Source organism: Meriones unguiculatus, chromosome 8, assembly GCF_030254825.1.
Source record: "Meriones unguiculatus strain TT.TT164.6M chromosome 8, Bangor_MerUng_6.1, whole genome shotgun sequence".
Lineage (NCBI taxonomy): Eukaryota > Metazoa > Chordata > Mammalia > Rodentia > Muridae > Meriones > Meriones unguiculatus.
In genome coordinates, this window is record NC_083356.1 from 112073577 (window position 1) to 112361934 (window position 288358).

At 41.4% G+C, this 288358-nt stretch overlaps 4 long non-coding RNA genes across 4 annotated transcripts; 1 reads left to right on the forward strand and 3 right to left on the reverse strand.

The window, feature by feature from the left end:
• Window positions 1-117510: 117510 nt before the first annotated feature.
• LOC132656053 (uncharacterized) lies at window positions 117511-123084 on the reverse strand. Its single transcript, XR_009594002.1, has 3 exons — window positions 122429-123084; window positions 120448-120624; window positions 117511-119753 (listed from the first exon to the last, which is right to left on the reverse strand). It is a non-coding gene; the product is annotated as an uncharacterized LOC132656053 (long non-coding RNA).
• Window positions 123085-129710: 6626 nt separating this feature from the next.
• LOC132656054 (uncharacterized) lies at window positions 129711-135752 on the reverse strand. Its single transcript, XR_009594003.1, has 3 exons — window positions 135690-135752; window positions 131344-131501; window positions 129711-130264 (listed from the first exon to the last, which is right to left on the reverse strand). It is a non-coding gene; the product is annotated as an uncharacterized LOC132656054 (long non-coding RNA).
• A 4817-nt stretch (window positions 135753-140569) lies between these two features.
• LOC132655927 (uncharacterized) lies at window positions 140570-240046 on the reverse strand. The gene is made up of 5 exons (XR_009593888.1): window positions 239573-240046; window positions 236563-236827; window positions 156555-156710; window positions 154461-154590; window positions 140570-140837 (listed from the first exon to the last, which is right to left on the reverse strand). It is a non-coding gene; the product is annotated as an uncharacterized LOC132655927 (long non-coding RNA).
• On the forward strand, window positions 140997-146266 carry LOC132655928 (uncharacterized). The gene is made up of 3 exons (XR_009593889.1): window positions 140997-141212; window positions 143955-144184; window positions 146159-146266. It is a non-coding gene; the product is annotated as an uncharacterized LOC132655928 (long non-coding RNA).
• Window positions 240047-288358: the final 48312 nt, after the last annotated feature.

Here is a 288358-nt window from a genome sequence, read left to right on the forward strand (position 1 = left end):
ATCTGTTATCTGATGGTACTGGATGCCGGATGCAACCCAGCCGTCATGGAGCTAAACAAAGTGCAATCTGGGTGCATTCTGTTTGGAAGCCAGGAAGAGAATTCTTCTTTTCTGCCAACTCTACTTAATATAGGCTACTCTGTGTCTCTATGTGATGAGGATTATCAATAAAACAAAGAACTCACGATCTACCTAAACAGAGCTCCAGAGGTAAGCCATTGTCAGGTTGCTACCCAACTGACCTTAAAAAGAGATTATCCTTGACGGCACGAGTGGGCCCAGTGTAACCACAGCGGTTTGCACAGAGAATGCTGATGTGGAAGGCACATGGGCCCGCATGTTAAGGAATGTAGTAGCCTCTGTTAAGTAGAGAAAAAATCATTCTCTTCCATAGTCTCCAGAGAGAATGCACCCCATATAGCACCTTATTTAGCTCATTGACTTCTGGGTTGCTTCTGGACTCCAGAACCATCGGATAACAGATTCAGGTTGTTTTCCATCACAACTCTGTGAGTATCTATCACAGCAACACCAAAATAGCCCTTTCCAAAGACAGAAACTGCTACAGAGGCATGGGAAATTATCCTGGCATAAGATAATTTCAGAATTACTTAGTATGCTTTGTTAGTGGCAAGATTTCTCTCACCTGACGTACTGAAACAATACAACTCGGTGGCTGGCAATTTGATCACCTCCCCCTTAGAGGGGAGCAGCCTAACCAGGCCACAGAGGAAGACAATGAAGCCAGTCCTGATGAGACCTAATAGGCTAGGGTCAGGGGGAAGGGGAGGAGGACCTCCCCTATCAGTGAACTTGGGGAGGGGCATGGGAGGAGATGAGGGAGGGAATGTAGGATTGGGAGAGGATGAAGGAGGGAGCTACAGCAGGGATACAAAATGAATAAACTGTAATTTATAAAAATATAAATAAATTTTAAAAAAGAACACAAGTGTATCAATTTAAAATTTAATAATAAATATGTAACGTAATAAAACTCGTGATTGCACTGAAAGTTTAACATGAAACTGATAAGATTCATACCAGATGATAAAACATATTTTCAATTTGCTTTTGCAACATTGTCTAATGTCAGTTTAACAAAGGAATCCATACACATGACTATCAATGGGTTCAGTTAGAGCCACAGTGCTTTCCTTATCTGAAGATCAAAATGTCAGCAAAAATAAGACCCCCATCACTACCCCATACCTGCCACTTTCTAATGGATTTTTAAAAATTCTCAGTTCTAAACTCATTCAACAAGCACTGTGAAACTTATGTAGCAGAATCTTCTCTAACCTATAGACATGGGAAACCTGATGTAATTCCCCAAGCAGGAGAGCTAATATAATCTCTTCAACCTTCGTATTTTCGTTAGGGAAAATATAAAAATTTCCACAAGGGAAAAAAAAAAACTTGTATTTTTTGTATTTTCTTTAAGCCAGTGGCTTAAAGCACATGATTTAGTCCTAACTCGAATTTCAGTTCATGGAATGCAGTCTCATATACACATTTCTCTCTTATTTGAGAATTTTGGACATACATATACTGTGATTTGATCAAATCTACATTCCATTCCCTCTCCTCCAATTTCAATTTCCTCCCTATTCTCCTATTGTTCGTCCTTCCTGATTTTAAGTGGGCTTTTCTTTTTAACCCCACAGAGTCCACTAAGTGATGTGTGCACGTGCATACACTTAAAACCATCTTCTGCAGCATGAGGAGCCTCTTGGGGGCGCCATGTCTGAGAAACACTGGCTCTTCTTCCCCAACAGCCATCCGTTGTTCCTAAGACAGGATTTTCTCCTATATTATATGTCCATATGAGTGAGTATATACCATGTGCATCTTTCTGCTTCTGGGATAGCTCACTCAGGATGATCTTTTCCAGATCCCACCATTTACCTGCAAATTTTATGATTTCCTTGTTTTTTATTGCTGAGTAGTATTCCATTATGTAGATATACCACAATTTGTACATCCATTCCTCCACTGAGGGGCATCTGGGCTGTTTCCAGCTTCTGGCTATTACAAATAACGCTGCTACAAACATGGTTGAGCAAATGTCCTTTTTGTGTACTTGAGCCTCTTTTGGATATATGCCTAGGAGTGGTATGGCTGGATCTTGAGGAAGCGCTATTCCTAGTTGTCTGAGAAAGCACCAGATTGTTAGGTTTCATCAAGGCTGGATGCATCATCATCTTCCTCTGTGGCCTGGCAAAGCTGCACCCCCAGACAGGGGGAGGTGATCAAAGAGCCAGACACTAAGTTCATGTCAGACACAGCTCCTGTTCCCCTTACTAGGAGACACACTTGAAAACTGAGCAGCATGGGCTTCCACTGAACAGGAGGTCTAGGTCCTCTCCATGCATGATCCTTGGTTGGAGTATCAGTCCCTGCAGGGTCCCCTGGGCCCAGGTATTTGGGCTCTTTTGTTCTCCTTGTGGAGTTTCTGACCCCTTCAGGTCTTTCTATCTTCTTCTTCTTCCATAAAGATCCTGGCACTCTGGCCAAAGTTTGGCTATGAGTCTCAGTATCTCCTTCAATATCCTGGTGGGTTGAGTCTTTCAGGGGTCCTCTGTGGAAGGCTCCAGTACTGTTCCTTGTCTTTTCCTACTTCCGATGTCAATCCTGTGTGCCCTTCTGAATGAGGTTTAAGGATCTTCCCTAAGGATCTCCTTCTTGCTTAGCTTTTTTAGAACTATTGATTTTAGTATGTTTATCCTATATTATATGGCTAATATCCACTTATAAGTGAGTACATACCATGTGTGTCTTTCTGCTTCTGGGTTACCTTACTCAGAATGATCTTTTCTAGTTCCCACCATTTGCCTGCAAATTTCATGATTTCCTTGTTTTTAATTGCTGAGTAGTATTCCATTGTGTAAATGTACCACATTTTCTGTATCTATTGCTCCGATGAAAGACATGTAGGTTGTTTCCAGATTCTGTCTATAACAAAAATTGTCAAGGACATAGTTGAGCAAATGTCCTTATTCAATGCTGGGGCACCTTCTGGGTATACGCCTAGGAGTGCTATAGTTGGATCTTGAGGAAGCACTATTCCTAATTTTCCGAGAAAGAGCCAGATTGATTTCCAAAGTGGTTGTTCAAGGTTACATTCCCACCTGGAGGTATCTCGATCCCTGATCTCAAGCTGTACTATAGAGCAACAGTAATAAAAACTGCATGGTACTGACATGGAAACAGACTGGTGGATCAACAGAATAGAATCGAAGACACAGAAATAAACCCATGCACCTATGGAAACTTAATTTTTGACAAAGAAGCCAAAACCATACAATGGGAAAAGACAGCATCTTCAACAAATGCTGCTGGTTTAACAATATGTCTACATTTAGGAAAATGCAAATAGACCCATATTTATCACCCTGCACAAAGTTAAAGTCCAAGTGGATCAAGGACCTTAACATAAAAGCAGACACACTAAACCGGTTGGAAGAAAAAGTGGGGAACAGCCTAGAACTCATTGGCACAGAAGACAACTTCCTAAACAGAACACCAACAACACAGGCTCTAAGAGCAACAGTCAATAAATGGGACCTCATGAAACTGAAAAGCTTCTGTAAAGCAAAGGACACTGTCTTCAGAACAAAATGACAGTCTGCAGACTGGGAAAGGATCTTCACCAACCCTACATCTGACAGAGGACTAATATCCAGAATATATAAAGAACTGAAGAGGTTAAACAGGAACAAATCAAGTAATCCAATTAAAAAATGTGACGCAGAGCTAAGCAGAGAATTCTCTGTACAGGAATATAGAATGGCAGAGAAACACTTAAAGAAATGCTCAACGTCCTTAGTCATTCAAGAAATGCAATCTAAACCACCCCAAGATTTCTCCTCACACCCCTCAGAATGGCTAAGTTCAAAAACTCAAGGGATAATGCATGCTGGAGAGGATGTGGAGAAAGGGCAACCTCCTGGCAGGGATTTTACAGCCATCGGCCACTTCCATTGGCTCTTATGATGTATCCATCCATCTTCTTTTTCATAATTATATTTGAGCCTTGAGGGGAGGGAATGTGGCATAAACGTCCCGTTCAGAACTGAACATTCTACTGTCTCATGTTCGCTCCATGCCATCCTGTTAGTCTACTTCAAAAAGAAGCTTGTCTGCTGAGGTTGAGAGAGGCTCTGGCGGCTGAGAGGCGGTGACAGTTTACTGTTTGGTAAGAAATGTAACTATGCGGGCTTTTATAAAACACAATAGTTTTGCTTAGAACTGTAGAACAGAGGTGGCTGGGCTGACACAGGTAAGAAGCCATCACTGGAGCTTATTTCTAGGTTCAAACAATGGCACTCTTTACAATGCTAAGCAAATCACCTGATCTCATTACCTCACATTACCTCCTATTTTTAAAAACTGGAAAGGTTTTCTGCCAATAAAAACAATTCCATCCAGACAGATGAGTAAATTAATATTTAATTCTTTGATCATTAGAAACTTCATAATGTCCACTGTAGAATTGAATTAAACATTTATTACATTTGTGATCTGATACCTTGGTTTAACTAAATATAACTATAATTAGAAAAGTAATAGTGTTTATGCTAATGAAATCTGAAAACCTATTTTTTGTCATTTAAACAATGTGCACTATAACAAATAAAGATATTTTAATAACCTCTAATTTCAATAAATTATGTAGTCATCTGAATTATGTAATGCAATATCAGATCAAAAGTAGAAAGTGTCAAATACTGGATTAAGAATAATGCCTAACAAGACATTGTATGAAGAGATATGGAAAGTTTATAACTATTTTCTTTTTAACATTAAAATTATGTGAATTCACAAATCATATCCACCTGGGGAAAACAAGACTTACATCTCACTGCAGTGAGGAAAGACTTTAAAACCTCAGGCTGCCATGTTCCCTCAGGTTGCAAAAGTGCTCGTAAGAGGATTCAGTTTCATCTCTTCTAACTTTGAGAATCTTGACATCTAAAGTTAACACCAAGATAATTTTTCCTCTGGGAAAAAAAAAAAAAGGTTTTTCACCTTCATCACACCAGGGAAGGGTGATTTATACACTGAAGCTAAACACAAGTCATTTGGGAACCTTTGCCCGAGGATTTAGGACCTAGTAGTTATAAAGCAGAAAGCAAGAGGACGGAGACATCAACAAGATGTATTTGACTAGTGGCCATTTAAAATCTGAATACTCACAGTAAAATTTAAAATAATTTGATATAAAAGCAATCTAGGTATTCTTTGTTCCTAGGGATAAAAACAGGATTTGTTGATAATAGATATCTTAGGTATGAAATTTCTTTCTGCAGCAATGCTTTATCTGTCTTTTGTCTCCAATGTGTCTTGAATTTTGTCTTCATCTATGCTGACTGACATTTTAGGAGACCTTTGGCCTAGTCCTTAAGGCTACAGTTGCTTCTTCCTGCCTCTTTATGTGCCTAGACTCTTCTGCCACATCAGTTTTGTCTGTGCTGTGTGACTGGAATGTCGGGAGCTAAGTGGCTTAGACAGAACGGCAGTCTGTTACTCCCAGTTGTGGAAGATAGAAAACCCAAGGTGCAGGTGCTGCCAGCTTTAGTGTCCAAGTGGGGCTATACTTTCAAGATGGCACCCTGAACATGTGGACCTCCAGCAGAGAGGAACATTGTCTTCTAATGATAGAAGGTGACAGGCAGATGGACTTAGCTCTCCTATAAGACTTTTAAAAATAACAACTAACGGCATTCATGAAGGGAGAAGCCTTATAATCCAATTACCAGCTCATAATACTTTACTTTGGCAATAAATTTCAACATGAGTTTTGATGGAGACAAAACATTTAGGCAACACCATTCTCCTACTCTCTCACCGTGTGAGGGAGCCCTCCCCTCCTCCACGTGCTGGAACTGTAAAGTCCAAGGGCCACATAAGGGCACTGGGAAAGTAAAGGAGTGAAGAAAATGAAGCAAATTGCCTGCCTGGGCCCCACAGTCCCTCATTACTAGTTTTCTTCTTGCTGTCAACCTAAAATAATTGGAACAGATTTATACAAGTGTGTTATGTTTACGGTGGGATAGCCACCATGACAAGTCCTTCTGGAATAATCCTGGGAGTAATACGACATCAGGTATAAAGCAATGTTTGTTTTTCTGCTCAGTTGGTTCCAAAATTCCTGAAACAGTGAACAATCCTTTATTTCATAATTATGTATAAATCCTTTTACTTAAGTGATAACATGATATATTGAGTTTTATTTCCAAATATAGAGAAGAGCATTATAAATTATAAATAAGCATTTATTTTCTCTATTTCAATTACAATCTAAGTAATACAACACTTCCTACAAGGGACGGTCACAGGAGCGCCAGCACAAAAAGGAAAACCTGAAGTCCCTGCTTTGCTCTGTTACTTTTCCTTTAAGCTAGAATCGGCTGTTACTATTCTTATTACTATTAATGCTCAATAATGATCACTGTTGTTGTGAAAACATTTATGTGAATAACAATCACAATAAAAGAGATCAGCAATATTTTCATACTTGATTTGTTCTAGGCAGTGCACATACACAGAAAAAGAGAGAAACTCACACAGAGAGAGATATCACCACCCACAGCAGTCCTTCAGGGTGAGGAATTAAAGGTGGGTAATACTATGATCTCTATTTCAGAGTTAAGATGCTAACTTTTGATAGTATATATGTATATACTTTATACATATATAAAGTATATATATAGTATATATATAACTTTTGATAGTGTGTATATATATATAAATAATAAATGCTGAAAGAAATATTGTGTGCAAGGTTTGAGTCCTAAGTTCATAATTTTCAATATTTTTCTTTGATACAGTATCTCAGTGTGTTGCTGAAACAAGCCTCAAACTCAATAATGTATCTTTGATTGATCTTGAAATCACCATCCTCCTGCCTCAGCTTCCCAAGTACTAGGATCATAAACATGTGCCTCCACAACCAGGCAAGACCATGCCTTTGACCGGCATAGGGTTATTCTAATATTACGTCTTCTCTTTAATCCTAGTGGTCATAACTGTAACTCGGAGGGTTCTATTTAAAGGTACACCCTCAGTGTTTCCCATACTGGATGCCTAGCATTAAGTGCTTTGCTCATTGTGTTCTTTGCCCATGTATCCGTTCATACCTGAATTTCACCTCCACCTTGAGAATGAGCGGGGAAGGAAAAGTGGTGCAAAAAGGAACATGTCAGAACTATAGCTGAGACTCTGAAACGCATCCATTTCATATGTGCTTTGCAAATATACTTCTCTTTATTTTCAGTTTTGCACCCTATGTTTTACTCATGGAAGATGACCAATGTCTTTCAGATAAAAGCTTCTCATTAAATGTTGAGCCTCCAGTAGATTATTAAGATTTTCTTCCTACAAGAAGAGAGATCTCTCTTCAGGCTCACAAGGAAAAGATTTGTACCTGTAAATCTTCTACTAATGTAAAAAAGACAGGGTGTCACTATGCAGTTCTGACTGTACTAGATTTTGCCATATAAATAAAGATACCCTGGAACTCACTATATGGATCAGGCTGGCCTGGAACTTGCATTGCTGAATCTTCTGTTTTTTTATCTGCCACTTACCAGGTCCACAAGCATGTGCCACCACACCTGACCTTAAAAGACATCATAGAAAAGCCAAACAATGAGACCAACTGCTTGGGTACCAAGTACGTGTTCCCATAATTTTATTCTTTCACAGGTGGAGGCATGACTATCTGCCCGCTCACGCACGTGCGCGCGCACGCACACACACACACACACACACACAATCCATATCTTTGGAACAATACTCCTGTTGTTCACACAGACTAAAGTAACGGGAAAAGTCAGATGCAGTGAGGCGAGTCATAGTCTTGTATTATAACATATGAAAATAAAAGTATCATTTTCATCATTTTATCTCCACACCCAAGAATAGCTACAGTGACAGAAAATGGTAACATCATTGATTTTTAAACCCACTAGGAGAAATGGAGGCCAAAAAAACAGAAGTTGGGGATAATAAATGTTTGTACAGAACTGATCTCTAGCCTTTTCAAGACCTTGTGGGAAACTTTTCTCCACTTCTTCACTATTTATGGCGATTTAAAGGAGACCTGAGCAATTGATTGTGGTATTTATAGCTTGATTATCAGCACAGAAAGCAGTAAAAGTGACAACATTTAACTAGCAGCTCATCAGCCGGAGCATCTGTCCCAAATCTAGTTTGCAGAAATAGCTCGTGCAGCCAAGTGTCTGCTCCTCTTTGATTTCTGCTTTCTTTTTGCATCTTGCAATCACTAGAGAGATGGCAGCATTGCTCCAGGGGACCCCTGACACTCCGCAGAACAAGGACAGACATGAGACCCTCTTTGCTAGATATATGTTGGAAAGTAATCAGGAAAAGAGAACCTGGAATTCACATCCTAGGGAATGTTATAAACTGAATAGATATACATTAAGCATGATGCAAATACCTTTTACTTTGGCTGTAAGTAATACAGAAATCTCAAATTGTTAAAGCCCTGTCATGTCATTATACGTTCAATGAGACCAATTCCCAGAGCTGTTGGCTGCTTCTGACCTAGGCCTCCAGACACCCTCCTCAGCCTATATTCTGGGAGCTTCCAGGGAACACTTCCCATATGTACTCCAATCTTTCCCACTCTAATTGCCCACTTCCTGGGAAGCCCTGAGCACTTGATCCACTGAAATTCTGTTCTCTCCTTTACATGTCACTGTCACTGCTAGTGACAGCACACTCTGTGTGCTACTTCAGAAGTCTTCACACAGAACCTCAAATCATTCCAGTAATCCTACATAAATAAAGTGGCTCCTGCCCTCTTCCTCTCTCCCTGACTGCCTCTGTATTCCTCTCTCCTCCCCTTCTCCATATGTAATCTCCTTTCTCCCTCTCTCTGCCTGATCTTTGTGTGAGTGTGTGAGTATGTGTGTGTGTGTGTGTGTGTGTGTGTGTGTGTGTGTGATGACGATCTTCCCAGCATTTACACAATCAACCTCCAAAAGTCTCCTAAATTCCTTATGAAACTGGACTTTCACCAAACACAAAGGTGGGCTGGGAAATTGGAGTTACAAAAGCAGATGCTCTGATAACATTTGCATTGTTCTTTTCCACCAGTCTTGTGCCTTTGCCTTAGCTGCTTGGATACAAACATATTCATAAAAATCTCTCCCAATAAAGGCAATCTATTCTGAACAAGAGACAAACGGGATTCAATGAACCTTGTTTATTAACTGAACAAATATGTCAATGAAACTATCATGTCACCGTCTCACGCTGCCATGTTTAAGCCACACCGTACTACTTAAAAAGTACCCACAGATTTTATGTTTTTTAAACCATAACTTTTCTCTATATATTACCAAAACTTCATATTAACTATAGGACTCTAACATGCTACTTAACAGTCCCACTTATATCACTTACATTCAGGTGTCTATCATTTCTGGGGCCCCTGGAGGCAACATGTGTCTGTTTTCCATTTCCACATTCTAGTATGTCTACTTTAGTATTATACATGAAATAATCAAGTAAGATTATTTTATACACCGGGGGAAATCATGAAAACTTATCACTATAACGCACTGTGTATAATAAGCAGTTATAGGGGCAGGAATTATAAGCCAAGTACATTCATTTGGGTTAATGTCACCATTGTCCTACTTTGGGTAGTTTCTGAAAGAACCTTCCATATGATTTTTGTTTCACTATAATCTATTCTGAGCTTACTATCCTGACATAATTCTATGACTGCCCAAATCTCTGATTGAAACATTCAATGATTACTCAAAACTGTGGTATGCTAGGGAAATATACAAGTGATTAATACTTGATGCTTCCTGATATATAACTAAATAGTGAGCTGTAAACCCAGTCCTTCATTACTCTCTGTAGCCTACATTCTCTCTTTCCAACGGGTTTTTGTAGCCTAAAGCATTTGTTTTAAATTAATCTCTAGCTTTATATACTCTGTAATTTCATTCATCATATCCAACCAAAGACCTACAAAATTACTTCAGTAGATGAGTTATTTACTCAAAATCTTATGCAGCACAGTCACCCAACTGAGAAATTAACTACAGCTTATTGTCCAGGCCAAAGAGGAAAAGAGAAATCATTGCCAACATTTAAGATTATTTCCACTTTGTCTGGTAGAAACAAAAAGAGTCTTGCCAATAATCTAATTGATTATTCCAGTCAACTGGTCTTTACGAACGTTTAGGCTTGAGGCAGGCCCATCTGACTATAGGTTCTTAAATCTTAAGAAAATAAAAATCATTCTAAAAGCCGCAGAGGTCACAATGGTGAGAAAGCTGAGAAAGATAGGAATCAAAGCAACAGTTCTATGATGTAAGCTCCTTCTATACGTTCAGGTTCGGAAATCTGCTCAGTTACGGGACCCTTCACCTCGTGAATCCACAGCAACAGCTTCTCACCCCACACCGAGCTGACTAAGCAGCCAGACTCCTTTCCTTGCAGACAGGGCCATGGGTCTGCTTTTAGGCTGGCTCATGCTTAACTCAACAGGCAAAGTGATTCTGAAGACAGCCACCTTGACTCTGGCATCTATATCTCCATTTAATGCCTAATTCTCATTCCTTCTTGCCTGGGGAGTATTTTTTCCATTTTCCGTTTTTTAAACTTGTTGGAGGTTATTGTATTTTTTGCCTGTTTCTTTGCTTGTTTGTTTGATTGCAGGGCTATGAATCCAGGGCCTCACACATCCACAGAAAGCTCTCCACCACTGAGCTACACCTTTAACTCTAGGGAATTACTAGGGGAATAAAGTTAATTTCAAATTTTTATCAAGAATTTCTTTGAGTTCTTTCATTTTCTAGTGTTTGTGTATTTATTTGTTTTTGTTGTTGTTGTTTCATCAAGATAGAAAATCAGTCCAGGAATGTAAGAGCTCAAATGCCAGCTAACTTCTTACCTGTGCCATTCGCTGAAGCAACTAGTGCCCTACAAAAATAGACATACACCAACAGATAACCTGTCAGTTCTGAGTCTTAACTACAGCAGCATATTACCTTGAGGCGTTGAGCTAGACTTGATCCACACTGAATGTCTAACCATCTGCACATTTTCTACCTGTGAGGGTCACATTTCTCTCTTCACATGTGGTGTAGAAATGTGTTCATTTAATAGTTGCTCCATGAGATGTGACTTTAACCCAATCAAAACACATCTTAACATGAGCTGATATAAAGGGACAGACCCAAAGCCAATTCCATATTGAGGAGAAGGTCTCCTTGTATAGAGAAGAGTTAGCAATGGTCAGGGCAGTTCTAAAAAGCAGTAACAACTAGATTGGGAACATATGGCAGCAAAAGTAAAAATTTTGATGAGTTTGCCTGCTTCAGCAAATGTCATGTAAAGTAATTGTGTATCCCTTAAGATAATGTATGCTTGTTTTTTCCATTGAAACTAAGCTAGAGGAGGTTTATTTCCTTAAAATGTTAAATATGTATTTAAACTCAGACATTAGGAGGGGAAGAGAGACATGTAAGAGGATAACAGCAAACAACCTGAAGTGAACAGAGGGCTCTCTAGAGACTTGTAATATATTCTTTGGGGTTTTAGGGCATATGTCACTTAGACCAGGCCTATCTTGAACTTGTTCTGTAATCAATAATGACCTTGAACTAGGATTACAGTCATGTGCGAGCTTCTTGAAAAGATATTATGTCTGCAGAATGTTCCTCTCTGATATTTTAAACAGAAGACTTAAGATACCCTTCAGTCAGTATTCCATGTGAGCCTAAAAAAAATCACATGAGGCCACATAGTTTCCTAGTTCTAACAAATACGTTATAGCTGGCAAGTAAAGAGATTATACCTTGGATCAGTTATATAATAAAAGCAAAACTTCCCATATAAACGGATCCTCCTTCTCAGAGCCTGTGTCTGAGCTGAGCAATGCCAACTATGGGGTCTGTTACAGACAGTACATTCATCATCGAAAGACATCAATAACACAAGACAAAAAGTATTCTCAACTCCTCGCTGTTATTACTCAATAAGACAAAGTTACTTTAACAGCCATTTGGCCAAAATTTAGCTGCATTCTTGCTAATGAGGCCTGCAGATGTCACATTGCTGTAACAATCATTCTTTCTCCTCCAGAAATCACTAACTCCATCAATATCTGAACATTGTCACTAAAGCTGTCAAAATTATGAGTTATCTTACTTGCAGACAAAACAACACCCTACTATAATTTCAGGAATACCAGATGAAGACAGGATTCTCAAAAGTCAGAGACAAAGGGTAGAATTAAAACTCACAGCATTAGCAGTGATTGGAGTATCAGCTTTTTCTGGTGTCCTTTTCCTAAATCCAACTTCCATAAGTTAGTACTGGATGATGGTTGCACACAGTTTGTCCATCACAAACAGGGAATTTGAACTCAGAGAATACAAAGTTTTGGTAGGAGCCTAGCTTGCCAGTACCTATGCATCAGAAGATCTTTTCTCTATTGTAAACCATGGGTGAATTTATTATCTCTCTTTATCAGGACTGTGAACAAGCGTTCCCTGGACCTAGTGTGATACACAAACTACCTGTCTATTCTAAAAATAAACTTTGAATAAAATTTTAACAAATACAGTCAGAGTTTTTCTAAGTCATTGGCCCATCAAGTTGATAAGAAATTTAATCACAGTTACATAAATATATTACTGGGTTTTTTTGTGAACCATTGTTTCTATTATAGAGAGTTAAATATACACTTTTTCTATTGATATAGAAATCTAAGCTGGGAGGTGGTGGCTCAATGTCTTTAATCCCAGCACACAAGAGGTAGAGGCAGGAAGATCTCCATCAGTTCAAGGCCAGCTTGGTCTACACAGTGACCAAGCTGTGTTTTTGTTCAAAAACAAAACAGAAGGATTAGCTACTCAGGCATACTAATGTATGTGTCCTGTGGATCAATAAGGTAGTTACAGATTATTGCATATCTTTAAATAAACTAAAACACTTTACTATTCTCTGGGAAAGGAGATGATTGATGTTTGGCCAATAGCGACGAGTGTGCTATTGGCCATGCTTGATCATGATATACTGAATAATGCTCGAGGTGAATGAAATGCACATTGCCGTGACACATCTTCCTCATTATCTACATCTCTCTTCTTCCACCTATTGCATGCCTGACATCCTTTACTCATCTAGACATTATAAAGTAGATATTTCATAATTTTAAACTAAGAAAAGGTTTAAATTATGAAGAGAACTGCTACCTAGCCACACATCATTGTGATGAAACCAAGAATCTGTGATTTTTTTTATTGGGAAATCATTTCACCCCAGTCAGTATCCTAGCATTGAGGTCTTCTTATGAAAAAGTTCTGTGTGTCAGTGTAAGCTACTGTGTTTCATTTCTTTTTTTTTTTTTTTTCTGTAGTAGATGAATAATAGCATGTTATATTACTTCTGGGAAAAGGTATTCAGAACTAATCACTTGATTTGAATTGAGGAAAAGCAGCCCATATGGTCACCATATAATTTACAAGGAGTTATTCTTACACTAAAAATTATTATTAAAAAAATAACATAATACTTCCTCAACCATAAATAGGTACTTGGAAATTAGATGTAACTATTTCTTATAAATTGACTGGCCATAATTTATTTTATGTCTGATTCTTCATCTACATTTTGGTCTAACATTTATAATAATAGTAATTAATGAGGATGTATCATTTATCTAATAAAAAACATAAAGCCATTTTAAAATATAGAATACATTTTATAACTAAGTTTTTATAGAGTCATGACCAATAAGGAATCTGATTTAAGGACATAAGGAAAAAATATTGAAGTACCAAATGTTAATAGTTATAGCTTTGCTGCAATATAACATAGGTGATTCTTGCCTTATTTAGGCATTTTCATACTTTCTCATCATTATTAATTTCCTTATTGTCACAAAATGATTCAGAAAGCAAAGCTATTTTTCCCAGATTTATTTTAGTTAATTATGTATTGGCTAATGGAAGCTCTGTCAATACCTTGACTTTCAAAAAATGATGCTATTAACTTGGCTAAATAAATTTCCCAAGTTTTCTGACATTTTATTAGGGCAACTGAACCAATATTCACATCCAACTGTGTAGTAGGAGAAATTAGCATTTTTCCTCACTCTATTTCAGCTATGTTCATAACTTTGTGACTTAAACAATTCAAATGTAATTCAATTCTACCCACACTGTGGGCACATTTTCAGACCTTGAGACCATCTCAACTACAATGTTTTTAGTCAGTTAAGCCTGGGATCTGGAAAGCACACAAGTCAGTAGGCAAAGACCGCTGTACCATGCCACCCAGCTGTTCTCCGGTGATTATTATCTCATCACCATCTAAACCAGTTTAGAAATAATTGACTCAAAATTTAGTCTTAATGAAACATTATTTGGGTCACCATAACACCGGGAGCCAGTCTTATTTAAATTTCACCTTATAAAATTCAAGCAAAGGTAGAGGACTATTTATTTTATAAATTTATGACCCTATAAATTTACAGCACAACTGTAACTAAGATGAAGAAAGAGCAACTACTGAAGCTTTTTGACCCTCACTGGCAGCCATCACACACTTGACATGGTGGCCAGATTACCACTAATAATATGATTGTCAACAATACGAGAGGAGACAACATTCATATGTTCAGGCACTAATCTGATTTAGGGCCCATGACCATCCTAGAATGCAGGTCAGCGGGTTGAAAACTGGTCAGAAATTAAAGGGTGTAATTCATAAAGGAGTTCTGTTGAGAACAGGCCCTATTCTCAACAGGAATCAACAGCAAAACAATCAACAGCAAAAGTTTAGACCGAGAATGGTGGCTTTATAAGCATTTTTAATTGTTATGTTAAGTAATGTTCTTAAATTGTTTTAGTAAGGAGCTAGGCTGAGTTCAAATTAAGGTCATCAAAATGAAATGTTGGTGAGAGTTTACAAGACAAAGCATGATGCAATGCAAGCTGAAGGGAGGAACAAATGTGCTTCAGGATACCATGCCAGCTGTGGGCTTTAAGAAAGTTGTTTGGTCCTTGTGAAGCTACTGTCCTCTCCAGGTCATACCAACTCTCCCTTCTTTCATATGATTCCCTGCACTCTGCCAAAGGTTAGGTTATGAGTCTCAGCATCTGCTTTGATACACTGCTAGGTAGAGTCTCTCAGGGGCCCTCTGCAATAAGCTCCTGTCCTGTTACTTGTTTTCTCTTATGTCCAATGCACATCCCATTTGTCTTTCTAAGTGAGGATTGATCATCTAACCCCGGGTCCTCTTTCCTGTTTATCTTCTTTATGAGTATAGATTTCATTATGTTTATCATACCTTATAGGTCGATATAAGTGAGTATATACCATGTGTGTCTGGGCACAGGAATCTTTTCTGAGACTGACATTCCACCAAGGACCATGTATAGATATAACCTAGAACCTCTGCTCGGACGTAGCCTGTGGTAGCTCAGTAACCAATTGGTTTCCCATAGTAAGTGGAACAGGGACAATTTCTTACAGGAACTCAATGACTGGCTCTTTGGTCTCCCAACCCCCCAAGGGAGGAGCAGTCCTGCTAGGCCACAGAAGAGGACTTTGTAGCCAGTCCTGAAGATATCTGAAAAAACAGGGTCAGATGAAAAGGGAGGAGGTCCTCCCCAATCAGTGGACTTGGAAAGGGGCAGGGAGGAGATGAGGGAGGGAGGATGGGATTGGGAGGGAATAAGGGAGCAGGATACAGCTGGGATACAGAGTTAATAAAATGTAACTAATAATAAAAAAATAATAATAAAAAGAAAGTTGTTCTACCTGTCTATTCCTTAGTTTATATACCATATATATGTGTGTATATACATATATAGAGAGAGAATATATATGTTGTAATATGTATGAATATAACACAGAAGTTGGCATCAGGTAGTTTTTGGTATCTTCTCCAGTTTGATTCGATCATTGAACAATAATGAACTGAGGACAACATTCATACAATAATTCAGAATAATTTAGTAATAGAAAATTTTAAGTCAACTGTATGAATAGACACATTTAGCAATGTCCTCCATGATTCGCTTTTTCTAGACTCAGAATTGTCTTTAATTTCTTTTTTTAACTTGTATTAATTACACTTTATTCAGTTTGTATCCCTCCATAAGCCCCTCCATCCTCCCCTCTCAATACCACCTTCCCTCCCCCTTCTTCACGCATGCCCCTCCCCAAGTCCACTGATAGGGGAGGTCCCCCTCTCCTTCCTTCTGATCTTAGTCTATCAAATCTCATCAGGAGTGGCTGCATTGTCATCTTCTGTGGCCTGCTCCCCCCTCAGGGGAAGGTGATCAAACAGCAGGCCAATCAGTTTATGTCAGAGGCAGTCCCTGTTCCCATTACTATGAAGCCCACTTGGACACTAATCAGCCATGGGTTACATCTGTACACGGGTTCTAGGTTATCTCCATGCATGGTACTTGGTTGGAGTATGAGTCTCTGGGAAGACCCCTGTTTTCAAATTTTTTGGTTCTGTTGCTCTCCTTGTAGAGTTCCTGTCCTCTCCAGATCTTACTATTTCCCACTTCTTTCATAAGATTCCATGCACTCTGCCCAACAGTTGGCCATAAGTCTCAGCATCTGCTTTGATAGTCTGCAGGGCAGAGCCTTTCAGAGACCTCTGTGGTAGGTTCCTAACTTGTTTCCTGTTTTCTTCTTCTTCTGATGTCCATCCTCTTTACCTTTCGGGAAGGGGATTGAGCATTTTAGTTAGGGTCCTCCATCTTGATTAGTTTCTTTAGATGTATAGATTTTAGTAGGTTTATCCTATATTATATGTCTATATGAGTGAGTATATACCGTGCATGTCTTTCTGCTTCTGGGACAGCTCATTCAGGATGATCCTTTCCAGTTCCTACCATTTACCTGCAAATTTCATGGTTTCCTTATTTTTCATTTCTGAGTAATATTCCATTGTATAGATGTACCACAATTTCTATATCCATTCTTCGGTTAAGGAGCATCTGGGTTGTTTCTATCTTCTGGATATCACAAATAAAGCTGCTACAAACATGGTTGAGCAAATGTTCTTATTGTGTACTTGAGCCTCTTTTAGATATATGCTTAGGAGTGGTATAGCTGAGTCTTGAGGAAGCTCTATTCCTAGTTGTCTGAGAAAGCGCCAGATTGATTTTCAGAGTGGTTGTACAAGTTTACATTCCCACCTGCAGTGGAGGAGGGTTCCCCTTTCTCCACAGCCTCTCCAGCATGTATTGTTACTTGAGTTTTTGGTCTTGGCCATTCTGATGGGTGTAAGGTGAAATCTCCTTGAACTTTCCAACCCTGCTTTCCTTTGGAAATAAGATGAAAAAATATAACTTTTCTATCAAAGGGGGAAAAAAACTGCTGAGAAGACGCAGTAGCACCACGGGGCTGTTGTAGCTTAAGGAGAAAACCTGGACAAGAGATTTTTGTTTTAAACCAGTTCAAGGTCCAAGGCCCTGGTGACCATCTGTGACTTTATTTTGTAATCACTTGAGGAGCAAAAAGGGAATCACCATACTTCAGTCACACTTCATGGAACTGTAATTCAATTGGTCTGGTATATGTGCTAAACAGTCATCATTTTTTTTCAAAAGTTTCTCTATTAGTCATTTTGTCTTGATAATAGCACAGAATCACAAACTGGCTACAGTCTGAAAAGATGTATGTCTGAGGTTGTAGTTCTGGAAGGCAGAAGTGAAGACGTAAAGAGTTCCTGCTCTTGACAATGTGACCCTGAGGTGATTCCAGACTTCAGGACCTATGTGTGGATGTTCACCCTCTCTTCTCTTCTCAAAGCCAGCTGCATCCAGTCATAAGGCTCTACCCTGATGACCTTACCTGACACTCATCATTATCCAACCACCCACCTCTGGACACCACAGCTGGATTCCTACCCTCTTATGGTGCCACAGTGTAGGTGAGTCTTCAAAACTAACATAAAAAAGAAAAGGCCAAGTTCAAACATAGTGCTTTCCCGGTGATGCTAATGTGTGGCTGAGTAAATGACACATCTCTGAAAGAGCTAAAACTTGGTATTGTCTGAAATATGACATTTTTAATAAAGAGCTAGAATAAGTTTCTGGTTAATAAAGATAACAGAAAGTTTAGCATCTTGGGGTTCTGCAAGACCAAAAGAAATAAAAGTACATCAGAAACACAAGTTTCTCTATTGGGAGGGAATCATCTATGATTAAAGGAATCCATACAATATGAATTCTCATCTCTAGGAGGGTCAGCTGTTTGGATACATGACTATTATTTTCTTTTGTGTGCTAGTGTGACTGAACACATACGGTAAACTCAAAGCAAGAAAGAAGGAAGCCTCCTGTCCTCTTTCCTGTTCTCTCCTTCTTCCAATGTCCATCCCATTTGTCTTTCTGAGTGAGGACTGATCATCTTACCCACAGTCTTCCTTCTTGCTTAGCTTCTTTAGGTGTACGAATTTTAGTATGTTTATCCTATATTATATGTGTAGTATCCACTTATAAGTGAGTATATACCGTGTGTGTCTTTCAGAGGACTTCTGAAAGACTCTACCAGGCAGTGTATCAAAGCAGATGCTGAGACTCATAACCAAACTTTGGGCAGAGTGCAAGGAATCTTAGGAGAGAAGAGGGAGATAATAAGACCTGGAGAGGACAGGAGCTCCACAAGAAGAGCAACAGAACCAAAATATCTGGACACAGTGGTCTTTTCTGAGACAGATACTCCAACCAAGGACCATTCATGGATATAACCTAGAACCCTTGCTCAGATGTAGCCCATGGCAGCTCAATATCCAAATGAGTTCCCTAGTAAGGCAAACGGGGACTGTCTCTGACATGAACTCAGTGGCTGGCTCTTTGACAGTGCCCCCCTAGGGGGGAGCAGCCTTGCCAGGTCACAGAGGAGAATAATGCAGTCAGTTCTGATGAGACCTGATAAGCTAGAGTCAGATGGAAGGGGAGGAGGACTTCCCCTATTAGTGGACTTGAAGAGGGGCATGGGAGGAGATGAGGAATGGAGGGTGGGATTGGGAGGGAATGAGTTAGGGAACTACAGCTGGGATACAAAGTGAATAAACTATTATTAATATAAAAATAAAAATTTAATTTAAAAAAGGAAGAAAGGAGGGAGGGAGGGAGGGAAGGAAGAAAGGAAGGAAAGAAGGAAGGAAGAAGGGGAAGTAAGGAAAGAAGGAAGGAAGGAACTTGAAAGATCAAGAGCAAGGAAAAGGGGGGAATAAGAATGCTTTTACTACTCAACTAAGGTGGAAATACAGAGAACAGACTGGAGTCTCCTTCTGCTTTCCCAGAAGCTTAGCTACAATTCTCCCACTGTTAGACTTCTGTGAGAACTCCCTCGTACCCACGTGAAACCAAACTTTGATATCGGTACACATATCCAGCTTTGTGACATTTGTTTATGTATCTGAAAGCAATCACAATATTTAAAGTACAGAATAACACAATTCGTTGATTTAGTTCATGGTTCATCATTTTAGTTATGCATAAAATGAGCCCAGCATAGTGAACCACATGTGTAATTCCAGAACTTGGAAGCTCAGGCAGGAAGACAGATTCATCCTGAGCTGCATCATAAGATGCATCAAACGAAAGAAATCACTGTTGTGAAAATGTACTCCCTTTTCATATAACCCTTTCTAGCATTTAGCAATCTTTGTTATCTCTCTCCTGCTATAACCATTATAACTCTCAGTCCTGTATAGAAACCTAACACTTAAACATTATTTTGTTGATTGTTAGCACTGATGATCCACCGACAACAGCATCATCTTGTTTTTATTTATCAAGTTAGAGCGTGCATTTAACAGACCAGGTACCAGAAACCACCTCAGGGATACAAGCATAGGAGAGTGCTCTATGAACCAGTGGAGTATGAAATGGGAGGTGAGTACCCTATAGTCAGTGCTAGGATCAAATGAAGCCAGCAGGGCCTACAGGAAGATGGAACACACCACCCAGCCAGAAGAGAGTCAAACATTTTTTCCAAATACATTTTTAAGTAAACTATCAAGATTAATAGAGATTTCAGATTTAAATAAGTGGGTCAATAAATAAAGCAAAAAAGTGTGTGAGGAGTATGGAAAAGTAGGTTGTAAACTTGGCCATGGCTGTAGAATAAAGCTCAGTGCCCTTACAGTGAAAAGTTGTTAATGATATTGGGTGCCTACGTGATCAAGAAGAGAGATAGAGATTAAAAGGAAGGGTCTCATCTATCTCTGAAGAATCTGGGCTTCTCTTAGTTCAACAAGGAAGCACTTGAGCACATGTACATAATTGACTTTTAGGTCACAGAGATTACCCTGGCATCTGGGTAGGGAATTACTGGACAATGGTGTGACTGACCCGTGTAGAACACTATAAAGCTGTAGTTTTCATCCTAGAAAAACATAGTTATATAATAGTTGGTATAAAGTTGGAGCAATCTTGCCTCTCTGTCTCGTGTTCTGATATAGGGATTACCTTCCTTTGAAAGATAAAGAGTGGGACTCACAATATTAAGCAATTCACACTCATGGTTGGTGTTTGATCTCAGAATAACCTGAAAGCAAGTTTTAATCTCTCCTGTACGAAAGAGAAAAAAAAGAAAAAGAAAAAAGCATCTACAAGTGAACATCATGTTTATCTAACATTGCAATTTACTCATTTTTATCCAATCTAAACACTTCATAGACTTAGTAAGCACTCACCATCCACAAATCTTCAGGCGGGAAATGTAAGGAAGTAAAACAAATGGATGCACTCCCTGGAACTTCCCCATACACGTCCTACTGTCTTTTTGCGGCTGGAGTTGCCCTGCAGTTGCCTGTGTTTTCCTTTCAGGAGGTGGCAGATTCTCCCTGTTGAACAGGAAGCGAAGGCTTTGCTGGGAAGCCCCACACGGCGTATTTATTAAAGCTGCCTTCTGCACAGACTTGTGCCAGGTGTCGCTCATTGTGGGCCATATGCTCTCTGAGGTGATTACAGATTAAGCAAATCTGGAAATGATACAGTTAAACGGTGTACAGATCGAAGCATTACTGATTTTTTTTGTAAAGAAAAAATAAACTTAAAGTAGGTGCCTTAAGAATTACAGATTAAAATTTAATAACATTGCACATGAAAATAAAGAAAGTGAACCTGTTGATATATCAGCACAGTGCAGTGCGAGTATGGAATAATTACTGTGGTTTTTAAGCATATAGATTTATGAAAAAATGGACGTCTTCATCATTTGAAAATTCTCTGATTCTTTCAACCCCAGTATATATTATCGCTTCTATTTGGGGGGAAGCACCCTCAAACATGAACACTTTCCACTGTTTTCATGTTTGTTTGCTTGCTTGCTTTTATCTTTCAGTTTCTTTTACCTCTTTTTCTGAGCATGAATGTATTCATAAGGAACCTATCATAATGCCGTTTAAATGACAGGGATTCCTTCTTTAACAAAAGGAATCCTATGGGTTGAATCTTATTCTCCCATAATTTACATATTTATAACTATGACCTCACAATGGGAGTAATTTGAAAATAAGGTTAGTATACATGTAACCGTTTGAATCAAGGTAAGGTTATTGCATTATGTCCTAATGTGGCTATCTTCAGAAAGTGGGGAGATTTGTACAAAAACACATGGGCATGTGGAAAATTTCATGCAAAGGTAGAGACAGAGATGAGTGTGATGCTTTCAAAAGAGAAGAACTGACAACAGTTGCCAGCGAAACACCAGGAGCTGGGACAACAGAAGAAACGTCTTTTCCTTCAGAACTCTGAGAGGAAACAGCCCTGCTGGTGTGCCTGGACCATGGATGATAGACTCCAGAACTGTGGAAAGCATGTCTAGGAAGAAGTAGCAGTCACTGAGCTTGTGGTCCTTTGTTTCCGAACTCCTCCAGAACTAGAACATTAGTGATCTGTAAATAACACATTAACGCCTCCGCTTGTATTTCATCTTAATCTGATTGCTATCCTCATCATAACTCTCAAATGCCTTAATAATGATAGCATCAGACTATAGATGAAAATCAAAAGTAGAATAAAAGGAATATTCCCTGTAGAATATTAATTTTTAGAAATTAATTGAGAAAATACTTTGGACAACGGATCAATTAGAAAAGCAACAAAGTAAAGCAAAGTAGATTTGGAGAAACTGAATTAGACAAAAGTAGTTAGAGAATTTCTTAGGAACACCTCACAAGGATAAAATGACATCCTAATTCAGACACATTGACACAGCAATTTTGATGCAATGATTTTAAGTGATGTCTAAATGGCAATGTCAAAATGAAAAATCATTATAATGTATCTAGCAGACATTTCACATAATCACTGTTACTAAATGCACCTCAATTATGAAGAAGGATAAAAATATAAAAAAATTCATGTCTTCTAGGATTATGTGTCGGCTCCACACTTCAAAACCCTCAATAAATCAGTGTAAAAAAGCTTAATATTGTGAAATATATATGTATGCTGAATGGGGTGAAAATACCATAAAAATCCCCTCAGTGCCTAAAAATAAAATAAATTTCCTCGATGTAATAAAGTACATTCACAAAAACCTTCTTCCAAGTGCTACATGGAGAAATAGTATACAATTTGCCTTGAAATTGAGTTGAGACAAGATAGCCTCCCCAAGTTCAAATTTCTCTCTGCTTATATTCAACATTATTTTCAAAACTGCACCAACCATAATAATGCAAAAAAATAAATATTCTTTATTTGACGGATGCATGACCATCTCAGCAGAAGATGTTAAGGAATTGGCCAGAAAAATACAAATGAATGAATGAATACAGATGAAGTAATGAAATTTGGAAATGTGCAAGGTCAATATTTAAAATCCATGTAGTTCTATATACTGATAAGTAGGAATAGTGTAAAATTTAAAGAAAAGCTAGGAATAAATTTAGCAAAAAAAACACCACATACTACCAAATATTGCAAAATATTACTGGAATAAAGGTCTATGCAAATGGAGATATAACATGTTCAAGGATTAGAAGGATGGATGTTTTTAATGATTAAAAACCCTATTTCTATTGATTGAATGATTCAGTATCATCTCAATTAAAAATTGAATAGACTTTTGTGGAAGGAATGGACATTGACATGAAAATGCAAATGCAATGGGCATAGAGTAGATATCGCCTAAACATAACAATGAAGGTTGAATAATCACATCTTGCTCCAGGCTTTCCGTTAAAGCTGCAACAAGTAATGTCCAGTATTTGCATGAAGATCATCAGAAGTTTCCAAGTAGACTGAGTGACAGAAACAGTTTCTAATGAAGGTTCTAAGACGTGGCTCTGTGATGAAGGACAGCACTGTAAACTGGTTTGGGAGCAATTGCAATATGCAGAGGAAAAGTAAGTCTCAGCTCAATAGAGACATATTACCTCAACATGGATCACATAACAAAACCCAAAAGTCAACCAACCACTTCTGTATAATAAAATATGGCTGAATAACTTCACAATTTGGAACAAACAAAACTTTCTTAGAACCATAAAAGAAAGCATGATAAGAAAGGTTTTAATTAAATACAATACTCTTTGCCTTAAAAAAAAAAAAAAAAAAAAAAAAACTATCTAGTGGCCTGCTAAGGATTCAGGTAACAAACTGACACTAAATGAAGTGCTCAACAGGAGCACTAGGCCTCTCCCGCCAGGTTGCCTGAAACACATAGGCATTTCTTGGAGATCTGTAGTGCCGTGGGATCAGATAGCAAAGGCCACGACAAAACTGAGTGCTTCCTAGATGCCTGTCAAAAATATGTTCAAGGGACTGGAAAGGTGGCTCTTGTGTTAAGAGCACATACTGCTCTCCCAGACAACCCACATCAGGGAGCTTACAGGTGCCTGTAACACCTGCTCCAAGGGATCCACCACTTCTGTCCTCAGCTGGCAACTGCGTTCACACAGGCGCACATACTCACACAGACACACAGTCAAAAATAATACAGATAAATTCATTTGTACGGATAGGACTCAGAACTGACTGACAGTGGATAACCAGTCAGGGTCTCATGCCTAGGGAAGAGTATTTACTGTGCCCTCATCTTTTCTTAGTTGCTTGCAATTCTCTGCCCAGGGATGGGGCCATGTGAGATTTACTGAGCAGGTTTTATTATATGTTTAAACATTCAGATATATAAATATAGAAGGGGGAGTATTTTACAGTCTGTGGGTTATATCTCAATTTTAAAATGCTATCCTTATAAGTAGTGTAAAAATGATAACAAAATGATATTTCACGTAAACAAAAATATGACAAAATAACTGCACAATTCCCTCTGAGACAGTAATTCAAAGAACGCCAGACAAGCAGACTTGGCCAACACAACACACTAAAGCAGGGGTCCTCACCCTGTGGGTGGCAGCTCCTTTAGGCATTGAGTGAACCTTCCCCACAGATGGTACATCAGATACCCTGAGTGTCAGGCATTCACACTATGACCCTAGCAAATTTACAGTTACGAAGTAGCAACAACAATAATTTATGATTATTAGAACAACCCTAAAATACACTGTTGGAGATGCCAACAGTGCCATATTAAGTACATCTGTGCCGTCCATTGTCTACATGCTGTATGCACGCTTCCTTAGTAGCCAAACTGTACTGCAACAAAGTTGCTAAAAATCAAAACCCACTTACCAAATTAGTTTTAAAGTAGCCATTAATACAGAAAACTAAATCTGAATAATAAATTCCAGCTTGGTTTTTATTGAATGATAATTTGTCTTCTATAACAAGGTAAGAGAAATTTTTGAAAGTTTAATAGACTTAATATTCTCCATAAAGTGTCACAAAAATAAATTAAGTAAAAATGATCACCCAGTAGCTGACAGGGTATAATCTTTCATATTAATTATATTTTAAGATCTACGTAATGTTCTAACCCTTTAAATTATATGTGTGAAAAGAATGAGTCATAATTTCCCCCTAGAGATTTGGAATTATCAAATTCACCGTAGAGACTTGTATCTGTACTCTTCATTTTAGGGCCATGATAATATAGTTTTTATTCGTAAGATTAGATTATATTACCCTAAAAATAACCTCCTTTGCACAGCTTTAAATAATTTACGTTATGAAAATGCAAACCATTTGTCTGAAAAGATCACCTGCCTCACATAGTCAAACAAGCATCACCTTTGCGATTTTTTTCTGTAGAGTGATATTATGAGCCTGTTCTTTAGTGTTTGTCTAATTATAAACAGACTAACACTGATGAGCAAAAATCTAAGCTGGCAATTTAAAACCCCTTCAGAAAACTTCAAAGGACTTTCTTCCAAGTTAATTGTCTTCAACACAGATTATTTCTGCTGAAACCATAACTTAAGTTGCAGATAGACTCTCCTCTTTATTTGCATTAGCAGAACTGAACAGATTTTCACCTTGCATATAAGCCATGGCTTTTTCTTTCCATGGTATAAGAATGTTGGACTTTAAAATCTCTACGGAAGAGAAATTCCTGAAACAATTTTGAGAAGATGAAAGGATTGAGGTGAAATTTCCTCCACCATCTGTAAAAGTATATCAGATCCTTTATCAATTAATAATTGAGCTGAGGAGCTTACAGAAATGAGCACCAAGCCCAGATACATACAACTCTAGAGATATGTGGAGCCTGACGTATAAGAGTTAAGATTTTTATATTGGTAACAGTCATTCATTCTTATGACCCACATAAAAAATCCTTTTTTTTCCATGCAACATCTCCCTGCAAAATAGAAGAGACAATAGTTACAACAAATAGTGACTGAGCTCTGAGGCAAAATCTAGCAACGATGTGCTAAGTGGTTTACAAGCATTAGTGCACTGAATCCCCTGCTATCACCAGGCGTCGTTATCTGCTATATTTTACAAATGCAGAACTGAGACATAAAAGAAAATACTGAAGGTTAAATGGCACAGAGGCTTTAACCCACTCATAATATGCCCCATAAAAGGTTAGATGACTTGCTATCATTTAGACTAAAGAAGATATGGTTACCACATCTAAGTTTATTTCAGAGGATTACAGCATCAGGCACCCATTTCCTCATATGAAGAAGGTCTTACGTCCAAGGAGAAAGTGGTGTGTTACCCCAACAGCACCCTCGAACCACTGCACCCATGGCTATATCTTGCCTGACGAGTCACTATTGTGGTTCATGGGGTTCACAGCTGTGTAAGACTCGCAGCGATTGGCACAGCGCCTTCTGATTCGCCTACACAAGATCAAATCAACCCAATATTCCAGTATAGACGGAGGAGGGGTGCAGACCACCCAGAGCCCTGAGGAGCAGCTGAGCAGCCAGCTGGCTTCTGGGGAAGGGAGAGTCCGTGTTTTAGGGTGTGACCTGATAAGCTGACTATGCTACCATGGATGTTCACACAGCACCAGCTGCTCTCAGTGACAAAATAGGACATTAAGTGAAGGAGATAAGAAGAGGGAAAAATTGGAAAACATTATATACATGTGTACGATTCTCAACAATTAAAAATGCTTTACTGTATTTGATTCTATTGGATATCTTTATTAACTTAACCAAAAAAAAAAGTGTTTCATAGTCAGCGATGTTCAAACTGCCACATGGTTCCAGTCCCCTTTGAAAACTGATTGACAGTATAGTCATACCTCTGAGGTCAATGAATCCAGAGATCAAAATACTTTTTTTAAAAGACAGCTAGCTGGAGTAAGTGTAGGGATGCATGGGTCATCTCTTGTGGCTACAGCAAAATATCATAAATGTAGTGGCTTAGAACAACATATATCTTTTAGCTTCACCTCTGAGGGTCAAAAGTCTAGGACTGATCAGGAGAGCTAAATCATTAAATCATTGCTCACTTTCCCTACCCTCCAGAGGCAGCTAGACTTCCTAGGCTCAAACCCCCATGACCATGGCCTCAGTCTCTATTGTCTCTGTGACCCACCTATAGCCTTCTGGTGTCCTTTCTACTTAAGCAAACCTGAAAAAGTCCAATTGTCATGAACTGTAACAGTTGAGAAGCGTTAAGAACCAGGATGGGAGAAGACCTTATTCTGCCTGTCACAGACACCAGGCAGATCTCCGTTCGTCCACGAGCCATTCAACTACTGGTCTTAACGCTATTGATAATCTTCCTGAAAGTATCATAAAACTGTTATTTTTAATGTAGTAATAAACTTGAATTTCTCTACAACAATAAAAGAAAACATGCTTATAGTCTCTATTTTTAAATTCCATTTTTAACAGAAAAAGTTGGTCTCTCTCTCTTTCTCTGAAATTTTCAGGATAAATGCAAATCAAACAATTATAATAATTATTTTGCCCATGATTTTAAAAGTTTAAAAGGTTCCATTTGGAACCTCTTTGAGCTGGCTATTGTGGGCTTATTTTCTTTTTAAAAAACATTACTCCATTAATCTTTGAAGGCTCCTTGATTTCCAGCCATTTCGCTGGGGGAGGAAGAAGTGCTAGAAGGCATACCCCCAGTACCATGGACAATCACTGTTACTAGGGTGAAATTTTTTTCTAAGCAATTTCAGTGGGCAGGGCTGTATATTTTAAATTTATAACTTTGTCTTCATATTTACCATGCAATTTCAACATTATGATATTTTATTCTTTTATCCTTCAATTATATCTTATATGCTATTGTTCCTTTATAATAAAATGTATTAACAACTATTTATTATTTTATTTAATAAAATAAAGTAATACTAACAATAAGAAAATAGCATATTCCATTGTGAATGTTAGACTGCCTGGCAAAGATTGTGTTCAGAAATAGCCAAACCTATTCTAAATTGTATTAGAGAAGCTTACAGATCCTACAATGGTTTCAACAATTTTTAAAAAGAAAAGAATAAAGTGGAAAGATCACTTTACTCAAAGTTAAACTTACTGTGTAGGCACAGTAATTGAGACATCATGGTCACAGGAGAACAGAATCAAAGATCAATGAGACAGAACAGAGAACCCAGAAATAGAAGCACACAAATACACCCAACTGATGTTTGACAAAGGAACAGAAGTAATTCAATGGAGGAAGGACAGCTTTCTCAATAATGGTACAGGTATAATTGGGCATTCATAGGCTAAGCCAGAGAAACCAAAGTTCACACCTTATTTTACAATTTACTTGAAATCTCATATTTAAATGTGAAATGCAAACCAACACATCTTCATTCCCTAGGGCAAGATTAAGAATTACTAAACACCAAAAGTAACATCCACAAAAGAAACTGATACGTTAGACAAAAGTAAAAACTTTTACTTTACAAAAATTCATGTAAAGGAATAAAAAGACAAGGTTGAGAGAGAAAATGCTTATAAATCAAGTATGTGTCAAAGGTCTGGTTCTATAAAGTATAACTATGCTTCAAGCAGAAAAAAGAAAGAAAAGGGGGGAAAGCAGCGGGGAAGTCTGCGGAAGACTTGGAGATCCCTCCTGAAGAGGACTTGGAGACAACAGGTACTCACACAAGATGTCCGACACCTTTAGCCACTAGCAAACTGCAGATCAATCCACAACAAGATGTCCTAACAGGTCTACCAGCATGGCTAACTACGGTTAAGTAGTGATGACCAGCCAGGGCTGAGGAGGACTGAGAACGGAGATCAGCTGTGTGAAGCAACACAGATGAGGTCAGCCACTATGCACTCAGTACAGCATGGCCTCAAGAGTCTAAGGGAAATCTTCCATAGGATCGAGCACACGACTGGGAACCAAGGACACAGCATGGAGACCTGCATACCAGGCTTACTGTGATGCTATGGGCAGCACTCAAGTCACAGTCTGCCCAACAGTGAGAATAGATGAGGTGACTGAAGGAACACAGTGGCCTGTTACTCAGCCATTCTGAACAGTGATTATTTTTCAAACTTTCGTATTATCTGAAAAGCTCTCTTTACTTATCAGGTTCAAGATGCCACCTTTAACATACAAATTTGTAAGTATACACTTCCACTGATCAACTTTTCTGTCTGTAATTTAATTGAATTTTAATCGCTGGGTTTTCATGGCCTGCTTTAACATACAATGAAGCTCAGGCATTTTAGTTATCATATTTTCATAACCATTTTTTCTAATTTAGATGCCTTTTTAATACCATCGGACTGGTTCCAGGACGGAGGAGGGAAGTTGGCATTTTTCTCTTAAACCTCATTAAATTTATAAAAAAAAAAAAAAGCTTGGGGAAAATTGACATATTGGTGATAAGACTTCATATCCAAAAATATGACACATTTCTCTATTTATAGTGTAATTTTCTCTGTGTACCACAAAAGCAAATAAAAAAGAAATGTTTAAAACCAGGTATTTTATTATTTCTGCAGATGCTAACAACTGTCGAGTGCATGGCCTGCACGCAGAGTATCACGGACATGCAGGGGTATTTAATCCTTTAACTCTTGTTGCAGGAATAAATAGGATTGTTTGCCTATTTGAGGGACATATATCAGCAGACCAAAAATATAAGTGAATATCAAAATACTAAACTTACAATGGCAGGCCCTCTGCTGTGGTCAAGGATGGGAATAAAGCCGAGGAATATACCAGAAAAGGCTACAACTGTAGTTGAAGCCTATGTATCTAGAACAGATGTACGTTCATCAGTGTGTTGTTGATTTTGCATATCGTAATAAAGTGCAAGATAAAGAGAAACAAAAACCAAAGCTCTATCCATTCCATGATTTTCCCTAAAATACGTAAGCGTAGGTCCATGCTTAGAAACTGGGCCTGTGTGCTCCTTCAGTGAGCTCCAGCTGCATTCGTGTTACCAGTTTTATAGGTACATTAGCAGACTTAGAGCTGTGATTTATGTGACCTATAAAAGGGTCTTTAAAAGCAAGTAGGAAATCCATGCATAGCTGATCTGTGTCTTCTATTAGCCGGGCCATTTCACGGCCACTATAACCCTGAAATCGGTTAATGTTTTGCAATTGCTGCATTGAAAGTCTTATTTTGAACAAGGGACACCACAGAGTATATAGCCACTCCCGAAATGTAAACACAGATGCTGGAGAAAATCCAGTGGCATCAGTGCTGGTTTCAACAGAAGTATGACACTGCAAGGCCATCCCCATGCCCACTGCAACCATCTGAAGAAGCTGCAAAGATTTTGCCCTATTTGCTCTTTCTTAAATGTTCTTCCAGTCACATATTTATAAACCAGTGGTGTATAAGAATGCTTATGTAAATCAATGTTTTAGGAATTCTTTAATTTAGCAAAATTAAAAGAGAATTTTCTTCTTGATAGCAGGAAGATCTGCACTGGCAGCACGCATCTGCCACTTACTGGCTATGTAACGAGAGTCAAATGATTTAACATTATAACATTTAATTTTACTAATATTTTTAAATAGTTTGTTGTTAATTAATCTGTTTTATTTAATGAAATGCTAAAATTACCCATTCTAACACAGATTGCTTATTCTGATAAAAACATAAGTATTTCTTCTGCAGAGAATTATCTGATACATTCTAAGCATTCCCTACACTTCCCCTGGGAATTTTCAGGGAAAAAGAGGGTACTCGACTTCAGTATGAATCAATAACAATAAACATAACTGACTATTTAAAATTAATATAGTGAAGATGAAATTATTGCACGTAGGCAAAGGAAAATCTAGCAACATAGTGAGATGGTGGTTACCCCTCTGTGTCTGTCAGTTCTGACCTGGAGTTAGGTAGGAAAGAATGGGAGTTGCATTCTAATTATTTGAAGGACATAAAAGAAAACGTTGTAACCTTGAATAGAATGAGCACTGTTTCAGATTCGTTCTGCATCACACTTCACCAAGTCAGGATCACTGGACAGCCTTGACTTAAGTTGTCAGAAAACAGAAGCCAGGGAAGATTCTTGAAGGCAACCTTAGGGAAGTTCCTCAGCACTCAGCAACAGCAAATGTTTACTGAGCAACAGCAGACAAGGTTACAGTTAAGAACGAACTGGAGAGGGAGCAGTTTCAGCCTAACTGCAATAGCAAGATGGTCATCTTAGGCTGAAGTGGCAAAGGGCGAGAGCATGTTCTCAAGGACAGTTCAGAAGATGCTGGATGCCTCTGGGAGCGATGCTCTAATGCTCCTGTTAAACAACAGTGGGAAGATGCTGGCCTGAGTGAAAGCTGCTGTTTGAAGGAAGTCCACTTCCCTCAAGTGAACTTGGCGTTACCTCCACCAAGCAGCACTCAGCCGGCACACAGCAGGTAAGTGGGACAACAACATTTCCCAACAGGAGAACACTCTCAAGATGGGCGGAAAGCCAGAGTAAGAAGAGTCTGCAGAATTGTAAGAGAAATATGGAAATTTTCTTAAAGGCTTCCAATGGTGTTTCAGCTTATGAATGAAAGAAAAATGTTTTTTCTTCAGCTAACATTTTGGCATAAGAACGTAAAAAGTACTATATAAATTTAGGTGACATATTTAACTAAATAATGTTAAAGAGTGCCATCCACACTAAGAATGTTTGATTGTTTAAATAAAACACGACTAGTAGAAAAACAAAGAACTTTCAACTTTCAGCCAACCAGTGCATATCTGTGTCTGTGAGGCCTAGGATCTGAGGTCATGGAAGAGTGGGCAGACCACAGCCTGATGCTGTAGACACCCTTACTTCCGTTCCAGTGTACTTCAACACATGAATGGAACAAAGAAAGCAATGAACCAATTGAACTGTTGAATTCAGAAAAACATGATCAGAAAAACGTGTAAAGAAACGTCAGTAACCACATACTAAATATTAACAGGGCAGCCTTTCCCAGAACTTTCTCAGGACAGACTAATTTTTTTTCTTTTTTTTTTTAATTTTTCATCAATTACACTTTATTCATTCTGCATTCCCCCATATGCCCCTCCCTCCTCCCCTCCCAATCCCACCCTCCCTCCTCCCTCTGCATGCATGCCACTCCCCAAGTCCACTGATAGGGGAGGTTCTCCTCTCCTTTCTGATCTTAGTCCATCAGTTCACATCAAAAGTGGCTGCATTGTCCTCTACTATGGCCTGGTAAGGCTGCTCCCCCCCCAGGGGGAGGTGATCAAAGATCAGGCCAATCAGATTATGTCAGAGGCAGTCCCTCTTCACATTACTATGTAACCCACTTGAAGACTGAGCTGCCATGGGCTACCTCTGTGCAGGGATTCTGGGTTATCTCTATGAATAGTCCTTGGTTGGAGTATGAGTCTCTGGGAAGTTCCCTGTGTTCAAATTTTCTTGTTCTGTTGCTCTCCTTGTGGAGACCCTGTCCTCTCCAGCTTTTACTATTTCCCAGTTCTTACCTAAAATTCCATTCACTCTGCCCAACAGTTGCCCATCAAGCACTTAAAGAAATGCTCAACCTCACTAGCCATTAGAGAAATGCAAATCAAAACAACCCTGAGATTTCACCTTACACCCATCAGAATGGCCAAGATCAAAAACTCAAGTGACAACACATGCTGGAGAGGTTGTGGAGAAAGGGGAATCCTCCTCTATTGCTGGTGGGAATGTAAACTTGTACAACCACTATGGAAATCAATCTGGCATTTTCTCAGACAACTAGGAATAGTGCTTCCCCAAGATCCAGCCATATCACTCCTAGGCATATATCCAAAAGAGGCTCAAGCACACAAAAAGGAAATTTGCTCAACCATGTTTGTAGCAGCTTTATTTATAATAGCCAGAAGCTGGAAACAACCCAGATGCCCCTCAACTGAAGAATGGATGCAGAAATTGTGGTACATCTACACAATGAAATATTACTCAGCAATGAAAAATAAGGAAATCATGAAACTTGCAGGTAAATGGTGGGATCTGGAAAGGATCATCCTGAGTGAGTTGTCCCAGAAGCAAAAAGACACACATGGTATATACTCACTCATATAGACATACAACATAGGACAAACCCACTAAAACCTGTGTATCTAAAGAAACTAAGCAAGAGAGAGGACCCTAACTAAAATGTCCAATCCCCATCTGGAAAGGCAAAGAGGATGGACATCAGAAGAAGAAGAAAACAGGAAACAACCTAGAAACCTACCACAGAGGGACTCTGAAAGCCTCTGCCCTACAGACTATCAAAGCAGGACAGACTAATTTAAAAACAATTTCCTGGCAAGTACTATAGATTATGTCTTGTAAAGCATGAAAGCAAGGCAGAAAGCCATACCCAGATTCAGGCTACACTAACCAGATTAGATGCTATAGCTGTGTTCTGACATTCAACAAGAATAAACATGTCTTATAAATTGAATGTAAATGTCTGTCACAGGAGGTAAAAACAATCACATCCAAGAACACTGCAGGGAAGAAAGCACACCTGAGGTAAAAGGCCCTCTGCCTTTTTTCCCGGAATCTCTCAGTGTCCCCTACACATTGCTGACTGTGCCCCATCGTTTGACTGTACTGCACACTGCCCAGCTTCACAGCGCTATTTTCTTAACTCTCTGAAGATGCCGTAACTCTACTGTGGGATCCTGATTTGCTTTAAAAGAAAATGGCAGAACTCATGTGTAGTGCGCAGACATTGTGCACAGACTCATGGCGTGCTACCTTGGCGTAGTTTTCAGGTGAAAAAGGAGACATACTTGGTTTTCGTAAGAATCAAACTGACACTTGTACACCTGAAGAATTTTCCAGTGCACTCTGTCTCAGGTGTCAGTTCTTCGAGGCAGGCAATACTGACTTCACCTGATAAACGCTGAAATCAAGGCTGAGGTTAGTAGAGACTCTGAATAGTCAGTCACTCCATGGTAAATGCCAACACAACCAGAATCTAAAAGTCATTGTGCACATGTGAACCCAATTCCACGTCCTTTCTATCACACAGGGTACCCAACCAAAGGTGGCTGTGACTTTACGAAAACTGATGACAAAGAGAAATCTTGGATTCCTACCACCGTATGAATGGTCCTGTCGTCCCTTTGACTACTGTTCTTTTTAACACAATCCTCTGGTTAAAACAAATCTTTAACACACTTTTTTTCCTACCTACAACAGAGAATTGTAACAGATATATGACTGAAAATAGCCTGTCTTTTCAAAAATGTGCCACTTTCATCCCTCTCTCCGCTGCACCCCGAAGATATACCAAACTGTGCAATAACAAACAAGTTCTCTAAGCTGTGCAGCTCAACGACCTGCTTCCTTTATGGTGTTTATTTTTGAGATAAAAAGAACAAAACTCAAAAAGAAAATCAAGGGTGCGGCTAATTATTCTGTTTCGTTTCACTCATGTTCTAAAATACAAAGCCAACTGAAATAGCACATACAGTGAGCACATGCACTTATGTCAATATGGGGTATAAGATTACATAAATCAATGGAAACAGTTTCAGGAACACATTGTCAAAATTATTTTTGCAGAATTCTTGCATTTAAAAAAAATCATCAAGAACAACCAATTGATCCAGTGGAATTTAAAACACTTAATAGAGAGAAATGACAATTTATATACATTCTACGACTGTTCTTTCATTTTAAAAAATGTCTAACTTCTGGACCAGGTAGGCTGCCTGCATATCTTCTCCATTCTCCACCCCAAGGCCCGATCCTCAAGTTGCCCCTAGTGCTGCAACAGAACATCATCTGCAACCTCTTCCCCCATTAGAGCCTCCTGTGACTCCTTCAGACCACCCCTTGTTCCCCCAGTGCTGTATCCCCAGCCCAACTCAGGCAGACACCTCCTGCTCAACCACAGGATATACTCTCCAGAAGACAACGTAAGCTGCCAGCAGCTTCCGTACCCTGTTCTCCTGGACCCAGTCCTCAGGGCCATCTGCAACACTGCAATGGGGCAACAGCTGGACCCTCCCCCATCCCCACTCTTCCGGCTGGTACCACAGCCAATCACATCTGGCCTCCTTTTCTCCCAGCCTCCCACACCAGCAAGCATTCCCAGTGAACACACCAGGCAAACAGGTTAGTAAAATAGGAAATATACAGCCAACACACTGTGAAAAATCCAGAGAGAAAAGAGAAATCAAGGAACAAAACACTCCACAAAGACAAACTGAGAAATCATCACCTAGACCTATAGTCTCCCGAAACCCAGATGCCTAGACACCAAGATAAGAACACAATTAATAGTACTCAGGGAAATACATCACCACCAAAGTCCAGTTATCCTAAAACAACAGACACTGAATATTCCAACACAGCAGAAGCACAAGAAAAATACCTTAAAACCAACTCTATGAAGATGGTAGAAATCCTTAAAGAGGAAATGAATAAATTCTTTAAAGAAATCCAGGAGAACAGGCATAGTTGAAGGAGATGAATGAATCCTTCAAAGAGAGCCATGAAAACATAAACAATTGGGGGAAATGTATAAATCCCCCTTTTTAAGGGATTTTTAAAACAAAACATTGAAAGAAATGAATAAAACTGTTCAAGACCTGAAAGTGGAAATAGAAGCAATAAAGAACACACAAAAGGAATTCTGAAAATGAAAAACTTTAGGAATCTGAACAGAAACTACATAGACAAGCTTCACCAACAGAATTCAAGAGACAGAAAAGATAATCTAAAGCACTGAAAATATAATAGAAAAAAAAATGGATACATTAGTCAAAGAAAATGTTAAATTAAAAAAAAATCCTGACACAAAATATCCAGGAGATCTGGGGAAGTATGAAAAGGCCACACCTAAAAATAATAGAAATAGAAGAATAATCCCAGCTCAAAGGCCTAGAAAATACTTTCAGCGAAATCCGAGAAGAAAAAGTTCCTTACCTAAAGAAGATGCCTATAAAGGTATAAGAAGCATACAGTAGAGCAAATAGATTGGACCAAAAAAGAAAGTACCACTGCCACAAAGTAATCAAAAAACTAAACACACAGAAAGAAAAAAAAAAAACAATATTAAAAGCTTCAAGGAAAAGACACTAAGTAACTTATGAAGGTAGACCAATTAAAATTACTTCTGACTTCTCAATAGAGACCTAAAAGCCAAAAGGGCCTGGACAAATGTCTTGCAGCTACTAAGAGACCACAGATGCTGGCCCAGATGACTATATCCAGCAAAACCTTCAATCACTAGAGATGGAGAAAATGAGGAAGCGCTATTCCTAGTTGTCTGAGAAAGTGCCAGAATGATTTCCAGAGTGGTTGTACAAGTTTACATTCCCACCAGCCATGGAGAAGGGTTTCCCTTTCTCCACAACCTCTCCAGCATGTGTTGTCACTTGAGTTTTAGAGTTTTCTTTTTAGCACCTTCTGTAGGGCTGGGTTTATAGATAGCTAATTACATTTGACTTTAACATGGACTATCTTATTTTCTCCAGCCATACCACTCCTAGGCATATATCCAAAAGATGCTCAAGTACACAACAAGGACATCTGTTCGACCATGTTTGTAGCAGCTTTATTTGTAATAGCCAGAAGCTGGAAACAACCTAGATGCCTCTCAACTGAAGAATGGATACAGAAATTGTGGTACATCTACACAATGGAGTATTACTCAGTGATTAAAAAAAAAAAAGAGGAAATCATGAAATTTGTGAAATTTGCAGGTAAATTTGAAACTGGAAAAGATCATCCTGACTGAGGTAGCCCAGAACCAGAAAGACACACAAGGTATATACTCACTCATAAGTGGATATTAGATATATAATTTAGAATAAACATACTAAAATCTGTACACCTAAGGAAGCTAATCAGGAAGCAGGACTCTGGATAAGATGCTCAATTCCCATTCAGAAAGGCAAAGAAGATGGACATCAGAGGAGGGAGAAAACAGAGAACAGGACAGGAGTCTACCACAGAGAGCCTCTGAAAGGCTCTACCCTGCAGGGTATTGAGGCAGAAGCTGAGACTCATAGCCAAACTTTGGGCAGAGTGCAGGGAATCTTATGAAAGAAGTGGGAGACAGTAAGACCTGGAGGGGACAGGAGCTCCACAAGGAGAACAACAGATCCAAAAAGTCTGGGCACAGGAGTCTTTTCTGAGACTGATACTTCAGGGAAGGACCACTCATGGAGATGACCTAGAACCCCTGAAGAGAGGTAGTCCATGGCAGTTCAGTGTCTAAGTGGGTTCCATAGTAATAGGGACAGGGACTGTCTCTGACAGGAACTGATTGGCCTGCTCTTTGATCACCTTCCCCTGAGTGGGGAGCAGCCTTACCAGGCCACAGCGGAAGACAATGCAGCCACTCCTGATGAGTCCTGATAGACTGGGATCAGAAGGAAGGGGAGGAGGACCTCTCTTATCAGTGGACTGGGGGAGGGACACAGGTAGGGCAGAGGGAGGGTGGGTGGGATTGGGAGGGGAGGAGGGAACCACAGGGGGGATACAAAGTAAATAAACTGTAATTAATAAAAATAAATTAAAAAGAAGTCAGACAAAAAAAGAAAACTCTAACAGAAGGAGGTTAACTATACCCATTAAAAAAAAAAACAAAATAAATAATTTTACACCAGCAAAATAAAGAAGGGAATTCCATGCATGTTCACTCATGCACACACACACACACACACACACACCAACAACAACAACAACAACATAACAGGAATTAAAAATCACTGGTCATTGAGATCTCTCCATATCAATAGTCTCATTCCCCAGTAAAACGACTCAGACTAACAGAATCCATGTGAAAAACAGGATCCATACTTCTGCTACTTCATGCAAGAAACACACCTCACATCAAAGAGACATTACCTTAGGGTAAAGGGTTGTAAAAAGGTTTTCTGAGCAATATCTAGAAAAATAGAATTTAAACCAGATTACTCAAAAGAGATGGAGAAGGACACTTCATACTCATCAGAGGGAAGAATCCACCAAGATGACCTTTAAATTCTTAATATCTATGTCACAAATGCAAAGACACCAATATTTGTAAAAGAAACACTACTACATCTTAAATCAAATATTAACCCTCACATACTGATAGTGGGAGACTTCAATGCCTCACTCTCAGCAATGAGGAGGCCATCCAGACAAAAACTCAGTAGAGAAATACTGGAGCTAAAAGCCATTATCAACCAAACGGATGTAAATATCTGCAGAGCATTTTACCAAACACGAAAGAACATACCTTCCCCTCAGGACCTCACAAAATAGTCTCAAAAATTGACCACATACTCAGTCACAAAACAAGTCTCGACAGATTCAGGAAACCTGAACTAACCCCTGCATCCTGTCAGAGCACCATGGATTAAACCTGAGCATCGCCAACAGCAGGAACAACAGGAAGCTTGTAAATTCATGGAAACCGAACACCTCTCTTCAGAATGAGAAATGGGTCAAGACAGAAACAAAGAGATTAAAGACTTTCTAGAATTCTATGGAAATGAATACCCAAACACATGCGACACAAAAGCGGCACTAAGGGGAAATTTCATAGCACTACATGGCGATGACCATACAGCATCTGCAGGGACAGGCCAAGAGTGCTTCACTGGCGGGATTCTCCGGTGGAAGGCCCTTGCAGACACCTTCTCACTTGGCAAGGAGCTGTGGTGAATTTTGGTGGCCTCCATGGTTATTGCCTGGGTCGCGTGTGCTACAAGCTCTCCTTGCTTTTGCTATGGTGTTTTTACTCATAGCAATAGTTTCAGTTTATCAGTCACAGACAAAGCTGGGGTCACACAGGCTGAAAGCCTTGTGGATGATTTTGTTTTTCTCAATGCTTTCTCAAGGGGTAAACCCCCCCTCTTCTCTCTCTGTCTCTATGAATTCTCCAGATGTGAGCATTAATCCTGGATATCTTGGAACCTATAATCATGCCCCTAGAGAAACAGCTGCGGTCACAGTGAGTAAGCCTGTGGCAGTTGTGGGGAGCGCTGGTCCTGCTTGCATAACTGTTCTAAGGAAGCTGTGTCTGATCAACAGAGACTTGAAATGGGGAAGCTATGTTCAATCAATAGGGACTTAAAACATGAGAAAAGCAGAGTTGTGTCTGATCAGCATAGACTTAAAAAAAATGGGGAAGCTTTGCCTGATTGATAGAGACTTAAAAAATGGTTCTTAGAAAGATGGTATCAGAAATTGATACATGCATATCAGGAAAGTTTGCTTGGTACAATGGACACATCTCTGTCTGCAGTTTTAAAAGCACAGTGACAGATGGGTGGATCGGTAGGATTAACACAGTGAAAATGGCTGCCCTACCAAAAGCAGTCTATGAAGTCCATGCAGTCCCATCAAAATTCCAACACTTACTTTACAGACCTTGAAAGGACAGTTCTCAATTTCATATGTAAAAGCAAAAAGCCCAGGATAACTAAAACAATCCAGAGCAATAAAAGAACTGATGGAGGTATCACCATCCCTGATTTCAAGTTGCACTACAGAGCTACAGCAATGAAAATCACATGGTATTGGCATTGAAACAGATGCGATAACCAATGGAATTGAATCAAAGACCCAGAGAGAAATTCACACCTATCAACGTATAATATTAAAAAAAAAAAATCAGAAACACACTGAAAAAAAAAAAAAAGAAAGTGTCTTCAACAAATGGTGTTGGTCAAACTAGATGTCTCCATGTAGAAGAATGCAGATAAATCCAAATTTATCATCTTGTACAAAACTCAAGTGGGTCAAAGATCTCAATTTAAAATCAGACATACTGAAGAGAAATAGAGACTAGCCAGACATACTAGAGAAAGTAGGTAAGAACCCTGAATGCATTGTCACAGAAAAAGCTGTCTGAACAGAACATTGATAGTGCAGGCTCAAAAATGAGACCTCACGAAACTGAAATGCTTCTTTAAGGCAAAGGACACTGTCCATTGGACAAAGCGGTATCCTACAGAGTGGGGAAAATTTTTCATCAGCTCTACACCTGACAGAGGGCTAATGTCCAAAAGATATGACAAACTCAAGAACTAGATATCAAAAACCCAAATAATCGAACTTATAGAAAGGGTGTGGATCTAAACAGATAATTATCATTAGAAGTATACAAAATGGCTGAGAAATACTTAAAGAAATGTTTAACGTATTTAGACATCAGGGCAGTGCAAATCAAACACACTCTGAGATTTCATCCTACACCTTTCAGAATGGCTAGGTCAACAACATGGGTGACAGCTCATGCTTGTAAGGGTATGGAGTAGCAGCAACACGCTTTTATTGCCGGTAGGAGTGCAAACGTGCACAGTCACTATGGAAATCAGTGTGGCAGTTCCTCATATTTTGGCAATTGCTTTACCTCAATGCTTTACCTCCAAACCCAGCTATACCACTCTGGGGCATATACCCAAAGGACACTCCATTCTACCACCAGGATACTTGCTCAACCATGCTCATTGTGGCTTTATTCATAATAGCAAGAACCTGGAAACAATCTAGCCATCTCTCAAAAGCTGATTGGCCTGCTCTTTGATCACCTCCCCCTGGGGGGGGAGCAGCCTTACCAGGCCACAGAAGAGGACAATGCAGCCACATTTGATGAGAACTGATAGACTAAGATCAGAAAGGAGAGGGGAACCTCCCCTATCAGTGGACTTGGGGAGGGGCATGCATGCAGAAAGGGGAGGGAGGGTGGGACTGGGAGGGGAGGAGGGAGGGGCTTATGGGGGATACAAAATGAATAAAGTGTAATTAATAAAAAATTTAAAAAAGTTAAAAAAAGAGAAAAAGAAAATGTGGTACATTTACACAATGAACTATTACTCAGCTACTAAAAAATGACATGAAATTATCAGGCAAATGGATGAAAAAACAACAACAAAAATACATCTTGAGTGAGCTAACCTAGATACAGAAAGACAACCATGGTATGTCGTCAGGTGTAAGTGGATATTATCCATTAAGTAAATGATAATCAAGCCACAACCCACAGATACAAAAAGGTCAGGTAAAGACAGGGCCTCTAGAGGAGACTCGTGGATCTCCCTGGCATGGGGAAATAAGAGTAGATTTTGCCAGTGGACTGAGTTGAGATATGGAAGAGAGCCAGAGGGATCAGGTGGTGAGGGAAGAAAGAAAGGAAGAGAAAGGGGGGGGGAGATGACTGGATTCGGGGACTCATGGGAGTAGTGTGAAAACTACAGCAGGGGAAACTTCCTGGTGATTCTAGTGAGGACTTCTAGTAAAGAAAGATTTGGAGTATATACTGACCATCTTTTACAGCCAGGCAAGCATTCCAGTACTGGGACTGGGTTGAATTTCCATTCACTTGTTGGCCAGTGGGGTCCTATGGAGATCCCCAAATAGCTCAGGCTGACAAGGACAGAGGGCCACTCTCCACAAACCAAGAGTAGGCCCCATTGCCCAGGACAATATCTGTACAACTTGTTAAGGTTAGAGAGGTTGAACTGGTGCCTGCATGTAGCCTTCACCACTAAGTTCTAGTTGCTTTGGTGCATGGAGGTGCTCTGCAGGCCACCAAAAGGGAAATGTGTGACACAAACCCAGTCACAAAACCCTCAACCTACAATCTTTCCTGCCTGAAAGATGCTCTGGGGCAGTGGTGGCTCAGACCTTTCCAGAGTGGCCAACCAATGTCTGGTTTAACTTGACATCCATGCCCCGTACCCAGCACTGCCTGGATGGCCAGGAAGGAGAGACTGGATAGCCTAGAGACATAGGGTAGAAACAAACAAGATTGGCCAAAAAGGAAGGAAGGAAGGAAGGAAGGAAGGAAGGAAGGAAGGAAGGAAGGAAGGAAGGAAGGAGAGAAGGATGAAAGAAAGGAAAGGAAAAGGGGAGAAAAGAAGTGAAGAAGGAAGGGAGGGAGGAAGGAATAGAATGATATTCGGCTACACTCTTAGATTGGTGCCATGTCCAGTTGTCACCAGAGAGCCTTGCTCTGGCAGCAGATGAAAGCGGATGCAAAGACCACAGCTAGACATTATGCAGAGAGAAAGAGTTTAAATCAGAGGTCTCCATTGGGTCATTGTCCTCAGAGCTTGGGGGACCCCGCAAAGAAGAAAAGGAAAGATTGTAGGAATCAGCTAAGCAGGGCTCATTTGGGCTCAGGGACTGAAACAGTAATCACGGGGCCTACGTGGTTCTGCATCAAGTACTCCATGTGTATGTTATGGCTGTTAGCTTGATGTTTCTGTAGGATGCCTAATAGTGGGAGTGGGTGTGTGTCAGACTCTTTTGACTGCTCTTGGGACTCTGTTCCTCCTGCCTTGTCTAGGTTCAATAGGTTGTTTCTTTGTATCTGTTATGTTGTGTTTAATTGTTGTCTCTTGGAGGACTGCTCTTTCCTAAAGGGAAGTAGAGGAGGAATGGATCATGGGAAGAAGGGAGCTAGAGGAGAGTTTGGAGGAGTGGAGAGAGGGGAAGCTCTGCTTGGGATATATTGTATGAGAAAATAATCTATTTTCAATAAAAATTAAAATGTCTAATATCTGAAAAATACTCATTTGTTAAATAACGTTTTTATATTTTACTTTGTTATTACGCAAGAAAGTTTCAATCAAACAAATAAAGTAAGATTTGTTGCTAATATTCTTTTAAATTCACTGTAAGAACAACATCCTGAAACCGTAAGCATGAAATTATTTTGGGAATAAAAACACTGGTCTTACTTGATAGCAATGGTTATCCAGTTGTTTGGTTTCCAGAATTTATGAAGTGTTGAGCTCTTAACTTACATTTCAGTGCCACATTTTCAATGATTATTAATATATGACATTGACAGAAGCTTTGGAAACATATAGAAAACATTAGATCTTACTCCTCTGCTTTCAGATGCCTGTGGGAGGACACGTGTCTCAGCTTGCCTGGTCTACTCAGGCATCTCAGAAAGGTAAAGTTTCAACCTTCAGGTATTTGGTCCTCACATTCTATTGTTCTCACTGTAAAGTGGGCCAACCTCCTTATAAGGCCAAAGGTAGTAATTCTCAGGTTTTAAATGTGTCCAAATGCTTCTGTCCAATTATTCTAGGAATTTAGCTAATAGAAATATACACAGGCACCCAAATTATGAGAAAGAAAATGTTTCTTGAGTCATTTGATAAAACTGTAATTGGAAACAGGCTGATTAAAATTGTGGGTTGATGGAATAATCTGTGGCTTCTCAAAGCTGTGATACCTTTATAAGACATTCTAGAATGAGAAATATTGAACCAGTGCATAAACCAGTCCTGACGAATACAGATTACAGAGCAGCACATGTGTTACGGCGTGTGACCTCACTCATCCCGAAAGCTCTGGCTCCCATTTTTTTGACAGAACCATCTTTCTCCACTACAACCTTTGATTTCACTGAGAGTTTTTACTTCTCAGTTCATACATTTATACTTTACATTAGTGACAACGGTACTTATTGCTTTAATTTTTAGAATAACATCTTATTTCATTCAATTATTTTAAATGAATACATGTGTCTTCCTGCTTCTCCAATTATCCTTCTAGGAATGAAGCCTAAAGAAATATACACAGACACCCAAAATATGAGAAAGAAAATGTTTCCTGAATTATTTGATAAAACTGTAATGGAAACAGGATGATAAAACATCACTGTGGATTGATGGAATAATTTGTGGTTTCTCAAAGCAATACAATTATTTACATTTTTATGGCCCTGAACTACATTAAAGCAACAAAGATCTCGTAAGCTTTACGCTTCATGTTTCAGTTCCCATGTCTCTGGAATGCATTCTTTCTGTTGGTCACACCACTGTACTCAGGGATTGGGTAACTCTTGCGGGGATTTCTGGAATGTGGTCTTGTGCTTCTTTTTAGTTCTCGCCTAATTCAAGCTTGCTCTCTTCTCCTTGAGGTTGACATGAGCTCCCTAATGCCCTATACCACATCTATTTTTATCCATAATCAATTTCTGTTGTACATACCTAGAAACCTACCTGTCATACATTTTTATCAAAAGTTTGGTTAGAAAAACAAAAATTTCATTATCCTTATATTTCTTCATAGATCCCAAAAGAAAGGACCAAGTAACTGAAAATGAAGTTGGCAACATGTTTCAGAGGCTTTTCTTGAAGGGCCTCAAAGTCATCAGCATCTTTACCACCTTCTTAGCAGGGATAGAGCTCCCAGATAAGCAATTGTGTGTGGTGCCCTCCTTTACTTAAAGATGTTGCTGTCGCACCATCTCAACTTCTATACAGAAACTGTTTTGCTTAAGCATCACTGCTAGGTCACTGGGTCTGGGGAGTCCCGAAGCACTTTGTACAGGAGGCAAGCAACAGTTCTTCCCAGAGCTCTTCTTTAGTTCATTGGCATCCCTTTAACTGTTTCAGAGAGGACTAAATCACAACAAGACCCCAGTGTTAACCACCATTCAACTAAGCATTTCCTTCACCCTGTTTTCATAAAGGTGTTAGTCACTTCTTTCTGGTCAATTTCATTCTTTTTTCTTAGGAAAGAAAATATAACACAGCTTTTTGAATGTTAAAACATATGAATAGATGCCTTTATTCCTGTAAATTTTTTCATACAGTCTTCCCATGTAGCTCTGGCTGGCGGATGTTGCTATGTAGCTCAACTCAGTCAGAGATACCTGCCTCTACCTGCCAAGTGTGGATTAGAGAAATGTGCCATCCTTCCTGGCCCATTCAGGTACTTATTGAGCACTCAATAAGTACTCACCATGTGCCAAATATCCTTCTCAGTGCTGAGGGGATGTCAGTGAAGAAATGAAATGGCTTGTCCCAACAGCCTCTGAAGTACACCCCCAAGCTGTCCACTGCCTCTTTCTCCTGTCTTCAGTCAGCAGCTGTCTGACTCCACTTTCTAATTTTTTCTAAGATTTACTAATTTTCAGGACTTAATTGGATATTTATGAATAACCAACCCTTAAGAAGTATCTTTAAATAAATCTGTACAATTTATCAGTTATGTTGTAAAGATGAGAAATTGATATTCTTAAAGAAAAAGCATGGAAGAAATTTGTACAGGGCTTATTTCATACATCAGTTTTGTATTAAATATGCCTTTTTGGAAAGATGTGATAGACAGAGATGTTTATGAAGACTTTTCTCAGGCCCTGAATATAAATCCCAGAATCAAAATCTAGCTAATTAAAATATTCACGTACTAGGTAAAGAAAATGTGCCATATGCACACAGTGGACTTTTATTCAGGCAAAAAGAAGAAAAAATTTTAATGCAGAAACTATAAAATAAAATCATCGTGTTAAATAAACCAGGCTTAAAAAAAACAAATTATGATGTTTTTTCCCATATACATTTTTTATTAAAGAACACATGAAAGTAAGAGAGGGATTATCTGAGAAAATGGGAGCAGCATGAGGGGACAGAGCATAAGAAAGAGGTAAACAAAGAAAAAAATAGCCTAACAAATGAAAATTATGTTTCTGTGGAAAATTAGAAATTTGAAATAAATGATTTTCATTAATAATCATTTTTAAATTTCTCTGCTATAGTATATTAAACTATTCATTACCATGTTTTCCACAGCTGTACTAAAATATTACATACTGGACAGGTGACAAAGAAAAGATGCATATTTTCTGTTTCAGAGGCTGGAAAGTCCAAAGCTGAGGTACTCACATCTGCCAAGGATCTTTTCACTGTATCAAAACATGGAAGAAAAGATTGCACGCTAGATCTAACTTCTGATTTTATCCCAACATAGGGGAATCACAATGATGATTTTTATCTGATCCTAATTATTTGCAAAAGGTCACCTCTAAATACTATTAACCAATGAACTTGAGGATTATATTTCTAACACAAGGGATGTGCTCAAGCATTAAAGGTATATCTAGTTATTCTTCTTCACATAGACTTCAGACTCTTGCAGCTTCCCCTTCACCAATGATTCAATGAGAGATACTTTTTTTAAAAGTCCATTTGATGGTCTTAATGTCTAATGAAAATTTTGAATCCTAAATCTGATATATGGGACAGAAATTTGATAAGCTAATACTATTAAAAAAGAAAGAATAGTTGTGGTCTGAGTGAGGCTACACACACACACACACACTCCACAGACCTTTGGCCACTAGTCCTAAGGACAAAGGGAGCAGAAGCTCTGAACTCAGGATTTGGATGACCCGCAAGCATGATGCAGTAATTTTCTAGGACCAGCTTCAGCGAGACTGCTCAATTTTCTTCAGGTGAACAAAGTTCTCTAGTTCTTGGGGAGTGGGTGGAGGATTCCCAGGGTAGATGAACACTATTGGCTAGTTTAGAAGGGCCAGGAATGCTTTATTTGCAGTTGACATTGTGGTCCTATCATATGAACGGGAACACAGTACCTAATTATCCTATGGGCAGCAGGGGGAGAGGTTTGCAGGGAACTGTGTCAAAATCATATTCCAGATATGGGTAGAGGCATCTGTGCCTAGAGGCATTCTCCAGAAGAGGTCAGGCAGAGACAAAGAAGCCCCTGATCAGAGAGGGAGTACTCCATTCTGTTAGAAGCTTTCTGGTCTAAGTGGACTGCACTGTGAAACAGCAGGATTCTCCAACAGTCTGTGTAAAACTCGTGTTAAAAAAAAAACTGAGGCCTGGGGGCTCTGCAGAGACTGACACCCCAACCAAAGACCATGGATGGAGAGGATCTAAATCCCCCGGCTCATATATAGCCATAGACTCAGTCTCCAAGTGGGTCCCTAGTAAGGGGAGCAGGGACATTCTCTGGCATGAACTCAGTGACAGGCTCTATGATCACTTCCCCCTGGGGAGTGCAGCCATGCCAGGCAACAGAGGAAGACAATGCAGCCAGTCCTGACGAGACCTGATAAGCTAAGGTCAGATAGAAGGGATGTAGGATCTCCCCTATCAGTGGACTAGGGGAGGGGATAGAGGGGAGAAAAGGGAAGGTGGAATTGGGAGGAGAAGAGGGAGAGGGACACAACCTGGAAACAAATTGAATAAATTGTAATAAATGATAATAAAAAAATATTTTAGAAAAAGAAGAAAAAAACCTAACACACAAGGTGATAGAATACAAGATAGTTTCTTTGGAGGTGGGTTAATGTAATTTTTTTTTGCTTATTTTAATTTTTATTTTTTATATTAATTACAGTTTATTCACTTTGCATCCAAGCTGTAGCCCTCTCCCTCTTTCCCTCCCAACCCCAACCTTCCTCCCTCATTTCCTCCCTGCCCCTCTCTAAGTCCATTGATAGGGGAAGTCCTCCTCCCCTTCCATTTGACCCTAGTTTATCAGGTCTCATCAGGACTGGCTGCAATGTCCATCTCTGTGGCCTAGCAAGACTGCTCCTCCTTGGGGGCGGGGGGGGGGGAGAGTCAAAGAGGCAGCCACTGAGTTCTTGTCAGAGACAGTCCCTGTTCCCATTACTAGGGAACCCACTTGAATGCTAAGCAGCCATGGGCTACGTCTGAGCAGGGATTCTAGGTTATATCCATGCATGGTCCTTGGTTTGAGAATCAGTCTCAGAAAAGACCCCTGTGACCACCTATATTTGGAGTTAGTAAGACCTGGAGAGGACAGGAGAGCCACAATGACCAAATATAGCTGGGCAAAATTATATTTTTATTTTGACAAATCTCTTTTTTAATGTATCTTTTTATTTAATTATTTTTATTTTTATTACATTTTATTCACTTTGTATCCCCCCTGTACCTCCCTCCCTCCTCCTCTCCCAACCCCATCCCCCCTCTTCCCCACCCATGTCCCTCTCCCAGTCCACTGATAAGGGAGGTCCTCCTCTCCTTCCCTCTGATCCTAGTCTATTAGGTCTCATCAGGAGTGGCTGCATTGTCATTGTCTTCTTCTGTGGCCTGGTAAGACTGCCCCCCCCTCAGTGGGAGGTGATTCAAAGAGCAGACCAATCAGCTCCTGTCAGAGACAGTCCCTGTCCCCATTACTATGGAACCCACTTGGATACTGAACCATTTATACAACCACTTTGGAAATCAATCTGGCACTTTCTCAGAAAATTAGGAATAGTGCTTCCTCAAGATCCAGCTATTCCACTCCTAGGCATATATCCAAAAGATGCTCAAGAACACAACAAGGATATTTGCTCAACCATGTTTGTAGTAGCTTTATTTGTAATAGCCAGAAGCTGGAAATAGCCCAGATGCCTCTCAGTTGAGGAATACATATAGAAATTGTGGTACATTTACACAATGGAATATTACTCAGCGATAAAAAACAAAACAAGGATATCATGAAATTTGCAGGTAAATGGTGGGAACTGGAAAAGATCATCCTGAGTGAGGTAGCCCAGAAACAGAAAGATAAACAGGTTATATACTCACTCATAAGTGGATATTAGACATATAATATAGAATAAACATACTAAAATCTGTACACCTAAGGAAGCTAATCAGGAAGCTAAGCTGATTAATTCCTATTCAGAAAGGCAAAGAGGATGGACATGGGAGGAGGGAGAAAACAGGGAACAGGACAGGAAGCTACCACAGAGGGCCTCTGAAAGAGTGTACCCTGCAGAGTATCAAGGCAGATGCAGAGACTCAGCCAAACTTTGGGCAGAGTGCAGGCAATCTTATGAAAGAAGTGGAAGACAGTAAGACCTGGAGGGGACAGGAGCTCCACAAGGAGAGCAACAGATCTAAAAAGTCTGGGCACAGGGGTCTTTTCTGAGACTGATACTCCAGCCAAGGACCACTCATGGAGTTGGCCTGGAACCCCTGCACAGAGGTAGCCTATGGGTTAATGTTTTTATAGCCGAAAAGTTCATGATCCTCCGAAGGTACCACTATCTGCCTAAAGTGCAGAAGTTGTAAATGTTTCAGTTGGGACTAGGTTTCACAGCTCTATTTTAATTGGTTGTGCTTTTTTGGTAATGCTTTCCATCTGTTACAAACAGATGTTTCCTTGGTGAGTGATGACGACTACACTTGTCAGTGGGCATCAGGACAAATATTTACAGCGTAGTCAGGAATTATACAGGTATAGTAAAGTGCCAGTTGCAGGTTCTTCAAGCTCCATGACTCCCCCTCCCTGGTGGCACACATACCTTGGCCGTAGCCAACATCTCACTAATAAGACTCAAGGTCTGCTCAACCAGAAGGAAACCATGGTACTGGAAACCTAGCAAACTACCCAAAGCTGACTAGAAATTTTAAAAGTAGGGTGTAAATGCAGATAGAAATCTGGAAGGCAGAAAGAGTAGGGTTATGATTGCAGGGATACGAGACATCCACACAAAGACTATAATCAAACCACAATTATAGCAAAAATGCAGACAGAAAAGGTAAGTAAAGATCCTGAATGGGCAGTTGTGCATGTCAGAAAGAAGAAGGAAAAGAAAAAGGGAAAATGAGGCCTGTTGTAGCAATTCCCTAATGTGAGAGAGGTTGTAAATATCCTGGAGGCCATTGAGTTGCATGTCCAAAATGACTGGCACTCACTGATTTTAATTTCATTTCTACCCAAAGGGACTCAGAAATCATCACTGTGACATGACAGTCCTTTCCAGGAAGAAATCGGACTGCATTTCTTCTGCTGGAAAAGAAAAAAAAAAAAAAACAGAATAAGCAAGAGCTTTGGCTAAGGGAAGATAAGAAAGTTACAACCCTGCCATGTGAGATTTCCACGTAGAGATCAGGCCCATGCTGAACATTTGAAATCCTGTGGACACTGAAATGCCAGATGCTGCCCAATTACAAATCTGTCCATTTTCACTACATTCCCAGGGGCTATTAGCCTGGATCATTATCATCTCTCCCACCACTGTATACTGTCTACCACAGCGATCCAGACTTCTGCAGCTGTATTCTTCCTTGCTTTTTGCTCTTCTTCATCCCATATTTAATTAACTTCTAGCTTTCTCTCTTTTTTCTTTCTCCTTTTTTTCTTTATTTGTGGGCAAAGCACAGCCTAAATGGATAGAAAAGGCAAAAATCAAAGCACATTTTCCTTGACCTACATCTCTTTAAAAATAGAGTAGTTTTAATATTTGATAAAAACCACATTCCCCCTTCCCAGTGTCACCCTCTTACCAGTAACTGGTCTCACTCTATGGATCTCTGTTATATAACATCTTTGCTAATGACAGCAACAAACTGGGATTCCAGGAGCAATTGGAATTTGAGGCCCTGTTAGCACAGTTCGTACTCTACCAAGCCATTATGAAACCCTTCAAATATCACTTACTTAAAATGGTATTGTATCTGTGCCAGGCAAAATTATGTTAGTATCCATAAAACCACAAATATTGTTGGTTTTTTTTATTTTCCCTTCTGTGACCCTCCCACTCTTTTTACTTTTCCTAAGTCAGCTTGTTTTTCTCCATGGGGTATAATTTAACAGCTTGTTTGGTCCTTTTGTCTACCCCACTCATATATCAATGCCTTCTTGTTCCGGTCAGCAAATCTCCTGCCAAGTGTGTTCTTTCCCACTCTTCATTAGAGCACTCTTTTTTCTGCCAGGAGCAATAGTTTAGAATCTCGCATCGTGGTCCAGAAGACTAAATTCTCTTCCTTGACACCATCTACAGAGCCAGCTGTTCACTTTGCATTCCTTCTGAATCTTCCAAAGTCATGACCTTCACTTAGAAGAAATTGAAGCAACACCTATGTCTACTCTGGTGCCTCACAAAGGTTTCTATTCTCTGCACACTGTTCAAATTCTTTTTTGGTTCATACTTTCAAGAGTTCTGAACTGAGAAAATAAATAGATATATCTTTTGAAAACATTAGAAATGTTAGGTAAGTTCCTAAGAGTTGACTAATACCTGATTTTCACATTCTCTTCAGTTTCATTGGTGAGTTTTGATGTATTAATTCTTTTTGTCTAGTTTTAAAGAGAATCATTTTTATTCTACCCCAAAAAACAAATGTATAGGACTCAATATTTGAACTGAAGAATTTCTCTAAAAAAAAATAGTTTAATTTTATCATCTGAGTTAAAGAAGACCAATTTTGCAGTGTTTCAAAGGCTTCTTAGAACCAAACTAAATATCTACATACATATATATGTAGATAGATAGATAGATAGATAGATAGATAGATAGATAGATAGATAGATAGATAGATGATAGATCCCATGGGGGTGCGCCCCCACGAGGGCACCTACCACTGAATGCATGTGAAGTTCTGGGGACAGCTTACCGTAGCTGGTTCTCTCCATCCACCACCTGTGTACACGGGATCAAGGTCGTCAGGCTTGGTAACCGACATCTTCACCTGCTCTGCCATCTCAAAGATCTCCAAAGTCAAACTGTCAGCCTGACACTCTCATCTACTCAATACACTGTTATCATCCCTTGATTTGAGCTATAAGATGAAGAGCCTATAAAATAAGAGGCCTACCCCTCTTCCCTTTCCCTAGTCCACTGATAGGGGAAGATCTCCTCCCCTTCTATCTGACCCTAGCCTATCAGGTCTCATCAGGGCTGGCTGCATCATCTTCCTCTGGGGAGAAGAGGGAGGGTGGTTAGCAATAGGAGGAGATGGAGGGGGCTACAGCTGGGATACAAAGTGAATAAATTGTAATTAATTGTAATAAATTGTAAATAAATAAATAAATAAAAATAAATAAGTAGAATAAGAGGCCTCAAGCTTAACCCAATTACTGAGTTGGGATTAACCTCTTAATGAATACCATAGGTGTTTTCTACAACGTAAAGAAACAGATACTTAGGAAAAAATATAATCATGAATTCAAAAAGCAAAATTTTAAATGAACCCCAACATCATTTTCAGCATTTTGTATTTCAGTTTTCACCTGTGTTTCTACTGGGACTTGTTATAAGCCAACTAACGAATGAGTTTTGAATTTGATTGCACTAAGAAGCACCTGGAATTGCTTACTGCTTACAGACAAATTCTTTCCCTCCTATTCAGCCCTTTACTCTACAAGGATCTAAAGTCTTCAAAGAAAAGACGAACAGTCTAAGATAATGAGGTCTTGCTCGGGATTTATGTTCTCTTGCACTTTCCAGTACAAATACAGCACTACGGTCACACTGTCATTGGAGATTTAACTGAATTTTAGCTTTCTAGGATTTCTCAATAAAATACAGGATCCTAAGTGAGTTTCCTTTTCTACCAAATGACAAATTATTTAAAACACGTATTTAAGCCACATGAGATACATTCCTAATAAAAGGTATTGTTCTTTATCTAAAATTCAAATATCGCTTGGTATCTTTGATTTGCAAACAGCAATTTTTCCAAAAGCAAATCTCCACATCTTCATTCAGTGCCTCTGGAAATGGGTAAAATCCTGAAGCTGGTTCCTGATTCTGCACTCTTTCCCCTAGTCCCAGGCTCTTGGAACCTGTGAATCCAGATAAGACACAAGTGTTGAGATTCTGTGTCCTTGCTTCTTGAGCATTTAATTCTGTATCTTTGTCAACTAAGAATGTTCTTCCCAGAAAAGACACCATGTCTATCTCTATTTCTTCTCTCTTCTAGTGCTCTCAACACCCTGCATTCTGGGGCATTCATTGCCAATGTTTTGGAATTTCTGTTTTCACATGGAAAGCACTTGAGAAGCTTCAGTAACATGTGGTGCCATGCCAGAGCTTTTCGTCTGAAGTGTAGAGGGGTAGGGTACAATCTTGGGCATTAACCACACTATGATTCAAATACACATTGACAGTACAACCTTTTATACAGATGTTAGTAGTAGTTGCAAAGTAAAATCACCTACAGAATTCTGGGAAATCCCCGTAACACAGACTACGTTCATCACCGTAGCTGGGAGTGAGACAAAGTACCCAATATTTTTCATTTTGAAAATCCAGTTAAAGCCAGGCATAGCAGAGAGCTACTGGTCCAAAGGCAGACAATGGCATCAATGACCACCTAATATCTCTCATACAATCAACCACAAAAGTATTCTTTCTACTCCTGACTTGCATGTCGATCTTATTTCATTGCAGCTCCACCCTTCCAGCTCCAAGTCACGAAAAGAAGGATTTTTAGAGATTTTCATACTGTGGGTTTTATGCTACTGAAGTTTCGGGGCAGAGAAAGAATTCCACATTTGAGAATGAAAACATTCAGTTTGACTATGAGATACTTTTGCTCTCCCAGGAGACAGTCCACCCCAGCATCTGCCTAACGTAACTTACTCCCTGACTAAACATCCTGACCTACCAGTTTTAGTCACATCTTTCTAGAAGGCGACTTTGCCCTCCTCCACACTGGAAACACAACATAAGAAAAGCTGTGACGGTTTAGTTTGGTTTGGTTTGGTTTCTTTTTTTTTCTCTACCAGTCTCTAAGCAAAAAAACAGCCTGGGCTGAGGATGGCAGCAATATCCTTACTCTAGTGCTGTGTACACACCAAGCCTGAAGGAGGCAAAAATGTTAAAATCAACTTGAACTTTAAGTGACATTTTTTCCCAAGCACATGAATAACTGCTGCATGGATGGATAATTACAACACGTGGTGGTGAGACCATCCTCCATTGAATTCTCAAAGTAAAGTTCAAGACAAACTTTAAATAAAGTTTTCCAAACACTTTCCTCTAAAGAGGCAAAGGATATCCAAACTCTGCTTCCCCAAGTAGCAAATTTCTACAAAACTGGAGTTTAAAAATGGTCAGTGGGAGAATTAAAATACGAACAGAAAACACCTCCTTTAGTATTTCTACCAGTTTCTTATTTTGGGGCCATTCACAGTGAAATTATTAATTATCTTGGCAGTATTTTCTGCTCTCCTTAATCAGCATTTATGGTTTTAATATTGTTTGTACAAGAGTTGCACCCTCTTCAGCCTCATAAATTGACCATCTTTTAGTCTGTCCTATTTTCTATTTGCTCTCAAATTACTTCCCAATTACTCACTGCTAAACACACCATTTTTAAACTTAATGGATTTTCTATTAATACAAGTTTTGTACAGTGAGTCGTGTAACGTTTTTATGATAAATTTAGGAGACCATTGCTATCTGATGAAATTGCAGTCTCCCGATACTGTATACCAATGTGTATAAATATCACTAGATTTCTATTGATGAGATCATAATTGTACTCAACCATTCCTCCATATTGACAAGGAACTAAACAAAACCTTACTGACATACAAGAATACATATTAGTTTCACACATATGTCTTAACTGTTTGGAGTGAGGTTTGCTGAGAATACATATAGGTTGCCAAGTGTATGCAATTTTGCTCCACCAGTGGTTTCTCAAGGCAGATATTTTTGAGAGGAAATACAGAAAGACCATAGAATATGAGCAGCTGGACAATGGATTCCAAGATTTTTTTATTTTAATTTTTATATTAATTACAGTTTATTCACTTTGTATCCCAACTGTAACCCCCTCCCTCAGCCCCTCCCAACTCCACCTTTTCTCCCTCATCTCCTCTCATGCCCCTCTCCAAGTCCACTGATAGGGGAGGTCCTCCTCCCTTTCCATCTGACCCTAGCCTATCATGTCTCAGCAGGACTGGCTGCATTATCTTCCTCTGTGGCCTGGTAAGGCTGCTCCCCCCTACAGGGCAGGTGATCACAGAGCCAGCCACTGAGTTCATATCAGAGACAGTCCCTGTTCTCCTTACCAGGGAACCCACTTGTATACTGAGCTGCAATGGGTTGCATCTGTGCAGGGGTTCTAAGTTATCTCAATGCATGGTAATTGGATGGAGTATCCATCTCAGAAAAGACACCGGGGCCCAGATTTCTTAGTTCTGTTGCTCTCCTTGTGGAGCCCCTGTCTCCTTCAGATCTTTTTATCTCCCCCTTCTTTCATAAGATTCCCTGCACTCTGCCCAAAGTTTGGCTATGAGCCTCAGCATTGGCTTTAATACACTGCTGGGTAGAGTCTTTCAGTCTTTCAGTCCTATTTTGTGTTTCCTCCCTCTTCTGATGTCCATTATGATTGCCTTTATGAGTAAGGATTGATCATCTTACCCTGGGTCCTCCTTCTTGTTTAGCTTCTTTAGGAGTACTGATTTCAGTATGTTTATCCTATGTTACACGTCTAATATCCACTTAGAAGTGAGTACATACCATGTGTGTCTTTCTGCTTTTAGGATACCTCACTCAGGATGATCTTTCCTAGATCCAACCATTTGCCTACAAATTTCATTATTTCCTTGTTTTTAATTGCTGAGTAGTATTCCATTGTATGAATGTACCACAATTTCTGTATCCATTCCTCAACCAAGGGACATCTGGGTTGTTTCTGGATTCTGGCTATGCACAAAACTAAATTCTAAGTGGTTCAAAGACCTCAACATAAAGCAGACACGTTAAACCTCTTAGAAGAAAAAGTGGAGAAGAGCCTTGAACTCATTGGCACAGGAGACAATCTCCTGAACAGAACACCAACAGCAAAGACTCTAAGACCAACAATCAATAAATGGAAGCTCATGAAACTGAAAAGCAAAGGACACTGTCATGAGAATAAAATAGCAGCCTACAAACTTGGAAAGGATCTTCACCAACCCTGTATCTGACAGAGGGCTAATATTCAGAATATATAAAGAACTCAAGAAGTTAAAAAGCAACAAATCAAGTAATCCAATTAAAAAAAAATGGGGCACAGAACTAAACAGAGAATTCTCTGTAGAGGAATATGAAATGACAGAGAAACACTTAAAGAAATGCTCAACATCCTTAGTCATCAGGGAAATGCACATCAAAACAACCCTGAGATTTCATCTTACACCCATCAGAATAGCTAAGATCAAAAACTCAAGTGACAATACATGCTGGAGAGGATGTGGAGAAAGGGAACCCTCCTCCATTGCTAGTGGGAATGTAAACTTGTACAACCACTTTGGAAATCAGACTGGCGCTTTCTCAGACAATTAGGAATTTTGCTTCCTCAAGAAGCATATATCTTGGGCATATATCCAAAACATGCTCAAGTACACAACAAGGACATTTGCTCAACCATGTTCATAGCAGCTTTATTTGTAATAGCCAGAACCTGGAAACAACCCAGGTTCCATGTTTTTGCTTTGCTTATATCACATCCACTATTCAAAGCAAGCCCAAAGTCAAGAAACAGTAGGGACTTCTTATAACAAGGATATATAGCAGATATTTAACTCTACATTGAGCATGATAACTGCATTTTCCGCCATAACATGGATATATCCAAATATGAAACATAGTTGGTAGCTGTAAATGTTTTTGATGTTCTTACTAAGCCTAATAAGAATCTCAAGTCTTTCTTTCCTTGTCTATTTTTCTATCTTTTTTTTTCTTGTTGTATCTTAGACAACTTAATTTCTCTGCACCTGGATCTCCTCTTTCATAAAGTGGCAATAATAAACCTTGGTACTTCACAGGGATAAGAGGATTTGATGAAATGATGTTAAAAGCAAACACAGATACTTAACAAAGTTACCTGCCTAACGTGGAAGGGAGGGTGTATAATTAGACTTGGGCCAGGTTAAATGTTTTCATGGTCCTTCACTTCGTGTTCGTAGCTGCTGTTTCCTAAGTCATCCTTTTGTTCTGTATGGCTTTATTAAGAAGACTTGCTCCATGGGGGTCAAAGAATTGGGAAGCTGGAAGGAGCTTCTTAAGCAGCTATCGCTCTTTTACCGGCAAAAAACAAAGCAGTTCGTTCCCTTCATGATCTGTTCTCTTACTTGGAAGAATTAAGAATTAAAGCAAATATTCTAAGCAAGCTCTCTATATAACGAAAGCTATGATAACTTTGGTACTGCCAGTCAGCCAAATGTTCTCCTAACCATTGTGCATATTTTATCTGATTCAATTCTCCAAGTTCCAAGGAGCTGAGTAATATTATTCATTTTCCAAATGAAGAAAATTGATTAATTTGCCCCAGAACTCAGAGCCAGAGAGTGGCTAAAACTGCATTAAAATAAGACTGTCTGACTCTAAAATCTCTCTAAAACAATAACTTCAGAATTCTTCTAAATTAAACATGGCCTTTAATCATATTTTGAAAAAATAGCCCAGAAGAGGTATGGTATTGCTGTGTCTCAAATAATCTGAGTTTGATGAAGAACTAAAAAATTTCTTTGTTGGTTCAAAAAATTGAATATTATCAATATTTACTAAAAAGAATCAGGGTTAATATTTCCTTTCAGATATTAGAATTAGTATACAGGGAACCGAGTTTTAAAATCTAATTGTTTTTAAATGTGATCTGCTGAGCCCTAGAGTTTTCCGTGCAGAGAATAAAAGGGTTTGCATGCCCTGAACAAAGTCCAAATCCTACATTTTTCAGAGAAGACTAACAAGGCTGAGAAATGTTAACTCAACTGTCTGGTACCAACCTGGGGCTAAAATTCATATCTCATAATTAAATTCAGTAATAATGAGATCCTGAAATTAAAAAACAACCACAGCAAAACTATAAGGAAAGAAATTTCCTAAATGGTAAATCCAAAAGCTGCTCAATTAAGTTCTTTCCCAGCCATTGATCAGACCTCAAAATGTTTCTGAGATTATATTTGAACACCCAGCCTGCCGTGCATGGCCATACATGTGCTGCAGAGCTCCAGGAACCAATGTATAATCCGACGTCATCCTCCTCTACAGTCTGGTAAATTCAGATCACCAAGAGGGAAGGAGTAAGCAATTCTATCCACCTATTTCTTTTTTTAATTCTGATGGGAGAAAAGGTAATGTGTTCTTCCTGGAGCACTTTTCAAACCGGATTTCCCAGCAAGCATTAGTCTCCACGTCAAATCTGAAGCCATGTGCTACAAAAGGGAGGACAACGCCTCAGTTTCCGCTCTTCACTGGAGAGTGGAAGCAACTTTAACGAGTGTCGCAGACAATGACACCTTTATATTAAGTTTCCTAAAGAATCTATGACATCCATTTCAGTCTCAAAAAAACTAAAAGTTCTTACTGTTCTGTGGTTTTTGTTTTGTATATTACCTATTGGCAGGGTCTGCCAGCTACATTCAATGATATTATAGTCTGTGTGTGAAGAAGAAAACTGTCTTCCTAAAAGAACCACAATGTTGTAGCTTATTAAAAAAATAAGTACACTTTCTGCTAAAGCCCAGGACTTGTAAAACTGACTGTTATCAATAGGCAATTACTTCTGTTACCTTGGAATATATTGGCATTCATTTATGCAAAGATAATGTAACACATTTGTATTCACTGAAGTAAGCTATGGATATGATTGAGCAGGATGCCCATCTTATATTAAACAACCAAAGGAAAACACTGCAATCAGAGCTCTTGCATTGGTGAAAATTGCTTGTATCAAATGGAGAAAATTGCATTATGGCTTATTTCCAACACAATTGTAAATTATAAGGAAACAAAATCACAACTTTCACAACAGGACAGCAGAACATTCACCCTGGGAAATAGTGGAACATAGGCATTGACCTCACCTAGCAGAGTAAATGCTTCGGAAAGAGCATCGCTGGCTAGTTACGAGTGATTGCTCATTTATCTCCATTACAGTAAATGAATGCAGAATTATGGCGCAGCAATGGCTAAGGCATGTAATTGAGAAGAACATAATTAGTCACAATGCCCTAGAATAAACTGGTTCACTATTAACTAAAGAATGTATTTGAGAGGTTAGAAAAACAGAGAGAATCTAGAGATTTCATCTTTAAAACAAAATTTTCTTCTTTTAATATCATATTCTCATATCCAAAACTAAATACTTGGATTCATATCTAAACATCAAAAAAGAGATAATAGCCTGGTGTCAAGGTGCCAGGTATAAATACAAACACCTAAGGAGCTGAGACAGAAGATTTCAAGTTCAGGTACAGCCTGGGCTACATAGAAAACCTTGAACTAAAAATAAAACAATAAAATAAGCCTGTCATTTTAATCAACTTGTAACATGTTTATCCCTTATAAAAATAAACTTTGCTGAGAGTCAAAAAGGAAACCAACATCACTCGTCAAATACAAGCTTGAAAGAATTGTCTTACAAGTGTTCTAATTAGCGGCCCTCCTGGAACTTCAGAGAAAAGCTGGTTTTATTGCACGCCACTCACAACATTGCTTTCTCCCAACATTATTGGTATTTATCTCAAACATAAAGGCTCCTTTGTTCTAAACCCAGTTCCAGTTCTAGGCATGGTTTCCCACAGCAGAAACGATTAAGTACCATCACTGGTAGATCAAAGGAGTCATTCTCAGGCAAACTATGAAGTTGCTGGAGAGATGAAAATTTGCACTTTATCTACACTAAATAGTTTAAAAGGTGTTCCACAGGTGGTGGGCTTTCCACAGGGATAATTTCACTCAAAGACAGCAAGGAAAGAATTGTTTATGTCAGCATGTGGTTTCTAGCCAACTTTGTTGCTGTTACCTGGCTGAAAATCTTTTTTTTTTTTTGAGACAGAATTTCTCTGTGTAACCTTAGCTATCCAGGATTCATTTTGTAGACCAGGCTGGCCTTGAACTCACAGAGATCCGCCTTCCTCTGCCTCTTTGAACGCTGGCATTAAAGTTTTGTGCCACCATACCTGGCTTGGCTGAAAAATCGTTATTCTTGAAAAAGAAAAATAAAAAAGGAAATCATACAAAAGACATGGGTGGCTTAAATAAATATCTATTTAGCAAATAAAAGAGTATGCTCCAGAGAACTTAGGAGCACAAGATGGCCAGCACCCTGGTAGGTAACGTGTCAGGAATTTTCCAGGATCCTCTGTGATGTCATTGTCAAGTTCCAGGGCTTGGTCCCTCCTTCATCCCTTCCCACTTCCCCTGCACATGCACGTATGAACACACCTGCTTTTTCTTCTTATAAGTGCCTAAGTAAGGGAGAATAGATACACACACACAGTGCTAGCTCTGTGGTGATGGTGGTATTTATAGCTTCAGTCATTTCTCTTGACTCTGAGATGGGGAAATATGTGCCTTTCTCCTCTGCTTACCAGAATGTACCATGGCACAAGAAAGGGTGGGCCTAGCCACAGCTTCCTGTACCCACCTGCCTCCTCTGCCACTCACCACTAGAAAACTAGAAGAGTCTAAAATTCTCAACTCCCGTCACTTTAGAAAGCATCGTTAGTGTTTATAGGTGTAAGTTTAAAATGGATCTCATGCCATTGTCATTTTGTGTTTCTTTAGCTATGGAGCATGGGCTGGTTTGAATAAGGGTGAATCCCCACAGGCTCGTGTATTTGAACGCTTGGCTGCGCATTGACAGGAGTGGCAGTGCTGGAGAGGGGTTAGGAGGTGTGGCCTTGGTGGAGCAGGTATGGCCTGCTTGGAGGAAGCTTATCAGTGGGGGTTGGCTTTGGGGTTTCCAAATCTTGAGCCAGGCCCAGCTCTCTCTCTTCCCGCTGCTAGCGGAGTGGATGTAGAACTCTCAGCTCCTTCTCCAGCACCAGGCCGGCCTGTGTGCTGCCGAGCTCCCTATCCTGACAATAGACTCCACCTCTGAAGCTGTAAGCAAGTCCTAGTGAAATGCTTTCAGTTATATGAGTTGCCATGGCCATGGCGTCTCTTCACAGCAAGAGAACACTCACTAACACAGAGCATTTCTTCAAAGGTGAGCTAGAGCAGCTTCAGCCCAGTTCTTTACTGATTCACTACCGGTGATAGCTGGCCTGTCTTCTCAGGCAAAAAGCAACATCATCTCAACAAAGGAGGACTTGTTGGTACCGAGTTGATTCTTTCAACAAGAACAGAAAAAAAAAGTGAACAATATGATGCATACATAGATATAGATATATATACAAATCTGTATATCTGTAAATTTAATGTAAGCATTTTAATTGTTTTATATATACCGCTTCCAAATATGTGTATAAACATGTATATGTGTGTGTGCTGATTATTCAGGAAAAGCTTTTCTGTATGTTCACAAGAAAGAGGAGAGGATTTAATCTGAAATTCACATAGTTAAAAAGAGCCATCGTAAGAATCTCCTGAAACAAGCCTGTACCAGAGCCGTAAGACCTTACTCCTCCCGTCTTTCCTGTCTAAGCGTCATGAGCCTTTGCCTCCGCATTAACACTGTCACCTGGACCACTTCCCGTAGGCCAGCCCTGTCCTGCTGCTTCCGCTGCGGCAGGGCGTGGGGCAGAAGGGCAGCTGACGGCTGCATCAACATAGGTGTCCGCGTTCGCCACACAAAATGAGCCCGCGAACGCCCTTCCTGAATGGCAACTCTGAGCTGGATTTTGTTGCCTGAGGATCCACCTCAAAGTCTGTTTCCTCCTTGGGGACACAACTCCATTCCTAGCCAGGGAGCAACGGGGCATTGTTAGGTGCTGGAACAAGAAGGGTCAGTTTTTTTGTAAGAGTGACGGCCCTGCTGTTTCAACCATGTTGCGGTGCAAGGCCACACAGCCAAAAATATTGGGGGCCAAACAAACAAACAAACAAAATGGCCTTGATAGCTTTTTTCTTTTTCTTTTCTTTTTTTTTTTTTCTCTTCTTTTTCTCTTCTTTTTATGAAAGTACACAAGGGCAAGAGAATAGGGAAGGAGTTGGATACCGGAAGGTTTGAGAGGAGTGAATATGATCAAACATGCATGTGAAACTCAGAACCACGCACACATCTCCAGGAGGGCGCTTGGTATTACTACTGTGACTATTCCTCCTCCCGGTGAAAGTCACATTTTTTTTTCTTTTCTCCCTACTTCATTTCAATGTATTAATTAGCTGCCCTATAAAATGGAAACTGATGCTTATTTTTTCACTTGCTGACTAGTTTTAGTCTCTCTAAAAGCTGAAGATGGGAAAGCATCATAATTTTCCAGGAACGCTCCGTTTCTTTTTCGCGCCTTGGCTAGCTGTAATGAGGAAGCATCGTTCGGCTATTCCTCAGCCCCGCGGCTTGTGGACGGAATGCCAGGTCCTGTTCTGACCTCACAGACACAGATGTTTTCGTCAGCAATTCTGCCAGCAGGATATGAAATTCCGTTTAGTGTTAGAAGCAACATCTTTCTAACAACCGAATTTTTCTTTATATATTTTTGCATTGTGCATGTAAAGGAAGAAATGCTAAGTTATTTAAGAATAAACTTACAAAAATGTCAATGTAAATAAAATTCCAGTCTTCAAATATGCTGTAAAAATAATTACATAAACATTAATTCCGAAAGTTTCAAGGGAGCGTTTCTGTTATTTAAATAGATGTTTCCCCTTGTATAAGAAAAGGTGTGCTCATGCATAAATGGCACCCACGTTGTACGGCCATGTCTTTGTGTGCAGCCCAGCCAGCTTAATAAAACTCACAATAGAATACAAAATCTGAAAGGTTTTGTAGAAGAACATTGCCTGCTCTGTGGAGTCCAGGCTTATCTTTTCCCTGGGTCCACCTGAGGCTTTAGCTCACCTTTTATTGCTGCATAATTACTTTGGTCCACTGAGTTTTATGGAATTAAACATTTTAAAACAGTGATGCCATATTCCTTTCCATTTAATTTATGCCTGTGTTGGTAGTGTGCTGTCTCCTCTTTTGTGATGCAGGACTTGTTAAGGAACTTGCTCAGATTTGACCCAGGAAAGTTAATTGCCAACCAGGGTAGCTACACCTGACCCTTATTGGAGGAAGAGCCCTTCACAGCTAAAAAAGTGCAGCCTGTTTGTCTGGATACCTGGTCAAGCTTCTATGCTGAATGACCTTGAACAAGGCCTTCAGTTGTATGCTTCTGACTTTCCTCACCTAGACAGCAAAGGCCTTGGCATACAGAATACAGGATGTCTTCCAGAAACACAGCCTACTATTGCAAAGCATGTTTTCCAAATGCCAGGTGTGATCTACTCACTGAAGCCCACCCAGAGAGGTCAATATTCACAGAAGCACACCACTGCCTTGGATGCTGTAAGAGATATGCTTGTCCTTGGGGAGGACAGTTGATGTAAAGTTACAAGGCAATTAAGCGCAAAAAGCAAGGAACCAGAGGATAAATTCATAAGCACAGATGACAGGATGCAAAGCGGCAAGAAAGCCGGGAAATGTCAGGAGCGGTGAATCAACAATTTTCCAGAGGTGACCGTGAACCAGGAGTCATTAGAGTTAAGGACTACACAGTGAGGAAGGAGGTAAGGTGTTGAGGACTGAGGAACAAAGTTTCGAGGTTCCGAGTCCCCTCCTTTGGGGAGGTTGAAAGTGAGGCAGCTGCAATGATCTCGTGGGACTCATTTGTGCTGAGTTCACGTTGGCAGGAGAGACCAGCTGCCCGTGGCACCCCAGTTCTCAGGGCCATAGTAGGAACCCACGTACACACCGGCACCTTTGTCATCTCTGACTTCATGATTCAGTGGCTACCAAATGCTTCCCCAGAGCTACCTCACAAGCGCCAGTCAGTTCTCTCAGTTCTCTCTCAGCAGAACCCCTTCATTTAGACAAACGCTTACAGCTCTTAGCGCTAGACTTGCCTCACTTCTGTGATGTCAATAGTATAAATGCTCTGACAGTTACACCAATTTTTTTCTAGTGTGTGAATGCCTTCATTGTATCCACTGAATTAATCCATTCTGTTTCTACTCATCACATGTGAAATACACACACACACACACACACACACACACACATATACTTACCATATTGTAGTGTTAGGGACCAAACCTAGGGTCTCGGGCACACATAACATGCTCTCTACCCGTGAGATATCTGCTCAGAACCACTGCAAAAGTAGTGCTCAGTGACAAGTGTGCCCTTAGAACCAGAGCATCAGAGGCAGCTTCACGTCAGAACAAAATTTTACATCTACAAAACTATACAAACCTGCATCTGAAGAAACTTTTGTTAATAGCTATGCGTGTCATAAATGGAAGCTGATAAATGAGGCCTGAGAGAAAGCTGGTGGCTGCCTGTCCTACCCTTGCCACAAAAAAAAAAAAAAAAAAAAAAAATGGGAAAGATATACTTGGGCCAGAATGATGGCATGAAAAGGACAAAGTGGAATTCTAACCACTGAAGAGAAATAAATGTTGAAACCATTTAATCATGAACTAAATTGGAATTAGGAGTACTGGGGAAATGTAAAATTACATCTCAAAGGGCCTAAGGATGGCTAGGTCCTCCCATCAGGCAACAAGAGAAAAATGGCTGGTAAAGCCAGACAGGGGAGGCAAGAATTCAATACTTGTCTCACTTCCAAAGTTGGTAATGTATTTCCTCAGTGCAAAGCCATGTGTTCTACCTCAGCAATTTCACTATGACTCACATCATCCCTTTCTTCCCGTAGTTTGCAGACCACCACTGCATGACAAAGCTGTCATTGCTGCTGTTCAGCTATTGTACAGGACAGAAGAGTCTAGTGCTTAAACGTGGGAAGAGATTAGGTGTGAAAAGCAATACAATTAAATAAAAACGGTACTCTGCATTTTATTTGAGGTAGTCATAAAAAAATCCAAATATTTTTGAGCAATTTTCTGCCTGACACTTCCCATCCACTCTACATTCAAGTCACCCAGTGGTAGCACAAGAAAGCCATTGCCCATTGCATACATCTCGATGTAGAAGTCAAACACATCAAACTGACCCCAGTGGAAAATAGCTAAACAAGGTGGAAATTTGCCCTGAAAACATTTGAGTTTGGAAAGGTTTTACTCTGAAGGAACCTACTTCAAGACTTTGTGGCAAAATGTCCACTCTGAGTACTGCTGATTCTTCTTTGTGGCTGCCTTGACCACATTTAAAGACACAGTTATGTTCAACAGCCTGTCCTTCACTCTTACTCCACACTGGTAAAGACATATGTTTTCAAAACCTCATCACAAGAACAGTGGCTTTTTGTGCCTTATTTACCCCTGTTTTGGGGCAGTGGTATCATTTAAACTGAGCCACAGCCCTGACTCCCTTTGTAATCCATTGTATAGATGTCACCTCATTGTCTCATTCCTTATGCAGTCTGTCCATGTTTTCTTTCAATCCTTGTCTTCGGCCTTTCTTATAGTTATACCCAAATCCTCTCTGACACTGGTTATTGATGAGCATTTGTTGTAGCCCTTTGTTTCAATCTTTCAGCTCCATTTCTTCACCTCTTTGGTTACCTCACCTGTCTGCAGTTCCCTATTTGTTATTTTTCTTATTCAATGACTTCTTCAAGATTCTGCTCTTTCAACTGGGTGTGGTGGTGAACACCTGTAATCCCAGCTCCGGGAGAGGCAAAGGCAGGTGGATCTCTGTGAGTCTGAGGCTTGCCTAGTCTACAAAATGGGCCCCAAACAGCCCAGGCTACAAAGAGAAAACCCTGTCTTGAAAAAAAAAAGATTCTGCTCTTTCTTGAAATAAATAATTATTAAGTTGGTGGCATGTTTGTGCTGGCACTAATATATTTATTTGAGTTGACTTGCAACCAGGCTGTAGTTACAATCTATAAGTTACATGTGGAACAAACTTTGATCTGAAAAATATCAGATAAATGTGTATCAGAGAAAATACCTGTTTCAAGACTTGGTATTCATAAACAAAAAAGCAAAGACCACATTTTACATTCAATAAAAAAAAGAAACAAAATATGACTATTAGACATTATTTTGCTGTGCCCATGAGATCTAAGGATCATTGACTTGAAATAATAAAGTACATAAAATGAAAATCTTTGGGGAATTTAAGAAAATTTGTCAAACATTTCATGACAAGTGTGTATTTTATAATTTCTAAACATTGGTTTTATAATGACTTTTTAGCTTTTAATGTCAGGAGCTTGGTTGTTCCCTCTGTACATTAAACCTCATTAATGTTAATGGTAAAACATAATGAGCCTCACAATGTGGAGGAGGGGAGAAGAGTCGAAAGAAGATGCCTTAGTTTTCTGCTGCCTCTAACATTAGCAAAAGCTTTCAGATAGTTATAGCAATCAAAATTCCCATACAATCTATTCACTGCTCCAATACCATTTTCATATGGAAGTCATTTTGCTCAATGTACCTAAACCAGTCCTACCCTTTAGTTCTCCCGTGTCCACTGCATTTCTGAGAAGAGTTTGGATATTAAGGTCCACAGGGCACACGTGTACAATGCACAAGAGAATATGCACATGCATCGCCTGTCAATTAAGAAAACGGAAGCCCTATAGGAAAGGGTAGAATAGAAGGCGGGACATCCAGCCTTCTTATGAGTCAACGTCTTTTTATTCTGGATAAAGCCAGGCAAGTGGAAGATTTGCCTGGGAAGATGTGAGGAGGACAGACACATGGTACTTGAGCAGAGGTAACCAGGCAGAATGTAGATTAGAATAATGGGCTGTTTTAAGTTATGTGCTAGTCATAGAAGAGCCTACTGTAAGGCCTAGGTATTTGTAAATATGGTTTGAGTGTCATGAGACATTATTCTGGGAGCTTGGGGCCAGGAGGAGAAAACATGCCCCTATTGCACACAAAGACCATGCTATCATGGTTTTGAACAGAAGTCCAGCAACCAGAAAAGACATGGGCACTTAAAAACAACTGAGAGATCCATTTCCTCTGTTTCATTACTCCCAGACAGTTTTGTTTTTCTACTCAAATATTGCGTTGCGCGCACAGTAATAAGATAGGCATAAGACTCAACTCTGGCAGACTGGACTGAGTGGAGATGCCCTCATTTGTTCCTATTTGGGGTCCCATATTGCCACATTAAAAGGTGCTTCCTTCCTTTTCAGGTATATCAGAGGGGTCTGCACTCCTTTTGTTCCTCTCTACCCATTACCTCTTCAAGAGAAGGCAGGCTCTCATCAAAGTGAACAAATGAGACAAGAGTGACAGCCCAGGTGTACCCTCAGCATCCTTTTTGCATTTTAAGCCATAAAAAACATGTCATCTCCCACCCTTGTCCTTAGTAATTAGCACTCCTGAGCCAGCGGCCCTGAAGTTTAATCCTTTAGGAGTCAAGAGGGCAATATCTGTGAACTTGTAAATGTCAATAATGGTCCAGATTCATCCACAGCTTACTGGATCTGAAGCCTGGAATTAGGACCCAGAAAATTTAATTCCTCAAGAGAATTCATATGCACACTAGTGTTTAAAAAGAAGTTTTTCAAAGATGCTTCTAGAATGTTAACATGCAAATGGATAAACTACAGCTATTGATCTACACCTGTGATTCTGAGCTGGGGTGCATGTATCATTCTGCATTTCTGGCAAGGTTTGAAGCTCGCACATTTTCAGCTTTGACTAATATTAGGCATCAGTTGGAAAGTTTTATAAACATACACACATATACACACACATCATTTCCATTCATGTTTTCATACATAAAAGTCTTATTTTTGGTTTATGGCAAAGTAGTTGTTTCATAGTATGCATAATGTTAGGAAATGGACATTTTGGTGGGTTGTCTCTATTCATTTGCTACCATGAATAGTGCTTACATAGAAAGAGGGGGGTCACTTTGACATTCTGACTTCCTTTCCTTTGTATATATATATCCCAGAATATGATTAATGGACCAATTGTTAAGGAACCTCCATGTATTTTCTATAATGGCAATACTAATTCATACCATAACGAAAGTATGAAATTATTCAATTTTCCTCATGTCCTTATCAGTACCCCCGACTTGTCATGTTTACAGCAAACATTCTTACTAAAGTGAGGCACTCTTTCACTGTGCTGTGATTTACATTTCCCTATGGGGGCCCCAGTTTTAATCAGGTTACTTGTTTTCTGCCTTTGACTTCCTGGAGTTCCTTATACATTTTGATGACCTTCTCCTTATCAGATGTGTAGCTTGCAAATATATTCTCTTGTTCTGCGGGTTGTGTCTTCCCTCTGCTAATTAATTCTTCACCGTGGAGAAGCTTCCTTTTGTTTGATAGACTCCCATTTGTTTGTCCTTTATTTACTTCTCTGTGCTTTTGAAATCATGTTCAAAAAACACCTTATCTATTCCAGTGTGTTAAGAGATATCCCTATATTGTTGTAGTGGTCTCAGACTTTTAGATACTACATTTGTTTCTTTAATTTATTTGAAGTTAAGTTTTGTAACTGGTGAGAGATGAGTGAGTTTCAGTCTGCACATGAATGCCCAAGGACTCTGTATGTAGAAAATTCTCTGCTCTTAAAAATTATTCTGCTTAAACAGACTGGGTTCTGTTGATTGCCACTTATATCTAAGTACAATGTCAAACACAGGAAGCATACAATTTAATAAAAACCAAACTATACATATGCTAAATATTCCACTAACAGACTCCAGAACAATTGTTTTTAATTCTCTCTCCTTTTGGTGACGATTTCGAGGGAGTCCTGAGTTATGGAGATAATAAATTTGTGTAATAAGTAACAAAGAAACTCTGCTTATGCCATCTAATTAGTGTCACAATTGAAAGTTCTACTTGTGAACTGAAATGGGAAAAAGAGTACAGTAATAATTGTAGTGCCAAACACTCTGTATTTACATGTAAGTATCATATCAAACCACATCAATGTAAAGACACTTCATGCAGATGCTGAAACAGAATTAGAATAGTAAATTAATTTTAGTATAACTAGTATTAGTAATTTTATTGTATTTGTGTGTCTGTGCATCCATGTGTCATTTGTGTGTGTATGGATGATGAAGGACAACCTTGGGGAGTCAATCCTTTCTTTCCACCGTGTGAGTACAAGGCATTTAACAGGTATTGAGGGCAAGCATCTTTACCCACTGAGCCAATGAAAGATAATAACTATCTGGGTATAGTGGCTTATGGCTTTATCCCAACACTCAGGGAGGCAGACGCAGGTGGACCTTTGTGGATTCAAGGCCAGCCTGATCTACAAAGCAAGTCCAAGACAGCCAAGGCTACACACAGAAACCCTGTCTCAAAAAAAAAACTAATTTTGAATCAATAGACTCTTGTTTTACTTTTTAATTACTATAAGTTCTCAGAAGTTAAGAATAAACCATATAACATAGTAAATTATGCATATTCACATACATATTTTATAAGTTCATCAACTCACAATATAGTTCATAAATGAAAACTGTAGTATTTTTATTTACTTTACTTGCCTAGATAAATAGAGATGTATATTAGATGCAATGAGAAACAAAATTAGACAGCTTTTAGGCATCCTTAGCTTCATAACAAAAAATAATGTTTCTAACACACATGTCCCAGCTGGGATTGGGAGGAAGTCACTAGCAATTTTCTTATCCAACTTTATTTCCCATAAAGCATGTATTCTCCAAGCTTTCATTCATTACATAATGCTTTTACCAAACTCTAGCAGGAGTTCCTGGCTCTACCAGAAGCCATGTCTATACCCAGAACCCCAGATGAGACCCTGCCCACAGACATCCAAAATTCCCTCAGAGCTGCACAGCTGTCCCCCAAAAGATCCCCCTTTGTCTCCAAATTCTGCCAGAACTTCAAAGAATAGCTAATACCAATACTTCACATATTATTACTCAAACTACAAACAGAAGGAACATTACCAAATTCATTTTAGGAGATCATAGTCACTCTGATACCAAAACCACACAAAGATTCAGCAAAGAGAATTACAGACCAATTTCCCTCATGAACATTGATGCAAAAAAAATGCTAAATAAAATTGAATCTAAGAAAACATCAAAAAGATAATCCACCATAATCAAGTAGGCCTCATTCCAGAAATGGAGGGATTCCACACATAAAAATCTATCAATGTAATCCACCATATAAACAAACTGAAAGAAAAAAAACACATGATCATCTCATTAGATGCAGGAAAAAAAAATCTTTAACAAAACCCAACATCACTGCATGATAAAAAGTCTTGGAGGGAACAGGAATACAAGGGAGATACCTAAACATAATAAAGGCAATTTACATCAAACTTATAACCAAATTAAATGGAGAGAAACCCAAAGCAATTCCACTAAAATCAGGGACAAACAAGGCTGTCTACTCTCTCCATATCTATTCAATATAGTACCTGAAGTTCTAACACAACCCTGTACAATGAAAGAACTTCTGGAGGTATCACCATTCCTGACTTCAAGCTGTCCTATACAGCAACAGTAATAAAAACTGCATGGTATTGGCATAAAAACAGACAGGTGGATCAATGGGAGAAAATTAAAGACCCAGAAATAAACCCACACACCCACAGACACCTGATTTTTGATGAAGAAGTCAAAAACATACAATGTAAAAAATAAAGCATCTTCAACAAATGGTGCTGGTCTAGCTGGATGTTTGCATGTGGAAGAGTGCAAATAGATATATATCTATCACCCTGCACAAAACTCAAGTTCAAGTGATCAAAGACCTCAACATAAAACCAGATACACTAAATCTGTGAGAAGAAAAAGTGAGGAAGAACCTTGAACTCATTGGCACAGAAGACAACTTCCTAATTGGAACAACAACAGCTCAGGCTCTAAGATCAACAAATTTTTATAAATTTTTATTTTTTATATTAATCAGAGGTTGTTTACTTTGTATCCCAGCCATAGCCTCCTCTCTCATTCCCTTACAATCCCACCCTCCCTTCCTCAACTCCTCTCTGACCCTTTCCAAGTCCACTAATAGGGGAGGTCCTCCTCCCCTTCCATCTGTCCCTAGTTTACCAGCTATCTTCAGGACTGCTTGCAATGTCCTCCTCTGCGGCCTAGCAAGGCTGCTTCTAACTTAGAGGTGGGGGTGGGGGTCAAAGAGCCCGCCATTGAGTTCATGTCAGAAATAGTCCCTGTTCCCTTTACTAGGTACCCACTGAGCTACCATGGGCTATATCTGAGCAGGGATTCCAGGTTATATACATACATGCTTTTTGGTTGTAGTATCAATCTCATAAAAGACCCCTGTGCCCAGATATATTTGGTCCTTGTGGAGCTCCTGTACTCTCCAGGTCATAACTAACTCCCCCTTCTTTCATATGATTCCCTGCACTCTGCTGAAGGTTTCGTTATGAGTCTCAGCATCTGCTTTGATACTCTGCTAGGTAGAGTCTTTCAGAGGCCCTCTGTGGTTACTAGTTTGGTTATTTGTTTTCTCCTACTTCCAATGTCCATCCTAATTGTCTAAGTGAGGATTGATCATCTTATTCCAGGTCCTCTTTCTTGTTTATCTTCTTTAGGTGTACAGATTTTAGTATGTTTATCCTATCTTATAGGTCTAGTATCCACTTATAAGTGAGTATATACCATGTGTGTAAGATCAACAATTAATCAATGAAACCTCATGAAATTGAAAAGTTTCTATAAGACAAAGGACACTGTCAACAGGACAAAACAGCAGCCTACAGTCTGGGAAAGGATCTTCACCAACCCTACATCCAACAGAGGGCTAATATCTAAAATATATAAAGAACTTAAAAAATTAAACACCAACAAACCAAATAACCCAATTTAAAAAAAATGGGATACAGAGCTAAATAGAAAATTCTCAACCAAGGAATCTCTAATGACCAAGAAGCACTTAAAGAAATGTTCAACATACTTAGTCATCAGGGAAATACATATCAAAACGACTCTGAGCTTCCATCTTACATCCTTCAAAATGGCTAAGATCAAAAACTCAAGTGATAGCACATGCTGGTGAGGATGTGGAGAAAGGGGAACCCTCTTCCACTGCTGATAGAAGTGCACGCTTTGGAAATATATAACCACTTTGGAAATCAGTCTGGAGGTTTCTCAGAAAATTGGGAATAGATTTACCTTAAGACCCAGCTATACCACTCCTGAGCAAGTACCCAAAAGATGCTTCACCATACCATAAGGACACTTGTTCAGCTATGTTCATAGCAGCTTTATTTGTAATAATCAGAACCCGGAAACAAACTAGATATTCCTCAACCAATAATATGGTACATTTACAAAATGGAATACTATTCAGCTATTAAAAACAAAGACATTATGCAGTTTGCAGGCAAATGGATGGAACTAGAAAATATCATCCTGAGTGAGGTAACAAAGACCTAAAAAGACAGGCATAGTATGTCTTCACTTATAAGTCGACATTAGCCAGGATAGTACAGGATAACCATGCTACAATCCACAGACCTAAAGAAGCCAAGGAGGATCCAAAGGAAAATGCTTGAATCTCACTGAGAAGAGGAAATAAAACAGACATCTGAAGTAGAGGAGAGCGGGAACTGGGTGAGAAAAGGGGTGGGAAGTTTAATAGGGATGGGGATCAGATATGGGAAGAACAGAAGTGAGAGGAGAGGACTGGAAAAGTTAAAGGAAATTGGTGTTGGAGGCATCTCTGGGACAGGGGAGGCTCCTGAGACTCTATAGGGGTGACCATAGCTGAGACTCAAAGCAGCATGGGGATATGGAGCCCAAAATCACCACCTCCTGTAGCCAGGTGGGATTCTCAGTGGAGGGAGAAGAACACCAAACCAGCCATAAAACCTTCGACCCACAATTTGTCTGGCCTACAAGAAGTGTAGGGATAAAGATGGAGTGGACACTGAGGGAACAGTAAACTAATGACTGGACCAACTTGAGGCCCACACGGTGGAAGAGCCAGCCCCTGACACTATTAACGATCCTCTGCTTTGCTTGCAGACAGAGCCCTTGCATAACTGCCTTCTGAAAAGCTTCGTCCAGCAGCAGATGGAAACAGATGCAGAGATCCACAGCCAAACAATAGGCCAAGCTCAGGGAGTTCTGTGGAAGAGTGGGAGGAAGGTTTGAGGGAGCCAGAGGGGTCAAGGACACCACAAGAAGACCTACAGAGCAAACTAACCTGGGCCCATGGGGGCTCACAGAGACTGAACCACCAACCAAAGAGCAAGCGTGGGCTGGACCTAGACCCCTACACATATGTAACAGATGTGCAGCCTGGTCATCATGTGGGTCCCCTCACAGTGGGAGGAGGGGCTGTCTTTAACCCTGTTTCCTCTCTTTGGATCCATTTCCCCTAGCTGGGCTGCCTTGTCTGGCCTCAGTGGGAGAGTATGTGCTTAGTCCTGCTGGGACTTGACGTCCCAGGGTGGATTGATACCCAGCAGGGGTCTTCTGTGAGAAGAAGGATGCAGGGCATGAGGGTGGAACTGGGAAGAGATGGGGGAAGGGGCTGGCATCAGGCTGTAAAGTGATTAAATTGATTAAATAAAGAAAATGTGGTACATCTACACAATGTAGTTATTACTCAGCTGTTAAAAATATGTATCATCAAATCTTCAGGCAAATGGATGGGACTAGAAAAACATCAGCCTGAATGATGTAACCCAGAAAGACACACACAGTATTACTAACTTCTAAGTGGCTATTGGCTGTAAAGTGAAAGATAACCAGGCCACAATCCACAGACCCGGAGACGCTAAGTAACGAGGAGGGCTCAAGTGGGGAACACGTGATGATCCCTGGAAAGGGGAAAGAAAATAGATTTCATGAGCGGACTAGGGACAAACACATAAGGAATCAGGTCAGAGAACGATGGAGGACAAGAGTGCTGGGAGAGGTGAGTAGAACTGTGGAACATTGGGAGCGAGGTAGAAACCTAGGGCAATGGAAAGTCCGGGAATCTCTGAGGGTGCCCTAGCTAGGACTCCTGGCAATGGGAATGTGGAACCTGACCCAGCCATCTCCGGAAACCAGAAAAGACTTCCCAGGGAGGGGACACCACCCCAGCCACAAAACCTTCCCAGGGAGGGGACACCACCCCAGCCACAAAACCTTCCCAGGGAGGGGACACCACCCCAGCCACAAAACCTTCTACTATGACTTGTCCTGCCTGCAAGATGTGCTGGCACACAGAAGGTGTAAAAATTGCAGGAGTGGTCAACCAATGACCGGTCCAGCTTCAGACCCATGGAGCACACCCTGACACTGCCTGGTGGCCAGGAACCGGACACTGGATAGTGCAGAGACATAGGACACAAACATCAGTGAAATGATCCCTAATGGTAATCTACTCTACTACTAGACAGCAGCCTGGCACAAACGTCATCAAAGAGGCTTCACCCAGAACCGGATGGTGCGGATACAGAGGCTGGCAGCTGAACATGAGGTAGAGCTCAAGGAATCCTGAGGAAAAGGAGGAGGAAGGATTGTAGGAGGCAGAGGGACACCACAAGGAGACTTACAGAGTAAACTAAGCTGGGCCTGTGGGGCACAGAGACTGAGCCACCAGCCAGGAAGCCTGCATGGGACTGGCCCAGGCCCTCTGTGTATATCTGAGGTGTGTAGCTTGGTCTTCTTATGGGATTCCTCACAGTGGGAGAGGGGCTGTCTCTGACATATTTTGCCTGCTTTGGGGAAGGCTTTTCTCCTCTGGGCTGCCTCATTCAGTCTTAAAATGGAGGGAGGTGTCAGGTCTTATTGCAACTTGATACTTCATGTTTGTTGATATCCCTGAGGCCTGCCCTTTTCTGAAGGAAAGAGGAGGAAGAGTGGATTGGAAGCGAGGGGTGGACTGGGAGAAGAAGAAGGGGAAGCTGCAGTTGGGATGTAATATAGAAAAGAGCAAATTTTTTTAAAGTACTGCTTTTATTCACTTGTAAATTTCTTCTTTTAAAATGTGGAGGTTTTACAGGGAACAGATTAATGCTAAAGACATCAAAGGAAAAAACCAACCAATTTATAAGGCAGGAAGAATCTGAGGAGAGGTTGGTGTTCACTCAGAGGTTGGTGTTCACTCAGAGGTTGGTGTTCACTCAGAGGTTGGTGTTCACTCAGAGGTGTGTCTTCTTCGAACGATTTGCTAGGAGATAGGTGCCTTTCAAGGCACTATGGGAAATACATGAAAATAGTTACACATGGTTTATGTAGTCACATGATGTTTCGTCTGATAAGAAAAATAAAATGTGAGCTAAGATAACTGCAATTAGAGTGAGAAGTAACTGCCACAAACAGAAACGGATCTTTTTTGTCTAGGGAAAAAAAAATGTAAAGAAAATCTTCTAGACTCTTGGTGGTGGAGCACTTGCCAGCAAGCAGTGGGTAATGGGTTTCGCTCTGAGCACTGCCAAAAAATTACTAATTAGATTTTTAAAGAAAGGGAGAGGGGGGGTATGGAAAAGAGAGAGGGGGGAGAGAAAGAGAGGATGAAAATGTTTCAGAAAAGTGCAAGTCAGTTTTGCATGCAAAGCCGTACAGAGAGCATTCTAGGTGGAGGAAGAAAGACAAAAACAGGGAAAATCTAAGGAAGAAGGGCGTGACGGGCGTGCATAAAACATGCAGGCTCGGCCTGGACTCCCCTCTCGGCGGCACAGTGAAGGGCAGAAGGGATGCCAGGTGGGAATGCAGCATGATCTGTGAGTGCATCCAGAGCTGTCTCTGGGCTGAGGTGTGATTCTGGAGGCTGAGGGCCTGCCGTCCAGGCACACTTAGGCCGAGTTCCGATGTGCCGGGTCATGGCAGGTACTCACTGCAGTTCCAGCCACATCATTATTTATCATGACAGATCTTCAGCATCAGTAGGACTAGTGAGGTGAGCAAGGGAAATGGTCCTCAGTAAAAGGATATGTTTCCATCTCAATCCTTATGTCTCCCATTTATTCTCTGTGACATTTAGAGCTTTGGAGAATACGCGACGTGCATGAGGCCCCTCAGCGCATTAATTTGATAGGTGAGGAAGTTAAATGATTCCATGTGCTCAAAATAAAGAGCTAACTGTCCTAGATGCATTCTTACATCAACATAAATTTGTGGGTTTTTTTTTTTCATTTCTGTGCCCAGCATGAAGCTGTTAGAATGGAGTTGTTTTCTACACCATTAAATAATAATATTTATCCTGCAGAGCTAAGCTATATTAATTGCATTTCTTACTTTTTTCTTTTGAAACAATGAAAAATATTCATAATTATTTAAAGTTGTTGGGTATCATATCCAAATCCAGTTGGCTTCTCAGATTATATTAACCATCTATTTTCACTGCTTGATGCCTGCCAATTGAATTCAGTTCTTTTGGGGAACACCTCTAGATGCCTATATATGGCGTGGGTGATTTTAAACAGCATTTAAATTGTGATAAAGTAAGTTTTGGAGCCTAAGTTTTCTTCCTATCTAACATGTATCTCTTACCTGAAAGAAAATCCTTGGAACAGTGATTTTCCATGTGGGAAGTTACAGAAAGAAAAATAACTAGTTGTCACATGAAAAGAAAGGTCATCCATTGTGTGTGCTCTATCTATTAAAATATTTTTGATGAAACACTAAGCTTCGGGTGATGCACAGTTTGTGTGCAGGGCTTTTCTTAGGTAAATCTTCTGGCACAGCTAACGGAGCCTGTACAGCAATGGATCGTACCCTCTATGGCTCGCACATCAGGTGTCTGCGCACCAGACATTTACATTACGATTCTCAACAGCTGCAAGATTACAGTTATGAAGTAGCAATGAAAAGAACTGTATGACTGGTGTGCCAGCACACAAGGAACTATATTAAAAGGTGAAAGCACTAGGAAGGTTGAGAACCACTGCAGAGAATGTCCGTCTGTCCGTGCCCCTCATTGTGCGCGCACTGGCTGCTGTCAGCGTTAAATCTAAGCTAGAGTTCAGATACAGCTGTGGATGGGATGACCGTACCTTTGTACGGCACACAGCTCAAGCCTCGTCAAAACACAGGTGGTGAGCATCATGGATTCCAAACGCGAGCAAATCGGCGCTGACCACACAGGAATTATGAGCCCACAGGCTAAGCACAAGGCATGTAGGAAAGTGTTATTTAGGCCCCTTGGATTTAAAGACACGTCGGCATGGGAGTCAGCAGAATTAAACGTTCTTGCAATTTGGCCATCAGATATGCTAAATATTGTCATTACTCCAGTGTGTGAAATGGACTTGACAATAAGAGAGCTTGCTGCAAAGCTGTAGCACTGAGAATAAATTTGAAGATGCGTTTCTCCACTCCAGTAGCACTCACAGTGGGCCTACAGACAGCTGCCGTGTAACATCTCCCAAGGAGCCTGCCATGGCTTAACTAAAATCGCCACGACCTATGCTCTGAACCATAATTACAGGCTCCCAATCTCTTGTCTTTGTCAGGAATTATCTTATCAATACCTTACAAATAAATAAAAAGTTGTTTGTGTTGGCTGAAGAAGTTACAGTTTAGTCCATTATCTAAATGGAAATGGGTGAGAAAAAAAAAAAGGCTGGGGAGAGGAGCCTGCTATTGGCAATAATGAGCAGAGCAATACAAATGTGGCAGGACAAATCAAATTTGGTTGTAAAATGAACACATTTTGCAAGCCTGGTAAGGAGGATTCAGTTGTTTATATACACAATGTCAGTCTCATTAGCAAAGGTTATCTTGCAGCTCCAGTCTGTAGTTTCTTATTAACAAAATGCAAAGTGAATATACATACTAAATTAAACATCTCGCCTCTTCGGGGCCGTATCCGACAACTGTGTTTATCCACGCGTTCACTCAGATCAACAGTCGTATTAGGCACCGCTGTCTAGCAGGCGGCTTCGTTGGGACAGCAGAGCAAACGTCAATACTTCCGGAGTGGATTTACATGCTTTATTGAATCATAAAACCGTAGATTGCAAAGAAGATAAATAACAGCACCTATGTCTGGCTGAGTCAGAACGTTCCTCACTCAAATTACAAGCGCGCGGTGTGCCCCGCCCTCTCAGAAGGCTGCAGCGTCTGCCGTGTGGGCGTGGCAGAAGCTCTCAGAGGTCCGTTCTTTGGTTGCTGCTGCCCAAAAATGAGAGATGACGGGCCAGAATATTTTCATTCTTGGACTCAGTTTGGGTTTGGGGGTCCTGACTCCAGTAATTCTAACATCTGAAGTTCTGGTTGAATCTCTGGATTCAAAATCCGCGCAATCCTAGATTAAGGCTTCATATACTGCTAGAATTAATAATAGTCCCTGTCTGTGTGAAGGTATAATACAGAACAAGATCGAGATATTTGAGGTGCTCATCTGCTAAAATTGTGATCCTGCTTGCATGTTAAAAAAAAAAAAGTTAACACCAAGAGTAACTATAGATACATTTTGGGAAACTGGGGGATTGGGGAGAAAGAAAGAAAGAAAAGCTCCTGCTCTTGCCCTGAGGAAAAATGCTACAATGCTTTTTTGAAATGTATGAAGCAATATTCAAATAAGTGATGTTAGCATGCTTTCACTGTGATTTGAAAAGCCTTTCTCTGGTATCACTACTGAATAACTGAGCACTGCATCCTGTAATTTGCCTACTATGATTCTACTTATTGTTCTTCATTGTTGACATTATATCTAAGAAAGATTATTCAACCATTAGAAAGAGCAAAACGAAATGCTTCCTTATCCTCTTCTCCACATCATCCTAAAAGGTGAAACCCACTTCAGGTGACAAAGAACAATCAGTCAAAACTGGTGAGAAGCTGCCATGTTCATACCGCATATGAAACATATTGCTTTAAAGTATCTTCCCCAGGAATAATCTCATACCTGAAATAATATCAGCATTTGGTATTTCTGTGCTGCGTTCTCATGGCAAAGCATTTTCATATGCAATTTTGCCTGTACAGGAGAAATGTGAAACACTTCATCTCCAATTGCCAGGATGAAACTGAAGCTAGATGGCTATAAAATGCCTTTTCAAACTCAAAGTCATACTAGGAAAGGGAGCATGGCTGTGGGCTGGACGCCCCCTCTCTGGAAGTGGCTGTTTTCTCACTGTAGTGTCAGTGGCTTCCCACAATGTTAGATGACCTGACTCACTGGAAGGACCAACTTTGCCTGAAGTGCAAAACTAGAGCAGAAAATTTTTGCTTTGAAAAAAAATCTAAATATAAAATCAAGAAGTGAAGAAAAGGCTAAATGCTAACCTCATAACTTTGAAACTACTTACATATTCATACGTTAGTATAATGTGATTTCAGATTAACTTAAATTGTATAAAGAAGAAAAATTAAAATATTAAAATTAGAATACTATTATGTAGTAACTTAGAAGTCTAGAAGGGGCTTTTTTTTTTCTTTTTTTCCTTTTTTTTTTTTTTTCTGTAAGTGCCTAAATTTACAAGGAAGCTGCTCTTTGATCTCCTCCCGCTGTGGGGAGCAGCCTTGCCAGGCCCCAGAGGAAGACATTGCAGCCAGTCCTGATGAGACCTGATAGGCTAGGGTCACATGGAAGGGGAGGAGGACCTCCCCTATCAGCGGACTGGGGGAAGGGCATGGGTGGAGAGAAAGAAAGGGAGGGTGGGATTGAGAGGGGATGAGGGAGGGGGCTACAGCTGGGATACAAAGTGAATAAATTGTAATTAATAAAAAAATAAATAAAAATTTAAAAAAACTTTTTAAAAAGATTACAAAGAAACTTATTCTAAGAGGCTATAGCAAGAGCTTTTTTAATATTAGCAATTAAATAAAACACACACATACACACACAAAACACCGAGAACAAAGTTCCTTAGGAAAACCTTCTGCTGAGCATTCAGGATGATCCATCTAGCATGCTATGAATGTAGAACTTGGAATGCTGGAGTCAAAGAGCCAAATGTCGGGTCATCTTTAACCCTGTAATTGTCATTTCTTGCCCCTGCTCCTGCCTGCCCTGTACATAACCTAACGTCTTTGTGATCATCACGTCACAGTTTCGGAATATACAAGTTAACCTCTAGTTTCCAACCAAGCAAAAGGCTAAGAATATCATCTGATAGCATTTGAGGAGTAGTGGGGAGTTTCCACTGCTTTGCTAAAGCTCACATAGCTCATTTCCACTTATGATTTTGAGCACTGCCCTGGTTTATGACATCCTTTGTCCCAGTACTATAAAAACTACATGGCCCACACTGAAACATGGAATCTGGCATATCCTAAATCTATGTTCCAGTGACACAGACATTCATACTTGACTCCATAATAAAGTCTTTGAGGTCAGCGTTGTGGTTTATATCAATACCATGCGTGTAAATATATAATTTACACACTGAAGCATATTTTATTTCATTGCTACATGCTACAATCATATTACATAAGAAAATCTTTCAAGTGCTATTACAAATATTATACACACACATATATACGTTAAAAACCTTTGTGTATTTTATGCCATTTAAGGTGGAGAACACCCCATAGCTGGAACTCAACTCTGGTCCACAAAGTGAGGTTAGGGAATTATTCATAATTGGGTCCCAATTCCTGGTCACTATTGAGGTTTGGGAGTCAGCCCATCCAAGATGACCTTAACAGGTCCTGGAATCATCAAAGAATCTAAACGGACCCACATCCAGGCTTTTCTCAGCTCTTGTTCCTTTCTATAACTCTTCCTTGTTTTCATTTTACCCAAGATCAAAATAACAGGCACCTGGGTCCTTCACTGTTCCCACGTCTACAGTTTTTTTCTCTTTCTCTCCATAGTCTGTCTTTTTTTTTTTTTTCTTTCACCTTCCCTAAAGAACACAGCTACATGAGTCTCCAGACTCTGTTACTCAAACTCTTGAGAGATGAAACGGGTCTACATTGTTTGAGTGCTTATCTTTACCCTGCTCTTAGCACCTCTAACCAAACTCCTACATATCATCCGACTCACCTGTCTTTTCCTTCTATCATTATTGGAAGACGTGTGTTCCCTCTAGTTCTTCTCTGGCAATGGTGTACTGATCATTAATCCCATCATGGTTTCTTTCTCCTTATCGTCTCCACTCGTAACCGCAGTATCTAACACACTAGGATACACACAGTGAAATGGCTGTCCTTTACTTCCCCCAAACAATCAGTACTTAAAGAATGACTTTTGTGGTGAAATCACAGTAATTGTGTGGCAAGTTTACTGCTGGACAGTGAAGGTAGCTGTGGAAAGTCTCTATTTCGCATGGAGGTCTGTGGACTAAGGAACCTGGTACCTGAACAACAGTCTAAAAAGTGAAAATATCACCTTGTCTTCACCACAACCCAGTCTTTCCTGAACAGTGCAAGAACTTCCCCCTAAAAGTAGAAAGGCTCCTGAATTAAATAATAAAAACACTAACATCTTGACCAGTGATATAAAGCCAGATGTGCAGAACCCAGCATGAAAGCACCAGGAACATAAAAAAACAAGACAACTTGTCTCACTGAAAAAAGACCAGCCCCACAGTAACGGCTCCCAGTGAAAATGACCCACATGAAAACCAAGATATGTAATTTATTTTTTTTTTATATGTTATTTTTTTTTATTTTTTTTTTATCAGTTACATTTTATTAACTCTGTATCCCAGCCGTGTCCCGATCCCTCATTCCCTCCCAGTCCCTCCCTCCCTCCCTCCCTCATCTCCACCGTGCCCCTTTCCAAGTCCACTGATGGGGGGGACCTCCTCCCCATTCATCTGATCCTGTTTTATCAGGTATCTTCAGGACTGGCTGCAAAGCCCTCCTCTGTGGCCTAATAGGACTGCTCCTCCCTTCGGGGGTGGGGAGACCAAAGAGCCAGTCATCGAGTTCCTGTTAGAAATAGTCCCTGTTCCCCTCACTTTGGGAAACCAATTGGTTACTGGGCTACCACAGGCTACATCTGAGTGGAGGTTCTAGGTTATGTCCATACATGGTCCTTGGTTGAATGTCAGTCTCAGAAAAGACCCTGTGCCCAGATGTATTTGGTCCTTGTGGAGCTCCTATCCTTTCCCCATCAGACTAACTCCCCTTCTTTCTTATGATTCCCTGTACTCTGCCAAAGGTTTGGTCATGAGTCTTTGCTTTGAAAACACTGCTAGTTAGAGTCTTTCAGATGCGCTCAGTAGACTCCTGTCATACGTTCGATGCACATCCCATCTGTCTTTCTAAATGAGGATTGATCATCTTACCCCATGTCCGCTCAATTGATTATCTTTTTTAGGTGTATAGATTTCATTATGTTTATCATATCTTATAGGTCTATATAAGTGAGTATATCCCATGTTTGTCTTTCTCCTTCTGGGATATTTCACTCAGAATGATCTTTTCTAGATCCCACCATTTGCCTGCAAATTTCATGATTTCCTCCTTTTTGATTGCTGAGTAGTATTCCATTGTATAAAAATACCACAATTTCTGTACCCATTCCACCGTTGATGGACATCTGGGTTGTTTCCAGGTTCTGGCTATTACAAATAGAGCTGCTATAAACATGGTTGAGCAAGTGTCCTTTTTGTGTACTTGAACAAACTTTGGGTATATACCTAGCAGTGGTATAGCTGGGTCTGTAGGAAGCACTATTCCTATTTGTCTTAGAAAGCGCCAGATAGCTTTCCAGAGTGGTTGTACCAGTTTACATTCCCACCAGCAGTGGAGCAGGGTTCCCCTTTCTCCACAACCTCTCCAGCATGTGTTATCGCTTGAGTTTTTCATCTTGGCCATTCTGATGGGTGTAAGGTGATATCTCAGGGTCGTTTTGATTTGCATTTCCCTGATGGCTAATGAGGATGAGCATTTCTTTAAGTGTTTTTCTGCCATTCGATATTCCTCTGTCGAGAATTCTCTGTTTAGCTCTGTTCCCCATTTTTTAATTGGATTACTTGGTTTGCTGCTTTTCAGCTTCTTTAGTTCTTTGTATATACTGGATATTAGTCCTCTGTCAGATAAAGGGTTAGTGAAGATTCTTTCCCAATCTGTAGGCAGTCGTTTTGTTTTGATGACGGTATCCTTTGCTTTACAGAAACTTTTCAGTTTCATGAGGTCCCATTTATTGATTGTTGCTCTTAGAGCCTGTGCTGTTGGTGTTCTGTTCAGGAAGTTGTCTCCTGTGCCAATGAGTTCTAGGCTGTTCCCCACTTTTTTTTCCAATTGATTTAGCGTAAGATATGTAATTTAAAGTAGACTTCAAACCAAACATTGTCAGGAAAGACAAAAATGGCCACTGGCTACTGATCAAGGGAAAAGTCATCCACAGGAAATTACAGACACAGCAAACACAGATTCAAGTTCATAAAACAAACGGCCCTAGATAAGTCACAGGTAATACTAACACAATAAAAATCAGTGACTTCATCAGCCGAACAAAAGCAAGCAGAGCAACACTTGAATTAAATTACACCATCGGTCGAATGACTTGAAAGACGTCTACCGTGCCACTTGAGCACTACAGAACACTCATTCTTATCAACAGTCCATGGAACTTTCTGGAAAATAGACCACATAGTGGGGTACAAACCAAGCCCCAACAAATAAAAAGAAGAAAGAATTCCTTGCATCCAATCTGATCACAATAGAATAAGATTACAAATAAATAATGAGAAATTACAGAAAATACGCAAACAAGTACACATTAAAGCATACTATTACATGATGAGGAGTCACTGAGAAAATCATGATAACTAAATCATGGAAGAAATTAATAAAGCAAAAAATAGGCAATATAGGTATTCAATAAAATAAAGGGTTGGTTCTTCAAAATGATAAACAAGATTGTACAAAAGAAAAAATTAAAATTAATTAAAAAAGATGAAAGAAGGAAGCATTAACACAGATACTAATGAAATTCAGAAAATCATAGGGATAAATCTTGACATGTTTTATCCAATAAACTAGAAAATCTGAAAGAAATAGATTAATTCATAGATTCGTATGACCTGCCAAAGTTAAACCAAGATTAAATAAATTATTTAAACAAGCCTATTAACAAGCAAAGACATTGATGTGGTCCATAAAAAAACTCTAGACTAAAAAGAAAGCCCAAGTGCAGATGAATTCATCATAAAATTCCCCCAGACCTTCAAATAAAGCCCAGGACAAACGCTTCTCAAATTATTCCGTGAGACAGAAAAGAAGTGGATCCAAACTCTTTGTATGAAGTCGTTATTATCTTGATTACAAAATCAGGCATACATAAGTCAGTAAGTATAATTCATTATATTGAGGGAACTCAGAGACATAAATCAAATGATTATCTCAATAGATGCAAAAAAAGGCCTTGATGAAATTCACCATTCCTTTATGATGAAAACCCTGGATTTATTAGGAATTGATAGGACATACTTCATTGCAATAAGGGCTAAATATGACAACATTATGAACAGCATCGTGCTAAATGGCGAAAAATGCAAAGCACCCCCAAGGCAATGGTACCCTTTCTACCCAGTTCTCATCACTAATGGGCTTGAAGAGACAAGACATGAGAAGGAAACAAAACAAACAGATACAAATAGGAAAAGGGCAAATAAAGGGTTCCTATTTTTAGATTACAGTGCTCTATAGGACTATACAGTGCTCTAAGGACCACAGCACAAAACTAAGAGATAAGACTTTCTGCACAGTGGTAGATACAAAGCCAACCTATACAACTCAGAAGCTGTGCTTATCTGCACAAGACCTGCACAACACTGGACATATCAACATTCCTCAGGAAGAGGATAGGGCTCATTGAAGCTCCATTTCTCCCTGAGGAACTATTGTCAGCTAATGGTTGTTAAGAAAAAGATGCCATTTCCTTCTACTGTGTAGCCACGATAACTTACCTTGTTCCAGTAAATAACCTCCCGTACATGATATAAGCAGGCAGCAAACTCATTAGAGTGTGAGATAAACACACACAAGTGACCATGAGAATGGGAGGGGGCCTAGTTGACAATAAGGGCTGCAGGCAAAACAGAAGTGAGAGAGGAGAAAGGGATATAAATGTATGAAACTGTCAGGAAGGAAGGAAGGAAGAGAGAAAGGAAGGATGGATAAATGGAAGCAAGAGAAGAAAGGAGGGGGAAGGAAAGAATGAGAAAGGAAGAAAGGAAAGGAAAAAGGGGAAGGGAAAGGAAAGTATGAAAAAGAAAATCTTACACCAAGCTCCAGGGAAATTCTAAGGACCGACTCACCCAACTACTTAATTCTGGAGAAACAATACTAAGCTAAATTTCTCTATATCCTTTGTATCATCATAAAAAGCTAGTAGCAAAACCTGAACCAGCATAAGTTTGTCCTTAATCTTTCCACCTGCTTTCAGAATTATTCTTCACTCTATAGCATTTTATTTTCCCTTGATATATCCAACGAAAACTATTTAGGCAGCTCACTAGGGTGTTACGTCCAACTTGAAGAGTTGAGGCTTGCTTGGTGGGTGGCCCATGGGTTTAGAGAAAGACTAATGGGGGTGATTTTAAACAAAAATGCACAGGCACAGACATGCAGTTCTGCATCTTTTCTAATGAAGAACGAATGTCATTACTCTGCCGTTTTAATTAAAACATGCTTATTGATCACAACTATAATTAAAAAAACAAGCTAGAAAACTCCATGTTGAAAATTCAAAATGTTGCTGAATCTATGTCCCTTGAGATCTGAAAATGACTACACAGAGGATCTGACAAGACTCTATTTCTTCTTATAAAAGCCAATTAAGAGAAACCCCATACCATCTCCCTTTTGCTGAGCCCATTGCAGCAGAGTTCCAAGGCAAAAGGGGAAAAAGGTCTGTAGGTGCCTATTTAGAGGGCAAAATGGTTACTGATAAGAGAATAAGTCCATTGTTGGTATAATGTTCTTTTGGAATGTACACACTTTACCCTTATTCATTCAAATGCTGATTTCTCTCCCCCACTCTCTAGTTTCAATCTGGACATTGAATTGTGATACTTATTCTAAGCATTACCTGTCTCAACTTTGTGTAAACATGCCAAAATAATGCAACCAGCCACAATGTTGAGCAATGGAAAGAAAGCAGGAAGAGAGGGAGGAGCCAGAAGACAGGAAGGTGTGGGAGGCAGAGGAGGTGAGAAGGGCAGGAGAGAGCTGGGAGAGCAGAGCTGGAGGAGAGGTCTTGGAATGACATGGGGAACCAACCAGACATGAGATTTCATAAAAAGCAACTAAATGGGTGAATCTAAATGTTAGGAAACTATGAGGGCTTGGAGGTTTAGGATGGAGTAACTATTGCCCAGCATTGTCATCTAGGTTAACTAAATAAATCATAGTCTCTGTGATTTGGTTATACAAGATTAACAGCAGCTTTACCAAAAGATATATCAATAGTAAATATTAATAATTTTTACAACAGTCCATCGTAAACTTCTGAGATTTTTGTGTATTGAATGAATGAATGAATGAATGTATAATTTATTCAGCCCATCCCAAGGTAGATGGAATCACTTCATCAACTGGTCAGAACACTGAAGATAGTCTTGCTTAGACAATTATATGTTTTCAAATTACTTTACGCAAATAATTGGGACTTCAAAAGCTCTGATAATATAGAATCCCTCAGACATATTGTTTCATAATCAAGCTCAGACACTCTGTGTTGTGAAACCACAGCACTGATGTGTATCAGAATCTTACTTTCCACTAATTCCTTCCTCCCTGTGACTACAAGTTCTCCATATGCTCTCTAGACCTCACAGAAGAATATTATCACACCTTAAGATTGCCCGTTAGTGAGAACTTTCCTTAAAACACACACACATGAAGAAAACAGCAAATCCCGAAGCCGTTTGTGGAAACCAAACCTATGTGTTAAATCAGGAATAGGAACCTGCTGAAAATATCAGTTCAATTGTGCTCTTTAGCAAAAACTCAACAGCATATGCTGTGTTTACACTGACTTCTGAACTCATTTAAAGTGTTAGTTCCTGTGCTAGGCTGGATTTGGAAGCACAGTACAAGAAAAGGACCTGTAGAAAAAACAGCATTCATTCCACAGAGAATCACTATTCACTGTAATAAAGACACCACATGAAGAAAATTCTGCCATACAGGGGTCCCTCTCTACAAGCTTAACAGAAAGAAGACTTTCAAAGCCGTAAAACCACCTCATTCTCAAGGCTACACTACTCTGCAAGCTGGAGACCGCTGCATGTGGCTGTTTACATTTTAATTAAAATCAAACAAATTAAATATATGATTCCCCAGTCCCACTGGCCATGTTTTAATTGCTCCAAAGCCACATATGGTTACTGAACAGCATAGGAAAAAACTTTCAAAACTGAAGAAAGTTCTATAGAACAACCGTGTTCTGAAGTTCTTGTCTGTAATGAGAAAGAAAATGGGAAAAGTGAGGCCTGTGCTGTGGGGAAGGCAGTGGGGGGAGAGAGAACAGGAGAGGACAGGAGACCCAGAGAGACCTGGAGAGAGAGCCAGGTACTTTTACGAGAAACATGGAGGGCAGCATGGGCATTTGTAACTTTGTTTTATGGGTTATAAATGGACTAACATTGGGAGCTTTCAACCAGCGTCATCTAATCAAGGAAGGAGCTTGAGACGTACATGTTGGTCAATGGGCAGGAGCATCGCACAGACAAGAAATTGAATAAAAAAGTATCAATCAGGAGATGCCTGTCTTTCCAAAAAATTTGGCTTTGTAGATCAACCCATACAATTTCCTGTGCACAGATATACACAGGATGCAAAGAAGAATGCCAATGGACTTGGGAAGTAGATACAAAACCTATAATAATGTTCTCATCCATCATTTGAATATTTAATAAAATATATATGGTTCTAAACCTATTTTCAGCATAAGATCAAGCAATGATATTAAAATTGTATACCTGAGTCCACTATCTTTTGGAATTTTGAATTTTCAAGAATTTTATTTGGCTAAAAGTTACCTTTAATATACCTAAATATAAATATTTACAGATATAATTGCATAAACCCTCACTACTCAATTGCTCCAGAAACTTTGGGCATGAAATTCAAGTGAGAGATTATTCGAGCTGAGAATTAAAATGAAGATGTCCACCAAAGACAGTCAAGATCTAATAAAACAAAGGGGAAAATGTACTGTGTAGAAAACAGGAATCTGCCTTTGCTCCCAGCAAGTTCCTGAATGAAGCTGGGCCCCTGAAAGGTAAGGATTTGCTGGACCGATTGTAAGTTTCTCCAGCCAGAATCGGTAGCTCGTATTAGCAGGAATATTGGCTGCGTGCAGCTCTAAGCAATGCCGATGGTTACACTCTTCCGAGGTGGAACGTTCCAGCTTATCTTCATAGTTAGCTCAGCGGTGACATCATTAAGGCTGCTTTATCTCCCCCAGGGATCTCAGCCTCTGCCTCAGTCGGCACACTTCGGTTTTAACAGCATCATTTGTTTCTCCGGCATCTCAATTTTCCTCTCCATGGACTCATGAGATTTAATCACACGTGTAACAAAAGCCTTATGTTCTATTTCCTCTTTTTCTAGGGCTCCAATTTCACATCTGTGCTGCCTGCCCAGATTTAATTCACTTGTCTAACTCATCAAAATGTCAGACATGTTTCATTCCTTCTTTCTTGATAATCTCACTTCCTTCTCTCCTTCCAGACAACCAGACCTCCAGCCCCATGGCAGTCACCGCACCCTCCTTCCGGAGAAATCTCTCTCCATTGCTTCTTGTTTACTTGTCTACATAATGCAAGTTATTTCACCACGGTGTGTGCATCTATAGAGCCTGATGTATGGATGGCTACAGGGAGTCATTCAGTCAACCATCAGCTCTATGAATGTGAGCCCGCCCCCATTAAACTAACCAGTCTACCTCTTGATCCTCTGTGATCTTCTGTTTCTGCTGGGTCTCACTGAACAGTTGTTCAGCAGGGGTTGGTACATGTTCATGTCACACAAGGACAAGAGTGATGCCTGAAGTTTTCACAGGCAAAACCACTATTTTTTTTCATATAACTTTCCTAGGAAAAGATCACTAAAGGAATGTCTGCATAGCCAAAAGAAAAATAGGTGAATCAATCAACTTTTGAGAACTGAAGCAATAAGCTAAATGGCTCATGCTGCAATCTCATACTCCTTGACTTCCTGTACCATCCCTCTGTTTATAGCAAGGCCCTGGATTTGGCTCATGCTGTTTTTCTTGGGCATTGAGGAAGTGTTCACGGACCACCAGCCGGCCATCCTTGGTCCTCCCAAACACTGCCTATCACAAGTGTTCACAAAAAGAGTTCCTAGTAGCCATATGAGCACCCACCGTGTCCCTTTAAGTTAAACCGGTAAAATACATGACTAAGTCCCGCCCCAATTCTGCTTCTTCCCTGGTGTCTACAGGTCCATTGCACAACTGGTTGAACTGGAGGGGTGAGCTTGGCCAGACAAGGTAGATGGGTGCAGGCAGGATCACAGCAAAGAACATAGGCCTCTGAACCGCTTCAGAGAACTGGCTCATTTATTGGGGGTATTTATGCCCCTGGGGAGGTGGCCAGGGTCTCTGGGGCAAGGTCTATGTGGCCATGTACAACTGGCCAGGACAGTGCTGGGGGATCTGGAGGAAAATTTTTATAAAGGCAAATAAGGAGTGAAGCCTGATAACCGTCAAGGTAATAAATTCTTACTAGGGTTGCTGGTGGGGCAGCCGAGTTTACTGCTCCAGGCTGGGATATGGCAAGCCAGCCCCTGTCATCTTCATCTGAGGTGGAGGTGAAGCTCCCCTTGACCCTTCCTTCATAACCTTGGGTCATTATGATCCCACAACTAAGAACACCCATGCTCTTTTAGTTGGCTGTACCCATAAATGAGTTAGTAGATCACATGTGACAGAAATTTAGGCTTTGAGGTAGTTATGATCGGTGTCTCTGTTTGTAAAAGTAGTGAATAATGTAGGAAGATGCTGAGACTCATAGCCAAACTTTGGGCGGAGGGCAGGGAGTCTCATGGAAGAAGGGGGAGATAGAAAGACCTGGAGGGGACAGGAGCTCCACAAGGAGAACAACAGAACAAAAAATCTGGACTCAGGAGGCTCTGAAGAGACCAATACTCTGATCAAGGACCATGCATGGAGAGGACCCAGACCCCCTGCTCAGATGTAGCTCAGTCTCCATGTGCAATCCCTCCTAAGGGGATTAAGGGCTGTCTTTAACTCAGTGGCTGGCACTCTAATCACCTCCCTCTGGGGGGACAGCCTTGCCAGGCCACAGAGGATGATGACACAACCAGCCCTGATGAGACCTAATAGTTTAGGACCAGGTAGTAAGGGAGGAGGACTTCCCCTATCAGTGGACTAGGGGAGGGGCATGGGAGGAGAAGAGGGAGGGAGGATGGGATTAGGAGAAGGTGAAGGAGGGGGCTACAACCAGGACACAAGGAGAATAAATTGTAATAAATAGTAATAACAATAAAGAAAAACAATGACAACCAACCCCTAACACACACAGCTATTGACTCACCTGAATCTGCAGTGGATGTGCTATAAAAAAATAGGAAGCAACGCTATTGTGAAGTCTGTCCTGAATTCTTAATTCTTACACTGGCACATGCTCCTTTATGTAACACACTCTACATTTTCTAAGAGTTAAACACGAAAAGCTCTCTGAGTCCTCCACAAAATCCAAATTGAGCCATTATCTTGCCATCCAGCCAACACTCTCCAAACAACTGAAATGACCAGCAAGCACCAAGCGCTTATGAATGGAGTATCGAGGCTTACCCCCGTGCATTATGTTTGTAAACTGTGTCCTTTCTTGACTGGGAGTGTCAGCCAAACAAAATGATGACGTTTGTGAGGTAATTCCATGATTACTCAAAAAACCCCACGTCATCTCAGAGACTTGGCCAATTTTTTCAGCAAATACGGCTTAGAAAAAGCCGTATTAATAGGGACTGGAACTTTTTTCACTGACCCAAATCAAATCATTACAAGTACACACACACACACACACACACACACACACACTAATTTAGAGTTGAAAGTTTAGAGTGGTTTAGAGTTGAAAGTCAAAATCTGACCAAAAGCATGTGCATTTCAGGCCATCTAACGAGCGACAGTGGATGACCCCTGGCAAGGGTCTGTGTAGCCTGCGTCCATGAGACGGCGCCACACTACAAAGCACATTTGCATACTTGTGTATCAGATACAAAAGTGTCCGAGAAGATGGTCAGGTGACAAGGTTTGAGTTCACACCATCATCATTTTTCAAATGCCCACACATTTGTTTTTTTCTACTAATTTCTCTTTTCAATAAATAAATGTTCATTTTTTTTGTATTTATCATATGAAGATATATTATTTATTTTAATTTTTATTTCTACATAGCTAGTTACCATAAAGCTTACAAATTTAATATGAATTTGATAACAAACAATTTCTGAGGATGAGGAATTCAGGCACAGCTGAGCTAGGGGGATACCTTATTTTAGGGACTCTCAAAAGAAAAATTTAATTTGTGGCAGTCCAGGCTCCCACATAGAGCTATAACCAAAGTGTCAGCCCAAGCCACCATCATCTAAATGTTCAACTGAGACAAGCCCATTTCCAAGCTTAGTTGGTTGCTGGTATAAACGGTTTCTGACTACACTGGCGCCTCACCCCTGTGTGAGCTGTTCACGGGAGGCTGCTCAGTGCCTTCTGCACCTGGGCTATGAGCTGCCTGACACGTTAAGCCACTTGACCTTTTGTCTGTTGTGTTTGTTGTAAAAACTCTCTAACTGGTCATTTGACTTTTCACTTTCCTGATGATTCTCCCCATGGAGGGGGAAAAAAGAAAGCTGTGTCTCGTCAAATTTAGTAGTCTTTTCTTTTTTACTCTTAAACTTTGAGCTCTAAATAGAAAGACCCTCCCATACCAAAATTCTAGGTAACACCCAGAAGTTGGACTCTGGTTTCACTTGTTCATGCTTGCACGGTTGAGCTCTTATTACACGGTGTGACGGGTGGAGCTGATTTTACATCGTATGTTTTTAATAGCCAATGTTAGCACCACTTAACTTTTAAAAGCCCATCGTTTCCCAACGAATTTTGGATGCCATAATAATTAAAAGCTAAATTTCAGTACAAACAGGATCTCCCCTGAAAGTTCCAGGATGCTGCGCTTGACCACCTTATTATGCTAGTTCTGTGCATGTCTAATCGTGGAAGCTTTGATATTTTAGTATTTTTTAGTTGTTACTTCCTGATTCGTCCATATCCGTTTTAGCATCAATTCTCTATCTCCAGAAAGACAAGAGAGCTAATGAATGTCCTTGCAACTGACCTCATGTTTAATTGCCTTATTAAAACAGTTGGGACATTCTCCCTGTGATGTGTTATCTAAGGTATTGCATCTAAAGAGAGAATGTCATTTGACTTCTTCAAGTTTGCAAAGTTTTTCTCATGTATTCTTTCATAATTCTTAGCATTATTTATTCCCACTTTTTATTTTGTGCTGCCTTTGCGATATTTTCTCCATCCAATAGTCCAACAAATCAACCCATCCACTATTGGGTGTTGCATCTTAGCTTCAAATCATTACATATATAACTATATTCAATATCACATAGACATCAGCGCATGCCTGTCTATCATCTATGCCAGCGAGAATTTGAAAGACAGTAAGTTCACCCAACACTTACAGCTAGTCCGAATGCTGCAGTGTCTAATTCTTTATACAGCCCTGGCTACACAGCTCACTGCTGCTGGTTTTACAGGTGAGGAAAATCTGATGAAGAAAGTGCGCTGTGAAATACCCTGACTGGATTATAAATGGTGAACTCACGGGTGTAAAATACACGCTAGATCAGTTTTCACTAACACTGAATTGATACTTGCAGCGGCCAATACTTTTTTAAACAAATCAACGGGATAAAACTTTACCTCCGTTAGGTAGCGTGATGCCAAATTGACTACTAGATCAGAAATCCTATCGAGAGAAGTAAAGTGTAGGCACCGCATGATGTACAGACAAACAGATGGATGGTGCTGCTCGGCTCTCGGCCATTTATCCATTAGAGTAATGAATGCCACCTCACGCTCGTTGGGTCAGGAAGAAAAATCTAAGTAGACTCCATCCACAAGCATTCATATTTCTTTTTGATAGATGAAATCAAATCATGAAAGCAGGCAACTTTTATTGACTTTTCCCCTTTAACTACTAAATCTGCTTTCTGAGAGGAAATGAAATGGTCACAAATAATATCAGAATCAAATTCTGTAATCACCAATAATAATTCTCTGAAGCCTAAATGAACATGAAGACGCACATATAAAATGCACCTGAAGCCTTGCGTAGTTAAAATGAAATCACATCAAAGTTATTTTTAGTCCCAACACATAAGCCAAAGAACACTAGACACAAATCAATTAAGTTGTCACCAAGCCTCTTCCGCTGCCCCTGAAATGTGAAAACCATGCTATGTAAAACTGCTGAGGCTAAAGTTACGGCACCAGTTTAGAATGTAAATTTTTTTTAACGCAGGCTAAAAGAAAAAGTCGTAGTTGAAGTTAATGTACTTGAGATCTTCATGTAAACAGGGAGTGGGTGTGGGAATGAGAAAGAACTCACTGAATTTGCATGAAATTACAGCTCATTTCCTTCACACGGCCAACCCCAACACGTTTGACCCATAAAGAGCTTGATCCCAGGGGGGTGGAGCTCAGTTGGCTGAGTCCGCGTCTAGCACACAGGAAGCACGGGTTCGAGTCTCCTCTCCCCTACATCTCTGCATTCCAGAGGTGGAGGTGACAGGGTCAGGTAGTTCAAAGTCATGAAGTCATGTTCTTAGCTGCATGAGGCCTTGTCTAAAAAAAAAAAAATGAAATGAAACATTGTCCAAAATGAAAGTAGTATGGATAGGATTAAAAATACATTAGACACAAGGAAATATATGGTATGGACAAAACAAAATACCCTGAGAAGGTTAACTAAGCATAGCACTGCATGACTGTAATCCCAGCAGTTAGAGGCCAGAGGATCTGAAGTTTAAAGTCACCCTCAGCTACAGAGGGAGTTTGAGGCCATCGGGGTACATGAGATCTCATCTGAAAAATAAAATATAACAAAAAAAAAAGAACTTGATCCCAACATGTTGACTTATTTTTTTTTTCTTTGGAGTAATTACCCACCAAAAGGAAAGAATTTTGCCTCACTTTTTCTCTTTAGGACACTTGGGGGTATCAATAGACAAAGCTTTAACATTTGTTCAGCTTGGGCCACCACTTAATTGAACTTCACAAAAATCTCGTCACTCATTTTTATGAAGGCATAACTAGTTTACCATGATTTAAAACTAATCCTTTCAACTCTGACACTTTGTATTTCTAGGTGAGGTATACTATATAGGGTTTTGTTTTTTTAATTTAAAAAAGAACCGAGACTATCATCTTAAAAGAGTTGATATTTAAAAGTAAAAAGGGGATTTTATGAAGTTAGAAGAAAGTGAGCCAGACTTTTAAAACTGAGAACACAGGATATGGGAAACATAAGGATGGAGATGGAGTGGCTGCTAGGGGGAAGGACAGATGCTGCACCACAGAGGACTCGAGTTCAGTTATCAGCCTGAGGTCAGGCCCTCACAACCACCCCAGCTCCGTGGGGAACCTATGCATCTGACCCCCAGAGGTTCCTATGCTCAAGTGCTCATGCCTGCACACAGACAAACACACGTACACATAGCTAAAAATAAAATAAATCTTTTTTGAAAAATCAGTGTTGCTGGTTCAGGAGAAAGTTTCCCATCTGTTCTCTTTTGCTATCAAACCAACCTACCCCAGCAGGAGAGACCTGTCATTCTGAAATTTTAAACAAGATTTTTTTTTTCTCCTCATAATCAGGAGCCTGTGCAACCATCAAAAACGTATCTGACAACGGAGGCCTCTTGTCATTTACTGCTGTTTACTCTGGAGTGCATTTCACAGCTTGGAGAGTCTTTATTTTACCAACTGTAACCCACAAAAAACTCACTTGTCAGCACACATAGAAGATAACTCAGATGGTTCCTTTACAATGTAAGATTATAGAGTGGAGCAAGCCCCACAGCCAGAGGACCTAAGCAGTGCCAATTTACTTCTGGTTTTCACATCTCAAAGTATCCAGTCCATATGGCTTAACAAATATCAATAAAAACCAATCGGAAACTGGTTAGCACAAAGGTCATACAGAAAGGTACAGGGATAACCACCTGCCCATTGTGTAAGTACACTCATACTAAAGGTTAACATGTCTCATCTTACCGTTCAAGAACAACTGTCTTATTTCAAATGCAAAGTGAAAATGAATCTGCAAAAGCAATAAGAATGTTTCAAAGCAGCTCAACAGCTTACACCCAGGATTTCCAATCTATCACCATTTCTTCGGGTGGGGAAAGAAAACTTCACTATTTATATCCCAACCTGTCAAGTAAAAACCTGCCTCTACACATTTGTCACTAACTCCCAGTGAATGAGATAGAAAAGTAAGGAAGGTGTTGCTGTCTGGGGACCGCCATCACGTTAGAGCATTGTGGTTTTGATGTACTGACGCGGCAGTCACTTAGCTCTTTCTGCCCAAAGAGAAGAGTGTCCTCTCTGGCCATTCTTTCCCCTTTTGCTCACTACTATTCTTCCTCTCTCTCAGTGGACACCTTGTAGGCATGGAGTCCAGGCAGTCCTATGAGCAAACGCCTAGAAACATGGCAAACCCACCTGGCTACTCTCCAGGATGAGTATTTCCCAAGCAGAATGAGAGCTTTTACCTTTGTGGAAACCCATTAAATAACTCCAAGCGAAGTCCAGACTCAGATGTTAAAGATCTGCCCCTGCCCCCAAGAGCCTACTGAGCTAGTCGTCAGCTGCCAACTCACCAGATTTTCTTAGTTGCTCAAACAACAGCCATGTTTATTATTTCTCACAGCAATGTGTGAAGGACCAGTTCGTGTGCCTGGGTGGATGGGGTCACTCATGCAACTGTCAGGTCCTACATGATGACTGAACTGGGCTCTGCGCTGTGAAAGGATCACTCAGGGCTATACCTGTGCTCAGCCGGGAGCCTTGGTTTTCCTCCAGCTGTCGTCTCTCCCCATGTACTCATACATCTCCACCCACATGATAGCCTAGACTTCATGGCAGGACGCTTCTAAGAAAGTAAATCAATAGCTGCAATGCGGCCTGGATTATTAAGAAAGAAAGTCACAAGGCCAGCTCAACTAAAGAAGAGCGAGTATGCAGAGGACTGGAGGCATGGCATGTACACGGGACATTAAGAACAGAACATTCACCTTTGGAAACTGTCTTCTACATCGTAAATACAAATGAAAGTTCATTTAAATAAATAGATCTCTTTACACAGTTTAGTAACCAACTGTTTTTATTGGTGGTGGTGTTAATATTTGCCATTATAAACTTTTAAAGATGGGAGAAAAACTTTAAGGAGAGTCTACTTTTATTTGATGCTATAAGATAGTTTATAAAATGCTCTCTGTATACTTTCTTTAAAGATTCATTTTTATTGAATTTTGTAGCTTATTTTTAGATCCCTTTCTTGAGAATTTTATCCAGTACACTTTGGTCACAACAACGTACCTCTCCTCTCAGATCCTCCCTAATCCTGTTCTACTTCCCTATCTACCCAATCCCATGTTTTCTCTCACTCTTAAAAAAAAATAAATTTAATTAAAAAAATGTAAAACAAGGAGTCCAGCCTTCTGTAGTCAACTCTTCTTGAATGTGAGTCCTTCTGTGTTGCATACTTAATAGTAGCCAAAATGGTAACCAGTACAGTGGGGTGTTTCTGACAGACCTGAGCATGTGTTTTCCAGGGGATTATGAAAGGACTTTGGAACTTTGGGCTAGAAAAGCCATTGAGGGTTGAGGGTCCAGTGGGTTCTTCTGTTGGCACTTGGAAGATAAGAAGGTTGAGAGCAATGCAGACGATGAAGATCTAAAGTCTAACATTTCAGAAAGAGGCAAAGGCTATACCAGGCCTTTTGTGTGAAGACTCTGTGATGTCTGGTCTGCTGGTGCTGAAGAGTCAGCCGTGATGAACAAGAGACCGGACCCACTAAAGTAAAACTTTTGCTTTACTAAGACAATTGATGCCAGTCAGCTGGAGCTAAGAAATCAACAATGATTAAGAAGAGATCAGCTTCTTCTGTTCCTATTATTCCAACCCACCCACAAAAACTGCAACCCCAAATTTACCCTGCCTATGGTATGTGCAGGGATAAAAATAGAGCAGAGACTCAGGAAATACCCAAACAATACCTGGCCCAACCAAAGACCCACCCTATGGGAGAGAGCCAACCCCTGACACTATGAACTATAATCTGCTCAGCTTGCAGACAGGAGCCTGTCAGAGTTGTCCTCTGAGAGACTCTATCCAGCAGCACCTCAAAACAAATGCTGAGGCTCACAGACAAACACTGGGCAATGAGTAGGGAGTCTTGCAGAAAATCGGGAAGAAAGAGAAAAAGACCTAGAGGTGAGAAGAACTCCACAAGAAGACCAACAGAGCCAATTAAGCAGAGCCGGGGGACTGGGCGGGGGCTAGCTAAGACTGAAGCACGGAAAGAGGGTGGGACTGGGAGTGGAGGAAGGATGGGGCTACAACGAGGATGTAAAGTGAATTTTAAAAATAAATAAATTATTAAAGAAGGAGGAGGAGGAAAAGGAGTAGGAGGAGGAGAAGAAAAGATCAGCATAACTGAGGTGAAGCCTTCTAGGAACTGGTTCCTGAGAGTCAGCACAGAGAAGTTGTGTTCTAGAAGTTGTCTAGGTTGTATCTTGTGCTGGTAGCCAAACTTGGAACTGTGTAACTCTCCCAGGTGGTACTGGTGTTGAAGGCCTGAAGGTGTCATGGAGAGCAGCTGAGGCTTAGCAATAGGAAGGGCCATTAATGAAAGTTCACTCATTGACAGTTAAAGACCCAGGATTGAAGCGGTAATGCAGAGAAGTTGAGGCTTGGCACCATGAAGAGAGCCTGTGAGAGGCCACTGGTGACAGTGCAGCCCAGGTGCAGCTGAAGACCCAGCATTTTGGAGATGCCAGTGCCATGGACGACCACTCGGATAGCAGAAGCAGTTGACTGGACAGGCTGGATCCTAGCAGACGAGCTGTGCGTGCTGCAGGGGTGGACCCAGAAGTGATCCAAGGCTGTGGGAGGAGCCGAAAAGACCATGAGTGGATCCCAGACACTGGATACTGAGTCATTTATAGTTGAACTCTGGTTTTGCCTTGCTTAGGTTGTGATCATGCCCTGGCTCTTCATTCTGAGATAAGAAAGGATTTAGTTTCTTTTCTTTTCATTTTTCAGGAGACCCCAGTTAAGAGACTGAATTTTTTAAGATATTTTAGGTTTTAAAAGAAACTGAATTTTAAAGTGTTTGAATCTGTAAAGACTTTCAAAGTTTCTACAGTGTGTTAGATTGTGATGTTGATGATATTTTAGGATCTTGGGGATTAAAAAGAAAGAAAATGTGTGTCTTAACAATGATATGTGTGTGTGTGTGTAGTTGACCATGAGTCAGGTGTCCTGGATAATTCTATGTCCACTTCTCCCAAGTTAGAGTCATCTGAAAGCAGGAAACTTCAACAACAAAAACCCTCCATAAGCTCCAGCTGTAGGGTATTTTCTTAATTAGTGATTGATGGAGGAGGGCCCAACCATAGCCGGTGGTGACATGCCTGGGGTGGTAGTCACGGTTTTTACAAAATTCAGGCTGAGCAAGCCATAAGTAGCAAGCCAGTGACTAGCACCTCTCCATGGCCTCTGCGTCAGCTCCTGTCTCCAGTTTCTTGCTCTGTCTGAGTTCCTGTCCTGACTTCTTTGATGATGAACAGTAATATGGAAACATAAACCAAATAAACCCTTTCCTCTCCAAGTTGCTTTGGTCATGGTGTTTCATTACAGCAATAATAACCGTAGGTAGGATAGTTGTTATAGCCAGTGTCTCTCCTTTGAAGAAAATTGACCCTCTCTCTCTAGCAGATATCAGTTGCCAATAGCTCCTTGACTAGGAGTGGGACTTCATGACCTCCTGTCCTCCATGTTGTGATTTTGTCTGGTTTGAACCTGATCTATTGTTTTGCATCCTGTCAGAGTCTCTGTGCATTCATTCTACTCTGTTATATCTGAAAACACTGCGTCCTTAAAGTCATCCACCACCTCTGGTTTTTAAAGTCTTCCTTTTCTACACAGGTCCTGAGCTTAGAAAGGAGTGTATTCTTGATAGGACTCAGAAGCAAGATTATTAAAAATCACTAAAAATAATACTCATTTCAGTAGGGATGAAAGTTGTGCTGCTATATCAGAGCTTCCCAAACTTGAATTGCTTTCTGTGTCAATCACCACTATTTGACTCACAAAAAGTAGCACAGTTGCTACATGAAGAAGTGGCAGGACTGTTCCACAATCCATAGATAAGACGGGAGTGTCCGTTACTGCATTAGTAGCTACATTACTATTCAGTTAATATACTAATTTCTCCCACCACCAAAGAATATTTAAATCTTGACAGAGTACAGCATGTTTTTAAGGAAAATGATTCTGTGATGTCCGTTTTGGGATTGAAATGGCACTTCAGCTGTACTACCAAAGGATGAAGGTACCAGTAACTTCTTTTCACTGGCCAGAAAGTTGAAAGAGGAGCAGATTAAAACAAAAGGAAAAGTTGAAAGAAGAGAAGATTAAAACAAAAAGGAAAGTTGAAAGAAGAAATTAAAACAAAAGAGAAAGTAATAAGATTATTTAGAAACCTCCAGAAAACTAGGAGGAGTTACACACCAGTGGGGCCCTATCTCTGTACCTAGAGCCTGGTTATCCCTTGCAACCTTCTTCTTTAAAAGACACGAAGACTGTCTCTGGTGAAACAAAAATATCTATGACACCAAGTGATGAAGACTCCCAGTCAAAAGTCACTCTATCACCCATTCAGCATCAAAGTTTACTTAAATATATGTTGATACCAGTCATGTGCTGGATGCCTCTACTGTCCTAAGATGCAACAATGAACAAACTGAGCAAAGGTTCTTACACATATGGAACTTAGAATGCAATAGTTAGAGGCATAATAAGTAATAAGTATGATTATTCTTTGAATTATATGGTACTCCCAAAGTGCATAGCTGATATTTAAAATAAAAACATAAGATAAAAGAAATAAGGAGTACTGGTTGGTTTGGCTTGGAAAGCAGGTCTTCTCACTCTAAATAGAGCTTTCAAGAGACCTGAGTTTCATTGGGAGCAAATCGGTTGGAAGACGCTGGGTAGCCGGAAGATAAGCAAAGAGGATACGGACAGAGGAGTGTTGGAGATGGAAAAAAAGGTCTGGAATGTGCCACTGTGTTAGGAAAAAGCAGAGTCCTGTGATGTTATAATACCAGAAGGAAGGAAAAGGACAGTTCTAGGTAAAGTCTGACAAGAAATAGATGAGGTCGTGTGGGGCCGTTAAAGGCACTGACTCCCTTTGACTTTCTCCATATAGAAAAGAAGAAACTATCTTAGGGTTTTAAGCAAAGAGCAGCATGATCTGAGCCACTTTTTATAAAGATGACTCCAGCTGCTTCTCCAGAGTGGCTGTGGGTGGCACTGGTTAGAGAGAGTCAGGTTAGATTGGGATATAATTCTAGCTGTCTGCATAAGAACTGAGTGAGGATGACTAGGATCAAAACAACAGTAGAAGTACTCATAAAATACTGCAATCAACATACATTTTGAACATATTCACATGTAGTTAAGAGGATCTCATAATGGGTTGGAGATGAGAGCTAAACAAAAGAGAGAAGCAAATGGTGAACACTTCATTTTCAATTACTTAGTCCCAGAAATGCTGTCACACAGATCAGGAGAGCCTTAGCTAGGATGAGGTAGTTTGGGACAGCACCAGCTGAAGATGACTGCTGAGGAATCCTAGTGATGCCAAGCCAAGGCCAACACTTAATGACCACAGTTTGCCCAGAGCTCTAAGCTAGAGATACAAATGTTTTGTTTGTTGGCATGTGCTTAGTCTATAAGCATAAAATTGGAACTCGGTGCGCAGAATTACAGTCAGAGGACAAGGTTGAAAGGAGGACATCCATCAATGAGACTGAGAAGAACCAGCCAGCTCCATAGGATGAAAAGCACAGAAGCATGATGTCCTAGAAGAAATAGGTGTCACAAGTGTTCCATACATGCTGAGAAGTCAAATAAGAGGAAGAATGCAGAGTGACCATTGAGAAGCAAATGAACAGAGAACTACATCATTTCACAAGCCAAATGCCACTCTGCCCTGTGAGACAGGCTCTAACCATGACATAGCAAGCATGTAAATTTACGTTTTTTGTTCTCATCTTTTTCCATTTAAGGTTAAGAACAAAACTATTAAGGAAACTAATTTTCCATGCAACATGGAAGAAAATGTGTTTATTTATTTATTATTATTTTTCCCAAAATCAACGTGGCATGACCATCAAAGCCCTATGCTTAGTTAACCTCCATAAAGGCATTTCCTGCAAGGCAAGATGCAGCGTGATTGGTAATATCAGCCCCCAGCCCCACACCCATCTATTTGCAGTGCTCATTTCCCTAAGATTTCCTTATCTGTCTAAAATAATCTCAGTGTAGGAAAAGGAGAGGGTGGTAGCGAAGTCAGTGAACACAAATTGTAAGAGCAATTTGTCCAAAGGACAAAAGAAGTCCTTCTTGAAATACTGCCTTTAGTTGCTACCTTTAAATACCTTTCCCGCTCTGTCACACAGCACCGTGTTTATTGCATACGGAATGCCACATAACCCTGCTTTGCCCACTGCCCCATGTATACGGGAATAAAGAGTGTTCCGTTACAAATGCTACCGACACCAAGTCTATAAGGAAGGCCTCAAAAGTCTCTAATAACCTACAGGAAAATAAACAGTAAAAAAAGAGATGACAGCAAACTAGGGTTTTGTCATGTTTTCTCTGATGCCATGAATTTCTATAAACTTACCACACTGTTACCTTTCCGCATCTTGTAACTATGAGAATAAAAATCTTTTTGTTTCTTTATACATTAGCATTTTGAAGAAGCTCTTTGTGCAAGCAGAAGCTTCTTTTCACTGTTATTGAAATCAAAGTTCTGTTCCAATTGAAGCAAGTTATCTTATTTATTTATATATTTAATCACATTACAGCCTGATCCCACACTCCTCCCTCCTCTCCTCCCATTCGCACCCTCATGCCTCCTATTATCATGCCCCCTTCTTCTTCTCAGAGAAGGAGAAGCCCCAGAAAGATACCAACTCACCCAGGCACCTGAAGTCATAGCAGGATTAAGCACATCCTCTCCCACTGAGGCCAGACAAGGCAGCCCACTAGGGAACAGGTATCCAAAGGCAGACAACAGAGTCAGAGACAGCCCCTCCTCCCATTGTTAGGGGACCCACATGATGACCAAGCTGCACATCTGCTACATATATGTAGGGGTCTCGGTCCAGCCCGTGCCTGCTCTTTGGTTGGTGGATCAGTCTCTGAGAGGCCCCATAGGCCCAGGTTAGTTTACTCTGTAGGTCTTCTTGTGGTGTCCTTGATCCCTCAGGCTCCCTCAATCCTTCCTCCCAACTCTTCCACAAGACTCCCCAAGCTAGGCCCACTGTTTGGCTGTGGGTCACAGCTGTTTCCATCTGCTGCTCGATGAAGCCTCTTGGAAGACAGTTAAGCTAGGCTCCTGTCTGTGAGCATAACAGAATGTCAGGGGTTGGCTCTCTACCATGAAATGGGTCTGTCACTGGTTTGCCATTCCTGCAACTTCTGCTCCATCCTTATCCCTATACTTTTTATAGGCAAGTTTTGGGTCAAAAATTTTATGGGTGGTTTGGTGTCCCCTTCCCTCCACTGGAAGTCCCACCTGACTAAAGAGGTGGCAAGTTCAGGCTCCATATCCACCACTGCTGGGAGTCTCAGCTAGGTTCACCTCCACAGACTCCCAGGAGCCTCCCCTGTTCAGAGGTGACCCACACCACTTTCCACTCTTTCTCCCAGTCCTCTTCCTCCACCTCACTCCTGCTCTCCCACCCCAGATCTCCACCCGTGTCACCCTCCTCACCCCTGCTCTCCCACCCCAGATCTCCACCTGTGTCACCCTCCTCACCCTCTCCCACCCAGTTTCCTTCATCTACTTCAGATGTCTATTTTATTTTCATTTTTGAGTGAGACTCAAGCACCCTCATTTAGGCCCTCCTTTGCCTCTCCGGGTCTGTGGATGGTAGCATGGTTATCCTGTACTTTATGTCTAATGTCCACTGGTAAGTGAGAACATACCATGCGTGTCCTTCTGGGTCTGGGTTACCTCAATCAGGATGATCTTTTCTAGTTCCGTCCATTTGCCTACAAATTGCATAATCTCCTTGCTGTTAATAGCTGAGCAGTATCCCATTCTTTTATTAGTATTATTCCATTATTTTAATACTCGAGTAGCAAAGCATTCCAAAGTAAACGCATCACACTTTCTGTATCCATTCTTTGGTTGAGGGACAGCTAGGTTGCTTCCACTCTCCGGCTATTATGAATAGAGCTGCTATGAACACAGTTGAGCAGATGTCCTTGTGGCATCTTTTGGGTATATGCCCAGGAGTGGCATAGCTGGATCTTGAGGCAGCACTGTTCCAATTTTTTGAGAAAACTCCAGATTGATTTCCAGAGTGGTTGTACAAGTTTACATTCCCAACAGCAATGGAGGAGGGTTCCCCTTTCTCCACAACCTCTCCAGCACGTGTTGTCACTTGAGTTTTTAATCTTAGCATTTCTGAGTGGTGTGCAAAGGCTTCTGGGTGGGCCATGGGGTACTGAGAACAAATGAAGTAGAAAATTCATGGTCTTTCAAATCACAGAGACTGGAATCCAAACTGTAAAGTCCAGTGTCTGCATGACGGTGATGTGTAATGTTAATTGTCAAGTTGCCAAAACATAAAATCCCTGGGGAGATTATGTTCCTTTGAGGGGTCATCTTGCTGATGTTAACTGGGGTAGGGAGGTTTGCCATTCCCTGCACAGGGATTATGGATTGTATGAGCGAGGAGAAAGAAGCCGAGCACTCATGTGCATGAATTTATTGTTCTCTTATGACAGAGGGTATAAAGTGACCAGCTGACCCAAACTCCTGCTGCGTGGACATCCCCACCATGATGGCCTGGCATTGATTTGTGAGCTAATGTGAGCCCATTCTGCCTTAGCTGCTTTTGTTATAGTGCTTTGTCACAGCGTCAGAAAGGGAACTAAGACAGTCAGCCACACATGAAGGCCATGTCCACCTCGGCTGGGCTTCTTAACCTATAAAATATAATAACTGAGTCTCGCAATAGTAACAGTGATGGCAGACCCCTGTCAGAGCTGTGTTCCTGTTTGCACTGAGCCGCTTGCCCCAGCCACTCCCCTTATGTGTAGCATCGCTCCTTCCACACAGATGAACACGCCAACGAGCAAAGTAACCATTCTCCCCACGCCAGACAGACCAACGACCCCAGAGCGTAAGTTTTTAGTAAAATGCCTGTGTGCGTGTTGTTATATTAGATGAGAAGACTGAAATCTTAAAATGCTGTGTAATCTAACCCTTGAAACAGACTGAGAGTGAGTTAACAAGGCCCTTCCTTACCTTTCAAGCCAAGAACCTGACGTTCTAATGAGCCACCACTGGAGTCTCCTAGCTAAGAGCAGAATAACAAAGTCATGCCTTTAGGAGACTCACCTGGTTCCTAATTTCTTACTTTATAAACATCTAAGAGAGTCAGATATTTCTTGTTTGGGCCTACCCTGTAGTTCCCAAGTGCCCTAGCACCAGTGTGCATATGTGGGGCGTGTCTGGAAGTGAGCTCCTCTGAAAAGCTCATTTCCCGTTTACCGTTGTGTTTCTAGAATGTGTCCCAGTACATCAGCTTAGTCCATATTCAAAGGCATGAGATCTAAAAAGGTGTGTGGGTGGACGAGACAGGCATGATGGGTTCAGTGTATGTGCTTTTAGGAGGCCACATATTCCAGGGACTCTTGAGCCTTCTGGAAGTTTCATCCCAAACGTGCATTTGTTTCTGTAAAGGCGGGTCTAAGTGCATATTCAAAAATGTTCCACAGTCTGGATGGATTCTCAGAAAGGTCTTGGACTCACAAATGTTAAGAGCTTTTAGGCAGCTTAAAGATAGGTCCACTGGTTCAAAGTAATTCAATTTGCACAGAAAACAACTATAAAGTACTCTAGCTGAGTACTCTAGCAATATATAGAAAAATAATCATACAAAAACAAATGATAATTCTCTAAGTGTCATGTCATAAACATGACACTTTTAAACAGCCGTCCACTGTGGTTACTCTGTTGCACATATAAACCTGTGTAGCAACATAATGTGTGGTTGTTCCTACTACAGCGTAGGGGGTTGGACCGTTGCCACTCCTTTCCCTCCTTGAGAGCCATGACAGCCTGAGGAGGTGCTGCCATTTTACAACCCTGTAACTGAAAGTACCCAACCTTCTAAAACGCTTTACTCAACAAATGTTTATCGGATTCTGAAGTAGATGGGAATTAGATCAATCACATTACGTTCTTATTCCTTCCCAAATGCTTTTATAGAATTGTATCTATTTATAGAAAAGATTCAATGAAAATTTGAAGAGAGGTTTCCAAAAGAAGTCAGAGGAGGTTATTGGGGGGATGGGAATGGATGGCCTTGCTGCTCCGTGCAAATTACAGTGGAAGGTTCCCATGAACATCAGGCTCCTGGACTTTCCACAGTGCATAGAAAGTTTTCCACTGGATCAATAGCAGTACAGTCAGTCATTTTTTATTTAATTCTAGTTAATTTAAACCTTCTGAAGAAAACGTCATGGAAGTTAAATAAATGAGAAAACGTTTACTTATATCCAAAGGCAGAGACATTTCATATCTGTGACCAGGAAGGAATGAGTATCACACATTCAGGCTGAGCAGGGGCCGGCTCTGCTCTGGGTCCCAGCACTGGCACTAACGACCTTGCTGTTTGGCGACTGCTGAGAATGAACACGTTGGTGAGGTGGTACCACGAAGTCAGGTTCGATACTGAGAACAGGACTGAAGTACTAAAAATTCCCACCCCTGACTCTGGGAGAGAATCTAGTTGTATAAAAATCTGTAGAACTATAAAATCAAGAGCACAGAACAGAGTCAAAGCAATCTCACTTCAGGGTCAGTGGCTTTTACCTCAGTGTTCCTTTCTCTGTCCGTATAAGATTCTGATCTAGACAATGATGCCAGAGGTAGTGGGCAGCGCTGGGAGGTGGTGTTAACACAAAAACCTCCCGTGGTAAAAATAAATAAATAAATAAATAAATAAAAATGCTTTATCAAACAAACTTCCAGAAGCATGTGTTGAATAATACTTAATTCATGGATGTAAAAATGTTAAGAAATCCAGTGACTTCCCCAAGTTGACCATGTGAGTCTGTTAACTTACACTTTGTAAGTCAAATCTTTATTTACTCTTTATAAAGCTACTGCACAGCACTTTTTTTTTTTTTTTACTCAGTTCTTGGCCAGTGGTTTGTTTGAGACCAATTTCCTAACTGTGGTTTTCATTAAAATTCAGCCTGATTTTTTTTAGATATTGATTTTGTCGCTCAACATGTTACTATCAGTCACAGACTCATCCCTCAAATATGCCTTACATAATTTTATTTCTAAGTTCTTCAAGTTACATAGACTAAATATGGCTGAATCAAAACAGAGTTAAGAACATATGTGAGAACCTATGAGGATTTAAAGAGGTAAATGCAACTCCATGAATGTTTTTGAAGAAATATATGCAAATTGTCTAGGTAGAGCCCTCAAAATATTATAGAAAACTTTGTTTTGTGTGTATACACACACATATATTTGCATTATATACATTTGCAGTATGTATGTGCATATATTTAAGTACATATGCATTACATAAAAAGATGATAAAGAAAAATAATATAATACACCATCTCAAAAGAAAAGAATATTTCTCTTTGGAGAAAACAGAAAGGGAGGGAAATTTCATGGAGCCTATTGAGAAAATTCTGTAAGAAGGAATCATTATGACAAAAAAAAAAACAAAAACGAAGAATTAGGTAAAGTCCAATATCAATACACAAAAATGAGCAAAAGAATGGAACCAGAGAAATGTGGGCACATGTAAAATTTCGCAGTCCCTTTTCTTGGTCTTCAGGACAGAGTATGTGATGAAAAGCAATGAAAGAGAAAGGACTTGAACTATAGCTTGAAATATATCATGTAGAGCCTTGAGCATACTCTAGACACGTGTGTAATTTAGTAGGCAATGGTGAGCCAATACATACTTTCCCGAAATACCCTGTCAAATCGAAGATACACTTTTTGAAATTTTAACAGACAATATAAAATGAATCTGATGTTTTTACCCTGGTTGAAGGTTTCGTAGAATATGCAGAGGGATGTGCTCAGTTTAAAATGAAAGATGAAACTCAGCAGAGCAGTTGAGGCTGGGGATGATTAACATCTTGAGAAGGAACGGCAGTAAAGATGAGCGTAAAATACATTCAGCTGCTGCTCAGCAATCTGACCGCTGGACTTGGGATAATCAGCAGCGATGAGTCTTTCATTAGGTCAGAAAGACATAATACTGCGGGGAAATCTGGTCTTCAGATGGTATTTCTTTGATGAACAGTAGTCATACTCAGGGAGTAGGGAGGTGAGCCTGGATGGTACAGACAACCAATGCAACAGCATCTTGGTCCGCTTGGGATGCTGCAAAAGAACACCATAGGCTGAAATGCTGTAAACAACAGACACTCCCCACAGCCCTGAAGAGTGTCAATTTCATGACCGGGGTGCTGGCGACTTCAGCATCTGTTACGGACTGCACAACTGGTATCTATTCGTAGTGCCCTCACGTGGTAGAGGAACCAGTTGTCTTCTGGAGTCTCTTTTATGGGGACACTCTTTTATTTCAAATAAATTTATTCATTTTACACCCGATCACAGCCCCCTCCCTTCTCTCCTCCCGGTCCTATCCTCCCACGCTCTTCCCTTTTTACCCCTCCACTTCCCCTTAGGAAAGGGAAGCCCCCTGCCCCTTACAAACTCACCCCGGCCCGTCAGGACTTAGTACATCCTCTTCTGTTGAGGCCCGAAGAAAGTCATCCAAAAGCAAGCAACAGAGGGCATATCAGATCTGACACATGCTCCCCTTGTTACTAGGCACCCACATGAGGACTACGCTGCCCATCAGTTACATATGTGTCATAAGCCTAGGTCCAGTGCATGCACAGTCTTTGATTGGAGTTCTGTAACCCCCATGGGCCTAGACTGTTGGTCTTCTTGTGGGGTTCTGTCCCGTCCAGGACCTTCTATCCTTCCCCCATACTTCTCCATAAGACTCCCCCAGGTCTGCCTAATGTTGGCTGTGGGTCTCAGCATCTATTTGGTTCTGCAGCTGGGTGGAGCCTCTCAGAGGGCAGCTGTGCTAGGCTCCTGTCTGCAAGCAGAGCAGAGTATCATGAATAGTGTCAGGGGTTGGCTCTCCCCCATGGAGTGGGTCTCAGGCCGGGCCAGTCATCGGTTAGACATTCCCTCTTTCTCCATTCCATCTTTATCCTCGCACCTCTTGTAGGCAGGGTAGATTTTGGGTCAAAGGTCTTGTGGGTGGATTGGTGTCCCCCTCCCTCCACTGGAAGCCCCACCTGGCTAGGAGGCGGCCCCTTCAGCCTCCGAGTCCCCCGCAGCTAGGAGTCTCAGCTAGAGTCACCACCACGTCCTCCCAGGAGACCCCTGCTTGTCTCGGAGATGGAGAACACTGCTTCTAATTGTAAGTGCTCCTCCTCTAAGGCTTTGTGTCCTCATCCTATTATCTTGGGGGCTGAAATCTCAACACATGAAACTGGCAGAGGATAACATTCAGATTTTCACAATCAGTAAGCTGAGAGAAATTGGCAATACCCTGTGGGAGACAAATCTGTAGGAAAAACAAAACAAAACAAAATAATAAAATAAAAACAGTAGCCAGTTTGAGCTGAAGAATGGGAATGTCCTGTGCATCGTTCTGACAAAGGAAGAACTGAGGCTGTTCTGTCAGTGTTAATGTCCAGACTCAAAGCACTCAACCCCTGCCTTACAGGTCCTGTTGGTTTTCCACTCATCTGCACTGGCCTGTAGCACCAAATCTCATTCATGGTGTTTTCCCAACACCTAAGCCAGTGCCTAACAGAGAAAGCACTAAATATTAATGTTTCAGCACTTACGAAGTTTAAATAAAGAATCTTAACGTTTCAATGGGAGCAGGGTGAAAAGGTATGTTTGAAGTGAGGGTAGTAGGTTATGATCTAATTGTTCCTGACGGTTTACTTCGTGGATCAGGAAAATCCCAGTTAAAAAACTGTCAACGGGGGCAGCAAGTATGGGTGATGTATATTTATTTCCAACGTAGAACCTTTGTGCTCTGAGCACTGTAGCGATGTTCCAGAAATTTTTAGTGGTCTGGGTTTTTGTTTGTTCTGTGGGAGAGGAAAGAATGTACTAGGTTTACACTTCCAGGTCACAGTCTATCTTTGAGAAAAGTCAGGACAGAAACCAAGCAAGAATTGAAGCACAAAACCATGAAAAAAAAATGCTGTTTAATGGGTCTAATATGTTCATGCCTAGTTAGCTTTCTTAAAAAGCTCAAGTCCACCTGCTCGTGACTCTATGCTGTGCCAAAGTTGACAGCTGAAGTTAAGTAGAGTTCGTCATGCCTTATCAGCTTAACACATAAACGCGTTAATTTAAGTCAAACCAAAGTACTCTAAACTCCAAGATTTTGTGTGAATATCAAAATACAAAATAGAGTCCAACTTTTTATAATTCCCACAATCTTTAAAATTTACATCTCTTAGAATGCGAAGTCTCTTACCTGTGGCCTCCTGTAAAATTAAAACAAACTTCATCCTGTCTTATTTGAAAGGAAGGACCATGAATAGAAATGATCGCTAATGCTCTCATCTTAACTTTGAAAGACATTTAAAAGAGAAAGACTCACCTTAAATAATAGTTTAGTACAAATAAATGAATGAATGAGCTTTCAAAAAGTAAGAACAATTACTAAATGTTTTTTAAAAATGTGCTTTGCTGGGCAGTAGTGGCTCACACCTTTGAGTGGTTTGCTCCCAGTACTCACAGAACTCACACAGATCTCTGTGAGTTCAAGGCTAGCTTGGTCTACAGAGCTAGTTCTAGCACAGCCAAGGCTTCACAAGGAAACCCTGTCTTGGGGGCTAGGGAAATTGCTTTGGAAACCAGAGAGATGACCAGGAGGAAGGGTACCAAGAAGACAAGAAACTACCAGCAATATCCAGGTGAAGATTTACCCCTTCTACACCATGTCCCCTACTCCTGTGGTTTTTCTCTTGCCAAGCATTTCTGACCATGTGAGACTATGAAGGCAGAACATGGGTGCCTTTATCTTAAACAAGTTGAGTTTCCAGATATCAGAGAGAAGCTATATCTCTACCATACCAAAGAAACATTCTCTTTTCAGAACTTGAGGAGAAATGAAGTAACCAATACACCAGGAGCTGAGTTGGACCACTACAAAGCCAGATCATGAGACCTTATCCAGGGAAGGTCTGCAGGTTGCTCTCCAGAGCCTGACGCAGAGATGGTTAAAGGTAACAGTGATTTCTGGTCCTCCACAGTAAGGTGAATAACTTCTGACAAGTGTCTCAATTTTCAGTTTCTGTGATTTCAATGGCAAAGTAGACACAAAGATGGAAGAAGAGTGATCAGAAAAGGCTGCTAGGAAGCAGGAGTGTTTCTCCTGATTTCTCGAGTACAGCAGCAAATCCCTACCTGAAAATGTGCCCGTTAGGTATGTCACCGCCTTCTGAACTTGTCACTGCAGTGACTGAGGCACACTCTCTTGGGACCCCAGGGGTGATCTGCCCGTGCAGACACACACAGAGTAAGCGAATCACAGGCCAGATCCGAGTTTACCCTGTTGGAACCTTCAGTCGGTTTCTGAGCCTTGAGCCATTAGGCTGTATTATTTTTATTATCCGATTTACTTAGGAAGACTTTGATTGTAACTTCACTGAATTTCTTTTTAGTGTTTCCCTTTCCACCCGAGCAGTCCACCCTCTAAAGCCTCGGTGGCCCTCAATTATCCCTGCTTCTCAGGGTGATGCCATCCGCTCCACAGCCCTCCCAGCAGGCCGGGTGAGTCAGAACTCTGCAGGGATTTTCTCCTGGAAACGTAAACGATTCCATTGGTTTCATGCATTCCTGAAGAACTAATCATCTTAGCTTCCTTGTCCCAGAAAAAAAAAAAAATATGGGCGTGTTTCTCTCGGCACCAGCACTAAAATTATTCCCTGGTAATTTTCAGTATTGCTAATAATAATAATAATAATAATAATAATAATAATAATAATAATGCACAATAAAGTAAAATGATAAATAACCCACCAATATAGCCATATAACAAAGTTTCAATAGAAAATATGAAATTTGCTCTTCTTAAGTTTTATTTTTCATTGTATGAAATATTCTACAGACACTAATAATCATCCTTTCCCTCTCTGAAATAGAGAACTTTTTTCACAGGTGAGAAAAATAATGAAACAGAGAGGCTTTGATGTGATTTCTTCAAACTGGATCATTTATATAACAACATACCAAAGTCTTTGCACATCAGAACCGAGTCAGGAATAAAATGGCCAACTAAGACCCTCAGAGGGATTCACTCTAATTCACTATTTTCAGACAGAAAGATGCCTTCAAATAATCCTGAACGCAATAATTGCTAAATTACATTTTGTGAAGAAATGGGATCCTTTTACTATTTAGCAATCCTGAGATTTAAATAAAAATAATAATAAAATGTCCTTTGACCCAGAATCACTTAAAGTGCAAAAGTGCAACAGGATTTAAGCTTTGGCTTGGTTTCTCAGATCATGGTGCTAACATTTTTCAATGATTTCTTTGACAGCTGTGGTGGTAAAAGTAAAATTACATATGCAGTGTACGTGACTGACAATATATAGAGCCTTTCAACTTCAGTGTTTAATATTAAACACTAAAGATCATTGGTTAAGGTGACGGAACGGAGAGTAGGAACTAAGCGTCACACACAACATGCTGTTGTTAAATGAAACCTGAGTGATCATTTTATTTTTTTCATTTTCAATTTTATTCTTTATATACATTACATTCTGGATGCAATTTTTTCATACCTCCCCTCCTCCCAGCAACCCATCTCCCACCTTTCTTCCTGTCCCCCAGATCCAATGTTCTATCTTCATTTCCCTTCGGAAAAAAACAAAAACATACACACACACACACACAAAATAAAAAAAAAAATACACACACACACACACACACACACACACACACAAAAAAAAAAACAGAGCTCTCAGAGTTATTAGCTGAACACAGCATAACAAGAAGGGGGAGTTAATATGACCTGGAGAGGACAGGAGCTCCACAAGGACCAAATATATCTGGGCCCAGGGGTCTTTTATGAGACTGATTCTCCAGCCAAGGACCATGTATGGATATAACCTAGAACCCCTGCTCAGATGTAGCCCATGGTAGTGTTATACCCAGTTCATACCCAGTTCTCAAGCCCCCAAAAGATCTACAGGAATCGACTCTGTTGCAAAACACATGAGGGTCTTTTTATTGTAAATTACAAGCTGCAGCTTGGGCCCACAACACCCACCACTGAAGCAGTGGGAGCTGAGCTCGCCGTCCCCAGGTTAGTTGGATCATTTATAGATTCTGGTCCCTCCCAGCATGCCCAAGGCAGGAGCAATTCCTGCCTGGCAAGCATCTATTGGTCAAGATGCTACATTTTGAATCAATTGGCTTTAGGAAGGTTCCCAGACCATTAACCATGACCAGGTGTCCCTCCCTAGGGGGAGGGTCCAGTTTCCTAGCAACTGTATCTCTAGTGGGTGGGGAAAGAATGCAGTGAGGTAGCTCTCCCCTCAGGGCATTACTAAACTTCTTTACCGCACCTACTTTAGGTCTTAACAATAGCTGCTACTTTATCTTTTGGTCTCTCATTTCCCCCTTTCCCATGATCATTTGAAGACCCAATCATGGGTCTTCCGGATATGACCCCTTGTATTTTATAGATTTACCTTTTTATAATGGGATCTGACTACCATTAGTATATTGTTCTCAAGCATTTCTTTATGAAAGCCATTAAGTAATTGAAAATACAAGGCCCAAAGATAAAAATCAAAATGAGTAGGGGTCCCTTCAGGGTGGATATAGGGGTAGTAAGCCAAGGAGAACTATTATTCTTTTTTTCTAGGGTCTTTGTAGGCTTTTAGCCCAGTTGCCACAATATTAGTTTCCATTTCAGCTAAGCAGATGCCCAAGATAATAGCTAATGCCAGGGAGCCCCTTTTGACTTAGCATTTCAGCCTGCCAGGGGGGATTTGGGTGAAGATCCGTCTTCTGGAGCTTCTTCAATGCTGACCATTGGACTGTAGGCATCAGAGGCTAGGGAGGCTGAAATGCCAGTCAAAGGCTGGGCAATAGGGCAGTCCCAAGCATCTGGTTAGTTGATCCACCTGAAGAGGCAGGGAGCAATCATGTCAGTTTCCAGGAAGTCCAGATTTTAGCTTGCAGTCCACAGCTGATCCCAGAACAGAGTTAAACAGGTGAAAATCTGCTGAGACAAATTCAGACTGGAGACAGAAGTTAAAATTTGTCTATTAAATGGGAAAGATCAGGGAAAATCTCATCTGCAATCCTTTTGAGCTATGCAAGATCCAGGTTACATCCTGAAATTCATATGAAATTTTTTAGTACACAAAAGGAAATATATAATTTTAAATACTCAGAAAAGTAACATATCAGCAAATCAAACATTTTGAGAGTAACCGGTAAAACTGCATCCCACTGAATGAGTATCAGCTGTTTGTTTTATAACCTTTATACACAACTTAAGCGTGTCCACGGTAACATTTTTTCTGTAGGCATAGCTGTTGGTAATCAGCCATGAATTGGCCATTTTTTATACATTCAGCATCTACTTTTAGCCCCCAGTTTCATGTTTACACTGGAAAGTTAGGCATAAATACATTAGTGGCTTTAGTGTTAAACCCTGGATGCTTGGACTTTTTTTTAACAAAGCAACTAGAAGAAATAGGTCTAAGATATTTCTGTGTCAAAATCTACCCCAGAAATGGCAGATATTAAGAATACTATAGTAAAAGCTATGACTTTTGGGTCAGATATACACATTAAATAGATGTTTTTAGCATGATGAGAAGCACCTTTAAGTCTATCTCCAGAAGCCAACCAAAGGAAATTAAAATCTCAACCTGGTGACAGAATAATAAGCAGTCAGTACTCTATCAACTTATCAGAACTCTATTGATTAATGCCAAAACTCTGAACTTCTGAAATCTTATAACATAAGCACAACAGTAGCAAAGGGGGGGGGGAATCTAAAGCATCTCCCATTTTTAATGTGTTTTAAACTATTTTTTGTATCTTTATAACTCATAATTATACCTTAAAATATCAACTTAGACTCTCTAATCTTTTTTGAATTTATTAACCCTGAAACATTTTCTTAGACTAAATAACAACACTCTCTAGATTTTTATGATCTAAACTCCTATATCCTCAGACCCTACATAAGCTCCATATTTTTATCCAGCTATATATCTTAAGATACAGGCAACTAACGTGAGTCCTGTGAGCAAGGCAAACCTGTTTTCCTTTTCAAATAAGATCTAGTACCTAGTAGTCCTAGCTAATGAACTGATCAATGAGCTAACAGTGGATCTAATTGTCTTTTCTCTAGCTGCAAAGCTACTGTAAGCTTAGCATAGCCATCAAGGTGTTCAGAGACCTGAGAAGGATAAATTACAAGCTAAATAAATATACCAATCCATGTGCCAATCAAAATAACAGAGATGACTAGTTAGTCCATCACCTAGGCAGTGTCCCTGGCTCCTGTGGTCTCATGGCATCCTGAACAGAGGCGGTTCAGCCAGGTACAGAAGATAAGAGGCTGTTTCTGTGGAGAAAGAAATGAGAGGATAGCCTCACCTCACCCTTAGCAACGTGAAACATTGACTCCAGGTGTCCACAGTTTTGGCTGGGCCCTAGCAGCGGGCCAGTTGAGGCAGTATTGTCCAGTGGTTAGCATACCACAACCCAGAGTCACAGTCATCTGTCATTGTGCCCAAATCTTCTCGGAGACCTTGGAGAGTTACTGCCAGGATTTCGGGACTTTCTGTCACAATAAGCTTACACATGTTAAAATGCCATATTCAGATTTCTGACAAGCTTGAGGGCCAGCATATCTGAGTTACTCTGTTTTTATCATCTGCTCTAAACTGTGTCTTATAGAACAGAATGCTATACTCTCTAGTTCTAGCATATTTCTGAGATGCATGTTCTAGGACTATATATTTTAAGTAGATTTACAAAGGCAACTTTATAGTTACCCATCCTAGGCTTAACCTTAAAAAAACCTAAACAAAGACACTAGGTAAAGCTCAACATCTTAACCAAATGCAGTTGTTAGCATAACTTTAAGTCTGCTCTTTCTGAACTAAAACTAAAGCAAACCTTTTAATCAGATACAGTTCATAGAGAGGCTAGCAAATCTTGCTGCTCCTACTACTTGCATTAAAATTGAACAGTAAAAAGCTTTGCATTTAGCACTAATCAAAGGATTGAACATAACTCACAGACCTAAACAAAGATGATTGAAAACTCATGGCTCCACCCTATTTATCTCTGGACTAGCATGGCAGCTGGCCACGTGTAACTGAACTCAGCTGGAAGCCCTAAACAAATATGGCAGCAAAACTACAGCTTCACATGCTCTCTATCCCTGAACCATCATGGCGGCTAGCCACGTGTTAGCACAGGCTGCGACTGACAATACCAAACATAGCCATTTGGTGCTGTTGATGATACAGCAAACACTGTGGAGCATCCACAATCCCGAACAACCAAAAGTTCTAACATAGTGATCAAATAAGTTTTAGAACTAACTGCATAACAGAACAGTACAGAACAATTTTAAACTGCAAGAATTATTCTAGCCATACCAAACCTATCAGCTAGAATTTTTTTCCCTTAAAAGAGCATAAGAAACATTTTGCAATGAGGAATCACCAGCCTTTCAAATGAATTATAACATATTTAAATACAGTTTTTTTCTCAAATCACTCTGGCTTTTTATAATACATCCACTAACCTTCTGCAACATCCTATATACCTTTAGGTTCCTAGCTTTCTTTTTCTGGCTTAACCAGACATTCTTACTTTTTTGCTTTCTCTCTTGCTTTTCAGACAACATAAAACTCTCATCAAAATCCTTTCCATTCTGACATGATATTGCTAGAGCCCAGAGTCTACGTACGATTTGCTTTTTTATAGGCAAAGCAAAAAAAAAAAAAAAAACAAGTTACATTAATACAAAGAGGAGTTCTGAAACTGCCAAATTCTTTCTCTAAAATTACTTCCCTGTAGCAGATAAGATGGTCCAAGGTCACATAAACTTTAAAGAACTTAGAACAAGCTTTAAGGAACTTGGTGAAACTTCCTCTTTTTTTGTCTCAAGGTAAAGAACAGGGTGGAAACATGTTTTTCCATAAACAAAGCAGCTTAACAAACAAACAGCTCTCTATAAGATACATTCTAAAAACTGCCATTTTCTCAATTAGCACAAGCCACATGGCTTAGTTTTACTTAGTAAAATTAATAAAATAAATACCAAAGTATTTTTCTTTTCCAAAGTATCGAGAAACTTTCAAATTTTCTCTTAGACTGCCCAAGATCATCGTCATACCCAAATGCCTGATAAACTTTAAACATTTTATACCCTTAAACATTTAAACTTTTTTTAAAACCCGTTTTTGCAATATCAAAACAAAGTACCCCTTTTGTAGGAGAGAAGTCACAAGGCATAACCATAATCTTAAAAGTCAAAACCAGATTTTAAAACCAGAATTTACCAGTGCAAACAATTTAATTTTTAAGACCAATACCAATTTAAAATAACTCATCCTTTTAACCTAGAAGGAAATTAAAATTATCTGACTAAGGTTTTCCCCTTTCTTTTTTTTTAACCATACCAAGATGGCGGTCACATTATAAACCACATGGTAAAGTCAAGATGGCGGTGAGGCACTGAGGCACTTCTTATACCACGTGGTAACCTATACATATGCGTTCATAGACCTTATAAACACATAGGCACACACTTTAAACAAGTTTTATGAGGCCTTTCAGAACAGAAAACAGAAGGTAGACACAAACAAATACTGCACAGAGACATTGAGACAAAAAACACCCACCAGCTGGCCAAATTAAAAACAGACCTTCAGATTCCCATTCTGGCTCCTCTGCCACAGAAGCCTCAGAGTGGTGGGTAGTTCTAGACCACCTCCAGATACTGATGAATTTGGGGGACGTCTCTCCCAACTTCAGTGACTGTGATTGTTTGACACGTCTGTCCAAGTCACATTTAGTCACTCATACAGATGCCTCGAGGCAGAACAGAATTCAGAAGATAGGCACCAACGGGAACACTGCACACCGCACAAAGCGAAAATGACGGAGACTGAGACACAGACACGACACTTACCAGCTAGTATGAGACCCTCCAGATCAGTCCTGAGGTCTTGGGGGGCTCTGGAATCTTGGTGGGACCTCCAAATGTTATACCCAGTTCGCGAGCCCCCAAAAGATGTACAGGAATCGACTCCGTTGCAAAACACATGAGGGTCTTTTTATTGTAAATTACAAGCTGCAGCTTGGGCCTACACAGCCCCACCGCCGAAGCGGTGGGAGCTGAGCTCGCTGTCCCCAGGTTAGTGGGGTGATTTATAGATTCTGGTCCCTCCCAGCATGCCCAAGGCAGGAGCAATTCCTGCCTGGCAAGCATCTATTGGTCAAGATGCTACATTTTGAATCAATTGGCTTTAGGAAGGTTCCCAGACCATTGACCATGACCAGGTGTCCCTCCCTAGGAGGAGGGTCCAGTTTCCTAGCAACTGTATCTCTAGTGGGTGGGGAAAGAATGGAGTGAGGTAGCTCTCCCCTCAGGGCATTACTAAACTTCTTTACCGCACCTACTTTAGGCCTTAACAATAGCTGCTACTTTATCTTTTGGTCTCTCGTTAGCTCAGTATCCAAGTGGGTACCCTAGTACAGGGAAACAAGGACTATTCCTGACATGAACTCTTTGACTTCCCCCCACTCCCCAAGGGAGGAGCCGCCCTGCTAGGCCACAGAGGAGGACTTTGCAGCCAGTCCTTAAGATACCTGATAAACCAGTATCAGATGAAAGGGGAGAAGGTTCTCCCCTATCAGTGAACTTGGAAAGGGGCAGGGAGGAGATGAGAGAGGGAGGGTGGGATTGGGAGGGAATGAGGGAGTGGGATACAGCTGGGATACTAAGTTATTAAACTATAACTAACATTAAAAAAAATTTTAAAAAAAGACTAGACACAAATGCTCATACTAAGGCTGGCAGAGGTAACCCATCAGGAAAAAAAGGGTCCCAAGTGTAGGCGAAAGAGTCAGAGGTACCCCCAGCTCTTACTCTTAGGAGTCCCACAAGAACACCAATTATGCAACATAACATAATTGACTGAGTTATCATAGAAATATTTACATTCAGCAGCAGAAGCCACATCTGAATTTATTCAAATAAAAGACCCTCCTTAAAGGGACTTTGCTGGTAATTTACAGTCAGTTTTTAAGAGCAAAATATTTTCACACAGAAATATTCAATAGACTAAAATTGTAGATGGCAATTATTTATTTTTATGATATTTTAATTATTATATTTATTTATTTATAGTCATTTTACATTTCAATGGTAGGCCCCTCCTTCTTTTCCTTCTGGTCCCTCCCTCTCTACCTCTTCTCACATCACCCTCCCTTATTCCTCAGAAAAGGGGAGCACTGGAGAGTCCCCCTGACAACCCACCCAAGCACATCAAGTCACATCAGGACTGAGTGCATCCTCTTCCAATGAGGCTGGGCAAGGCAGCCTCACCAAAGGAGAAAAGCAGGCAACAGAGTCAGAGACAGCCCCAGCTCCACTTACTTAGTCCCACATGAGGACTAAGCTGCTCATAGGCTACATCTGTGTAGGGTACCTAGGTCCTGTCCATGCATGGTCCTTGATTGGTGTTTCAGTTTCCATATGTTCCCCTGGGCTCTGGTTAGTTGACTTTGTTGGTGAAGGCAATTATTTAAATAATTATTGAATGGAAATCTTGTTGGGTTTGTGTCACCTGGTACTTACAGTTTAAGAATCCACATTTGTATGTTCCCAAATCAGCACTATCATTTTTTTTAAGTCACTGGACCCTTTCTTGTTGCTCCAGTGGGAATGGCGTATCTTTTACCAAACCCTTGTCCCTGCTTTTGGTTCATCCAAACTGTAGAAAAGTGAAAAAACTGTCCACAGAGGTCATTGCTCCCCAGGTGACATTCAGGCTGCAGAGGACTGGGTTTGTCCCCAGGTGCATTGAAAAGAAAACTCGAAGCTGTCCCTGAGGTCACAGAGCGTGTGCACTGAAGCAGAAGAATACTCTGCCATGCCAGGCTCATGTCCAGACCTGGGTTCACAGACCCCAAACAATGGTATGGATGATGTGCGTGGGTTCCAGAAGTTCAGACTGCTCACTCTTGGTTTGATTTTCACCAACTCTAACTGAGGGTCATCATACGCTGGAATTTTGAGCATAAGCCACAAACTACAATAGAATTCATTTCCACGAATGTTCGCCAGTAGCAGTCACAGGTATTTCCAGACCATGTTGTTATTATTATTATAATTACATATTCCAAGATGTGTGCTTCATTTGTGCTTGGCTCTATTTTAAGGTATACTTACTGTTAAAATCATAGGGTAGTGGTTTGAATGATAGTGGCCTCCACAGGCTCATATATTTGAATGCTTAGTTGCCAGTTAGTTGAACTGTTTGGGAAGGATTAGGAGGTGTGGCCTTGTTGGAGCTAGGGTAGACTTTTTGGAGAACATGTCACTGGAATTGGGCTCTGAGGTTTCAAAATCCCATACTAGGCCTGGTACCTCCTCTCTCTTTCTCTGTCTCTCTCTCCCTTGTTCTCGCTCTGTCTCTCTCTGTGTGTCTCTCTCTCTCCCTTGTTCTCTCTCTCTCATCCTCTCTCTCTCTCTCTCTCTCTCTCTCTCTCTCTCTCTCTCTCTCTCCCCCATTGCCTTTGGAAAAGGATGGAAGACTCTAAGCTCCTGCACCAACGCCATGCCTGGCTGCTTCCTGTCATGATGGTCATAGACTAACCCTCTAAAACTCTAAGTAAGCCACCAAATAAATGCTTTCTTCTATAAGTTTCTTTGGTCATGGTGTCTTTTCTAGAAATAAAACTCTAAGATGTAAAAATATATATTATAATTTAATATGTTAAATCTATATACTATTATATCCCAGAATATTTAAATATTATAATTGTTTTTTCAATACAGTTTTTTTTTGTAATCATTTTTTCATCAAACCTACTTTATTTAAGGTTCTTCAATACTTTAACCTCCCTTTTAACTTTCTGTCCCCAATCTTAGATAGGACTTTAGTTAGGAAAGGGGCTGTAGACTTCTTTTATCTACTTCCTGATGAGTCTGTAAGGGATTACCGAACTCAGTCTTCAGGATACCAGCAGTGGAGTCCAAAGGCCAACACCAAACAGCAACATGAATCAGCACTACAAGTCAGCAAAAGCTGCAAGATGCAGTTGGATTTTACCCGGAGAAGTTCTCTGTAACGGTTCTCTCTGCGAAGTCAAGTGTCAAAGTCCCATAATCAGTGCATTGATGTCGATCCAAAAATCAAAGCCTCACTGTCTGGGAGCCTCTATATATCTCCTCTCCTCAGAATCCACCCATGGATGTTCTCAGCTGGCCAAAGTCACACCCTTGAAGGAGAGAACTCACAGCAAAACACCACATGCCCTCTCACAAGCCAGCCTCCAGCAAAACATCACTCCCAGCTCACAGCAAAACATCACCTGACAAAAGTGAGTCTTCAAAGAAAGCAGAAACTTCTACTTCACTATGTGTTTGGCCTTATGCATCTGGAATATTTAATCTGAAGAAACTGACTTCTAGTGTTACAAAATGAGAAAATCCACTGACCTACACCTCAATAAAATTGGAAAAAGCTATTTTTAAATGCAATTTACTCAGGGGCTTGAGAGATGGCTCAGAGGTTGCAAGTTCATGCTGGTTTTGCAGAGGACGGTAGTTCAGTTCCCAGTACCTACACAAGGCGGCTCACAGTTACCCATGAATCAAGCTCCAATGCATTCAATGTTCTCTTCTAATGCCCACAGTCCTGCCCTCACATGCATACACCCACCCACACTCACAAATACACATAGTTCTAAAATAACAAAAATAAATCTAAAAGAATAGCAAAACATTCAAAGACTTCCTTGGATAGAAAGTGAACGATGAGGAAAAGGATACATAAATTCTGTAACAAATGCAGGAGTCTGTAGCACTTGAGTCAAGTCCCTCCCACCTCCCTCATGGAGTCCAAAGGTGGTAAGTCCAGTGCAGGCTGCTGTGTCCATTTCTCAAACAGAACCTTCTTCCAAGGTGGAGCAGGATGTTCGCACTTCTCTTCCTAATCCCAGCTGCCTACTGCAAAGAATGATGCTGGTAAGAACCTTGGAGACACGGGGACCCTTTACCGCCCAAACAACATGGGTAAGGTGGAACCCTTTCCTGAGAATGGCTTAAACCCTGGGACCCCGCGGCACTCGCCTCAGCTCCGGAAGTAATTATTCCCTGCCAGGAAAAGCACTCCAAGACTCCAAGACGATCAAGGTCTTTGGACTCCCCTTACACTGAGCATTCAAAATCTAGAGCTGGGATTGTCAGCAGGAGAGGACCCCAAAGCCTGAGGAACACTGTGACATCCGTATGCGATTAATTCCAGCATTTACAATGACTTCAGAGACTCTCCGCACAAGACGAAGTTGCAAACATTAGCCGAACTGAACTCTCGAAGTAAAAAGCATAATAGCATCTATTAAAGTGTGCAACACCTGGGCAAGTGCTGTGTGCTTATCATCACAGCACTTAGGGGCGGAGACCTGAGAATGATGACCTCGAGGCCAGCCTGGGCTACACAGCAAAACACTATATCAAAATAAATCAAATGAACGCGTAAATAATAAATAAAATAGTTTTTAAATCAACAAGGTGCTCCACGGGAAAGAAAAGGATTGACACACTGGAAGATGAGTCAGTGGAAACTACGCAAGCAATGAGGCGAGAAGAAAGGGGCTTCCTGATATTTTGTGGCACTAGGCACATGAATAAATCTGGTCTTTCCAGAAGTACCAGGAGAGGAAACAAGGAGTAGATGAAGAAAATATATTCAAAGAAAAAATGGCCATACACTCCCTAAATTCACTAAAAAAAAAAAAAAAAAAAAAAAAAAAAAAGAAGCAAGCTAACCATATGACAGCTTAAAGAAACTCAAAGCATCTTACACCCAGAAACACAAACCTGTATAAGAATACTGAAAATCAGAAATAAGGAGAAAACCTTCATTTCACTAAGAGAAAAATGTATCATTGAAAGAGTTCTGGCTTCAGACAGCTCTGGAGCCAATGCCCTGAAGTACTTCAAAACCTCTCTAGATCCACCTAGAATTTAAAACAAAAAACAGAAAAGAAAAAAAACAAACAGGAAATAGCAGGGGCAGTGGGGTTGGAAGACCCCATTTTCAACACACTTTTATCAAAACGCTGATGGAGAGGAAAAAGTGTAACTTTTTTTTAAAGAGGGTCTTATAGCCTTGACTGTATTGAATTAGAACTTGCTAACTGGATCAGGCTTGACCTCAGCTCACTTGCCAGAAGTTTTAAAATATTAATTGTGAATCTCCAGATATGGTAAAAATTAGTTTTTCCAAAAATAAGTAAAGACTTACTTGCGAGTCCATCCTCAGACTTAAGATTAGAAGAACGTTTTGGAAAACATTGACCTTCAGTTAAGGAGAGCAAAGGATATCGCTCCCTGCTGGAATCAACGGCACCTGTTTGCTCTCCGTCTGTATCAGACACTGCTTCCCCTGGGGGTATGGATGGTAGACAACTATTCATATTTCCAAGGACAGCTCAGGTCAAAGGCTGTCTAAGGTTTCTGAAAACATTGCTTTCCAAGGTCACCCTGAGGGTGACTGTGACTTAGCCTGTCATTTCTGTTTGGGGTTTACAGTCTGTTAAAGAATCCTTAAACTCTACATTAATGAGTGCAGAAAAGGACAACCACTGCTAACGGGCTTCTGAGCATGGAAAATTCCTTCCCATTCCTGTTTCTAGTCTTAGGTAGTCGTTTATAATAACAGCCTGTGAAATATTGCATGCAGTTCACAAAAATAAAAAAAAATTAAAAAATAAAAAATAAGGAGTCATCATCTGAGAGCTATACTTACCATCAAATGCCAGGGCAGATTTATCAGCAGCTGAAGCCTGGAGCACAGCCAGTGCACAGCACAGCTCTGCTCGCTGCAGCTCACCATCGGAGGCTTCACATTGCAGGAGCGTGGACGAGAGCCAAATCTCAAGAAGCTGTGGCTCAGCAGCTTGAACAAGGGTGACATCAAGCAAGGAGGGCTGAAGGACCATCAGAAAAGCACATAGAGACAGCTTCAAGAAGCATAACATTGCCATTGTCTCTCAGAAAACAGCAACAAACAAACAAACGGGCCAACCTGAGTGGGCCACTCAGAGGTGAAGTGGTTGTTGCTGTGTATGAAACGCCTCCGGCCTCTGAGGGAAAGCAGGGGCTCTCAAAAGAACGGAGTGCTTCTGAGACGCAAACACGCAAATAAAGAGACGGATGCTCACTTTGGGAGTGACCTGTGTCTAAAGACGGAGATGCCGTGAAACGTAAATTCCCTAAACAGAAAACGTGGTTCCTATAGCACCTACGTATCTGTCGATCCCTGGGCCTCTAAGCATTTTCAGCTGGACAAGCCTGTAAGTCAGAGTTCTGTACTATCTTTCCTGAGGTCCTCAGGGTGATCTCTGTCTTGCTGACTAAGTGATGCTACTACAGAGCTCCTGGTCAGAGAGCTCTGGACAATGGATTGAACAATTGTGGGGGCCGAACTGGACTTTGCTGGGATGTTGTACAGAAGGGAGTGAGCACTGAGCTGTGCTCTCAACATCTTAGTGAAGGGATCCGGTGCATCCTTGCTCTGGAGGCCGTCTTGCAAGGAGCTTACTTTCTAACTAGAAAACAAGAAACAGAAAACTCTAGTGAATTTATAATAGAAAACCCATTGACAAGTGAACACATCCATGGGGGCTGGGGGAGGGGGGGAAGGCAATTGGCCTAGGGAATCGAGCAAGCTTTCCTGAGAAAGAGAAGTGGAGCAGCGTGAGCATTATGAAGAGGGATGGAACTGGAGACCTGAGGGTGGAGAGGAGCAGCCTGATGTGAGTGGCCAGCCCCGCCACTTCAGGCCGCGGTGAAGTTCCAGCCCGAGCTGCTGCTGAGGGCCATGTCTGGGTCCGTGGCTGTGCAGCGACAGGGGTTGGTGTCCCTGGTCTGGACAGCTGCCTGGGACCATGTGGATGCAGAGCTGGTCCCTGGAGCCCTGTGCTCCTCTGGGATGCACAGTGGAGCTGGCTCTGGTGATGGGGCACTGGTAAGCTGGCTTGCGCTTGGGAGTGCTAGCCCTGCCATTCCTCCGCCCTGAGGTGGCATGGATGAAGAGGTGATGGCCTCTGCCCTCTTGTCCCTCGCCACCTGACACCTGCAGCAGTCAGGAGAGCTGAGCACTGGGCTGTGAGAGAGGGTGAGCTAGACCTGCCCCCTGCCAGCTGCAGCTCAGGAGAACAGGCCCTGCCCTTCACCTGGGCAGCAAGTAGAGCTGTCCCAGTGAAAGGGGCGCTGGTGAGCGGCCCTGTGGGCATAAGTGTAGCACTGGCCTTGCCACTCCCTGCCGTGAGGTGGAGGGGGTGAACCCCTAACCCTGCCCCTCACCACCTGCAGTCAGGGAGAGCTGGCCCCAAGGTCATGAGAGCTACAGAGCTGATCCTGCCCCGAACCAGCAGGAGAGCAGGCCCTGGCCCCGGCCAGTGGGTGTCCTAGCTGGAGCAGCGCTGGGAGATAAGGGAGAGCTGGCGGGGGTCCAGCTCAGCTTCCACCCAGGCCCAGATCCAGGGCTTTGAGTTGGTCCACTCCAACATCTACGCCATCCATGAACTGTTGGGTGTGTGAAAAAAAAAAAAATGGTTCATGTTGATCTAAAGATGCAAGATCTCTGTGACACAGGGCAACAACAGGATAACCAGGAGGAATCCCGGTGAGCATCCAGTACTGATTGTGTCCTAAGAGCCAGAGAGCTCGAACCAGAGCAACGTCTCTTTGCAATGAACAATTAGTAGTGAAAATGTGTAGACTGTTGCATATACTGTGGGACAAACTGACACACTACAGCTTCCAGCATGAGACATTTTCTGTGCTTTGTTGCGCACTCGCACGTGTGTGTGTGTGTGTGTGTGTGTGTGTTGTTTTGTGAGGAATGAGTGGACTGGGTTGCATGTAAAAAGGTTTTTTTAAGTATCTTGAACCTAAAATGGCATTTGTAAGTCCCTATGTAATAGACACCGATGGCCAGTTAGAAGCCCAAGAACCACGCAAAGTGGAAAGGCTGGGCTGGGACCACAGCTCAGCAGATAGGTGTAAGAGCTGAGCTTTGCCCCACGCACCCAGGGAAGAAGTCAAGCCCAGCTGCGCACTAGCCTGTGGCCATAGCACGCTGCAGAGCTGCAGTTGCATGCCCCAGGGAAGCAAGGGTTAATTTTAGGGGGATCCCAGCGATTCTACAGTTAGGAAATGGTAGAGGGGCAGTCTGACCAAAAAAAGATGGAGTAGACATTGAGCAGGTACAATTTCTACTACAAACACAAGCAGACTCCAGTGCTAACAACCCTGACACACACCTCCACCGTACTCAGAAATACAGGTGGGCTCGGCAGCAAGAGGAAGGGAACAGCACAACATAGACCAGGGATCACTTAGAAAAGAGCCCCGCCTTCCTCCGTTTCCCCAGAGCTCTCTGTATTTAACACACTTCACCTGTGAGGCAAAACCAAGAACAACAAGAATTTTGTTTGTAATTAACCCAATAAAGTTTTTATATTCTGAAAGTTGTGAGGCCCCAAAGAATGCATGCTAGGTCTCAGTTTTTATCCTCCGACCCAGCACATGGGACAAGGAAAGCATGATAAAATGAATAAATGGATGATTGACAACTGGACTCGAAACCTTCACTTTAATAAGAAGAGAGCCAGTAATTAATCAAATCAAATGCTTTTTGGATAATATAAAAACATACAAATTAATTTATTGAAATGCCCACTTCATTCTTGTTGATGTTCGTAGTCAGTTCAGATTCTATTCACATCTGTCAGGTCCCTGATGCAGCGATCATAAAAACACCAGTTGCCACGCTTGCGCAGGTACTTCTGGGCCTTGTGTTTTATGATTCAGTCATTGAGAAGAAACATTTAGATAGTTGACCCACGGTGAATTTAACAAGCACCTGACATGCGTCAGCAGTACCGCACACGGATGGAATCGCTGCTGACTGGGTGATCGCTGCTGACTGGGTGACAGCCGCTCCTGCGGGACAGCTGGAGCCTTGAGGGCCTTTAAAGTGAAGGCGAATGACAGTCGCAAAGACCTGATGCAAATTCCCTGACAGGGTGTATAGTCACACACAAAGGCGCTCCTGCTGCTGTCACACAGCATCACGTTGTAAACATGTCAAACCTCCATTAGACTGCATTAAAAAAAAAAAGAACTCGAGAAAATTGTAGTTGTGATTACAAGTGGGATAAGAAATTAAAAATTATCCAGATCATGATCTTTAGAAGAAGAAGGTGGAGAAGAGAAAGAAGAAAAAGAAGAAAAGAAGGAAAGAAATAGTGACCTCTACAGTGGCCCATGCTGTCCCTACTGCTTAGGCTGTAAGAAATGATTGGATTATTTTATTAGTAAACGCATTATGTTGAGCGTGTTTGTTACTTATGGAATGGCATTGTTCCCAGGAAGGGCTGGCGGGTTCAGCCTTTTCCCTAGCTGAGTTCTCGTGCACTCTCCAGAGCCTCCTCCCAACTCTCACGCCTACCCAGACCTCTGCCTGCGTGGAACTCGCTAGCCACTGTTCCTCACCACTGCTTCCTGTCTGCCAGCCATCTAGGACGCTCGGGTGTTGACTGGCACTCTAGGAGAAGGTGTGGCCTTTGAGCGTCTCCACAGCCCAGTTACCACAATGGAGACCCGCAGACATCGTGTCTGTTACCATCCCGTGTACCATGAACACTCACTCAGCCTCTCCAGCTTCAGTTTTCTCATTCATAAAATAATGATGGATAGTAAGGAAATTGTGGGCAAGTTCGCCAGTTCTGTCTTTTGAACAGGAAAGTACAATGCCTTTATTAAAAAAAAAAAATGCTTCCATAAATAGCAGCAAGGGGGGGAAGTCTGCACCTCAGGGCGTGGGGCTTGTGGAGTATGACCCATCCCTCGTAAGAGAACATTTATACCTGTTGTAGGAGATAACAGAGGCCTTAGTCCATTGATCTAGGGAAGAATAATCACACGTTTTTGCTTTCTTTTCGCTTAAGCAGAAGACAGCAAGCAGTATATGTGCAGAAGCTGATTTAGACCTGCTGCGGCTTGATCAGGACTCAGAAGGCCTCCAAGCGTGCTGCATGCCAATTCTCCGCCCTGTCTAGAACCCACAGAGACCATAGCAAGTTGTTGGAAAAAGGTGAAGCAAAGAATGATCCCAGCAGCAAGCTAGGGCACCGCCCTCACATTTCCCGCTGCAAACATTAGCTGATAACTCAGCTCCCCAAGACGGGCCTCACGTAGTTAAAATCCTTTACTTTCTCACAGAGCGCTGAAAGCGAGCTTTAAGAGTTGCAATTAAAAACAGCATAGAGATCCACGTGTGACTGTTTGATTGGGTTTTGTCTGTAGCTTCCGTTACTTTTCACTACAGTTAAAAACTCAGTCTGGCCCAATGAAGAGTATAACTCAAAACTTTAGAAAGCCTTAAAGCATGATGGCAAACCAAAATAATACAACCCTGATTTATAAATCAGAATCTGCGTCTGCTTTTAAACACAAGTCAGCTGGAATGAAAGTAGACCGAGAGGCAGCCGTGCGCAGTTTTGACTTGCGCAGAGGCGCTGGAGCGGGCTTCTTTCCAGGACACGGGCAGCACTGCATTGGGTGAGGGAGCTCCTGACCCGCTGAACTGTCAGCTATCGTCAGTGAGTGTCCCCTCTTCGCTTCCTCAGGGTCCCTCGCCTTCCCTGTATCCTGGAAACCAAGGCCAGAGGGCAGAGCCCTCACAGAGCTGTTTTCACAGTAACATGTACAAGAGCACATGAAAATTCATGCAACGTCCGTAGGCGTGCCCGCACAGTCAGACACGACGGGATGGTATGTACACCTGCATGTGTGTGAGTGTGTGGATGTGTGTGCGCATACATGTGCGTGCAGCACTTGATCGCATGATCTGTGTTAGGAACACCGATGGATTAAAATTGTTCCTTCCATACCCACATGTATCACACAAGCGGTTCCTAGGTGCCGTCCTGGCACCGGCACCAACTCCGGTCCGGGCACAGCTCTGAGTGGCTACTCTGCCCCACCTGTCTAGCCTTGCCCTGAAAATAAAAGTTGGGACCATTTCTGAAGTTTGAAAACTATTTTACTCTGAGCTTCCCTCCACGTCTTCACATTGCAAGAAGCGTGTGCTACTGTTTTTAAGATTCTCACCACTGAACACAACATGCACATTTTTGTTTTCATTTGGATTGTTTTCGGTTAGTTGGCGGGTGGGTGGGTTTCTGTTTGTTTGTCTGTCTTTGGTGATAGTCTACCTTAGGCAGTTCTCTTAAAAGTTGTGTGGGTGTTTACAAGGTATCCGGCATGTGACAAGCAATTACCTTGGTTTGATTTTCCTGGCACCACAAGATGATGGAATACAAACGCAGATTTTCATTTCAGCCATCACTTGGGCCAATTAATCAAACTAATTTATTTTTTGTTACTCAAGTATCCTTAATTATAAAATGAAATAAAACAGTGCAGACTTCACAGGGCTGTTACGAAGTTCTGAGAAGCATCTGCACGTGTGCGTGAAAACACACCGAAGGCGCCATGGTGGCTGTTACCTCTCTCGGCAGTATTTTAAGTGCCCCTTTAATACTTCCACGCTTTCCCGCCAGCCTGGCCCCTTGTTGGCCACTGGGGCCTGGTGCAATAGAACGTGACTTCCCGGTCAGCCCTGTCTGGTGTCCGAGTTTCTGACTCAGGTCCAGTCACTTCTGCTCTCCGTAGCTTCTGACTGAGCTTACGGTAACAAGCGAGCCTTCCCTGAAGTATCGTCCCGGTTCCGTTGCCACCAGATAAAGCACAGAGAACCCTAAGTGTGTTTGGACTTTAGGCTTTATTTGTGAGCGTGTGTGCAAGTCTCTCTGTGCACCGCATCCATCCCTCTGACCCCAGGGGCCGGAAGATGGCATCAGATCCCCTGGAGCTGGAGGCTCAGCAGTTGTGAGACCCTGCGCGCGCATGCGTGCGCGGGTGCTGGCAACAGAACCCAGGTCCTCCGCAAGAGAACCCAGGGCTCTTAACCACTGAGGCATCTTTCTCAATTAATATACTTGAACTATAAAAACATTTGTTTTTACCTGAAACTTAAATTTTAACCAAGCACTCTGTATTTTGTCTACCAAATCTGGCAGCTGTGTGTTTGTCTATATTAAGTTCAGACATGCTAAGCATAGTGAATTTAACTTTTTTATTAATTTTTTATTTATTACAATTTATTCACTTTATATCCCAGCTGTAGCTCCCTCCCAATCCTCCCTCTTCCTCCGTCTTCCTCCCATGCCCCTCCCCCAGTCCACTGATAGGGGAGGTCCTCCTCCCCTTTCCTCTGACCCTAGCCTATCAGGTCTCATCAGGACTGGCTGCATTGTCCTCTTCTGTGACCTGGTAAGGCTGCTTCCCCCTCACGGGTGGCGATAAAAGAGCAGGCCACTGAGTTCATGTCAGAGACAGTTCCTGTTCCCCTTACTAGGCCACCCATTTGGAGAATTAAACTTTTTTCTTCTTTTTTAATATTAGTTACAGTTTATTAATTTTGTATCCCAGCTGTAGCCCTCTCCCTCATTCCCTCCCAATCCTACCTTCCCTCCCTCATCTCTTCCCTGCCCCTTTCCAAGTCCACTGATAGGAGAAACCTGATAAGCTAGGGTCAGATGGAAGGGGAGGAGAATTGAACTTTTATTTCCAGATCCTATGAGCAAGCCTTTGGTGGGAGGAGGTGAGGAGGATGTAGAGAAGAACAAAGCTGTAGACACAGAATTACTGTCATCATCCCACCTTCACTTCAGCTGTGTACCATACCTAAGCGTCTTTTGGATTCTCCTTATATGTTCTAGTCCTCTCTCGACATATAAATGCCACAACAGACAATGCTGCAACATTTTATGATTCTAACATCATCACTTTATACTTTTTCGTATTGATAATGCTATTATTTTACAGTCTATAATTTCAAAAAGTCACCAAAGAATTCATAAGAGCCACATTATAATATTACTTATGATCATCTCCTGAAGATTAAGAAAGTGCATAAAAAGACAGAAGCAATGTATAAATATGTTTTGGGAGAACTAGAGTCAAGCATGTCTTAAATATAGATTGAAATTCAAAGACCTACAAACCCAGTCATGTAATTCAATGAATAAGTCAGTTGGGAGAATTTGTCCTCGTCTCCACAGAAAGGGAAAATTTGTCCTATCCTGTCATTGGTTTCTGATTTATTTTTCAGAAGATGACAAAACTCTGATGGCGTTTTTGCTTAGAAATTGCTGCAGAAGCCAACACTGCATGACTGAAGAGCCAGCCATTCTCCATCCAGCCATTCTCCATCCAAGTCACACACCAGCCACCAAAAGTCAAGTCCCTTGAACTTCTGTCAGTGTCTCCCCAGTGAAAGCCACTAAAGAGTAATTGAACTTTAATTACTGGCTAATATAGAAACTCGTTCTGAGCTCTACCCCACCACCCCGGCCAAAGCATCCAAATCAGAATGAACAGCCACTTGACATTTTTGTCAAAGCCAGTTCTGATTTTCCAAATATCGGTTCCTAGAAGCCTTGGGTCTGACTGGGTTTGTTGGTGGTGGTGCTTGTTTTCCATCAAGGAAGTATCCATGTTGCTGATTCTGAGACATGCAAAAGAAATGCACATTTTGAGAAAATACATTTTACAGCCAGGGTTTTTTTTATTAATAAAATTGAATGGTATACCTGTTGCTCTATGAAAAGTAATCTTTAAATTCTAAGTGTGGGGCCCAATAGTGTCATGCTAAGGATATGAGCTACTGAATGCTTTCCAGTTAAAAATATCTTTACTGTAATCATTTTTCTTTATATTTCTTGCACAGTCATCTGAAATGCCCTCTCCCGGGGTGGGTAAATTATGTGCCCATTGCTTAGTCATGTGATTCATGTGGTATTAGACTCCTTGAGTAAGAAATCATTTCAAGTGCTGAGACATGGAGGACAGAACATGGAAAGCCAACATGGGAATTCTGCCTGCTACTTTGATTGCTCAGGACTCGGGATTAATGGCTCTCATAAATAGATAGATATGCAATTACTTTAAGCCGAGGCACACCCATTTAGGAAGAGTGAGTTACTCCCTCTGAAGCTGTTCTTCATGCCCAGTGCCTCCAGGTTTAATGTGTGTGTTTAGAAACGAGATGTCATTGGTGAAGATAAGGTGTTATAGGTTTTTTTTTCATCAATTGGAAGAAGAAAAGGAGGCTAAATGGAAGCTTTAAAGAAACTTCTAACCAATGCTGAGATGATTCATTTGTATCACAATATTTCTATGACAAGGCAGAACAATTATAGACTTTGGAATAAATCAGATGCAGGTTCCAATCTATCTCTTAACAGCCCTTGAGCAGTGTTCATTAATGACTGTACACCTCAATTTCTTCATGCATAAATGTGAGTCAAAGTATCTACCTCACAGAATTCTTATAAAGACTAAATGAGCTGAAGCACAAAGCAAACCTAAAAGCAATTTTACATCCCTGTTTATGTATGTGCTAGGTGTCTTCGTGAAATAAATGAAACTAGAAAATGAGATTCTCTTAAGCAAGAAAAACGAGGTTCACGTGGTTAAGTGAAGTTTACAAATCTGGTAAAACTCTCTGTATAACCACTGGCTTACTTTTCATCCACAGTACCTGTGCCGTGTGGCCAACAGCCTTGGAGCACTCTAAATACTCACTGTGTGAGGCCTAAGCCAGAGCAGCATTGATAAAGGTCGGCAGATGTCAGGAGCCAGGAGGAAGTGACCAGCAAGGTTGAGTCCTAACGACCTCAGCAGAAACAAGTCCTCCTCAGCTATTTGGAGTGTTTTAGGCAGGCAGGGTGCAACCTTGGCACCTGGAGGTCAAGAGGAGGTTGGAGAGGACCTTTGAAGGAAGCTCTGCTGACGTTGCTTTCCTCTCACAGGGAAAAGCAAGGCGTGTGGCGCATGAACAATTCTGCTCCTGTGTAGCTAGATCAAACTCCTATTAAGTACAACTTTGTTTCTCACAGAGGGACATTTAAGGAGAACTAGGCAATGGTTAAGTTTTGACAGTGCTTTGGTTCTTTGGGGATTAGCCGTCCAAGGGAAAGCAAAAGGAGCGTGACATTCCCTGAATGGATAATGGCTGGCTGTCAGATCCATGTTCATAGCACACACTGAGGAGTATCATAGATATAGCAATGATATTCCTGCTCAGGGAGGAGGGTCCAAATGACAAGAAATTCATTTGTATCTGGCCAAATCTTTCGGCTGTAAAGAATTAAGTTAACTCATGGGGAAAACATCAGGGATAGGAAGGCTATTAAGCAGAAATTGAAAATGGACCATAGTCAAATATGGAGTCAGCTCAGAGATCTGCCCTCTCAAGCCATGTCGAAAGGTCACATGACCTCCCCTGCCACCTCTGGGGAAATGTACTAGACTATGATCCCTGTTTCCTATAAATCTTCACAACCTAAATCTTGGGATGTGGTTCCCTTTTTTGCATTATTTTTGTGTGATACTCCTCTTCCCATTGTTACAATTACTGTATTTTCTAATGCAAAACACTCAAGACAATATGATGCTCCAAACCCATCTACTCATGTAGACATCTCATAAGACCTTCTACCATACCTAGGCGCTATGGGGTTAGAATGGTCAGCTAGTTGGAAGAGAATAGGTAAAGAGAGACAGGTTGATAATCCACAGCAGGCTGCAAGATGCCAATATGAGAAAGCTTGCCAGATACTTTATTTAGAGACCTTTGGGAATAAAGGGTAGAAGACAGAAGAGCTGCCGGCAACTCCTGACTCGCCAGCTGCCAGCACGAGCAACAGCTGTCAAAAAGTACATGTATTTGATTAATGAGTTTGGAAACATTCCCTAAGTTCCACCCAGACTTTGGACTCACATTTAAATGCAATGACCAAGGTTAAAATCACTAGGGAAAAATGCATAGGTGTGATATCCAATATAGGGACATATATATATATATATATGGATGTACTTTCCTTTTGAATTAAAAGATATTAATTTGGTAAATGTGTTCTTCAAAATATTATTCTTGTAAGATGGATTTCTTAATCCTTATTAAAACCTTCTCCTTACTCTCTAATGAGATAAGAGGTTTTACAAATTGGGTAATGACATGATTGCAGTGTCAGAGAGTGCCAGACATATACAACTCGCTGGCCTCCAAAGAGCATCACATGTCTACTGGCGTGTTCTTAGAACAGTTAAGAGAAGTGAATGTTCATAGAAATCACACACGTATCCCAGCCTGAAGGACGATAAAAAATGAGATGGCTCTGTGTTCCAGGAGAGCGGATGTGTGCAATCAATGTTTTGCTACTCTTGCCCTCAGAAGGAGTGAGTCTGATGTCAGAGTTTAAAGTAGCTTTTTCTTGAGTGAGGGGAAAAGATCACAAAAGAAATTGAGGTCAGATCAAAATAAAAAACGAGATCATCCTGCCATGGTTGGCAAAGAGCACCGCTGGGGATCTCTACAAAAGAAAAACTGGTCACAGAGTTTAGTCTCCAATCCCTAAGGGTCAGAGGAAAGTACACGGTGACCTGGAACTTCTTTTGAATAGCTGAAAATGATGAGTATTTTCAACAGAGACTTCTGAATGAGAAGAAACAGTGTCTCTGCTTTGTTATTGTGTCATTTCTAGGCTATCATTTAAGGATCTTCATGTTTTGTTGGAGGTACTGGTCAGCATGGAGGTGCAGGCACTGTTTTTGCACTTCTATTTTATGGTTCCATATTTACTCCATCCCATGGTACATTTTTCTCCTTAAACTAATATTTGTCATCTCTCTCTAGACTTGACAATAGAATGTCGCACTGGATTTTTAAAGATTAACAATGAACTGCCTCATCTTGTTGTAGCCTACCTTATACATCAATTATTTTACCTTCATTTCAATCTTTAAATCCCATTGTTTTCCATCAATTCTGAACCAAACATTTTTCTATTTATGTTTTGAGTATAAGGACATAAAATTTCCCTTATTCTTATGTGTACTATAGTGGTAGCCACAAAGTTGTCTTAATGTAGTGCTGGTGACACTCAAGACTTTAAACTGGCAGATTGTGGCTAACAATATCGATTCTTGCCCGTAGAACGTACATTACGTGACCCACAGATCTTGCATGTTCAACCACTTTCTGTTCCCAGTTGCTTTCTGTCTCCTGAAGTGTTATCTTTCTTGCCCATCACTACTTGGAACACTGGAACACTTCAAGGTCCTAAGCTCCAGTTCCTTTCTGTGCCTGGAGAACTGTTCTTTTCTGAGTGAGCAAAGAAAGATCAAGCACTGAGAGCTGTGTTATTCATGCTGAGGGCAGATAACCCAGGCAGAACGAGAAGATTTCAGCAACAATAATGTAATTGGTAATGACTGGGGCCACAGACTTCCCACTGGCTTTGCTATTGGTGTCTGTAATGTACTCTTTGGGTAGGAAGTAAATGTTTAGTATAATTTATTTATTACACTATGTTCATAAGATCCAGCACTGTACACGTTGTCATTTCAGAGCAGTGAAGATAAATATGAAAATTCCAGAGAAATTACAGCTCACTCAAAGTACAGAGCACTTATCCAGAAAGAAGGAAGCATGTGCACAAAGAAGCCCGGGGGGAGGGGGAGAGGGAGTACTGCACGGAAGGGTCATGGATGATGCCTGTACAAAAAGACACAGCAGTCAATCCCAAGCAAGCCATGTAGTCTCATGATGTGTATCAGGGCCCACAAAATAGAAACTCAAAGAACCACTGTGGTTGTCATTTTTATGAGTATGTTCTGTCGCATGGGAAACTGCATAGAAATAAGATTTTACAAAAGGGTCTGATCCAACGCTGCCAGACTGGACTAGGACTATGCAGCAAAGCCTTTCTGTGCCCAGTCCTCTAGACTCCTCTACCCAGCATTCCATAGCCCTTCTAAGACAGGAGCAAGGTAATTCAGATCATGTCTTTATAGCCAGAATCTATTTTTAAGCACAGAAAAGTAGAGGCATATTACAGTAGCATTTTAGTCTTCATGGTTTACAGGTCTCTCATCTCTTTGCCCTGAATTAAGGAAAGGAAATTCTAGTTCCTATTGTTTATCTGGTGGTGGGGCTGGGAGGGTAAAGAAAACAGGGAGCAAGGGAGAAGGAGGGATCTGGAGGGGGTGTTTGTTAGGACATGCTGCTGAGATCCTGAGCTCTATACTTTAGGGCATGATTTTCTGAACCTCAACAGCACAGAGGCACGGGGTGGCAGTGACAGATGCAGTACTAAACTGTAGACAGGAAATGCAATAGGCCACTATGAGAGGATACAAAATCAAGTCATCTGAGCTTTATTTTGTAGAGGAAGAGCAGACAAACTTTCCCACACAAGCTGAGACAGTGTGTGTTCTGGGTGTTCCTGCCCACCTACAAGTCTGCCCAGCATTTATCTCTTCCAATATAATCTTTCTAAAGTGGCATACAAACGAGCCAGGGCCTAGACTTGGTCCTTGGGATTCAGTGTGCCAACTCCTGCTGTGGCCAAATCCTTATCATATTTCAGATATTCCAGTATCAAGAAAGATGAACAAAGCAACAAGAATGACACGAGAGAACAAGGCAGGGGAATGAAGGGCCACTTAGAAGCCCTTCAAACAAGCCACGCAAGTACCAAGAGTGGGGCGTGATAACATACTGCTGAGCCCATGGTTTGGCCAGAGGACAACACGGAAATGGTATCTTGGAAAAGAAGGTAAACATACGCAAGCATGGCCTTGAGCTTTCTGTGGTGGCATCCCATCCTTACATTAGTTGTCTGCTGGCCATCAAAAGAACAAAATGACCACACAGCAAGTAACACAGGAGCATACAGCACCCTTTGGAAAAGCTTCTGAGCAGATTTTGTTCCCAAGCAGAACTTTACTCTCCTTGCCTCAGCTCCATCTCTCAAATGAAGTCTCACACATAGAAAAGTCAGGCTTAGCTATCAAGGTCCTCAACTGACCTAAATGAGCTCAGAGCTAGCGGGGGAACATGTCCCCACAAGAAGTCATCGACATACCTGCACAGAAGTTTCTTCAGAAGATCTGGAAGGGTGGATGCTGGGCTGTCTGAAAACAAAACTATAAGAGAATTAGTTTGACAGCCTTCTCTAATCACTTCATTCTGCCAGGGCTAGAGGTCTAAGAGTGGACAAGAACACAATTTGTGGATATTTTAATTCAGACGTTTACATTTTTGGCAAAAATAATTCAATATTTTCATTTAATTCACTAAATGGGGCAGTCATTTTGCCATCTTTATTGTAGGAAGATGGGCAATGACCCTAAGTAGGCTTGTGTTAGGCAGCGCTATCTCAAAAGAATCATTCCAGAAACCATGACACACTGAACAGTTTCAGTCCATGCTAATTAAGCCAACATGGTACTGCCTTGCTGCAAATAAGCTGCTCAGTGGTAGGAGGCCAACATTCAAAGACGCTCACTCATCAAGCAGGGAGTCTCTTTGGTCCAGATTTTATGCTAAAGTAGTGATTCTCAGCCTGTGAGTCATGACTCCTTTGGGGGATGCATGTCAGAGTCAGATCTCCTGCATTTCACACATTTGCATTATGATTCATAACAGTAGAAAAACTACAGTAATAAAGTAGCAACAAAATAATTTCTGGATGGGGTCAGCACAGCATGAGGAAGTGTGTAAAGAGGGTCGCAGCGTTAGGAAGGTTGAGAAGCCCTGCTCTAAAGCACACCGGATGAACCCTGAGAAACAGAAGCTCAGCTGCTAGTTAAGACACAGAGAGGGTGGGACTGGGAGGGGAGGAGAGAAAAGGCTGCAAGTGAATAAAATAAATAAATGAGGAGAAAACAAAGAAGCATACTGCAGCAGCTCAGTCTAATCAAATCACCCTTGAAGCCATGTGTGTGATCAGCTAAGGCAAAGTCTTCTTAATTCATATCATGTGAACAAGTTTGCTAATACTTCCTGTCAACTTTTCTAGGAGTCACTCTTATCCCCAAATGACAAACTTTCCATGCCAAAGATACCCCATAAATCTTTTATAGCTCCGGCTTCTTTCCAGCCTTCTAGTGAATAGTTACTATCAATAGCAAAGTAGAAGTAAGTTTCAGAGCACACCACTGGAAGCTACAAGGTAAAAAAAAAAAAAAAAAAAAAAGTTCAGCATAATCAGCAATCAGCGTCTAATTAAGCAGCAGTGGTCAGGGGACCAGCTCAGACTCTTTAAATAAATTAGTTAATTTTTTATTAGATATTATTCAGGCTAGAGATCGTGTTCTGTTTTTAAGTCCAAAAGGAGCCTTTGACTTGAATTTTAAGTAACAGGTAATTTTCCTCTGCTGTGTATGATGCCTTGTTAGCTGCTTAAAGTCCCCCCTGCTATAATTCCTGTGCAGAACCATCACCCTCCAGGCTCTGCTCATGCTGACTTCCAAGGTTATTTTGCAACTTCTCCTCTTTCACTTGGCTCAGCACCCACGATTATAATTAATCCTTTCCTGGCAGCTGTACACATCTTCCCGGCATCTCCCTCCATCAGGTGAATGCGGTCTCAACTCTCAGGGTCTTCTCAGACAAATTATACCTGGGTCTCTTCCATCTGGATGATCCTACCTGAACTTTCCAGAAGGTGTCCTCACCTGGTATTTATCTGTTTTCAATCTACCCCTGAGTTACCTTTTTGAAAATATGAGGACTGAGCATCTGAAATTACATTTCCTTAGTCGAGGTTCTGCAGAGCTTTTTTGGCACTTCCAACTATTATTATTGTTTTCAGCAGGAACAACTCGTGATTCCCGTTTGTCTCAAATAACCTTTCCTGGTGTTCACTGGAATGATAGAACGGCTCTAATCTCTGCCTGTCTTCCATTTAAATGAAGAACTAAGCTGTGTGGCTCCCAGCTGCCACCACGTACAGTGCTGAGCCCATCAATTTGGCACCTTCCGTTATATTTATGGCAGTCAGAAAATTGGTAATCACTCTCTCCTTTCTAAGGTTGTCAGATCTCTCTACAGAAAGCAAAGTGTGTGTGTGTGTGTGTGTGTGTGTGTGTGTGTGTGTGTGTGGCTTTCTCGTTGGACACTGTTATTTGAAAATACCACCAATCTTAGCAATTGACAGTGTAATAAAGGAAAAAGTAAGTTTTCATCACAAATTGTCCTTCCTTTTCCTCTAGAGGAAAATTAATCTATCGAAGAAAAAGCAAAATTTAATGACTGTTGGCATCAAAGGAGTACTTAAATCTCTGTATACAAACTACTATGTCATCAGCCGTAGGTGATCCTCACAGCTCACCAGATTCTAAGACATAATATGTTTAAATGTCAAGATTTGGAAATTGCAATGGTTCTATTTAACTGCAGTTTCATTTTGTCTCACATAGAAGTGAAAACCTGAAGAAAAAAAAAAGAAAGAAAGAAAACCTAATACTTTCTTCCAATAGCAAAGTTCTAACAGCATTAAAGTTCAGGAGACGTCTGACTTAACTCCTGTTTTGAGCAACGCTCCATTAGGAACTGCAGATAAAATGCTAGGCATGCGCTCGAAGACCCGGCTAATGACCCTTTAATGGAACTTTACATGTTGTTGTCACAGAGCATATTGACAGGCTTTGACAGCTTAATAACATCCTTGAGAATCAGAATCAACTTATGCTTAAGACCTATGACTCCCTTATGTAGCTAATGAAGTAATTATTGCTCTTTCCTATGCGGGAGAAGGTCTGAACATGGTGCTGTATGATAATATAAAATCTCATGCTGTGACCCACAATAGCATCCTGACAGATCCCTTCTGCATTTCCATTCGTTAACTTCCCAATGAAACAGAGGAAAAGATTTGCAAAGGTGTTTGCTTCCAAGCCAAAGAAAACAATTGCTACTATATACTAAAATGTACGCTTTAAGAATGGCTGACATCTAGCATGCACAAGATGAAAACATATCATTGATCTAAAACTGCTTATGTGGAAATTAGCCCTGGTAAGTTTCCCGATAATATATGCAAAATATTCAATTACAAACAACCAAAATTCAGTATTCAGATTTCTTTACAAAGGAAAAGTAGTTCTCCTATTATTATTTTAGAAAAGCCTTGATTTGCAACTACTGTGCATCTACTATATGGAAAGAATACAACAAATCATTTCACATTCACAATTATTCTTCTGTAACTCTCACTACAGATTTTAGCCTTTTCAAACAGTGCCTACTCTCTGCTACAATGCTACGTCCTCAGAAACTCACAGGAGAAAGTCACTCTAACCGTGCCCCGTGGTGAAATGGACCCAAACTGAACTGCTGACTGAGGTGATGGTTGGTACCGCTAATGCTCAGCATTATCCTAGACCAGTGAGCACAAGCTATGAGGGCAACCTATCCTGAGTGTTCCCTAATAGCAAGAGTTAAGAGAAAGAAATGTCTTGTTATATACTGTTGATCCATTTTGTTTGTTGTTGTTGTTGCTGCTGCTGCTGCTGGCCATTAGGTGTGTCAAACCTAAAACACAATCCATCTAAAACTTTAGACACAGACTTCGAAAAACTGCCAACTCTACAGTCACCATAATGATCCCATAAATGCTACATAATAACAAGCTACGGAAAAGCTGTAGAAAAGTGACCAACCTCAGGGTTCTAGCCAATGTCACTGTGCGCAAAAGGAGCTCGGAGAGTTCAGATCATGGGAAGCAACTGGCACCACACCGAGGGGCAACAGGGAGAAGTCGGATTAAGGAACGAGTCATGGCCTATATAAGTGGGCTATCCAGGGATGCAACCGTTGAGTCACCCATGCTCCCAAAACCCCAGCAAACTCACTGATTCGCTACAGCAAACATCAGTGAGATGACGTCTGTGTTTTGATGCTAATGCCCTATCTGGGATGAACAGATATATGTTCAGACGCCTCCTGGGAAAAGTCACACATTAATGTGATAAGCACACCTCAGAAGTTGACCCTGGAACACCCTAACTTCTTCATGAGTCACCTACGACTTCAGTTTATAGAAAGAAATGTTAACAGTTTACCTTTTGTTATTCAAACATCACGTATGCTATTGTTGAGCACTCAAATTGAGATTGTTTTCCCCTAAAAAAGAAAAATCACCTCATTACACCCAAATGTTACTTAGTAGAAATGGTGCTGTAAAATCAGGTACAAACAGAAAGGCTTTCTTTCTCATCACATCCAACCTACGCAGTACTGTAAGCATAAGAATAAGTGAAACTTCTCAGTTGATCATCAAAGCAGAAAGAGAGGAAAGGCTCTATTCCCATGTGGCACCAGCCCCTGTAATGGAAGGCCCACGAATGAGCCGCAAGGTAGAAATGACCCCAGCAATTTAAAGATCATCTTAATGGGCACATACATTATCCAAAGTGTTTCAAGACCAAATATCAATATAAACCCAATAAGTAGACCATCCAAAATGCTAGCACACTGGAGCCACCCCTTTTTAAAGAATAAAAGTGCCATTTAGATTTTTTTTATACATTTGGCAAAATAGTCAAACAAAAAATTAATTGTTTGTAATGTTAAATGTGCCACTCTAAAATTTCTTCCTTGCTTTTACTGAGTAGTGATCCATACTGCAATAAATACAATATACATAGCTCCAATTTTAAGATTTTATTTTTTAATTTGTAAAATGTATTCTTTTAGCCCAGCTAAGAGAAAGAGGTAAATACATTAGATATAGTTTGGGTCCATGGCTAAAACTATGAATTTTTATTTTGTTTTTTTGTTTTTTTTTTATTATTACAATTTATTTGTTTGTATCCCAGCTGTAGCCCCCTCCCTTGTCCCCTCCCAATCTCACCCTACCTCACCTTCTCCCCCTATGCCCCTCTCCTACTCCACTGATAGGGGAGGTCCACCTCCCCTTCCATCTGACCCTAGCTTATCCGGTCTCATCAGGAATGCCTGCATTGTTTTTAAACTACTTTTTAATACCAAATCCAGCATGCTAAACCAGAGACTTTGCCAGCATGTAACTGAAACTCATCCTGAGCAGGTCAGCAGCCTTGGATTTCTTACTCTCCCATTGATGGCTCATCCCAATCGCATCTCAGTATCCAGTTAAGTGATTTCACTTGTCAGCGATGGATGGATTGTTGCCGGATGCTGCACCCGTGCTTAAGAACACCTGAGAAGGTCCACCTCTGTTTGTCATTGTCCTGAAGGTTTGCTGTTCCTGGAAATAAACCCAAGAGCAGAATGCTGAGTGCAGGGAGATGGATTAGCTCTAAGCTGTGAACAGCTGGTGAACAGGCAGGCTGAGGTACCCAATCACCGGGAGCCTGCCTGGTTGCTCCTCAGTCAGGAGCCATGTCATTTGGTAAGTTCTCGCTTCTCTGCAAGAGCCAGCGCAAGCTTCTCATCCCACAAATACTCTGTCCCTTCATCTTCTTCAGAGGCTGCCATGACACCTGCAATCAGAAAGACCCTCCAGGAGCAAATCTTTCTTAGTTATGATTTCCAGCTAGGTGCTTGGACACACTGGAGAAAGAGTGTACTGGGATCAGATTGCATCCAGCAGTGAAGGAGCGCTTCCCGGGCCAAGTCAGAGGTAGTTATTCTTTCATATTTATGAAGAGATTTTCTTTCTAGCCTTTTGCAGATATGATAACATCTGTCTGCACAGCTTTCCAATGCGGGGTGCCAGTGGGAGGAGGATGATACACTGATAATGGCAAAAAACGCCACTAGAGACTGAGCACAACTACAGTCCAGCCCCAGGAGAGCCAGGGAATAACTCAGGTCTTCTGAGTCTTGGGAAATTTGACTTTCTTGTAGAGAGTGAGATACCCATGCTACTTATTAAAGAGTTTGTTTTAAGGCAATATTCCTTTAAAAGCCAATTAACTGCTTTTATTTCAGGTTGAAGGATGTGAATTAGAAATGAAAGAAACCTATTAGAAATAGCACGCTGTGTCGGCTGCAGGAACAGAGGCCACAGTTGCCGGCTCATATCTGAAATGTGCTTAACTTTTACACTCTCTAGCATTAGAGAGAAGCATGGGCTTTGGAACTGACGAATTAAATCAATTTGTTGTACCTATTACTTCAAACTAGAACCATGATATTTACGTCTGCCACGGACAGGGGTGCAGCTGTCCCCATCCACTCGCGGTCTGCCAGCACTTTTGTGGGTCTCCTATCGTAGCTTAAATACACGAAGCCTCCACCGAGCCCTCGGGCCTTGGAGCATGTTGTTCTGACATCCCCACACATCTCACCCTCAGCCATTTTTGGAACTTAGCATGAAACCTCACCTACTGGTTACTTTCTAGAGTAGAGATAGAAAATCTCTCTCTCTGAAGAAACTTTCCTGAAAAAAAAAAAAAAAAAGACAACCTCTATCCCAAATTAAAATGCCTAAAGTAAAATTTATTAGTGATGACCTCTCTCAAGTTAAAAGTATTCCTTGCGTCAATTTTGTGACTCTTCTTCCTCTATGCCTCAAAGCTACGTGAAAAAAATAATAATCAAAAAGCTGTGACAGGCATCTGTGAAATGTGCAAGGTTCCCAGTGGTAGAATCACCTCTTCTCCTTCTGCTTCTTCCAGCATCTACACATTTCCACCTCGCACAGGCAGGAGAGTCCATCATCCGCCTGCGTCCACACAACCCTCTCCCTTTCCTCCCATCAGCCACCATATCCTGGGGATAGAGCTTATACAAGAGCAGCATTTTCTCTCATTCCCTAATGTTCCTTCTTGCCTCTGCTTAATATGTTGTTCATCCCTGCAGGGCAGACTGAGACACTTTGATACAGGAAGCCCCTGACTCTGTTCTCATTTTTTCAAATCTTTAATTTTTTCCTATAATAAGAAGGTGACCTTTTTTGCTTAAGTTTTTTGAATATTCCTAATAATGCTGTGGGAGTTAATACCACAGTTTCTCCTAGTGGAAACACTGAGCTGCAGGGCACTACAGCCATTTTTCACCATTCCCTTGACACATCAGCTCTCAGTGCTTCTCCTTTCTGCCCTTATCTGTGTGTCTATCAATGTGTAGCTCTTGCTTTGCTGAATGCCCTCCCATAATTCCATATAGTTCCTTGAGGAGAACTAGCGTCCATCTTGCAAGATAGCTCAACTTTATATCCCTAGTGAAGATTTCCCTATCACTGATGTAATGGTTGTTTGCATTCTTCCTGCTCTTTTATCATTGCTTACAAGCTGGACATGAAGGTACATGGCTGCAATCCCAGCACAAGGGAGACAAGGACATGAGGATCAGCTTTGCAGAATTCATGGCCAGGCTGGGTTCCATGAGTCCCTGTCTCAAAAAACCAAACACGCGGTTGCGGGCTGGAGAGGTGGCTCAGAGGTTAAGAACACTGGCTGTTCTTTCAAAGGCCCCGAGTTCAATTCCCAGCAACCACATGGTGGCTCATAACCATCTAAAGTGAGATATGGTCCCTCTTCTGATGTGCAGGTAGAACGTTGTATAAATAATACATAAGTTAAAAAAAAAAAAAAACAAACACGCATGCACATATGTGCCTGAACACTTAGTCGAGAGCATGGCCAAAGCAAACACAGGCCTTGGTCTCGTGGAGTCTCTGTCCAGTGAGGAAGATGAGTGTGATTATGAAACACGGTAGAATATACAGGCTACATGTTCTTGCGCCTCGTGGGAGGAGCATTCCACCTCCTTGTGGAAATCAGTTTTGAAATTTTGTAAGAAGGAAGGTGGTAAAGAGAAGGAAGGAGACCTATTAGGGAGGGGGAAAGCTAGCACGGGAGAGAGGGAGAAATCCAATTAAGTTCCAGGGTATCCAAGCAAAAAGAACAAGAGCGTGGCCAGAGACCAAGAGAAAAATGGAATAGGGATTATGCAGTTCAGTCTTAACCTACTTAATGGAATATTCTTTGCAACATTTTTTTAGCTATTTCCCAGAAAGGCACTGTTGTAAGGTGAAAAATGTGTATATACAAATTAAGTATGAGGTTTTTAAGAGTAATAATTTTTCCCCTAATGTGAAACGGTAGCTCAAGCTCAAGGACTTACATATGCTAAACAGATATAACCCAAGCACATCCTTATTGCATCCTAGTGCAATCTTAACTAAGTCAAATGATAAAGAATGTAGCAGATTGTGGTACTATCAACGAGACAGGCAAAGAGCAAGCCCTACATACTTAACACTTAACCCATGATTCACTAACACAAACCAAGCCACGTATTCATGACAGAAACCTGTCTGCTCCAACAAAATATTTTGCATATATGTGAATGGTTGAAGAAAATTCTAACTTTTGTCTACCTTCAATCTTTATTGCATGAATGGCTTTTCATACAGATAGGTAACATGGACTCCAGATCTAGAAAGCTGTTGAAGAAAGATTGTAACAAAGGAAGATCAAGCTGATGGTACTCATCCTTCCGGAAGTGACCACTTAACCTCAGAATCCCAGTGTGGAGCACTCCAACCAAATGCTCTCTGTCGACCAGACCATTTCCCTACCCAGGTCTTCTTGAGCACTTCAGGCCTACTGCTCCTGCTTGAGTTCAATTATGCGATGATTATTGGTATGTTTCTCACAGTAGCTGTCTATCTGTAGCTTCCCTACCAACCCCATTTCCTCACCCCCACTCCTGTTTACCAAAACTGGTCATTGCAGAAGCCAGAGATAGGCATTAAAGTGCGCAGCTTGTACAGCCACGGTGGAGATCAGTGTGGCGGTTCCTCAGGGAGGTGGGAACCGGTCTACTTCCAGAGCTGTCCCACTCCTGGGCACATACTAAAGGACATTTCATCCTGCCACAGACTCGCTCAACCATGTTCATTGCTACTCTACTTATAACAGCCAGATACTGGCATCAACCTATATGTCCCTCAACAGATAAATAAAGAAAATATGGTATATTTATACCATGGAATATTACTCAACCATTAAAAAAATGAAATCATAAAATTCAAAGTTAAATAGATGGAACTAGAAAAAAATGAGATAAACCAGGCCCATAAAGACAAGTATAGGATTTGCTTAGATGTGAATGTTAGCTGTTACATCATTAATAAGAAAGCTATTCTCCATATAACCACAGGGTTTACAAATAGAATAAGGGACTATCGGAGAAGGAAAATGCCCCTAGGAAGGGAAAATACAATGGATAGTTATGGGTATAGTTAAGGTTGAGAGGAACTGTAACAGGAGTATCAGACAGAGAGGGGAAGGAAGACAGGCTAGAGCTAAGAGCCATTCAAGGGGTCATGTAGAGACCCAATGAAGTAGAAGCTTCCTAAAGTATATACATAGAAAACGGTGATCTAAAAAAAATCACCAAATAACATGGAAACAGAGCCCCCGCTTAACAGCTCTTGTCTATAAATGAAGCTTCCAGTCCCAGTAGCGGGTTACATTTAATCAAGCTGTAAGCCAAGAGAGTCCCATGGCAACCCCAAAACTACCTCGGCTGTTGCCAAGGCCATAAACTAACCATAAGGTCCCAATGCTGAGGACAACACCTACACAACTCAGTAAACCTGGAGAAGAGCCCACACCCCTATGGACTAGTGTTTATGGTACTGGAAAGTGCTGTGGCTGCTACCGAAAGAGAAAGGAAAACACCAACCTACATGCAAACTCTTCCGTCTACACTGGTGATTTGCCTGCAAGACAGGCTGCTGCAACAGTGACACAAAGCTAGTGGAAGGAGGCAGCCATAGTGACTGGATTTAAGACGTACTCCAGGCAGGAGTAGGAACCCATGTACGGCACTGCTCAGGTGGCCTGAAACGAGATAGGCCCGGGACCTATGAGAGAACTAAATACTGCTGTTCTGCTAAGGGAACGTAGCAATAAAACTAGTACTGATGAGATTCTACTCTGCTGACAGATTCTACTCTGCTGATAGTGCCTGGCTCAAGCCTCAGCAGGGAGAATCCGGACACAGAGACCCACAGCCAGAGGATGTGCACAGAGTGGGAGACATTGGAATAGCCCTAAAAGGGATATCTCCACCAAACCCCTCCCCTCAGGGCTCAGGAATACTGTGGGAGAGGAAGTGAAAAGAACATTAAGAGCCAAAGGTGATGGGGGCACCAAGAAGACAAGGCCCTTTAGCCCCAGCAGGAATGACAAACATGATTTCAGAGTCAAGGCAGCACACACAGGGCCCTAGAGCTGAGAGAAGTGGGCACATCCCATGACTCCTAATCCAAAAGCTATCTTCAGCTGATGGCCATTTGCAAATGAAGACTTAGTTTTCTCCAAAACAGGCTCACTAGGTGGCCAACACAGAATAAACTCAGTGGCAAAGAACTCAATTCTCTGTCTCATAATGTTCCATCGACAGACGTTATTTTTAAACCTTATAGGTCCTTTAATATATATTTATGGTTTCTGGTTTTGTGTTTTTATAGTATTCATTGTGTCTTTACATCTATTTGTGCTTTTCATGCTTTTTCTTTGGCTCTTTTTCTTCTTTTAATTTGTTTGTTTCGTCTTATTTTGATTTGATTCTTTCTGTTTTATATCTTATTTTACTATTGTTCCTTAGATAACTGTTTGTTTTCTAAGAAGAGACAGAAGATGAGAAGAGAAACAGGAAGAAACTGGGGAGTTAGGGTAGGGAAAATCATAATCAGAATAAATTGTATGAAAAAACCTATTTCAATAAAAGAAAAATTAAAAATAAAATGAAACTATTTTATGAGCTCATTTACATTTATTGTCAAATGTTTGCAAAAAATCAATATGCACAGTATTTATTGTCTCATCTCTTTCCTGTGTCTCTGAGAGTAATACAAGCTAAGCGTTCATGTTGTGTCTCTAATAGCAAGTTCTTTATTAAAAGAAAGCCAACCTTGGGGATGAATGAATGGTCTCAAGTCTGAGATAAGAAATATATAAAGTAACAACTGGGAAGCTCCATTTTCATGTGGCAGGAAAGCAGCCAAAGTATAAAAAAAAAAAAAAAAAAACAGAAATTTAGACTGTTTTGCAAAGTAACAGCATCTAATGGACAAAGATGAGCATAGCAAGCAAGTAATGGGGCAGAGATTCTATTGGAAATTTTGTATAACTCTTACTAGTTTTTTCCCCCTCATCTCTTCCCAGTTCCACCCACCCTCTCTCTTCTACCCTGTGCCCTTTCCCTAGTCCACTGAGAGGGAAGGACCTCCTCTCTTTCTATCTGACCCTAGCCTATCAGGTCTCAGCAAGACTGGCGGCTTTGTCTTCCTCTGTGGCCTGGCAAAGCTGCTCCCCCCTCACTGGGAGGTGATGAAAGAGCCAGCCACTGAGTTCATGTCAAAGACAGTCCCTGTTCCCCTTACTAGAGAACCCACTTGGAAACTGAGCGGCTTATGGGCTTCCTCTGAGAAGGGGGTCTAGGTCCTCTTTGTTCATGGGCCTTGGTTGGAGTATAGCTCTCTGCAGGACCCCCTGGACACAGGTTTTTTTTAGCTCTGTTGCTCTCCTTGTGGAGTTCCTGTCCCCTCTAGGTCTTTCTATCTCCCTCTTCTTCCATAAGGTTTCCTGCACTCTGTCCAAGATTTGGCTATGAGTCTCAGTATCTCCTTCAATACTCTGATGGGTAGTCTTTCTGAAGCCCCCTGTGGTTTCTGGCTTTGTGTTTTTATGGGAATCCTTCTGTCTTTGCATCTATATGTGGTTTTGTGCTTTTGTGCTTTTTATTTGGTTTTTTTTCTTCTTTTAGTTTGTTCTGTCTTATTTGTTTCTTTCTGTTTTGCATCTTATTTTACTGTTCCTTAGATAACTGTTTTTTAAGGAAAGACAGAAAGAGGATGAGATGAGAAATAGGAAGAAACTAGACAATCATAATCCGAATAAATTGTATGAAAAATCTATTTTCAATAAAAGAAAAATTAAAAATAAAATGAAACTATTTGATTTATTTTTGAGAGTATAACAACATTTCCCTTTCCCTTTCTCCCTCCAAACTTTCTCTTTTACCCCTTTTTGCTCTCTTTCAAATTTGTGGCCTCATTTTCCATTGTTGTTACATACATACATGTTCTTTCTTATTTTTATTTTTTATATTAATTACAGTTTATTCACTTTGTATCCTGTCTGTAGCCCCTCCCTCATTCCCTCCCATCCTACCTCCCTTATTCTCTCCCTCATCTCCTCCCATACCCCTCCCCTAGTCCACTGATGGGGGAGGTCCTCCTCTCCTTCCATCTGACCCTAGCCTATCAGGACTCATCAGGACCGGCTGCATCGTCTTCCTCTGTGGCCTGGTAAGGCTGTTCCCCCCTCAGGGGGAGGTGATCAAAGAGCCAGCCACTGAGTTCATGTCAATTCCTGTTCACATTACTATGTAACCCATTTGGACACTGAGCTGCCATGGGCTACATCTACGCAGGGGTTCTAAGTTATCTCCATGCATGGTCCCTGGTTGGAGTATCAGTCTCAGAAAGGACCCCTGTGCCCAGATTTTTTTTTCTCTCCTGACCTAGGTGATAATTTTATGTCTACTTTTGTAGTAAATTACTGAGCTACACATTTTTGTATTTTTCTGCATACGTCTTATTGTGCACATAAAATTGTCCCAAATCTGCAAAAAGAGCCACAAAGGCCCAAACTCCTGAGGCTCTGTCCAAGTCTCTGTTCACGTCACAGTCTGTCAACATCCCATTGGCCCAAGCAAGTCACATGGTATAGTCAGAAGGCAAAAGGCAACCAGAACATCTTGCCTTGGCTAGGCCAGAGTTAGCAACTGTTTTTTGGTAGAAAGCCACACAAAATATATCTTGGATTTTGCAAGCCAAGTTCAGTTCTTCTGCATATTATCTTATGAAAAATTTTAAGACAATCATTAGCTGAACGCTGTACTCCACACCCCTCACACTGACACCGCAGTTGTATTTAGCACACGAGCTATAGTTTGTCAGTCATTTGATGAAGCCATGATAATGTTACTACAGGGAAGTCGTTTTCTTTTTTTTTAAGTGGGAAAACCAATTTAATCTCCACAACTCATCCTCTTTATAGTACTTAATGTCACTACTGCTATGATCTGGACTGTCTCTAAGACTCAGGAATTACAAACTGAATCTCCTAAACAATGGTGTTGAAAAAGGAAGCTTACCAAACAGAGTTTACAATGAGGAAAGTTTCTGCCCATCTGGATGTGTGAGCGCTAATGTAGAAGGGCCTTGTTGGAGCTGGCTTGCCCTCTCCACCCTCTCACTCTCCAGCCAAGGGATGACAGCGTGCTGGTCCCTTGCCTTTCAGCTCTTCTCCAACATGAGAAACATTGAGACCTCTCTCACCAGACACCAGAGACATCAGGAGCATTGAGACCTCTCTCACCAGACACCAGATGGCAACACCATGTCTTAGTCTCCCAGGTCTCACATCTGAGCACAACAAAATCCTGCTTTTTACAGATTCTTAGTGTGTGGTATTTTGTTACAGGCACACACACACACCGAAAAGACACCTATTTTTGGCAAAACACATTCATCCTCCCCAAAGGCTCTTAGTTCATCCAAATATATCATCAGACCAAAGTCTTGTCCTACCTCAACTCTGCTCTTGGTATGCAGATCTAGAAAGTAAAAGGCCTGCTCCTGTGGTATTAACAAAGATAGAATAACAGCAATAAACAGTCCAGTCCAGAAACCAAGAAAATGGCAGACACATCAGCAGCCCCTAGATAGTTGGAAATTCTATGGGACAAATGTGAGCATTCTCATCCTGCTCCATAAAAGGGGTCAGTGCCTTCCTGGTAACCTAACGTGTTTTGTTGCATTTCCTGTGGCTTATCATCTTCTGCTATCCAGTTTGTCAAATCAAGTCATGTGACCAAGTCCTAAGGCAAAAAGCAGAAAAGTGCTTTACTGTGAACCCAATAGGAGGCCACAGCAAGCAGTAACTTACATTCCACAACAAGAGTAAAGCAATAGAGCTCGCCATTCAATCTGCCTGAAGGAGCTCACCTCACCTTATAACATAGTGCACAGAAAATCAGGTTTGATCTTTACTAAATCCACATTAAGGCTGTTAAATAAAGACCAACTGGGTCCCAAACTTTGGTCCATTGAATATAAGCACAAAGAATTTCATTTAAAGCAATGAGTATTAAACTTTAAAATCACTAAAGAAGAAACTTCAAGTGGCTATTAATAGTTAAAATTTGTTGAGGGAGAAATACTTAATGATTTTATATATATATATATATATATATATATATATATATATACTAATTTATGCAAAAATGGATTTTAGTTGATGCAAGGCTTATTATGAGGTGACATGATAATGAGCCTTCCAAAAAGCCTAATGGAGTCAGGGTGCATTTGAAAAAACAGAATATCTCACTCTGAAAATATTGTCATTATTATTCTCACTATTCAGGTCACATGTGGTAAAGCATATTCTATTCTGAGAACAACACTTTAAAAAGAGGCTGATAAAATTAAATGCATGTAAAAGAAGACAACCCAGAGAACGAAGGTTCTTGGGTTAATACTACATAATACACATTTGAAGCCATTTGGAAGCTCCCCTTCGAATAGGGAAGGATGGGCTAGAGAGACGTTGTGTTTGTAATGTGTTTACCACGTAAGCAGGGGGACTGGGGCTGGATCTCCAGAAACCTTGTGAAAAGTGTAGACATGGTAGTAAACACATAAACACATCTGTCATCCCAGTGGTGGAGAAACAGAAAAGGGATCCCTGAGGCTTGGGACCAACTAGACTTGCAGAATCGGTGATCGCCAGAACCAGAGACAGATCTAAAAAGAAACTGGGTTGCGAAAGAGGAAGACACTCCATGTCAACCTCTGGCTTACATGCAAATATGCACACGGGCTTCTGTGTCCACAGACACGCACTCATCGAAACACCAGACACACAATCCTAAAAATACACCCATATACACACTCATGCTCAGAGGGCAGAGGGTCATGGAAGAGGAAAGAAAAAATATTGTGCAATGATTTCACAGTGTCATGTGAAAAGAAAGCAGATGTATCAGTTGCTGCTACAGATCCAGACTTAGCTTCTGCAACAGGCTAGCTAGAAAGCAATTACTTTGGCCTTGCACAGTGTATGCTTCCTTTCGTAAACTCCCATTTCACTATTTCGACAAGAAAACAGGCATGTGCAATGCAATGATGTCCACGGATATTGTCAATAAAAAGTCCCAATAAATACTGAAGCTTGGATCATATAATTTCCCCATTTCCGTGCTATTGGTATTCCTTTTTTCTTCTTCTTCTTCTTCTTTTTTTTTTTTTTTCAATAGTCTAAATTGCTTTAAAACATTCTTAGCTACCAGGCAGCTGTCAATATTTGGCCCACACACTAAGACAAACCTCTGCATACACAGCAACGCAAGAGATTGGGTCCCAGTCACAGAAAGCAAACTCAAATGGTGATAGCAGACACAACATGGGATGCCCTGCCAGTACTGTTGGAAATGTCGTCACACCCCTGGGTGACAATGGGGCCAATGGACCATTCTTCTGCAAAATACAGCCAGTTCAAAACCCCGAGGGATAATTCACTGAGCCGGCAGAGAGGAATCAACAGCTCAGGGCCTCCTCCTAGGGCAACAGTTGTAAATGAGGCCTCTGTTGTTCCCCAGGGTAGAGCCCGCTCCAGGTGCCTCTGTGGTGCTACAGCCCACACCTCTCCTGGAGGCGAGATGCGCTGCTCTCCTCTTCCACGATGTCTCCACTTCCCGCTTGCGCCTCTGAAGAATCAATGCGCAAATGCACACCGTCGCTGAAGACAACAGCTCAGGTCTTACTTTCTGTAAACTGGAATGTTAAATGTCTCAGTTCCAGTAGTTCTCAGCTGCAGGCTGTTTCAGCTGTCCTGTCTGTTCCTACCACACCCGAGTGCCCAGTGAGAGGAAGAAAGGGAGGATTCTGCTCATGCGCAGCACGTGGGCCGTTCTCACAAGGAGTTAGCCCACCCAGCGGTCCAGAAAGCAGGGCTCCAGGCTGAGGATGGTCTGGGGCCGCTAAAGCCAAGTTTCTCCCTAGCACTGCCATTGGAACACCTTCAGTGTCTTAGCCAAAATGAGCTTCCAGAGATTCAAAACAGCTCGGAAAGCAGATGCATCATTTTTGCCAAATTCAGTTTTCACATTTTGGTGATATATCTGCAGCTTTCATAAATTTGATGAAGGAACCTGATACATAACAAATGAAATTTGATGACTTTTTTAATGATTTTACCTCAGATTCAGATCTTTAATCACTTTTTCCTCCTCCTTGGCATTAAGAAGTGCAAAGACTGGCCTCTTCAGGCTGACAGCAGCTCTTCCTAGTGTGTACCATCAGCAGGCATAAGAAGCAGGCAAAGAAGAGACTTAATTTCGTTAATTATGCTACATTTAGAGGCTGCAAACTTCCTGGCAATCAATCTGGCACTTTTCTCAAGTATTAATAAAACTGTTTTTTTAATTCCTGATTAATATAGCTCAGCAGATAGCACCACACATTGAGGATGGAGCTCAGAGAGCAGCCCTTCAGATTTTCTTTTTCTGAGCCCATATCTTTTTGAACACAAAGACGCTGCCAACAAACTGCCTAAGATAAAGAATTGGTGTAGACCTTTTCCTCTGTGCTTTCCCTAAACCAAGGCCATATAAATCAAACAAGATTACTTTATCTGCAGCTAAGAATTCCACAGAGACATGTTGAACCTATAAGAGATGGCAGAACCTGGCCAACTTCTTACTCTTCGGTAATAAATTGTCCCACCATCCTCATTCTTCCTTCAGAGTTTTCTTTATTTTTATTTTAGTGCAAGATATGTGGATTTGTCTGCAATATTAGAGGGATTTTAGTTTTTAAAGGATCCCAAGTTTTCCTCCTTAGATAAAGAGGACTATTTTTAAGTTTAGACATTTTGCAAATGGGAAAAAAAATGAGAAAAAATATTAAGAAAACATGCATATATAAAACTCAATATAGGGGGCTGGAGAGATGGCTCAGAGGAAAAGAGCACTGCCTGCCTTTCCACAAGTCCTAAGTTCAATTCCCAGCAACCACATAGTGGCTCACAACCATCTGTAATGAGATCTTATGCCATCTTCTGGCATACAGGTGTACATGCAGATAAAACATTGTATATATAATAAATAAATCTTTAAAAAATCCACTTAAAGGGTGGAGACAACACATTAAAAAAACTCAATATAAAAATCAGACAGGAGAGTGCTTAGATAAAACGACATGCAACTTTCTAATGGCAACTGCTAATTCATGGGAACTTAATTTCAGGGATGAGATGCTCAGAGAAATAAACATCAGATAAATAAATTGAAATAGATTATTGACAGAAACATAGATAGAGGTAGACATAGAAGATAAATGATGATGAAAATAGATAGATAGATAGATAGATAGATAGATAGATAGATAGATAGATAATAGGTAGATAGAAAGATGGTAGGTGGGTAGATGATTGAAGATAGATGAATAGATGATAGATACATAGATACATAAGCACATGTAGACACATTGACAGATACATTGATACAGACAGACATAGATTATCTGAGATTATGTGAGCTAGAAAGATTACTCTGGCTCTAAAACTTCTCCCTATCACCATTAAAAAACACAAAAGCTTATATGATTTAACTACAGTTATAAAAAGAGAGTGAAATCTCTACAGTAGAAGCACTCAAGTCACCAGAGAGAGAAGACAGATATATATATATATATATATATATATATATAGAGAGAGAGAGAGAGAGAGAGAGAAGCCAGAATAGCTAACGTTGACCTTACAGTGTTGACCTTGGGATGTCATAGCTATCACAGTTCTCCACACTTTGCAGATGAGCTCAGAGTTAAGGTGCTCATGACCACAACGGGCCAGCACTCTGTGGAAGCCGCAAAGAAACATTTATGACCTAAGGAGAGGAGTCTGCTTCTGTCAAAGAAAGCCATTCTGCCTCAAAATAAGTCATCACTGAGAACCAGGCCCAGAAGAAAAATGGTGCTACCGTCATCTGGTTTTGAAATGAGCTATAAAATCAGTGTACAATAGGAGAACAATTCAGAGAAATGGGTCAAGGGTGGGAGTGAGACTTTGAAGGCTCAGAGCCATGCAGAGTGAGGACCATAATGGAATGTCAGCCTATATCCTGCAGGGAATGTGTCCTGTGGAGACAGAAGGGAGCATGGCAGAAAAGAAAATGTTTCTGTACCTATGTGAATAAGGACACTTTCAGTTTTCAGCTGCAGTGGCTGATCTGCCTAATTTAGAATGAAATACATTAATGGTGTAACAGGAATAGCCCTTGTTTCAGGGCTAGCTGGATGTCGAGCAGGGGCCGTCCTGTCCTTTCTCCAGGATGCAGTCCTGCTTGCCCGGAATGTTCCAGTATCAGAAAGCAAGCTGCCGACAGCTGCCGGCTCCCAAGGTCATAAAGAACGTTGTTCCCCAAGAGAAAGAAATCACAGATCCTCAGTGTCCTGCTACAGGTCATGTTCGGGCCTGGCCTGGATTCTGCAGTCCTCCCTAAACCAGTCACTGCCATCTGATGAAGCATACTGGCTGGATCCATTGCACGGCCTCCCTAGTCCTAACGTAGAAGAAAGTAGTGTTGAAAATGAGCCACATGGGCAAAGCATCGGTGAGAAGGAGGGTTCCCATCAGAAGGAATGCTGGGCAGGAAAAAAATAAATATAGAAATGGTGTGTCAAAGATTATAGCAGAACTTGTTTGAAAGAACAGTCCCCTGGGGTCAGGAGTGGAAACGCACCTGAAGCAGGCCAGCACTTGTTAGATATCAACTGTGATTTCGGACTGACTCTGAGAATCATTTCACACGTTAAGAATTCGGTTGTCAGAATGTTTCCTACCTTGAATGACATTCCACAATTTCTGCCATTCAGGAGGGCAGCTTTGATACTGTCTTCAAAGTCTTGCAGAACCCAGAGTGTGTCCAATTGCCATCTCTTCAGTTGAGGTGTGACTGTGGTAACACTGTACCTGTAGAATTTGATGATTGCTTAAAATATTGACACTCATGGCTGGGAGGACAATTACAATTCTTGCATTTAGGTGAGTAGATTGCTTTTGGATCCCTAAGAATGAACGAGATCTGGATGGAAATGAAGTCATTAGTTATGTTTTTATTGATGCATGAGAAAAGTATTTTCTCTCACACTAAACAATGTCCCTAAAAATAACAGCACTAAATGGTGACTACCTGTCTACATAGTTCAAAACACCTCTGTTAATAAACATCAAAGGCAGCGCTCAAGGGCAGAATTCGTGAAGATGGAGGTTTAATTCCCAGCACAACAATCAAATAAAAATACATATATTAAAATATCAACATATTTATGGAAATATTGCTACATTATACCTTTATATTTATGTTTATATATTACATTATAAAGAAATCACTTAAATAAGTGGTAGCATACGAAAGTACTAAATAATATGATGATTCATCCTAAAATCAATGATTTAGTTGAATCATCAGTCTCTGCAGGCCCCCAGGGTCCCAGGCTCTGTTGCTCTCCTTATGGAACTCCTGACCCCTCCAGGGCTTTCTATCATCCCTTCTTCCATAATATTCCCTGCACTCTGCCCAAAGTTTGGCTATGAGTCTCAGCCTGTTCAATACCATGCTGGGTAGAGTCTTTCAGAGGCCCTCTAAGATAGGCTCCTCTCCTGTTCTCCGTCTTCTCCCACTTCTGATGTCCATCCTGTTTGCCTTTCTGAGTGAGGATTAAGCATCTTGTATAGATAGAGTCCTCCTTGTTGTTTAGACTATTTTAGTCTGTAGATTTTAGTATGTTTCTCCTATATTATATGGTTGATACCCACTTATCAGTGAGTGTATACCATGGGTGTCTTTCTGCTTCTGGGATACCTCACTCAGGATGATCCTTTTATAGCTCCATCCATTTGCCTGCAAATTTCATGATTTTTCTTGTTTTTAATTGCGAGTAGTATTCCACTGTGTAAATGAACCACAATTTCTGTATCCATTCTTCAGTTGAGGGACATCTAGATTGTTTCCAGATTTTGGCTATTATGAATAAAGCTGCTATGAACATGGTTGAGCTAATGCCCTTGTTGTATGGCTGAGCATCTTCAGGATATAGGCGTAGGAGTGGTACAGCTGGATCTTGAGGTAGCACTATTCCTAATTGTCTTAGAAAGCGCCAGATTGATTTCTAAAGTGGCTGTACAAGTTTACATTCCCACCAGCAGTGGAGGAGGGTTCTCCTTTCTCCACAACCTCTCCAGTATGTGTTATCACTTGAGTTTTTGATCTTAGTCATTCTGATGGGTAAAAGATAGAATCTCAAGGTCATTTTGATTTGCATTTTCCTGATGACTAAGGAGGTTGAACATTTCTTTAAGTGTTTCTCTGCCATTCAATATTCCTCTGTTGAAAATCCCCTGTTTATCTCGGTATCCCACTTTTTAATTGGAGTCTCATAGCTATGTCAAAGCCTACAGTTTTCTTGGGGAAAGACAGCAAGTTCAAACAAGACAGCAGTAGCCAATCTCATACACATACAATACTTTTTCATCCTTGTGCTCTGTATGCCACTAGGGGTGGGGGAATGGCAAAGGAAAGAGGAAGAAAAAGAGAGAAAACAACTTGAAGAATCATTACATTTCTTTTTACCTTCAATTTGATCCTTACCTGTCTTATGTGTAAAACTTTTATAAAGAAATACGAGTTCTGAAGTAATATTTTAAAAAAAACCCCACTATGAAAGCATATGCCATGGGAAACCAGATACCTGCAAAGATCAAACTGCTTCACCTCCCAGACCTCAAATTCTCTCTGACCCAGTCAACCTTGCCTCCCACCTTTAATTTGGCTTAAAATGGGCGGGCTCACTAAAAGATAAAAGATCACACCCTCCTCCACAGAGTTTTAGCAGACATGCCTACCTGCAGAAATTACCCCCACAGTTAACGCTTACCTCCAATTCCAAATCCCTGGGGAATGCCACGTGCTTGGCTTCTCTTATTCTTCTAGTATTCCCTTGCCATTGTTCCCGTTGGACTGAGTTATGTCTGCACTTGGTATGACCTTTGCAGCCTGAAGTCTTTTCTCATGAAGGCATCCCTGAAGTGGGCTTTAAGAAAGCACATGTGGAAACGCATGAGACAGAAAGTTCCCGGAAGGTAAAGGAGTCTGCAGTATTTAGTAATGCCTTCGGTTATACACTGGTCCTTACACATCAGGAAACTAGTAGGGTTTCTTTAATTAAACACATTTATATCATAATAATCACTTTTACTCTATCATACTGGTCCTTAGAAAAGAAAGGCCACCTGGTTTGTTGTTGTTGTTGTTGTTTATTTTTTTAAACACAGATTTATTCAACTGATTTCCCCTTCAAAAGGTTTAAATAAACGAGTAGACAGTTTCCCTCTATGCTTGCTGCCTGAGAAGAATCATGGGATACAGGAGGTTATTGTCAGTACCTCATATCAGCCTTGTGAGAAATGAGTACTTCCAACAGTTAGGCAAGTGAGCACTCAGGAGAAAAAGATTCAAGCTAAAGAATGTGCTACACTTTATCGCCTAATCAAGGTGATCAAGAAAGTCAACGCGACACCATTGACATTCATACCATGCAGCAGGTATCAACCAGGACTGCCATGGAAAAACTGGGACCTATCCATATGTATAGATATATACATACATATTTTTAGGTCAGCAAGTTGAAGCCTTGGGGCATAGCAGGAGAAAAGCCATCACACAGTAGTTCTAAAGCAATGCCAGGTAGCTTAGCATAAATTCCCTGACAAAGCTGCCTATTGAAAGAGCCATTCAGCATTCTACTTTCTCTGAAAGGCTCAGCAGAAAAAAGGAGAAAGTGCTGAAAATGTTCTAATAAAAATACAATTGCTGTAGACCCAAAAAACTGAAAGCCAGGAGATGCCCCTTCCATCAACATCCTCCTCCACTGTGCCATCCAGCATTAGGGACACAAATAAGCTCTGACGTCTAAGAGGCCTGGTGCCCAGTGGCCTCTGTATGCATCCTGCAGAGGTAACAACCAAAGAAGAAAGGAGTGAGTTTCCATTTCTACAACAATCAAATAAAGAAAAGAATCACGAAGCCATAAAATGTTGACTGGAAAGGACCCAGAAAGAGTACAATGCAGGTTCCAAATCATACGAGGCAGCACCATGTAACAAGTTAAACAGTGTATTGTATATTAATACATGAGATATTAATACATGAGAGAACTCGTTTTAATTTCTTTCTTCACTCAGCAACTGTGTGTTGAGTACTCCTAAAGCCCCAGGCATCAGGGTAGGACCTGGGGGATAAAAGTATAACTAAAACAAGGCCCTGTGCGTTTATGTCAACATCTGTAGTGTAGACAGATGCTTTATCATTATGAGTTGGATCTGAAATGTTCCCACATTGGCTCACGTGTTCCACCATCTGAATTCCAATGGGTGGCACTGCCCGAGGAAGGTGATATGACCAGGTGGTGGCGTGTGACCAGGCAAGCCTTTGTGGGTTGTATCTCAGCTTTACCTAGGGTTGTGGGGACTGAGTATTGTCCTAAGTGAATATGCTTTGCTGACACGGACACAGCCATCTCAAAGTCGCCAAAGCCTCAGCCCACTGATAAGGGCAAAGCCTTCCCTGAGTGGCACTCAGAGGGATGCCAAAGCCTTCCTGGAGTCTGAGTGCAAATGTCAGCAGTGTGTGCAAAATGTGTTCACTGTCGCCTTCTCCCTTTGACGTCTACTGCCTGAAGACTTCACTCCTGGAGAGACGGCTTCTGCTGGGGTTAGCTAAGCCTGTCTCCTTGTTCATTTGTATGTGATAGCCCTGCCTAAAGAGGCAGTTCATCTGTATATAATAACCCCACCTCCTTTTTCAGCTGTATGCAATAACCTGTACAACTCGATGTAATAAACATGCTGAGCTCTGGGGCGCTGTGGTTTCTTCCTGTGAGAGCCCAGAGCACCCCATCCCGGCTTTTCTGTGTCGGTATGTCTGTTGCTTCTTCATTCCCTCATTACCCGTAGTCAGTTCTGGAAATGGAGCCACGGATCACAGCTTAAGGTCCCCTTCTCTCACTGTTTCCATGTCCACCAAGATTTGGGGAGGTGCCACCTGCCACAGACGTGGCCACCTTCAGCCTCTAGGCCTGCCTGCCATGATGGACTGTATCCACATAAACCAATCAAAATAACCTTCTCGTCCTCCAAGTTACTTCTGCAAGGTATTTGCTCATAGCAGTGTAAAAGTAGCTAGCAACATTGCCAGTGTCTGAGGAGGCCCTGTGAGCTCCGGTGGAGAGCTACAGCCAAACAACAAAACAGGAGCTCACAGGGCCTCCTCAGACACTGGCAACATTAGTAATAATTAATAAGAATAACAAGAAGAAGAGAAAGAAGTGACTGCTAATAAACTCTCTCTACTTCATCTTAGTCACAAGGTCAAGGAGTGGTGGCAGGTCTCCTTCTATCTGCACTCTAAGTCTTCCTTCTTTCCCCACACTTATAGATCAGTATGTTCACAGCAGAAACCCAACAAAATCCCATTGTTCTCTAAAATACTGTAAATATTGAAGTTCAAAATTATTACATTTCGAGACCACCTGGAATCCTGAAGACAAACTTACCTTAGTCATCCCCAGCTCTTGCTCTTCCATTTGCGAACAAAGCCACCAACACCACAATGAGCTGTTGCCGTTCATTATGTTGCCGACCATTACGTGAAATTGCTCTAATCAGATCTTTCTAATGCATCCATGTTTATAGAATTCATTATGTAATAGTCATAGAATATTCTAAACAGTTTTCAAGGAAAATAATTTGCAGCATAAAATGAAACCAATAGCATGTATATGAATAATATATACATGAGAGAGAGGAGAGAGAAGAGAGGAGGGAAGGAGAGATAGCCACAAAGAGAGAGATCTTGGCTGGTGTCAATCTCATAATCTTTCTGCCTCAGCCTTCTGAGTGGCTGAGGGTGGAGTCACCACATATGACTTCAGGAAAATAGTCTAAAAGTAACTCCAGAAAAAACAAACTTCTGATACTCACAATGTGGTCTACGATCCATAAAACGCTATGCCATCCCGACAAAAATAAATAACCTAACACTGAAAAGCTTTGTTCTTGAAGGTTATGTCTACAGTCTGAAATTTCATTACTTTAATGTCTACATCAGTCTGATACATGTATTTGTGTGTGTGTGTGTGAGAGAGAGAGTTGGGGGGAAGGCACCCCTGACACATGCCTATGGTGAGCAGAGACAACATGTGGGAATTAGTTTTCTCCTCCCACCTTTCCATGTAGGGTCCAGGGATAAAACACGGGTCATCACTCTTGGCCATAGGCACCTTTACCCACTGAGGTAGCTCTCTGCCACTGAGCTTTGTCTTATTTTTCATTTTTTAATCTCAATTCTCAATGGTGCTAAATTCAAATTTTAATCAACAGTTTCACTAAGCTTCCATGTTCACATAAAATATGTTTCTCCCAAGTACTCACTAAATAAATGGCTTTTTATGAGTATGTCAGCAACTCAAAACGTGATATGTAATGAGAGAGAAGTTCATTCTTTTCAGTCTCTTTCAGTCGCCACACTAAACTGGCACAAGTCTTCACACTATAGATGTTGCCAACCTACGTTGAGTTTAAGGGTTTGCCTCACCGTGTGAATGCTAAATTAAAAGCAGAAGGGGTGACCAAAAATATATCCAGAAGCCCTTACATGATTTCTTTGTTGTTAAGAGAAAGAAAGCATCAAATATAGTCAAATGCTGAAGATATCTTAGTTTCTGCTGTTTTATAGGAATAGCTTTAAAAAGAAAAGAGTGCAGGGGAAAATGGTCAGACAAAAATGAAACCACCAAGTCTGTCTGGTACGAGTCAAATGCCAGTGGGCCTTGTGTGACGATCCATGCAAATCAGAGCTTCACGGACTGCACATGGTGAGAAAAAAATTAAGCAAATGGGGGAAGGGGAAGTTGTTGTTTTCACCTCAGCATCATGCACTTGCAAGGTAACCGGAGAGGCTGAGGAGATAGTCCCCACACAAGCATAAAGCCTGAGTTTCATCGGGAACCCATGTTAAGAAGCACATGCTTGTACTCTCAATGCTGGGCCAAGGCAGGAGGATATCTGGGCTTGCTGTCCGTGCAGCCGGCCTATCCTAACGCATGATCCCTAGACCACAGGAGACTCTTTCAGAAACTAAAGTGAATTATCCCTGGGGAACAAGAGCAAAGTTGATCTCCCCCACCCATGCAAATGCATGACGAATACCCATACACACACACACACACACACACACACACACACACACACACACACCTGGCCTGGGTTAAGATGCAAACGTAACCTGACTTTCACAGTGCTCATGTCACAGAATCGGGCTTGCTACATATTTTTCTCTTTCCATCTTAATGGGAGGGACAACAGAGTGTGAAAGAGAAAGACTTTGTGGCATCAGATGAGGGCTAGATCCCAGATTTATGCATATTAACCCCAGTTTTTAAATCGAGACGCTAACTTGTCAGGACTGTATAGGTAGAGTGGAACATTGTATTAAATGTTTGCAATTATTACTTATTGACAGCATTTACCCCAGCATAACTGAGATGAGCAGAATAACAGATCTTTATCCCCAGAGAAATCCATTTCTTAATGTACAGAACCAATAGATAAGTCACTATAAATGTCAAAGAAAAATTAAGTTCGAAGATAGAATTATGGTTGGTAATTCATTGACCTTAAAATGTGGAGGCTGTCTTGGATTTTCTGATTGGGCTTGATGTAATCAGAAGGGTACTTAAGAGTGGAAGGCCAGACAGCCTAAATCAGAAGAAGTTGTGAATGTGAACAAAGCGCATAAAAATTCAAGGTCCCTGGCTCCAAAAATCAAGTAGGGAGCACCAAGGAATGCAGGCAACAACTAGAAGCTGCGGGTGGGGTGCACGGTCCCTCTAGGGGCACCTACAAGTACCAAGGCCTGCCAACACCCTGGCTTCAACCATGGAGCCCCGTGTCAGACTTCCAGCCCCCAGAGCCATAGCCATATCCAGGCTGCTACTAGTCAAGAAGCTTACGTAAGCTGTGTAGCAGGAACAGAAAACCAGACTGCTATCAATCTGGTCAGAGTCCTGCCAGGTTCAGGAGGCAATGAAATTTAGATAGGATACAGTCCCATGGGTTCCATTTTCTGACACTGGTACAATTTTATTATGTGTAACACAGGCTGAGAATCAAAATTCCAAACATAAAACTTCCTGGGAACTGACATGATGCCACAAGTAGAAGAGTTCTGACCTCAGGAGCTGGTTCACTATCCAAACACAAGTTCCCAAAAAATAAGCTGTGAAACTATCACGGGCTCAATGGAAAGACCACGTACATAGCAGTGAATTTCACATTTAGACTGGATATCTCCGTATGCATGTGTACATATTCCAGATCATAAGGAATGTTTCAAATACCCCTGGCCCCACATACTTCAGGGAAACGACAGTCATTCTGTATTTTAAACCATGACTTACACCTTAAACTCTATTCTGACAGTCTAGAGAACAGATCTTGTATAAAGCAATGCGTGGTGTTCTACAAAGCCTCTTCTTCACTTTCCACATGGTGTATAGTTTGAGTTTGAAAATGGAGCATTATTATGTAAGAAGTCTTTACAGAAATAGCAAGGTGCCTGTCAAAATTGGATCTCTGACCTTTCCTGCTTCTACACTGTTGGGGCAGCGCTATTTCTAGCTAAAGAACCTGTATTCCTATTCTGCCTTTGTAGATAAAGATTCTATGTTTGGTCCCACAGAGAAAGAAAGCCAATGTGTTATATATAATGTATTCACGTATTGTATTATAAATTATGTATAAAGGAATTTTCTAGCTTTATGGATCACATGGTTAGAAGATAGACAGTCCTACAATGCCAGTCTGAACTTTAGAAAGCAGAGAAAATCAGTTCCTGCTCCATCCAGAAACTGGAAGGCTCAGAAGAAGGGGAATCGAGAACCCAGCCTAGTCTGGAGTTGAAGGCCTGGCAACTCCCTGAAGAAGTCAGGCAGCAAGTGCACATTCAACAGCTATGAAAGCTGAAGGGTGCTGTGTCCAGAACATGCCTACGGAGGATGACTCTAGTCCAGTCCCTTCAGCAGGACTGTTCTCTCCTTACATCCTTCACTTCATTCAAGTCCGCATTCTACAGAAGGTCACTGCTCTCCGTCAGAGAAGGCCTCCCCCAGCTTGCAGGCCCACATGTCAATCATCTCTTGGAACACTCTCACAAGCATGCCCATGAAACGTGCTTTACCAAGGTTTTCTTTTCTTTTTATTTCTACCGTTATTCTTAGTTGTATATGTATGTGAGTGTGAACGCCCATGAGGCCAGCAGCATTGGACCTGCCCAGAGCTGGAATCAGAGAGAGTTGTGAACTTCCCCATGTGAGTGCTGAGACCCACACTCAGATTCTTTAGAAACAGCAGGAAGTGCTCATAATCACTGAGACACCTCATCAGCCCCTGCTTTACCAGCATTTTAAGTGTCTTAACCAGATAAATTGACAACCAAGGTGAGCCACACAGGTAACTAATGATATTGTAAACTAAAGTTTTAAAGTAGGGGTGTTAGAAAAATTCTTCCAAAAGGGTTATTTACCTAGCCAACACTCTTCTCTATTTCCCTGTTCCCTACCAGGAGTGAGGCAGTGAGCCTGTGACTGTCAGAAGATAAACCAAGGATGAAATCAAGAGAGAAGCAGCAGTAGAAACCAGCATTCAGAAAGTATGAGCAGGAGACGTAAAGGAGCCTGAGACTTTTCAGGACTGCCAAGAGCCACTTTTGGTAATTAGCTGGATGTTCCCTGCTCTTCCTCTTGTACATGAAGTTTCTCTTAAAAATAAGAGCTTTTACCATTAAAACCTGCTGGGGCTCAAACAACAAAAGAAAGAAGTTAACCAGAGACCTGACAGCCTTCCCAAAATTAGCTCACAATGGAAAGAAAACGGAAATATAAAATGCAAGACTGTGAATGAACAGAAGACAACGAAATTCTAGACAACTGCAATCTGATGCTCACCTTCGGGATAGGGGTGAAAAGGGACTTAATGCAGGGACTTGGATGTGCTGGGCAAGTTCTACAGCACTGAGCATCAGGCCCAAGGTGATCACGTTTAGATAGAACATCCAAAGTGTTCTGCATGAAAGGACAAGCCATGGGTTAGCCATGAAGAAACATGTAGGCGGTGTGATCTCAACTGCATGTCGTTCTAGAAAGGCACCCCTTTAGAGGCGGTGTGCAGTTCTTCTATGCCTGAGGTTGTGGAGAGGGACGGGTGAATCGACAAACCAGGGTGTTCTCTGGGCAGTAGAGCCATTCCTTATGTTACCATAGTGAGGAAAACACACCATTATACATTTCTACAAATCCACAGGGTGCAAAGCACCAAGAGAAAAACCTCCAGGGAACTCCAGCCTCTGAGCGATGGGTGTGTCAGAGCAACTGCATCTGATAAACTGCTCAGTGGGGTGTATTGATCTTAGGAAGTCCATGCACATATGGAGGCAAAGAAATCCAGCACAACTCTGCACTCACACTTAACTTTTCTGATACAGCAAGGCTCTAAAATAGTCTACTGGGGTTGAGGGAGGGCGGGGGGACTGGAAACTGAGGGAACCTGAAGTGTAAACTGCCCCCATCTTTGGATTGCCACTACTGTAGCTGCGAGGGGTAAGTGATTGTTTCCCCTGCTCTTCCCAGGGGTGGACACTTAGGCTGCAATTTCTAGTTTTCATAATGGTTAACAGTTAGCTATAAATAACATAGTAAACACTCATTCCTCATTGTATTGATCTGCCACGGGAGTTCTTGAACAGGTTTTTGTGACATAAGCATTTCAGTATCTAAACATGTTTTCTGCTTCTTGGTAGATTGCTTCTAAAAGATGAAAATCAATACGCACAACCATAACTATGTAAATTTGTTCTAATGTACTAAAACAAACTTCCTTTTTCAAAAGTCCCACTTGTGAAAGACCATGCGTAGAATACTAACAAGTTATTGATGGATGATAACTAATAGATTCTGGTTTTTCCACTGGAAATCCTGCCTACGAGGTGTCCTCTTCAGTCTCCGTGTCCCCCGCCACTAGGAATCTCAGCTAGGGTCACCCCCGTATCCTCCCAGGAGCCCACCCTGTCACAGGTCCCCAGCTTGTTCCCAAGATGCCCCCTCGGTTTCCCTTCTCTCTCCCTACCCTTCCACCACCACCACTACCGCCGCCACCACCACGCCCCACTCTCCCAACCCACCTGATCCCCACCCAGTTCCCACACTTCACCCACTATCACTGTCTGTTCCATTTCCCCTCTGAGTGGGAGAACCCTCCCTTGGGCTCTCCTTGTTGCTTAGCTTCCTTGGGTCTGTGGCTTCTAGTACAATTATTCGGTATGTTATGATTAATACCCACTTATAAGTGAGTATACACCATGTGTGTCTTTCTGCTCTGGGCTACCTCACTCAGGATGATCTTTTCTAGGTCCCACCATTTGCCTGCAAATTTCATGATTTCCTTGTATTTAATTGCTGAGTGGTATTCCATTGCATAAATGTACCACAATTTCTGAATCCATTCCTCAGTTGTGGGATATCTGCGTTGTTTCCATTTTCTGGCTACTACGAATAAAGCTGCTTTGAACATAGTTGAACATAGTGTCCCTGTGGAATGGCATCTTTTGAGTACATATCCAAGAGTGGTATGGCTGGGTCTTGAAGTAGGGTATTCCCAATTTTCTGAGAAATCGCCAGATTGATTTCCAAAGTAGTTGTACAAGTTTACGTTCTCACTAGCAATGGAACAGGAGTCCCTTTTCTCTACATCCTCTCCAGCACGAGTTGTCACTTGAGTTTTTGATATTAAAGGGCGTAAGGTAGAATCATTTACTATTACAAAATTTTTATAATTAATTACTATGATTATACACCTATTAACATGATTTTGATTTTTACCAAGTTCCATGTGAACTGTTAAAATATTTTGAACATAATTTTATTTATTTAAAAATCATTAGAATGTATTCTTTCATATATAAAGTTTGAGTTACATCATCCAAAAGTTCTTTAAGTATATTCTTACTATGGGATTTAAGATAACTCTCACACTGATGAAATCTGCTTTGTAGTTCTTACACCGTTCCTCACCCCTCTCCTTAAACACCAAACACTCTTGAAACCTTTTTTCCTGTATGGCCTATTTCCAAGGCAGTATTTTTTTTTCATAGTACTTTGAACTTATTAATGAAATTATCTAAATGGATCAGACATGCATGAGGCTGCGATACAGTCGTGAATGATGGGTGTGGGCGGCGTGGAGCCACGCACACGGAGCCGGAGGTTCACGCCTGCTGTCTTCCTCAGTCTCGCCCAACCTTGAGCTGCACAAGCTCCTCAGGACTTCGCTGTCCCTGGCCCCTGGTGCTGAAGTCACAGGTGACCACGGGCATGCCTGGCTTTTCACGTGGATGTTGGGCCACCTAAACTCGTGCCCTCGTGCTTGCACGCTGTGATCGTCACTCTTGATTGCGAACCTGGTGAGATTTAAAAGCATCCGACGATGGACCTCTGTGCATGCGTGCGGGTACAGCTTGCTGGGGTTAGCTGGAGTGCGGAAACCGCTGTGCTCCGCCTGTTCTCTGAGCTGGATCCTGAACTACAGGCCTCTCTGCTCCTTGGCTGCGGGTCAGCGTGGCCACCCGCCTCAGGCTCCTGACACACGGGCCTCTCCTGGTCAGCGTTCTCCCTGAGCTCACTCCATCAGAGCATTTTCTCAGTAGGAAAACGGGCTGAGACCTGCGGCCAGCGCCTCACTGAGTTACTGCCCCAGCCCATCCTTGTCTGTAACTGGATAGGATAAAGCAGCCACCGTACTGCAAAGTGTCGTTTCTGAAGCCGTTTCAGCCACAGAGATCACAGCACGGGTGTACTAACAGAGAAGCACAACCCTTGTTTATGGTCACGAACAAAGGCGACAGCAAGAGGTCTAGGAAACGCCCATGCAACTGTGGCATCCAGACAGCGCTAAGCCTCAGCACCACAGACGGCTTCACGTGACTCCCACTTCCGCCTGCTCTGCCCCTCACTAATGAGGTAGGTATGGGTCCCAGATGCAGCATCTCTGGGAGTTGAACCACATCCAGCGGTAGGTCCTTTTACGTCTATAATGCAATGAAAAGAGAAAAAAGCAGCAGCTCCCATACCCATCTCCAGTACTGTGCTAAGTCACGAGCTGCCTTATGTGTGGCAGATGAAGTGATTCCGGTTGGTTTTCAGTCGGCCTTTCTGTGTCCTGTGACAGAGAGCGAGTGCCTGAGCGGTGGAACGTGGACCAGGGAATTATCCAACACTGGGGCCTCTACCAGGAGAGGGGCCTGCATGGACCGTAAGCCCAGCTATGTGGGTATTTCAAGTACGTGTGCATCTGAAGTGGAAAAAGAAGAACACAGCAACATTCCTTCATACCTCAAACGACTTAACCACTATTAAACATTGGTGAAGAAAGAAAACTTAGTAACTTAGTATAAAGGGAGAATAAGAAGGAAGACAGTCAAGTCTCCTACAGGACTGAATTTTTTGTACAAGGGGGTCTGTATCAGCAAACACTTAATTTGTTCTCATGAAAATGTTTTAACTGATTGCCCCATGCTGCCATCACTTTAAAACTTCTGTGTTCTTTCTGTAACAAGAGAAGTATTTAAATGTACAAATCTAAACCAGAAGACAGGACAAAATTTTTCCACCCAAGAAGCTGAGTGAGTAAATTTTGCAAACCCATAGTCACCCCTTGAGGAGAGCAGAGTAATTTAACTGGAGAGGATGCCGGTTGAAGGGAGATCAATATGTAATTTTAGCTAGATTGCATCCTATTGTCCTTTGGGCTCATGCCAAAGAAACGCTCTACCTACTTCGGGACAGCAGGTCAAACCAGGAACATTCCTTTGCACTTGTGATGGACTAGGAAGCCGGGGACCAACAGGACGCTGAGCCAGCCTGGGGTTCTGTTACTGCCCGGGTCATGAAGAGGGCGAGATGCAGCTGCCGAGGCTGTCACTTCGCCATCTCCAAGCTTCTCTGGGCTACTTCCCTGATACACTTACGGTGCAGCCGCTCATTTTCTGTTAGCTTCCCATTCTAGACCTTAGAGCAAATTCGTCTTCAATCAATTCCACATTACACTAGGCGTCATAATTTGGAAAATAAATAAAAATAAATCAAAAATGCTGGCTGGTACTGCGACCACAGAAAACACTGAACCCTTCATTTCAGAATCTCCTGCAGGAAACTGATTAAACTGCCAAGACCACTGTCTACAAACAAAAGAAAGAAAGAAAGAAAGAATCATTTAGTCTAAAACCACTCCAGAAAATTGGGAGCCATTGTCTAAATATAAATACTGTCCTTAATGACAGACATGGGGGTAAAAAATAAGATCTGTGATGTCAAAATCAGTTCATAATCATCAATTCAACCTTAAATTTCATTTGATTTTGAAATGACTGGTTTTTATTTTGCATTCCATTTCAAGGCAATGTCCTTACATTTTGGGAAAGTCCACAGATTTCTAAGAAAGAAAAAATATTTAAAAATTAATATATTCATACAGGGCAGTGTGGTACAAACCCTTAATCCCAGCACTCAGGAGTAGAGGCAGGCAGCTCTCTATGAGTTTGAGGCCAGCCTGATCTACAGAGCAAGTTCTAGACAGCCAGGGCTACAAAAAAAATTAATTATCTAATTAATTAATTCATGTCAAGGTCACAGATCATATTCACAGCAAGTGTGTGTGTCTGTATGCCTGTGTGTGTATGAATGTGTGTACTGCTTGTGTTGGTAAATGTTCATGAAAATTGACCACATAATCTAAGGTGATCCTGTTTTCTTGAAATGCAGGATTGAAGAAATTAAGCCTAAGAAAATTCAACCACAGAATTTTTTTATTGTAGGCTATTAATGACATAATTAGTCCAGGGAGATGAGAAGCTGGCTAATCAAAATTGAAAGAAAGACAGACCACTCACGTGTGTGAGATCTGTGGTGGGACTGACACAAAATCAACATTAAGAAAGAAAAGCTGAGAACGTCAAAGCCAGTCAAACCAAGTTTTGAGCAAATCAGGTCTTGCTACTGCCGTCTTTGTGAATATTTTTAGTTTGGTAAGTCAGTTTGAGTTGTGTTTTCTATTTTACTTTTAATTTAGAATATTGTAACACATATGAATAGTAAAGTAATCCTTTGTAATCAGGAAGCCTGTATTGTAAACATATCACACTCTTTGTTTTCACGACCAGTAACTTAGGGTCAAGTTTTTCTTCTGAAAGAATGACTTATTCTTATTTTATTTGCATGAGTATTTTGCCCACATACATGTCTTTGTATCACGTGCCTGTAAATTATGAGGAAGGCAGAGAAGGGTGTCGGATGCTCTGGAAACGGGGTTACAGATGGTTGTGGGCTGCCATGTGGGTACTGGCAATTGAACCCCAGTCTTCTCCAAGAGCAATGGGCTCCTAACCACTGAGCCATCTCTCCAGCCCTTCAATCAAATTCAACCACAAAAAGTATATCTTTCAGTGGCCCAAAAGTCTGTGTTCATTTTAATAACATACAAGGTTTTTTCTGGATTTGGTTATTTAATATACATTCATAACAACTTTTTCTAATTTCAATTATAAAGCATAGAGATTACTTACAAAACAAACTGGGGAATGATTTACCTTGTATACAAATAGTACATATACAGAATAAATGTGACTTGATCAGAAGGCCCACAAAATAAACATAAGCCAAGGAAGCTGAAATAAATAAAGTTATTTTACAAAGAAGAATTTTTTACTGCAGGGTGATGTTTTGTTCATTTTCCATGAATGGAACTCATTGTCATATTTTTCTATAATCAACTGGAAGAAGCAGGAGCTAGTTTTATATGATTTTTAATGATCTCTATAGAATTCAAATTACAAAAATAACAGAACTGATAACCTAAGAATTATGGCAAAGTGTCTCATATATGCAGTTCGTTTTGTTTTTTCTGACTCGGGCCATTTCATTTGACTAATCTAATTAATTTGTACTAAAATATGTCAGCTCTGTTACATTAAATTTTGTATTAAACTCTTCTCAGTGCTTGCCAGAGGATGGCTTTCTCTAGAACTGCATTTGTGGAATAAATACATAATGCCTGCTCTATATGTTTACCACGCTGAGAAGAAGAAAGAAGAAGAGGAGAGAAGAAGAAGAGGAGAGAAGAAGAGGAGAGAAGAAGAAGGGGAGAGAAGAAGGGGAGAGAAGGGGAGAGAAGGGGAGAGAAGGGGAGGGGAGGGGAGGGGAGGGAAGGGGAGGGAAGGGAAGGGGAGGGAAGGGAAGGGAAGAAAGAGTAGAGGGGAGAGGAGAGGAAGGGAGGGGAGGGGGAGGAGAGGGGAGGGGAGAGAACTTAAATTTTAAATGTCCTTAGGACCTCAACCCAGAAAAGCAAACTGCATGGTTAGTGAGGCAGGTGAGGGTGGTGGACAGAGTTAGACTATGTGACTAAGGACTCATAGTTGTGATTTCTTTTCAGGAAATTTAATAACAAAAATACTTTGATGCTGTTTTTTATGTATTCTTGGCTCACACATCACAGAATCATTGGTTTTAGTTTGGCAATAACAAGAAAGTACACTGAAGATGAGACACACCTTCTCTTGTCTGTGAGAGTTCAAATCCCACCATGGAAGCTTCTTACCTATTGCGTGTTATCACTCCATACTGTTGAGATGGTCACTTAGATTTTCAGTTCCCTCCGTTCCATGAATAGAAGCTTGGGTAAGGATTGAAAGCAATCAGAAAGTCTGGAGAGCAAAACAGAAGTTCCTTGAACTTTGCCTTTTTCTTTGATGAGCCCATGTCTGCTCAAAATTACATGCTTGTGGGACAAGGCATGCTATTTCAGTCAGTGTGCATCGTCTGCACGTGCCAAAGACTCAGCCAAGCAGACCACACAGCGCCTGTGTAGCCACACTGCTATATTGGCAGGGCTCGTTGTAAATTATGCACTCAATTCAGAGTTGTAGAAAATCATTTGTAAAGCAAAGTCCATGGGTATTTTCTCCTGTCATATTTTAGGAATTTTATGCCAATGATAAATACAAAATCAATCTTAAATACTTTTAAAGCATACAACTTTTTCAAACTACATGCAGGGTTTGTTTTTACCTGATGACAGCTATGGACTTGCAGATGTACTCACATGGCAGTGATCCCTAATACTCACTGGTCCAGAGGGTAAAATTACAAGAGTACCCCAGAGATTGCCACAGCCTATCAACCAATCAAAGAGCCATCTTCTGAGAATGTCACCTACTGGCATGCTTGCTGTCCTCAGGATGGTCATTGGGAACTCCTTACATATAGAAAGCTATAAAGAGCTGGAGAAAGAGGCTATTGGAGCATTAAAAGTCTAGGGTAGAGCAAATCACACTGAAAAGTAAAACAACCTTTAAATACACTGATTTTATATATAAGAATATTTGAGAGAAAAAAAAGGTCAGAGCTTAAACTTCTACACCTAAGATCAAAGGCCTCAAGTAAATTTAAATAAAACAAGAAGAGCCTGTTCTGCACATTCTTTTATGCCCCACACAGAGATTCCTCATTCTCACTTCCTGAGGGATCCACATAGGACCTCTGTGGCCTTGGAAGTAGTGATTCAGCGTTTTTAGTTCATAAGTTGTGTCCTTTTTCACTATTGTAGTATTAGCATACAGCTGTCACTCAAGCATTTTGGTACTTTTTTCTGGGTTGGACTATTATTACTATTAAACCTTATTTAACAAAATAAATCAGCTATTACGTGTAGAATGTTTAAAGCTCCAAAAGATCAGAAATTTTGCTTAAGTGGCTGGCTATAAATCCATGCACATACGAATTCATAAGAACTAGTCATTTCAATCACTTCCTTTAGTACATATCTTCATACGGAGGGATATTTGATGACAAAAAGATGCATGTGGGAACTATGAAACTTAAGACAGATATTTCCTCATTCTTGTCTTTCAATTCCTTCCAGTCTAGCCCTAAAACTCTGGCAACGACTTTTAAAGATTTCAAGAAAACCACAGGAATCGTGCATCTTTGTGAAATGCTGACATGCCTTGATCATTATTCCCCAGCCCTATGCTGCTATGATCACAGAATGCCTTAGAAGACAGGGCTGGTTTTTCTGTGAGACAGCCTGAGTCAGTATTCCAACAAAAGATTCTTACTGAACTACATAACCACTCAAAACTCAGTTACCTCATCTATGCGATGCAGATAACAGACACCCATCCTTCTTTGGATATTGGAACTTCAACAAGATAATGAACACACAATAGCATCGTCTTAACAGTTCGTGCTCAGGAAATGCTATGTCTACCCTCAATGCCTAGGGAAGCGTTGCCTAATAGAAGATGAATCTCCTTCTCTCCATAGATGGGGTCTTCATGCTTTGCCTTATCTTGGTATTAACCGAGCCAGCTATCCTTAGCCTCTGCAGGCCTCTCTGTCATACCATTGTGTTTCAAGTGAGTCTTTCTGCTTTTTCTGTCCCCTCTGCAAAATGCTTTCTCAGGTGAGAATGGAGCATTGTTTATTTCCTAGGACTGAACTTTAGCATAGCTCTTGTTAATTATCTTTTCAGTGTGACAGAAATTTTGTACTCTCCTCACATGTACTCTCCTTAAATGATGGCCACTATCCTGTTCCAAATAAGCTAATTACTTGAACTTTGACTCTGAGTAATGTTGCTGTCAACAACCTCTTGCTGTTGGGTTCCATGGTTGCCATGGTAGATAATGGCTTTCCAGAAAAGTATATAATCTTAGCAATAATTAGAGAAGTATACTGTTGAAATCTTCGAAATTTTGTTATGAAACTGTGCTATTGAGATTTACGAGAAGCCAAAGTATAAACATTTGAAACTTGTTTCAAAAATCCATTTGGAAGCCAACTTTTTGAAACTCAAGGTTCATTTTCCCACTGGGACTACACTGGATTTAATACTTACGTTTAACACACACACACACACCTGTGCAAGACACATTTGACAGTGAACTTTTGTTATGTACAATGTTAACATTGCGTGGGGTGCATGAAGGAAGAATGGGATTTCCTGTACATTTCTTTGCACGTTCCAGTGAACTTAACATAATTTCATAACAACAAGAAAAAAAGATGTTAGTGATTTGAAGCACCTTCATAGAATAGCCAAAATAGTTAGAAATTGAATGGAGTTATTCGTGACAAAGAAAGTGGGAAGAGAACCAATTAAAGACATCATCATTGTTCAGATACATATTAGTAAATTCATAGTGTATTTATTATATATTATTATGTCCACTATATATAATTGCTGAACATGAGGTTAAACTTTCTGTAAAGCACCAAATCTGAAAAATAAAAACAAAGAAGTTCAAGAGAAGCAGCTCAGTGTGAGGGGAGGCTTCTTAGAGCGCTGATGAAAATGGAGCTTTCACATAGTAAGCTTACACTGGATGTGCTCAATCAAACTTGAATGGCTCATTTTCAAAAAGTCACTGGAATGATTTCAGAAGGAAAAAAAACAGTAAAGATGCATTTTTAAAATATTTGCCAAAAAAATCCCTCTTCTATGACTGTAAGAGTTTGTTTGTATATATTTTGCCCACCTCATACCCATCAGCCCGGATTCAGAGGATTTTTCCCATAATGAGAACAACAGTAAGGAAAAAAAGGGGGGTTTCCTGAATTATCCATAAAATTATCACAGAGTGACAACACTTATGTTGACGGGATGGAAAACATGTAGCAAAGTATGTTCTAAGGCAGAGCTATCCACTCAGAGCAAGAAGTATAACAGAGTTTAGAAGGAAAAAATATACTGCAAGATTACTGCTAACCAGAACAAATTTGAACCAAGTTTTCAAAGTCTAACCTGTGCAAAAGCCATGAAGGGTGTTGGGAAAGCGTTTTCCATTGCAGTGTGTAGAATGCATAGTTGTTCACAAGCTGTTTGAGACCGATGAGCCATAATGTCTGTCTAACCCCAGCTAGAAATTCCGGACCAGGGCTTTTTCTGTAATGTCTTGCTTAATATGAACAAAATACATCTTATAGTAGGAATGCTGCAAGGAACACCAAGAAAGATGAGCCTTAGTTCAGTATTCTGAGTAACTAGAAGTACAAAGTCAGACTAGGAGCATGTGTTAGTGGCATGAGCCACCACACTGAAGGTATGCTTGACACAGGCTCATCATTTTAATTCATTGGGATCTTTGAGTTGGACCTAAATGAGAAAATGTCTTTACTTTATGCCCTTGGTGTGAGGGTCACCTTGCAGAAGAAAACTCTCCTGTACCTATCTGGGAGAAAGAACCAAATGGAAATGATGTAGCCAGGGGAGTTGAAATGACAAGTCACCAGCAGCTAAGTGCAGAGAAGCAGCTGAGTGGGTGCCGCTCCGAGTCCCATGCGAGCTCTTAGCACAAACTCCCGACCCCAGAGCCCCCGGCAGCAAAGTAACTTCTGCAGCGTCACTGCTGTGTTTAAATCTCACCCAGAAACACACGGCACCATTCATGTGAGTTGTATTTAAATAACTGTGGAATTCACCAGATCTTCATCTTATTAATTACACTTTATTCACTTTGTATCCCCCCATAAGCCCCTCCCTCCTCCCCTCCCCATCCCACCCTCCCTCCCCCTTCTTCACGCATGCCCCTCCCCAAGTCCACTGCTAGGGGATCCACTATACTTCTTACATTATTCTGTGCTCCTTAGTCTTTAGAGGCTCCGTAGTCTTTAGAGGCTTCGTAGTCTTTAGAGATACCAACATTTTCAAAAATGGATTTGAACCTCCCAGTACATGCATGCACTCTTTTTTGTAATTTCCCTGATAGGAACTTCTCTTTGGCCAAGTGACCAACCTTCTCAGTGACAGAAAACAATTTCCCAAGCATTTTTCGTTTTTAGACTGAACAAATTCTTAAAGTTTTTATTTGAGAGACTATTAACAGTTTCAAAACAGAAATAATTCATGTTTCTGAGATCATAAAAAAAAACAAATTTTTAAAATTCTCCAAGACTGGCACAAAAGTCACTGTCCATCCTTGATGGGAAAATATACACACACCTATATAATATAATATACACACACCTATAGATATATGATATCTACTATCACACACATGTACAAGTGTGCACAATTTGCTTTGAATTGATCTGTCAATGGTGCCTCCTCTTCTCCTCCATTGTCACCCCAGGGACATGGCTCTATGTGGGGTAAGTCCACTGAGGGCTGGAGCTCAGCTGCCCAGAGTAGCATCTTCTTGAGACTCAGACACCTAGCTCTAAGTCTTCTCTTGCCCCTGGTTAGCTACAACCCCTGAGGTCATGCCTCTTCAAGCCGACACTTTCATCAAAGCTCTAGAAACTAAGTTTATCAGAAAATACATTTAGGCATCTGGCCTGTATCATTTCTCCCCTATTCAGGAACTGACTCTGTTTCCCAGATTTCAGACTGGCTAGTTTTTTCTTGACAGTAAAAAAAAATATATGATTCCAAGGGAAATTGTTAACTTCTTTGGTAAAATTTAAAAAAAAAAAATCATTTTTGCTTGTGTGGAGATGAACATAGACTTCATAAAGCAAGCGTTGCCTACTATCTCCAAAGGCATTTTTAAGTAATGAAGTTTTAGCCATCTATCAGCAGCATTTGTCATAATGTGAACCCTCTCATTCCGTAAGTGCCTCCAATCATACCTAATCTTGTCTTGTCAGAACTACATCCAAAGGCGAGAAAAGCTGTGATGTTCTCAGGCATCTCTTAATGTCACGGAGATCTTCTCCAGCATAAATATGCTTGCATCCTCCCAAAGAACCCAGCAGAGAACTGCCTCTTTTTAAACATGAAAATTCTCAAAAGTTGGCAAGTTCTTTCAGAGAGAAAACAGAAATGTCCAGGTAGGAGATCACTTTAAAACACTTGATTGTGATTGGTGGCTCTAAGTATGGCCAGCAAATAAACTGAAGCTTCCGCATTCCTTGACATCTCCTTCCGAATCTGCGGCCTCTTAGAGCCTGTAAAACCGTCTCGTTGGCTGTTCTACCTTAGACGGGCAGTTAATCCATCATACCTTTATGCCTCCAGTCAATAAGACGACCCCACTAACTCTGCTTTTTATTTCTCTTTGTGTACTAATAAATCACCTTCACTTGAACAAAGAAAAAAGAAAAGGTGTGAAAGGTCCTATACACACACGTATTCAATAGTGAAACAAAAGAGGAAGTCAATGCAGGCAGGGGAAGTTGATGAGAACTGGATCAATAGAGGTACCAACGCAGAGGAAACCTGTCTATATCGCGGGTAGTGCAGCCGCGCAGAAACAAAATAGGCCTTTAGACAGAGACTCGCCTTCCGGAGCCCCAGACTGGAGCCACTCAGATGCTGAAGAGGAGGAAATGTAGACTAAAGTTATTGGTTCAGGTTAACCCTTTCATGGATGGAGCAATGAGAACGCTGACTTTTATCCTCTGACTAGCCCCTGCCTTTTTCACATTTCTGTTTTACTTTGCAAGACATCTACCCTCCAAGGTTTAGGTCCCTGTATTCCTTGTCACAGGCGATAGGATTGTCTCTTACAACCAGACTCCCAACTCAAATTCTTTTACCAATGAAAATTCTGAAATAGTTTCCTATTGTAGAATCCTTCATTTGGAAATTTTTATAATTTATAGAAGGCTGTTTTTACTAAAAGCTTCCTCTTTTCTTTAGATTCCAATGTTTTACACACACACACACACACACACACACCATGGGAGCTTTTGCCAAGGTTCTAAAAAGAGTTATTGAGTCCTCTGTGGGCACCTAGAAACACGGTTCTAATATCAGTGGAGGAAGAAGCAGCAGGGACCACCGCCTCAGCAAAGGCAAGCAGCCCTCCTTCTGCTGTGACCTCCTTATCTGGGCTGCTACAGAAGGCACCATCTCCATTCAGCATGGGCCCTCCCACATCAGTCAAGACAATCAGAACAGTTTCTCAGATGAGGCTCGCTGTTCCGGTGTTTCTAGTCTGCGGCAAGTTGATGTTAAAACCAACTGTAATAGTAGTGAAAGCGCCACTAAAACTGACTGGGCCATGCACGTCTTTGCCAGCACTGACCCGCAGCCTCCCGTGAGCACAGCGAGCTTCCGCTAACTCGCTGCCCGTGTTTGCTCTTGACATTTGACTTACTACAGCATAAAATAATTTTATTCACTTCAAATTATGTGTGTACTTGAGATTAATCACATCACGTTTCTTCTTATTAACATGACTAGAGTTTGTCATTTGATGTGTCTTTACCTAATGTGCAGATATTCAGGAATTAAAGTCACGAAACACACAGCAAGCATAAATTCAAAGAAATGACAATAAACTTCTCAATAGACATGGCAGAACACACTGACACGAACTATTTTAAACTGCTAAAAGAAACTAATTGTTAGCCTCTAATTCCATATGAATTAATTTTTCAAATATAAAGATGAAAAGAAAGTAACAGTCCTGTAAATAGAATTTATAGGCACTTATATCCAGGGAGAAATTCACTGAAATAAACCATAAATGGGTGTCTCTGGAGTGAGGAGAAGTGTGACTAAAATTTAAGAGAGGCTAGAAGATGACTCAGTAGTTAAGAGAACTTGTTATCTTAACTAATCAACTACAGAGGATTCAGTTCCAAGCACTCACATGGCAGCTCACAACCCAATCCCAGCTGACCCGACACCCCCACATACATCAGGCAAACATACGGCGCACAGACGTACATGCAGGAAAAGCCTTCAAAGCCTTCGTACACAGAAAATAAAAACAAATAAATCTAAAGTGTGGGGACCAACACAAGAACCAGAACAATGTGTGAATGAGGGACAAACGTCCATGGAGACACATGAATATTATCTTGGCAACGAGAACTCCTTAGATGGGAAGAACAATTAGAATATACAGCAGAAATAATGTGAAAGGAGAGCGGCTGTGAGCACACCACCGCAGCACTCCAGCAGTTTAGGAAAAGATGAGCTCGGGGGCTGAGGAGACGTGGGCGAAGTGTTTGCTGCACAAGGGCGGGTGTACAAAGGTGGCCACTTTGTCTGGAGCACAGCCACAATTCCAGCACTGGGGAGCAGAGACGCGTGGATGCCTAAGGCTTGCTCTCAGCCCAGGCTAGCCCAATTAGCAAGCTCTACAAGCGTAAGACCCTATCTTAAAAAAAAAAAATAATAAGGTGGACCTGGGCACAGTGGCACACACCTGTAATCCCAGCACTTGGGGAGGCAGGGCAGGCAGACCTCTGTGAGTTCTAAGCCAGCCTGGTCTACAAAGCAAGTCCAGGACAGTCAAGGCAACACAGAGAAACACTTTCTCAAAAAACCATAAATAAATAGATAAATAAATAAATAAGAGGTGGAGAACAATTGAAATAGACACATACAAATTTCACATACATTTGCACATATGCGCATGTGTATCCATGGTACAAACACACACATGTACACAATTACATTCACACGAAAAGAGAAAAGTGATAAAGTTAATACTAGAACAATGCTCTAACCTCTCATGTCAGAATCACTAAAAAGGTCATCAATCAACTATCAAAAGAAAAATATGGCACAGGTTCTGCCCATAAGTTGATATCATTTAATTTTTAAGTAAACAACTATTTTATTTGCATTCTGTGCCACCTAACAGTTACATGAACTGTAGTTATCCTCAGGTTCGCAGAGGCCCGCATGATATTCGAACACATGGTTGTGTAGGTTTCACAAGGCAGTTGATTGTAGCCTCATGAGCTGTCTAGTTCCTGTGATGGGGGAAGGATCCATACAGAAGCACCCCTGTTTGGGTGGTAGAGCGCGGCACGGTGCAACAGAAGAACCACGAGGAAAACAGAAACCCATCCATGCCATGGACCCTCACGTGTGTTTGCTGTACTGCTTCGTTAGCATTCCTACCCTCAGTCTCTGCTGACGGTGAGCTGCCTGACTACGGCCGTGGCCACATGGGGCAGAGAGTCCCAGGGCCTCCTGGGTCACTGTCACATGAGGCAGTGTTCCAGAATCTGTTTTCTGACCATCTTTTGGTTGGTTTTTACTGTGTATTAAACACACACACACACACACACACACACATACACACACACACACACACACACACACACATACACAACTGATTCCTGGAATTCAAGTTTGATCTCCAGATCCCTAGCCTCCTGGGCCAGAGCGGTATGAGGAACAGTGTCCGAGAGCCTGGTGGGCTACAACTCTATTGATTTGACTACAGCTTTACTACTTAGGCAGCATTTGAAAACTAAAGGGTAAAATGACCTTCAAGAAACTGTTGAGTGGGTAGGATGACCACAAGCACAGAGTAATTAATACTTGAAAGTAACAGGCACACACCATTGAATCAGCAGCAAAGTCTAGGTCACTGAGTGGCCTCTTGGAGGAACAGCCAGAAGCTATAAACTCTGGTAAAACAAACAAAAAAAAAATTAGTTTCTTTTTACTGACAAACTCACTTTTAGGTCCCAAGTGAAGCTTATGTATACAGTGTCACTTATGTGCTAAGGGGATATAGCAGAGGACATCTCAGCTGGAGATGGTGGAGTTCTTTGTGTGACCATCAAATCTGAGTTCTAAGAATCAGTTTTGTTGTTTCTTTTGCATGTTAAAAACCAATCAATAGCTGCTCAATAGATTTGGGGCATTATGAGAATCTACCCAGGACACCACTATAACAGTGTCAAAACAGAAGTTCTATCACAACAAACACTTCTGGTAGCCATATCTCCATTCTAGCTATCACCAAAAATTGCTATAGCCCCATGCTCGCTTGGCTTATGAAGCCCGTTCTCACGACGCCAGCTCCGATGTCGAACTTAACCTATAAGCGAGCCATGTGTAGAAACAGTCATGTGCATACACAGACGAGGTTTGCACTAAGAATTCTTGGAAGTCTTAGATCTCTGCAGATGTGTATTACCTGTCGGAGTTTAAAGCAGGTTCTGTCTATTTTATAGATTTCCAGTGTTGTGGACTCTTATTAATCAGACCTTTTGGTTGCAAATGGCAGAAATCATGCTGCCTTAAATTTGAAAATAACTTATTGACAGAGAAGAAAAGTACACGCGCAGAATAGTTCAAAAGCTTGGTAATCCAATTACTCAAAAAGCATCAGTGTGATCTGTCTCCATCTCGCTACACCTACACACACACTAACCTTCTTCCTATGTTTCCTTCTTTAAGAACCTTTTCCCAGATGATGGCCACACATAAATTAGACTTAAAAAACTATCATGAGCTGAGATGGTCTTCTTCCCGGTAGGTAAGCCCAAGCCCCATGTCTGCCAGGCCTTTGGGGGAAGGGCTCAGTTTACACCATGTCCCTAATTCTGACACCTCCCACCTCCGCTGGAACTGCTCATTTGGATCTTCATTGTGTACTCAGCAAGGAGTTGATAGTGTCACTGGATTTGTCCCCTTGACAAAGTTAGCCAGACTTTACCTCCCCCCCTCACCGAGGAGGAGGGGGGACATGACAGCCAGTCCTGAAGATACCTGATAGGCTAGGGTCAAATGGAAGGGGAGGAGGATCTCCCCTGTCAGTGGACTTGGAAAGGGGCAGGGAGATGAGGGAGGGAGGGGGGATTGGAAGGGAATGAGGGAGGGGGGCTAGGGCTGGGATACAAAATGAATAGCCTGTGATTAATATAAAAAAATAAAAAATAATAAAAAATAAAGCATAGCCCACAAGAAAAGAAAAAGAAAAAGAAAAAGTTAGCCAGAGTACAAATAGCAGAAAAAGGAAATAGAGCAAGATACAAATAAACGTCCTTTACAAATACTTTGATAAGAGTTGTGTTAAATGAAATCTCTGAGCCTGACCATAAAACACCTGCAAAAGCTCATATTTCAACATTTTTCTCTGGATTTAAGAAATCCAATTTGCAGTGTTTGAAATTACTGAAAGTATAATTACCACATAAGCTCCTGTGCTCAGCCATGCAGTGATTCCTCCTCCTCCTCTCCAACTCTTCACTACCATTTAAGCTGTCGCTTTTGATGGCTCCGGCTTGATAGAGACATGTATTTATCATAAATTTCAGCTTGCAACAGGAACAGAGGGGGAATGTATTCTGCGTGTTCTATATAATTTATTCATGATTATAGGCGTTAAGCATTTAAAATTGGAAATTACCTAATGTGTTGCTACCTTCTGTATTGTAAAGACTTTTAAATGATGGCATAGAATAGATCATTACTTTGATAATATTCATATTTTTAAGTTCTTCATACTCCTCCAACGTGGCCACATAAGTGATAAAGAAAATAGTGCTTGTTTCTATTATTTTATACCAGGTATTAACTTATTGATTTGTTGTAGGTATCATTTCAGAGCTTCACTTTGAGCATATATGAAATTGAAAAATGAAATAATTTAAAGCATGTTTCTGCCTTTACTGTAAAGAATAGCAATGTATATAAAAGGCCTGTGACAAGAGATGTGAAGCATTCTTCTTTTTCTCTCTCTTATTCAAGACAGACCAAGAAACCATCACACCTCACCCCTTTTCTAACTGGCCATCAGCTACCATACAATGGAAACAGTGAAAATTATTTACCAAACTTGTCTTTAAGAACATTTGTTTACCCAAGGGCTAGGGAGACAGCTCAATAGACCAAGCAAACATGGGGCCCGGTGTTTGGATCCCCAGCACTCACATCAACGTCCAGTGGATATAGTGGCCAGCCCATAATCTCAGCACCCCAAGAGTGGAGCAGGGGATCCCCAGAACAATCTGGACAGCTAAGCGTTGAAAGCAGCAAGGTCCAGACAGCAATCAGCCTGGGTCTCCACACCCATGTCACTTACATGCACACACATGCACATGAACACATGCACATTTGAACACGCATGCCAACTCACCACGGGTGCACGCACCTGGAAAAGGTAAATCAGTAAGTGGGTAAACAAAGTGTTAACCAAACAAGAATTGAAATTGTCTTTAGCCACACTCTTATACAGGTTTTTATATGCAGAGATTTCGGTGTGTTCACTCCTATTCCAATGCTCCCTTTGGTTGCCTAAGTAAAAGAGCACGGCAATGAATAAATTAATGAATAATTGGAGCAATGTGATTGTTCTGATAGCAGTGCGCTCACCCAAGGGATGATCATGTGGCTTTGGCATTGGAACAGTGCATCTGGGCGGAAGTCCACTTGGGGGAATTAGTTTGTATTATACCCTCCCACATTCTGTGAAAACCAATTCACAGGAAAGAAGTACTTGGGCTCCAGGGGAAAGAAAACATTTCAGCAATGACATAATCATTAGTTTTCGCAGTGTTTCCAGGAGAACCAAAGTATCCATCTATGAAATGAACTGTAAGCTTATGAAATTTAGTAAGAAACACATCTCGTCAACTAAGATGGCATCCCTCACTTTATAAAATAGTTGTGTTAGGCCAAACCATTTATAAAAGCAACAAGGACCATATGTTACAAATGGCTGTTATATTTAAAAAAAAAATCTTATATATGTTCCCATAGGAAGGAACCTACCAAATGCCGAAATTAATCAAGTTTACCTAGAAAGTGGTTTCAGCTGCAATCGTGTTCCATGGCATGGACTGTGCCTACTCACAGGAATATGTCTATCTGACCATTCTGTCTCTTCTGTCCCACTTTTCCTTTTCTAGACAGTGTGCACGCAGACGTGACACTACCTCATTTTGGGGACAGATGGAATCACAATAAAGCTGAATATTTTCTCCTTCTAGAGCCTCCAAGTGATCTCCTCTATATTTTTCCCCAAACCCTGTTGCATAATCAGGAGGGAAGTGCCAGTGGAGGGCAGAAAGGGTGCTGAACCCCTGGAGCTGACGTCACAGTTACAGGCAACTATGAGCTGCCCACGTGGGCACTGGAAATGAAATCGGGTCCTCTGCCAGAGTGGCATGTGCTCATAACCACTGAGCCATCTCTCTAGCCCCAAAATTATACATTTGTTTAACTTAGTTGGTTTTTAGTTTTCCTCAAAATGTATGTGCAAAGACCAACAGGATGGCTCAGTGGGTTGCTCTGTTCGGGTGTAGAGAAGAAATAAGCCTACAAAGCTACTGCACCGGTCAGCACTGGTAAGAAGCCACCAAGGAGAAAAGATATATTTTTGTTTGACTTAAAGGACAAATAAAATGTTTCTATTTGAAAGAATCGGGAGAGAGGCGCATGGTGGTCGCCAAGGAAGAAGCCTAGGATTTTAACAGTAGAGGAGTTTATGAAAGGATTACTCCACAGCAGACAACAGAGTGGCTAAAACTGGTCACACGGTGAGGAGCTGACAAGAATCCCGGTTTGCCCGCAAAGCAGTGTGCAAGAGATAATGAACACCAGCTGAGTCAGACCATGGGACAAAAAAACAAGGGCTGTCCAAGTTTGCTCATGGTGTCAGGAATACGACGTGTTACAGAAAAAAGAAAGAAAAGGAAGAAAGTGAGCAAGAAGCTGAGGAGATGGCTCAGTGGTAAGAGCACAGGCTCATCTTCCAAAGGACCCAGACTCGCAAATGGCTGGAACTCCTGTCCCGGTGGGTCCACCGCCACTCCCACAGGCACAGCAGACGGGGCTGCACAGACAGGCGTGCAGGCTCTCACACATACACATAAAAGAAATACATACAACTTTAAGCCAATGAGTGAAGCAAGAGCCATGTTCTTAAGATTAACCGTTTAAGATGTGAGTGGAAAGAGGCTTCGTGCCGAGAGATGAGTTTAGACAGATAGCATTACAATAGTCCAACTGAGAAGAAATACCGGCCTGATGGTTGCTGAGAGCACTGACCTGAGCCTTCAGCTTTCCCACAAAAAGCCACATCCGCAGTCTTACATGAAATAAGACATAGCAGGGTAAGTGAGTAGGAGTTGAGAGGCCCTATCTAGCCTTACATACATGAAAGACTTATGGAACTATTTGCCAATGCAAAGGAAGGTTTTGAGACTTGGGAGCAAATTCCATAAAAAGAAACTTGGAAAATCAGACACAGTGAAGCTCATCTGTGATTCTACTGCTTATGAGGCTAGAGCATGAGGATCGCAAATTCAAAGCCAGCCACTACTGTATAGAATGTTTGAGGGCAGCAAAGCTATGTAATGATAACTTGTCTCCCCACCAACCCCAAAAAAAAGTAAAAAGAAAAAAAGAGATTTGAGTTTTGCACAGGGCGAAAACTATGGATCTATTTGCATTTTTCTACATGTAGACATCCAGTTGGACCAGCACCATTTGTTGAAGATGCTATCTTTTTTCCATTGTATGGTTTTGGCGTCTTTGTCAAAGATCAGGTGTCCATAAGTGTGTGGGTTTATTTCTGGGTCCTCTGTTCTATTCCATTGATCCACCATTCTGTTTCTATGCCAGTACCATGCAGTTTGTATTACTGTTGCTCTATAGGACAGCTTGAAGTCAGGGATGGAGATACCTCCAGAAGCTCCCTTATCGTATAGGATTTTTGCTGTTCTGGGTTTTTTGTTTTCCATATGAAATTGAGAATTTTTCTTTCAAGGTCTGTAAAGAATTGTGTTGGTATTTTGATAGGAATTGCATCGACTCTGTAGATTGCTTTTAGTAAGATGGCCATTTTCACTATGCTAATCCTACTGAACCATGAGCACGGGAGATCTTTCCATCTTCTGATAGCTTCTTCAATTTCTTTCTTCAGAGACTGAAAGTTCTTGTCATACAGGTCTTTCACTTTGTTGGTTAGAGTTACACCAAGATACTTAATGTTATTTGTGGGTACTGTGAAGGGTGTAGTTTCCCTAATTTCTTTCTTAGGCTTTTTGTTGTTTGCATACAGGAGGGCTACTCATTTTTTTTAAATTAGTTTTATATCCAGCCACTTTGTGGAAGGTGTTTACCAGCTGTAGGAGTTGTCTAGTGGAATTTTGGGGATTACTTATGTATACTATCATATCACATGCGATACTTTGACTTCTTTCTTTCCCATTTGTATCCCCTTGGTCTCCTGTAGTTGTCCTAGTGCTCTAGCTAGGACTTCAAGTACTGTATTTTTTTTTTTAATTTTTTTATTTAACTTTTATTAAGTACACTTTATTCATTTTGTATCCCCCCATATGCTCCTCCCTCCTCCCCTCATGGTCCCACCCTCCCCCCTTTCTGCATGTATGCCCCTCCTCAAGTCCACTGATGGGGGGGTCCTCCTCTCCTTCTTTCTGATCTTAGTCTATCAGTTCTCATCAGAAGTGGCTGCATTGTCAGGGTTCTAGGTTATCTCCATGAATAGTCCTTGGTTGGTCAAGTACTGTATTAAAGAGATAGGGTCAGAGTGTGCAGCCTTGTCTTGTCCCTGATTTAAGGGAATTGCTTTAAGTTTCTCTCCATTTAATTTGATGTTGTCTATAGGTTTGATGTATATTGCCTTGATATTATTTACATATGTGGATGCTGGAGTTTCTTAAATGTATTTTCTGTATCATTTAGATTATCATGTGATCTATATGTAATATTATATTAATTTGCATATTATAAACCAGTCTTGTATACTACGTGAGAGTTTTTTCACTGGAGATGGTGAGGGGCAGGTTACAATGTGCTTCTACATGTAAAAGAGAAATTTCAGCTAAGGACCTATTTTAGTGACCTCCCAGTAGCCCAGAACTTTCATGTGGAAGGCTGTACTCATACATCACATAAACATTCTTCCAGCCTCCAACTTAATGTTTCCTTCTGTAGAGCTGACTTACAGATTCCATTTTTCTATTTTAAAGACGATATTTTAGACGCTCTCTTTTTCCAAGGTGAAAAGTAAGGTGTGCCAGGCATTGTAACACACACCTATAATCCTAACACTTGTCAGAGTGAGGGGACAAAGATCATGAGTTCAAGGTCATCCTCAGGCACACAGGGAGTTAGAGGCCAGCGTAGGCTGCAAGAGAGCTTCTCTCAAAGACATACGATGGAAAAAGAGCTTAAAAATAACTGTGCCCATAAGTAACTCTGGTATTAATGGTTTAATCAAACATGATAACTTTACATGAATAAATTCCACGTAACACTGAAATCGGCATTTTACTAAGTAACCATGACCAACATTGCTGATATAAGTTGATAAAAATAATAACTCACACTTTCCAAAACTTTTAACTGTCATAAGCAAAAGGAATTTTCAAATTGCATTAAATTGTAGATCTGTGTTTTTGCTTATGAGAGCTTTAGAAAACGATTGAATGTAACCTATTTTTCTCAGAAAATATTTGCCATTAATTTATCTTAAATCAAATTTAAAGGACAACAAAGACCAGCCACAGTTACACACTCTGGGAAGTTAGAGGGCATTCTGAGCCTTCTGTTGTAAGCTCACTTACACTGAGGATAACACCCTTCAATTTAAGGGGAATTAAGTATTAATATTCCGTAATTGCTGCACACACTTTTGTGACTGAAGCCATCATCTTAACATTCACATGCATTGAGGTACATAGAGTATGTGGTGTGCCTGTGTGTGTGTGTGTGTATGCTCGTGCGTGTGTGTGCGGGCAGGCGGACGTGCAGGTGTGCGTGTGTGCGTGTGTGCGTGTGTGTGTGTGCGTGTGTGTGTGTGTGTGTGTGCATGTGTGTGTGTGTGTGTGTGTGTGCGTGTGTGTGTGTGTGTGTGTGTGTGTGTCTGGCTTTCCCAGCTTTCTTTATAAACTGTTACTATCTTATGCCAAGACTACAGACTTCCTTTCCAGCCTAATTTTCATCTCAGCTGACAGGCATCTATAATTATTGGTTACTAAATTAACGATTGTGATTGACTTCTAATAACTCCACTTATATTTTTGATAATGCATATGAGGCGAGCACTCCTTGATTTTAATCTAAGGCATAAAAGGTCCATTTAACCTCAATAGCCTTAAGAGAGTCCTTAATTGTGGGTTCTCTGGGTAATAACAGCATTTTGCCTTCTCAGGCATCTTTTTCCCTGCTGATTCATTCTTTGAGATAAATAGCTGTTTCCATATTTTATTGGAAGTAAAACATACATAATTGGACCCAATGAACAGCATCTATCCTTAAAATGTAGTCAATCTGCATGGCATATGCAGTGTAATGAGGAATGCTAAATCCTCTTCTTGTGTTGTGGCACTGGGAAGCTGAAATGGACAAGTTTTACATCTCAGAGAAGAGCTTTGAGGGAAAATATTTTATCCTCTGGTGCTTTAAAGATGCTGTAAAAAGTTTAACATATACCAATCAAGATGGGAATAATTCCTTAATTGTGCCATATATGGACAACGCAAAGAAGCACATATTTTGAGCGAACAGCTAAGAAAGGGAATTTTTAAAAAAGAAATGGTACCTAAGTAGGCCCCATGGGTGCAGCTTGCTTAGAAAGCTGTTCTGCCGGGTCCTTGAAAACTTCCTAACTCAGTGAAGAAAAGAAAGATCTTCTTAGCAAACACATGGTGTGATGGTAATGTTCATGAGCTGTGCCTTGAGGAGAAGTGATCCACCATGCCCACAAGCTCTGCAAGTGCTGAGAGGACCCCCGGCAAGGCCTCCACGCCCAAGCTCTCAGCACCGTCGCATCATAAACAACCAACGTGCAGTAGCCAGAGTCCATGTCACAGACAGTCCCTGTTCCCCTTACTAGGGAACCCACTTGGACACTGACCAACCAATGGGCTTCCTTTGAACAGGGGTCTAGGTCCTCTCCATGCATGGTTCTTAGTTGGAGTATTGGTCTCTGCAGGGGCCCCTGGGCCCAGGATTTTTTATTCGGTTGTTCTCCTCATGGAGTTCCTGACCCCTCCAGGTCTTTCTAGCTCTCTATTCCTTAAGGATCCTGGCACTCTGCCCAAAGTTTGGTTATGAGTCTCAGAATCTCTTTCGATACCCTGGTGGGTCTTTCAAAGGCCCTCTGTGGAAGTCTCCTGTCCTGTTCCTTGTCTTCTCCTTCTTCTGATGTCTATCCTGTTTGCCCTTCTGAGTGAGGGTTAAGCATCTTCCCTAGGGTCCTCCTTGTTGTTGTTTAGATTCTTCAGGACTATAGATTTTAGTATGTTTATCCTTTATTATATGGCTAATATCTATTTATAAGTGAGTATATATCATATGTGTCTTTCTGCTTCTGTGTTACCTCACTCAGGATGATCTTTTCTAGTCCCTCAGTGGCCAGCTCTTTGATAACCTCCCTTGGGGGTGTGCAACTTTACCAGGCCACAGAGGAAGATGATGCAGCCAGCCTTGATGAGACCTGATAAGCTAGGGTCAGATAGAAGGGGAGGAGGACCTCCCTTATCAGTGAACTAAGGAAAGAGCATAATGAGGGAGGGCAGGTGGGACTGGGAGGAGATGAGGGAGGGGGCTGCAGTGGGGATACAAAGTGAATAAATTCTAATAAATAAATATATACCTAAAATTAAAATTTAAAAACATGCAGTAGAGTTAGTGGCCATTTTAAGGACAGCTGCAGACTACAATAGAATTGCATATTTTTGCAGCAATAACTGAAACAAGAGCAGCCTCTTAGGGTGACTGTACTCTTACAAGCACTCTTGGGAAAAGGACACAACAAAACATTTCACCTCGTTTATTCTTGGCTTCTGGCTAATGAGATGCTGCGTTAAATATTTCCTAAGGCCTAGAATCTGGCTGTGGTGAACTTTAATTTTCTAGTTATATATTTGAAAGAAAAACTAGAAACAAAAATAAGTAAATAAAAAAATATTGCATTATGGTTAATAAGCCTGGCCTAGACCATTTTCCTCTATAATTTATAACTCTTTCCATGATTATTCATTTAGTTTAAACTGTGAACCAAGTGCTGTTTTGGTTCTCCTGGGAATATTGAGATGAACAGAACAGAACAGGAAAACTACCCACTCTGATGCATCATGCTTAAAGACAAGAATGGAACAAAAGACATCAATAACTGTATTTTGCTTCACGCTGTGAAGAGACTAAAGGTGACAGAAGTGGGTGACATCTGGTTGTGTTGTCCTTGGAAGTATGATGAGAAGCTATGGATGTCATAAGTAGGAAAGCAGTGTACCGGTTTACCTCTTGACAAGTTCTGTTGAGCGTGTGGGTGTTAGATCGCTATTAGGCTACGGGAGATGCAGAATAGCCAATAAGTTATTATAAGAAGATGCTGATTATGTGTGTTAGCGTACAACTAGGACAAAGATTACTAGAAACCACAGATTTGGGGATTTCCTTTTTAGTGATAGAACACACAGATGGTGAGGAAGCCAATAACACTCCCACAACCTGTTTACCTGATGTGGCGCTGCTCGCTGGAGTGGGGAGGCAGCAGGAACGCTGTTCTTGCCCTGGTGTCAGCACCAACAGCATCAGGCTGTCGGATCATATGATCATGATCTGTCATCATAATCATAACAGAGTCCGGGGACATGGAGAAGTAGTCACGTCCCCCTAGAAAGCTCAAGACCCACAGGATGAAAGTAATAATAATTATTTAAAAGGCTAAGGACACAGGTTTATTTTCTGCTCTTCCAGTGTGTTCAGCACAGGTCAGCAGGAACCGTGCTGCCCACAGACAGACCCTTAGAGGCCTTGGATGACAAAGGCCAGAGTGGTGAGGACGGGAATTGGGGAATGGGTAGGGGCGGTGCTGATGGAGCTGGTGATATCGTCTCAAGCTACGTGATTCTTGACCAGCGCATGGCCACACCTAACTTGAAGAGGACTAAGAGGCCACAGAAGAAGACAATGCAGCCATTCCTGATGAGATCTGATAGACTAGGATCAGAAGGAAGGAGAGGAGGACCTCCCCTATCAGTGGACTGGGGGGGGAGGGCATGCGTGAAGAAGGGGAAGGGAGGGTGGGATTAGGAGGGGAGGAGGGAAGGGTTTATGGGGGGATACAAAGTGAATAAAGTGTAATTAATAAAAGTTAAAAATAATAGTAATAATAAAAAAGAAACACAAAGCATCAATGAAATATTTATTAAAACATCTGTCTCTACTATATACCTATAGGTTCTAAGATCCTCCTAGTCATTCTTCTTCATTGTTTTTCTTGGGTATTGTGTAAGTCATTGAAATTTTAGTCAATTTCCAATAACGGTTTCTTATCAAAGTGTTCACCAGGAAGAAGCCACAGGAAGCTGAAGAAGTGACTGCTGGTAAGAGCACTTCCTAATGTTTCAAGAAAACATTAAGCGTTTAGAGCTAATTTGATACAGTGTTTGGAAGAAGCTCCATTACTAATGGCGTCTTCAGTGAACTGCAAACTAATGGCATAAATGTCAGCCGAGATACACACACCATTCCAAAGAACAACCTATATCACAACTACATCTGTGAAAACGCCCTAAGTAACATGGGTGCAACTGTAGTCATATTTTTACCTAAAATTATGTTTTCAACTATGTGTGCCCCTTCCTGGGATCCAGAATAAAATGCTTTCTAAATTTGATATTAATAGACCAAATTATAATACTATGTATATATGTATGTATCTGTATATTTTAAACATCTCATTTATACATATATAGTTGGAGTAATTATTAACAAAATATTTGATAAGCTACAAGTAAAATGAAGAAACATAATTAGTATTCTATTGTTATATAAGAACTCATACTCAACTCTCAAACAAATCTCACTGGAACAAAGGTCAAAGGGTGTAACTAAAGAAAGAAAGCAACAAAAGAAAAACGTAAAAATAATAGAAGAGAAAGCAACATTCAGCCAAGGAAAGTGGTAATTATAAACACTATGGTAGAAAATGGTAAGGAAATGTTTAGCTCATACTATAAGCCATGTGTGGTAGTGTGTGGAAGTGTGTGGTAGCACACACGTGTTTTTAATCCCAGCACTGGAGAGGCCGAGGCAGGATTGGAAGTCCATACAGCCGGGCTATATAAACAGGCTGTCTCCTAAAGAATAAGTCCTGTGAAGTAGGCTATTTATTGGATATGGCACTGGCTGTTAAGGCATATGTCTGAGACCATGCCAAGTCACGTGAAACATCCTTAGCGTGAAGTGCCTGGGGAACACCCAGCCGGAAGCGCTGAGGAGTCAGAGTCTATGTGCACAGCCAGGAGCTGAAGGGTTGCACACAGATGGCAAACTCGGCCAGCGACTCTGGCAAGTTGTGCAAGTGCTGTGTTTACTCACTTCTTTACTTATTTCTATTACACAAAAATACAGTCATTCTGGGCGTAAACACTGTATGTGTGGACAGAGATGGACGTGAGCTTATTGTGAATTTGGACGTCATCCATCCTTTCTGTCTTTAGATGGTTTCAAACCAAGAACTCAAGGACCCCTGTTTAGAGGCCAGATGTTGAGTGCCTGTGTGGACTGTAGGCCATGCTCCCCTGGCCTCACAAAGTTTATTTGCTTGGGTCATTCAAACATCACAGACCTTCAGAAGTAAAACTCACTAATACAGCACTGGCCTTTTTTTTTTAAGAACAAGCAGGTGATGCAAACACTTTTTTGATCACCAATCAGGATGGGAGTGCTAAAGCTGGACACTGAGCAGTGAGGAAGACATAACACAGTCAGAGTCACTGTGGCAGAAACTGGCATCCAAACTGGTGATGGGATTAGGGCTCTAACAGGAGCCAGTTCCCTTTTCTCCTTTTCCTGTAAAAAAGAAATATATATATATATATGTATTTTTAAATATGTATATGTGTATATACATATATGTATTTTAAATATATGTAATATATATTAAATATATGTAATATATAATGTACATTATATATTATATGTTATATATTATATTATTATATTAATGTGTATTTAATGTTTAATATATTATATATATTATTATCCCAAGTATAATAATATATATGTATATGCATATTTTTTCTAGGATCTCCGTGCAGCGTGGACTTAAATTGGCTCTCTGATTAAAATTTGTTTGAATTTGTTATTCAGATGACAGCCACCAAGTTCATCAGACACACACACGGTTATTTAAACAGGGTTTGAAAACTATAGCAGCATGTTTAGAATATAGCTGAAAACCACCCATTTAGCAGCAGTCAAAGTGACCAGCGACTCTCAAGGGATTTTGCACTTAGCGTGGATTATAACTGAGATCATCTCTCACAGTAAGCCAGATGGTGCTCTTGCCCCACAGCAATACCTCTCAAGAACCTTTGATACCTGAAAAATATTAATAAACTTTTCTGGAGCAAATAAAAATAGAGCATTTATCAACATTTGTTACGATTGGAGCAAACTTCTTCCCCCTTCTCACACCTGCCAGCTTGCAGAAGGTGGCTGAGGACAGCAACAACAAAAAGAGGACAGAGCTGTGACATATGTCCCTGTTGGCTGCTAAAGCTACTACTCAAGAACCACAGTGGAGGACACTGAGGCCACTCCTGATGAGACCTGATGGGCTAGGGTCAGAGGGAAGGGGAGGACCTCCCTATCAGTGGACTCGGCGAGGGAGGGTGGGATGATTGGGAGGAGAAGAGGGAGGGGGCCACAGCCAGAATACAAAGTGAATAAACTGTAATAAATAAAAAATTTAAAATAATTCAGAAAAAGAAACAGGGTTTCTGGGTCTCATTCCTCTCTGACACTGATCTTTCCAGTGGGCCACACAGACCCCGCCCAAGTATGAAAGCGCGTGGGAGAGAGAGAGATTTGTTTTCTGTGCTGTGTCTCCCCTCCTGTTTTTCTCGGCTATAATTTCTTTTGTCCCGCATCCCTATCAGTTCTCTGATTCTTCCCAGCGAATCTTCCAATCACATTCTTCTAGGAAATATTTATACGTGATAGTTCCGCGAGCTAGGAAAAGAAAATTCCATTTTCGAGTCCGTTTTAAAGATTCTATCTCCAGGCTAGGGTCACAGGTAAAGCTGGATCTTTTCGGGAAAGAATCTGCGTTTTCCTCCTCTGGTATCATTCCCTGTTACTGCAGAGCCCGGGCGGGGGCGCTGAGAGGCTGCCAAGCTGTGGAGGAGGGGAAGAAAAGTCCTGAGCCCAGAAAGCGCAGAGGAGTGCTCAGGTCCTAAGGGGCGAGAGACCCTGGCTGCTTTCGGAAAAACGTCTCCCCCAGCCACCTATGATACGCAGGTAATGTATGTTGCAGTGTGGTTTGTGATCTGAGAATTATTAATGGCGTAATTACCAGCTTCCACAAAATTCCTTAGATATAAAAGGATGCTTGTTGGTCACGCTGTTCTGACGTCCTGGGCATCCTTGTCATCACTCTGCTCTGACTTTCAATGGGTCACTAATCTCAAAGGATTTTTTTTTCCCCCAAAAGACAGAGGGTGCGAAAGCATTTAAAGCCCGCACCTCTGTCCAGGCATCTATCATCGGCTGGAGATTTGGCAGGCGCTGAGAAGGAAATGAAGCTGCGGGGTCTTTATCTGACCTTCTTCACTTCCATCAGTTTTAGGTTGGAAAGGTTTTGGAAGTCAGGGCTGTTTAGTGCACATCATAAATCCTGACAGGATTATGCGAAATCCCAAACACAGACTTCTGACTCGGGAGATCAGGGCGTATCCGATTCCTGTTCTGCCTTCTCCCTCTTACTGCTCACAGTGCTTACATATAAAATCGAACACCAACCATCTAAAACAATTACATTTCTAGTAATAGGAGGTAGATGATTGTATATAGGTAACTTACATTGGATAAGACATGCAATACAAATAAATAGTAAATACCAGTCTTTACATAACCCTAATTTAATCTTCGGTAGTGATTTAGAAAGGCTAATTCACTGAGATTTGTGATCTGGGGAGGGCACACCCAGTTTTGATCGTCTTTGTGGATCCTACCATGGACTGAATTGTGTCACACTAAAATGCCTGTGCTGTGGTCTCGGCTCCATCCAAGTTGGTGAAAAGCGTAATGAGTGGTCTATGCAACAAGCAGCTGAGAGCACCTGCCTGAGTTCCTCCCATTGGACCACAATTACCAGGATCATCGAGGGCACTTGTTAAAAGTTAAAAAGCTCTAACCCACATCTATGAAGCTGCAATTTCCTGTGGGAATCTGCAGCAAGGGGAAGATTTTTAAGTCACACTCCAGTTGGAAAATCACAGCTTTAAACCTCACATTAGAGCCAGACACAACAACGCAATGCGCTCCTCTTGTTCTGAGGGTGCTAATTCAATTGCATTCATAAATCATTCATTTTTGTAACACTTCATTTAACTCAAGTTCAGTTTTTAATACTCAGTAGAAGAATGGCTTTTGAAAGCATAGAAGCTCTTTGGATAAGGGCCTGAGTTTGCATGTTTATCTGGATGCCATCAAGCCTCTACAGAGCCATTAACTTCTCCAGGAGTTCCGGAAAGGGAAAACTGTCTCTAGAGGTGACTGAATTGGTTTATTTATTTTATTTGAACAGTTAATTCAAATAAAGGGAACACTCTTCTCTAATAGCCCTTGACAGCTATTTCCTGTTAGACTGGAATGCTAAAGATTTGGCTGATGATGTACTACGCAAAGTATCACTATCCTTTTGAATACTGTGCCTCTACTCACTGTAAGTGTAAATGTGAGCTCACAGCTGTATTTTATCCACAAAAGTGGTTGTCCTCTCGTGTGTGGGTGAGTGCATGGTGTGCTGAGCCTGTGTGAGCTTCGTTGCACCAATTTTGAACATGATGTATCACCTTTCTGGGCTTTTTGTAGTCTCATCAAGTAACTCATTTAATGAGATGCTTTAAATTACTTCCTCAGATCATGTCAGATCATAATGACATCAAACAGTACTTCCTGCTGCCCCTTTGGATGGTCATCAAAATGTTTCTTTTGAATATGTTAAAAAGTTTTTTAAAGGACATTTCTATGGACTGAAATGTAATTTTCATTAACATCTATTAAGAACAAGCCCTCTTGTCCTTTTCTAAAATGAAAAGGTTTTGTGCTATGATACTATTCATTATGATTATTGATTTAAGACTAAGTATTTTTAAACCATCCAAATTTATTTTCTCTGCTCTGAAAAAGAAACTGTCACTATAGACACTGGAATATTTTCTGGGCATCCAAGTGCAAGGGATTATATTTTTTATCCTATTAACAAAGGTAGGTTCAAATTAACCAATATTCTTCCATGGGTTAATCTATTTCTGTGGTGTTTTATTTTATCAGTTTTCATATTACAAGTAATATTGAACCATTCCCCCTCCAAAAGAGTCATTTGCATGTTTTTTACTATATTGTGGTAAGGAAAAGTCAAGATTTGCAGTAGTTTGAAGATTGAATGTGTCATGTCTCCAGGTCACAAGATTCAGAGCTAGCTCCTGAGCAATCATCAACTAAAAGCCTAAGAAGAAACACTGGCATTGACTTCAGATCTTCCACACCTACTCTTTGGGACTGTATCCTTCTTCTTGACTTACTCTCACCTGCTTCTTCTAAGAGGGATTTGAGGAGATGGAGAGATGGCTCAACCAGTGCAGCACTTGAGTGTAAGGATGAAGGCTAGAGGTCAGATATCCAACATATCCAACATCTACCAAAAAAAAAAAAAAAAAAAAAAGCAATGGGCTGGAGTGCCAGTCTGTAATCCCATCAGCACAGGGAGGTGGAGACAGAAGATTTTTGAAGACACCTTAGAAGAATCAATGAGTTTTAGGTGCATGAAGAGACAGTGTCTCAAAAAATAAGATTGAGAGCAAACAAGGAAAACACCTGAAATCAGACTCTGGCCTACACAAACACATACAGAGAGAGAGAGAGAGAGAGAGAGAGAGAGAGAGAGAGAGAGAGAGAGAGCATAGAGAGAGAGAGGGGGCAGAGGACATTGATCCTACGGACAGCAACAGCAAGGTCGAAAGAGTGATCAGATGGGTATGATGGCAATAAGAAAAATCCAGAACACACAAAGAGGGATAAAGAAGATAATCTTCACTACCATTCAGAGGTTTCACCTGAACATAGAAGGAAGGTATCCATGCCTCTAGTCTAGCACAGACTGGCCAACATAACACTTCTATGTGTTTGTAACTGTTATGGGATGTCAAAATCAAAGAGCAGGGGAACAGAAGAGCTGAGGGCATGGTTCCAGGTGCAAGTGCGAACCCTGGAGATCATGCCTTACCTGTAGCTCAAAAGTCAGATACAGAGGACACAGGAACAAGCTGGCCAGTGCAACTAGCCATGTATGTGAGCTCTGACGTGCCTGAGAGTCCCTGGCTCAATGATTGAAGTTGAAAGGTGATTGAGGAAGACTGCAGACAACAACTGATAACCTCCACATTCCGGGGCACCCACATGACATTGATCACACTCACACTTACATACACACATACATAAAAATGGGTGGGGGAATGTTTGAAGAGCTAAATTTTATAAACTAAAGCAACAAAGACATGAACCAGGACAGCAAGATTCATTTGACTTTGGTGAGAAGTCTTTAAAGTCTTTGGGACTTAAAGAGGAATGGGGCCCTGGGATCCATCTCCAGCACCACATTAACCAGGAGTCCTTACCAAAAGCAGCACATGCCTACATCCTAGCACTGGGAAAGTGAAGGCAGGAGGACCAGGAGCTCAAAGTGCAAGTTCCAGGCCAGTGTGAGAGATATAAGACGCTGTCTCCAAGGAGGGTAGGGGGAGAAAAGAAGAGGGAGGAGAGAATGGATCCAGAAACCTGGAGACAGTGTTCCTCCAGACTTTACAGTCTATCTGGCACTGTCAACCTAGAATATAGGTCATAAAAATAAGTCCATGCTAAGGGGAAAAAATTAAGTTCCACACACTAAGCTCACCAAATTTTCTAGATGAGTGTTCAAGAGAGACCCTTACCATAGTGAACTTTGTCCAAGCTTCCATCTTTGATAGTTTGAAGACTTTGTTACTGCTGCTTTCTAAACTATCCCTTCCTGTCAGTCACAGAAGAAACTGCTAGGGAAAAGATACTCTTTTGTTTCTTATCTTTTAACCATAAATCTTTATTAGAAATTTGGTATCCAAGTATCCATTTGACATCTCCAAATTATCTTACACATGCAACTGTCCATTTCTCTGCTTGTTTGTGTCCTTCCTTGAATAATCTCTCTTCGGGTGGTCAAATTCTCTTGGAATTCAAGCTTTTAAATGTCCATATATGCAAGAAAATGACATGGTATTCTGATCCTTTTTGTAATGTCCTCCAAAAGAATATTTTTAAACTTTGGAAAATAAATTACAAACATTTTCATCATCAAAACCATTTTATGCTTATGCTGTCAATCATTATGTAGTTATGACAGCCAAGGTCAGATTTTGATTTACTTTTCTTTGATGTCATCTTAGAAATGCCCAAAAGCTCAAAATCAAGGTAACATTAATGTATGTGTCAGATTGTTTACATTTTAAAGGAAATGAAGTTTGTTTTATGAAACAGTGTGCCAATTGATCGGAAACAAGTCAATAACAAGTAGCATGGGAGGAACTAGTTAGACTTTGTGAAAGAATCAGTGCATCAGCTCAGGACCACCTCCACCCAAGACCCAGTTCTCAACACAAAGGAGATTTACTTACCCTCAAAGGGATAGAGGACAAGGATAAGGGACAAAAGCAAGAGACAGAGAAAAAGAGAGAAGGACAAGGAAGCAAGGTAGAGGGGAAAGAGGTATTTGTCTCAGAGGGGGACAGCGGACTGTCTCTGGAGACATATGTGGCCTGTAGGAAACTGGTGGTTTATAATGGTAAAGAGGACCCTCGTGTTAGGATGGTGTTTAATTTTAATTGGGCATGTTAATTAGGTGAGCCAAAGGGGGCTTTTGATTGCCTAGACTTCAAATCTCTAGACCTTGATGGTGTACCTCAGGAAGAGGCGTTCACCAAACATGGGAATGGAGCTTGGTGGCTAGATTAAGGAACGCAATACAACAGTTTTTAGCAGGGCAGAGGGAATGGGAGACAAGAGCAAGGCCTGCCAGAACCGTGTTTGCCAGGCCCAGGCTGGCTAGGACCCCTTCACTTCGGGGATAGGAGAAATCATAATTAACTTACACCCTAAAAATCCTATGGAAACGAGCAAATATTCAGGTGTTGACTGGTGAGAATGAAGTAGAACACCAAGTAGAAGAGCCACAGGAAAGAATAAAATCATCTAAAATGGAAAGCAATAAGACTGTGGGGAAATGTGCACAAATCGCGCATCTAATAGTGCTGTGTAGCTATTTCCTCTGAGATTAAAGCTTTCCATCTTGGAGGGAAGCTTAAGACATGGATATAAAGGGAAAATGAAGCACAACAGGATAGTTTAGAGCAGGATGTTTACAAGGAGGTAAAACAACAGGATGTACTAGGAGGAGAAGAAACACTTCACCCTTAAGGGAAGTTCATTAAGACAGAAAAAAACAAAAACAAAAACAAAACAACAAAAACAAAACAAAACCTCAGAGTAGCTTCAGGAAGTCCCTGAAACTGACCACACTCACCAGGCCCTTCCTTCTCAAGACTATATAAGCAGAAAAGACAGCTGAGCGTCATTCTCAAGTAGGACAAGCTGCAAAGAAGACTGTTAGAGAGAAGCTGAGCTACCTAGCAGTACTTTGGATCTGTCAGGCTGGATGAAACAGAGCTGGGCTGAACTGTCCCTAAGGGGCGCAGCCCTGTGACACTATGGGAAGGGCCTCCTCCAGCCTGATGAGCTGCCTGCAGGCTGTATCGCATCTTCTAAGTTTGCAGCTCTTGTGAGTTGGCACCAATGCCGGGGTGTGCCTTGGCGATGCAGCTATCTTCACGTCATTTCTGTTCCTATAAATAGCTGCTAACCCTGTAAGCAGCCTGGATAAAATTCACCGATTCCCCAAATTGGACTCCGGCCGTTGTCAGTTCAGTGAGTGCACATTTATTTGTTCACGGCTTCCCAGCAATAGTACAACAGATTGCAAAATTTATAAGGCACTCTTCACAACAGTATTAGAAAAAAAATTAAAAATCTAGAAAGGATTGGTACAGACATTTTCCCCAAAACGTCATAAAGAAGACAGCCCATAGATGTGCAAGATGGAGCTCAACGCCACTAATCCAGGGAAAAGCACACCAACAGTGGGAGATACGACACGCTCCAGATCATACTGCCCCCTCTCCAACCACCCCCGAGAGATGGAGGGCTGAAAGGCAACAAATACAAGGATGTGTATTTGAGAAATACACAGAAAAAGTCAGCCTAGACACTGTTGCAGTTGGGAGCAGATGGCTCCACTCACTGTGAAACTTTACTCCCAAAGCAAGTAAGTAGAATTTCCACGTGACTCAGAAGTCCCACTTCTGGGTACACATCCACAGGAAATTGAATAACTGCCTTGGAAAACCATTTGCACCCCATATCCACTGCAAGATTATTTGCTGCTTCTGAGGTGTGGAAACAGCATAAATGTGTGTCAACAGACACGCGAGTAAAAGAAACATGGTCGGTCTACACAACCGAATAGGATTTGGTACGTGGCCTGGAGAGACGGATCCCTGCCATATTCCACACCGTGGAGGGGCCCAAAAGACACGAAATCTCATGAAGTAAGACAGATACAGAGGAAAAATGTTCCTTAATATCATTTGCACATGTAAGCTGAAATATAAATAACCATTATATAAAGACAGAAAATAAAACAGGGAAGATAGGAAAGGAAAAGCGGGAAGATGTAAGCCTAAAAGCACAGTGCGAAGATTCATGGGGTGAACATGTTTACAGACCTAGTGTTCACAGTGAATAAAAATGTGTCATACTAAAGACCTGGGTTACATTAGTAAACAGGTACATTAATGTGCTGCAGTGTTCTGACCTGGCTACGTGGTCATTTTAAACTCAAACCTGTACAATGCAAGTCATCTTAAAGAAAGAAAATTCCATAAAATTATTTCTTTAAAAAAAAAATCAGAAAATACTGAAACTGAAATTCTTAATCATCAAAATAAAGGAGTAAAAATAATTAAAGAGATAAGCAGAGAACAGGAAAAAATATCTCTACCCCATAAACTAGGGGTAAGAAGCTAATGTATGGATCAGAAGGGGGGAAAAAAACAGGTACATCTTGAAAAAGAAAGAGTACAAATAGAAGAAAATATTTAAAACTTCAGCACCATTAGTAACCATGGTAATGTAACTAAAGCCACAATTAAATGTTGCTGTGGTAAAATTAATATTATGCATTCCAGATTGACAGAAAATAAAACTATGGCTAAATCACGTCAGTGTTAATGGCCACAAGAGGAAACCATAAAAAAGTAGGAATTTGTATTGGTTCCTTCTTCGTGGAAAATATTTCTGAACATGCATATCCAGGTGATTTCATTGTTACAGATACGTGTGTGGGTATAGATGTACAAAAATATGGCAAATGTAGACACATGGGGACAGTATCCATGCACAGACCCTTCAAGAGCTCCCAAACTTCAGGAGGCTGTTATGTCCACAGTGTCAGTAACAGCAGCGTCCACACAACCAAAACTCAAGTATCGGATCAGAAGACGACAATTTGGAGATTATTCACACGATGAAATGTTACTTAGCAATGAAAATAAGTTAACTGAGACAACACAATTATAACACAATATATACAGTGGACAGAGTCCACTTTGGTAGCATATACAGTAAAAGTTCGGGATGACAGTGCAGTAAGATGATTTTTATGTACATACTATTATTGTTAAAAAGCAGACTGTAGACCACCTCATTCTGTACAATAAAACTTACAAAACAACAAACCTAAAAAAATAGAATCCCCACTGCCATATATATTTTTTTAAAACAATGCAATAGTGAATTATTTTACTGTGAAAGAAGCAACTGAAGAATTCATCTTCAGTGGCACTAGTGGTCATTAGCAGGAAGGTGGCCTCAGAGAGTTTGCTGCATCATTTTTTTAAACTTAAGTGGAGGATATATATAATTTTATGTCAGTCAAGTATCACATGAAAGTGCTTATTTTGAAATGAGTATTCTAGTTTTAAGGATTGTTAATAGTTAATAGCTAATTTTCCATGGCACATAGAAATCTCAAGCATAAATCAGGAAAGTCACCAAAAGCAAAGAGAAGTTTGCAGGCCTGCACAGAGAGGAGGGAGGAATGGTGGGGAGGAAGAGAATAGGAAGGGAAGGTGAGAGAGGTGGAGGGGAGACGTGTGTGTGAGAGAGAAAGAGAGAGAAAAAACTGAAATTATATCAATCTAGCATCATTCCATATTTGTAAGAATACTTGACTTCTTTTCCCTTCTAAATCCAATTGTTTCAAATAGCTGTAATTCCAACCCAGAGAGTAGGGCTGGGATCTAGGATGTTTTCTCTTCAAGAGTGTTATGTTCGGTAACCTGTGTGTTACCAAAAGCATTTAACTGGCTCGTTGCTTTGCCTTAGGACACTCTCCTGTTGTTAAGACGCCCCTGACAGTAAACAGAAGGTCATAATCAAGGATGGATGGATGGATAGATAGATAGATAGATAGATAGATAGATAGATAGATAGATAGACAACTCATAGAAATTCAGGTTTCATGTCAGAAATTCATGTCTTCGACACAGACATGAAAGAGTATGTCACTCAATAGCTTTATTTAATATGTGTAAATATGGTAAATCCAGAGCCCTATGTGATCCAGGCTAAGAGACAACACATTGCAAAAGCTCAGTAAAGAATTAAAAGGTAAGTTTTGTAATTCTGTTTTTACATACATTTCCCATAAACCACTGTGACTGGATCATTGTATGAGCTGTTCTCATTCACACATAAGAACAGCTAAATTCTTGTTACTGTTGCTGAAGATACCACACATCTCGGTCGCAAAGTATAGAGAAATCAAGCTAGAACTTAGCTGCAAGCTTCAGAGCACCAAAAGGTTCTATACAGGTTTCTGGGAAAGAAAAGCATTAACAGCCTTATCCAGCTATGAACCCTACACTTTACAATACCATACCAACTGGCTAGGCAAGATGTGCCCATTGTTACAACAGTGGCACGGCTGTTGAGAAGGTAACCAGCCACTCTCTGAGGGGAACTGAGGACCACACCACAATAAGGTATTTATATCTGGTAATGCAAGCTTCATCAAAAACGCGCGTCTGGAATCCTAGGCCCCGGTAGCAAAGCTAATACTGTTGTTTTAGTAAATTTTCATGTTGCCAAGTTGTCTCCTAAATATTTATACCCACAAACAGATGCTACTCTCAACTTTAATCAGAGAAGCCTCTCCATGCAATAAAAGGCAGTGAATTGCACAGAAACGCAAAGTGCTGGGAAGAAGCGATGGCTGGGGCTTGGTCATAAACAGTATGTTTATACCACTCCCTCTGAGGCTGAGAGAGCATTTTAGAAGACAGAGTGGAAAGGATTTAAGAGCCAGGGGGCCGAGGGAAGGGCTGTGAAGTGCTTTCCGGCTCAGTCATGATCTCATAACAGCTGTGCCCGCCTGTAACGGGCCTAAGCAAGACAAGGACTATCCACAGTCACTCATGGATCATGGAGGAGCTCCTGGGACCCTCCACTGCATGCTGAAATATTGACAAATCCGTGGCCACACAGGTGATTGTGATTACACTCAGTGGGTTTCAAAAACAACCAAAAACGGTGTAAATGAGGGATGAGGTCTTATTGAGAAGAAGGGGGATAAAGTCAGGGTGGGAGGGAAGTTGGAGAAAAAGCTATAGTAAGAGAGCATTTTAGACCTATATAAAATTATCAAAGGACAAACACAATAAAAAAAAAAGAGAGAGAGACAGCTGTCTGCAGCTGGGCAGTGGTGTCACACGGCTACAGTCTCAATCCTTCAGAGGTAGAAGGAGCCAAGAAGACCAGGAATTCAAGGCCATCTTTGGTTCCATAATGACATAGTGAGTTCAAGGGCAGCCTGGACTCTAGCCTGAGTCAGTCGTCAGTCTCTCTCTCTCTCTCTCTCTCTCTCTCTCTCTCACACACACACACACACACACACACACACACACACACACAGTCTTTATAAACCAATTCTTCCCCTCTTTGGTGGAATCCCACACATATCCCTTTGCTTTTCAATCATTCTTACATGTTAAATAAGAAAAAAGCCATTTCATATGTACCCTAATATAACAGTCAAGTAATTCCATTCAGGCCAATATGAAAAACAAACCTCCTCCAACATCACAAGTCACATCTGACCCGGGGAAGATGTGGAACCATGCGGAAGGAGGATGCCATCTTGCAAACCTGCTCCGTTCCCACTTATCCTGCTCAGAGCTTAGGATGCAGGAAGGGACAAGAGAAGAGCTAGTGCCTCCTGTGGGTGCGAGAGACCAAAAAGATTAAAAATTAGCTATTATTAATTAAGGCCTGAACTAGGTGGGTGGAGAAGCCTAGTAATGCTCTGAGGGCATTACTGCATTCTTTCCCCACCCACTAGAGATACAGTTGCTAGGAAACTGAACCATCCCCCTAGGGAGGGATACCAGGTCATTATGGTCTGGGAACCTTCCTTTAGCCAATCAATTCAAAATGTAACATTTTGACCAATAGATGCTTGCCAGGCAGGAACTGCCCCTGCCTTGGGCATGCTGGGAAGGACCAAAATCTATATATCACCCAACTAACCTGAGTACAGGTGCGCTCAGCTCCCACCATTTCGGCGGTGGGTCTGTGTAGCCCAAGCTGCAGCTTGTAATTTACAATAAAAAGAATCTCATGTATTTACAGCGGAGTCTGTTTATTCCTGGTCTTTTGGGGTTTGTGAACTGGGCAGAACAGGTGTCCCTCACAGGATAGGGAAGATACTCCATGCTGTGACATCAGCCAAAGCTAATACTTCCATGACAGGGAAACAAGGAAGCTTTGCATGTGCATGCAAGGAAGAGAGCACTGCAGTGCTCTGACAGCAAATGTGAACACACAAGGGCACACGGTGCTCTTCCTGAATACTGCAGCTCTCCAGTATATTCCCAGGACACGCCATTTCAGGGTTCAACAATTTTTGTTGCCCATTTGCGTCACACTGTCCAACAGTCCTCCTGGGCAATATGGCTATATGGCTTTTAAGAAGTCTCTGGGGCTAAACATGGCATCTAGTAAGGAAGGCAAGCTTGAGAGCTTGAACTTCAATCCTCAACATCCAAGGTCACAGCAACACAACACCTATAACCCCTGTGTTCAAGAGACAGGAGGCTCCCTGGAGCTCACTAGCCAGCTAGCCTTCTGAGCACAGGAGATTCCCCTGGAGTGAGAGACCCTGTCTCAAAACACAGTATGAGAACAATAAAGGAAGACATATGATTTTAACCTCTGGTTTTCCTTGAATACCACACACACAAACAGAGAGGGAGAGGGAGAGGGCTGTCCCACAGTGGCTACAGACGCAGATCAGTTCTGTCACTGCCCCTGTTTCTCTACTGTCTGAGTGGGACACAGCCAGCTCCAGTTCCGGCTTCTAATGGATCAAATTTCAGCCCTGGAGTTCCTCACTTCTTAGGAATGCAGAAAACTGTTCTCTGAATAAAAGAAAAGGAAAGCTACCCTCCCGTCCCTGACCTTGGCTGAGGGCATGATTAGAAAAGGAGAATCATCCAACATACTGACAGCTTTAACAAGGAATCCTCTCTCCTAGCTTCCTCTACCTCACCTTCACAGAGATGAGATCTTGGTGATAGATGATTGAGAAGAAAACCAATCTTGAATCTCCCCTTTTCAGACACCACCCAGGTTATAAGGCACCTTCCTTCAGAAGGGAAGGCCAAAACTAATTCCTCACCTCTGACCTCTAAATCTCCAAGGCATGAAGAAGGCAAGGTATTGACAACCTGCTCCACCATGACTCCAGCCTCATTTACCCACATACTGGGCCCTGCCACCATATTCTTCCCGAGAGCTGTCTCAGCACCATCCTTCTTCCTAGATACACTCCCAGCAAGCAGAGGCTGAATCCTTTACCTGTGTTTTTCACTCTTGTCCTATTCCTGGATGGCCCTGGGGTGGGGGAGGTGAAAGGGGAGCCTCCTTGGAAGGAATAAAGAAGTGAAAAATGAGCTGCCTATTAGAGGAATTCTCTTCTTCCAGGCTAGAACTACGAACTACATGAGAAGTCTGTGAAGAGTGTCAAGTTAATGAATTGTCCCTCCGTGTGTATGGCAAATGTCGCAGGGTTGGTTAGGGTTATGATTGCTGTGATACAACACCAAGACCAAAACAGCTTGGGAGGAAAAAGATTATTTCACTCACTGTTCCACATAACAGTTCATCATCAAAAGCAGTGAGGGCAGGAACTCAAGCAGGGCAGGAACCTGGAGGCAGGAGCTGATACAGAGCCCATGGAGGGGTACTGCTCACTGGCTTGCCCCTCATGGCTTGCTCAGCCTGCTTTCTTATAGAACCCAGGACCACCAGCATAGAGATGGCACCACACACAAGGGGCTGATCCCTCCCCACTAATCACTAGCTAAGGAAGTGCCCTACAGCCTTGCCTTTGCCAGACAGTATGGAGGCATTTCCTCAATTGAGCCTCCTTCTTCTCTGATGACTCTAGCTCATGTAAAGTTGACAGAAAATCACCCGTGACTAGGAGCCATAGCCAGAGAAGTAAAATAACATGTTGAAGTTCACACAGCAATAGGGAGAGGATGTGCAAAACCTTCCAGAGCCAAGAAACTTTCTGCGTCAGAGGCAAACTCCACTATGACTTGAAAAGACGTATCTCTAAACTTAAGAAAGTTAGGAACTTTGGTGTGCATATTGCTGCTTGTGGGTCATCTTCTTTAGTGACTGTCCTGTAGTTTCATGAATACACTAGGTTTTCACAGGGAACCATAATTTTGATGCCGATGAGACAAGCCCAGTTTCATAATTACCCGTGTAGCTTGGACACGTCAATCATCTTTGAGAAGTGGTAAAAAGGAATGAAGCTCCATATTCTAAAAAGCATCAATCTTCTGTACTGGGCTGAAAGCATCTCCGCCATGGTAATCAGAGCTCTCGGCAGAGCAGGAGGATGCATAGAAAGGGTTATTTCCTCTTTGGAAGAAGAATCTGTTAATGCCTACTGTGTGTCTGTCCCTGTTTTAGACAAGGTGGCAGATATAAAGATTAATAAAAAGATACCCTGCCTTCCAAAACTGACAGTTTTATTTGTTAAAAAAAATCAATATATTACAAAGATAAAAGTGAAATTGCCAAGATAAAATGATACGGGCTCAGAAGAGGATCTTCAATAAATACATCTGATGTGTGAATGACCACTCTCTGGAGGAGCTGGTATTTGAAATGACATTTGAAAATGGGTGGGATATGAACTGCAGTGACTGGGGGAGAGGCTTTAAATCAGGAAGACGACCAGCAGCCCAGCACAGTGGAGAGCAGAGATCACGATGGAGGCAATCAGAAGCCACACTTCAGTTAGTGCATTCCAGAGCCTCCCTCATTTGTTCTCCCTGTGATGACTTCACATCCTCATTTACCTAAGGGGAAAGAGAGCCGGTGTCTGTGGAAGGCTGGTCGGACGCCGGGCACTGTTCTCACTGCCTTCGTGTCCAGACGGTCCATGTACCTGTCTTAGCAAATGGATAATATGAATGATATGACTGATTCCATGTTACAGAAAATAGATAGGGCTCATGGAAGTGAAGATGTTACCCAAGGCGTGTGAGAAGGAGGAGTGAGTGTGAGAAGGAGGAGTGAGGCCTGATTTCAAGCTCATGCCACCTCCATCCCAGAGCCTGTGCTCTGAAATTCTCTTGTGTCGCTACAGAAAACAGCAACCTGGGGACTCAATCAGTGTCTGCCTCTCCAAACCACCTCACAGGAGACTTGAATAATAACAATGCAGTGCTGAGACTTAAAAGCAAAGACTGAAGAAAACCAATGTGTCACATTGTACCCAGTGCAAAACTTAGGGAAATTCCAGAGGAAGGAAGACAGAGCAGAAAATTAAATCACAGGGAACCTGGGTGTGGACACACGGATTCCTCAAGTCAAAGCTGCGCAGTCGTCTGTGCTAAGAGGCGCACAGAGCAGCCAGGATGACTGGACTGAGCACCTGAGCCAGCAAGGCGCGGGCGCACCGTCACCTACACGGTTGGTTTCCAGGTCACTTAGGAAATGTCATAGCTAGTGGCACAAGGTACTGCGGCTCCTCATGAGGTCAACTCTTCCAAAGATCAACAACAAAAATAGTTAAGGCCAGCTTTGAAATTCTAAAATGGAAGACACGCAAAGTTTAAAGAAAGGGGGACAAAATAAATAATCTCTTAAAAGGATGAAATTACACAACGGAGATATATACTAAAAAAGATGTAATGGCTGAAATTATCCGGCAGGAAATGACACTGCCACATCCTGGGGAAAGGGCTTTTAAATGTTCTCTTTCCCAACAGTACCTAGAAGTGCCTGAGTATCGAAAGGATGAAAGTCCTGCTCGCACTGGCCTGTTGTCGTGTTGGCAGGAGAGACGCCCAATTCACTAAGCACTTGCCGACCTACTCACTGCCCTCACTACTGGTAATATTTCTATGTGGAAGGAAGCTATTTTGTGTGTGCCCCGTTGCCTTGCACATAGTTTAGGACAACTGTATATAGACTTATTGGACTGGTAAATCCTCTATTCTTGATAAAGAAGTAACTGGTAGTAAATTTCTATCAGAAACAGCTTGTTCCTGCTGTCTAGAAGGTTGCTTGTGAGTCCTTAGGAGTGAAATAGAAGGTACTATAGCTGCAGTTCTAAAATTTTCTCATTTACTCAAATATGTTATTCATGCAATAAACACTGTCTGTGCCAGCAATGTGCTGGGGCTGTGTGCTCCAGAAGCTCCCAGTTAATGGGCTGATTGATAAGCCAGTGTGGCTTGTACCCTTTTGAGTATGTAGACCAAAGTGTTATCTCATGGAACAATTAAATATTTATAGATTGAGACCTGAAGAGAATTTCTGCCCATCCTGTTGTTTCCACATAGGTAGAGATGAAAGTGGAAACAGCTGAAGCTTGAGAATGTAAAGAAATGTATGATTTACCTTATAAATTCAAAAACAAGCAGATTTTTTAAAATGTCCTCCATAACCTTTTCTATGGAATAATTTCGTGAAGTGTACTGCAGAAAACACCGTCTCTTCTCCCAGTGCAAAGAGATTGTGAGTCCCAGTGATCTCCTGCACACTTCCACGGCTACTTCCTTGGGCCTGAGTTTCTCTGAACCCCTCGCCTAAGCTACAAAGCTCCCAGCCCACAGATGAATCCCATTGGGTCAGAACATGGAGAAAAGTCCAGAAGTGAAGCTGGAAGGCACACGCCCAGGGTGGATTGTGCTCCCACTGTTTCCCATGTCTAAATGCCCGAGTGTTCCCTGACTCTAAAAAAAACATCCTGAAGGCAGGTGGGAAATAAATCATCTGTCAATAGCCTTGTAAGGATTATACACAGAGGCAAGGACACTCGCTCTCCTTACAGGGCTTCCCATCAAGAGGATAAAAAGCCATTCCAGCTGGAAGGAATCCCAGCTGGAGGACCAGCTAAAAGGAGGATTCCCCCTGAAGAACCAACAAATATGATGTACGAAAAAGCCAGCATTTACATGCCAGAGACACAAAGGGAGCTAATGGACAGCTGGTGTCAGGCGGAGGCCCAATAATGACCAACAAAGGACATCACAATGCCACCACCACTGGATCGTGCTCATTAACACAGCAGACATTACCACGCACACCTGCAGCTCCTGCAGCTGCGTGGTCGCAGGCAGGAGGGCAGAGGAGAAGTCCAGACACCAGCCTCCCTTTTGTCATTGGACTCAGCAGCTGTGCTGGGGCTTTGCCCAAAGCCTTGGAAGGGGGCTTTGGAGTGGGAATTCGAGAATAACATCTAAGTTGACTGAAGAGCAGTTTCTGTAACAGAACATGGCTGAATAGAACAGTTGGATGCCGTTGTTGAAACTCTCAGACCTACCGTAATAAACATAATCTTAAAATCTTTATCTGTCACGTTTGAGCTTCCAAGGAAATTTGACTTCATTTCATAATTTCTGTGTATAGAACCCGAGGTTTTCCGTGCGCTTGGCAACGATCTGCTACAAAGCTGCACCACCAGCCCTTGCTCTTTGAAACAAGTCTCCATGTTTATTCCATTGTGGCCTTGAACCCACGATGCTTCATCCCCCATCTCTGGACATGTCTCACTTTATGAACTTAGTGAGCCTGGGGTGTGGGAAGAGAAAGTAATCTCTCCTCTACTAGATGATATGAAGTGCACCAAGGTCACCTGGATGACATATTATACAAACCAAACTAGAAACCAGTTTCAATTCAGATGCGTGATACATTAAATGGGTGAACTAAGTGGCTTCGTGTGGATAATAATGAACTTACGACCTGGGGCTTTTAGAAACTGATGCTAGCTGTCATTGTTTGGTTCAGGTTTGGTTTGGTTTGGTTGAGACCGGGTCTCAGTAATCCAAATTCACTTGAAGTCACAAAACTTCCGACTCAGCCAGAATTACAGGGGTATGCACCACCATACCCAGCATCCAAGGTAGAATTTGTGACACTTATCTCCGTTGTTTTTAAGTAATGGTCTGAAGCAGTCAGGCTAGGCTTTCACTGGGCCACATACGCTTATCAGCATTTCTTATGCCCTGAACACCAGAGCAAAACCATGTTTACACATTAGTAAATGGTACAAAGCCTGCTGATTAACTGCAACAGAAGTTGTGACCACAGGCAAGTTTTCCCTTTTGAGTAGAATCATTAAGTCTACATCATTTCCCTGTAAATTACCATAATCTTGAAATTTCAGGCATTAGCCTAAAAAGAATCATGATAATTTCCCAAGTTTGAGTTTATAACCTTAGAGAAGGGACATGGCTGAAATTACTCTCGAGAACGTCCTTTAGGAAACTTTAAACTTAGCGAGTAAATTTCTTTCTCTGGGGTCCCTACCACTCAGCGCACTAATTATCATTTTAACCTCACATTTTAAAAGATTATCTCAGTTTGGCCTGACTCAACCCGTTAACACTCTCCAATGGATGAGTCGGTGAAAAGCGCATCATTCTAAGTGCTCATCAATTTTTCAAAGGATGGATGAAAAACTGGATGTCACGAGGCTTTTTCTACAGGAAAGGTTTTATAATCAGTTTATAATCTGGGAAAATTCAATTTGTGGCCTTGTTATCTATAATTACCAACAAAATAGATTTATCGTGAAGTCATTTTGGCCATCGAGAGCTGCTGTAATAGCTGATCTTCTCAAACAGGTCACAGAGGGCAGGAAGACCAAACTCTCGTCTCAGAAGCCCGAAATAGAAACTCCAGGTAGCTGGCCGGAAAGGTACAGCCTCGGCTGCTCATGTATAGAACGAGTGAAGTTGTGAGCTCTGCTGGATGATTGGGCCCACCAGCGTGAGGAATTTGGACAAAATCAATCCTCTCCACTCTAGCTTTTAGCAGAAAAGCTGTTAGACTCTACATTACAAAGATTTTCTCCTAACAGACCCAGTGCTTTAAAAACCGAAAATATGAAGATTGTCATTCTTTAACACAGTGTGAAGCAATCACACCCGACTGCGGTACTCTCTGTTAGAAGTCTTTCTGAGCATGGGTTTCTTGTTTGTCTCTATGAGCTAGAATTCAACCTAATGTAATCACACAGAATTGGCCCAATCCTCCTTTCCAGTTTGTAGCTCAGAACTCCAGGAACACCATAAAAGAACTGATTGAGAAAGTCATAATCTTTATTTTTGAAATGAAAAACTATTGCTAAATTTCACTCCATCCTGTGTTCCATCTAGCATATGTTTCAATTCCATCAACTTAATATACTTATATTTTCACATAGAAGTTATCATATGATGTCTTTGATATTAATAAGTTTGTTCACACTGATCTATAATAGATGTACCTTTACATATTTATTAGTCTAGATCTGAGTGTACGATGATATCTCAGCAAGGAGAGGTACAAAGACTTTGGAAGGTTTCTGGGAATGTCTCTGTCAGCCTCACTGATCTGACAGACTTTTGTAAAATATGTCTCTAGTGGCACTGACCTAATTGATCATCTGATTTGCTATGGCCAATGTCGGTTCAGCAGTTGTGAATACGTGAGGAGAATATGTGTAGAGGTTAACCAGCATGCACTTCAGCGCACCAAGTGAAACACCCTTAAGCCTCACTAGAAGCTGGGCGCTGAGTGCAAACACCTGCAACCCGGCCAAGAACAATCCAGCTACCCTACACATGGGTAACAACAGTTTAGCACTACTGGAATTGTGAGCCACAGCTGTGGCAGTAGCCAGTAGTTAATGCTATCAGTGGCTCTCCCCCCGTGTTCAAATCTGGGCTTCTTGGAGACCTTGATAGCTAGGCCAAACTGAAATGAAAAGAGATCCCATGCTACAGAGTATCTGGAGACAGCTGCCGTAGAAAGCGGTATTTTGTGTAAAGGTCGTGAGGAAAGACCAGGCTTGCCATATTACCAATAATGTTTGAAGACTAGGAAACTGAAAACTAATGATAATGCTATAGTCTGTGAAATAGGCAGTGTCTAGAGTGTGTAAACAAGGGTAAAAATTTGGGGAGTTAGTCTATTAGCAATAAAATTATATATATATATATATATATATATATATATATATATATATATATATGTAGGAGATAGAGTTTGGAGAATTTGTGATGACTCCTGAATGGATTGATGGATGGATGGATAGATAGATAGATAGATAGATAGATAGATAGATAGATAGATAGATGGATGTTGTCTTCAGCAAGTAAGTGCCATTTACTGACACAATGAAGTCTACAGGAAGGTAGGTAGATGGATGAAAGGGGGAGAATCAAGACATTAGAATCACCCTATTCCACTGATGTCTTCCTAAGTATCTAGGTAGCAATGGAAAGCAAGTGATTAACTGTATGAGAGGGTGCTATGTGTGGTAAGCATGATGGTTGTTCCAAACTGGCCTGGTTACATTTGCAGTATACACACAGCATTTATCCTGTGGTAAAATCACTGTAAGATTTTATTCTGAATGAGTATGCTAATATTTATTTTCACTTTTTTTTATTTGTTCTTGCCCAAAAAATCTGTATAAAGCATGACGAGAATACCGAGTTTTGCTAACAACAGCAATAATAACAATAATAATTGTTGCCTATAACAAGGTCACAGTGGTTCTGTCTCCTAAAACAATGATCATTGCAGAGGCCCTGATCTTCAACAAATGAAATCACATAATTCCATTCCTAAACACAAAGTGCAGAAGCATGTCGTATAAACACAACGAGTTACATGTTTGTGCAATATTTTCTATGCCCCAAATTTAGAAAGTTCAACTTTTAGAAGAGAATTATACTACACATTTTTTTCATTATGATTTCTCTGCATGTTCCAAAGGACCGTTTACCGGATTTCTTTCGTGTTTTACTTGACACATTCAGGAGGCAGAGGAAAAAATACTAAACACAGACAACTGGGAAAAGCAATCTGAAAATGAGAAAACAGAAGATAAACAGAGAGCATTGGGTGGTGACATAGGGGACAGGGAAGGTGGAAAGAATAAAGAACAGCAGAGTCAATGCCAGGCATGGGAAAAGCTGTTACTGTAGTCTGTCTCGTGCTCTGCTTCTCTTTGGATCATATAAACATATTTTTAGGGCAGGGCTGCTCCAAGATGCTCTCTAAGGCTCCTTCTCAAAACCAGAAACATGCTTCACAGAGCCAGTAGTGGCCTGGGACCAGGGCCTTGAGGGAGCTGCAGCTTCAAATCCTGAGAGCCCAACCTTTCCCTTATACAGGGCTGTGATTATCAATCCCAAGGTTGCTGTGTCCTGGGTCTCCGGTGCCCTTGAGCTATCCAGTGTTCCTCTTGTGTGCCATTGTTTGATTAGCTTCCTGCTGACTCTGTCCCATTGTATGATAGCTTCCTACTGACTATCCCATTTTTTCAACTGACAATAATGTGTAAGATGCTGTACTTCTTAATAAGCTTATTTAGCATATGACATAGCTTATGAAAGACATCTCAACCTCAGCTTCTTTAGCTTCCCATCTTCCGGTCCTCAGGACATGGTCACTGAAGAATGACCTTCTTGTCCAGGTCACTTTCCCCTACTACATAATCTATCTAGAGGAAGTGGGTAGAGCCTGGTACATGTGTTCAGATTTAGTGCTAAATTTCATTACAGCTGCTCTCTATCAATTTATCTATCTCTATCTTCTCCCTTCCTTTGTCTTTCCCTCTCTCTCCCTCACCCTGTGTATGTGAGAGAGAAAAAGAGATACAGAGTCAGAGAGAGGGGGAGAGAGAAGGTAGGAGAGGGAGAAACCCTGTCTTTGCTTTCTCATGACTAAGACAAAATACTTGACATAAGCAACTTGAAAGAAGGAAGATTTGTTTGTACGTGGTCTCAATGGGTTCAACCTGTGAATGCTAGTCCTGTGCCCTGGGCAGGGTATGATGATGGAGGAGGCTGTTCATCTCATGACGGATAAAACAGGAAGAAGGAATACAGAAAGAAGCTAGGACAGAACATAGCACCTAAGGACATGCCCCAAATGAAATATTTCTTCCATCTGGGCCCCAGATCTTACTTTTTACCATCTCCCAATACTGTAATTATGTTATGAATCCACCCAGGACCCTCATGATCTAACTATGTTTGGAATCACAGAGGTGTATTTCACTAAGCTAATCAAGTTGATAATTTACATTAACCATTATACCTATCTTACACCATGTCAACATTTTTTAAATTAATGTTAATAGTAAAATTCCAATATTAAAATGGCTAGTTAATGTTTTTCACAACATGGAGTAATTAACCTTGAAGAATTAACCAGAAAAGAACTAATAGGAAAAAAAAAAAAAGCTGGAAAATGGATTCATTTCAGATACCTCTCTATTCTTGAAACCTGAAACTCTAAATTGCAACATTAAAGTTTAGCTAACGTATCCATGTTTAAAAGAATATGAAGGTGGGATCAATCTATGCAGAAGTTTCTCATTCTTAAAGCTCTAACATAACGCAGCTTGAAAAACACATCAAATGCATGCTTCTAACTCTTCTGTTTTTTACTAAAAACAAACAAAAAAGCAAATAGAGAAACACAATTCTTGGTCTAATACACCTATTTTTTTTTCTTTATGCTTAACATTCCGTTGTGTTAGGTCTAGCTAGCACACTGTGTAGGGGGGATATGTCAGAATATGTGTCTCCTTCTTCAGCTACTTGTGATAATCACTTTTGTTGTGATCTGCTACATCCTCAGAGCAATTAATTGCTTCTTCACTTACAAAATTGAGTAGTTAATTGTTTTGCTGACCTTTATTAACTGTTTAATTTTCTTCCTATTTAGATTACTCTTCATATGTTGCATTAAAGGGTAACAAGTGAAGATTTTTATATAGTTTGAGAAAGATATATACTTTTCAAAGAAAGTAAAGATGGATCTGTGATCATGGAAGCTCATAAAACATATGATTATATGAGATAAACATTTGCTAAACACAAAAAGAAGCTGGAATAAAAAGGAATACATTGTCTTAAGTTTCCTTCCCTCTTTACCTGTTTACTATCTCCTGAGCTGCTGTGGAAAACTACCCCAGAAACGCAGCAAAGGCTCACTCCCTAATTCTCACATTATTTTTCTATTGGAAATAAAGATAAATTCGTAGCTGACACACCTTGTAAAATAAAGCCATTCATGACTGATTTCCTGCCCCAAGAGTGAAGAGTTTTATTTCCCCTTGCATTTTGGCCAGACAATAGCTATCAGATTGCCTGCAACTTCTTAATGTTGAGTCCTTTATGTCCCTCGTTCTTCAAACCATATCATTTTTCTTTAACCTCTACAAGCTGTTTTGTTTTGTCTGACCAAGAAATCTCTGCTCACAGAATAATGAAAAGAGCTGATCAGAAAATGGTATGAGTCATCGCTGTCTTTGTTTTGATCTTGTTAATACTATTTGTTATAAGAATTACACAACAGCTCTACAGTATTCAAAAATCAAATCTCCCCTAAGTAATATTCTGATGGTAGCAAAAAGTAAAGAAAAACATTAAAAAACTTTAAAAAGCTAGAAAAGCAATTCTGAAGCTTGAATCTAAAATGAAATTTTAATATTTTTCATTAAGAGGCAGCTTTCCTCAGATTTGCTTATATCACAGGCACCATATAATAGAGTCAAATTCAGACAACCACAGACAGCTAAGTCAAAGGTGGCTACTTGGATCCTTACTGTCTTCAATACTATATCTTCCCCTCTTCTCTCCAGGAACATGGGTTGAAACATGTTCATACATACGGCCAAAAAAAAAAAAAAAAAAAACCCTCAACTCTTTTCTTCTAGCTCCTAGTGATCTTATTTAGAAATAAGATCATCCTACTTAGGGCAGAATAGACTAGGGTAAAGCCCCAAATCATAATGATCGGCATACTTGGGAAAGAATGGGAAAGAATGGGAAAGAATGGGAAAGAATGGGAAAGAATGGTGAGATGCAGTTAGGAGGCAGAGTGCTCCAGGACTGCCAGGAAGGGTCCAGGAAAACTAGGGGGAGGCAGGCAGCACCTCCCTGGGAAAAGCCTCACGTAGGAGCCAACCCTGCCGATACCCTGCTCTCTGACTTCTGCTGAATTAGCATGAATTCCTGTGGCATCAGCCAACCTAATTTATGCTATTTTTCGTTTTACTTAGTTTCTGTGATGCTAACAAGCCATGTGCCTGGAGTCCACTAAAACAAAGTCCGTAAGTCCATTCCTCAAGGCACACATCGGGCTAGTCAGGTCTTATCTAACTGTCTGTATTTGAATTTTCAAAGCATCGCAAGAGACAACATAGGAATATGTAATGTCTCGACAACAGTGTATTTTTTTCTTTTGAATCGCATGCATACCCTATGAACAGCTTAATTCCTGCCTCATCTAAGCACACAGCAATGGACAGCGCGTACACAGTGTGAGTTATTAAATATTGCCCTGATTGACTGATTGAGATGCATTCCAGGAGAGGTGGTCTGGGCATATAAGAATAAATTAATGAAATAAATCTGCTTTCTTCCAACTGAAAGAACAAGCAGAAATTACAGTGATTTACTCGCTTGGCTAATAATAATCCATAATTCATTAAAAGGGAAACACTTCAAGCCTCTGTGGGTGTGCACTGAAACTGGAGTTTTGTATTAGCTTCACCTGAGGGTCAACGCATCCCCCAGTTAGGCATCGAATTACACAGACCACACACAGAGTGATGTAGGAAATTTTTAAACTTTTATCGTCGTTGTGGAAATCAGGATAGAGTAATAAAGACCAAAATTATTAAATATTCACTGTCCCTCTCTGATTTGTTTTAAAGATTTTGTCTTTAAAGCAATTTAATGCAGTGGGGCCTTAGTAGTACAGTCATTTTTAAATGAAGAAACTGAGACACAGATAAACTATCTTATTTAAAATTACACTAGTAGCTTAAGACAACATAGCAAAATTGCTTGCAGAGCACATATCTGTATTCGGAATTTGACAGCTGTGGGAGGTTTATTTTCTGGTGGTAGTGAGTAGAGCATGGATATAAGTCAAAGTGACCCAGTAGAAAGGATAGAATTTGCTCATTATCTCATTTAACAAGACAGCAATAATAACTGAATGGAAGCATACCAAATAAAACCAGACACGTCAATAACAGGAATGACTTTCTGCGTTCATCTGTGTGCAGAGTGACTGAAGTGGCATTGTTAGCATTTCTTGGTTTTACACAGACAACTACTTTGTCTTAGAGCTGGTCTCTTGATTCAAAGGTACGTTAGGTGATCACGGTTAAAGATGAAAAACTTAAATTGCTTCAAAGTGAGATTGTGTGAAGACTCTAAGTTGAGCTGGTGATCTGGTTCAGTAGGTAAAGGCACTGGTCCCACAAGCCTGGTGACCAGAATTTGATCCCTGGAGTCTACACAAAAGATGGATGGAGTGAAGTGACTCCACAAAGTCGCCTTCTGACCTCCACAAGTGTGTAATAGTATACACACACTCACAGGCCATACACACAGAAACAAAACAAACATAAAAAGACTATAAATTGCGTAATCAAATGCATTTAGTCACTTAGCAGAGCTGGGTGTTTTGTGAGGCAGCCACGAACTGTAGAATGTGCATGCAGCACCTAGTGGTCCAGGGAGGTGTGCTCAGCATCCCACAAATGTAGAGGCTCAGCTTAGTGTTCAGTTCATGATCAAGCATCTACTGGACATGTCTAAGCTTTACGATCCCTCTTTCCATTTATCTTTAATTAGCTCACACTTGATCCTCTCTTCATCATAAAGCCAAATCAGGGAGTTATTATATAATACACAGGAAAGTTCATAGAACTCGTAGAACCAATCACATGTCCTCTTCACAGAACTAGGAAAAAAAAATTTAACTTATACAACTCTAAAATCAACAGAGCTGCCAAAAGAGTCTCATTACCATCTTTACTCACCCCAATGGGCATCAAAAACTTGTACATGGGATTACTAAACCAAGATACTAGATGAAACCCAGTTTAGTCTTTGTGTATTGTACATATGAGGGGAAGAGGCAATAGCTAAGCTGGTGAGGGGACTGGCGAGCAAGCAGCAGGGCCAGAGCGCGGTCTCCAGCACACACTAAAACAGATGTGGGTCTGGAGGCTCTCTCTCGCAATCCCAGCTCTTGGTGAGCAGAGACTGCAGAACCCTGAGTCTAGCCAGCCACCCTAACCTCCTCCAGGAGCCCATGAGAGAGCTTGTCTCATAAAACAAGGTCCGAAGGTCCTAAGGAATGAGACCCGAGCTTCGTCTCCAGCCTCCGCACTCCTGCACACACATTGGCGTGCGTACATAAGAACGCACACACGGAATATTATTTACATTCACTGAAATTTTTACTGGTTTTTATTTTTAAGTATGTTCTATTTTCCATTTGGGATTTTTCACCTACAGTTTTGTTCGAGCTCAGAATCTCTTTTCTTTCTTTCTTCCTTTCATTCTTTCTTTCTTTCTCAATTGTGAGTTATTTTCTCCCACCAGCTATTAAACCTCAGTCCGCTGAAATGGAGAAGAGTATTCAGGATGGGAAGGGTTAACATAGGCTACTCAGAAATAACAAAAAGAGTAATCTAAACGTGGTACGTGCAAATAGAGGGTTTTTTACTTGCATGTAAGATTGTTTTAAAGTTTGGTATTCCGTGTATCAAAACAAATTCTCAATACGTCAGAGTTTTCAGATGTAAAAGTTGGAAAGTGTGATTACTGAAAGGAAAAACTCAGCGTCTGTTTACTTCATCTTAAGCTAGAGAAGCCCTTCCCGGCATTACATATGCAAAATAATCTAGAAAGGGGATAATTATGAGATTATAGCTGTGATAGCTAATTCATGGCTGCACTTACTATTACTAAGAAAAGTCTGTGGCACTCAGTCAAGTGCCACTTCACAAATAGTCATTGTGAAAAAAAAAGTGATGGAAAAACATTATATGTGCACTAAATGTCTTTAATTTATAAAGCATTTCTACCAATCTGTAAGAATTGATGGTTTTTTAGGCTACTGTACTTGTGTAAGTAATTATATTCACTTAAAAGCTAAAATAGAATCTTTCTAAATTGAATTTTTTTTTCTCTGCTACATTAAATTTCTCAAAACATCCTTTTAACCGTCATAGTTCTAAAATTTTATACTGTAATATTTGAGACTGTGACAGTCCCACCTGAAAAGAGTTTTAGCACACATACTTTATGATATCTACTTAGAAGAATGCAATTGTAAGGAAAGCTTTTGAAACCAGTTTGTTCCTAGGGCTGTTGTACACTGAGCTCTCCTCTGATGCCAGCACCTCCCACAGGTGTCTCCAAGCACTGTGTGTGTCCAGGCCCAGAGCTCCCGCTTCAATGGCCTCACGCTTTCTCAGGGAGCTCCGCAGAGCTTGCCCTTCTGGGACCACTTTTTGACCTTTATCATTTTTCTCTGGCACTGAAACCAACGAGTCTTTGGCCTCTTTTATTGTATTTCCAACTACCATGAAAGATTCTCTTTCAAGGCTCTTTGTTTAAGTTCTTATTAGCCATAATTTAGTGAGTCCCCCTGAAGTCTTCCCATGGGTTAAAGGCACCGGTGTAATGGACTCATCAAAGATGTCATTATTCTGAAACATTTGCTCTTGATCTTTGTCATTTGGTTTCCGGTCTCTCTCTAATTATTTGCCAGTGATTGATAATGAGCACAATGAGCTCTTGCAATAGTCTCTGAAATTGTAAGAAAGAAACAATGTGCATAGTTAAAAATGTCTCACTTCTCTATTTATTTTATGTTTTTATTTACTAGCAGTATTTATTAATTATTTTTAAATTTATTGGTTTATTAATTACACTTTATTCACTTTGTATCCCAGTTGTAGCCCCATCCCTCACCCCCTCCCAACCCCACCCTTCCTTCCTCATCTCCTCCTTTGCCCCTCTCCAAGTCCACTGATAGCAGAGGTCATCCTCCCCTTCCCTCTGACTGTAGCCACGGTCTGTCTGGTCTCATCAGGACTGGTTTGTTTTCCTCTGTGGATTGGTAAGGCTGCTTCCCCCTCAGATGGAGGTGATCAAAAAGCCAGCCCATGAGTTTATGTCAGAGACTGTCCCTGTTCCTATTATTTGGGAACCCTCTTGGACACTGAGCTGTCATAGGCTACTTCTGTGCAGGGGTTCTAAGTTATCTCTATGCATGGTCCTTGGTTGTAGTATCAGTCTCAGAAGAGACCCCTGTGCTCAGATTTTTGGTTCTGTTGCTCCCCTTGTGGAGCTCCTGTTCCCTCCAGGTCTTTCTATCTCCCCCTTCCTTTATAAGATTCTGTGCACTCTGCCCAAAGTTTGGTTATGAATCTCAGGACATGTTTTGATACCCTGCTGGGTAGAGTCTTTCAGAGGCTGTCTGTGATAGGCTCCTGTCCTGTTCCCTCTCATCTCCGTCTTCTGATGTCCATCCCATTTGCCTTTTTGAATGAGGATTGAGCATCTTACCCAGGGTCCTCCTTCTTGCTTAGCTTCCTTAGGTGTACAGATTTTAGTATGTTTATTCTATATTATATGTCTAGTATCCACTTATAAGTGAGTATATACCATATGTGTCTTTCTGCTTCTGGAATACCTCACTCAGGATGATCTTTTCTAGTTCCCACCATTTGCCTGCAAATTTCATGATTTCCTTATTTTTAATTGCTGAGTAGTATTCTTTGTGTAAATTTACCACAATTTCTGTATCCATTCCTTAACTGAGGGACATCTGGGTTGTTTCCATCTTCTGATTATTACGAATAAAGCTTCTGTGAACATGGTTGAGCAAATGTTCTTGTTGTATACTTGAGCATATTTTGGATATATGTCTAGGAGTGGTATAGCTGGATCTTGAAGAAGCGCTATTCCTAATTGTCTGCAAAAGCACCAGATTGATTTCCAAAGTGGTTGTACAAGTTTACATTGCCACCAGCAATGGAGGAGGGTTCCCCTTTCTCCACAGCCTCTCCAGTATGTGTTGTCACTTGAATGTATGATCTTAGCCATGCTGATGGGTATAAGGTGAAATCTCAGGGTCATTTTGATTTGCATTTCCCTGATAGCTAAAGATGCTGCGCATCTCTTTACGTGTTTCTCTGCCATTTGATATTCCTCTACTGAGAATTCTCTGTTTAGCTCTGTACCCCGTTTTTTAATTGGATTTCTTGGTTTGTTGGTGTTTAACTTCTTTAGTTCTTTATATATTCTGGATATTAGCCCTCTGTCAGATACAGGGTTGGTGAAGATCCTTTCCCAATCTGTAGGCTGTCGTTTTGTTCTAATGACAGTATCCTTTGCTTTACAGAAGCTTTTCAGGTTCATGAGGTCCCATTTATTGATCGTTGATCTTAGAGCCTGTGCTGTTGGTGTTCTGTTCAAGAAGCTGTCTCCTGTGCCAGTGTGTTCAAGGTTCTTCCCCACTTTTTCTTCTAACCAGTTTAGTGTGCCTGGGTTTATATTGAGGTCTTTGATCCACTTGCACTCATTTCTCTGTTTTAAATCCAAGAAGTAAATACCCTCCTGCTATACATTCATTTTGTGACTTCCAGGAGACACTGACTTGCCCACCCACCTTCTCGGCCCTAATGAGAGTGTGTGCTCCTGGAGGACCCCCTTCTGTTTTGTTTTGCTTTTTCATATTGCAAACAAATAGATTGTGGTTTTATTTCAAGGCCCTTCCACATTTAAATCTATGAGAAATGGAAAAGGTAGGTCTGGCTTTTCTGGCTTATGCACTTTTTCCGCATGAACCTCACATTTGATTGCAACAGAGTTGTAATATAAAAGGTTCATTAACAGAATGTGGGGGGAAGGGTGTCTCCCAGGAATACAGTACATAAATGTAACTGTGTGGACTCTCATGCGTGTCTAATGACACTCTACCAATGCTACCTCTCCAAATGATTAGAACATATTCACTGTGAGGACCAGGGCACATTCTTAGCACTTCAGGCTTTGGAAGCCAAAACTGCCCTGAACGGAGCCCAAGCCAACAGTACTAACACTCCAGACAAAAAGCTCTTAAAAATAAAAGGTTGGATGATCTCTTCTAGTTCCCACCACTTGCTTGCAAATTTCATGAATTCCTTGTTTTTAATTGCTGAGTAGTATTCTATTGTGTAAATGTACTACAGATTCTGTATCCATTCCTTGGTTGAGGGACATCTGGGCTGTTTCCAGATTCTGGCTATTTCAAGTAAAGCTACTATGAACATAGTTGAGTAAATGTCTTTATTGAATGGTGGGGCATCTTTTGGGTAGATGCCCAGGAGTGGTATAGCTGGGTCCTGAGCTAGAGCTATTCCCAATTTTCTGAGAAAGCACCAGATTGATTTCCAAAGTGGTTGTACAAGTTTGCACTCCTACCAGCAGTGGAGGAGGGTTCCCATTTCTCCACATCCTCTTCAGCATGTGTTGTCACTTGAGTTTTTGATCTTAGCCATTCTGATGGGTGTAAGATTCAGCCTTGCCAGACCACAAAGGAAGAGGACCCAGGCAGTCCTGATGAGTCTTAACAAGCTACGGGCAGATGTCAATAGTGGAGAACTCCCCCTTTCAGTGGACTAGCGGAAGGGGATGAGGAAAAGAGGGAGGGTGGAGCTGGGGTGAGTTGAAGGAGGGAGCTTTAATTGGGATATATAATGAATAAATTGTGAAGAAAAAAATTTTTTTAAAAAATTGGGGCTGAAGAGACGGTTCCACAGCACCTGGGTTGGTTCCCAGCATCCTCATGGTGCCTCACAACCATCTGCAGCTCTGGATTCAGGGAATCTGATGCTCTCTCCTGTCCTCTGCAGGCACCAGGCAACCAAGTGGTACGCAGGCAAACAAGCAGGTAAAACACCCACACACATAAAATAAAATAATAAAAAATAAAACAAAATAACAAAATACTACGAGTAAAGGGGTTTTAGAGCACAAAAAAAGGTTAGAGAAAAACAACATAAAAAGTCCCTGATTAAGCGCAAATACTCTATACATTAGCTTTCAGGTTGCATTAAGAAGGGCACTGCCCCCTCTTACAAATATATGTCATTCCCTTAGCTAAATGACATCTGAAATTCTAAACACTCAAAGTTAGCCCTTCAGCAGGACTTAATAAAACGCCTGAGAGAACATTGGCTTGTTCATCAGTCATTTTCTGTTTAGTTTGAATGGGTCTCAGAACCATTTCTTAAAGTAAATTTTAATGTGAAAAGAAGAAGAAGAAGAAGAAGAAGAAGAAGAAGAAGAAGAAGAAGAAGAAGAAGAAGAAGAAGAAGAAGAAGTAGAAGAAGAAGTAGTGAGAGGAAGACTGAGACAGAACAATCCCAAACCATTAAGAAACTGCACTGGAGATGAGCACCCAGAGCCGGGCCACTCTGCGTGTTGGCAGCGTCCAGCGAAACTGCAATTCTCTACACTAGCTTCTCTGTAGAGCACAGCACAGCAGCGTTAGACGATAAGTACTAAACGTGCTGATTTGAATATATATTATTAATGTTCTGCAACAAACCACAACAATAATTTAGCTAAAAGATAAACAGCATGTTTCCTCCAGGGAAGATTTTTGTCACTGGCATTAGAATTGCCAGTACACTGGCACAATTAAAAGCACACCAACTTTTAGCACATTTCAGTTTTTAATTCTCTAGAGAACAAAATCCCCACTGTTGCCTGCATCCAGGATGCTCCACTCCTGCAGCCTTCTCCCTAAAGATGAAGTCACTGTTTTCTCAGCACGTGTTACAGAAAGAACCAACTATATCTAAAGCTGAGGCGGTCCAGCTAAGCCCCGATGCTCTTGTTAAGACTTCCTCGGGCCAAGATGCACTGTAGGTCTGCAAGCATCCTTAAAGGGAGAAATTACTTACAAGGTATACCTATGACAAGGGTTAACATCCAAAATACATAAGGAACTCAATTAAATACCAAGAAAACAACTTCCTCTTTTTAATAGCCAAAGAGCTTGACTAGACATTCCTATAAAATATACCAAAGATCAATATCACATTTAAAAAGTAGTCAATATCACTAATTATTATGAAAATGACAATTAAACCACAGAGATTTTTGCACACTACTTTAAAAAAAAACTGCAACCTTTAAAATGTGTTGCAACCATTCTGAATGAGATTTAAGCATCCTTCCTAGGATCCTCCTTAGTGTTTAACTTCTTTAGGTCTGTAGACATATATATATATATATATATATATATATATATATATATATATATAGGCTAGCCTATATGATACACCTAATATCCACTTATAAGTGAGTGTATACCAAGCCTGTCTTTCTGTTTCTGGGTTACCTCACTCAGGATATCTTTTCTAGTTCCATCCATTTGCCTGCAAACTTCATGATTTCCTTGTTTTACTTGCTGACTAGTATTCCATTGTGTAAATGTACCACACTTTATGTATCCATTCTTCAGTTGAGGGACATCTAGGTTGTTTCCAGATTCTGGCTATTACAAATAAAGCTGCTATGAACATAGTTGAGTAAATGTCCTTATTGAATGGTGGGGCATCTTTTGAATATACCCAGGAGTGGTATAGCTGGGTCTTGAGGTAGTGCTATTCCCAATTTTCTGAGAAAGCACCAGATTTTGGTTTCCAAGGTTATTGTACAAATTTGCACTCACACCAGCAATGCAGAAGGGTTTCCCTTTCTCCACATCCTCTCCAGTATGTTATCACTTGAGATTTTGAACTTAGCCATTCTGATAGGTGTAAGATGGAATCTCAGAGTTAATTTTTTAAGTGTTTCTCTGCCATTCGATATTCTGCTGTTGAGAATTCTCTGTTTAGCTCTGTATCCCATTTTTTAAGTGGATTACTTGATTTGCTGCTTTTTAACTTCTTGAGTTCTTTATATATTCTGATATTAGCCCTCTGTCAGATGTAGGGTTGGAGAAGATCCTTTCCTAATCTGTAGGCTGTCATTTTGTTCCGATGACAGTGTCCTTTGCTTTACAGAAGCTTTTAAGTTTCATGAGGTCTCATTTACCAGAAATGGTTAAAGAGAGGAACAGGATAGGAGCCTACTGTCAAGGGTCCTCTGAAAGGATCCACCAAACAGGGGGTCAAAGCAGATGCTGAGACTCACAGCCAAACTTTGAGCAGAGCACAGGGAGTCTTATGGAGGAAGGGAGAGGTAGGAATAGAGGGACATGGAGGGGACAGGAGCCCCACAAGGAGACTAACAAAGCTAAAACATCTAGCCCAAGGGTCCTGCAGAAACTGATGCACCAACGGAGGATCATGATGGAGGGGCCCCCTGCTCAGATGTGGCTGATTGACAGCTCAATCTCCATGTGGATTTCTAAGGGAGAGGAGCAGGATCTGCCTCTGTCATGAACTTAGTTGACTGCTCTCTGATCACTTGCCCCTGGTGATACAGCCTTGCCAGGCTACGGAGGAAGAGGATCCAGGCAGTCCTGATGAGACTTAACAAGCTATGGGCAGATGGCAATGGTGGAGAACTCCCCCTTTAAGTGGACTAGGGGAAGGGGATGGGGGAAAGAGGGAGGGAGGGTGCTGCTGTGGTGAGGTGAGGGAGGGGCCTTCAACTGGAATATATAATGAATAAGTTGTGAAGAAAAAAATTAAAATTAAAAAAATATATGAGAGATGGCTCAGTGGCTAAGAGAGCTCACTGTTCTTGCAGAAGACCAGAGTTCAGTTCCCAGCGCCTGTAACGCCAGCTCCAGGGAGCCTGACACTCAGGCAAGAGAACATATCGGCACACACACATATGCATGTAATAATAATAATAAAAGCATTTTAAATGTTGCCATGCTTTTTTACATTGATTTTAGGAGATTACAAAGTTGCAGTAATGATTTACTAAATAACATTAAAAGATTTCATACTACAATCTATACACCTAAGGAAGCTAATCATGAAGGAGGATTCTGGCTAAGATGATCAATCCCCATTCAGAAAGGCAAAGAGGATGGACATCAGAAGAGGGAGAAAACAGGGAACAGGACAGGAGCCTGCCACAGAGGGCCTCTGAAAGGCTCTACCCTGCAGGGTATAGAGGCAGATGCTGAGACTCATAGCCAAACTTTGGGCAGAGTGCAGGGAATATTATGAAAGAAGTAGGAGATAGCAAGACCTGGAGAGAACAGGAACTCCACAAGGAGAACAACAGAACCAAAAAAAAATCTGGGCCCAAGGGTGTTTCCTGAGAATGATATTCCAGCCAAGGACCACTCATGGAGATGGCCTGAAACCCCTGCACAGAGGTAGCCCCTGCCAGTTCAGTGTCCAAGTGGGTTCCATAGTAATGGTGACAGGGACTGCCTCTGACATGAACTGATTGGCCTGCTCTTTGATCACCTCCCCCGCCCCCGAGGGGGGAGCAGCCTTACCAGGCCACAGAGGAAGACAATGTAGCCACTCCTGATTAAAGCTGATAGACTAGGATCAGAGGGAAGGGGAGGAGGACCTCCCTTATTAGTGGACTCAGGGAGGGGAACCAGTGGGGAAGAGGAAGGGAGGGTGGGATTGAGAGGGGAGGAGGGATGGAGCTACAGATGGGATACAAAGTGAATAAACTATAATTAATAAAAAATAAAATAATTTTTAAAAACGAGTTTGTAATATTTTCTACCACAAAGATCATTTGTCATGAAACTCACCACAATGCTTGAGCATGGTATGACTTGTATAAATAAGTAAATAGGACTAGAAAAGAAAAGCCAGTAGTTAGAGGAAAGATGAATGAAAAAAATTATATGAGTTTCTGCAACTTGAGCTCATAGGAGATAGATAAAGGAGCCCAGGAGAGCAGAGCTCTTAACTGAGGTTTTGTTCCTTGGGCTGGGATGGGAGTGTGCCCTACATAAAGGACTGGGCAGCTTTTAGGTCCCCACAGCATTATCACGCTGGGTGTACGAGCTGACTCCCAAGGCTGCCTGCTGAGTGACAGACGCAGAAGCCCGACATTGCTGTGACACTGGGGAAGGTGGCATAACAGCCTCCGTACAGGAGATATGAGTGCAGAACCACTTCTCCCAAAGCAGTCTCTGCGGCTCAACGGAGGGCCCATAGATATTCTTGATTTTAACCATAAACAAGAGATGATAGTGATCTAGGAGAAAGGGGAAATAAAGGCATCCTAGTCTGATGACACTATGTCAAAGAAAACTAGAGCAAAGATTCATTGCTGGGGGTGGGGGTGGCTAGAACAGGAGGATCAAGTGTGGAGAAAGACAGTTATGGAAAGGAATAGGGAGAGAGACATGAAATTAGGAGGCTTTGGAGGGTTAGTATGGAAACCTAACACAGTGGTAACTCTCTAAAACATATACATATGTGAAGGCCATCTAAATAAAATTGCCAAATAGTGAGGGGCAGAGTCCCAACTGACCATCTCTTGTCACCAAATGAAGGTTCCAGCACCAGAATTTGTTTATATCTAATTGAGCGGTAAGCCAAAGGGGCCTCACTGGAATCCCCAAACAACTCAGGCTGTTGCTGTGGCAAAGCCTACAGGCTGCTCTCCCCAGATGGACAGCAAAGCCCCAGTGCTGAAGACAACACCTACTGTACAACTCACTGACCACGAAGATGTTCACCTGGTGTCTAACATAGGCTTCACCCTATGTCCTAGTATTTTTGTGACAGGAAGGTACTCTGTATGCTACCAAAGAAAAACATAAACCCCAAGCCATCCATGAACCCTTTGATTGACAATGGTGTGCTGCCTGCGAGATATGTTAGGGAAAGAGTGGTAGGAGTAACCAGCCAATAGCTGGCTTGACCTAAGGCCCATGCCATGAGGTGGAACACGTACTTGACACTGCGTGGGTAACCGGGAACCAGAGACTAGATAAGCCAGAGACCTAGGATAAAACCAAATAAAACTGATCTAGAAGAAACAGAAGAGGAGGAGGAGGAGGACAAAGAGGATGAGGAGGAGGACAAGGAGGCGGAGGAATGTACAGAAGGACTCAATGGTATTCTTCTAAACTCATAGATCAGTGACTCGCTCGTCCATCATCAGAGAAGCTTCCTCCTGCAGCAGATGGGAACAAATATAGACACCTACAGCCAAACATTATGCAGAGAGTGAGACACCTTAGAACACTCAGTCCTAAGTGGGATGCCTCCATCAAATCCCTCTCCTCAGAGCTCAGGGAAGATTGGGGAAGAGGAGGTAGAAAGAGTGTAAGATCCAAAGGGAATGGAGGACACCAAGAAAATGAGGCCCCCTAAATCAACATGCACAAAGACCATATGAACACACAGAGACTGAAGACCCATGCACAGAGCCTACACAGGTCAGCACCAGGCCCTCTGAGGATGTGTAATGGCTTCCAGTTTGGTTTTTTTATGGAATTCCTAGGTGTGTGAATGAGTAGGTCTCTGCTTCTTGTGCCTTCTCTTGGGCTCTTTTCCTTCTGTTAGTGTGGCCTGTCCAACTTTGATATGATAGTTTTTGTTTTATCTCATTATAATTTGTTTTGTTATATTTTTTAAAAAGATTAATGGATGGATGGATGGATGGATGGATGGATGGATGGATGGATGGATGAATGAATTAACTAATGAAAATCTAGCAACTAGGGTAAAGATTAACAACTTAACTGTCACTTATACCTGCTAGGAGAGGGAAAAATCAGTTTTTCCCTATGGAGTAACACTGGGCATATCAATCACTCTATGACAGACCTCATGTTCAAGGATAGTTGACCAATAGATAATGTAAGCCACAGTTTTTTGTGGGGTTGTTTTTGGTTACAGTTGATGGGTTTTATTGTTATTGTTCATTTGTTTGTTTTCTTTTTTAGTGCTATTTTGTTTTCTTTGTTTGGAGGTTTTGCTATTGTATTGGGTTTTTGTTTGATTGGGTTTTATTTTTGAGAAATAACTTAAAGTTGGGTGGGTAGAGGGGGATCTGAAAGGACTTAGAATAGAAGAATATGATCAAAACATTTAAATTTAAATATTGTGTAAAGTAATAAAAAGAAAAATATCTGATGCAAGGCGAGCATCAAGAACTGAAGGCAAGCTTTACACAGATCTGAAGGTGAAGAGAGAAACTGAACAGATGACATGGATCTTAAAATAGCCAAAATTTTCCCTGTGGAAGAGTTTAGGATCAAGGATCTTCTCAAAATGAAGCAAAGAAAACATGGCACTAATCAACCAGATGAGAAATGATTGTATAAACACAGAGAAAAAAAGAAAAAAGGAATGAATAGAGTGATACCAAGATTTAAGGAAAAGACCAACAGACTTTTAAAGCAGGCCAGTCTTATTTCTGCAGGGAAGCTGAGATGATAATTCTAAGTGGAGAAATAAGGAATAAAAATATGGCGTTTAAATTTACTTGATACTGGCTCTGCTAATGCTACCCCCGTTTCGTCTCCCCCTCGCCTTACCACTGAGTGCTGAAAGATGGTGTCATCACTGACATCACCAAAGAACATCTGGCAGAGGTCTGTGCCGAGAGGGCAGTGCACACCAGGAAACACTCATACCGAGCTGTGTGGGTGTGCAGAGGTGAGCCTCTACCAACAATAGTAATGTCCTCATTCAAAATAAAACATAAGGCGCTGGCTTGACTCTTTTCCTACAGCACAGTCACGTAATTAGACTCTTATGCAAAGTATTCTTGGTAGAAAAGTGATTTGATCAAAATCTCATATTTCTCCAGCACTGTCATCGATTGCAATTTTGTCAAAATGCCAAAGTTTCCGAGCAACAATGCCAAAACATTACTAAACTGGAAGATGCCAGCTCTTTTTCTTCTTTTGTTTGCTTTTCAGTAAAAACAATAAACAAACAAAAAACATTATCTGAAATGTTATCAGTTATCAGTTGCTATAATTCTTAGCACATTTTTTTTTCTATAAGCTTATTCAGTCATTCTAAAGGGCAACATTCCATGCCTTCTGCTCAAAATCTGTGCGCTCTATAAATGTGTAAGAGAATCCATGGGCAAGGAAAGACCACCAACCAAAAATGTTCTAAAAATATAACAGGATGGTAGTAAATGAGTCTATCTAAAAGTGTCTGTTGAATCAAAAGAAGGCACGAAAGATTGGAAGAAAAGAGAAGTGTTGGGCAAATTACCAATAATATGTAAAAATAAATACTACCTACTTCTCATAATTACTTCACGGGAACAGTGATTAAAAGTCATCAAAAGTAAGTTTCAATCTTTAAAAAGATGTTGAGGAAAATGATAAAACACAAAATACACAGATATTATGTGGTGTGAAATTGCTTATATATATATTAATATATTGTGAGAAATGCAGACATGGGTGGTTAAATAGTATCAGCTCACAAAGCTAACACAACAGCAACCTCTGGCAAAGACAGCGAAGTACCACAGAGGGCAATCTGTCTGACAGACGGGCATGCTCTGTCGTCTGACTTCATCTGTGTTGTACACATATCCGTTGTTAACAATTCATTACACCGAGACGTTGCTATTTTTGCCACTTGCCTTTACTCATTCTGGTGTTTTATCAGACATATTTTCTTAACTACACAAATAAAAAGCAGAGCACAAACGAGAGCAGCAACATTTCCTCACACAGATCATCATAAACCCGTGAAAAGTTCTAAACTGTCAACTTTGTTGAAAAGATTCTGCAAAGTCATTCAGGAAAAAAAAATCAGATAAAGCCACAGGGGGCAATACACAGCAGAAGATGAGCCAAAGAGGTTTCCATTTTCCTGACAAATGTCTCCTGTATGTTTATAAAGGAAGCAAGAGCCTGAAACTTTACACATTATCTAAGTCTCAGCGATGAGCGCGTCAACCTTTGTTTAACACCATTTCTCAAAAATTGCTAAATTTCTGTTTCAGACGCTGCTGTGAGGCGAGAAGCTTCTCACAGGTCATGTGACACGTCATGGATCTCTGTGAGACACTGCGTTACAGCTTCCTGGCCAGACTGTGAAATCCCTGTCACTTTCATTACAACAATATTACCAGAAAACCTGGAAAAGTTTGTGTTAATGTTACTGTAAAATATCACATATTGTCTAAGACATAACATTAAAATGAACACTTATACACACACACTCACCTAAACACATACAGAGACACACACACACACACAGATGCAAACACACATACACATACTCACACCCACATATACAGACACTTATATTCATACACATATGTGCACACACACATACACAGGTACATACATATACACACAGGCATGTACATACACACACATAAACAGACACATATATATGCTCACACTCACGCACATATACAGACACAAACCCATACACATGTATGCACATACATACACAACACAAAAACGTAGATACATTCATTTATACATGCATACACACATGTTCAAACACACATACGTGTGCATACACTAATACACATTCTCTCTCTCCCTTCCTCCCTCCATCAGTTCCCTCAGTGCCCATCAATCTATCTTAAAGAAGAGTTAAGAAATGAATAAGTACAGGACTGAATGAGTAAAAACAGGTTTAAGAGCTTAAAGCCAGACATTCAGCATTGTCTTCCAAGCCACTCCTGTCTCCTTATGTTAAAAATATACACTAAATAGACGCCAATCAATCCTCACTAAAAGTGCTGCATTTCAAAGGTATATGTACTTCTCCGTGGATTTTGTCACAGTACCGAGTTTTAGTTTACTCTGTTTGTCTTACTCTAAAGTTATGCTAGGTCTGGCTAAATGGTGGAGCACTTGACTAGCATGTTTGAGACTTTGGGTTTGATTCCTAGCACCTGAGTTACAATAAATAGATGATAGATAGATAGATAGATAGATAGATAGATAGATAGATAGATAGATAGATAGATAGATAGATAATATAAATAAAGCTATGATCTGATGTTTTAAAAATCATACGTAGTAAGAAAAGTAAAGCGTCACACCTCCAGCTCAGTAGTGCCCACACAGCAGCCAACGCTTCTATACTCAAAGTCTCCTCTAATTAAGCAAGAGCTGCTTTGGGACACAAGCCCACGCCGTGGCACCTATCACGTATGATTACAACGGTTCCCATCCCACAACAAACAAAACACTGAGACGATGAAAGACACTTGGGGGTAACTATTTCCCCAAAGTCCAGTCCCACTTCCCCAAAGTACAACATTCCTTGATCTGGGCCTGCTAGAGCCACAGACAGGGAATAATTTCAGACACGATGAAAATAAAAAGAAATAAATGCTAGTTCTCTGGCTAAAAAACACATTAGATCATTAACTCAAATCATCTTCCTGACTTTTCAGGATTCCAGTCAGTCACGGAGCATCTACAGAAGTTCTCAGACCTGTTGGTGGGTTGGCTGAGAGGTCTTGGGCTCCGCATTCAGTAGCTGTAGATTTGTGAAATTAATAAGTATAAGTGCTAACAAAGGAGGTGTGGTTCCCTTTGCATCACTTTTAAAGCTGAGATTTCTTTCCAAACTACCCTTTTCTTGTATGAGGAAAATGAATGGTCGGTAGTTAGAGCCTGATACTCACTGACTTGTCCCACAGGAAAAAGGCAGGGGGAGGGCCACACCCGGAGGTGCACGGCTCAACAGACAAGTGTTAAATAGCTCCTTTTCGCCTTCACGTGGTACTCACTAATACACCACAACATATGAGAAGCATCTGTGTGGCATAGATAGATGCACGCTGTCGCTGGGTGGGGGAACACAACGTTCCCAAGAGCGCTGTGTGAGAGATCGCTCTGTTAATGTAAAATAGTCCATGAAGGACCACATTAAAGTGCAGTGGTTTGAATGTGAAGGCCCCAACCCCCACATGTGAATGCTCAGTCATCAGGGAGCGGCACTACTTGAGAAGGATTTGGCAGCCGGTGTGGCCTTGTCAGAAGTGGGTCACTGGCGGCCGACGTTGACACCATGCCGAGCCCAGTTTCACTGTCTCTTCCTGCTGCCTACAGATCTGGATGTAGAACTCTCAGCTACGTCTCCACGCCATCTGCCTGCACACGGCCATGCTTCCCTCCATGATGATCATGGACTAAACCTCTGAAGCTGGAAGCCAGCCCCAGTTAGACACTTTCTTTTATGAGAGGTGCTGTGGCCATGCTGTCTCTCCTCAGCAATAGAATATTGACAGGACACAGGGGCAGAGAGACACAGAGACGGCAACAGACAGAAGAGAAGTTTGATTCCACTGAGAGGTTTACAATACAATAGACCTTTCGGGGACATTGTTTTAAAACACTTATAAAAATGCAAGTAGATAGCAATGGGCTGCAAATGCCCCTACAGTGTAGAAAGGCTGACTACATGCATTTTTATGAAAGCTCTGAGGAAAAGCTGCAGGAGACCAGCCTTAAGGAAGAGACACCCAAGCTGCTGCCAGCCAGGAAGTGCGTTTAAAGGAACAATATCCAAAGCCTTGTGTTACTCCAGTAGCACAGACTGGAATGTTCCTACAGTTGTTTTTTATCTTTGCTCCTTTGTACATCATGCATGGTTGCATACACTGTGACCAGGTATTTTAAACTGCTAAGCGGTGATGATTGGAATGAGAGAAGAGGAAGAGGGAGAAGGGGCTGCAAGAGAGATATGATCAGTCTTCACTGCACTTGAGAGGACTCCCAGCCTCCGTGGACATCCAGGCCGGACATCACGCAGCCCACATGACTGTTTCCTGATTATCTTTCTCTTGACCCTCTGTCCCTCCATTACCACAGATATATTTTCTATTAACTTGACTGATCAAATAAAATTAGCAATTATTGTGTCATATACATTTTAAAACATCATTTAGAGCATTATTTTATGACCTTTTCATATGGGCAGTCACGGGCTTAGAAGGACAAACACTCAGTGGTACATTATAAGCAGAAATGTTCTCTATCTGTTTCATACCAAGTTTTAAAAGCTCCTGTCTGGGGCCTATAAAACTACCAGTGTCAAGAGCTTGTTACAATGCAAACGGAGAAGAGCAAGATCCAATCGCCCTGTGCTGGCTCCTCAGTCTGTTGGACTCTTTCCTGCTTTATCTAGTCCCTGCCGTCTCCTTAGATTATCTAAAACTTTCCCTTGCTTATTGCAGGAAACCCTTGTCTGGCCAATTCCTGTTCCCAGGGAGCCAACTTTTCTCCAGTGGGTCTCTTTAGTTCATATCATTCCTGTGAGACCAGCTCAGTCCAAATGGGAGCTCTTGTCCCAGACTAGGGCATTGTTAAAGCTCTCTATAACGTCACTCTAGGTTGCTGTAAGTTCACAAACGTAAGTAAGGGTCACATAGCCTGGAACAGACAGCTTAGGAGTGTGTGTGTGGCCAAGAATGAAGTCATCACAGAAAACACAGATCTGAGAGATGATGCAGACAAGGTCTATCCTTAAGTCATTAGGAACTAATGTCAACCAGGTCGTTGGTTTTTTTAATTTGTTGTTTGTTTTAGTTTTGATTTTGGAAACAAAATCCCACATAGCTCTGGCTAACCTTAAACCGGATGTGTTACTATGAATGACCTTGAACTTGTGGTCCCCCTGCCTCTGTCTCTCAAGTGGTAAGATTACAGATGTGTGTCGCCACACTCAGTTTATGCTAATGGGTAGAATCCAGGGTTTTCTGCATGCTACAAAAGCACCCTAGAGCTGAGCACAGTGGCATGGGCCTGTAATCACAGCACACAGGCACAGGCAGGGGGATCTCTGTGAGTTCAAGGCCAGCCTGGTCTACAGAGTGAGTCCAGGACAGCCAAGGCTACACAGAGAAACCCTGTCTCAACCCTTCCCCCAAAAAAAGCACTCTGTCAACAGAGCTACATCTCCAGACTTATATAAGTAAATATATTTAATAAAATGAAGAAATCACTTTGATTTTTAATCTATAAAAAGAAAAGGCAGTTATACCAGGTGACATGACTCAAACCTGGAAGGTATTATATTAACCATTACAGTAACTATATAGTCATGTGATGAGACAAAAGAAACACTGCCTTCCTGGGCAAAGGGAGAGATGGTCTCATCCGAAGTAGAATCCTTCTTGACTTAAAAGTTTTTTTTTTAATTCTCATAATCTAAATCTCAAACTCTAGTCATTATCCTTTCCCTCTATAGCAGTGAGATTGCTCTTGTACCTTTAAAAATGGTTTAAATTGGGATGATGCTAAAAGGCATAAAACAGCAACAGTCTATTAAATGGCAGAGGTGAGCAGCTAAGCTGACAGCATGGCAGGGCGAGAAAACAAACAAGGTAAGAAATTTTTTGAAAACGTCTTCACAAAAACAATTAGCATTGAGTACGTCACACAGGGAGCGTTAACATGTCAATATTTCATCTCGGCTGTACCCAGCCAACTCCTGGAGAATCTGTCACTTAGGATTCTCCACTCACTTCTCCTTGATTTTAACAGTTCACTGCCATTCTGGAAGAACCTCCTGGGTATGAGGTCTTTTCTGTGTTAGTAAACTCTGGCATGAACTCCAAAAGGTCATCATGGCTCAGCAAGCCAGGGAAAATGTCAGGAAGTTAAGAGTCCAGGGTCAGCACTCCAGTGTCACCTAGGTAGATGTGGGTGTGACTTCTGGGGAACAGTGGACCACATACACTGCCTCCAAACTGCATCTGACTTGACAGCTGGAGAAGGCAGGAGAAGTCCTTGGGCAAACACAGACATCCTGCAGTCTAACCAGGAGATTCAGAACACCTACATCCGAAGCAGGAACTCAGGTAGGAAGTGTTTGAGAGCTCAGCTGTCAACCTCTTCTCTGTCCCTTTCCTACTGAAGGGCCTTCGAGAAGCATAAGTCAGCAGAGAGCAGTGAAGCTGACAGTTAGCAGTGGGGAAACAGAAGGGGAACCGTAAATCCAGAATCACACCCTGATTAAACTGATGAAAAATCTGGACTCTAAAAGTTTTAAAACTTGTCTTGACCGGACAGGGCATTATGTATTTCTGGTGTTTGACCTCAGAACCTTGTTCCTTTTCCAGGTTGAACCTCAGTCATGAAACAGCCTGCCACAGACACACACAATTAAATCTGTCCTTAAGAGCCATTAGCATGCCAAAAACGATTGCCACCAAAGTTAATTTCCTTAGTAACCTTAAATGCATTCTAGACATAAGTCAACCAGGACATCAATAGTTATTTGATTGGCGGAAGTTCTGACAAAGCAAAATAAAGGTCCATCTTCCAAATACAGACCTGAAAGAAGACTAGAAAATTCCTTCTCAGCCTAGAAGCAGCACAATTTAACTTTTCAATTCTCAGGATCAAGAAATTGTTACCATAGTTTTAAAAGATTTTAAACCCTTCGAATGTGATATTCCCTTATTTTGTTCCAGAGAAGTGAGGAAACACATGAAGCAGGCGACTGTGCCACTGTCATGGAATAAATTAATGAGCAGAGACATTTAAACAGCATCACAGGTTTTCGCTATAGAACACCAAAATAATTAGCAGTTTTCACTGAAAATCTTGCTCCTTCTTTTACAAATCATTAAACAGAGGCGCTTTTTTTCCTCATGAAATCGCTGTGCGACCCTATTTTTCTTGCATAATGTTTTTTTTTTCCATTTTAAAATAATGGCTTATTTGTTCATTAACTCTTTAAACTTTGGGTATCTTTTTCACAATTTAAATTCAGCCCCAGCCTACTCTGTTAGTAAAGGAAAGTGTCAAAGTTGGGTGGAGCAAAAGAAGAATTTTATAGAAAATTGTGAAAAATTATAGAGGATTCACCTCCCAAAGGAGTTTAGTTAGACAACTCCTCCTCCTCCTCCTCCTCCTCCTCCTCCTTCTCCTCCTCCTCCTCCTCCTCCTCCCTCTTCCTCTTTCTCTTCCTCTTCTTCTGAGAAAGAGTTTCTCTGTGTAGCCCTGGATGTCCCGGGCTTGCTTTGGAGTCCAGGCTGACCTTGAACTCACAGAGCTCTGCCTGCCTCTGCCTCCCTGAGTGCTGGAATTACAGGTGTGCTCCACTGCACCTGGCTGCTTAGTGAGACTCCTAACACAACAACTTTTAGGTTCATGATGTCTTAAAATGAATAGATTTCTGCAGCCAAAACTCCCAAGGTCACTTACTATGGAGTGTCAGGCATTCCTACAATGTAAATTGGCATGCCACCTTCGTGGGCCATGGATTTCCCACACCGGGGCAAGCCCTTGCTTCCTGCTGTATGTGTGGAGATGTTGCCATAGGTTAGCATTAATACAGGTAGATAAAACAACACACTGGTCCTCCGGGGTATGGAGCATCATGAAACCAGCAGAAATCCCGAGATGGACAAAGAGGCGTTGTCACTGAAGCTACGTCCAGAAACATACATAGTATCCTAAGAAAGAGGTATTAAAAACCCAGCAAGTGTGTGCGCTTGTGTGTCTGTGTGTGCATGTGCGCTGCCATTTAGAAAACAAAAGCATCCTGATACCTGCTTTCATTGACATTCTCATCATACATAACTGACACCATAAAAATAATTGTAATTTGAATCAAAAATGGAACAAAATATTTGATAAATGTACCTCTGCTCTGGGTGCTGTCCTTTAAGCTTCTGACAGATTTATTCTTTTCAGTCTTGACACTCATTCCATAAAGTTTCGGAAGTTATTTATGCGCTGAGAAATGTCTGCATCAATTCTGTCGGCTTCTGTTACGATGTCTAAGACAATTCATGTACACAGTATTGTTCTTCCACCTGACAGTTGGGGAAGACCAGTAAGGAGGAGGAGGAAGTGTGAAAGAGCTCTGAGTCTTGAAGCCGGCTCCGATTGTTTCCTAAAACAGACTCTAAAAGGGAAAAGGAAAGATTTCATTAACTTTGAGTGTCAAAAGTTCACAGCAAACCTACTAAACTTCTCAGTGACTTTGCACACATCTAACACGCTAATGCATTTCACACTGCTCTACTCTCACCAAGGGGAAGAAAAATTTAAGGCTTATTTTACAGACTTCTTTTTGCTAAACCAGTTATGGAAATGAAGACCCTGACCTTCCTACCATTTTAATTAGAATCACTGACAGTCATCTCCAAAAATAAATGCTGTTTGTTTCTTTTCAAAAGCTATTTGGCTGAGTGGTGGTGATGCACACACCTTTAATCCCAGCACTTGGGAGGCAGAGGCAGGCAGATCTCTGAGTTCGAGGCCAGCCTGGTCTACAAAACAGAGTTCCAGGACAGCCAAGGCTATACAGAGAATCTCTGTCTCAAAAATTAAAAATTAAAAAAATAAGAAAAGGCTACTTGCCCCTTCCCTAACACAAATCCTGGAGGTTATGACTCCTAAAGAAATTAAAACACATTCACTCAATTTCATTACACTCCTATTAGGAATTCTACTTAACAGACTAGAGTGAAAATTTAACATTATTAAATAATGAAAATGAAACAAATCAAAAGAAAATGACATGATAACAAATATATAATTTATATTAAATCACCATATATGTATGCATGATTACTTATTTGGCTAGTCTGAGTGTCTGGGAGGATTTGGTTGGAATCTTTCATGATCAGTTGTATGTGGGGTTGTTTGTAAATATGAAAAACGATGCCCTGACCAAGTTCTGGGAATGGTCAGGTACTTTCCCACACGGCGGCAGAGCGAGGAGCCTGTGAGACGGTCCTACAGGAGGGATTACAGTTCTCCCTGATACACTATTCAATTTTTAAAATTAAGCATAAATTTTTACCCCAGTGTTTAAATCAGCCACCCACCCCTACATTGTGAAACTCAGTTCTCTCCTCCTCTTCTAATCTTCCTGCTTGGTGCCAGTGGGAGCCTTCAGGGCCTCTGCTTTCTGTACCAATTCCTCTCATCAGCTCTTTCTTCTAGATCAGTGCAGACCTGTGTGACTTGCTAGTGATCCCCTTAAGAAACCTCCCCCATGGTTTCCACTTTCAGATGCTCACCTGAAGTCTAGCACAACCATCAGTCCCCTCAAAACCACCGTTTCCCCTGACTTTTCCTTCTCTGCTCACAGTACTTTTCCCCTCCAAAGCCCTACCTTGAATCTCCTTTGTTGAGCTCCTCATTCACTTCCTAAATTCACACCCCAAAGTGCTCATCCTCTCTGCCTCAGCTTCTTCTCTAACCCCATCCTCAACCTCTCCAATGTTATTTTCTCACACACCACAAGCAACCCTCTGTCCGCCGAGAGGAGAATGTTCCCAAAGTGCCACAGTGATCATAGTCCTCAGATTTTCCGGATTTTTTTACCCAGAGTTTCCAACAAGAATAACAACTGTCCCATCCCTGTCTGCTACCCTGTCCCATAGAGTTCCTGCTGTACCTCTCATTTGAACCTGTCCACATCAAAGGCCAGCTCAGGTTTGTATCTCTCCTGTGGCCTTCTGTGAGAACAATGACTTTTTCTTCCTGAGACATATTGCATTAACTGACAGTCTGACACTCAACCCAAGAAACAGGTCTAAGTCAGCCATGCTGTTAAGTTGATCTAGGAACCCCAGTACACGTGCTACCTCTGTTCCAAGTCTCAGCTTCTCAGTTAAGAAAGTGTCAGGAAGGTCTTAAGAATATTCTGGTTTCTAAGGTATGATGCCCCAGCTGTCTAACCATGCCTGAATAGCACTGTAAGTCACACCATTTCAATGAGCCTTGTACACAATCTCTACATGCTCTAGAGAAAAACAGCTTTTTCTTCTCATTGGTATTTGATGCTTAATATTATATGTTATATTAGGTAAGCCCCTGGGAAATATTTTGAGATCACTGATTAATAAATCTATTGAAAGTGGTATACTCTTTGAACTAAATGAGCCCAAACTGGAACTCAAGACCTTGATACTTATTGGTGCAGAGTTTGATATGCCCATTTGTTTATTTTTCTGGCATTGCTGTTGTTTGGGGGGGGGTGATGGTGCGTGTGTGTGCGTGCGTGTGTGTGTGTGTGTGTGTGTGTGTGTGTGTGTGTGTGTGCGCGCGCACGCGCGCGCACGCTTGTTGAGACAGGGTCTCACTGTGTAGCTTTGGGTGGTCTGATGCTCACTATGTAGACCAGGCTGCCCTGAACTCACAGAGATCTGCTATTTCTGCCTCCTGAGTGCTAGGATTAGAGGTGTGGACCACACTGCCCAGCCTCTGAGTTTGATACTTTCAAACAGCATGTCATGGAGCAGTAGTTTTCCTCAGAGCAGTTCTGATAGCAACTCTAAGCACTGAAAAAATCAAATCTGGGACTTGAAAGGGGAACCAAGGAGAAACAAAGTACCATGAGCACAGAAACCAATCGAGGGAGAAAGTTTTAAGGGTGTCTTGGAAAACAGAGCCAAAAGAATCAATGTATTTTAAAAGATTGTTCATTAGATTGGCTTACATGATACGGTTGAAATAGAGTCCAATGTCTTATGCCTCGCACTGGAGAGGCAGAAAGTCTGGTAATTGCTTGGTCCCTAAGGATGGGTACTTTACCTATCCTGGTTTGGTTCCAAAGGCCTGGAGGACTCCTCGAGGGTGGCTAGTTCTAACTTCAGGAAAGGATCAGCAGTGGCAGCAACAGGGTAGGCAAACATACCAATGAGCACGAAGGCCAAGGAAGCACGGTGGAAAGTCTTCTGAAGGTGGCACCTCCATTTGGGGCGGGTTTTTGCATTTTAATTGAGGCAATCAAGACAGTCCACACGCAGATGTTTCTACAAGCCAATGCAATGTAGACTTCCCATAACGGAGACTCTACGATGTACCATGTTGACCATTAAATCTATCCGTCACAAATGGGAAGGTGAAGGCGATGCTTCAGTGATAATTGTGTTTGGCTTCTTCTGAGAAGGTGAGATGGATGCAGAAAACTCTGAAGTCACAGCCAAACAGCCTTCTCCACATTTCTTTAAGAAATCCAGAGGTAAACATACAAGGACTTCACTACGAGCAAGCAGTTTTAATCTGATTTTCTGACACTTACTAGCCTCATCATAAATTAACTTCTGATGTGATCTTTTTTGTCTAGCAATCACTGCTGAAAACACCCATCATGCTTATTAAGATAACACAAGCTGGAAATGGTGAACTAGTTCACAACATGAGGTTATTAGTTTTGTTTTGTAACTGCAAGTGCTTCTCTTCTCATCTCAGGTCCTCCAATGCTTCCTGCCCCAGCCAGACCTTCTGCTGTGAGAAGATGCTTGAGAAACTTGTTCATAATCAACAAAATCACTTAAACAGATACACACTCCAAATGCAAGAATTCTGCCCTGTGAAAAGAACAGGTGCCATGCTACAGATAAAGAGCATTCTCCATCAGAACAGGATGAAAGAAACTTGCATCCAGCCAGGAAACGTAGCTTTCCTGACCTTCTGAGCTGTCGATGATATTGTGCTTTTTAAGCTTTTTGCCAAGGCATCCAAATCACTGCGTTTTGGGAAAACAACCAAGTAATATAGTTTAACACATCAATTTGTTCTAAGAAACTATTTTTCCCCTCAAAGGAATTCCATGAGCGGGTTTATTTCATAACACATAAGCAAACATCTTTCATTTTTAAGATGTATATGGCGCCACTTGTGACTGGTGTCTTCAAGACTATAACTTATTCATAAAAATAAATCAGATGTTTCCGCAGAGCAAGTAAAGCTGCTGCCGTCTGTCTGCTTGCTCCCGGTACCTAATGAGGCATGAGACAGGCTTTGAGAACAATCAAGCTGTTTACTTTCCTCTGGTCAATAAAGAACAACCAAAAGAAAAAGAAAAAATAAATAAAAGCATTAGAGTTTGTATTCATCTATATCACAGAGAAAATGAATGGACGTGAGGACTGAAAAAAGGAAATGTTTTCAACATGTAAAATGCCTGCAAGTCTCTCTATAACAAGATAAAAGCAAGGGACGATAAGCAGGAAGGAGTGAGGACTGTGATGCTATCAATAGCATCAAGATGAAAACAACGTGTGTCAGTGCAGCTGAAGATACTGTCCTCATGCCTCAGAGGCCAAGAAAAAGACCTTGGTCATTAACATTAAAGAGACAATAGTCCTAAAGGGAGTAGATGTGTTTTAACAGAAGTCACACGCACAAAACGAGATGGATTAAAACCCTAGCTTGGCAATGTTCTCTTTAAAATCCAACAGCTAAGCTTGCTCTTGCAAGGAAAGCAACTCCAGCAGCAGCAGCGACATTTTCATTGTATAATCCTGGTTTGCGTGCCATTTAAGGTAGTATTTAAGAGGAACGTGGGGTCGCTTATGTTTGCAACTTTTATGTGTTTCTATTGGGAAACACGACTTAAGAACCGGCTTGCTTGTCCTTGCAGCCCCACCTGCTTCCTGGTGCTAAGGAGAATACCGGCGGTGCTGCCTCCGTGGCCCACAGTCCAGGCTGATCTCCCACGGCTGGGTCCCTGCCACAGAGCAGAGGAGAACACCTCCTCAGCAAGGCCATGTAGCTTTGTAAACATCTCATTTATTCATAATGCCCACAGCCCTGTTAGAGGAGACAGACTCACACGGGGCTGGGTTCCTCTCAAACATACAGAACCCCTCACACTGACCTTTCCTGTTCTTCTTATCTGTCCCAGCTGCTCTCACAGCCAGCTCCCAAAGAATGAGTCCATCCTGAAATAATTTTGCTCCTCTAGTGAGCTTTTGCCTGTGGAAATACTAACAGGACTCATTTTGGTGGACGCTTCTAAACCAACAGTTCTCAGCCTGTGGATCTCAACCCCTTTGAATGACCCTTGTACAGTGGTCACAGATCAGATATTGACATTATGATTCATAACAATAGCAAAATTACAGTTATGAAGTGTCAACAAAAATAATGTTGTGGTTGGGGTCAGCACAGCATGAGGAACCATATGAATGGTTAAGGGTCACAGCATTAGGACCCTGTTCTAGGCAGTTTTCCAGAGTGCACCAGTCTCATGCCCACGAGCTGTGTGTGAGCGACGCAGTCACTCTGCATTTTGGTTGACACACTGATATTCCAAGCGTAGCTAGTCAGTCTCTACGGTGGCAGCTCACATGCTGTCCTTCCCTGGTGACTGGTGGCACCAACCACCTCTCCATGGTCCTGCTGACCTTTTGTAGATCCACTTTTGTGAAACATCTATTCAAGCGCTTTGCCCACTGTTTATAGAACTGTTTGTCTTTTACTTATAGACTTGTAGCAATTATTTACACATCCAAGATATAAACCACAGGTTTAACATGCATTCCAAATGAACTCCAAATCTCTTCTCATTGCTTAAACTATCTGTTTTCACTCCCTTTGCGGGGGAAGAAAAGGCAATATAGTTTTCTCACCTATCATAAAGGTCATGGCTGAGAGCCCCATGCTGAAAGGAATGTTGGCAAGAGAGAAACATACACATGTGTATCTTAAGCTTTATGTGTTGTAGGAGCCTTCAGACATGGAGACCCAACAAGACAGGAAACTGTTTCCCATGTGGTCAGGGACCACACATGACTCTTCTAGCATTCCTAAAGGATTCTGTTTCTTGATCTGGGTGGTGGCTCCATGGGACTGCAGATGGAGAAAAGGGCATGAAGACACAAACATGATTTGCATATCTTTCTGTACATTACTGTATCACTTTCTCTTGTCAACCTCAACAACCACTACAAATTTAGTAGTTTAAAACTGCATACTTAGGAGTCTTTCATAGTCTATAGGATGGCTCAACTGGTTTCTCTGATCTAGATTTCAGAGAGCCAGAGCCAACAGCTGGTAAAAGCAGCCTCAAGCTAGGGGCTCTGGGAAGGCTGAACTCATGAACTGATTCTCATTCCTTGGCTTTGAAGTGATGTCATTTCCTCTCTGGCTATTGTTAGAGATGAGTGTGAACTCTGGAGCTCTCAGCCCACTACCTCGCACAGGACGGATAATCTCCTGTACTCTAATGTAGTCCACAAAGGACTCTGTTTTGCTCTGGGCCATCCTTGAATAATATTTCCTTCCACTAATTTCTTCCTCCCAGTATTTGAATGAGCAGGATAAGCCACATGCTTTGGGAACAGGTGAACTTCTGCATCTCAGAGCCTAGGATAGCTCATTATGTCTCTCTTACTATCCCTCTACCTCTCCTCCCACAATTTTCTCCTCAGTCTCCCTTCTGCCTCATGTCTTTGACTCTTTTGCCTTCCTCTGCTGTAGAAACACATATGATTATACTTGGCACACTCAGAAAGCCCATCATAACCTCCTCCTTAAAAAGCTTTTACTTTCAATTACATCTGCAGGGTCCTTTATGACATATAACATAAAAATGTGCAGCATAACGGATTTCTGGGAACAAGGTTAGAAGTGTGAACATCTTTCAGGGAACTGTTATTTGGGTATCTGCCGTTACCCTCAGTAACTTCTTAACATGATAACATGCAAAGTAAGCTATCTTCACCAAAGAAACTAGGGGAGAACTTAGCCACAACAGCCTCTGACACTGTCTTAATCCGGTTACACCTTTAATTTACTCCATGGTTATACTGAGGGAGGAATAGGACATTCCCCTCTATTTCTTTCACATATATTCATCACGTGATTTTAAGTGCACTGAGTTATTACATTCTGATTTTAACATGGCATAAAATGTTTATTAACATGGCATAAAAACATTTCTAAGATATGAACTATATTTTATACCTACAAATCCTCTCAACCAAACATAGTTTATGCACTTAGTTAATGTCCTAAGTATATTTTCCTTTTAGTCAGTTTTAGACTCCAGTCAGTTAGCACAACTTTTCAAATATTTAGAACAATAATATTTCACTATCACATAGGACACATGTCAAATATAGACTGTGTTGTAATGGTCTCATAAGGCAAACATGTTTAAGAATCTATTTGAAATATTAATCTATTCATTCTAACTCAGAGCTCATTTGTACAACCATTATTTTCACTTGATGATGGTGCATGGAGAAAGAAAACCACCCAAACTTCTTGGAAATTTATGCAGTTGTGCTGTCAAAATGCTTTCAACTTCCAAAGCACGAATGTTCTTGTGCTGTTTTCCACAAAATCCAGCCTCAAAAACAGGCATTGCTACTTTTGACTTGATTGCACTATAATTATTCAAATACCTTTAATTTTATGCTCCGTCCTAATTTCCATATGCACTGTTATCATTTAAGAATGATTATTATAGATAATGTACCTAAAGCACTTCCACTAATTAGAAAATGCCATTCTTAAGCGATAGCAGTTGTAACACAAACAGCTCCGAATAAAGGCCACTATGTCCATGTATCTGTCCTCTGTAACCAACATCCATCATAGTCCTCTAATCTCAGCACCTTGTAGGCCCCTTCCTAATCCATGTCACAGTGAATCTGACCACAACTTGACCAAAGACCATTTCAGTTCGCCTCAGCTCTCTGATGCCTTTCCAGGAAGGCAAGCTCTGGGGTGAGATCAATGCTTGAAGAACACCCACCTCTGCTTGCAGCCAGGATTTGCTCTCTGCAGGTGCTCAGCAGGGGTATGCCCTTCTTATCAATCAAGGGGAAGCAGGAATATTTCCTCCCCTCTGCAGGAAATCGTGTCTCAGGCTGAGACTTCCCAGCAGGGATTCTCACAGTTCTGCCTGATAAGAAACTAATCCAGGGTCAAGGAGAAAAAGCGAAAGGGAAAAGGCAGGCAATGGAAGAGATGGGGTGCAAATAAGGAATTAGAGGATATTTGTCCTATACCTCTCTTCTCTCTTCACAGGAGGGCTCCTCAGGAAGCTTCTACAGGAGATGGAGATTCTTTGATTGTTAAGCATAAAAAAACTTAAAAAAAATATTTTTTGCTTCATAAAAAAGCTTTAAGTAGGAGACACAGCAAAGTTTTAAATGCTAAACATTTTATTCAATCTGACCTTCACCAAAAGGCCATCTATTTATCCAAACACAAAAGCAGCCAAACCCTGAAGCAAGGATCTATTGTCATGAAACTGAAATAGATCCAGTTACAGCTCTCAAATTGCTTTTATTCAATTCCCACTTACATCTTCAGGTAATTAAACAATTGGATTAAGTCATTAGCCAGATTTTGAAAGCCTGGAGAATATTATGACAGTGCTCGAACCTTAAGAAAGTAGAAATGTAATAATGCCTGTCTTTCAAAGTGAAGGAAATACCTAGAGAAGGATGGTGTCCTCTTGATAGAGGCTGAAGTTAATTTCCATCATCTCATTTTTTCCTGTGATAATGGCAGATCTTTTTTTGCCTAAAAGAAAATAAACACTTTATATTATTTTTAAAGGGAAAATAAATAAATAAAAATCTCCCTAGAAGCCCAAGGGACATGTGGGAAATAAGGTTTAAAGTTTAGGAAATGGTTTCCTGGCTCTGATTCTCAGCTTTGTCCATCATTCTAGGGTAGATAATGTCACTGCATGCTCTCGAGATAAATCACAGTAATGTGACGTTAGTGTTGGACTTGGTAGAAGAAAGAAATGTAAATCCATCAAGAAAGAATAAGAATAGAGATTATGTCTAGTGTTCTTACAGTGACGTTTTTTAAGTTTAATTTCTAACCATAATCTTAAATCAATGTACGTTGGCCAAGCATAATATTTAGTGCCACCTGTGGGGAAACTACTGGAAAACTGTTCCTGCTTGGAGGTTGCCACACGTGATCTTCCCCCAAGCTACAGAAACCCTCAGAAATGGAATACAGTCAATGTGACTTCACAATCCATATATCAGCAGGGAGAAATGTCCTATGGTTAAAAGACAATCCACAAAGATGTCAGAAAAATCTTAGCAGACCTAAAGATCCAATCAGGGATATGGGACTTAGTGTAGAAACACCTGCGCCCTTCTCCTCACGCTGAAAAGCAAAGGCTTCTGCTTCTGAAGAGAGAGAGCACCAAGGTAAAAGAAGAGGGGGCCACCGAGCTTGTCAGCGAGTTTTCTTCACTGGCTTAACAAAAAACAAAGAAAACTCTGCCAAGAACGCTCATTTTATTGTTTAATTTCACACTGACATTAACATTGCATAAATTTCGTAATTGTTACCCTAGAGCTAGGAGAAACAGGACCCCCTGCCAAACGTCAGCCTGAAACAGTCACATTTGCCGTGGCGTCCACTTGAGCTGCTCAGCTGAAGGTTAACGTGTAATCTGGCCTCTTCCGTGATCCCTAAAGTCCTGTGGATAAGGTGAGGTTACTCTGAAATTGCTGAAAGCAGAATTTCATTCTCCATGAAACGGAAGTTGTGTTGGGAGGAGTAAGGGAGCCATGCAGAGTTCAGGGAAGCTGAAGAAAGGTTGTGTATCACACGGGCTAGCTCTAGACAGTTCAAGCACCTGCTTTAATCGTGTCTGTTCTTAGGGATAAACCCTTACAGAGCTCTGCTTCCTGGCACATATATTGAACAACTAAGAAATAACTAAATGATCAAGAAAACTAGATAAAAATATAAAAACCAGGAAAGGCAGGGATAAGGCAAGGGAAAACTGGAGCAATTACAATCTACATTCTGGAATTGTCTTGTCATCCACCCATTATTTGTGTAGACTGGTTCTCTTCTTCCCAGCACCTGTGTCCAAATCAAGTCTGCTAGCTGCCCCCGATTTTCTCAGAGGCAGAACACCCACACTGCGATGCCCCTTTCTGGCAAATCTCCACATTCCATTGTCCGTTCTTATGTTTGGTCACAATAACAAATATTTTAATATCTCTGTAACAAGTCCACATAACAGAGTCAACACCTGACTCAATTCATCCCCACTTCTGCCCAATGCAAACTGCAAGAGCAAAATGCCTCGCCCATCTAGTCTTCCAAGTCAGTATGGGCAGTCTTCCCTAAAAAGTTTTCATTTTAGCTTTAGAAAATAATTACACTACAAGCTGTTGGACTAAATATACCTTTAAGCCATTTTTTCCAATTTCTTTCAAAGCTTTTAACTATAGCTGACAATATATATAGTCATCCGATTGGGAAAATGGTTCATTTGGTGAAGTGTTTGCCATCTAAAAATGAATTCCACAGTTTGGCTCTCCAGCACCCACATAAAATACTGAGTGCAATAGCGCCTGCCTGTATCCCCAGCGCTGGGGTGAGGAAGGACAGAAACAGATGCCTCCCTAGAAGCTCATCGGTCAAGCAGCCGAGCCGAGTAAAGGAACATCAGTTTCAGTTACAAACTCTGTCATAAAAAAAGGTCGAGAGAGGAAAAGACATCCTACCTCAACCTTCTGCTTCTACACCTACATGTACTCAGGTGCACACACACTCACAAGCGCACACATCACACATGCAACAGACTCACACAAGCACACTCGTCATTGTTTTAATATGGGTGCCTTTTTAAAGCCCACTAAGGTTTTTTTGGGTTTTTTTGTTGTTGTTGTTGTTGTTGTTGTTTTGTATTGCAGCAAGCTTACAAGTGTCTCCTTAGATTTACATTTTCTGAGATATTTTCTGCCTCTCCTTTTGAATTGTTATGAAACCCTTGCCATTAGCCTGTTAATTTTAAGGTTAATTAGGGTTCACATCCTTCTGAAAGCCTGGCAAAATGCACCGCGTAACCAGGGCAACTGGAGCTACAGACTGCTCCGTGCACACGCAGCTTCTTGATGCTCTGAGGAAAACAGGGGATTCAACGAATGGTCAGCTCTCAGCTCTAAACTCAGTCGAGTCCAATTTGATATGCAGATAACTGGATGAGAAAAATGGACAGGAAACTTTTAACGAGCTATGATTCCGTTTAACTACTCAGAGCCGTGAGGTAAAGGCAGCAATGGAGCCTGCCCTTCCTAAATGGGCGTGGCTCCCTAAAGCAGAAAAACTGTGTCCTCAGAGCCACAAGGCTCTCCCGGAACCAGGCACATAAGTACTCCCAAATACTTGCTCATCGTAAATATGCTCATCAAATGTCCAAAAAAGTGTTTTCTCCTAGTAGTACGAAAAGATAGCCTCCGCAGTAAGATCCATCTCCGGTAGAACACTCAAGAGTGGCAAGTTAGATACACAGCAGAAAAACCTGGAAGGTGACAACAGAATGTAAAATGACTTTAGCTAGTTTCACTAGCCTTTCTGTTATTTATTTATTTATTTATTTATTTATTTATTTATTTTAAGAAGGGGTTTCACTGCTGGCCGCCCTGGCACTCTATCCTTAGAGCAGGCTGACTTTGAACTCACAGAGATCTAATTGATTCTGCCTCCCGAGTGCTGGCATTAAAGGTGAGCAACACCACCACCAGGCTATGTGAGTGTACATTTGTGTGTGATATTTTTAAAAAAGTTTTTAGTCCTCTCGGTGGCAAATAACTTATGTGAAGAAGAGGGTGTCACTATAGGAACCATGATGGTATAACTTTCTGAAAACACCAAAGGGATAGTCTGTGGGCGCACTTTTTAGCTATTTTATTGGGTTCTTATAACCACCATCCCTCTCCACCCCAATCCCTTCCAACATCCCAACACTAGGCAGGCAAGAAAGAAGGCGACAGGGGTAAGAGCATACAGACCTCTTCGGGCAACTCCCTGCTGATCAGGGGCATCAAGTTCCTAAGGGCAAGTCCAATCTCCATCATCAACTGTCCAGCAAACCAGCAATAGCAAACACAGCAGCAGACACCGCCAGCAGCAGGAACCAGCAGCAGCAGCAGACACCAGCAGCAGCACAGAAGTGAGGGGAACAGGGATAGGGGTCGGGGAGGGGCAGCAGCAGCTACAGGCCCCCTAGAGGCTCTGCCATCAACATCCTCTCCAGAGTCCTCAAAATTAAACTATCTGCAGCTGGCAAAAATCAGGTCCCTCCCTCCTAGGGCACAAGACATCCATAGTTAACAGCTGTGGACAATCTGAAGCAGCCCCATATCCCAAACCTGGGATTCAAATAAAAATATATTCACATAACATAACTAGGTTTTTAAAGAAACCAAAATTCTCCCTGCAGTAGCGTCACAAAACTCCTCTTTCTTTGTGATACCTACAGTGTTCCATTTAGTGATTTTCTTTATTTCCCCCACTCCTGTACAGAAAGCATATCATTTGTTTTACTCATGCATGCTATAGATTATCTAGGAAGAATCACAGTGAGAGTGGAGGAGAAATGTCTCAGTTGAAGGCACTGGACATGGAATCGGATGCAAAAACCAATGAGAGTTTGGAATGTGACACGGCCAGAGAGATGGTGCGTTGGCCTGGTCACATTAAGTTATGAGGCTGGATTAGAGCCTTCATTTTGCTGTTGTTGATCATTTTAAGGATTGGAGCGGGGGAGGAAGTAAGACTATTGGTTTTGCATGGTGCCTTGGTTTTCTTTGCATTTGCTGTGATAAAATACTTTGACAAACAGTAGCTGAAGAGAAAAGAGTTTATTCTGTCTCACCATTCAAGAGTTCAGTCCAACATGGTGGGAGCTCAGAACAGCTGGCTACATCATACCCACAATCAGGACACAGGAAGCAGTAAAGTCTTGAGCTGATATCACTTTTCTTTTTAGAGTCTAGACTCCTACACCTTTATGAATACATAGGTCTTTATATAAACCTAGACTCCTGGGAATGGTTCTACACACAGTGGATGGATTAAATCATCTCAGTGAGGTAACTCCAAAGAGGAGCTCCTAGAGGCCTAGCTCCCAGGTGATTCTAGACCTGCTCAAATTGACAATTCAGATTTGACAACCAAGGAGAAACACCGGTAGACACTGTTCATCTTTGGAGGTCATTAATGCAACCAGTAACTGTTTTGTTAGGATTGAAGGCTGGCCTAGCTAGTTTCATACAAACTTGACAGAAGCTGGAGTCATTTGGGAAGAGGGATCGTCAACTGAGGATTCACCTCCATAGGATCAGGCTGTCGGCAAGCCTGTCGGGCATTTTCTTTATTAGTGACCGATGTGGGAGGGTCCAACCTCCAGGTTCCCGCCCCCAGGTGTCTGACCCCAGGTTCCTGCCTTGAGCTGCTGCCTGACAGCTGAGATGTGGAAGTGTGATCCAAATAAACACTTTCCTTTCTGGCTGCTTTTGGTTATTGGGTTTCACCGTATAAATAGTAACCCTAGGTGGAGTACGGCTGCTCTTATGAATGCTTGCCAGACACTCTACCCCTGAGCTTCACCCTTGGCCCTACTGGTAACACTTACTTGATGCACTTCCAACATTTTCCGTCACGTCCTGGGCCCAGGCCGGATGCTCATTTTTCTCAGGTTCTCCACAGTTAGAGCATGTGCTTACACTCTGGCTATCTCACTCAGAATCTCCATTTCAGATCTTCTATCCAAACACAGACCCTCGGAAGAGTGCTCCAGCATGAGCAGAGGCATCCAGTGAACTGTGGAAACTCCCGGGAAGTTTGGCAACACCTGTGCCTGGCAGCAGCAGCCAGCTGTCTCCAGAACAATGCTGCGGAAGGCTACCTACGGGTCCTTTCACCAGCTGTAAGGGTAAATTCCAGCTTGTATCTCAGCAAGATGCACTTTGAGCTAATTAACATCATGAGTAAATTTTCTTTCTGTTTAAGTATGGCATAGGTCTTTAAAGGGCTCCTAAGAATGCAGAACACAGGGCCAAAGCTTAAAAACTAGTGGTTTATGATTTGTGCTGCTTTGAAGTATGAGTACAAAGTTTAACACTGAAAGGGGGAAACTAGAAATGTTAGCAGTCTGCAGTGTTTTCCCCTACATATAATGTGGCTAGAGCAACTTTTTCCAGTTTCCTCAAGGTATTCTGAAAATCATTCCTTGTTTCTTTGTTATGGGGCATATATTCATTTTGTAACTTTAAATGTCACAATGAAAGGAAATCAGGTTTCTGAGGTGTGTGGAAGGGAAAAGCAGGACAGCAGCCTGGGGTGACAACTCACATTAGGGATCAAGAATGGAAAGGCTTAATGCAATTTCACAGCATTTGTATGACTGGATGAGTAAAAAAATGGGTAAATTAATGGATCAATGGCTGGCCCGGGTGAGTGGATCTCAGCGCATGACAGAGGAGTGTTCCAAAGTGCCAGAGTGAGATTCCTGTCCCAGGGCACCTCTGATTCCACCCGACTTGCAGATCCTGACCAAGAGTCACTCAGAATAAAATTCCTTCACAGGAGCCAAGATGGCTAAACTGCGAAGCCTACCCTGGCATCCTGCTTTGCCTTCTTCTTTTCCTCCTCTGTCACTAATGGAGGGCTGACTCGAGAATTTTTCTACTCCTCGTCCTTCCCACAAGAGCTCTAAATGTCTTCAGAGAAGTATTGATGAGGAGGCTGAGAGATGGCTTAGTGAGCAAAGAGCACACCACACAAGCATGCAGGCCCGAGTGTGCACACTCAGTACTCACAGAAAGCTGGCGTTCAGTCAGAGCTTGGGGAGCCGCCACAGAAGGGTGGCTGGAGCTCAAGAGCCAGCTACTCTTGTCCAGTTAGGAATCTATAGGCTCAGCGAGAGAGTCCATCTCAAAAAGTGAGGTGGACATGGAAAATGAAGCCTATGCACACAGACAAGCACACACAGATGAACCTGCATGCACACAACAACACACACAAAAGAAAGAATTGACTAGCTGGGCGCAGTGGCACACACCTGTAGCAAGTGGAGCTCTGTGAGTTCGAGGCCAGCCTGTCTACAAAGCAAGTCCAGGACAGCCAAGGCTACACAGAGAAACTCTATCTCAGAAAAAAAAAAAAAAGATTGACCAAAATATTCTTTTTTTTGACCAAAATATTCTTATATTCAGATTTTAAATGCTTTGCATCTTTTTATATTTAAAATGTTTTCTTTTGCAAATGTACAAATAATAAATGTTAATGTTCATATTCCCTAATAACACTGGACATGTATGAAATTCCAAAATATTAAATGAACTCTTTTTAGTCATGGAATACTGTCCTCGCTGCCCTGTGTGAGAGGTTTATAGCCTGTTTCATGGGTTAGTAAATTTTGGGTGAGATGGGCTCAAAGGAATTTAAAGTCAGATTTACATTTGGGGATGTTCTGACTTTTGGATTAATGCTGGTGTAATATCAGACAAGAGAGTGTACTGGACTGTAATTTAAATCCTTCCAGTGATTTGGCAGATATCAAATAATAGCCTACTTAAAGGCAACTTTACTTACTTGAATCAAAAGATGAACTCAGAACTAACATAACTGCTACCTTTGGGAGAAAGACTTTCAAAATGCTTTTTCTAGGACATAGAACTCTAAAAAAGAAACACAGAGATAATTCTCTAAAACACGACCTAAACCAACCTAAAACTCTTCTAAGCAGAGAAGTTAGAAAGAAAAGAACAGAGAAGGACAAAGGGAAAGAAGGAGGGATGGGAAGGAGGGTGGGAAAGAGGGTGGAAAAGAGGGAGGGAAAGAGGAAAGGAGGAAGGAGAGGAAGGAAGAAGAGGGGAATGGAGAGAGAGCAGAAGAGAGGGAAGGAGGGAGGAAAGGAGGACAGGAGGGAGAAAAGGCTAATGGGAGGGAGGGAGGCAGGTGGAAGTGACAAGGCCAAAGCAGCTTCTGAAATACAGAGAATTGGTACCCAACATACATTTGTTAGAACACTCCAGAATACATACCAAGCATGCTGGCACACACCCCAATTTTATCACTAAAGAGACAGAGGCAGGAAAAACTGCCTCAAAGAACACCAGTGTACCTGAAAGACAGCTCAGTGGGAAAAGGCATTTGCAACCAAACCTGGTGACCTGAGTCTGATCCTTGAAACCAAAATGGTAGAAGAGAATCACCCAAACTTGACCTCTGACCTCCAGCCATGTACTGCAACACACATGTGCTCACACATGGACACAGAAGTAAATAAATAAAATTTTAAAGTGTTAAAGACATCAAAAAAGATACTTTAAAATGTACAAAGTTATATGAAGTGTTAATTTTAAATATAAAGTAAATATAACATGAACTGTTATTCTACAACCCAATAAAAATGTGTGTAGTGTGTGTATGCTACATGTGTTGTGTGTATATGCATGTGTGTTGTGTGGATGAGTGCATTAGTATGGTGTGTATGTGTATGTATTTCTGTCATAGCTGTGTGATGTGTGTAGTGTACATAGGCTATGTGTGTGTTGTGTGTGTGTGCACGTTTGTTGTGTGTCTTCAGGTGTATGTTGTGTATGTGTGCATGTGTGCTCTACGTGTGTGTGCGTGTGTGTGTGTCCATGAGTACGTGGTGTGTCATTCCTGGAGAAAGCTAAACACGACGTCTCCCACGGGGCGAGGAAACAAAGCAAATACCACATCCTTACTGTATTAGCATTTTCCTGGCTGCTACCAGTAACAGAGCAAGAAAAATTAAAGGAGGATTTCTGTTGGGTCGCTATCTCAGAGGTTCCCCTCTACCAGGGACCAGAGTGGGGCGTTTGGCCAAACAGAGCGGGTCACATCACAGCATCCAGACAACGCCAAGAGAGGACGCCTCATTTTCTCAGACTATTCCAAACACCTCTAGGAACTGTCGTTCCCTCTGCACACACAAACTCACAGGATAACTATGTGGCTGCTGTGAAGCTACGGCAGCTCAGTCAAAGAGAAAAAGAGTTACTTTAGAGACTCACAACTTTCCCATGTGGTCTGGGCCCCTCTGAGCCATAACAGTAAAACAAACACGGTTTGTTGAGAGAAAAATAATTGTGCAGATAAACTAAGATTGAAGATGAGTAAAAAGAGAGAAACCCCAGAATTCTAACTTACATTTTCTCCTTAAGATTTCTTGTATTCTAGTTCATTGCTTATTGGTTTCCCTTTGTGGCTCTGCATCTTGCCATGTCCCACACTTGCTGCATGAATGAAACAGTCTTCTTGTTTTATACCTATAATTCTGCTTTATGCAATCCAGAGCTTAATACATACATCATCCAAGCTAAAATGCTCATATTGTGCTCATAACTTGCAACTGTTGTGTTATTGGTTTGTAGGATCAGAAATTTTACTCTGATCCTTAGGTTCTTTTCTTGTAGTAATTGCATGGAATTTGATCTTGATATTTTTATATAACGCATCTTATGTGAAATTCCCTCCCTGAAGCTGTAGAAAAGCAGAAGTGGCAAGTATCTTTCAGTTATTTCCCAGAGGTCCATCCTCTGGGTATATTGGTGGTATATAGAAAGATAGTGGCTTGCTTGCTCACACTTCCTGGTTCTATCTGCTTTCTCACTTCTCCATGTGCCTCTCTCAGGTCTCCCGTCCTGACTGACCCGTTTTGCTTTTGTTCCAAGTAGTTTGTCCTCAAAATGAGTCTATGCCAGACAGCATCCTTCCAAGCCAGGTTTAAAAATGAATGTGGCGGCTGAGTGGTTCCTTCAGGGCATGCTGTGGGTCCTGTTGGTCCACCTGCACTGGGTTAGTCAGACCTCTGTACTGGACGCTTTCCTCAGACTCCCCACATCCAATGAATTCTCCCGTGCTCCAACTCTCTTCATTTGACTACCAGGAGCAGCCCTGCTTTCTCCCGTGTAGACACTGACACTGCACGTTTGGAGTTGGAGGTTTTATGCTTGTGTACTACACATTTGGTGTTCACTAAAAATAGTCACCCTCTGAGTTTCCTGTAAATATTGTCCATAAGGGCTGAGAGGAAACTTCTATTAGGAAAGCCCTTGCCCTGCAAGTACAAGAACCTGAGTCCAGTCCCAGGCAGGACATGAGAGGAAGCCAAGCATGGTGGTGCAGCTGCTTGCCATCCCAGTGCTGGGGAGGAATGGGCATGAGGATCCCCTGGGGATCACTGACCAGCCCAGCTTCTCAGATGTGAGCCATGCCAATGAGAGCCAGGATCTCAGAAACAAGGTGGACGGGGCCTAGAAAGACATCCAAGGTTGTCCTCCCGCCTCCACATCCATGTGCACACACAAGCACACACACACACACACACGCACACCCTCACGAAAATGCTGTCAATAAGCTCTGAGTTGTACTGTCTGATCCATTGTTTTTACGTGCAGATGTGGACAAGTTCACAATAATGTCTTAACTACCATAGTTCCATTATTACTTAAACAATGTTTTTGCCATTTGTAACCAACAAAACTAGTATATTTTTTGACCATTTATCCCATTAGAATGTAACCTAGTAAGCGGGATGAGTGACACATACCTACAACTCAGCACTCAGGAGGCTGAGAGAGGTGGATCGTGAATTGGAGGCAACCCTGGGCTACATAGCAGACCCTGTCTCACAAAAGCAAAACAATAGATAGATAGATAGATAGATAGATAGATAGATAGATAGATAGATAGATAATGGGTATATGGTAAATAGATGATAGATGATTGATGAAGTAGATAGATAGATAGATAGATAGATAGATAGATAGATAGATAAATAGATAGATAGATAGATAATGGGTATATGGTAGATAGATGATAGATGATTGATGAAGTAGATAGATAGATAGATAGATAGATAGATAGATAGATAGATAGATAGATAATGGGTATATGGTAGATAGATGATAGATGATTAATGAAGTAGATAGATAGATAGATAGATAGATAATTTCCTTTTATTCAGAACCATCAAGCCATTAAATAAAAGAATAATATACTGGTCATTTTCATTGCTTATAGTTTACAGCCCCCCAGATGATTAAATGCTATCTAAAGGACTGATAGACATGTAGCTTGGAAGATAAAGTACTTGCCATAAGGACAAGAGTTCCAAGTCCCAGCACTCACACATAAAAAATTATATGGTACACACCTGTAATCACAGCAATAGGGCTGCAAAGACAAAAGGATCCCTGGGGCTTGCGAGCCAGCCAGCCAATCTGGCTGAGTAAGTGAGCGTCAGGCGCCATAAAAGACCCTGGCTCTAAAAATAAGTTGTGCGGTAACTGAGAGAGGATGCCTGTCTTAGCTGGGGTTTCTGTTGCTGTTATAAAGCACCATGACCAAAAGCAACACGGGAAAGAAAGGGTTAACTTAATCTTAACACTTTCACTGAGGAAAGTCAAGGTAGGAACCAAGAGGCAGGAACTAAAGCAGGGGCCCTAGAGAAGTGCTGCTTAGTGGCTGGCTCCTCGTGGTTTGCTTTGTCTGCTTTCTTATAAAACTCAGGACCACCCGCTTGGTGGGCTGGGCCCTGCTACATCATAATCAGGAAAATGTTAGGCAGACAGACTTACCTGTAGGCCAAAACCATGAAGGCATCTTCTCCATCAAGACTCCTCCTTTTGAAATTACTCCAGCTTAGCGTGTATCAATTTAACATAAAACTACAAAGAAAGCACCCAGAGTCAACTCCAGGCTTCACATGTGGACACGTGTACATAGCGCAAAACACGCATACACATGCCAGAAGAAAAGATGACTGAATACAAATGACAAACGTACTTTGAAATTCATCTTTCCAGACGCTTTAATCTTTTTGTAGGTGATTGTATTAAGAGAGAAAGAAAGAGAGAGAAAGAAAGAAAGAGAGAAAGAAAGAAAGAAAGAAAGAAAGAAAGAAAGAAAGAAAGAAAGAAAGAAAGAAAGAAAACAGCTAAGACCATAACCAGTTCTGCTAAGCAATAAATCTGAGGTCCAAACTGTACTAAATTGTTTCCTTTCTTACACCAGTTCATCTCCTCTTTCAATGAAACAATAAGAAATAAGCCGAAACGGTGCTCCCACACCCTTCCATACATCGTAGCTGCAGGCAGAGCAGTTCACAAGAAGGTGCAGCTGGACTCCTTCAGACATGGCTGGCAGTCAGCCAGCTTTACAGTTTGCACAAAGTATAGACTTACTCAAAAACAACTGACCATATCCACAGGGAAACAGCAACCTAGTGGTCCTATTGTGTTAAACCATCACTTAACTGGGAGGAAATTTAATTTCTACAAAGTCAAGGGCTGCTGCTGCCTAACCCATCTGTTCTCTGTCCTCTGAACTCACCAGCACCATCGCTTATAAAGAAAAACGGCTCATGTAGCGAACACGTATAAGCTTCGACTACCTTAAAATTCAGAAATACTTGGTCTTTATGCTCACAGTGATTCCGCTGCAACGATCACGAGATCATTCATTCAACGACGGATGTAAAATACAGCACTCGCCACATCTTAGTGAAAAGGAGCTGCATGGGACCACGGGAAGAGCGCGGAAGAGCGCGGCTTGGTGTCTGTCACCACCAAATCCGCCAAAGACCTCTCCGGGGTGCCCATCCCACTCCATCAACTCCAGCTCCCTACTGTCGCCATCCAAAGCAGCGAGAAACAGAGCAGCTTCTTGTTAACTTTGCCCCCCGCCCCCAGGGCAAAGCCTCACCTTTTTTAAAATCTCTGTAGCAACTATACTGTAATAAATCGCTGCCTGCTGGGCGACTGAATCTAGAAGCCTTGTGAAAAGCAATGTTCACAGCTCTCCACTCTCATTACATATTCAATGCACCATCTACAAGCCGGTTTTTATTTTTAGGCCCACTCATCAAATTAAAAGTAAAGGGGTTGGAGTGAAGATAAAGGATTGAAACAGTAAGGAATGCATATGACTGTCTTTCCCGAATCTTTGAGTGTACAAAATGAAAAATATAAATTCTAACTCTTGTAAGAGAAATGCAGAAGGAAATGGGTGTTAATAGAAAGAAAATTGTGTGTTTTAATGCTTGACTTATTTTTCCCATTGTAATACACTGAATTTTGTCAAAAACCTGGAAGAAAATGTTTTTAAAGGGTCTTTTATATTATTAAATGAAAACTAATTTCATCCCATGAATTTAGAACCGTGACTAACACACAAAAGGTTTCAACAACTATCAGCTTTATGACATATTATTATCATTGACAAGCTTAGCTCTATGTATTCCTTTCCTCCTGTCCCTTTTTATCTCAGAAGAAACCACCTGATCGATGCCGAATTCTGCTTCTTCTCGCCCACTCAGACCCTTGTAGTTCCTGTCTCTCTTCTCGCTCATTGACTCCTCTCAGTACAATCCTAATTAGTTCTCCCACACCGTGTGCCTTATTTTCCTCATCTGCCACACAGCTTCCCATTTTCCATTCAAGGACAAGCCGGCTGTAATTTCTCACCACCTATTCACTCCACAGCCCACCAAAATTAGTGACGGGGCAAAGAAAGGGAAGCCAGCAGCGCCTGGAATGCGACTCTGAAGTTGGATCACTCCCCAGCCAGATGGCAGCAAGGCCTCCATCTCTGGTGTTCAGTTTGCACTGAGGACCTCTGGCAGGCTGCGGCATGGCAATTACCAAGAATTTCACCTGCAGTGACTTGGAATGGGTGACAGATTGAGGGGATACAGTGGCTTCTGTGAGATCGCTGGCATTTGTGAACATGGAAGAAACGGTAATTATAAGGACTGGAGGATTTGTTTGGTTGTCGCTAAGGGTTATTGATGCACAGGAGAGAGAAAATGATAGGCTCAGTTTAGCCAATTAGCCACTTAAGGCAAAATGTGAGAGTCGGAAGGCTCCCACGGCAATGTTTGCTGATAGTTCTCTCCCACAGCCAGAGGACAGGCACATTCTAAGGGCAGAGAAGCCCTTAGAGTTCATAGCCCACCAGGCCTCCTGTGCTGACCGACAACTATGTTCCTGAGGCAGGGATAGCCAGGGAAGGTCCTCACTGACATTGAACTCTGGCTTCTCAGAGCCATCCGAGTCTACAGAACAGCACACAGCTGAGGGATGGTCGAGGCTTGGCGTTGCCTAGGAACCGGGCAGAGTCTACAGCTGCTATGCTACAAGATAGTGGACGTTCTCCGTGACAACCTCCCTGCTTCTTCCTTCTGACCAGCAGCTACATCCGATGTCACAGCTCAGCACGGCCCTGGGAGACAGACAAGGGGATTGTTCACTGAAAAGCCTGCAATACCTGCTATGACATCCCAGGAGATTCCAGAAGAGCAACTCATAAGTGCTGCCCCTGCGACCCTCACCTTCAAGACAAGCATGTGAGGACCCCAGGTCAAGGAGAGGCATGATAGGTACACTGGGAAAAAATGAACTTGGAATCAAATGGCTCCAGTACTCTTGATTTCCACTATATTTTTTGGCTCTGTGATGAAAAACAATGTTGACTACAAATGTTTATTAATGGGCATAACAAATTTTATCAACACGAAACATTTCTAAATACTATCATAATGGTGAAACTTGTATTTATTTACAGTGAGTATTGTTACATTTAATTATATTACAGAGACTACATACTAATTAATACAAACTTAGAAGAGCAGGTGTGCCAGGCTTTTCTGACTGCAAACTTGGCAGAACATGACTCAGGCTACCTCCAGGAAGATGGATTTCCTATAAAGAAATGAATGGAAGCAGAAGGAACAGGATGAGCAGAGAAACCCTGTGCCATGTTCAGCTAAGCCTCCCAGAGGAAGAAATGCAGCTTGGAAACGGAAACCCCCAGCACCATCCCAGGCTTGAATTATCCTGCTGCCTCCAGAGCAGCAAGAGGCAGAGCGTATGCTCTGATGACTCAGGCCTCTCTGTGTCTTCTCCTGAGACTCTCTCCTAGCCTGACTCTCTCTCTCCTCTACATTTATAGTATCTGCTTATTCATAACTCTCGTCTCCTCCTCGGGTCTCTCTCTGTATCTGTTTCTATGTCTACCCCCACAGCCAAATGTCAGTGTTCCCTATATATCACACAAACAAACACTGTGCTATAACAACATCAGTCAGAAAATCCCTATTTGAACAGAGATCTTGTTCTCAGCACCTTAAAAATAATTGGCATGTTCTTATGACGTGACCTGTTCCTCTCCGATGAGCTCTGAAGAAGAAGACAGCTTCCTGACTGGTGAGTAATAACAGGTGAGCACGGCCACGAGGGTGCAAAAGTGTCTGGGAAACGTAGCCCTGTCTAAGAAACCACAGGCTCAGGAGGTGAGAGAAGAAAATGAGTTTTTTAGTGAAAACTTAATGGTCATCTCTGCACAACTGTTTTATGTTTTTCTTTTATTGAAAATATAATTTTTTCATACATTATATTCTGATTAGAGTCCCTACTTCCCTACTGTCCCTACTGTCCCTACTTCTCCGGGATCCCAGTTCTTCCCCCTCTCCCCTCCCATCAGAGTCACACCCTTTCTGTGTCTCTTGTTAAAAAACAAGCAGACATCTAAGAAAAAAATAATAAAATAAACACAATAAGAAAACTCAAAACAAACAAATCAGAATATGGCAAAGCAACCAAACAAGACAGAGAGCCAAAGAAAAAGCATAAGAAACACATATAGACACAGAGTCACACATGCTCGCATATACAGGAATCCTATAAAAACCCCAAACCATGAAAAGGACCTGAAGATTATAAAAAAAAAAAAAAAAAAGTCCTGAGGCAACATTATGAGGCAAACCTCCACCGATGGCACTGAGTTTGTTTCTGCCAGGCGTGGGGCCTATCCTTGAGGGTGGTCTGTTTCCCCTAGTGAGACTCCCTTGGAGAAAACTAACTTTTCACTTGCAAGTGGCTATCAACTGGAAAGCCTTTTGGTTTGGCCTATGGGCATGTGCCCACTTCTTGTCAGTTCTAGGTCCTCCTAGGTCCAGTGCAGACCCACAGGTCCCGTGCATCCTGCCACAGTCTCTGTGAGTTCACGTGTGTGCCAGCCCTGCAGTGTCTACACGGCCTTGATCCCCTGGTGTCCTCCATCCCCTCTGGCTCTTACACTCTTCACACCTGCTGGTCCACAGGGGCCACTGAAGCCTAAAGGAACAACTGATGGAGACATCACTTCTGGACTGTCTCAGGTTTCCCATTCTTTCCATACTGACTTCCTGTGGGTCTCTGTATTTGCTCCCCTCTGCTACAGGAGGAAGCCCCCTCACGCTGGCTGAGTGAGCACTGCCCTGAGTAGAGCAGATGTCACCACGGAGTTTCTTTCCACTTACTTGTCTTTTACAAATATTTTACATTTATTTGTGCATGTGCGTGCATGCATGGGTGTGTTTGTGTGTGTATGTGTGTGTATGTGTTTGTGTGTGTGTGTATGGGTTTGTGTGTGTGTGTGTGTGTGTGTAACCAAGTCTGGTCTGAAACTTCCTATGTAGCTGAGCCTTCCTGCCTCTACTTCCCAAGGGCTGGGAAAACAAGATAAACTAGATCATAGGGAAAATAAACACTATAATGCTTACGCAAACATTTTGAGAATACACAAAGCAACACTGTATACTCCTAACAGTTCCTATGCGCACATGTACATATATAAATAAAGTCTAGGAGGATCTCTAAAAGCAGAGGGGGAAGAAATAAAGATTGGCGATGTGGCCTTTACCCTCTTTTAAGTTCTACGTTTTTTAAAGGAAGCATGAAATGATCATTTCGTTAATATTTTAGAGAAACAGACATTCCTGAGAGCTAGCGGACACAACCTTCCAGAAGGTATTCCATACTCAGTCTGTGCTGAAAGCAGTCACTTTCTGAGGCCAGCCTGCTCTATGTAGACAGGGTCCGGCACAGCAATAGCTAAGCGACCTCATCGCAAAAATAAACAAACAAACAAAAAGAACATACCCACGCAGTGTTCTGAAGATGATCAGTGGGCAGCAGCTGCGTGCCAGGCTTGCACAGGACATGTGCTGTGCTGCCTGTGCTGACGTGGAGGCATGGCCCCGTGGCCCCTGTCCTTACAGTGGAAAGGAAACCTGTCGTTTAGAAAGTCAAAAGCTAGACCTGGAAAGAAAAATTCTCAACTTCATATGGAATAACAAGAAACCCAGAATTGCTAAAACAATCAATCCTCTACACTAAAAGATCTTCCGGAGGTATCTCCATCCCTGATCTTAAGTTGTACTATAGAGCAACAGTTTTAAAAACTGCATGGTACTGGCATAGAAACAGAATGGTGGATCAATGGAACCGAACAGAGGACCCAGAAATAAACCCACACACTTATGGACACCTGATCTTTGACAAAGACGCCAAAACCATACAATGGAAAAAAGATAGCATCTTCAACAAATGGTGCTGGTCTAACTGGATGTCTACATGTAGAAAAATGAAAATAGATCCATACTTGTCACCCTGCACAAAACTGAAGTCCAAGTGGATCAAAGACCTCAACATAAAACCAGACACATTAAATCGGCTTGAAAAAAAAGTGGGAAATACCCTAGAACTCATTGGTACAGGGGAAAACTTCCTGAACAGAACACCAACAGCACAGGCTCTAAGAGCAACAGTCAATAAATGGGACCTCATGAAACTGAAAAGCTTCTGTAAAGCAAAGGACACCGTCATCAAAACAAAGCGACCACCTACAGATTGGGAAAGAATCTTCACCAACCCTTTATCTGACAGAGGACTCATATCCAGTACATATAAAGAACTAAAGAAGCTGAAAAGCAGCAAACCAAGTAATCCACTTAAAAAATGGGGAACAGAGCTAAACAGAGAATTCTCTGTAGAGGAATACCGAATGGCAGAGAAGCACTTAAAGAAATGCTCAACCTCACTAGCCATTAGGGAAATGCAAATCAAAACAACCCTGAGATTTCACCTTACACCCATCAGAATGGCCAAGATGAAAAACTCAAGTGACAACACATGCTGGAGAGGTTGTGGAGAAAGGGGAACCCTTCTCCACTGCTGGTGGGAATGTAAACTTGTACAACCACTCTGGAAATCAATCTGGCACTTTCTCAGACAACTAGGAATAGCACTTCCTCAAGATCCAGCCATACCACTACTGGGCATATATCCAAAAGAGGCTCAAGTACACAAAAAGGACATTTGCTCAACCATGTTTGTAGCAGCTTTATTTGTAATAGCCAGAAGCTGGAAACAACCCAGATGCCCCTCAACTGAAGAATGGATGCAGAAATCGTGGTACATCTATACAATGGAATATTACTCAGCAATGAAAAATAAGGAAATCATGAAATTTGCAGGTAAATGGTGGGACCTGGAAAGGATCATCCTGAGTGAGTTGTCCCAGAAGCAAAAAGACACACATGGTATATACTCACTCATATAGATATACAACATAGGACAAACCCACTAAAACCTGTGCATCTAAAGAAACTAAGAGAGAGGACCCTAACTAAAATGTCCAATCCCCATCCGGAAAGGCAAAGAGGATGGACATCAGAAGAAGAAGAAAACAGGAAACAACCTAGGAACCTACCACAGAGGGCCTCTGAAAGCCTCTGCCCTTCAGACTATCAAAGCAGATGCTGAGCCTGATGGGCAACTGTTGGGCAGAGTGAATGGAATTTTAGGTAAGAACTGGGAAATAGTAAGAGCTGGAGAGGACAGGGTCTCCACAAGGAGAGCAACAGAACAAGAAAATTTGAACACAGGGAACTTCCCAGAGACTCATACTCCAACCAAGGACTATTCACGGAGATAACCCAGAACCCCTGCACAGATGTAGCCCAGGGCAGTTCAGAGTCCAATTGGGTTACATAGTAATGTGAAGAGGGACTGCCTCTGACATAATCTGATTGGCCTGCTCTTTGATCACCTCCCTCTTGGGGGGAGCAGCCTTACCAGGCCATAGTAGAGGACAATGCAGCCACTTTTGATGTGAACTGACAGACTAAGATCAGAAAGGAGAGGAGAACCTCCCCTATTAGTGGACTTGGGGAGTGGCATGCAAGCAGAGGGAGGAGGGAGGGTGGGATTGGGAGGGGAGGAGGGAGGGGCTTATGGGGGGATGCAGAATGAATAAAGTGTAATTGATGAAAAATTTTAAAAAAAGGGAAAAAAATAATTTAAGAACCTTAAATGACTTTCAAAAGTGGAGGAAAACATGGAGTTAGTCAATTGGCATGGAGCACGTCTCGCCCCTGGGGGCAATGGTCTCCTGAACCTACTCAGACCTCAGACACCACCACTGCTAGTTCTAGAACTGACGCAGGATGTTCCAACGAGGGGTTAAGGCTTCTCATAATATTTCCTATAAGCCCACACCTGTTTGTCTATATCCCCCATTTTTATTCATTATTAGCCAGATAGAGCCAAGTAATTGTGGTAATGATACTTGCTTTTTTGCCCAATGCTGGAATGCTAGTAAATTTAGGTATGCCCTGGTTACTCGCATGCCTCACTGGGTGCCTGTGCCCGTTGATGCCCCTCACGCTATGACTCTCTTCAGACAGAAAAGGGATCTTGGAACTACAGCCACCATTGTTACTACCATCTCATTGGCGGCTGTTGGAGCTACCACCGGGGCATTAGCCATGAGTCATACTGGGCAGACTGCTCAGACCCTGAATAATCATTTAGCCAATGTAGCTCATGCCTTAGTTGTACATAAAGGAATTAATGCTCAACTAAAAGGAAGCTTGATGGTGTTCAGTCAGAGGATTGACCTCGTGCAGGAGCAAATTGATACCCTATGGCAAATCGCTCAACTTGGCTGTCAATGAAAATATGCTGGACTTTGAGTCACTAGCATATAACATGAGAATTTTTCCTGTGCTGCAAATCTGTCTAAACAATTGTCGAGCTATATTTTAGGTAATTGGACTGGAGAATTCGATACTACGATGAAGCAGCTGAGAGTGGCCATTGTCACGGTAAATTCTACCAGAGTGGACGCAGGACTAGCCACAGGATTATCAACATGGATTGCTGCAGCCATGAATCATCTGAAGGAATGGGCGGGCATGGGAGCGTTAGCAGGCTTTCTGGTGTTGTTCTCCTTGGTTTGCCTGTGGTATATATGCAAGATTAGAGTCTCACAACAGTGTGATGCAGCCATGATCATTCAGGCCTTTACAGCCATTGAAGCAGGACATTCTCCCCAAGCATGGTTGGATACCATAAAAAGCTAAAGTGTTATGCTCAGGATGCGAGGCTAAGCACTGCACTCAGGGTCAGCCGCTTTGGACCCAGAGAAGAGCATGTCTGATTGCATGCGGGTTGATGCCCCAGGTCCCGCCTCTGAGAAAAAGGTATCAGACAGGTCTGATGCTCTTTGGGTGGATGACACCTAAATGAACATCGGTACAAAGTCCCAATTTATTTCTAATATCAGAGATCAGACCTCTACTCTTGCCTGATGCGTCTAAAACAAAAAGGGGGAACTGTAGAGAGCTGCGGAATGCCACGCCTTAAAGATGGAGCTGGTTTCCGCCTTCCACCTTCCCGATGGTGAGTGCTCTCTGTCACGAACAATTCCACATTTGGCTAAGGCCGAGGATCTGGCTTGCTTCCATGTATGTGGACCTATCTGCATTGCCCACGTGGCACGCCTGGGTTGGCTACCCAGAGGCTATTTAAGCTGTGGGCTGGCTTTCCCCAGGGTCAGATGATTGTTCAAGGTTCCTGAATAAACTGCATTGAAAAAAAAAAAGTTGAAACAAACAAAAAAAGAAAACATCATGAGAGAACTATAAAAAAAAAAAAGAAAGAAAGTCAAAAGCTGATAGTGTGTCATAAAATCCACAGTTAGGCTTCACAGAGATCCCACACCTGTCTGAAGCGATTGCCCAGTGTGGCTCCAAATGTCTTGGAACACAGTGCCCAATGCGAGGTTCTTCTGCGGCCTAGTTTTTGAAGCCACTCAGTGGTCACACTGACTCAGCGAAACCTCTACTGTCCACGACTCAACTCTGCCTCTAGTGGTTCCCAAGTGAAACACCAGAGGGTGCAAGAGTGTCTACCCTAAGAGGACAGCCCTCCTGCTCTGCGGTTGACTCTCCCAGACACTCCCAAGGTGTTTGAGCCAGTGGCTGGGTGAGCAGACTAATATTTACGACTTCAGAATGAGAAGAGAGAGGGTCTTTTATCCCTAGTTTTACGTATGCGCCACTAAGGCCGGATGCTGTGTGGGAATCTGCTCATCTATGGAGGGCTTTTCCTCACCTCCACAGAAGCAGCTTGGAACTGGCTTTGCCCTTTGTGCGCCACGTTAAGCACAGGTAGGGAGCACCGTGGCTGCAGTTTCAGCACTCAAAGCGTTTTAATAGTCTCTCACCATCCGAATGAGGATTCGTGGTGCCATTGATACTTTTTTGGACATGTGAAAAAATTCTGAAAGCAGAACCAAGCTGTTAGTGAGTTGTTCTTCCATTTTTTTACGATTTCCCCAATTATACCCCAACTTTACTAAAAACTATCCTACCCATATCCCTTTCCCCCTGCTCCTTGTTTCCGCCTCCAGTTGACACACCAGAAATAGCCAAATCCACGCACAGACCCGGCTGTACAAATGCCTGTGCTTCTGTGGACTCTCTGAAGATCATGAGCTTTGTGCTCGCACACACACAGGTCTCCAAGCCCTCTGCTGCCTGTCAGAAGCTTGGCATTCTCAGCAAAGTGGGCACAGGTATCTTCAGACACTTACCTCCCCCTCCACGGGGGTGAGTGAAGGAGCCAAATAGTAAGAAGCAGCTTTAAAGCACTCGGGCTGCTATGGGTACAGAAATGATTATGGATCTTCAATAGGCATTGTCAGGGTAACCTTCTGGTGCCCCATGTAAAGGGCGACTCTGTAAATTCAAGTGTTGATTCACTTAATAAAGATCCGATGAACAATAGCCAGGCAGAAAGGGAAGGTGGGACTTCCAGGCCCAGAGAGGGTCTCTGGGAGAAGAATGAAACCTGGGACATCTGCCAGTGTGACACGGGAAGGGACAGACGAACCGGGCTGAGGGAGGGAGGTAAAGAGTGGGCCATGTGGCAGGAAGTAGGCTGGGATTATTCGGGTTAATTTGTGTGAGCTAGACAAGAGTCTGTCCAGCTATAATGCTGAAGCTTTTATAAATATTAATAAGTCTCTGTGTCTTTAACCAATGGCGGGTCCGAAGAGATTCCCACTCTATGGCTTTTCTCAAGCCATGCATAGTGTCAACATGAGTAGGACACCTTCTCTCCCAACTAGAAACCTTCAGTCATAGATCACGGGTGCCAACTCTCAATAGAGTTCATACTCGTCAACGTTGTGGGATGGGTGAAAAGGCCATGCCAGCCTTTCCTTGTGGAGGAATTTGACGGCTTGTGGACACTTGACACTGGCCTCCTCGGCAAAGGGTCCAGGACAACCTCTTAGGGTTCTTTCTGCTGCTTAAGAAGCATCCAGTTGGTCTGTGGCTAATGATGGTCCTGAGCTTTAAGCCCTGGCAAAGCCTTGCAGCTTTTCTGACTCTTCTTTGGCGTGCTCTCCTGAGCTTCATCTTCCACAAGGGAACCAGCTCCAGCTTGTGTGGGCCGCCTTCTCACATGCCTGTCTCACATGCTGTTTTCTATGGCTGTCAAAATTCAGCCATGAGGTCAGGGCAACCTGGGTTCTCTGCTGGCTGTCATCCTCTTCTGAGGGATCACTTTCAAAGATACCCCAACTTTTACCTTGACAACCCATCACCTGAGAACGTTTCCTACTACATATTTCTCCTTTCCTTGCTGTGCTTTCTTCTTCTTCTCTTCCTCCTTCTCCTTCTCTTCCTCCTTATTCTTCTTCTCCTTCATCTTCATATTCATCTTCTCCATCTTTTTATCATATTGTACCCTAACTGGGGTAAAGGGTGCTGTTGCTAGAAGCTGTCACAGGAAGCCTATAGTCTCAGCAGTCAGGAGGTTAAGATGAGAGGATTACGAGTATCCTTGTGCTCAGAAGATGCAGACTAGTCTGGTGTCAAAACCATCTTCTCAATAAATAAACAAGTAAATGATGAACACCAGGCCTAGTAGCTCATACCAGTAATCCCAACTACTGGGGAGGCAGAGGCAGGTAAGATCCCAAGTTTAAGAGTTCAAGGCCAGTGAAGCAACTTCTAAAGACTCTGTCTCAATATCCAAAGGTAGAAAAGAGGGCTGGGGTGTAGCTCAGCAGTAGAGCACTTGCCTAGCACGTGCAAGACCTTGGTAACAGAAACAAAGTGGCAAGCTGAACTCTGTCGTTCATATAGTGTTCTTATAGCTGCCACCCATCTTAAATCCCCATCGTTATCATTATAACCTGGATATTATTATAACTTTATCATTGTAACGTTCGTGTGGCTGTGGTTTTTCACAGACTCAGCTGCAGAGCTGCACCTCGGACCATCCCCCACCACACCTCACCACACCACACCACACCCCCGCCTGAAGTCATGAAGTGCTAATGAACAAAGGGACATCATGCAGTTGGAAGGAAGGGAGATTCTAGACTCCCATGGCTGGGTGTGTGCCAGCCATACTTCTGGATCTGCCAGAGACATGCCAACCCTACCGTTCTGGTCCAAATTTAAAGCAAGCTTTATTGAATTTGTTAATACTGACCAAAAGATGGACCTCTTAGACCAGGACCAGTGCCCGGGGTTTTACAGCTGAGAATGCCTGGGAGCCACGTGTTAAAGGGGTTTATAAGGACAAAACTATAGGCCCCCTTACTTTCTCATGAGGCTCTGTTATCTTCCAAGAACTACAATTCCCAGCATTCCAAGAAGTTACCTGGTTCCGGGGCAGGTGGGAATCACAAGTTAACTTTGGGCCTTGACAAAACTATATGCGTTGTCAAATCAAATGCCTTATATTGCTTTTCAGTTGTACCTATCTTGCTTTGTCCGTAAACTGGGGGTGATACTGACCTACATATAATTGTCACAGTAATGCGTTGCGACAGGAGAAAAGTTTAAGGCAATATCTGACACCTTGCAAACTCTTGTTAGGCGTTGGGCACTCTGTGCATTTGAAAGCCAGACACAAAGATGTCTCAAGTCAACTTTTTTGTTGTTGCTCAGTTCTATTGAGGGTTTTATTGTCATATGATTCATAGATGGCCACAGGTCTACGCCGTAGCACGACTATGACCTCAAAGGGCTTAGTGCACCAAGTTCACCGTAGCTGTGTAACTGTGTAACTTGTTAAAGCAAATAATTATAAAAAGACAAAACCAATATTGTTTCTATATCTGTTATCTATCCAGTTCCCTCTTCTTTTTAAGGTAACTCCCTTGTTTCTTAAACCATTTGAATGGGTTCTGGATCCTTGTAACAGAAGAACCTAGAACAAGTCGTTAAAGTTTGTGTGTCCTACAAAAACCACCGCATGATCTTGTATATTCATATTATGCATAGAAATTATGCTAAGGAGAAGCAGAGCATCGGGGTTATCTTTGATGGGTCAGGAAGAGAAAGGATGCTCAGTGCTATTCAGATGCAAAAACCAAGCAGCTTTTGTATGAGAATCTGTTTTATTACCTTTTCAAATTCTCTTCTCTAACCCATTAAATTGAGCCCTGGAGGGACTTCGATTTTGCAATATTTCCTTAGTTACAGTGTTAACTTGAAAGTCAAAAGTATATTTTGTTTTTTAAGTATTCTATAATTCTTATTTCCCAAGAATCTGAGCTGTATTTCCCTGCAGACTGAGGATTTTTATCTGTTTTCTATGGGAGGAAGGTTTTGGCCTTCTCCTACCTGTTCAAACCTGTGCCTAAGCTGCTGGATGGCAGCATTGCCCGCAGTGAAGAAGTCAGAGCTCTTCTCCCCAGAGTCAGAGATAGGCCCCTCCTCTGCCTCAAGGACATGGACTCTGGCTTTTTCAGCTCAATCAGCTCAGCACCACGCCAGAGCCTTGCACAGACAGATGCTTCACAAATGCTTTTGAATTGACTGAGACAGCCAGAAAATGCTGTGCCTTCCCTGCCCGCCTCACCTGCTGCCTTTAAAGCCGGTGAGGCTACAGTTGGAACAGGTTGGAAAATGACATGATTAAGTCAGAACTTAGATGCTGAGCCTCGCATTTAAAATCATAACGAAACTTCTTGAGAAGGTTCTCGCTAAAATCACATGTATTCAGATAATCCCAGCAGGAAATGTTACAGATGATAAATTGAGGCCGACCACATTTCCGCCAGGTTTCGTGGAATCTCAGTGTGACAACCAGAAATCAAAAAGGGGTGGAAAATTAATATCTGCACCTTTTAAGGCTTTAATGAAACATTTATAGACTACTTGGGCTCGTAATAAAAGTTATTACCCCTTGGTTGGCAAGTATGACCTCCAGGGGACAATAACATTCTATTACATTTCAGATTCTATAAAGTTATTAGTTATCTCCTCCAGGAAACCATCCTCTATTGACAAGAGCTCAGGCAGATTGTCTAATAGCTGTAATGGTTCCATAAATAAATTCAACCTGAAAGCTCCACCGGAGTCTGTTACCCAAGTCAGAATTTTCAAATTTGTTGTTACAGGATCTCAAAATTATAGCTAAGCGTTTTCGAGTTCTGCAGCACTGCAGAGCAGGCTGTGCATGGGAAGCTGAATGCAAAAGAAATAAGGCTTTCTTTCTTTTGGGTCTATAAAGGTAATAAAACACAATTTTGAAGTAAGCTTTTGGCAAATAACGTTACTTTTCTAAAATCAAAAGGGGGGAATTAATATATTGTTTCCAGATGTATGAAGGCATTGAAAAAGACACTTAAATTTATGTATATATGTGTATTAATTCTATTGATATTGGCGAATATATTTATACACATATTTATAGAGGAGAAAAGAGGCTAGTTAGACTAATGCTGTTTTAGGTGGGATGAAAGTATAAATAAAGTAAATTGCGCCATCTGCTGGCTATATTTGGAAACACTCTAAACTGAAAAAGTGAGAATTGACAATTGCTGAAGGTAGAGAGAAGCAGCGAAGGGGGAGGAGGAGAAGGAGGAAGAGGAAGAGGATAAAGGGCATCTACCATACACTAAAGAAATGCCACTGCACCCCCCTTTGAAGCTCAAGAGTCCCCCAGAAAGCACCGAAAGTCTCAGCCTCACCTGTATTTAAATATAGGAAGTACACACATTTGTAAATTTATGACGTCCTTGTCCAGCCTGATGCTGAGGGACACGTAATATGTTCAAATACACTGTCATGAAAAGGGAAATGCCCAAGCCTGGCATGGTGGCACATGGGAGGCAGAGGCAGAGGCAGGTGAATCTCTGTGAATTCGAGGCTAGCTTGGTCTTCAAAGTGAGCTCCATTACAGCCAGGCTACAGAGATACCCTGCTTTGAAAAACCGGTGGTGGGGGAAGGAGGTGACCAAACTCGGAATCAGTGGCTCGTTCGGTCTCACTCGCCAGGTGAAGCTCCCAGCTGGTTTTCGTAAGCTTTAACCCAGCACTCGTACAATGAGATGCACAGCACAGCTTTCCGCATTCTCCCTTAGCTTATCATTTCAGATGAAGCACGTGGGGCTGGAGAGATCACTCCGAGGTTAACAGCACTGGCTGCTCTTCTAAAGGCTGAGTTCAATTCCCAGCAACCACCTGGTGACTCACAAACACCAGATCTGGTGCCCTCTGCTGGTGCACAGACAGAATGCCGTATAAATAATAAATAAATAAATCTTTAAAAAAATAAAAAAAAAGATGAAGCACCTGGCTGTCCACTCCTCTTGAGCTTGGTGTCCTAACCTTTGTCTCACTGCTAGGTAAGATGAGTGAGGAATTCTGCTCTCAAAACCCTTGGGGGAAAACAGTATCAATATTCCTACTCTACTAAGTTTTCAGTAGCTGTTATGTTTGTAACATTTTTGCCTTTAGTGCCACTCAGTGCATTAAATCACATTTTGTAAAATTCAATCGCAAGTTCGCATGAGCGATCCGAACTTGGTCTTGTTTATGATGCCGCCGGAGCCCACCAAGCGCTGCACTCGGCACAGAGGGCGGTTGCTCTCCTCAGGGCGATAGCTCCCAGTGAGGAGGCTTTGGCTCCAAGTCGAATCGTGGCTTATCTCTAAGATCTTTTTCTTTCCTAGCATATTTTTCATGTTGTGAACTGAACAGTTTTTCTCTTCTAGTGTGAAGTATAAAAGTAACTTGTATCTTGATGCAAAGAAGAAAATCAACTTATCTTTCGAAGGAGCCCAAACTTTGAATTGAGTGAGAACTACCACTCAATAAGGTATCACCAAGACCTTGCTCATACCTCCATCGGGCTCCCTGGTCCTGGTTAATAATGCCAAAGGAATTCAGAAGAAACCAGGCCATCATCAAGGGTCAGGAGTAGACAAGGGCCAAAGGGAACATCACGGAGCACAGCATTCCCATCGGGGCAGTGACCAACGGCCCCGGAGACCACTGTGCCGGTTTACCACTTGGGCAGATTTTACATTATTTCAAAAACGTCCAGACCAGACTACTCTGCAGGTGGGTGTTTCCCTGCCTGGGTGACTACAGGCCCAATTGTATCCACTCTTAAGGGTACAGTATCTGGTTCAGAAAGTCATCCAGTAATGACACTCTGGGAAGTTCAGGATGTCCATCTTCCAGATCCAAGTCCCATTTCTCTAACCAATAACTAGAGTTTGTAGTTTCAGTTCTTGGTTTTACAAACTGTTGATTATGGAAAGGCTCCAACCTGTTGTCTCCAGTCCTTCTATGGCCTAACAATAGAACAAATGTTCTTGTCAGAGATTATGATCAAGAACATTAATTCTTTCTTCAAAGTCAAGACTCAATTCTCAGTCTCTTTTATTAAATTCTTTTTGCACTTACTTGAAATTTCCCCAATACCTCAGAAGTTGCTGAACATATAATTAAATCTAACAACTTTATGAGAATTAGTGATGCTGCCTTCCAGGAGCTTACCATCTAACAGGAAAGAATGCAAACTGCTGTCATGACATGGGGTAGCAAGAATGGTGTAGACAGAAACTAAAGTCCAAGTGGATGAAAGACCTCAACATAGAACCAGACACACTAAACCGCTTAGAAGAAAAAGAGCCTGGAACTCATTGGCACAGGAGACAACTTCCTGAACAGAACACCAACAGCACAGGCTCTAAGATCAATAGCCAATAAATGGGACCTCATGAGCCTGAAAACTTCTGTAAAGCAAAGGACACTGTTGTTAGAACAAAATGACAGTCTGTAGACTGGGAAAGAATCTTCACTAACCCTTTATCTGACAGAGGGCTAATATCCAGTATATATAAAGAACTAAAGAAGTAAAACACCAACAAACCAAGTAATCCAATTAAAAAATGGGATACAGCGCTAAACAGAGAATTCTCAATAGGGGAACATCAAATGGCAGAGAAACACTTAAAGAAATGTTCAACGTCCTTAGTCATAAGGGAGATGGAAATCAAAACGACCCTGAGATATCACCTTACACCCATCAGAATGGCTAAGATCAAAAACTCAAGTGACAACACATGCTGGAGAGGTTGTGGAGAAAGGGGAACCCTTCTCCACTGCTGGTGGGAGTGTAAACTTGTACAATCACTCTGGAAAGCAATCTGGCGCTTTCTCAGACAATTAGGAATAGTGCTTCCCCAAGATCCAGCTACAGCACTCCGAGAACTGGCTTCCTGATAAGGTGAATATAAAACAAGCTCTTTCTGAACCATGGGATGCTTAACCCCTTCTGGCCCCAAGGCTTCTGCAGTGAGGGGGCTGGGACCCAGGGTTGGAGCACGCTAGACATGCTCCAGGGCACTCCATGCTGCCTCTGAGTTCTTCCTTCCAGCCAGTACACATGTGTTCACCGCATTTCACAAATGGTTTGTATACTTGGTCAGTCTCAGAACAGGGGAGTCCTTGTTAGCATGATTAGTTACCTGTAAGTGATGTGGAGCCACCTTTAGTGTGAATAAAAACAACACTGGGAAGACTGGGAGAGGCTGGTTCTTGCATTAGCTAGCAATAAACACATTAGCTTTCTTCCTACTGAAAACAATCTGTAGTCAGGCTGGAGAGCAGGGCTGTAACCCTCTCAATGACTTTATTTCCTAAAAGAAAACAGGTAATCAGGTACCCGTTGCTTTTATTAGAATAGAAGCTGTTGGGAATTTCTGCATTTATTTTTAGAGAAGTTTTTAGCGGATTCTCAGCTTGTGGCACCTAGTGCTGCCACAGTTGAGATTAAATGACAAGGAAATAGAAACAAGGACTGAACACTCGTAGAAAGGAGAGCATACACTTGAGTGCCAGTGAGGTAGGTGTGATGCAGGCCTGGGGCACGCAGGCTCTCTATAAACTGTGAGATACACTGGACCGGTGCATAACGTCTGCATCCCACCATTTCCCCTCTGCTTGTGGAACAAGGGGACAGCCGTACGCGCGTCTTAAATGTACGAATGTTTTCATTATGAAATCTCCAAACATGCAGGTGAACAGAGGTTATCGTCAGTAAGACCAAGCTTATTTTACCTATAACCCAACTCATTGCCTCTTCTTCAAAGTGTTTTCATGGCAAATCCCAGACATCAGAACTTTTTTTCTGGAAGCTTAGTCTTTGTTTTTTTTTTTTTCAACACAGGGTCTCTCCATGTAGCCCTTGCTGTGCTGGAACTCACCAAGTAGACCAGGCTGCACTCAAGCTCACAGAGACTTACTCTGCCCCCCAAGTACCGGAATTAAAGGCATGTACCACCACATCCAGCTCTAAAAGTTAAGCTTATGTACCTTGGGCCAGCAAGGTGGCTCTGTGGATAAAAGCCCTTGGTTTCGGGCCTAAAAACCTGCATTCAGTCCCCAGGACCCACACTATAGAAAAAAATTAACTCCTGAAGGAGGTTGTCCTCTGTCTCCCACATTACATTGTGACCCCTTCACGCACACACACACACGCACAAACCTGAATGAATGTTGTATTATGAATGTCTAAAATATGATTAAATTCACAGTACTATCTAATGATAAAGGCTAAAAATCAACCTTATCACGACCTTATTACTAACTTATAAGGTTATTAAATAATTTTCAGGAATGTGCATCTTTCATCATGGAAGAAAACAGTTTTATTACCTGTGTGTGTGCATATATACACATACACAAATATATACATATATGTGCATATACAAATATACATACATACATATGTTTTTCAAGAAAGGGTTTCTCTGTGCCTTGGCTATCCCGGACAGGCCTCAAACTCAGAGGTCTTCCTGCCTCTGAAGGCATGTGCCACTACACCCACCTGAACATATACTTTTAATGGAAAAGTTTTTGTAGGTTGTGATAGACCAGCTTAACTCAATTTTAAGATTAGAAGCCATCTTGTTAAAAAGTTAAAAAAAAGAAAAAAGTTCATTCCTGTTTTCCATAAAACTTGGGTTTGGTCCTTAGCCATCAGGGAGATGCAAATCAAAATGACGTTTGATTTCACCTTAGATTTCACCCTGAGATTTCACCTTACACCCATCAGAAGGGCTAAGATAAAAAACTCAAGTGACAACACATGCTGGAGAGGTTGTGGAGGAAGGGGAATCCTCCTCCACTGCTGGTGGGGGTATAAACTTGTACAACTACTTTGGAAATCAACCTGGAGCTTTCTCAGACAATTAGGAATAGTGCTTCCCCAAGATCCAGTTATACCACTCCTGAGCATATAACTAAAACATGCTCAAGTACACAACAAGGACATTTGTTCTACCATGTTTGTAGCAGCTTTATTCATAATAGCCAGAACCTGGAAACAACCCAGATGTCCCTCAACAGAGGAATGGATACAGAAATTGTGGTACTTTTACACAATGGAATACTAATCAGCAATTAAAAACAAGAAAATCATGAAATTTGCAGGCAAATGGTGGGACCTAGAAAAGATCATCCTGAGTGAAGTATCCTAGAAACAGAAAGACACACACAGCATATGCTCAGTTATAAGTGGATACTAGACATATAAGATAGGATAAACATACGAAAATCTGTACACCTAAAGAAGCTAAACAAGAAGGAGGACCCAGGGTAAGAAGATCAATCCTTACTTAGAAAGACAAATAGGATGGACATTGGAAGTAGGAGAAAACGAGAAGCAGGATAGGAGCCTCTGAAATAATCTACCTAGCAGTGTATTAAAGCAGATGCTGAGACTCATGCCAAACTTTGGGCAGAGTGCAGGGAACCATATGAAAGAAGAGGGAGTTAGTAAGACCTGGAGAGGACAGGAGATCCCCAAGGTCCAAATATATCTGGGAACAGGGCCTTGTCTGAGACTGATTCTCCAACCAAGGACCATGCATGGATATAACCCAGAACCCTTGCTCAAACGTAACCCATGGCAGCTCAGTCTCCAAGTGGGTTTCCTAGTAAGGGGAACAGGGACTGTCTCTGACATGAACTCAGTGGCTGGCTCTTTGACCTCGCCACCCACCATAGGAGGAGCAGCCTAGCTAGGCCACAGAGGAAGACATTACAACCAGTCCTGGTGAGACCTGATAAGCTAAGGACAGATGGAAGGGGAGGAGGACCTTCCCTATCAGTGGCCTTAGAGAGGGGCAGGGAGGAGATGAGGGAGGGAGGATGGGTTTGGGAGGGAATGAGGGAGGGGCTACAGCTGAGATACAAAGTAAATAAACTGTAATTAGTATCAAAAATTTGGGTTTGATCACGTTTTGATCCATTTTCTGGAATTTAACATATTCCATACACTATACCCTGATCTCCTCCCTGATAAGATGTTCTGACAAATAATTTTGAAATTTGTTAACCCCAAGTTCTTACAAGACTAAAATACCTCTGAAAGTCCCCAACCATTGAAAATGCCCTAGTCTTAAAGGTTTTGAGGCTTTAGAACCCCCACCTTCTCCTGTGTTCAAGGTTATTTTCTTAAAACCTGCTATAGGGAGATAAACCTGTCTGACAGAAAATAAAGCTTGCATAATTTGACCAAAGAAGTTGAGTAATAGTCTCTACTCATATCCAGTGGGATCAACAGTTGCCTGTAGGAAGTATATATAAGAAGTGTGTGTGTGTGTGTGTGTGTGTGTGTGTGTGTACATACACATGGTCATTAGCTCCTACTTAAAATATATCGTAAATAAGAAATACCAACATATATCTTCCCAACAGGTCTTACAAGACTTTAACAGGGCTGTGAAGATTATCTACAGATTAGAAACCCAGAACTGTACTCCTTAAGTGCAGAAAAATTGAAAAGACCAATGATGACAGTGGCTTTATGGCATCTCCGTGAAGAGAAAACACTCGACACCTTTGTCTCAGCCCCATCAAAAAAAGCCTCACCCTGACTCTAGTACAGTGTTTACATGGCTATTCCCTCAGGAAACCAAAGTAAACTGAAGAGTAAGAGACTGTCCCCACAAACTAGGAGTGACATGAACTGAAGTGCTGCGGGCACCCTTCCTATCAGCTACACATGCTCCCACGTTGTTTCTGTTTGTTTGGGGTTTGGTTTGGTTTGGTTTGGTTTGGTTTGGTTTGGTTTGGTTTGGTTTGGTTTGGTTTGGTTTGGTTTTGGTTTTTTGAGACAGGGTTTCTCTGTAGAGCCCTGGTTGTCCCAGAACTTTCTTTCCATAGACCAGGCTGGCCTTGAACTCAGAGAGCTCTGCCTGCCTCTGCCTGCCTCTGCCTGCCTCTGCCTGCCATGTGCTAGGATTAAAGGTGTGTGCCGCCATCACCCAGCTTAGATTTTTTTATTAAAGTGAAAATAGTTGTTTGAGAGAATCTAGCAGGCTTCTGTCTTATGCATCCGACGATCTCATAGAGCCTAATGAGAAATTAAGACACATTAGCTTAAGACAAAATTATTTCCCCAAAAGTTAAAAAAAAATACACATATCCTATGTAAAATGAATTAAGTTTTATTTGATAATTTAACTCAGGACTGTGAATATTAATTTTAGGCCATTTCCACTTTGTTAGGTAATGTTTGAAACATATGAAAGTTCCTGAATTTAAACAGCAGTTCTGTCTGTCCTGCTCAGAGGGTGCTAGGGAATCATGACAAAAAGTCTATTACTCTGTTTATGCTTTATTGTAAATGATTTTAGTTCCCTAGTTGGGGATAAGATGAGAGCCATGCCCAAGCCTTATGAATACATGACTTGGGCTGAGCCAGAGCGTTTCTTTCTGTTCTAACTGTCTCTGGGCATAGGAAGCTTCTAGCCTCCAAACAATCTAATCTTCTGCAAACGCAGACCTTAAATGCTTCAGCTTCCAGCCTCTGTCTGCTCACCTTGGCCTAGGATGTTTTCAGCCTCCAAGACTGAATGCTGAATAAACTCACCCTTTCCAGTTCTTTCTGAATTCTGGCTGGCTGGTTTAACTCAGCTGTTCTGGCTCAAAACTCCTCTCCAAACTGACTCATTTTGTCAAACGTTTCTTTGATTCATCACTTTGTCTGCCCTACAATAGACAACATTGTTTGGGAATAAAGGTGTGTATTAGGAGTATGTCTGTGTTCCAACCAGGGTTAAAGGCGTGTGGCATGTCTGCATTCCAAGTGACTCACACAGACCCAGTTCTTTAGATGTGATCCCTTTCCAGAGCAGCCATGTTGCTGGATTAAAATTTCTCTACACTTTATATAAAGTCAACATTGTATTCACAGATTGTTCAATGGGTCTAGAGATGAAACCATTATAATTAATTAAATTGTCCTAAAGATTACAAACCTGTACAAGTGGGTAATTTAACTACTATTAGAGGTGCTTCAGAGCCAACTCTTAAAGGCAAGTAGAAGCCATCACAGAAGCAGTGAGTTAGATAGATCCCAAAGGGAGGGGAGTCAAAGGTTGGCAGGAGGAAGAAGAAAAGCAAGAGCATAACCAGAGTTATGTGTAGTGAGTCTTCCAGACAGGCGTCTTTGCTTCACTGGGGAAAAGCTGTAAGCATGTTTTATATTGGGATGGGGGTGGGGAGATGGTTCAGCGATTAGGAGAGCTTACTGCTCTTGCAGAGGACCTGGGTTCAGTGCCCGGCGTCCACATCAGGTGGCTCACAACTCCAGGACCAGGAGATGTAGAGCACTGTAGTCTCTGTGTGCACCTGCATGCACAGGATGCACAAGCACACACGCTTCCTTCACATAAATTAAAATAAGATATAAATATTTTTAAAGGAACTATATGGGCTTTCCCCCCCTTCCTTCTCCATGATAAGCTATACATAAAAATAAATGAAAAAAAAATTGGAAAATCTAACTAAAAATGTATTGTAACTTGTGGGAGTCTTTTAGATGAAGAATCAAAAGACCTGAGCTGAGACCAGACACCGACTCTTCCCCATTGCAGTCAACATTTCCTTGTTCAAAGAACTGCAGCCAGTGGTCTGTGACATGCTGGAAACGTAGCTCTTTGGCCTGCCCCCCAGCTTCATCAAAACTCCTACTGGGCTTGTCATCTGCCTTCTCTTCCACTGGGCCATACTGGGGTGAAGAATGTTATATCTGAGTCTCCTGACTGCAAGGAGCCAAGTGAGCCCATTAAGGGCACCATCTGCTTGGCCTTCGCTTGCTCGTTCATCAGTATTTACTCAATTGAGTATCTACCATGTGCCAAGAGCTCCGTCAGGTGCTGGGAGTACAGCAGTAAACAGGATAGACATCATCTGCTTTAATGTGCTTAGTTGTACAAGGGAGGCAGTTGCAATTGCTATATATGCTACAAAGGAAATTGTAACCTACAATGAGAGAGTAAGTTACAATTAGGAGGACTATAAAGAAAAACAATATAATGAAATGTATGGACCAGAGCTTTGGAAGATACAGTTCTAACTCATTAGTGGCCCGAAAACCAATTTAGTGAGGCAAGGCAGTATACTTTAAAATCAATTAGATATAAGGAAACAGTTACACATAACAGAAGGCTTCAAAGTAGAAGAATGCTGAGGTGGAGTAAACATTGTTCTTGATGGTTTGGAAGAAAAGCTTTATGGCTACTGGTTCAGACACATGACATAGAGTACAATAAATAAGCATACTTACCAATGCTTGAACCAGTTATCGCTGCTTCCATAGTACCTACCACAGCCCTGTTTACTCCACAGTTCATAAACACGTCTGAGTGGTCAGGAATCGGCCCTGGGCTAAGTCCACTCAGTGTATCACTCAAAATGAGATTAACATATAAAAATTTTAGAATTGGGGCACTAAAAGTCTGAGCCCACCAGTTGTAGACACTGGCATTTGAGCTAAGTGATTATGTAAACTACATATGCCCTGGTGAAAGACGAATAAGCATTGGGGCTAACAGGAAAGAAAGCATTCAAAGAAAAAAGGCCTGCCCGACTGAAATAGTCCACTTTCTACAACTGAAAACAAATAACAGAGTAGCTAAGTGCTGTGTGCCAATTTCTCCGTATTTGAAATACCCCATCCTGGAACGGGGAAGCTCCTTAAGACTGAAAAGGCTGCAGATGGACATTTCTCAAGGCTTAGAAAGTAAACAGCTCATAAGACTCAGGAAGTCCCCAACATTTAAAAGGCCCCTCTTCACCAAAGGCATAAAAGCAATAAGAATGCTAAGAGGAATAGACACTTTAATGTGTCAAGCTTCCTGTAAGTTGTGCAATGAGCTCCAGAATTCTAAGTCACATTAGTTACTTACTGAAGTGGGTTTCTATTGCAGCTGCCTTTGAGTCATCCATGTTTCTGTTAGCATGCCCTCATCCACAATTCTATAAATAACCCAGATAAGTTCATTGTTCTGCCAACTTAGATTATAGACATTTGTTTGATTTGAGTAGACATTTACGCCTCTCTCCTTATGAACAGTATCTTACAATGGTGATTCATAAGAAACGAGGATTGTGGGCTGGAGAAGTGAGCCAGTGGGTAGAGGACTTGTTTTACCCACCACAAATATGGGAACCTGAGTTCAACACTCAAGATTGTCCTCTGATACCCACAAGCTCACTGCTGCACACAAATGCCCACCTGCCCTACACAAGCACACATACATATGCACCCATACATACGCATCATACACACGAGAAAAGATTTAACTTATTAAATTTCAAATGGAAAAAAAACAAGAAGTTTATTTTGGCTCTGGTCTCATTTTGTGGGCCGCACCTGGTACAGTCTTTCTGGAATAATCTAACATGGGGGTGGGGCATGCTCGCACGTGTAGTCTCATGTGTGCATGTACACACAAGCACACACAAAAAATGTTAGTCTCTGTCCCTCTTCTTATAAAGTCACCAGTGTTCAGTCCCAGGTATCTTCCTTCAAGAGCTTGTCTCATCCTACTCACATGCCAACGACCTGTTTTTAAACAGCACAAACTAAGTATCCTCATTAAGCTTTAATTCTTATTTCCAGAGAAGAAAGACTGTTCAAATCACAACCGAAACTCAGATTGTGGCTTCCGGGACAGAAGTCTAACTCTATCTTATATGTTCCTCTCATAATATATAATGTTCTGGTGTTTGTTAGCATGGTGTTGTCCTTTATTTGAGCTAATTAAACAAGCTAATTTTCTTATGCCTAAGCTTCTTCCTTAGAAAGCACAAAAAGTTTGTCAGCTTCTTGCTTCTTATTAATGTCAATGATGATCTAAATAAAGAAGAATAACATTCACTTTGAAAGATCAGGGGAAGAAAACTGGTCCTTTAGCCTAGAAAGCTATGTAAACAAGCCCTCAATCATTACAGTGTAATGTGTATATTGGGAATTTTCAGGATTTTAGACTATTACTTCCACAACAAACGATTCTCTACATCAATTTCATGGTGGCTTACATCAATACAGTGATCCATTTTTAGACACAGAGCAGAGAAATTGGCTCCCTTCCTGGTCATTCCTATGTTAGCAACACATCAACAATAATCTGCAACAAACTAAGCTGAGTTTCAGTGTTCACCGAAAACTCTGTGGCCTTATGAATGGCACAACTGCTCCAGTGTGAATATGCCACTGATTGATGACACCTTTGTGCTCATTCACACTCAGTCTTGTTTGCACCGACATTCACTGAAAATATAAAAATAGCCATGTTGAGAGAATATCTTGTGTACTGCAGGAGTGCAGCACTTGTCAATACAATATCTGATGGCCTTTATCTTAGGCAAGAAATAGGAGGTGGGACATCCGGCAAGCAAAAAGGATTCTGGGATAGAGCCAGGTATGGAGAGATTCACCCGGAAAGATGTGAGGAGGACAGATGCATGGTACTTGAGCATAGGTAACCAGCCACATGGTAGATTAGAATAAATGGGTCATTTTAAGTTCTGAGCTACTAGGACAAGAGCCTAGCTATATGGCCTAGGTATTTGTAAAAATGTTTTGAGTGTCATGAGTCATTATTCCAGGAGCTTAGGGTAGAAAGGAAAAGCCACCCCAATATACCTCCCTCTTAGTTATTCAGACACATAATGAGTTTCATCAAAACCCAGAGGAATTCAAGATTCTGCCACCTCCAAAGAATGCCCTTGAAATGAAGGCTTACTTTTACTGGAATGAAATGCTGTCCACTGTGGAGAAGAACAACATGCAGTTAGGCTTCCACTGGACTTATTTTTCCTGTGCTTATGAAATGTAAATCAAGGATATCAAAATCACCAGATGTGTTCTCTTAAAAGTATGGAATGCGTAGCAAATTAGAAAAGGTACATTTTCCAAAGTTCACTTTTGATGATTACATACTGCTAACATTTGCAAGAAGTGTACTTTTAAAAAAAATAGAAAAATGAAAAACAAGAAGAAAATCAATCTGAACAGGCATTTATGCTTTAATGGTCCAGGTAGGTTACATGGTAGTGTCAATCTCTGCAAGCCTCAATTACTAAGATAGCCAAGACTGCATGAGTCAGTTCTTGGCTCATTCTCCCTCTGGATCTCAACCCTAATGCTCTTATCAAAAGATAATTAAACTTAACCCTGACCAAGGCAACGAAGCAACATCTTGGTGTATAAACACAGCTGATTATTGGTAGAGTAAAATAAAGCTGGGAAATGCCACTCATCATTTAGGTACCAGGAGAATCTGTGCAGTCCATAAAATTGCCTATTATTTTAACACACTTTTGTTTTCTCTAAACCATAATAAATATAATCAGCATCTTTGTATGAAGATAAAGTTTAGAAAAATGGAGATTCAAAACTTTCATTGGGTTTAAATGTTTTTTAATATGCTTAGAAGAGACATTTTATACCTTAGAATCTCATTAAGTTAAAAAGATTTCAGAGTTGAAAGGGAAAATTATATAAGTATCTTAGAATCCAAAGAACAATTTAGTTTTCATCCCAGTTGCAGTCATGAACTTGTCCACTTTATTAGTGTACATTAATTATACAAAGTGATGGGACTGATTATGACATTGTCATTCATCCATATAACATGCTTTGACAAAGTTCATCCCCCATTATCCTTTCCTGTCACCACTCACCCTTCCTGCCAACCATTTTCCCAAATATTCCCCACTTTTCTTTAATATCATGCATAAAATTATTTTTCAATCTAGAGTCTGATTCTGAGCAAAAACATGTAGCATTTGTCTTTGTGAATCTGGTTTATTGAGCTCACATGATGAATGCAGATTCTATCTATCTCCCTGCAAGTGACGATGATTTTGTTGTTTATTGTATCTAGGTGAATCTCTGTTATGCTGTGTGTGTGAGAGAGACAGAGAGACAGAGGGAAAGAGACAGAGAGAATTCTCTTCACTCATTCATCTAGTACCTAGGCTGACTATAAGTTGGCCATTGAGAATAATGCTGCAACAGATAGATGTGTGGACCTCTTTATGGTGTATTTGCCTAGATCCCTTTGGGCATATACCAAGGAGTTGTATAGCTGAATCCTATATAATAGTTCCATTATAAGTTTTGAGAGGAGAGTCCACACTGATTTCCATAATAGCTATACTACTTTTACTGATTATAAGTGCCTCTAACCCACCTAAGAATTAATCATTGTATAAAACTCAAGCTGAAGGCGAAGGACTCTTTGGTCATCCTGTAGATATCACTGAGCCACAGATATGGCAGCTACAAATGTGGTTCAGTGTCCCTCAACAGATATCTAGCAAGTACTTGAACAGTGGGCAGATACGTCTAATCACAGATGACCCTGGTGTTGTGGAATGAACGTGTTCCCACAAGATCCGTATGGCAAACCATACCTCTGATGTGACTGCATTAGTAGGGGTTCTTGAAGAGGAGATTATATCACAAGCATGAATCCCACATGAACAGGGTTGATACCTTCATAAAGGAGATACATGAAATATGGAACCAGTCTAGGTGTCGATGGATACAGACAATATGTCTATGCATGTAATGGAACACCATTCAATCATGGAGGGGAATCCCATGGTTTCTGACAGTCCCAGGTGAGCCTGGGAGACATGAGGCTAAGTGAAATAAACCAGGCACAGGTGTACAAACACCATATGGTCTAACTCACATGTAAAACTTTAAATCATAGAAACAGTAAGGTGATGATTACCAGAGAGTAGGAGGCAGGATGTGGGTATTGTGAAAATTTTAGTCAAAGGATACTAAATTTAGTTTAGATATAAGTAATAAATTCAGAACTATAATACTACTAGATATAATACTCTAGATAATAATAATATATACTTGAAAACTGATGAGAATAAAAGATAAAACTGATGAGAGAGTAATTTAAATCTTCTCATCACCAAAACAGTGGCAGATATGAGTAAGTCCTTCCATGAAACATGGTAGAGCATAAATAAAAATTAATTTATTTGTGGATTCAGAATTAATAAAAGTAAATTCAAAATTTAAAATTAGGAACCGAGTATTTTCTCCCTTAAGAAGAGGAGAAGTGTCCATGCTGCCCCTTGCAGAGCCCAAGAGGTCAAGCCTCATTGCCTTCAAACACTGCTATTTAAGGTCAGCTTTCCCAGGTTTGGTTTTGGTTTGGTTTTATTTGGTTTAGTTTTTCTCTTTGTTTGTTTGTTTGGTTGGTTGGTTGGCTGGTTGGTTTGTTTTTCAAGACAGGGTTTCTCTGTGTAGCTTTGGCTGTCCTGGACTTGATTTGTAGACCAGGCTGGCCTTGAACTCACAAAGATCCACCTGCCTCTGTCTCCCTGAGTGCTGGGATTAAAGGTGTGTTCCTCCACAGCTGGCAATTTTCCCAGTTTTACCAGAGCCTAACGACACTGGTGTTTAATTGTTTTCATTATTTTGCCTTAAATTGGATTTAGTTGTTTTATGTGCTGTGCTTTCCTGCCCTTGGGATCACACATTTGAAGCATTAGATTTTGTTCTGCCTTTTACTAATACCTGCTTAAATATGCAATTTCATTCATTTGTCCTGCCTCAGCTTCAGTCAGCACCCATTCTTCTGGTAATATGCTCACACAGGCAATTGTGTGAGATGGTCCTTGGATGGCCACACTCACAAAATGTTATCTTGCTCCTAAAATGAAATATTTCCTGCATTTGCTCATCCTCTAAAGAGCAATTAACCCTCAAAGCACTATTCAAAAAACACAGGTACCAATTTCAGGTCAATACTATGCTCTGGGTGTCAAAGACTTTTTTTTCTCCCTCTAGAAACTTCTAATCTAATGAGATGTCCAGTGAAAACATTCTCTGAAAAAGATATTCCCACCATTGACTATCATCAGAAACAAACATGATCTATGGCAAGTGTACTGCAGAGCACAGCACGAAACTTAACAGACATAGGACAGATCCATCGTCTGACAGTAAGGCCTCAGACAGGTAATGAAATCGTGTATACAACCAGAGCACGATTATGCAAATATATGCATAGTAACACACATAATGAAGATTAAAAGGAAGTATACCAAAATATCAAAATATTAACTGCAATTGTCTGCATATCTGAATTACAAGTGATTTTATTTTCTTACAGTTTTTTATATTTTATAAATCTTCATTGATGGGTTTTTTTTTAATATCAAATAAAATCCCTTCACTTTAATCCTAGGCCCCTATTTGCTTAAGGCAGTTTTATAAACACTCTATCAAAAAAAGGAAGAGGGCAGAGCTTCAAAACACTTAAATCACCTGTTGTTTCTGTCACGATCTCACCCTGTGGCTGCTTTCACACACCCTTTGGACCCAAGTCCATTTTTCTTCATTGCTCCATGTGACGCCCATGGGATATGAGATATTCCATGAAGTTGTAACTGAAGACAGTTGCTCATGAAAATTCGTAGCACTTTATTTGACATTTGCTTCTGACAATAATTTTATAGCTTTTTGAACATGAAAAACAGAACCACAGAAGTCAAAACTCTAGGGACTCCTAGGCTCACCTGGCAAATGCGGTGCCTGGGCCTCCAGCCCTCCTGATGAAGCATCAAAAATAGACTTTGGGTTCCATAAAAGGTGCCTCCATCTTCTGCTTTCATGGAGTAGGCAGAGTCCTATTGGATTCAGTCATTAAATATCTTTGCTAGTTGAATGGCAAATTTCATCAACCGAGAAATTTCTCTCCCCGCAGCAAACTAACCAATGTCTGTTGTTTGCATCTAATGAAAGGAGCAGCCTTGCATTGATGATGGGTTTTTCCCCCTTCTTCTTCTTCTTGTTTTCTTATGTCCCCTGTTCTGTCCTCCAACTGTACTCACACACCCAACTTCCTTCCCTGGAGAAAAGAAAGTGTCTCAAAAGCTGCTAGCATAAGCCATGTCCATCCCAAGCAGCAAGAACTAACTTTAAATCTGACTCTTTCAGCACTGACTTCTGGTTTTCCCAGGAAGATACTTGCTTAAACCCTGTCTCCACCCACCCATTCTTCACAGCCTCCCTTAAATGGCAGATGCTTGTATAATGGAAAGCATTTCCTGGTGACTGGCCACAGAGGTATGCTGACTTCCAAATCCAGCGAAGAATTCACGAACAACTCAAGCAAAGGCCTCTGTAGGAAGAGGCTCCCCTAGGCAGGGGTGCACTTACGACTCCTCAGCTTCTGTTCTACCCGCACTTCCTTACATCATTTTCCGACCCGGTATTTCTTCACACATAGAACCCAGGCTTTTAACAGTGTTCACATGACCACTTCAAGTTCGCTGCCAGCGGTGCAAGCTTTTCAAGCAGCATTTCAGTTTCTTTATAATCATTTGATCATACACAAAAAAAATTATTTAGATTTCCCTCCATGCAGTACGGTAAATGGAAAAATTAAACACATAATGTTATTAATGAAATTGAGGGGGAAATGACAACTTGTCATACCCTCAAAAAACACATCTTTAGACTCGGTCAGGTATTTGGGCTTAAAGAGATCCCTGCATTTACCACTGTGAAAGAAAAAAAGAGAATGGCTGTGTTCAGAAGGCTGGCCTGTGCTATCAGGGTGTCCTTAAAGCAATGGTGTGGGCATTGCTGTTCTACCTGGGGAAGGGACCTTGTGCAGCCTGTCAGTTTCTGTCAGAGGCCACATGGGCTCCAGTCAACCGTCTATTAATGCTTTGACATTTTGTCCTTAGATAAAGGAACTTCCTGCACCCCGGCACCCCGGGATCACCACTCTTTCTAAAATAGTGGCTCTGTTCTCGCTTTGTTAAGAAGCCAAACGGTTCACTTCAGGCTAGTGGCTGCTTTCCCATTGTCCCTCGCTCACTGTGCCCACAGCCTGGACCCCAGAGGGATTTGTCACAGTTCTCCAAACCTCTCTCTCCCTTGGCAGCAATTTCTATTTGATTTCTCTTCTCCTTTAGTTTCATAAAAAGAAAACTTCTCACTTTTACACTTCCTGTCAAATTGTCCTTTGGTTGGGAGAGGAGAGAATGGCCTTATTTCCTTGGAACTCAGGCCACCTTGGTGGCTAATGGCTGCGCATTTCTTTTTGTTTTTATGCAGGGATGTGGAAAGGATGCTGGTAAAATGTCATTGCTTCACAGCCCACAGTGGAATCTCTTCACCAGGACAAACCTCAGTATAACTTAGTCTTAGAGCTCATGGAGTGACGCACCTTGTAAAACTCCTTCAAAGCACTGAGGATAAGCTATCTCCTTGGAAAGGTCGGGGAAGGAAGGCAAAGGTGACACTTTGCTCTCAAAGAAATGGTGCAACTCTCAAGGAACAACTTCTATTCGATGACAGAATACACTTTCTGGAAGCCTTTTTTGAGTGGAGAAAGGCATGCTCTCAAATATGCAACGATAACTTTCCCTCATCCACACAGTATACACTGGAGATCACAGTTAGCATGCAAAGCACTCCATGAGGCATGTAGTTCTTATGTCTCCTTTTATGAAAATGCTTTGTCTGTCTTATACACAATGCGGTGCATCGAAGTATACTTATTCTGTGACCTTTCTCCTTCCACTTACTCCCTGCTTCCCTTCAACCCATGTCTGTCCTACTTTCACACCTTTTTAGTTTGGGTTTGTTTGTTTGTTTGGTTGGTTGGTTGGTTGGTTGGTTGGTTGGTTGGTTGTTGGCTGTTTGGCTGGTTTTTGGTTTTTGGTTCTGGTCTCCTGCAAGTAGCCACCACTGCTGAACATTCAAGTTACAGTGGCCATGTGTTATTCTGAAGACAGCAACTAGCACTCCTCCCACCCGCCAGCTCCCCCAGTCACTTCAGCTCCTTTTCCATGATTGCTAGGCCGTGGGGGGGGGGGATTTCCAGAAATGTGACACAGTGGAGCTGAGAAGTCAACAGTCACTCGCTCTTAGCACTTTGATCCGTTATCAGTCTCTGCAATAACCTTTGCCCTATGCAAAAATACGTTTCTCAAACTGCTAGTTTATGGGTACAAACACACACTTAGAAGGCTCTTTGACCATATGTCCATTTAGCAACACAGAAGTAACAAATTCTATATGCTTGCAGACCAGCTCAGAAAGGTTACCTTATACCCAACATCACATAACAAAGCCAAAATTTGTATTCACATGTAATG